Genomic DNA, 250,485 nt, shown 5'->3' on the forward strand with positions numbered 1-250,485 from the left:
CACCAGCTTCTGAACCAAGGGTGTCCTGAGAGAAAACACCTTCCAACACCTTCCAACATCATTTGTGGTCTCCTGGCAAAAGGAGAATGTCAGGGGTGATCTGTGCCATTCATCATGGGCTCTGAAGGTGACTTCTGTACCAGATGAGTGAGAAACAAATATCCTCTTTAATGGCATTTTCTGAATGCCACCCCCTCTTCAGACAAGCTGTAGGTTTTCAACAAATGCACCTTTTATACCATTCCACACATCACAAGTGCCTAGTGAGGGTGTCTCACCTGATGCTTTTTAAACCATCATAGTGTTGTGCCCAGATTGTGGCCAAAGGTGAAGCCTGATGATAATTTGACATGACAAAATGAGGCCCTGGTCTGACATGACTAAATAGCAACACTGGTGTGACAAAGGGCGTATGGACAGAGCAGAACACATTTCATCATGTGTAAAGGTAAGAAATGTTTTTCCATGGATAGGGATGTAGGAATATGGAAATATGCCCCACAAATAATTTTTTCACACTCATTAATGCACCAACAGATGAACCCTCCAGTGATATCTGGGATGGATAAGGAGGTTCATGGTTATCGTGACCCAACAACTCCTTAAGATGATGGCTGGTTCATCACCAGAAAAGCTTTTCATCCTTCCACAGGCTTTGCAGACAACTTTATGTTGGTTGTGGTCTTGGTTCAGGCAACCACAGGAGGTGGGCATGGTTCTGCAGTAACTTTGCTCTTTCAGTGCATTCATTCCTGAAGTCCAGAATAAAAGCCTGGCAAGAGAAAGGCTGGAATGACATTTAGAAAGGCTGTTCCAGTCATCTTTTGCTACTGCTCCAGGTGCCAGCATAATCTATTTTCCCAAGCCTGCTTCCCAGAAACCTGGTACATCCTTGGCTTTAACTAACCATTGCAGAAGCTGAGTTGCTGTTTCATGAGAAGACATCAATGCTGGCACTCCTGGCTACAGTGATAAAAACATCCTCCATTGCCTGTGTTTTCTCCTTGTCATAACATGCCTGAACATCCCAGATCTGAGAGGTTTCCATGTGCCTGTTGAGTTCTAAATGGCAGCCCAGCCATTTCCTCCCTCTTCTCTTTTCTCCTTTCTTTTTACAGTAACAACCTTTTCAAACTTAAAAGTCTTGTTGCTTCTGTCACGAACTTTTCTTCAGAATTCTCCAGGGTGAATAAAGCTGACAAATGTGTCTTGTCTTCACAGTATTTTATTCAGCAACAAGTGTCCTCTTCATGCAAATTTCATTGGCAAACATCTAGTCGAACTTTTTCAAAGACATCCATTTTTAAAATTTCTTTTTAAGAAAAGAAAGGTGTGTTGTGTTTCTTTTATTTTTAAAGCAGCCCATGATGAATGGGCTTTCAGAACCTTCAGACAGACTGAGGAGTTCACAACTTCAGGGCTGGTGTGTGTCATCCTATGAAGTCTGTGATTATAATCCCTTTAAAGGACAGTAAGCAAAAACTCTTGTGGGTTGTAAAATATTTTCCCATCTCAGATTCTAAATGTTGGGGTAAAGCAATCTGCAGTTGCTGCTTTGAATTTCTTAGTAGCAACAAAGCAGTGATCTTATTGATCAAAGTGCTTCACAGCTTAGTTAAAAATTCGGTACTAAAGATCTGTGATTTTTCAGGTACTTGTCCTTGACTCAAAATAGCTTTAGAGGCCATGGAAAATCTATCATGTGACTTGTAAAATGTGGGCATATTTAGATCAGCATCTGCCAAGGGTACGATGTACTTTAGTGGTTGTTAAATTGGGTGTTGCACATCCATGGAAAACTGTATTGGAAACAATAGCTCTGCTTTTGAAATTTGTTTGTGCCAGCTTTTACGAAGAGTAAGAACCAATTGTTTCCTTGCATGCCAGGCTTGCACTTGCCTTGTTTCTCAGTTGTCATTCCTCCTGTTCCTGCTCTACTTTTTCTGTTCCCTTCAGCTGATGAGCTCCTGGCTTTTTTCCTATTTACTAAGTTATTCTTGGCATTATAGATACCCAAACATAGATGGTGGTAACTTCCATTTCCTGGCTCTGTTTCTCATACCCCCTTCTGCATTTGTCTCTGAAGTCAACAGCGCTGTCCTTGTGAAAGCCAAGGCTTTGCACTGATTTAGCAGTCTGATTCAGCTTTGCAGCATTACTGGCTTATCTTTACTCCCATTTGCCTCCACACAGAACCCCTTTCCTGTCTTCTTCCTTCTGCACAAGGATTTTTCCACAACCCCATGGTAACCCTTTTCCCTTCCCCACGCTGCAGGCCCCTTCTCTGGCAGCCAGCACAGACGTCCAGGGAGCCCACTCCCATGGACGTGCTTTTCCACAGGTCTTCTTGGTGCACGTTGTCGGTGGCCTATCCTTCTGTCCTCGCATCTTAGTGCCTCCTCTTCTTCCTCCCAGTGAGCCCAGAAACACCTTCCACAGCTGTCTGCATGAGGATGGATAAGGACACAGACAGCTGGTCTCTGCTCCAGGATGGCCCATTCAGGATGGACATGGGAATCTTCTCATTGAACACATTCATTCCCACCAGCATCAGGAACTAATTTGAGTGACGAACCTCTCCCACCAGTGCCCTCTGTGCCACATGGTTGTCAGCCTCAGCCTCAGCCTGAAGTCTTTGTTTCTAAGGACTGCCATGAGCAAGAGCTTTCCTTGCCTGTGAGGATCTGGAAACAGGGATGCGCAGTCCTTACCTGGCAGCACAGTGCTTAGCATTCAGGGAGGCAAGTGCCAGGCCCCTGCTGTGACAAGGGAACACCTTAAAAGGAAGGCAGTAGCCTGTCTTTCCAGCTCTTAGAAGGAAAAATACTTCAGATGTGGCAGCTAGAGCCAGAAACAAAGAGATGCTTCTGTTGTGCACTGCATGTGCATTAGATCTGCATTAATGGGGATTTGGGGTTGGTTTTACTCTCTGCTGTTAGAAAGAAAAACATCTTCACTGTGTCAGGTAGAAGAAAGAACGTGGTGAATAACTGAAATGAGATCATTATATGACTTCATGAGTAGTCATGGACTGCTACAATTGAAGGAAAGTATCTTGTTACTTAGCAGATGGGCACAGCTGAAACTCGGCTGCACTGCAAACTTTATTGTTTCCCTGTCAAATCCTAAGAGGCTGAGATACTCCCAGGAGATCACTAATCACTGCTGGCACTGGGTGTTGCTGGCAGCACGAGGTGAACCTTAAAAGCTTTGGTGGTTCAGATTAGCATGAAAGAGGCTGAATGCTTCCTCTGGGTTCCAGGTCATGCTAAACACTTAATAAAAATCCTATATTAAGACTCCGTATGAAAGGAAGGAGTGGGCAAGCTTACTGACTGCATCTGGCATGACCAGTCCCTTACCTAAAATTAGCTGAACTCCTGGTCTCCTGTGTCAGCATGCAGTAGAGCTTGGGCAGAGCTTGGCTGGTCCTGCAGGAGCTCGGACCTCTGCAGGCTTTTCTGAAGTGTGGTACCAGGCATGGTCTTTCACTGAAGCACCACCTAACCTTGGAGGGCATTTGTTATTCCCTCACCAAAAACAGGGACTGTTGAAAACCAAGTCTCCAATGGAAAATACAAGTGGAAAAAAACAAGAAGAAAATGGTGTGGTTCTGCTTCTGCTTCCCTCCACCCCACCTGCCCACCCTCCCACACTGTTTTTTATATTATGGTCAATAAAACATGTCAGCCTGTGGACAGTTCAGTCAAGGATGCCCTGTCCTCCCACTGGCAGAACCTGTGCTTTGCCATGAAATGCTATTCTGCCTTATTCCATCCCTCTGAGAGGGATCTGCTGATGTTTAATAAAAGCTGTGCATGTGCTCCTACCCCATGTGGGAGAGGGAACGATCCACCAAGTTTCTCTCTCCCCCTTGAGCTAGTTTTGGCTGGGGTAGAGTTAATTCTCTTCACAGTGTCTGGTACAGGGCTGTGTTTTGAATTTGTGCTGTACACAGGGTTGATAATATAGAGATGTTTTTGTTATTGCTGAGCAGAGCTTACACAGAGCCAAGGCCTTTTCTGCTTTTCGTGCTGCCAGGCTGGGGAGGAGGCTGGGGGTGGGGGGAGAAACAGCCAGGACAGGTGACCCCAACTGACCAAAGGGATATTCAACACTCTGTGACATCATGCTCAGTATGTAAAGTGGGGGAAAGAAAAAGGAAGGGGAGGACATTTGGAGCGATGGTCCTAACTCTTTAGAAAGGATCTCATCAAAGATGAGGCCATTTGTCTCTGAGTCCCAGGACCAAATCTGTATGAACATCCTTGTTTGTCAGAGCCAGAGAGCTGCTTGGTGCCTCATCCACCAGAAAGCTCGGTCACAGCCTTCCTTGATTCCCACACACTCTGCGGCGTAGGATCATCCTGCTGCTTTCTCAGAAGCTCTACCCTGGCTCCCTTTTCCTTGCCACAGTACCTAATTCATAACCTCATGTTTTGCCCTTGATGCTATCCCCCCAAAAAACAATAATTAGAACGCATGTGGGAAACCAACTTACAAAAGTTGTCAGCTGTTGGGGAAGATGAAACAGGAAAGCCTTATAAATATGGTTGCCTGACAAAAGATTTTGGGAATATGAAAACTACAGGCGACATCGAAATGAAAGCCACTTTTGAAATACCAAGTCTTAGTTACTGAACAACTGGAAAACAATGGTATGGCCGACTGAAGGTAATCCCCTCTTGATGGAACAATACCCTCTGCTTGCAGGCAGGTCCAAGGGTCAGAGCAGACCCTACTAGCTCAGCAGAAGGGGTCCAAAGAGTAGTTTTTAGAAGTTAAGATGTAACACTCTATGGTAATATAAGAACTCTTATAGGCTGTATGTAAATGCTATAGGATTTGTATCTTGTATTAGATTGGTTAGTGACAATTAGAATATTCAGTACAGAAGATGATTTATTGTATTGTAACCAAGACTTCACCATTCCATCCTATTCTCATCACTTCTTCTTCACTCTCATTCCTCTCGCTCTCCCTCTCTACTTACTCGCTTACTCTCTTGCTCTCTTGGGCCTGCTCAGAGCTGCCAGCTGCAGCTCTAAGCAGTGCCCCTGTACCCACGCCCTTTGCAATAAACCGCATGTTCCAAGATCTGACTATAGAGATCTCCCGTCTACGCCCGGTCCAGACTGAACCCCCCAAAGCTCCTACAGTCAGCCTCTCTCCCACATCCGACAGACTGACTGAGGGTTTTCTCCATCCAGCTGGTCCCCATCCAGCATTGCCACTGGTAGGATGCAAAAAGGCTTCACACAGAGAGTTTTTAACACCCCATAGATTAGCTTCATGGATGGAGCAGAAAGGATTACAGAGACTTGAAGCAGACCAGCCTTTCTTCTAGTAGTGAGCACCCAGCTCCACTTTTAAAGGGAGCTGCCAAACGGCAGCTGGAAGGAGGTCATGTCTCAGGCCCAAGCCTTCTGTGACTTTCTGACCTGGCCCCCTGTCAGGTGATTCTGGGATTAGCCTTGCTTTGCATAAGAGACAGGCAGGATGAGCAGGGTGTTGCTAACAAACCAGTTTTCACTGGTGGGAGTGAGCTGCAGTTCTAAGCATGGTGGAAACCACGCTGGAGCTGATCTTCCTGCCCTAGACAAGTTCAAAGTGCTGTAGCTTTGGCTACAAGGGGATGTGGGTCACATGTCACTTGTGCTTTTCTTCCACAATATTCTTGATCCCTCTGGTTCTCCCCACTTTTTCCTGCTTCTTTCTCCGCCTGGGTCCCTCCTAATATCTTGGTTTGTACGTCTAGCAACAGTGGGGTACACATCAACCATACAAAGATCATCTTTCTGAGAGACTGTTTCAAATCTAGGAAGATGCAGGGCCTTGTACTAAAAAGGAAGGTTTTTTGACTTGCCCTGGATGGAGAGGCACTAACTGGGCTCAATTTTCTGTGGCAAGAGTGAGTTACAAGTTATCTTAAAACAGTTCACAGAAGCATGGAAAATGGGCTGTAAAGGGAATGTGACCTGGTTCATACTCATGTCCTCAGCCGCACCTAACCACTCCTGGCAGAGATTTCACCATCTGAATGGACAGTCTTCCAGGAAGTACTGGGAAGAACAGAGCAAGCAGTGGGAACCTCCCTGAGGGCAGCTCTTTGTGAAAGAGTAGTCCACACATGTTCCCAGTTGCCTTATCAAGGCATGTGGTTATAATGGAGAACTTCTGTCAAGGGGAATGAAGAGGAGTTGAGATTGTTTGGAAGGTGTCAGAAAGCCAACAGGATAGTGTGGAAACAGCAAAAGATTGTTCAAGCCTTCAGAAATCTCAGAAGAGCAGAAAAAAGTCCAAGGTCTTGCTCCTGGGAGCTGGAGATGAGAATAGAAACTCCTGGAGGCTAAAGAAGTGGCTGGTGTTTGCTGAGAGGCTTCGTGGGGCACTTAGTCCTGGTTCTTGGGGATGGGTTATCTGGGATGGCTGCCTGTCCAGTCCAGTGCCCAACCTCATGGCCTGGAAATGCGCTTGGAAAGGCAGGATGGCTTTAATGAACCCTGCAAAGTGAACCTTCAAATGGTTAAAACTTCAACAATTCATACACAAGGGACCATGGACTAGGTGGGTATGTGAAAAGAAAATAATCAGTTGTTTAAATTCCCAAATAGTAAACTTTGTCTGAAAGAGGAAAGCGTGAAGAAGTTTCCCTTTTAAGAACGAACTGGACCAAACTGGTATTGCCCAAGTGTGGCTAGATGCTTTTTTTAAGGGGGATGTTACAACTGCTGGCTACCACAGGTTGAGAAAGGAGAGAGTGCGTGAAAGAGAGAAGGGTGGTGCTTCATGCTAATGGCAACATTACCCGTTCTACAGCGGGGACTCGGAGCAGACTATGTAGATCAGGAAAGCCCAAGAGGGAGCACTGTGTGTGCCTGACTACCTCATCAAACGAGGCCCAGCACGGATCTCTCTCTACAGGCTCATTTGCAACGTGTGAAAAGAAAACTGTATTTGCATAGATAATTTAATTCTGGGACACAACTGTGGAGATTGCCTGCAGGCCACAGTCAAGTCTCATGAGAGTTTCTAAGTGTGCTGGATGATAATTTCCCAGCAGAGGATGCATCCATCCAGCACACCCTGTCTCCCTTTTAGATTCATCATGATGGGTAGAGACAGTGGAGCTGAGCAGTTGCCTCACTGCAATGGACTTGAGCAAAGTCAGGACAATCATAGGTAGTCATATTTGAATTTGGCTTTTCCAAGACACTAAGTTTCCCCAAGATGAAGCAAAAACAAATGCAATTCATCCTAAAGAAGACTTGGACAAATTTAGTGAAATTTGACTGCAATGTGAGTTGCTTAAGAAGAGTTTAGCAGATGACCAAAAGCCCCAGTTAAGGTAGAGGGTAGTCTTGATGGTTCTGTGTGACAACCTGGTTGGGTGTGAACCCTTGAGGATGGGCAAAGTGCAAGTGTTAAATGGGCTGAAACCCTAAGCCAGACCCCAGAAGAGAGGTGTTACTGCTAATGACTGGCAAGCAGGGGGGTGTCAGTCCACAAAAATCAGCTCCAAGCCCTCTTCTTTCAACAGTAAACTTGAAACAAGTATCAAACCACTGTGTACGTCTCGGAGCAAATCACATGGGCTGTACCTCCAAAGTGAGGTGCTGTGTCCCAGATGATCACACCTCCCATGAGGGATCCAGCAGGCATAACGTGTAAATAGCTCCATACAGGATGAACAAGGTGCTAAGGACGAAGAGCCAGAGCAGCAGTGAAGAGGCATGAGCAGGTGGTTTATCCTTCTTATCAAGCAGTGTTGTGATGGTCACTGAACCCTTCCAGGTAGCTCTGCAATTCAGCTCTTCAACAGGACGTTTAAAAAGAGCAAGGACTGAGAAAAGACATGGAAGACAGATGGAGAAAATTGCATCCTGCCTCCCCTGGCAGTTTCCAATGAGTTCAGCTTTTGCTTTCCCTTCCTAGGACCCGGCCTTGGGCCAAGCCATGCTGCTGCTGGGTTCCAGTTATTCTCTGGCATGGGGTGCCATGTTCCCAACCCGGGGTTATTGACCAGGCTTTAAGCACAGCAGGACCCTTTGGCACAAAGGGGGCCTCGTCCCTGCAGAGTTTGTAACGCAAGTCACCTTAACTAGGGGCTTTCTGCCCTCTCTTGTGCCTTACCAGACCTCCATTCCTTCCTGCTCGGCAGCACAAATCCTCCTTTGGTGCATACCTGTAGCGCAGCAGGCGCTTTCCTGCCTCCAGACAAAACACCTAGGCATTTTTTCCCAGACTCCCCAACATCCTGGCTGCAACTGCATGTTCTCTGACAATGCCAAGTGACACCCAGAAGGACGTCCCAGCACTTGGAGGGCTGCAGAGCTCACTGGGATGAGGTTTTGGTCCCAGTTCTGCTGCGTGAGGAATAAGAGGTGGTGCATGTGCACGTGTCTGTAGCAGTTGCCAAGGAACTGTCCATACCCCCAGAGCTTTGATTGTTTTTTTCTAAGAGGAAAACCCAGGAGCAAAATTGAAGCATGCACAAAGCAGCCATTTCTCATATCACGGTTTACAAAGTGCTTAGTAATAAGCATGAGTCAGTGGGGCAACAGGAGTGCTCTCTGCTAGCTTTGGGAGAAATAAGGCATTCCACTCCTGTTCCTGTGTGAACAGTCAGGATCTCACTCCTCTCCCCTCACTCCCTTCTGAAAGATGTTTCTACTTATGGTCCTGGTTTCATGGAGGCAGAGACTAGACTGTTAAATTCTGTCTAAGAGCCTGCGTGTTTTAAAAGAGATCAGATTTCCAGAGATACTGAAATATGGGGGACCTTCATTATAGCCACTGTGAGCTGCAGATAATCCACACCTCTGCAAACTGGAGGGGTGCTTTCAGTGCCAAAATTCAGAATTAATCCATCTTTTAAATCGCTGGACCTTGGTCTCCCAAGGCTTTCCAAGGAGTTTTTCATTCTCCTTTGTGGCAGTAACAAGACTCTACTTCCTTCACCTGCTCTGGACATGATCCTCGGCCCCACCAGCAGCTCAAGGTCGAGGACTGAGCCTTCATCACCCATCACTGCCCAGGCTAGAAAACACTTTCTGGAGGGTGGTGTTAGACTCCCTGGCCAAGGTACATCCCTCTGTTTTGCCTCAGAGGAGGATGGGAAAACAGAGTGAAGAAGTCCTACTGCAGTTTCTCCTCTGGGCCATCAGTCAAATCTAGCAAAGGGGAGTCGGAGCTGCTGCCAGAACCAGAGGCTGCAAACTGGATGCTTTCATGGGGCTTGGGAACTAACAGGTCACCGTTTGTTCATGATGGTGCTGTGAGGCACAGCGAGACCAACAGGCTGTGCAAACCTCCCCACTCCCATTCAGCTGCCCCTGGTCCACAGCTCTGCAGGTTTGGGAATGGGCAGGAGTGAAAAATTAGCGCTGTTCATGCCAGGGCCTAGCAGAGTTGGGTAAATGAGGTAAACAGAAGTGTGTAAAGAGAGAAAACCTTCACGGCCTAACACCTGTCTGCAAACAGCCCTTTCCAGCAGCACCTGGCACTTTGCTGCAGGCTGGGAGAGAAATTACAGTGCTGGAGCAGAGCTTTTGGCTTTTGGAATTGGGGGGAAATTCCAGTAAAATGGAGTGGATGTCTTGAGGGGAGAGAGAACGAAGTTGATGCGAGCATCAGGACCGTGGGAGGCAAGACAGGGAAACGGTCGGCACGGGGATGCTGAGACGGATAGTGGGTCTGTCCACATGACACCGAGCGCTGCTCACACAAACATACCTATTGCAGTAGTCACGCTGGCTACCACTAGCCATGGGGCGGCACAAGCAGGTCACGGAGCACGAGGTTGGCCGCCCTCGCGTTTACTCACCTTCTCGGGCCGGTTTGGCCACAGACGTGGGGTTTTGTGCTGCCTCAGCTGCCAGGAGCACCCAAGAGAGGCGGCTCGTTCCCAGCCGGGCATCCCGCCGGCAGCAGCGGGATAGGGACCGGCGATGGGCTCAGCCGCGGGAGCGCGGGGCTAGCGGGCTGCGGCGGCGGGGCCAGGTCAGCCGGGGCCGCCGGGGGGCTGTGCCGGGGGTCCCGCTCTCCCGGCTCCGGCACCGGGGGCGTTCTGGGGAGGGGTCGATGCTGCTGTTGCCTGGAGGAGGCGCCGGCGTGAAACGGGGTCCAGCCCTGCCGGGACAGCCCCGGCCCGCGGGTTTTTTCCCCGCTGCCGAGAAGTTTTGTCCCGGGTCAGACGGGAGCGGGGCCGGCGCCACCGCCCCGGCGGGAGGAGCGCGGCCGCCGGGCCCCTCCCGCCGCCCGCCTCCGCCGGGCCGGGCCGGGCCGAGCCGGGGCGCTGCGGGGCGGCCGCCGGCGCCGAGCTCCGCGTCCCGCGGCGGCTGCGGGGCTGCTCCCGCCGGGCTCCCGCAGGTTTCCGCAGGCTGGCACCCCGCGCACGGGTGCCGTCCCCGCAGGTGGGTCGGGGGCTCCGCCGGGCGCGGTGTGGGGAGAGAGGGGCCGGCAGCCGTGGCTGGGGCTGTGAGCGGGATGGCTGAGACGAGGGCGCCCGGGCTACCTCCCGAGTTGCTTTCCTGCCCTGGCGCTCTTCGCTTTGGTGGTTTTGCTCCCCGTGCCCCTTTCCGCACAGCCTGCGCGGTGCCGCCGGCGAGACCCCAGCGCAGCGAGGCCGCGGGATGCGCTGGCAGCCCCGAGTGCTCCCGCCTGCGGCACGGAGCCGTGGGCTGGGCGCGCTTTAGGGGGATGCAGCGCGCCTCGTTCGCCCTTCGCTGCTTGGCTGTGCCCGGAGTGCGCCCCTGAGCTGGAAACGGGGCGGGCTTGGGCCGGTGTTTTGTAGCTCTCCAGAAAGTACCGTCCTGAAGGCTCCAAGCAGCCCCGGGAAGGCGCCTGTGGGAGCGGGAGCCTACCGGCACCTCGCGATGGGAAAGGGCTGCCTTGCAGGATGCAAAGATGTGAATGAAGCTGCAGCTCTAGGTCAGTTTTTTCTAACCAAACTGCTGTTACCTGGGCGAGCCGTGTGCTTTTCGGAGTTCAAACTGGGGAGAAGAAAAGTTGCAACCAGCTCCACGGTGCAGCAACCTGCTGGGTGTAGAGGGAGAGAGAGGGACCCGTGTGGCCTGGGTTCACAGGCACGAGAGCCCCCCAGGAAACGCTCCAGGACCCAGCTTGTTTGCTTCTCCTTGGCTGCCAGAGTTGAGCATGACACAATTCCCAGGGGCTTGGTCACCTCTCAGGGAGGGGTGGCTCATGGACCCAGAGCTGGATTTTCCGCTGCCCCACAGGTGCTCTGCATGCTGAGAGGGGCAGGGAGGAGGCCAAGGGAACCAGATCCCGGGTAACCGGGAGCTGCCAGTGTTGAGTTGCAGCTGGCATTTCTAATGCGTCCTTGGCGCAGCTGCTGCATCGCCTCACCCACCTGCTGCCGGGCACTGGATGTGCCACTCTCATTGCCGACCCTGTGCTGACACAGTTCACAAGTAGCACTTTCCACACAGGTTTGGTTGTGCCTCCAGTTTTGGAACTGCCCCTCTCCACCCCTGCGTAAGCCTCACCGCTGTCTGCAGGGAGCTGGGCTGGCAGACCTCGTGTTAACCTTGATGTGGCCTTGCCCCTTGGTGGGGGGCTTGTTTTGCCCAGCAAAGAGATGAGAAGCCTGAGCAGGGCACCACTGGGTGCAGTTTGGCAGCCTGTGGTACCTGGGAGGGAAGCCAGAGAAGCTGTGGACATCTCTGGCTTTCAGAGCCTTAAGTCAAATCTGTCTCCTAGGGGAAAATATTCCCTGCTGCTTGGTCATCAGGGGTAAGGTGAAAGAGCTGCAGTGCTCTGTTTTCCTGCCTCTTTAAGGACTAAATGTGTCACTTGATTTCCAAAATCCTGCCAAATTTAAAAGGAAAAAAGTTAAATAGAGAAAAAACATGCTGACCTTGTTAGGGCTAGAAGCTGTCCCCATGCTTGGGGCTGTGTGGCTTTGCAGCCCGGCCATCCTAGCCCTGTGTGTGAAAGCACAGGTGTGCTGGTGCTGCGAGGGGATGGTGTCTGATTGCATGGAGGAGCAGCTGTAGCTTTCTGCCAGCTTTGGAAATGGAGAGCTCTTGAAGGCATATGCTTAATGTGAAACATAACTTTATGGAAATATTCCTTCTGAGGCCTCTTCCTCTGCATTTGATAGCTCGGCAGCAAACAGCTTCAGTGGAGGTGAGCTTCTGCTTTTAATTAAGTCATACACACCTCAACCACAAGGTAGATCTCCCTTGTAAATCAAAGTACTAAATCATCAGGCTTTTTTACTTCTTATTCATGATGGCTCTCTAAAGATGGTACAGTTAAGACAGAAAAAAATTGCAGGCTACACCTTCCTGTAAGGCTGTTTAGCATGTTCCTGTTCATTAGGCTGGTGCAAACACCTGGAAGGCAGAGGGAGCTGATGGAAGAAGGGATGTTGGAGCCTCCAGCAGCAGTGCTTGGGGCTGAGCTGTGCTTCAGAGCAGCATATTGGGGCACATGCCCAAAGGAGAAAGTAGCAGCCTGGGAAATGGCCTGGGAAAAGGCAGCTTCCTGAAGCAGGTCATGCATGTGGATGGATGGGAGCAGGTATAAAGGCAGCAGAGGCACCGGGAATGGGCACAGAGCTCTGAGAGCTGGTAATGCTGCACCAGTCACAGCACCTTGAACAGCGTCCTGGTGGAAAAGTGTGAGTGTCACACAGCCACAGTGGCGTCCTGCAGCATCCTTGTCCTGTGACAAGGTGCCAGCCTCCCTGGGGCAGGGATTCAGGATTGACCAGCCCCGCAGACAGAGGGGCTCACGGTTTGCCTGCAGCAACTACCAGGGCAATTGTGAAGCAGATGCAGGGGGATTTTTGCACACCTCCAGCCTTTCTTCTCTTTGGCTGTGTCTGGCAGTGTGGCAGGCAGGAGCTGGGTTTCTGTGGGCATGGGGCATGGTGGCCATACAGTTTGGCCCTGCAGCCAGCCCTGGCCACTTCTGCCTCTTTGTGGTGAAGGGGCAGTTCAGCATGAAATTGGCCATGTGTTTCTGGAGAGGCAGCCCCTGCCACCTCACTTTCAGGTCATCTGCCACATGGCCAGCCCTTGGAATGGAGACCTTCCTGACCCAGCGCTTGGGAACTAACAGGGAGGTTGTCCATAGAGGCAGAAAAACACCTTACAGGTGTGGTCTCCCACTAATAAATGAAATGACTGATTAAGTTGTTATGGAGCAATGAAAACCCAGGATTTTCCCCAAAGTGGTGAAAAGCCTCTGCATGTCCTTACTGTCCATGCAGCACCCCAGCACCCATCTGCAGGCAGAGGCTTGGGCACGGGGAGGGCATGGGAGAGCAGCACCGCTCCTTCTCAGAGCGGTGCTTGGGGCGTGTCCCCTGCCTGTTTCTGCGGGAGGCAGCTGTGCCCTCCTTGGCCCCAAGTGGTGAGGCTGCTGTCTTGCAGCAGAGATCCCACTGCCTCGCTCACTGACTGCAGGAAGGTGAGCTTCCACCAGCATGAAGGATGGTGGGGTCCCAACCCCTGGACTTCCAGCCACTTCGGGGAGGTAGAAGGAGGTTTATGCTCATTTCATCCATGTGCTGCTCAGCAGCTGCTACAGCTGGACACGAGGGAGGGCTCAGGTCTCTGAGTGGCACAAAGTCGCTCCTGGGCAGCTCCAGGGATTTGGTTTAGCTCCCCATCAGCTCTGGTCAAATTGGCCTCATCTGCAGCCTGCTCCCTGTGCCTCTTGGTATTCCCACCTAATTTCCCTTCCTTTGAGCGTCTCCAATCTAGTCTGTCTCTGTTTCTCACATGCCTATCATTGCACAGCAATTATGGTTAGAGAGTTAAAAGCCTTATCACCTCCTTAGTTGGAGAAGTGTGAGTCAGCTCCTCGCAGGACTGTGTGGTGGATCAAAAAAACCAATGATTTTTTTTTAATAGAGGTTTCCTTCATTCAAAATGTAAACTACAGAACTGAAAAAAGCCATGTGGGTATTTAACCTGCATTTATAAAGTTAAAAAGTCTAGAGGCAGAGCTAAATGTGCCAGCCTCGTGCCATCCTCCCAAGCTGAGGCAGCTACAGCGGACAGATGTGCAGCGAGATCAACATTCAGAAGTTATTTCCTATGTGGTCTTGGGACATGCTTTCCAAAATGGTAGGAGGCTTGAAAATCACACTTAGCTTCAGTCAACACAAAATTTCAGGTTTGAGAGTCACACGGTGAGCTCCCCATGCATCCAGAGACAGAGGCACCTTGTCCTGCATCTCCCTCCTTTGTGTGCAGCAGGTCCTGCAGCTCCTGGTGGTAGTCCTCCATACCCTGGATGGGAATCACCGAGTGGGAGCATGGGCAGGGACACTGCCTGGGTGGGAAGATGAGCCCATTTGGGCTCTGTGATGTGCTCCATCATGTGCCTGTGCACTGAGCTTTCTGTCTATCTGTGAGGTATGAAGATATCTGAGGGGCCTGGAAGTGGTTCTGGAAATCCCAGGGACAAGACCAGAATGAAGCACAAGCACAGGACAGTCCCTGAGAAGAAGGGTGACAATTTTGTAGCTCCCCAGTGTTCCTGGGGATTGAGCCTTTGTAACCCAGGTTTTAGGATGATGTGATAGGTAGGGTTTCTTTGTTTTCTTTCTTTTTCCTTTTGTGTTTGCAGGGGAAAGCATGAGAATGTAGGTGCTGAAGTTTTAAATATAAATTTAAAATAATCTTCAGATATGCTGTGTGTTTTAACTCACAGTTTTTAAGTAGCTTCATCGCGGGGGGTATTGCAGTAAGTCTGTGACTTTTTTTGATCACCTTGGGGATGGCAATATTGCAGGTTTCTCAGGCCAAACAAGAAGGGATCTTGTTGGACAAGAAGAGCAGAAGGAAAAAGCAGGAGCCTGTCTCGGAAGTGCCAGATTTCTGAATTGCACAACCCCATCCCGTGGTGTTCACGTTGCCAGAACAGTTATCCGGATGATTTTCCGCTGTCAGTGTGCAGCCCCGTGTCCTGTCAGCCGAGCCTGCTCCTCACCAGCAGACCTCCACCTCCCACCAGGAGTGGCAGTAGCAGCACAGCCCATCGTGGCTGAGCCGAGGTCTCCTGCTCCTTTCCTGAAACAGCACCAATGTCTCTGCCCTTTGCAGATTGCTCCTTCTCCCCAGCTGTTCTCCTCTGCCTCTGGCCACACAGCCACTTTCCCAAAAGTTCTTAGCAGATGTTTCTCCAGATGTGCTCCTTGCAGACGGGTACATGTACCATTTCTCTGTCTGGGCTGGTATGACCGGACAGGATTGCAGAGCTCATGAAGACTGGCACATTTCTGAATGCAGCTGTTCTGCTGTCTGTGATTTGACATCTTCAGTTTTCCACTTTTGATTCCCCAAGTAGTGCTGTCACCTTTGGGAAGAAGCCTGTCTTTCAACACTACATCAAAATGAACCTGTTGGGGTGAAAAGTTCATTCTGCCCACTCTGGGTCTATACATGCTGTGCCAATTTTTCAGCTTCTTTAAAGGGTTTTTTCCTGGTTTTTTCAAAAGAAAGGTTTTGAAGGGAAGAAGAAACTTTGAGAGAATCAAGATGCATTTAGATGATGTCAACTGCATCTATTTAGAGGGCTATTTATCAGTTAGTCTACAGTTTCTCAGCACTGTTAGATATTGGACTCAGTGATCTTGGAGGTGTTTTCCAACCTTAGTATTCTATGATTCTGTATCTATCCCTGGAAGTGTTCAACAAACGTGTAGATGCGGTGCTTAAGGACATGATTTAGTGGAGGGGTTGCAAGTGCTGGGTTAATTGTTGGACTCGATGATCTTAGAGCTCTTTTCCAACCTAAATGGTTTTAGGGTAAGTATTCCTGGGTCTTGACAGATCTAAAGAAACAGGTTTTCCAGGCCTGGAGATCAACCATTGAGGTGGCCACAAATTGCTTTTATCCAAATACTGGTTTTAGCAGTCAGTGCTTCCCTTTTATCTTAGAAGATGATGGTGCTAATATTTTTCATGTGGTCTAGTCACTTGTTTCCTATCAACATGTGGCTTTTTGGATCATGTCCACGTGCAAGCTGATGGATGTATTTGGCCTCTGTGGCCAAATACTCTCCACCATGTCCCAGGCAGCCAGAAGGTGCAAGGCCACAGAGACTGAGGGCAGCAAGGGGAGAGCAAGGCAAGCAGAGGTGTCAGGTTCCTTCCAATCCAAGCCGTTCTGTGATTCTGCTCTGGAAGTGATCCACTGGAAGTGGTTGGCATTTCGGTCTTAAAAAAACCCCAAAAAACCAAACCCCACAAGTCTCTGCTCTCAACAGACCCTCACATTTTAAGGATTGGGGTGTTACCTGTTGTTGTCTGTCCCCACAACCATTGCCCAACTCACCCTGAGGGTCAGTGACCCCCACCAAAGTGCTGATCCCCCCTGGATCCTCCCTAGGCCATAGAGAAGCATTCCTGCCAGCTCTCACAAGAGGCAGGAGCTGGGCTGGAAATGCCTGTTGCCTTTCAGCGACAACTGCACTGGTGCTTGCTTTGTTGCATACTAATGAATGCTAATTGGCTGTGGCTTGTTATCAACATTGTGTGGGAGCTGTTTGCAGAATGCCAGGGTGGGGGTTGGGGAGACCCACCTTCTGCCTTCCTCCGAGGGGTGGCCTCTTGGGTGGATGAGGGCTGAGCTGATGCTCCTTGTGGTGACATCTCCATTTGTGAGCCATGGGAAGGCTGTGCCTGCTGGCCTCATGCCAGCCTTGGTAGTGGTGCACCTGCCAGGTGTGTTCCCCCTCTGACATGGCAGAAGGTTACAAGGAATTATAGGGGTTTTTGTCTTTAAACCCACCTGGGGGCATGGGGAGGAGCTGAGCCCCATGGAGGCTGGGCAGTGCTCACTTTCAAGTCTTCTCAGCATCTAAGGTTCAGTGCCCCTCTCCTACCTCCATCCCCACCCAGCCCCTCCACATTGTCCATTGGTCTCTTTGAACTCTTCAGCTGGAGCCTGTCTCCTACTCTCCACTGTGCTTCCAGCATTGTAGCAATCCTGGCATTCACTGCAGCAGCTGGATATCTCCTGCAGCCATGCCTCTTTTCCCATCACTCACCCTGAGCTATTGAGGGCATGAAAACCCCCAGAAGATGATCCTGCTGGAGGGGGGAAACACCACCACAGTTTGCTACAAGCTGGAGGGAGGGAGACTTGATGGGCCTGGGTGGCTTCAGCACTCTTGAAAAACACCTCTTTACACACCGTGTGTGTAAAATCTTCAGTCTGGCTGATGTGTGATACTGTGGTTGCAGGACACAGTGAGCTGATCTCACTCTGGGAAAAGTTCTGGCAGGGGCAGGACGGTGCCCGGACCCACAGTACATGAAGGCTTCTGCCAGCAGGAGAGCTGGGGTTATTGCTTCAGAGGTGGGTCTGCTAATTTTGGACAAGTAGCCCACTGACCTTGATGTCCTTGGGCTGGGACTTGTAAGCAATTTCTCTAAAGCTGAAAAATCAGTCTACACTTGAGCTGAGAACACCACCTGTAGCTCTTCTGGCATTTGAATCCCGATTACGCCCTGTGACAAACATCGAGTTTCAGACCAGGTCCTGGTGACCGTGCTTCTTTTTAATTTACTCTTTCTTTGCTCACATAATGACAGGAGTTTTTCCAAAGAAAGGACTTGTAAGGTGAGGGCATCAAATTGTCAGGAGCAGTGACAGGGAAGGATGGAGCACCAGCCAGGTGCAGGGGATGCTCCACCAGGGAGCAGCCCCGAGGAGCATGATAGGGATAATTTTTCCCTCCCACCTGTTGTTAGGAGCAAATAGGGAGCGAGCTGTTGCACTTCCTCAGCTGCTAACGACGATGGGAGACTTGCTTATGGTCGTGTGCTGGAAGCTAATTAAACCTGGTGACAATGGTAATTGAGTAAGGATGCTTGAGGATAAGTATGACCTCATGTCTAAAATGGTAATGAGGCCTATTAAAATCCACACCAAAAAAAGAAATGAAAGGGGGAGCAGAGGAAAGGTGGTGCAAAGGGAGCAGGAGCAGGCGGGGACAATACCTGGCAGCCAGAGCACTGGGAGGGAGGGGGAGCACGGAGGTGTCAGGCTTCTAAATGTCCTTAATAAACAGCCAGCTCTTCAGGTAGCCAGGCTGCACCTCGGGCCAAGTCAGCCAAAACACTGGGCTCAAGCACCTTCCCCTCAGCTCACCCAGGCCTGGGTGTAGGTCCTGTTAAGCGATGGCAACACTTGTTGCTGTTTGTTGTTGTCTTCACTCGCTGATCCTTTGCTGGAAGAAGGGGACGTTCCATGAAACCAGCAGTTGCTGCCAGTGCAAGGAGGGTACTTGCAAAATGACCCTGAAATTGCTCCAGCACAGGAAAATGCATTGGCAAAGGAAAGCTGCAGCGGGTTCAGGGTGCCATGCTCTTTCTTGGACCAGCACAGCACCTCATTTCAGCTCCCAGCTGGGATACAGGGGCTGGGACCACTGTGACCCTCCACACGGGTTGTTTTGCAGGGTGGTGTAGCAGTGCTGGGGATGCCACCGTGCTCCATGGGAGCCCAGGTCCCGAGTTGAGTCTCCTGCTGCAGAGGACACCCCGAGGGACATTGGGAGGGGTCGCTCCCTGTCCTGACCCTGGATGTGCATCACATCAGTTTTGGTAAGCTCAGCCCCGGGCTGCTGGACCCTTCCCTGCGCCCACTGACGGGGGGGATATGGGGTGTGCCAAAAGTTTCTTCCCCCTGGAGAAAGCCAACTCTCATCCTTCCAGCAGGGCAAAGGTGCGGCTGGATGACGGCTGAGGATGTGCTATGGAGCTGGGATTCAACTGCTCTGAGCTCTGTGATGGCAGCTCCCATTTTGGCAGCCAGGAGCAGCAGCAGCGGGCGCTGCAGGAGCTCTGCACTGTGACAGTGGTATGTATGGATGCAGCAGGATGTATGGATGCAGGGGAGCACTCTGGGGCTTGAGGTTTGCTCTGCAGAAGTAGATTTGGGGGAGGGATGAAGAGGGGGTTGCAGCTGCCAAGTAATCCCAGTCCTGCTGAAGGCAGCACACTGTCACCTCCTGGTTGGCCTCCAAGAAAAGCCCAGTCTAGGTGACACCCAGCAGTTATCCAGAAGGTGAGACAGCATCCACAACAACCAAGTCATGTCAAGCAGCCCTCCCATGTGTCGGCCAGCTGCTTAGGATTGACCTGAGATCGCTCCATCTGCCCATGACCTTTCCTGTCCCCTTTAACTTCAAAGTGCTTTTCAAATATGAAGAGAGCAGGATTTAATTAAAAGTCATCATCTATAATAAATGGGACCTCCCCCCCTCCACTAGTAAGCCAGTAGAAATGACACTGGGATGCACTCAGTTGCAGCTGGCACCACGTGAGGCTGCTGGATGGAGCGGCAAGGCTTGGCCCACTCTGCTCTCCATCACGTCCTGCATGACCATGGGCCTTTAATTAAAAGACTGTAAGCTGCTTGGCTCCTCTGGCTCTGGCAGCTGGCTTACAATTAATATTCCCCCTGCCAGGACCAGGATTTACTCTGCTCAGCAGCCAGCAAAGCGCTCCATCAACTTCAAGTAGCATCAACATCCAAGGAAACAGCAGTCAGGTGGGAGGGTGTGTGGGAAAGGAAAAGTGGAGATCATAGGGGTGTTTCTGATCCCTGGGTGGTTGCTGGGAATAGGGTGCAGTAACACTTTTGACAGCAGCCAGAGGTGAAAAGATTTTGTTGGTGGATGCATCTGGGAGAGAAGTGCAGAAGCCCCAGAACGCTGAGTTTGCCCTGCTCACCTCACTGGCAAAAACCAGGTGTTACCCTTGGGCCCGAGCAGGCAGGACACAGAAATAGAATGTCATTACAGCCTTGTACCAGCCCTGTCAGCTCCAGTCAGGGGGAGGGTGGGCCTGATCTGTGCTGAATGATGGGGTTTCTACAGAGAGTCCTGGTGTAAGTGGGAGACTGACCTGACTGACCATCTCCACCATCTGGTGTACTCTTCATTTCCCAGAGAAGCAAAAGAGTCCCCAGGGAATAGCAAGAGGGAAGAGGAGGTGGGAAGCAGTTTGCAGGAGGCAGATGAGTATCCCCCAGGGATCCTTCCATGCTGCTGCAAAGCGAGGCTGAGATGTGCATGCAGCTGTATCCCAGCAGCAGCAGCTCTCAGCTGGATGTCTCTCCCAGGCAGGGGGTTGCCTTTCCCAGTTGCCCTGTGTCCTGGCACCAGCACGTGAGCCGCCAGGAGCCTGTGGATCAGCCATGCTCGTGTGGCAGTGACACGTTTTTGTTTCAAGAATTACATGTTGGCTTTAATTCTCCAATCTGTGCATTGTTCTTGTTCGCCCAGAGGAGATGAAGCCTGGCTGGGGAAGAGGGAGATGAGGCATTGACTCTAAACAAATGCCTTTCTTCTGCCTGAAGATTTATTTCTAGCAAGGTTGGAAGCAGAAACAGCTCAGACCTTGAAGTAAAAATTGGAAGTTTGGGGCCGTGTCAACTGTCAGGAAAAGTAGTTTTCTGCAATAGAAATTGGATACAGAAATACCTGAGAAAGGACTCAGCACCAGAGAAGTTAGTGAGGAGGTGTGTGATCCCAGCTCAAACCCCATTCTCCTCCCTCCCCCTTAAAGGGGATGTGCCAGCACTTTAATAAAAGTGATGCTTTTTTTAAGGAAAAAAAAAAAGTCAGTAACCCACACATGCACACCCTGTTAAAAACGCTGGAGCATTTTAGATCAGCAGTGGAAGTAGGTTTCTTGTTTCACATAGGATCGTTTTATCCGTTTTATGTTAATAAGGAGATAGCAGAGAATATTTTTAAATGGAGATTTAAACCCATAAGGTGGCTTGTGTGCAAGGAGAGAGGTGCCTCCATCATACCCACTTTGGGAGTGTCCCTCAAAAGCCGGTTCTCAGCTGATGTGTGCCTGGGACCAAGTTAGTTTCCAGCTGGGAGATGGGTGGAGCCCAGCTCGGTGTGTCACTGCCTCTGAAAAACGCTGTCACACTCCCTTTGCTGTGCTCCTGCCCCGACTGGCAGCTCTGCTGCTGGCTCCCAGTCACGTCCGCCAGCTGGTCACTTGTCTGCTGCAGGGAGGGGTAAGGGTGGGAGCCAAGAAGCATCTAAAGAAGCATGATGCCAACTGGGGGACCAAGGGAGAAAAAAACCTTTCTCCAAAGGTTTCTTTCCACAAGACAGTGGGGAACCATTGCCCATGTTCCTGTGTCCCAGAGCCAGGGCTGCCTGAGGTTTATGAATCGCTTGTACAGCGTCATTGTGGATTTGGCTAGTTGGCCGTAAGAAGAGGGTCCTGGACTGCTGTGTCCTCCTGAGCACTCAGCAAGGGACAGAGCCCATGTCCTGGCCACACACATCTCAGTGGCCCTACCTGTAGGACTTGGTCTGGTGCTGGAGTGTCTTCTTACCAGGAGCTGTGGTTTCTAGCTGAGCAGGATAACTGTGGGAGTGATCATGCTGGAGTAGGGACCTTCTTTGTTGAGAGCCCCACCAATGTCCTTTTCTCCCTTATCCCTCTTGCCTCCCGCAGACATCTTTTGACCGCAGTGTGAAGAGCTCCCCATCCTTCTCTGCTGGTCTCCTGGGAGTTGTGTGGACATTCCTGACTGGAGGAGTCCTGCTAGCACTCTTCTTTCTCATCTTCACAATTCGCTTCAGGAAAAACAGGTAAGGGCATCCCTCTTCTGGGAGATTCCCCTGAGCTGGAGTAGCAGAGTCAGGCTCCTTCAGGAGCAGGCTCTGAGCTGATGACCAGCTAAGGATCAGGAGGGTACAAGCCTGAAGAAGCAGCACGGGGCAAACAAGGGTAATGCCAGGGGTGTTGCAGCTTTCTCCATCACACAAAGTTTTGATCACTGGTGGAGACAGTCCTGTTTGGACTGCTCCTTTCCTCCCCAAGGCAGGGAGCTGTAGACAGGATGAGAGGAAATAGCTTCAGGAAATGCATCAGGGGAGGTTCAGGTTGGACACCAGGAATAATTTTTTCACTGAAAGTGTTGTCAAGCACTGGAACAGGCTGCCCAGGGAAGTGGTGGAGTAGCCATCTCTGGAAGTGTTCAAAACAGGATGTGGCACTTAGTGCTGTGGTTTGGTTCCCATGGTGGTGTTTGGTCAAAGGTTGCACTTGATGGTCTTGGAGGTCTTTTCCAACCTTAATGATTCTCTGACTCTATGGGTGCCCTCTGGTGTGACACAGACAGTGATGCATGGTCTCATCCTGGAAGTGCTACTCCATAAAACCATCAACAGGAGTGGGCAAAAAGAGAGCTCATTTCCTTTGCTGTTCCACATGCTTGAGAGCATCGCTCTGAGCAGCACAGCTCCATAGCAAAGTCATCATACTCCCCACAGTGCACCATGTCCTTCTGCTGTTGGGCCACTCATACTTTGAAGATATTGATAACCCTTTTTGATCTTGGTGGTTGCTCATATTGGTGGGGAACATGATCTCCATTGGTGAGAGAAGCTGGTGAAGTACAAACATTTTTTGGTGCTGATCAGTCTGCACAAAGTAGATAAAATGTCTTGCTCCCCTGAAGGCAGCATAAATCCAGCAGAAGGTTCAGCAATTCCTCATAGCTCAATCTGTCTCAGCCAGTGCTGGGCCTTCCTCAGCAATTCTGGGTCTCGGCTGCCTCTTTGCCACCTTCTCCTCAGCTTCATTGGTCCCTTGGTATCTCAACTGCTTCCTCCCCCAGGGATACATCCCTCTGCCAGGCTTTACCTTTGCTCTCCATGTGCCATTGTTTTGCACAGAGGCATACATCTGAGTGCAGCCTGGACTGATGTTGTTTGAGTTCTCTGGTTGCTTAAAGGAATTTAATGCTCCTTACAGCCACTGTGCAGTCGGGAGGGTCCTGCCCATAAGGGTTTGTGTTGAGAGCCGTGTGCCTGCTGCAGTGCATGACCTGCATCCCAGTCTGAAGCACCTCATTTACTGAGTGGTGTTCAGTGGCCACCTGAGCTGATGTTCTCAGAATGGGCTGTACTGAGTGTGCGTTATTTATTTGCTCTGCAGTAAATAAATACTGGTCTGCCTCCTGAATCTGGGAGGGCAGAGGAGACCTTTCTCAGCTGCAGCTGAGACCATGAGCTGGTGAATACCTTTCTCCAAGGGCTGAGACGTGGTGAGGAAGGCAGGGAGGGGGAGAGACAGGTTGAACCCCAGGCTTAGAGACTGCAAGACAGCAAGCCAGGAAGGAGCTCAAGGAGAGAGAAAAGTAATGACCTGGCAGCAGATGGAAGGGGCAGAGCTATTGGGGGGGATGGCAGGAGGTACAGCTTTCACTCAGTGGGCTTGCTGGGAAAAGGTGACAGGTCATGAGAGATCAGTGGGTTGATTCTCCCCTCCCTGAATACAGTTACAGGATTATGAGTGATGGGGTGAAATTACAGAGGGGACACTGTAACCTGAACGTTGCTGGCAGCTTCCTGAAGTTGAGACTGTGCTGAGTGTGGAGGTATCTCCTCAGAGGAAGGAGCAGTGGGAACGGCCTGTTCCTGGGGACATACATAGTTCTTGCACCCAAAGCTTACTGCTGGGGACAATCACCCTGGGCTTCATTGGTGTGGTTTTCCACTTCTGCCCCTCTGCAGCAGAAGTGTTGCCATAGGGCTAAATGAATACTTTAAGGATTGTGAAGCACTCCAGCAAGAAAGGGGAGAGGATGGGGCCACGGAGCAATGGCTGAACTTTTGGAGCAGTGGTGAACAGCTCAGGCTGGGGGTGGACAGTGTGTCAGCATCCCTTATGACCAACATTATCCCTGTAAGGGGACCTCGCCCCTGTGCTGCCAGGTCATAACACTCAGTAACTGTCATCATCTTCCCTGCTTTGTTTCCTGGAGGATTGTGAAGATGTCCAGCCCCAATCTCAACATTGTGACCCTGCTGGGCAGTGGCCTGACTTACACAAGTGCTTACCTCTTTGGGATTCCAGAGCAGAGCCTGCCGTCTGGAGACTCAATGGAAAAGCTTATTCAGGTGAGCGGGGGTTTTGCTGGGATGGGCACCTTGACGCGTGTCCAGGCCTGTTTGTACGTGCTCTCTCCCAGCCAGTGTCACCTGTACAGGCTCCGTCCCAGCCCAGCCTGTCACCACCTCGCTGCTCAGCTGGGCTGTGGCTTTCGCCTACGCAAAAGGCAACCAGACGCTTTCCGTCTGAATGGCCTTCGCTGTTCTGCAAACCACATCTGCACCGAGGAAGGGATTCGAGACAGGTCCCCGGGGAGAGGTCCTGCAGGCAGGCAGGCTGCTGGGCTTGTAAAAGTGCAGCAGGGAGAGGGGAGCCCAAAGGGAGATGAGATCCCCCCCACAGCCACCACTGCCCGACACAGCACAGGTGCTTTGAGGCTGTGGGTGAGTTTTTTGGCTGCAGAGCAAATCTTCATCAAAACACTCACCTGTGTGATGAACCCCCATGTTCTGACCTGAGGCAGCCACCCTGCCAGACTGAGTGGGTGTGCACCCATGTGGGGGAGTGGGACATGGGACAGAGCACACCCTGCATCCTGCTCAGCCGGTGGGCTGAGGGTAATTAACAGAGGTGCCAGCAAGGGATTTATTGGTGCTGGGACCTTCTGTGCCCCTGCTGCTCACTAGCTGTCTGTCTCTCCCTGCCTGCTCCTCCAGTGAGAGTCTCTAGGGATGGGGAGGAAAAGTTAGGCAGCAGGCATGCCTACAAGAAAAATCCATGCCTTTGAATTTATTTCACCCTGTGGTCAGCTTCCTGATATCTGATACCACCCTCCACAAGTCAGAAGACTGTAGACATGTCCCCACCCATCCTCATTGCATCCCAGGGTGGGAGGGTGGGAGGTGTCCCTGCCAGCCCCTTTCAGCCCCCCTGCTCTGACCCCTGGCAGGTGAGGCTCTGCCTGCTGTGCGTGGGGACCTCCCTGGTGTTTGGTCCTGTCCTGGGGAAAAGCTGGCGGCTCTACAAGGTGTTCACCCAGAGGGTGCCGGACAAGCGGGTGGTGAGTACGCAGCACCCGGGGCGGGAAGGGACCATGGCAAACTTTCCAAGGAGGGCAAACACCAGCAAGTCCCAAACCAGTGTGGGATACAGATAAAACTGGCCCACGACAGGGACGGATGCCACAATGACAGCTCTAGTTTCACACCTGTCTGGGCATGGGCCCCTCATTTATTCCTGCACAATGAGGCAGGAGCTTTTCCACTCTACAGGCAAGTGGGTTCCCCAGTGAGTCCCAGCCCCATCACTGAGCAGTGTTCTCATTTTACATTGGCCACATGCCTTCATTACGCTACACACCAGTGTTTGTGTTCAGGTCTGGGCTGATTGTTTTTGTGGGATGAAAATAAACCAGGTGTCCTCAAAAGCATCTGATGTAGGGCCGTCCCCAGATGCATTTGATCTCCTCTTGAAGGCAGGAAGGGAGCGCTGGGTACTCCTCTGCAGCACTTAAGGAAGGGGATTCAGCAGCTGGGAGGGAAATGGGAAATTCGAGCACGTAACAGTGCACTTACAACTTTCAGTGGTCACTTTCCAGCAGTGAAAAGGTCTCAGGTGAAAGATGGGACAAGAGGGTTTGCAGCAGAACTGGGTACCAGCAAGGACTCCTGTTCCACACTGGGATCTGTGTTTAACTTGCAAAATGATAATCCTACCAGGTTTTTTTCTCCACCCTTTTTGTTTCTTCTGGTGATGTGGGCATAAGGGATGATAGCCTTGTTTTGGAAAAACTGTTTTCTGTCATAGCATTTACCTGCTACCCACACCATCAGGCAGGGTTTATATCTGGCCCCAAGCCTGATTAGGTCTCCAGGAATTTGGGAGTTGAACACAGAGATCCTGTGGCCAACTCAAATGTAGGTGCTGGGCACCTCTCTGGGGGAAGTAGTAGGATGGACATGTCACTTGAAAGAAACAATAGGAAGGGACCCAAAGGGATGGAGGTAATTGGTGTCCATTTGTTCCCCACAGTAACCTTTACTTTCTTGTGTGTTTGCAGATTATCAAAGACCTGCAGTTGCTGGCGATGGTGGCAGCGTTGGTGCTGGCAGACGCTGTCTTGCTCTTGACATGGGTGTTCTCTGACCCAGTGCAGTGCTTCCGAAGCCTCAGCGTCTCACTGCGGGTAAAAGGCTGAGGAGGGGCGGTGCAGGGTTTGCTGCGTCCTGAACTCTGCGGACAAAGCTGGTGGGTGGCCAGGCATTTGGAGGTCGTCTTTGAAAAACAACAGAAAGGAAAACTAGGCAGAAAACCTTCTGGGCACTCTGGATTTGGTTTATGTCTGGTCTATTACATAGGTGAGGGTCCACTGCAAAATTTCCAGGTCTGTGCAGATCACCTGCATGACACAGGAGAGCTCCAAGGCATCTGCAGATGCTTTAGAGAAATGTTTAACCAGCCCTGCTGGCAGCAGAAGGCCAAAATCTTTTTGCTTGAACCTTCTGCCCCTCTAGCACCAGCCTTGACCTCTCCTTTCAGAAATTTACAGAGGAGACCAGCTTAAATGCATCTTCCCGTCAGTCTGTGCCAGGCTGCAGCCTTCACTTCTGCCTTTCCCTTGCCTTGTAGGCGACAGAGAAAGGCATGACGTGCTCCGTGAGCCGGGTGCAGTCCTGCGCATCACTCTATTCCGATCTTTGGCTCGTTCTCATTTTAGGGTTTAAGGTATGTAGCCTCTTGACTGATTCTTGCATTGTGTCTCACTTCCTCCCTGTCTTTCAGCCTAAACTGTTTAGCAGCACTTGTCATTTCACTGCCTGCCCAAGCTACATGCCTACTGCAGATCCCAGCTACTCCTGTTCATCTCGTAAGCCCCCCCATTTCCAGTCCTTCCCATCTTGGGAAGGGTGAAAGCCCTGCTAGCTGCTTTTTGCCTGCCTCCTTTATGTACACTGTGCACATACATTCTCTCTAGTTCTCTCCTGGCAACCCCCTGAGGTTCATCCATCTCACTCCTTGAAACCCACATCTTGCTGTTTTTGTGTCACACTCCTTCCCTAAAGACTCCAGTGAATGACCACTGCAAAGGCGCACCAGGTGGCTCAGCCCCTGAGTCCTGTGACTTCAAACCAAAGAGGTGCTGATGACAAGTGCTTGGTCCCCACCTTTACAGGATGCTTATCAGCTTAATTACATCTCTGAGGTGCACTTTCACTGGTGAATCTCTGCACACGGCCACTCTTATTCCAGCAGTGTTAGTTATACTGATGTAACTACGTAGGTATAATTATGGCTGTAATTTTCTGTGGTCTCATGTGTCTCTGGTATGGCAGAGGCTGGACACATTTCAGAAAGCTGATGTTGATGAAGCTTGTGAGATCACAGCCTTTTTTTGGGAATGGCTTCATCTCTGCGTGCAGCACAGGCACTTCCTTTGTGATTCACTGTAATGTAATACTGACCATCTACCCAGAATCATAGGAAAAAGAGCAGAAGGGACCTCACAACACAGCCAAGTCCTCTCCTCTACATTTAATTTCAAAGACATGAATCTAGACTGTCCTTAAAAGTCCTTTGGTGTTAGGGAATGTAGGCATTACCTGGGCTTTTAGTGCTGTGTCTCCACCTCTGATTTTGTCTGCAGTTTGTGTTAGGGTTTAGACAGGTAATGTCTTTGCCTGCAGCCCTTACAAAATCCTTTTGGAAGTAAAACATCCCCATTATCAGTTCCAGGTAATCTTTTTTAGTGTTGCATTGAATCTGGCCCTGTTCCTTCCTACTTACTGGGGGTCACAGAGTACTTCCTTGGTGGTTTCTCTGGAGTTAGTCTGGATTTACACTAATGTGAGAGGAGGCTTTATCTCTCTGCGTACATAGCACGTCTTAGCATCCACGGCATTTATGTGCTCAGCCCTTTGGGAAGACAGTGTATTATCCTGGTTTTACTGGCACAGAGCAATGAACAGAAATGACTTGCCAAGGACATGCCTGGAATTAGGAGCAAAGTCCTCTGCTCAAGTTCAAAACAAACAAACAAACCAACCACTTATTCCTGTGCTTACTGAGAGTCCTAGTTTATGTTGTCTGTGTCCCAGATAGACTGTATGAATTTAAATGGGACTTTGGTGCTGGTTTTTTCCTGCTCAGGGATTAGGGGTTGGCTTGCCTTTGGGCTGTTTGGAGGTGCCCTGTGGTGGACAAGGTTATGGTCCAGTGCAGATTCTACAAAGCAGGGTCAGGCACCAGCCTGGTTCACAGCAAGGCAGGTTTCGCTCTTAAAACCCCACCTTGAGAATTCATGCTGCTCTGAAGTTGGGAGTCTCACCAGAAATCTGGACATGAACCTCTCTTGCCTGTGTCCCTCCAGACCTTAGCCCTGGCAGTGGCCATCACAGTCATCAAGCAGCCACAGCACAGAGGAGTTCAGAAGGGTTGAAAAAACATCTGCATCTCATGTCACAAAGCAGTTCTTGATGCCCAAATAACAATGACTCTTAATAAAAGGCTGACACTTACTGGGTAGCACAGGAATAATGTAGGTCGTATTCCCTGTATTCCAGGTCCTTGGAGGAGATGGGACTTTGTTAGATGGTGTTTCCAAATGATCCTGAAGGCAGACCATGCTCTGCACTATGGAGGCAGACAAAAAATACTTGGTGTTTCCTGCTAGTGTCACCTAGGGAAGGAGAGGCTCATCCTTCTGGGCAGTTTTATCCTGAGCACACTGGAAAAATGCATGCATGAGACCCTTGAGGAGCAGGGTGGTGAGACAGCCTGCTCTGAAACAACTGGTCTGCTTGGGGGGAGGGAGAGCCTCTGTGTACAGAGCACTTCTGTAGTGCCTTTCCCTGCTGCTGGAGTCAGGAAACAGCAAAGGGAAGGGAGAAGAATTGCACCTGGTAGTTTCCTGGATTATTGCTATTTAAAGAGGCACCAAGTACATCCTCTTCCCTCCAGTCTAAACCTCCATTTCTCCTTGCCGTCTTCTTTGAATTTCTTCTGGATATCCTTCATATCCTTCCTGCTCCTTCAGAGGTGTGTATTGCTCCTTGATGGCACCCACGGCAGCAGCCCTGCAGAGACCTCTGCCTCCTGTCTGCCTTTGCTTCTCCTGCTCCAGGCTGCCCAAGGGGTGGTTTTCACAATTTCTCCCAGCCGTGCCCTGCTCTGTGGCAGCACCTGCTGAGCTGACTCTTGGCTCTTCATGCCTGTTGGTTGGGACCCCCCGTGCCCACCAGCACCTTCCCTCCTGCCCTGTGTCCCCAGCCCCTCTCCTGGCCTGCAGCAGCTTGCCAGGCGTTTGCCGCGGCGTCACCACCGCGCACTCCAGGTCTGCATTATAGATCAAAGAGCATTAATTAGGATTGTGCTGAGTGTATCTGAGCTCACCAGGCTTGGTGTGAGGTGGGGGTTGACACCATCAGGCTGTAATTTTCCACTCTCTGGAAACCTCTTTTTTCTGCTTCCAGAGTATCCTCCTGCTATATGGGACCTACTTGGCCGGTCTGACCAACAACGTCAGCTCCTCACCAGTCAACCAGTCCTTGACACTCATCGTTGGGGTCAACCTTGTTTTCCTGGCTGCTGGCACCATCTGCTTAGTTCACCGTTTCTTCCGTACTTGGCATAATTTGTTGTTTGGTTTTACTTCCGGAGGCATCTTTGTGTGTACGACCACAATCAACTGCTTCATCTTTGTCCCACAGGTATGCTGCCACCTCTGTCCTGTCACTTGGCTGGAAATGGGCACCTTTTCGGAGTTTAGCAACATCAGCTGTGTGGGTCAATGCACTCTCTTTCCTGCTTTTTCCCCCAAATGTTTGGACTCACCTGTACAGCTCATTCTCCAAGCCCCACCCCACCCCACCCTGGTGGTTCTGCTTCCCCAAGCAAGTTCCCTGAGTCTCAAAGAATCACAGAATTGTTTGTATTGGAAGGGACCTAAAGATCGTCTAGTTCCAACAGCCCTGCTGTGGGCAAGGAAGCTTCTACTAGACCAGGTTGCTTGAAGTGCCATCCAGCCTGACCATAAATATTTCCAGGGACTGAGCCATCCACAACTTCCCTGGGCAAGCCTGTTCCAGTGTCTCACCACTCTCATAGTGAAGAATTTCTTCCTTATATCTAATCTAAACCTACCCTCTTTCAGTTTAAAGCCATTCTCCCTTGTCCTAGCACTGTGTCCTTGTAAAAAATCCATCTCCAGCTTTCTTGTCCCTTGTTGCTTTTATGTCCTGGAAAGTCTCCAAGGAGTGCAGCACTGCTGCTCAGAAACCCTCCTGCAGGAACGTGCCACAGGTGACAGCCATGCAGACAGCACACATGAGGCGAGGCAGCCACTGGCCCCCTCCTCCTGCTCCATGCGGGTGGTGGGATCTGTCCTTGGTGCAGTTGTCCTCAAACCTCACATGCACACTCCCACCATGAGCTTCTGCCCCTGGCAGGGATGGAGCTGGGCACAGGCCATCCAGATGGCCCAGCCACTCTCAGAGGAGACTTCTTTGCTGCTGGTGGTCCCCAGGGGAGGCTGTCCTCCTCTGCACTTTTGGAGAAGGAAGCTGGGTTTTGCCACAAGCGAGGAGGAGGAAGAGGCGGAGGTGTTTAAAGGAAGCCTTTTGTGGTGAGGTGAGGCACTTCTGCTTCCTGTGTCCTCCAGGAGCAGCCTGGTGTGCCTGGCCACCACGTTAGTGGGAATAATGCTCCCATTGTTAGAGGGAGAGGAAACAGTTATTTACTCAGTTGAATGTTTGGAGGGATGTTTGGGCTCAAGGACATGAGGAGAGAAAGGGAGGAAGAGGTGAAGCTGATGAAGGAGCACATCTGTGCAAGGGAGGGCTCAGGGGATCTCAGCAATGTATATAAATATCGATGGGGGTGGAATAGGGAAGGGGAGCGAGGCTCTTCTCAGTGGTATCCACTGACAGGACAGGGGACAATGGGCACAAACTGAAACACAGGAAATTCTATTTAAACATAAGGAAAAGGCTGGAGTTTTTTCTGTGAAAGTTGTAAAGCACTGGAGCAGAATGCCCAGAGAGGTTGTGGAGTCTCCATCCTTGGAGATACTCAAGGCCCAGTTAGACACGGTTGTGAGCAGACTGCTCTATCTGACACTGCTTGAGCAGGGCAGTTGGGATGAATTCCAGAGGTCCCCTCCTGCCTCAATTGAGGCAGTGTAACTGCAGAGCCCCAACCCCTAGATGAGCAGCCTTTGGGAGCAAGGATCCAAATCCCCTCTGGTGAGCACCAAGCCTGCTAGTGATGCTCTGCCAAGCTCCAGGTCTTCTGTACTGAGGGTGGAGAAGCTGATGAGCTGTACTTGCACTCTGCCTGTACCATTTTTCTGTGGGAGCTTGAGGCCCTTGAACATTTTATTTAACTTGGATCTTTTAATTCATTACCTTGTTTTTCCTAATGGGCTTTCTTTTCAGTGGCTCATCTGAGATCAATAAACAGCTGGAGCTGGGCTGCACAAGTCTTCCAGGGAAATACTAGATGAAAAAACAGATACTAAACATTGCTCCTTTTCAGCTTGTCACCAGTGATTCGGGGATAAGGGGGCATGCGTGACACTGTCTTTGTCTGTCATGGAGTCAGGGAGTGGGGAGAAGAGGGAGGGGGCTTTTAGAGTGTGCTCAGCAGTCTCAGTGCAGCCAGGCACTGACCCTCTCTGCATTAAAAGCTGGAGCTAGGAACAGGGTAGGGCTCAGATGGGTGGGAGGCTCCAAGTGACACTGCAGCCCCTCGCCCAGCCATCTCTTGCTGCCTGTCTCTGCTCCCTGTCACACCCTGCCTTTGTCTCCCCCTCTCCATCCCTTTGTCTCCTTCGCGCTTGAGCTGTGCTGCCTCCCGCTGTGTCGGCTGGGGCTCTGTGGATAACACCCTCTTCTACTCCCCAGCTCAAGCAGTGGAAAGCTTTTGAAGAAGAAAGCCAAACCACGAGCCACATGGCAAAATATTTCACCAGCCCAAGCAGGAGCTGCCGCTCGGTGTACAGCGAGGAGCAGCTCTACCAGCTCATAGGGGAGAAAAACTCCATGAAGCGGCTGCTCACCGAGGTACAGGGCTCTGCCAGCCCCCCTCCTCCAGCTTCTCCCCTTCCCTTTTGTGGGCTGAAGGCTTTGCAGGGTGGGAAGCCCTTCTTTATACCCCTGTCCACACTGTCCTCACCAGCCCCTTCCTTCCTGAGGGGAAGAACTGCTTTGTTTTGTCACACTCCAAAGCACCAAAATTTAGGCATTATCTGGAGGGCTTGAAAAAATTATGCAGGGAGGAGTGCAAGAGAGCCCGGTTCCCACAGCCTTGTCAAACATGGTTAATTTACAGGGGAGACGCTCTGTTTCAGAAAAGCCCCCAGCCTCCTGCTCCCTCACCTGCACTGCACAGGCAGAACCACCCCAGCCTGTAGAGCTGCCTGCCCAGTGAGCCCCTTCCCACAGCCACGTCTGGGGGGCTGCAGGGGAGGCTGAGGTCACACATGCTGCTGGTGTGGCTCTTGCCATGCAGAAAGGGGTGAGTTGTTTTCTGGCAGTGCCTGCTTCTAAATTGGCAGCGTTTTTGTCCCCCCTGCCCGCCCCACACTTGACAGGCTTGTTTGTTTGACACAGAAAAATGCCGTGATCGAAAGCCTGCAGGAGCAAGTGAGCAGCGCCAAGGAGAAGCTGATGAGGCTGATGTCTGCAGAGAGCGGCTGCGACCCCCGTGCGCTGCCAGCAGCTCCCTGCACCTGGAGCTCAGGGCAGCCTGGGGATGCACCGGGGGACTGCTGCACCCCGGATCCAGAGAGGGATGGGTGGCAGCCCCCCTGCTTGCTGGGTACATCACCACTTGGCAGCAATGCTCAGGCCCTCCAGAAACATGCAACCCAGGAGCCTGTTTGCTCTCAGGTGCTGCTTTTTAATACAGGGGACAGCACTGAACGTGGCATGAAAGATGTCCAGGAGTGTGGGACACCTGCAGTGCAGGGGCAGCCTCCGGAGCAGCTGCCAGGCTGGGACAACTCAGCTGGTGTAGCCTGGGAGTCGTCCCCCAAAGTCAGCTATGTAAACAGTGAGAAGCTGTGGGAAATCTTGCGAGAGTTAAGCCTGGATGGCAAAAACTACAGCCCAGCCTTATCTGCAGGACCCCCACTTGGCAACCGGGGCACCTCAGGCAAACAGGGAGAAACACGGGTGGGCCAGGAGGGCTACCCAGGCATCCACACACCCCTCAGCCCCTACCTGGCAAGGCATCGTTGGAGGATCCCGTTGCCTCCTGCCTCCACACGCTTCCCTGGACATATATCCCCTCGTGCCAGCTGCAGGGTGAAGGAGGTGGGCAGTTGGGGCCATGGAGAGTCAGCACATAACTCCCTGGGAATGGGAGGGGAGATGGCTGGCAGAGGGCCCCTTCACCCCCCAGCACCATCCCCTCCAGCCATGCCAAGGGAGGCCTGCCTTCAGCCAGAGGGGTGGCTGGGGTGGCCAGAGTCCCAGGGTGCTTCATCGTGCATCTCGCAGGAGCAGCGGCAGTGGCAGGGCACCCCGAGGGGACCCGCTGAGCCCTCGCTGCGCTCACTGTACTATTACCCAGACTCCGACTCCAGCAGCAGCAGCAGCTCTGAGGAGATGTTTCATGGCTGCCACCGACCCTGCTGCGAGGTTTGCTTCCAGAGCCCACACGGCTCCCTGGACAGCAGCAGCACGGACACGGACACAGAGCCCAGTGACTGTGAGGATCAGCAGACAGAGCACCGTGGCGGGCCCCAGCCTGTGGTGAATTTCAAAGACGATCTGAAACCCACCTTCGTGTGACTGGGAGCATCCCTGCACCAAAAGCAAGTGCCCTCCCACCCCCAAAACACTGCGTGTTTTTTCAGCAATGCTAAAGCCACACATCCCTCTGAGGAATGTGCCTTGTTCTGGAATGTGGGGATCAGGAATAAACCTTGCCTCGTTCTGGTTTGCAGTGTCAGCCCCAGCCTGGTCAGCTGTGACTGCAGGCTGAGTTTGGCTGAGAGGGGGTTGGCAGCACTCAGGGAGGTGGTGGTGGCTTTGTCCTGGCTACTCTGGGCAGCTGCCTGTGTCCCACAGATAGCCAGCACTTCTGTCCATCCTGGTGCTAGCAGTGGAGAGCCCAGGGCTGGGGGGTCTGTGAGAGCCCAAACTTCATCTCCTCAGAGAGCTTTCCCTGTAAGACTTGGGTGACAGGCACTGGCAGGAAGCAGTATCCTGCCTCAGAAACAACCATTGCTTCTTGCACACCACTCCATACACACCGACTGAGGACTCCTTCCCCCGAGGCTGCCCATGCAGAGTGTCCCACTGGCATCACCCCCAGCTGGGGATGGGCAATGGATGCCAGAAGTGGATGTAGGCTGCCACTCACCTGGGGCATGCTGCTCCCAGGCAAAGCAAACTTTTGGGTTTTGGTGGGTTTTTTGTAGCATCTGAATGAGAAAATGGAGTCCAAAGGTGATATCCGTGGAGGTGTCTTCGCATTTTGTGTAGTTCAGGTGCATGGTTGTAGGTGGGACTCAGGTCAGAGCTGAGGGGAAAGACAAGCTAGCCATTGTAAAGAAGGATCTGAAAAGGGTTTCTTTTTTTACTTTGATTTCTGGGTCTTGTGCCCTTCTGTATGTCTTTGTATGGATGATGTAGTCTGAAATAAGGTTTGTTTAAATTAATATGCTCTGTTTATTTTTTATCTTAGAAATACCAAGAACAGTAAATCCAGTGTGTGTGCCTTTTTGGGGATATTTATCATGGCATTTGAGCTTATCCTTGCCTCCACAGGAATTCAGGATGCTGAGACCTTGCACTGATGTCCAGTGCAATACAAACCTTCTGGAGAAAGGCTTGATTAAAAGGGCAGGTGTCAGAGGAATCCCAGACCTGGTTATGAACAAAGCATGTTAGCACTGCCCTCTCTGTTACCCTTTATGATGGTGAAATCCCTCACTTCTCTCTCCCTTCACTGGCGTCACCTTTTTTCTCCCTGTTGCCTCTGCAGTTTTCCAAGCTTGCATGTAGGGCAAATCACCAACCTCAGTAATCTTAGGAGGAACAATATTCCCACAGCCCCTGCTTGCTTTTAAAATGGAAACACTCCAGACAGAGTGTAATTTTGTGTGTGTGTGTGTCACTTTTTGCTGATAGAAACCGTTTTCTTTCAGTTTTACAGCGATCTGAGCTCTGGCCTGGGTGAAACGCGCTGACTGGGAGGGTTGCCTACCTGTGCGGGGCAAACCCGGGAGGCCGGGGGCTCGCTGCAGTGGGACGCGGGATCGCTGTGCCCATCGCCTGCCAGCCGCCTGCAGTTCCGCAGCGCTCGCAGCAGGTGCTGCTGCTGCCACGCCGGGCGTGCCGGCAACCACCGAGTACATCCCACGGCATCGCCACGCTGGGACAAGGCGGGGGACGGGCACTCTCTAGAGACCCTATTAAATAAGGGTCAAACCCACTTCTCCCCACCCCCAAACGTGTTTAGAATAACACTTTGCTCTGGGGCTGGGAAATACTGCAGCACAGTCAAAGGAAATGATCAACCATGAACCCACCTGGAAGCGGCTGATGTAAGAATTAACTTTAAATCCACGAAATGCAGAAAAACCCTCCGGAGGACTTTGAACCTAGGGTTTGTTTGGAAACTCACTGCTGGAATTTGAGGTCGTTGCTTTTCTGTGTGGTGACTAGCAGCCACCACCTGAAAACTGCATAGCTTGTGGATGCCCCCACTAAGAAGGCCAAGAGCATTGTGGCTTCTGTCACAAATAGTGTGTCCAGCAGGACCAGGGCAGGGATCATCCCCCTGTATTCAGCACTGGTGAGGTCACACCTCAAATCTTGTGTTCAGTTTTGGGCCCTTTCCTTGCTGATGGCTGTTTAGGAAAGGTCACGTCACAGCCAGGATGAGATCTCTTTCCATGCCTGTTTGTTGGTCCTTGGCAAGATCCTGGAAGGCAGGAAGCCTTGAGGCTCTTGTGCCACAACCACCTGCCATGGCTCAGTCTGCCTCTGTTACCCTGCCAGCTTGCCACTGTTCAGGAAATAAAGAAATGGATCTGGATTGTGATTCAGCTGCCTGGTTAAAAAAAAATAAAAGGGAAAAAAATGAAAAGAGCTTTGTTAGCTATGGCAGAGAGGGATTATGACAGGCAAGGGATTATGACAGGCTCTCTGGCACGGGAGTGCTGACCATTGGTGTGGACATTTCCCCACTGCCTCGTGTTGGCCTTAGCAGCTGGGATCTGTGGGAACCTCTTGCTCTGATCTTTGATACCAGGTGGAGTTATGAGAAATACTGAGTATTTGAAAGTACTGTGAGAGGGAGAACCCCCAGATGTCTGTTCTTGGCCCACAGTAACCAGACTGTGCAATCCTTGGAGACAGTGGCTGTCCTGTGGTGCCTCATCTGTGTGGAGACATTCCTGTGGCACAGTGGGGAGCAGTAGTCAGGGGCCCTACGTCTCCAAGTAGCCTGAGCTGCAGGTTGTGAGGAGGTGAGGGAGCACCCACATCTGTACATGACCTCCACAGGTCTGGAAGAAGCTCTAGAAAAGTCTTCCTCAAGTCTGATGGCCATGAGGGCTGTGGAGAAGCCCTCTCCTCCTGTGCAGAGTTACTCTCCTGAGTCCAGAAACCAGGCCTATCTCTTACCTTATCCAGTTTGTCAGGACTGTCTTCTTGGCCTCTACCTCCAGCTCTGCACTACTGAAATGCCAGCTGCTGCTGTTACCCCAAGGTCTGTGCTTGCAGCCAGAGCAGCAAGCTGTGGATGTCCAGTTGTGACACCAAACGCATCAGTGTAAGCTGCATCCTGATTGCTGGCCTTGTGCTCAAGCACAAAGCGCCTGGGGAGCTCCATGGAGACAGGAAAAAATGCCATCAAAAGAGCTGTGGATCCTGGCATGGTGGGAGAACTGTGGATGGCTTAGTGGTTGATGTGAACTGCAGGAACTTTCTGCTACATGGCTCGGTCATGGCCTCTGGACCTGATCGATCCCTGCACACACCTCGCTGAGCAAGTGCATGGGATACTGCCACACAGTTCCAGGAGGTTCTTTCTCTCATTAAGAGGGTGTATTGAAGCAGCTGGAGCACATTTACCTTGGAATGTGTACCCCTCAGTGTCTACAGTGGGGTTCCTTGCTTTCACACCCATGCCACCACCTTTCCCCTGTGTAGAGGTGCCTGTAGCTGAGCTGGTTTTCTTCTAACTCAGGCGTTTGTAGCTGCATGCTTTGTGCTGCCAGAGCACAATCATTTACGTAAGGATTTTTTTTAATTTTTTTTTTTTTGTCCTGGAGGTTCTTGCAGACAGGATGTGTACGAGGGACTTTGTCCTGCCAGGCAGCTAGATAAAGCACTCAGTGATTCAGCATTTATTGCACCCTACACAGATTCCTCTGTTATCATACCAGCAGGAATGTGGGGCTAGAAGGGATCTCCTAGTCATCATCATATTTCCCAGCAATGACAAGCACTGAGTCATAAAGTCCCTCTTGTTAATTTATCACAGTCCATCTTAAGTCATTGGGAATTTTCTTGGCAGGTTATTCAAGAACCTCACTTTGACAGAAGGAAACTTGTTTCTGATTTGCAGCCCACAGTTTTTCATAGCCTATTTTTGTCTACTTGTTCTCATGCCAATGCTGTCTTCTAGTTAGTAGCTGTTCTTCCTCCCCATTCTCCAACCTACTCTCTTACATGCTGATGAAGAATGTGGCCTCTTCTTCCCAGGATCCCTGGTCTGCTCAGGGAAGAGACCGTCTGTTTTTAGTTCCCTCTAGCAGCTCATACTTACCCCTCTTTCAGCCTGCAGGGAGGCATTGAGGGAGAGCTCTGTTTTATTGCTACCAGGTCATACCCTTCCCCTGGCAGCCATGTGAGGATGGCTGTATACACTGTTCCCTGCCTCCAGCAGCACAGGAGTCCCAGGATGCTGGGGCAGGATCATGCTCACCTTTGAAAAGAGAGAAGAAACACTCACTGGGAGTTAGGACATCAGAAAGGCAGGCCAGAAGCAGGAAAAATTCTTGTGGGTCATCAGGAAGCTGACGTTTTCTCTGCAAGTCTGCAATGGCCCTGGGGTTCCCAGCACCCCTTGGGTGCTAAATTTGCCACTAGTATTTTAATAATCTCACAGAAGAAAGGCTGTCCATCCATGTTTCCTTTCAACACACCTCTTGCAATTGCTGACAGATGCACCTGTGCCTGGCAAGTGTGGAAACCATGAAGAGCTTTTATTTCTTGGAGTTTCCCATGACTTAGAAAATCCATAAGGACCTGAGTTTCTTAGAAAGGCCCTGGTACCTCTCAAGGGATTCACAGGAGGGAAAAATGAAAGCACACCCTCTGCAGTGTCCTGATGACATGATCCAACATAGGAATAGCATGGATATTTTGTTGGACAAGGTGAATGTAATGAGCAAGGCACCATTCTGGAGTTGTGCACTGGTTTCCAGGCAATTACGTCTTGTATCTAACCCAAATGAGTCGGGTGATATTTCAAACCAAAGAGAACGGCAGGAATAATAGGAGCTGATGCAATCACACCTTGAATTTACAGCAGTGCTAGGCAGATCCATGAACAGTGGGATACTCTGTACATGATTACAGCCCTTGTTTGAAAGCAGCTGGGTTTTGGTTGGGTATTTTTAACAGTCCCCCAAATACAGGTGGTAGATAAAGACTTCCTTTCCTCTGACAGGTGAATCTTTCATTGATGATGAATTACACTTTGGCAAGTATCAGTTAATTTCCTTGCTATTACAGCCTTTTTCATGCCAGTAACAAAAACACATTTAGAGCTCTCCTGCTTCTGCAGTCCATTCTTCACAACCCTCCAATGGCAAGGTCCTTTTCCTAGCTCTGCTAATAACTGATAGGAGCATGCTGCACTCAAAGGGGGAGCTAGGCTCTCCCATCCCAGGAAGCCCAGCATTACTGGGTACCTGCTGTGCTTTGGTACAACACATTTGGGCTAAATACTCACTGCCTTCTCATGGAAAAAAGCTCCCAGCCCCCACTGCCTTCAGCCACAGCTGCCTGAGGCCATCTGAATTAAGTCTTTAAAGCAGACAAACACAACAACAACAACAAAGTGTATCCAAGGATGACATGGGTCTAATTTACTCAAGGAGGAAACTTGGGAGTCAACAGCCTTGTCTCTTCTACTGACTGTTATGCTCATCTCAGAGAGAAAAACCACAGTCTCTTCTGTCTCTCACTGGCACTTGTCATTCAAGTGAACACAAGGCCACCTCCCTGAGCTGCATCAAGGCTTCTTCACTGCCTATATGTTTCCAAAACTGGCTCTGAGTGTTTCACCAGCAAGGCCTGAGTGACCAGTTGACCTGTCAAAGAACAGGAAAACTTGAGCCGATGCTCCCAGGTGGGTCCTTTTTAACTTCCTCAAACAGCAGGCTTTGGATGGTAGTGAAAATCCCAAATGTCCTCTTGAAAAAGTGAGTGAGAGGCTAGAGAAGGTAGAGAAGGAGTTCAGACAACAGTCTGGAGTATTAACGGGAGATGAAGGTTTTTACTGTTGAGAAGTTGTTGTATGTGGGTGGTTTGTTCACAACAGCTGGTTTTAGTGAATTGAATAATATTTCTGTGCATGTTCATGCATATATTTGTGTCCTTACGCCGAGGAAAAACATCCCACTTTCTCAGGATCATCCCACTGTCTGGAAAAATTGGAATTTGACAATCATCAATTAGAACTAGACAAGAACCCTGCTCCCCATCTGCAAGTATGTGATTTCTACCACTAGGGAAAGATTTTTCTAGATAATGACAACATTAGAAACAACCCCACAAGCATGTGAAGTATGTCTGGTAAAGCACTTAAATAAAAAAATTGTCTTGCAGCTTTCCACTGGGAAAAATGAGTGCCCTGCAATGCAATCAGACCCTGGGCTGCCGGGGTCTCCTACAAGGAGAGATGACACCTCTATGCTGGACACAGCAGGGGCCTATTTATTTTACAGAATTGGGCTATCCTCCCCCTGATCCAGATAGCATCAATCTTGGAGCAGCAGCAGGTGGTAGGGTAGGTTTTGCACTGACCACCTACCTTCCGGTACAGCTGGAAATCTAGGAACAATATTGTTTCCAACATTATTCATCAGATTTCAAGATCAGTGCCAAGCCCTGTGCAGCTAACATCTGAGCAACAGAGATTCTGTCTCTCCCTTTACAGGATTATTGTAAAATAATTTCCCTCTGTGACCAGTTTAGGCTGCTCTAATGCACAGTCATAAATGAGACATTGACTTCTAAAGATCTTCCTACCCTTAGGGTGGCAGATGAAAGAATGGGTCACAGCTTTGTTCTGCCGCAACATGCCTGGAAGTGTTGAGAGACATGCTTTCCTTCCAGGGAAATTTCCACAGTCTCCTTGGATTTGCAAGTTTGCAACCTACCTGTAGAGTATAAAAGAAATGCTGGGCTGACCAAAACAGATGTAGGAAATTGATTTGCTCATGCCATTCAGGCAGCAAGAGCTGTTCTGCTGATATCTGTGTCTGTGTGAAGGAGCACAGTGACTTCCACCTTTAACATAAACCTTGTGACTTTTTTCAGCAACTCAGCAAGCATGCCCAAGCCCAGGATAACAGAAATACCTTTAATAAACCTGAATATCATCTTTGTAAAAAAAGTGATCAGTGTAGGGGAAACTCATGACACTGTGCTGAAAAGCATGTTGCTCAGACTAATTCAGCTGCTCAAGCAGATTGCTCCTTTAACACTATGACTTAAGTCAGTATAATACCACTATTTTTATGACTCAGCAGTCACCAATGGAATAAATTAATTCAAGGGATGTTCCAGATAATGAGGAATTTGTCCTGCAGTATAAAGGTCTCTGATGAAGAGTAAAATATTTGAAGCCCAGAGTATGCAACTATTAGCACATTTTGATAATTGGTGAGAATGGAAATGAGAAAAACAAAGGTGAAAAAAAGTGAAATACTTTATGATTGCATTATCTAACAATTAACGTTCCTATGCATAGGGATGCATAATATCCCCTGCATATTAAGGCTGCACAGCATTTCCTGTAAAAATATCTTGGATTCACTTGTTTATAATTTTCAGAGTGATGAAAAGTTAAAATGAAAGTGATCCAGGACATTTCCAAGAAGAAGGCTAACAAAAATGCATTTGTCCCATTTCAAGTATGTCTTAGTTTTTTGTCTGAGGCACTTCCTCACACCATACAAACTGGAAATCGCACTTTTATGGGTCTTGACAAAAGCTATCCAAACTGGACCACACTTCACGACCTTAAAAAATCATAGACCTCATAGGTCTGTGGAAGCTTATTAGCATTTACTGGACAAAAAGCCATCCCCAAATCATCCCTGGGAAGTCCACCTTGGCTGAGTATGCTCTGTGTCCTTGCAGCTTCTGGAGCACCTGTCACCTGGGCTGTGCACAGGTGGTAGCCAAGCCCACCCCACCTGCCAGGCATTGCAGTGGGAGGCTGCACTGAGCTGAGAGCAAAGTGGGGTTTGTCTCATGAAGTGATCACCACCACACTGGCTGTGAAGCAGCATGGCAGGGGAAGTGGTTGTGAAAGCCAGCTGTGGGAGGAAAGAGGTAAATCTGTTTGAAGAACCTGCTGTGACTGGGGCTGGACTAGCTGGGGGAGGTGGTGGTATAAGAGGGAAAGATGGTGTGACTGGGGCAGAGGCAGGAAGTGGGGGGAGGCTGATTTTCTGAATCAACAATGAACAGCAATGACAACAGAGAGAAGGATCAAGCCACTGAGGATTCAGGGTTTGGGAGCACCTGTTGGGCAAAAAAAGAAGGTGAGGGAGTAGGGAAAAGGGCAGAAGTGAAAAAAATATGTGATGGTAGGACAAGGGAGACTGGGAGGGGAACAGAGGTAGGGTGTGGGCATGACTTGAGGTGGGATACAATTAGTGGAGACAAGAGTGGGGAGAGGAAAGATGCTAACTTGACAATGGTGGGACAGGGAGCAGAGGAGGTAGCAAAGGACCTGTTTGCTTTCAAGGGTCTGAAACAAGAATGGGATTGGAAAGAACATGGATGGCAAGAAGCAAAAAGCTCCTGGTGGTACATACTGCTCTCCAGAGCTTGGGATGGAACCAAGTCATCCTTAGATTTTCATCTCATCTGCTCCCAGCAGGTGGATCTGAAAGGCAAGTTTCTGGTGCTTCCCTTCCTACTGCCACCCTAACCTTTGTTAGTTGGAGAGGTCCCAGTCACCTTGGTTGTTTCTGCCAGTCCCTGAAAGAGGCCTTTGTCGGGGGGCTGTTACAAGTGGTGATGTGCATATCATGACATCCTTGCTAAGCTGTGTTGGCTTTAAAACAAACTGACCAGGATCCTAAAAAGCAGAACACTGTAGTCTGTGCCAAAATGGCTCTGAAAACAAGCATTCAGAAGTTACAGAAGACTGGAATTAAAACAGTGTGCACAAACTTAATTTGGCTTAATTTTGGCATGTATGACTTTGTGGAAAAGAGGCCTGGAAGGGACCTCAAGGAGCCATCTGGGGACTCCAGTCCATCTCTTTCTCCCAAGGCAGGAACAATAATTCCTAGACCATTATTGACAAATGTTTCTCAAATCTTCTTTTGTGAGACAGACATTAATTATGGGATCGCATATTTTTTTCTTAGTGGCATCATGACTTAGTGCATAAAATATACTGGGACCATGCTGAGAAGGAGACTGGGAACACAAGTGGAGAAAGAACAGGCTCATGGTTCAGCTTGTGGACTGCTGCCCTGGAGAGCTGTCTGTGCTTCAGAGTTCCTGGGTGGTCATGTAAATCTGACTTCTCCCGGGCAGTCATTAATTGTGTTTTCTCCATTTTCTGTGTGAAAATACTGACTCTGATCTATTTGTCCATGCTTGGTGCATCATGATTTGATACAGTGTTAGGGCTTTAATTTTACCACCACCACCACCCAGAGTGCCCAGACCTAGTGGCATTGGTTCTCATAGACTGGGAAATAAAACTGAAGTTCTTGAGTGCTGTACTCAGCACTGGCTGTCATATGTCACTCTTCTCCCACGTCTCATCTGACCCTGCCCTGTGCACTCCGTCAGCTTCCATCTCCCTAGACCTTGCTTACTCTGCTGAAACGCGAACAGAACCTCACAGTCATGAATGTGATTCCCAGATCCTCTATTTTTTTTTAAATAGGCAATTCTTCTGACTATTTTGTCAAGTTCATGTTTCTCCATAACCACCTCATCCTCAGAGGTACATGCATTCAGTGCTATTAATTACACCAGTAATTAATTACCTCAGGGAAAAAGCAGTGAAATGCACAAGAACCAAGAGCATACAGGACACCAGGAACTACTGTAGTGGATCACAGAATCATCACAGGAATGAGGAGGATGGAAGTGACCTCTGGAGATCATCTAGTTCAACCCCATCTTATTCAAGGTGGCTCAGCTACACCTGGTTATCCAAGACTGTGTCCAGTCACATTTTGTCCGTTTCCAGAGATGGAATCATAGAATGGTTTGGGTTGGAAGGAACCTTAAAGATCATCTAGTTCCAACCCCTCTGCTGTGGCAGGGACACCTCCCACTAAATCAACATGCTCAATGCCCCATCCAACCTGGCCTTGAACACTTCCTCCACAACTTCTCTGGGCAACCTCTTTCAGTGCCTCACCACCCTTAATAGTAAAGAATTGGATACACAGAAAAGATGAGACTTCATGACCTCTCCAGGTCTTTGATGATCTGCAGAATAAAAAGATGTTTTCTGGTGTTCAGGAGGAGTTTCATGTTTTAAATAACACCTATTGCTTCTTGTCCCATCAGCAGGAACCTATCTCCCTCTTCTTCATTCTGTCCCACCAGATATTTATACACACTGATGAGATTCCCTGAGCCTTTTGTTCTCTAGGCTGAACATTCCCAGCTCTCTGTCTTCCCTCACATGACGTGTGCTGCAGTCCCTTAATCAATTTTGTGCCCTTTGCTGGAGTCACTCCAGTAAGTCCATGTCTTTCCTGTACAGAGGCCAGAACTGGGCACAGGATTCCAGGTGTGGCCTCACCAGTGCTGAGGGGAAAGATCACTTGTCTTGACCTACTGACAATGCTTTTCCTAATGCAGCTTAGGATGTTGCTGTCTGTCCTTGCTGTGAGGGAATACTGCTGGCTCATGGCCTCCAGAACCCCTCAGGTCCTTCTCTGCAGTCCCCAGCCCACACAGGTGCACGGGGTTATTCTTTCCCAGGTGCAGGACTCTGCATTTCCCTTTGTTGATCTTCATGTGATTCCTCTCTGATCAATTCCCCAGCCTGTCCAGGTTGTTCTGGATGGCAGCACATCAGCTGGTGTATCAGCTCCCCCCAGCTTTGCGTAATCTGTAAATTTGCCAAAGGTGTACTCTGTTGCATCATCCAGCTCATTAGTGATGATGTCAAAAACTATAAGACCTGATAACAGAATATACCTCTAGTGACGGGCTTCTAGGTGGACTTTGTGCCACAGACCACAACACTCTGGGTCCATCTATTCAGCTGTTTTTTGATCCACCTCACTGCCCACTTAGGTAACTCGTACCTTGTCTATGGGGATGTTATGGGAGACAGTGTCAAATGCCTTGCTAAAGTCAATGCAAACAACATCATTGGTCTCCTCTCATTCATGAAGACACTCGTGCTGTGGAAGGCTGTCAGGTTGGTTAGGTCTGTTTTTCCCTTTGTAAATCCTTGCTGACTACATTTGATTACCTCCGTGTTCTTCGTCTGTATGGAAATGGTTTCCATGGTTTTTTGTTCCATTGCCTTTTCAGGGATTGAGGTGAGGCTGACCAGACTCTAATTTCCCAGATCCTCTTTCTTGTCCTTGTTGAAGCTAGGAGTGGCTTTAGGCTTTCTTCCAGGCCTCAGGAACCTCTCCTGATCAGTGGGATCTTTCAAAGAGTGGCCTTTCAATTATGTTATCCACTTTCCTCAGCTCTTTTGGCCCCCTTGCTAAGGGGCCTGGGATTGCTGAAGGACACTGTCACCAGTAAGGCTTCCTCGTGGGCCACCTACCCCTGCTTACACCTTTTGTACATTTCCTTTTTATGTCAGAGTTTAGTCACAACCACTTTGCTCATCCATACATGCCTCCTGCCACCAATTTTCTTCTTGTTAGGAGGAAGCTCTTGAGCTTTGAGAAGATGATTAATCAGCTCAACCCTTGGTTTCTAGTTCAAGATCTTGATCCTTATTGTGGCCTGAGCAAGATGTTTCAGAGCATTTTGTAGATGTTCCCATATGTCCACCCTTTGAGTGTGATTTGAATTCAAACAGCATGTTCCATACCCTTTAACCAAAAAAAGGGATCAGTGTTATCCAGGTTCTTGCCCATCAGTGATATCCTGCATCAGTGACTTTCAGAATCCAGTTAGAAATACAACTGTCTTCCTGTCACCTCATGGGAGGCTTCTTACTCCAGAGGCCACTTACCAGGCAGGTCTTTCAAGAGTCCTTCCATGAGTGTAGAGAAGAGATAGGCTTCTCTAGGGGAAGTTTAAAAGCAACCACACTTGAGAACTAGAATCATCTCCTGGAGAAGTCTCTCACCTTCCAGTGACTAGAATAAACTTCTATTTTAAACGCTCGAAATATACAGTAACTGCTTAATTTAAAAATACACCCTTCTATTGCTTTTAAAAGTGCCGCCTTTCCTGTTAATTGCATTGTGCCCTTGTTCCTGGTCTATGAGGTGAAGAGAATATGCTTTTGAACTCAGAATGGCATCATCAGCTTGATATGGCTTAAATCCAGTCCAATGAAAAATACATAAATGTGGCACTTCCCTTAAGTCAGATGTCCTGAAATGACTTCTTTATAAAAAGGCATTGTTAATTCTACCAGGCCTTTTCTGCTCGTAGATTCTCTCCTTGGGGGTCATTTGTAGTGTCTCCTGCTCCAATCACGCTAACCTGGTTTAAGCTCACCCATTTCCTTTCTGTGTCCTTACATGCCTACTCATTGTTGCCTGTTGAGTTCAGCCTTGCTCACGCTGCTGGCTTGCAGCCTCTCACAGGGTCTGAGAGGAGTGCTCATCCAAGTCTTGCAGAACAGCAAATGAGCAATAGCGGCTGGGCTTGATCAGGAGATAAGCTTTGCTGACCATTAGCAAAACAATGGACTGTACGATCAGTGCTGCTAAATACACAAAATAAACAGGGAGAGGAAAAAAATAGGTTCCTCATAACAATCATAGTCACAAAATGTTCAGGAGGAAATGAGATTCTGGAAAAGATTGGTTGGGGATTTTTTAAAAGGAATGCAATTGTTTCCATTGATTTCTAGGGCTTTTTTATGCTTTCATGGTACTGGTTTCTTGTTTCCAGCCAGTTAGATCTTGCTGCCTGATCCTGTACCCTGCCTTTTAGAAAGACTTTTGAATTATGTCTAATAGGCTGAAGCAAAAGCAACATGGCTTGTTAGCCTGATCAAATTAGGAGGTGTGCAGAGTGTAAAAGATTTTACAATGTCAAGCAGTCTACAGGGAATTAGGGGAAAGAGGCATGTTTTATGGGCAACACCCAGGACTCGTGTTTTAAAGACACAGCAGAAAGTCTTCTCTGCTCTGATTACTGTGCCTACTTTTAAGTTTTGTCTTTGCAGACCCTCTAGCCTATGTATGTATTTGCTAACTTTTTTTATTTGATAGCTCAGTTTCAGCGCCATATTTTCCCAGATGTTTTACAGATTTGAGAGAGAGCTCTCCATTTAAAAACAGCTGTCTCTCCATCTCAGGGCAAGGACAGCTGTCAACACCAGATGCACAATGCAAGATGCAGCAACAATTAGTAACCATTTGCCAGCCAAAGAGTAAGGAAGTAGTGTGCGATAGTGATTAGTGAGCAGCCAGGGACAGGGATCATTAAATCAATTAGAATGCTTGGCAAAAACTCAATGAACTAAATGAAAATACTGTTACATTTTTGGCCACTTCATAATTAGCTGTGCATTTTCTCCCAGGTTCTGAAGAGAATCACCACTTTTAATTTGGGGCTGCAAACTAGAGACTCCAGTTCATAGGCGAGACATACAGCAGTGCAAGGTTGCTGATGTAGCTGATGTATGTAGAATGACCAAGGTTTGATGGCTCTATTCAACCATTTTGCTACGTGTTGTGTATTGAAGAGCAATCATTCCTCTCTGCAGACGATTTGCCTTGTGGATGTCAAGAATGGCTCTAACCCACCAAGCACTATTGTCCTCTTTCTCCCTCACAGAGCTGGCTGTCCTGGGGAGACCTGTGCCCATGCAGTTATTTTCAGCCAAGATAAAAACAGCTGCAACAGCAAGAGCTGGATGAGCATTTAATTGCAGTTAAGGATGGTAATTTCATTCTGCAGGGAGCCCTTCCAGCAAGGACAGCATCCCAGGCAGGCTTCACCAGGCATATTGCTGCTTTCTTTGCTTCTTTGGTGATGTAGATGTCTATTCTCAACAGCCTTTTCTCCTATTGGCACCTTGCACCATGTGTAATGCCTTCTTTCCAAAAACTATTTCAACAGGAACTAGCGAATCCTCTTCCTGCATTTGTGAGAAGGCACAATAAACCTCATCACCCTGGTGCAACATCCCCCAGCTGTCTGAAGGAGGAAGCAGAGAAAAATGTCCTTTGTTGGCTGTTGTGCCTGGCTCCCTGTACAACTTCTAGGTCACTGTGATGACTTGGAAACCCAGCCTGGCTCTTTTCCCCAGCACATGCCTCTCCCATATGTCTACCAAGATCCAGCTAAAGAGTAGCCCTAATCCTGGGGCTGTAGTTAAAGCTGTCTATCCCTCCAAGATTTTCTCAAAAGAACTGAAGGCCTCAGAAATTGGGCTGGCTTTAACTCTCTTTACTTTGAAAGTCTCCTCAACAGCCAGTTTGGAAGTTGATGGGGGAGGCAGGGAAATAGCGAGCATGGGACATTCACAGGGCCTTCCACCAATACTGTAGTACAGAGAGAGCAAATGGCTGTCAGTCTTGGGCTGCTTGACTGAATCTAATGTGAGTGAGATGATATACACAGAAGAGACCAAAAACTTTTTCTAGATTTGAACCCTTTCAGTTTGCTGAGGAAATGGGCATAGATTTTGCTTTCCAGAAAACAAGTATCTGGAAGACTTGTCAAAAGCTCATTAAACTGACAGAGCTCTTCTGGCTCTGGACACCACTGTTTTCCAGGGTTATTTGTGAAGACAGTGTAGTCAGACAATTGCTGGGGCAAAGGCAACTGCCCACCTGAACAAGATGTTCTCCTGGCATGATGGGAAACGGATGCTTTTGTCAAGAGCCAGTGGATAAAACCAACCTTAAACCTGTGCAGAACATCAGCAGGGAGGACTTAATTCCACAGAAAGATGCATTTGCCTGCTTACTGAGTCACTGACATTTTCCACATGTTGCCATATTGCCATGAACCTGTATTTGGTGTCTCTGCTCATTCAACTCCACTGCTAATTTAGAACACAGAAGTTGTCTGTAGCTTCTGTTACATTGAACTGTTTGGACCACTCGGCTTTATTAGTTCTGGCAAACTTACCTGGAGTCTTGCAAGGCCTAGGTGCACACACATCCAGATCAGCAAAACATCAGCTGTCCTCTGAAGCAATTGTTGGTGATGACATATTTTGTGACAGGAAGCGATTGCAAAAGAGTGGGTTCCCAGGATTAAAAACTTGTGTCCTGCTCAGAAACATGAATGCAACTTCTATGTTCTAAACATAGATTCCTTTGGGTTTTGTTCTGGGACAAAAATGAAAACCACTTTTCAGGATTTATTGATTAATCATTAATACCTGGGCAGTTGGTAAATTTGTTACTGTTACAATTTCTGATTTTCCACTGGGGAAAAAAAAAAGCAAAGTTAAAGTTCAACCATAACTATTGAGTTTGCCCATGCCACTCAAACAAGAGACAAGCCATTACAATGTCTCACTAACTTGTTCTCTGGATAATTGCCTTGGCAGTATTAAGGAGTTAGATACAAGACTGGTAGATCCATTAATATAATTTAGATTCTCTAGCACAGCAAGGTTCAAAACAGCCTTGAATTGATTGCGTCCTTATCAGACTAGCAGAGGTAGCCCTCTCACTGTGCTTTCTGGTGGAATGACCCAGAAAGAGCTGCAAGGTAAGCAAACAGAAAATCTTCCTGCTGATCACTTGAAAAGGAAGCAATGGAGAAAGAAAAAAGCAGGAGTTCCCTGTGCAGGAGCATGTTTACTGGTTCCTGTTGGAGCAGGCCTATTCAGTGTCTGATTAAAATGACTGAAGTTTATGGTTGTTATATGAAATGCAAACAGACAAATGAAAACCCCTAAACAAGCAAACAAAACCCCTCCCATACTCTTCTCCTGAGCTCCATAGAGCTTTGTTCCACCCAAAACTTGTACCAATTTTCCAATTCACTGCCACCTTACGGCATTTCAGAGAGATAACACCTCAGTAACCTCTTTTGGACGCTTCGTGTGCTCAGGCAACCTCCCTGGGAACTTGCACATTACAGAGACACGACAGCTGTAAAACTGCCCCGTGCATCCAGACTTGGAACAATATTAATGCTTGAGATGCTGGATTATAATAGCTTGTGAAAACTGATCATTAAAACGTCAATTCTATTTATATTTGCAGATTCTAAAGGGAGGTCATTTCATCAGCCAAGGGGCCAAAAATAAATATGGACTTTGCAATGTTGTCAAAAGAGACTCTTTCAGTCTAAAAAAGCAACTAGCTCACTCATGACTCTCACAAATGATTTTAATTGTTAGTCCATTTTTGAAATTGAGGATGAAAGCTTAATAGATGTCCTTACTCTGTGTGTTTAGGGTTTTTCTGAGAGCAGTCTCAGCTAAAGAAAGAATCTATGAAAAGACTAACAGAAATTTGAGGTGCTTTATACTTTTCCATCCCCTCAAATACATCACAGTCTTCCTTTAAAACACACTTGTGGTTTCCTGGTGGATGAGAAGATGCTACGACTTGAATGGACAGGCTTTGGAAACTTGGTTGCTTAATTATTACTTGGAAATATGTGCAGGATTGCCAAATATGAAATACTGCAGCTGGGATTTTTGTAATATGCATTCCCCCCGTGGCTGGATAGGCTTGGTATTCAGAAAAGTTTATTAGTAGCAACCAAGTTGTGGTTTTGATACAGATTACTTTGGTATTGAAGAGGAAACAGGGTGATTTCAGAGAATGGCTATACCAGATAAAGGACGACAAGCACAAAGTTATTTTCATGAAGTAGCTTGTTCTCTGTAAGTGAATGAAGTTGATTTCCCATTTTTATTTTCAGGTTGTAGACTCATTACAAAGCTTTAAGGGACATTTATCAAATGGGCACCATCAGTATAAATTATGCAGTGGTCTTATTTTTATTTACCACTATCATGAGTAACAGCAAATGCTCACAAGCAAAGAGTTCACCCTCCCCTACCTGCTATTTTTCAGACTGCCAACTTTTTCAAGAAACAAAGCTCGGCTGTCTCTCCTAAGTCAGTTCTCCTGTTTATGTAGTCGTTTGAAATAAATTTGTCAGAAAATAAGAAAATGTGATTTGTGTTAGCGTTTTGATGCCCAAAGCCAGAAAAAATAATGACTGGAATGCCTGGTGGTACATTTCAGGTAGAAGAGAGCTGGCCACTGCCTGGTGGCATATTTACTTTTTCATTTTATGTAAGAATCCTCTTCAGAGAGCAAACCCAATCTCTAACCCTAATTTTTGACAACAGCTCTACCAAACAGGAGAGAAAATGTCATTTTCACTGTTGGCAGCTTATTGAAGCTGCATCTAAGCAACATTTGACAGTGGTGTCTCAGAGGGGGCCTGGAACAACAAGTACGGTAGGGTGGCTTGGGGTGGCTGCAGTACCACTCCTATGCTGTGACTTCAGTGTCTCTTTTAGCCCTTGTTAGGGCACACCACTCTCACCTGTCAGGATCCCAGGCGCACAGGTAGATCCTGAAGAATCAAACCTTAAACAGTCTCATGGCCTTTGTAGTAGGTAAAACCATTCATCATTTATCAGGCAGGAAAAAGGGCTTCCAGCAAGCCAAGCACCCTGGGGCAAGCAAAGTGCTGAACAGAATCATTTTGAGAGACTGGGTTTGTTTTTTGCTTTGGAAAACAGCTCTTGTAAAGGATAAATTTTAGCTGGCTTTGGCTGGGTCTTTGTTTGGTCACAGAGCAATGGTGTTGAGAACAGGGCTGGAAAAAAGTAAATCTGGGAATATTTTGATGCCTTGAAAAGAAAACAGCAGCTCTTAGTTAGTCTCTAACACTGGCAAAATATGTTTCTGCTAGTCCAAGTTATTTTGTTTGTGGTATAAACTATTCTGGCAAGAGCACTTCTTTTTTTTTTAATGGCATAAGCAAGCAATGATCAGTTTTTGCTGATGTCTGCCGAGTAATTTCACTGAGGTCACAGCAGGCAGCAGTGCTCCAGGGCCAGCTTTGCCAGGGCTGGGAGCCGCTGCCTCCAGTGCATGCTCCAGAGCCCTGAAGGAGGACAAGTTCTTCCAGAACAGTGCCTGGAACTCTGGCCAAGGCCAAGCTCAATCTACCTGTGGTGGCAGTGGGACCTAACTATGAGGGTGTTTAGTGCCTCAATACAAACTGTGTTTCCTGTGAGGAAGCCTTGCTGTTAACAGCTGACTTGGGAGGACTTCCTATGAGAGCCTTGATCTTCTTTTCCCTGCTTGGCCGTTTGTGCAGAATGGGTTCACCATTGCTTCATGAACCACATCCACGACTGTTCCTGCCTCCTGTCTGCTGCCAGAAAGCTGGAGAGAGACTTTTTACAAGAGCTTGCAGTGACCAGGCAAAGGGGAATGGCTTCAAACTCAAAGAGAGTAGGGTTAGATTAGATATTAGGAAGAAATTATTTACCATGAGCAGGGTGAGACACTGCAACAGGTTACCCAGAGAAGTTGTGGATGGCCCATCACTGGAAATGTGTAAGGCCAGGCTGGATGGGCTTGGAGCAACCTGGTCTAGTGGAAGGTGTCCCTGCCCATGGCAGGGGGGTGGGAACTGAAGGGTCTTTAAGATCCGTTCCAACCCAAACCATTCTATGATTCTATAACAGCACTGTGCGCGTCAGCACCATTTCTTTCACGGCTCAGTGAAGCAGAACCACAACACCTCTGTGCCTGACGGGTTTTACGCACAAACCCCGCAATTTCGTGTTTCCTTCCCCGCTGCCCGAAGCACGCTCCCAGCGGGACGGGCCGCGGGGACGCGCCCGAGGGGCGGTGCCCGGCCGCGCTGCGCATGCGCGCTGTCCTCCCCCGGCCCCCACAGAGGTGAGCGGCCGTGCCCCGTCGGGAGCGGGCGCGCCCGTGGCCCCGCGCCTCGCGATTGGTCCCCGCCAGGCAGCCTCATCGCCGCCAGCCAATCGCAGCCCCCGGCCGCTCTCCGCCTCGGGCTGCGGCTTGAAGGCGTCCCAGGGCTGGGTGACGGAGGCAGCGCGCCCCTTGATTGGCTCTCCCTCCTCGGCTCCAGTCGGGTTGGCCCGGCGATGGCCGGAAGAGAGCCCTCCTTCCCATTGGCCGCCCGACCGCGCTGCTAGGGCGGCGGCGGCGTCCTCCGATTGGGTCTACTCTTCACTTCGGGGAGAATCGGTCGGGCCCGCGATGGTTCCGTGATTGGTTCCGGCCAGTTACAGGCATTCCCGTAACGGCCTCGGGATTGGCCCCGAGAATACTCGGGCGTTTACGTGACGGCCTCGGGCTGGGGGCTCGCGGGCGCGCCAGGTTCTTCGGCCGGGTATTCACAGACGGCGCTTACAGCCGCTCCGCAGCGTGGGGCGGCGGCGGGTACGGGCGGCTGCGCGGCTTTGGCGCACGCACAGAGCGCAGCGGCGGGAGCCCGGCACGCAGCGGAGGCAGCAGCGGGGACAAAGGGACTGATCGGCAGGAAAGGGGAGGGGGGCCCGGCGGGAGACTTCAGCCGGGCGGGCGAGTCCTATGTGCCTTGGGCGCCTGGGGAAGCAGCAGCAAAAGCAACAGCCGCCGCCAGCGCTCTGAAGCCGGGCTGAGGAGGAGCAGGGAAGCCGCCGCCGTCATGGCCCATGCCGTCGCCGCCGGCTGCCGCCCGCAGTGCAGCGTGCCCTGCCTGAGCCGCCGCCAGCTGCCCGTGCGGGCGCAATGAGCGGCTGCGCCGCCGGAGCCGCCGCCGCCGCCGCCGCCTCAGCGCCGCACTGAGCAGCAGCGTCAGCGAGCAGCGAGGCCGCCTGGCCGCCTCACCCCCCTCCGCGCACCGCGGATCCCGCCGCCACCACCGGATCCTATTGCGAGTCGTTGCCGCATCGCCTCCGCTCGGCGGTGCCCCGAGATCCCTCCGCCGGGAAAAAAAAAAATAGTCCCGTTGCCTGCCGCCTCCCTCAGAGGCGGGGGGGAAGGAGAGGAACGGGGAGTGGGGAAGGAAGAGAAGGAAGAAAAAGAAGAAAAGGGAAAAAAAAGAGATAAAGCAAATAAAAGGAGAGAAACGCGGCGGCGGCGGGATCGGAGGAGCCGGGCCGCGAGCCTCCGCCCCATGTGACTGGCGCCCGGGGTGGGGGCAGCGAGGCCCAGCGAACCCCCCTCGCTCGGGAGCGGAGCCGGGGGGAGGCGGCTCTCGGACCCACCGGCCGGGAAGGATGGTCGTGTGAGGAGCGGGCGGCGTGAGGAGGAGCAGGAGGAGACAGGAGAAGAAGAAGCAGCAGCAGCAGCAGCCGCCGCCGCCGCCGGGCGACAGAGACCAAGAGGGGAGGGGGCTTCCCCGGGGGGGGAAGGGGGGTCCCGGCGTTTCATGTGGCGCGTTCCACCCGTCTCCTGCAGCTGAGCGAGCGAGGGAGCGGCAGGCGGGCCCGCCGGGGCGAGGCGGAGGGCGAAGGCAGGAAGAGGAGAGAGGTGATCGCCGTTGGGGCAGAGCGGGAGAGACCATGTCCGGGCGGCCCAGGACCACCTCCTTCGCGGAGAGCTGCAAGCCGGTGCAGCAGCCCTCGGCCTTCGGCAGCATGAAAGTCAGCCGTGAGTATCCTGGCCCCCTGGGTGGCGGGGTGAGGGCCGAGGGAGCTGCCCCCGCCCTTCGCCCAGGCGGGGAGCGGCGAAGGGAGCCCGGCCCCAGCCCCGGCCTCGGCAGCTCCTTTCTCTCCCCTTCCCCCCCCCATTAACCTTGAATAGGCGCACGCCGCCGCTCCGTTCGGGGCCTGCTGGACGGAAAATCCCGGTGGGTTTGTCCTCGTCCTTAGCTCCTGGTCGCTGCCAGCGGCCTCTGGCTCATTAAAAAGCCATTTTCCCCCCCTTTGTGAAACGGATTGGGAGCTCCGTAGCCTATATTTCCTTTTCATTGCCCCCCTCCTCCCTCCGAAAGGAGGAAACGAATTGCGGGCACACAGGTATGACCGTGACATTCACGTTCACTATGGTTTTTTTGGGTTTTTTTTAAGCACTCCTGGCTGTGAAGGGGAGAGAGCATGGAAGGTTTTTCCATGCACCCGTAGATCGGGTGTGAGCACCTTTTAGTCCAGCCCATTAGAAAAAAAAAAAAAAAAAGGAGGGGGAGGGGGAGGGAAGCTTACAAAAGGTGTCTCTAATATCCTCCAGGCTCTGGTAAAATGCTCAGAAGAAGGCACAAGAAAATGTTCATTTTGAAATAACTACTCCATGGGCTCACATGTCACGCTTGGCATTCCTTTTCCAATTTTCTGATCAGAGGAATATTTTTAAGAATGAGGCCTTGTGCTTTATTCTGCATAGGCATGTCGGAAATCGTTCTTAACGTGTGTCCATTCTTCGTATTCTAGCTGTTGGGGTTAGCTGGTTTTATGTGAATTAAAAGTATGTATTAAACCTGAACAAATGTACAGTGCTAATACAAAAAGGCCTAGTTCTGAGTTGCTATAGATCAGCTTATCGTATGGAATTTCTTTAGTCCCGGTTTGAATATGTTCACATTAAGAACTGAATTGTTCTTCCAGATTCATTTGAACAGTGTAGTTTTCAGAGATATTTTCTTTTTTCTTACGGAAATGCGGGATGACATCTTTATGGGACCAGGAATGCTTGATAGGCATTCCCATTCGATTGATCTATTTGATACTCACGTAAAGCCACACCTGACATGGCTCTGTAGGTGCATGCCTGCATCCATCGCAGGGTGTTTCATGCCAAAGCAGTGGGAGATTGTGAGCTTTTTGACAGATGAGAAATTTTGATGGTTTTTTTGCACCGAAATGTCTTCCGCTGCGGTTGAAGCCTTGAAGAGAGCATTTGGCTCAGGGGCTGTAGTCCACCTTGTATCTGCATGATCAGTGTGCCAGCAGCACTCCAAAAACCATGGGTGCAGTTAACCCATATGAGCAGCATGACAGTGTAGCTTTGGTCAGGTCCAGCATTAGTATTTATTAAGGATTATTGATCTGTACGGAGAAGAACTGTGGGTGACTCCATTTTAATTTACTGGCTTATTTTATGTGCCTGTGGAATGAAAAGCAGGTCTTGTTGATCAGTGTTTCTGCAGGTGGCTGTCTAAACCAAGCGAGACCTTAACCGGTCATACTCAGCAACTAAATGTGTCTTATTCAGGCTCTACGGCTTGATTCTTGAAAGGTTATTGATGCTCCTTTTCCGTTTATTTGAGGTCAAAGACTAGACAGATGCTTGTCTGAGAACAGGGTGCTAACTGATGCAGACTAACAAGTTTGCAAATATGATTCAATCCCAAGTGTATAACACTGAGGGAGAAACAAAGGCCGTAACATAAAGCGCATGCACTTGTGATAACCCCCCCAGTCGCTCTAGTCATGTGCTCCTGGTCCTTCTGCTGTCTGGAAAAAAATGTCAGAACAAAGCAAGAGAACCACATTCAAGGATTCTGTGGGAAGTGCAGTTTCTATTTTCAGTTAATCCAGCCATGTAAGACAGCCTGGGAAGTTAACTGTTTGGTTTGTTGTTTTTTTTTTTCCTCTTTGCTTTTTAAGTGAGAAAAATTCCAGTATGTCAAAAAAGGTTTTATTTTTCTGGTTAGCGGAGTCTTGGTAACATCTTATCACATGATGTAGCAAGCTATCTATTGCCAATGTGGAGTGCTTGTGTGGTGAACAGAGAATTTGGGCCGCTCTTTCATTTTGATATATATTTATAGGCCGATACTTACTTAACATTCTGAGCCAGTTTGAGTTAAAGCTGGGACAAAAGAGTCCTTGTGAGGTAGGTGAAAATTGATGGATTCGTATCTTCTGAGTGTCTGGGACATCTTGAGTGCCTCTGTCTTGGTGCGGGTCTTTTGGGAGCAAAACCTGACTTGTTTGATGTCAGCTTTTTTGCTCTTACTTGTAAGGAGGGGGTGAAATCAAATGATGAACTCTTGCTGTGATGTCTCTGCAGCTATTGCTTCTCCTGGCTGAGCACTGCAACAGTTACCTAGGAAGGATGGATCCAAGTGATGAGGAAAAGGATTAATAAAATACTGGAGGAGGGTTCATTGTTACTTGTGTTTCCTGGGAGGAGCAGAACTAGAACCGTAGTGGGATTGCTCTTCTTCCCAAGGTATATGGGGAAGAGTGAGCAAGGATTTTTCGTCTCTTTGCTGTGCAATTTATTAGATTGAATATATGATAGTTTGTTCTCAGAAGTTGGTAATTGAATGAAGCATTGAATGGAAGGATGGGAGATTACCAACAACTGCTTCTCCTTTGGCTGTTGGGAAAGATGACTTCTCATGCATGCTGCTCTCATTGCTCTGTAAGGGATGTTACAAGGGTTTTAACATCTCTGCAACAGTAGGAAGCCTGTGGCCTTCATGTATCTCTTTCAAGCCATACATCTGTCTTCTGAAATCTGACTATTTTTATTTCTCTATTTATATTTTGGTGGTTGTGAAATTACTCAACCATATGTATTTCTACACTGAAATAGTTCTCAAATAGGGTATTCTTTGTGCGGGTTTGTGTTGCTGGGTTTGTAGGCTTTCCCTGAACAAAAACAAAAGTGTGTGTACTCCTTGTGTTGAGCCTGTCCCTTAAAAGGAGGGAGCTAAGTTTCCAGTTTCCCACTTGCTGATATTATCAACCTGCTCATTATAGTATGAGAAGAGATAGGAGCTTGAAGTTTTCTTTTGTTCTTCACCTAGTTGCTCTTGTATTGCTTACAGATGTACGTTGTTTCTCAAATGGGAGAAAAATAATCCTGAAATATAAAGGGTAGTCATGCAACACATGACCAAAAATATCTGTATAAAAATAGAAGTCTCAAAGTTTGCTGTTTGAGAATTTTCATCTAATGACTGTAGAATTGATTTTTTTTTTTCCTTCTCTGAGCTTCTGGGAAATAAGTGTTTCAAGTAACACCAAGTCCTTCCAGACAGCAGTACTTATTGTAACTGTAGCCAATTGTCTTGATGGTCTGCAGTAAATAATGTCTTGGCTAACACTTGCCATGAAGAGTTTTTTTGCTCCATGTGTGAGTGTCATGGGTCTGTAATTGGTTATGCAGAATTTGTCAACTTGGAGGGTGAGAAAGGCAATTTTATTTGCTTTAGCTAATGCTGATGTGGAACACATACTCTTGTTGCAAAATCTAAAGGACAATCTTGTAATAATTTATTTTGGACTCTCTGGAAGAATGTTACAGTGGTGCCAAACTTGGGATTTGTTGAAGTTTTTCTCTTCTTAGATTCACTGGGTTTTTTCTGTATTGTAAAATCTCCTGAAAACACAATAGTTTGGTAAGCCTATATTGCTGTGTATTGTTCACACAGAGCATGATAGCTCTTTAAAAGTGGTTCATGAAGAAATAGTCTCTGAGTTTGTTGCTCTCTTAGTAGCTATTCCACAAGCCACTACATAAGTGACTGTGTCTTAGGTAGCAGTGGTGTCTAGGTGACAGTTTAGTTTAATACTGTGCGGTGTCCAGGTAGGTGTGTGGGAAGAGCCTTGGAAAAGAGCACCCTGGGCACCTTCAGTGAGAAGGAATGAGTGGGGCTGTTGAAACTGGGAGAAGGATTGAGATAATACCACCTGGTGTTTCTCAACCCAGTTAGGGTAGGGCCCTCTATTGCTTTGATAGCAGTTTCTGCCTAATTGGTTTCTGAAACTGAAAGCTGCCCATCCTGCTTTCCTTGCTGGAGAGAGGAAAATCACTCCCAGAAGCCTGCTGAGCGTTATGTGTCTGGCTGTCCTAGCCCTGTCCAGCTTTCTGACTGCTGCTGGGTGAGCAGCTTTCCTCATTCCTAGATGGGGAAAAAAATGCACTAAGGGGGTCAGCTAATGAATGTGTGTGCCTGAATGAAAAGTGTTTCATGTTACAGTGCCCCAAAGTTGTGTCATGCAGTCTGAAAAGGAATAGAACTGTCTGCTGTACTTAATTCTAATGCTGACAGACTCTTTCCTCTTTATTCATACTGTTTGGTAGTTGAGCATTCCATCTCTGTTCTGCACATTTCCTCATCCCTACACTGCTTCTTGGAGGTGATCTCCTCTTGCATTACCCCTTGATTCACCTTCTGTATTTCCTAGCAATACTGGAAACGTCTTGTTCCCCTGTTTACACAGCAATGGCTTGTGGAGTATGTTCCTTGCCTGTATGCATCCTGGCTCTGGAAGTTGTTGTATGACTTCATTTGTTAACTTGATAAGTCCTTGTAGGTATCACAAAGCAGTGGCAGGGAGATAAGAAAAGGTGACGACCACCCCATGGCCTGAAGAGTTTCCCTCTACTGCCCCAAGAGAGTTCTTTAATTTTCATGTATTCTATCTTTAAGGGCTGTTTTAGATAGAATATAAAGGACTTTTCCATACTGGTGTTCAGTTTATTCATCACAGATCTTCACAGTGATACAAATCTGTGGGATACTGGCTGTTGCTATTCCCTCACCCCATGCTCTCTCTTAAACTGGATGGATGGGTGAAGATCCTGAAAGCCTACAGGGTATCTGTGTGCAAAAAGCCTGCAGTTAAAGCTTTGTGCTGCGATCAGATGTAACATTTTCTGAAATGAGTTAATGCTAAAGCCCTTCATTATTTGAATGCAGTAGATAAAATGTGCAAGGTGCTTGGAGAACACTTGGAGCCCCTTGGTTCAAGGTATTGGAGTATTTTTGTTTTAAATGACTGAGACCTGTTTTAAATTGCAAAGTCTGTTACCTCTGAGTTTCCAGAAGCTTCTATAGACATCTTAAAACTTGGACACTTTTCTGGAGTTCTCTCCCTTTTGATTTAAAAAAAAAAAAAATCCCAACAAAAAACTTTACTCTGAGGACTTTTAGTCACCCATAGCTAGTGTGGGAAGTGCTAAAGTGGCTGTCTCCTGCAGCAGCGATATGGCTGGTGGAGTTACTTGGCTGCTTTCTGAATTTAATGAGCATCAGCCCGGAGCAGCCTTGAAAGACAAACAAAACTTTTAAAGTCAAGCAACTAGGGAAAGGAGATTGTTGAAAGTTTGAATGCTTCACAGAATACCCAAGTCCATGTGAAATCCAAAAATTTGTCTTTTCACAACTTTCAGAAAGCTGCACAAATAGGGGCTCTTTTATTTATGTATGTTGAAAATAAATGCCAGTTACAACATTTACAGTGTGACAAGAAAACACACTCTTTTGGCCATAAAGGCTCAAACCCCATAGTGTGCTGTACAGGTCAGACCCCCTCTCTTCAGATGGAAAACCAGAAACTCCCTTGTTATTTCTCATCCCGTAGAGACTGTTTGCAAAGTGCTGCGTACTGCCATCGGGGAGGTGGATGTTTGGAGGCATAATGGTCTATGCCACTTTATATTTTTTGAATTGGTTTATAATGAAACCGCTTCAGTGCACTGTAGCAGTCTGATCTTGAGGTGAGAAAGGTGTGAGATATGGTAGCAAGATGCAGGTCTGTGAGAAATGGCTACAACGTCATAGTCACCCTCAGACAACTGTTCCTGGTCAGTGCTGCTGTATCTCATTAAACAGAAGCCTAAAATGAATCTCTACCTGAAGTTTTTGCAAACTTTGGATTTGGATAACAACTATTTGCTTTCACCACCTCTTCAAAATCCCTCCTGCCCCTGTGGGTAATGGCTTACCATGCCATAGAGAGAGGGTCATTATTTACGTGTTATCCATGAAAACAGTGCATGTTTGACTCAGTCCTGTATTCTGCAAGTGCTGCTGTGTGATGTTTTGTCAGGGCAGTAGGAGAGGTGAGATGATGGCACTGCAATAGAAATTGATGTTGGAGAGCTTACTGAAAGCAGTCCTGTATCACTCTCTGAGAACTGTCAAAAATGTGGATGCCCAGAAGTCATACTGCTGTGCCTCTAAAAGAAGTGGACAGTGATTTGTTTGTATGTTCGGTGCTATCAAAGAATCTTTCATTAGGTGCTCTTGCCACAGATGACTTGTCTGTTGTTCAGAAAAGGAAATAAAGCAAAGGAGTTCACTCTGTACTTTTATCTCTTGCAGACAGGAAGTAGATCTAAGCATTTAAGGCAATTTGTGCTCTCACCTAGTCTGTCTTATAATGGAAGAAAGGAAAGTGGTAAGATAGCTTGTCAGTGTCAAGAACTCTGGGCTTTTTTTTTTTAACAGAAGCCGTACAGCAGCAGCTCCTTCTGAAGGGATGGCTCCAGTCCTTGCCAGGAGCTTTGCTGCGTCTCTCTAGCAGGAACTGTGTATTCTCTGGCTTGGCCTCCTCAGCTGAGGGAAGGTCTGTTAACTGTGTATCAGTACCAGTGTTTCCTGCACAAGTGAAAGTGGGCTGCCAGTTATCTTCTATGTTGATTATTTCTAGATGATTTTCAGGGTTTCTGTGTGGGTAATATGGAGTCAGGTCACCTGAAGAAGTAATGCTGTGGTGCCTGCCGTAGGAAATTCACTTTAGCTTGCACAGAAGCAAGAACATAACAGCTAAGAAAAATACAGCTATAAAGCTTTATTTGTAATATATCTGAATAGGGATGAGTGTCTCTTTCTTTCAAGGGTATAATGACCAATGTAGCATTGATGTAGTATTTTTGTGTCTGAAAAACGTCTCTTAAACTTGATATATCATAAAAACGTGTAGCAGTATAGTTACATTGCTTGACATGTCTTTTCAGGCAGTTGGACTGAGTTGGAGAAACATTTTAGTAGTCCAAGTGCCTGACAGTAGATGATAATAAGAGACCTGCTGATCAAAAGGGAAAGGGAGGATATTTCTCATTGAAGCCACTGGATAAGTAATGCTGTGGAGGGTGTATAGACCTTAGAAGTACTGGTCCTGCACTGTGCTGTTGTGTGTGCACGAGGATAAATGTTTGAGTGCAACTGCAAAAATTACCAGTCTTTTGGGTCAGAGCACTTAGAAGGAGAAAAGTTGGGTGTTGGCTCTGAAGTTATAACCAGAAGGGAAGCAGCAGCTGAATTTTTCTAAGCAAGGCAGACTTCTTACAACCACATCATCTCTTATGACTGTTTTAGTAGGAATATAATTCTTGTCAGATACAAGCCCTGTAGTTCAGAGTAACATCTTTTGCCAGGAATGCAGGCAATTGTTTAATTTTCAGACAGGCCAAGAATATGTTTTGCAGAAAGATAAACTGTGACTGTTGCTGCAGAGAAGAATTTGATTTTTCTTGCTGTGTAGAAAGAGAAAGACTATTTAGTCACAGTTGATAGTGCCAGTCTGGTTTTTTGATACACAGCCTCCTGTAAACATTTATGTAGAGTATACAATGCTATTTGTACCCCACCTCATCTGCTTAGTTGTTTTAAGTATCTGTTTTTAAAAAATAGCACAATGAATTGACCTGTATGAGTGGGTTTCCTAGAAGGGAGGAAGGGGTCACAAATTCATCGGCCTAAATGAACGGAATATTTGGTAGTTGGCCAAGTAAACGTGAATCATTTGGCACAGATCTGTATCCCCATGAATGAAGCCCATAGCCATAAATGTATTTCCCCAGTTTGTGGGGTTCAGTATCAGCATCAGAAAAAATGTTTTCTGCCTCGCTTAGAGAACAAAAGCTTTCTGGCAGGGCACTCTCTCTGCAGGTGAGTAGATGGAATGTTTTATTTTCTTTATATATACAATTGCTCAATTGAAAGCTAAAGAAGCGGAAAATGGTATTGTCCTTGAGAAGATCATATCTGTTGACCATTTCATTTCTAATCTTGCAGTCTTAATTATGATTGTGCGTACTGCCTTGGGAGCCACGGGTATGTATGGTGTCATGCACCACTGATGCCTTGCAGTTGCAAGTTAATGGTTTTTTTTCTGTGTTCCTCAGAGAATAGAGGAACCTTCCTAATCAAACTTCAGTTTTGGAGACTTTGGAATAGATTTATCAATATGTTTTAGTAACCACAATGAATCGCAGAGCTGATCTGAGCCTTGGGGAAATGTCTGAGGCCCATGGAAAGCTAGGGGATTTTTTCTGTTTGTCTGGGTTTTCTAGTGGAACAGCTACTGAATGTACCAGAGACAAAAGCATGATGTTTGTGTGGAGTGGGAGAACTTTACTATTCCAGAAATTGTGGACCCAAACTTCAGATGATACGGGTCAGTGAGAGGGCAGGGAGGGCTTTAATTGCAGCCCCCCAAAAAAGGTACTGTCGAGTTTAGATTGAGCTCAACTTTAAACTTGCTCTTCCTAGATCAATGCAGTGGGCATGAGTTGGTTTGGGATTGTGTGTAGGTTCTTCAAGTGACATGGGAATGGGAGTTGAGTTCGATGGACTCTACATGTGTGAGTGAAGTTCACCAGCAGGAATGTCTGAATGTCATTCAATCAATCAGAGCATGTTTTAGAAATGTGTTTGGCTTAATGGAAGGTCTTCTTAGGGTAGTGAGCGCTGCCAAATCTGCAAGTCTCTTCTAGTTCATGATAGACTCAACTTCAGTGGACTGAAGCCTCCCTTCAGCGAGAGTCACTGGCTTTCAGTGTCCGTGAATGCTGGCAAGGTTCAAGCATGACAAGTGACATGGGATCTCTGACAGCAAAAGAATGGCGCTGTTTTCCCAGGTGGCACATTTGAAATGCCTGTGGGATTTTGGAGACAGGTATAGATATTCATGAGGCATCAGGCAACATTTTCTGGTTGGTGTTAATGCCTTGGCTTTAAGCATTAGCCTGTGGATTTTTTTTGTTTTTCAAATAACCTGGGTTATTTTTTCAGTGGTAATATTAGAGCAGCTCATGATTGACTGCAAATATTTATTACAGTGGGCCAACTCTAAAAGTGAGTAGTGCAGAAGTGTTTATGCTGTGTCTATAACTTAACAATTATAATACTTCAGAAATACTTACTGAAGCAATGACACTGCCTGCATTTCACAATATCTGGTGAAAGCCTAATTTTTATTCTTACCTTGTGGCATAATTGCAAAACAAATATTTTCTAGAGTTAGTTTAAAATGTACAGTATCTACATATGCCTTTTAGTTTTTTAGTTTATTCAGACATTGTGGGGTGGGGGGGGTTTGTTTATTTTGTCCTTTTGTCTTTTAAGTGAAGAGCAAGTGGCATTATGAAGGAATTCCTGGCAGACTAATTCAAAATCAGTAGATTCTAGCTGAGAAAAGGCATGGTAATTTGTCCTCTAGCAGCTCCTTTTACTCTCTCACTTTTTACATGTGAGTATAGAGATGCACACACATACGTTGTCGGAAATGTGATGTGGAGGGGAGGAGATGATCTCGAGTTCGGAGATCTGGAATTTAAACCTGGGCCACATGTGAAGGCTTCTGCTTTAAAGTCTTTACAGACTGTTCTACATGTATGATTGCAAAAGTTTATCTTTACATGCAAAGGTGCTCATGGCATTCTTGTCTGAATATCTGGGAAGACTGTTAAGATGTAGGTTTTAACTTGCTCACTTTGATTACTCACGCTTCCTGTGCAATCTTCTGTGCTGTGGTGCTTTTACCTCTCCCAGTGTTCTTGTGCACCGCTCTGCTTCCAGTGAAGTTCCAAAGCAGTGGTGCACTGGGGTTTGCTGCTGTATGGGTTTATCTGCAGAGGTGAGCAGCCCTCATCTAGTACTTCACAAGTATGCCTTACACCCTTCAGGCTTAAGATACGGTAGTGGGGGAAAAAATCCCCCAAAGCCAAGGCTGCTAGGGGTGACATCTCTGTCTGGTGTGCAAAATATTTTTCTGGGAAATATGAGGAAGAAGCGTATGGAAAATGTATCAGTAGTCCGTTAAACTGTGGAACTGATGCAGGGTGCTTATGAAGTAAGGAGAACAAAAAGTTGATGGGTAGGACTCAGCTTTCTTGAAGACTGCTGTAGATAGGGTATTACAGTTTTCCTTTGAGACTACAGATGCAAGTTTTCATGACTGCATTTGAAAGCCCTGTGTTTTCTAAGTATAGTAGAGAATAAAGGCAAGTATTTCTAAAAATTCAGTTAATGTCCCGGATTTTGTCAGGAAAAGTAGTTAATACTGGGATAGGGAATTTGTCCACAGATGAAGATGAATAATTAGCTTTCATTTGACACTGAAAAGAGCATATGTTCCTGAACTCCTGGAGATTTGTTCATTGAAATCCGTTGAATTTCTCTGGACATGCTTTGTGCTGTTTAACTTTGATTTCTTATATTGTCTGTTTTAATATGAAACCATCTCATACTTAGGAAATGTGCAGTGAGTCAAATAGTGATTATTTGATCATTTCTGTTTTCTACAACTTCTTCAACCCTAGTATATGGAGTTACTCTGTGTGTGGGAACAGCTTTGCCATATATATTACTAGTTTTTGTGCTTAGGTGGAAAGTAAGTCGTTAAACATTAAATATACCACTACCTCGAAGTACCTTTCCCCCATTTTAAAAGGAAAATACAAAGAGCTATTGCAATAATTCTAGCATTCTTCCAGATTTGTAAATTATATCTGGAATGTTCTCCTTTGTCAAATGTACCTCTTTGGATGTCTGGAGGTAGGCTATATAGAGTGTAACTCTACAAATGTGAAAAATCTAGTGAAACTATAGTGACATTATTGGAAGCTGGGCTGTCTGACATGAGAGTTGGTGTTCCTACTGAAAGTTCAGGAGTGTATTAGCTTCTGTGGTGGACACAGAAAGGTAGGCTGGTACAGTTATGAATCACTTTTGCTTCAACTTGGCATAGGATTAAGAAAAAAAAATACTCCTTTGTGCTACTAGCATAAATAGCTGAAAACCTCCAGAAGTTGTTCAGAAATGCCCTTTTAAAAAATATGGTGCTCTTCAGATTCTTATGAAGTGACCCATCCCATGGCTGTTCTTTGAAGAAAAGGATGTGTAGACCACATAAATGAAACCTCTTAAAAGGAGATCAGCCATGGATTGTGCTGGTAAATGGAGTCAGCTATGTGGCATGAAAGTGCTTGTTTAAAAACATACCATCCACTAAAACATTTAAATGTCTACTTTTATGGAATACTGTTAATTTTTTTCCTCCAGTAATTTTGTCACTGCATCATTTTCATTTTTTTGGCTTTATATAGCTGAGAGCTCTTAGTTCCCTTAAACTGATGTTGGATATGGACAACAATGTGCAGTGCTGGAGAACTGTGTAATTTATTCTTAGGTGAAGTTACTGAACGTGCTTAAAATAGATGGCACATATATATATGCATATATATGTGTATATATGTAATTCAAGGCTTATGTCTGTATTCATACCTCCTGTTAATGGCTTGGATGTTATTCTTTTGGGTGTTTCCTTATGGCAGCTGTCAAAGACAGGAAAGTGGATTAGGCAATGCCTTCATCTGACCCAGTATGTCTGTTCTTAAAAATGACATATCTTTATATTGTATATGTGCACTTTCACAGTGTTAACTATTTTATATATCATGGCAGAAAATACGACTTTTGTTTGTCTAAGAATGGATCTGTTGCTGTTATAAAAGAAATGTTCTTTGAAGTTAGTCAGGATTCATGTCAAAGCAGAAAGATGTGCAGAACCAGGACTTCTGCAGTTTTGTTTAGTGTAGTAGTAATGTTTTTTTGTAACTGATCTAGGTAAAATTTCTACACTTGCAGATTGCACTCCTCTCAGAGGAGCTCCAAGGACTAAAGAGCACATGTTCAAAATTATCTTAACCAAGTGGTACCCTAAGTAGGATGAAATGTAGGAAGGGCTGATGTCATCTGTTGTTCTTCAGTAAGGTTTGACTGCACAAACTTGACTGTGCTGATAACAGGTTTGGGGGTAACCGAGGCGGTAGGAGGTTTGCAGAGAAGAATCTGGAGTCGGATGTTTGCACGGTGGCCATGAGTCAACCAGTGCTGGAGAACCAGCAGATCTTTTACTGGATGTATTGATGGCATTGTCATGTAAAATTCATGGAGTTAGTCTCCTCACTTCTTGGCATGCCAATGAGCTAAAGTACAGCACCTGGTTTTGGTATTATACTGGGACAAGAATAGTTGCAGGTAAAGGAAAATGGTCAGAGGTCTAAACAAAGTGCTTTAGGGGAAAACTGAAAACACTTTGGATATATATTTTTTTAGAGGAGACAGAAGGGAAATTTCTTTTGATAATGTTCTTTCAATACATAAAAGATAGCTGGCAAGAAAAGACAAAGCTGTGTCTTCCCTACTGGAGATGAAACAGTTTGTGGACTTAAACTGCAGCAAGCACTTACTAAGCTAGTTGAGTCTACTCTTAAGAACAGGAACACTGGAACAGATTAGGAAGGCTGTCAGATTCCCAGTAGTGCCTGTTTGAAAAATGAAGGTGCTTGCCAGGTAGTTTATATATAGAAGTTTGGAGAGGTTTTAATTAAGACAGCCTGTAGTCCCTTATGGTATTACTTTATGTCATTCCAGTTATTTCTGCATGGTCTTGGGATGAATTTCAGTTACAGCACACTGATCCTCTTCCTTCTTCCCTTGGGATGAGGTAGCCTTGTGTTACTGGCAGCTTGCTGCCAGTTCCTGGATGTGGAGATAAGGATTTGTGAACCTGGCCACAGCTTTAACATTTAAAAGCAAGATAGATTGTCTTAGAGAGGTCATCTAGTCCAGTCCCCCTTCAATGAGCAGGGGCATCTTCAGCTGCAGCAGGTTGCTCAGAGTCCTGTCCAATTCTAGAAATGGGCATCCACCATCTTTCTGTTCCAGTGTTTCACCACCCTAATTGTAAAAAAAAAAAAAAAATTCTTTCTAGTATCTACTCTCACAGAGCTTCCTTAGTCTTAGGGTTTAGGTAAATGTACTGTATTTGGAAAAGCAGGCGGGGAGTATTTTTAGTTAGAGGTTTAAATCTGCTCTGAATTCCATTTTTTGATACAAGTGCTGTTCAAATGAAAGCTTGCTCTAATTTGGTAGTCCTGTGCTGCAGTTGAGAACCACAGACTTTCAGTGGGGGATTTCTAGATCTTGCTTTGTGTGGGTCATGAGAAAAACAATGCTTTCCTTCAGTTTTTCATCCTGTGGTTCTTGCTTCAACATAAAAGAATTTAGCACAAGTCAAGAACTGCTTAGAGCTTCAGGCAGAGACCAGGACCAAACTGCAGTCGCTGTATAGGTACCAAGCTTCTGTTAGGGGTGTCTATCTGCTCCAAACAACTTAGAGTGTACTGCTTTGGTTTATAATGCCAGTGCAAGAAGAATATTCATCCATTAATATATAACTACTGTCTGTTCACAGCAGTTGCTTCATTTTTAATTCAATAAAAGGACAAGCCTTTGAAGATTGCGTGTAGAAACCAGATGTTGCATAGAACATGAACCAAGAAAGAAAACACATTCTTGGTCTTGTACATTTGTGGAGTGTAGGTAGTTGTTATATTATTTTCATTTTATTAGTTCAAAGATTCAAAGTGGACCTTAGAGCGTTGCTTTTTGTCGCTTTATTACCTAAAGTTTTTGGAGATTTTAATGGACTTATATGTACCTTTTTGGCAAGTAAAATGGATGTGTGAAACTGTTAAGTCTAGAGTTCTCACATGAGAAACTATAAAGATACATTAGAGCAGAAATGATCATCTGTACTGGTACGTGGTTTCCCTTTTGATGCAGAAACTTTGACTAGAACGAAACAAATGCTTTTTCTGTGCTTTGCAAAGCTATAGTCGTATTTGGTACACATGTGAAGTTACTGTAGAAGGTTGGAATCCTGAACTGTAGATATAACTGAATTGAGTCCTTGCTTCCATATTCCATGTGATTTTGAATATGAAAAAGTAGATAAATGTCAAATTAGTATTTTTTCCTCTTATTCTGCTCGAATAAGAGAGAAGAAATGATAACCCAGCAACCTTATGCCAAAGTCCTCCAAGGTACAGTAGTAGTCTTAAATGCCCTTTATTTTTTCCCTTTTAAATCTTGGGCTGATGGAAGGATTCGAAGGTTGGCTGTAAGCGAGGCTCTTGCTAAAGAAGATCGTACTTCATTTCTAGGCAGTGCTTGGCTTAAGGCTGTACTTGGTGTTTGATCTGACTTTGACATGCACAAAATAGTCCCATCTCTTAGATGGCTTAGACTGTCAGGGCGTACAGTTCTTTTTTTGTCTGCAGCTGTCATTATCTGAATGATGGAAGAGTTCACAACTTGTGTATTGTGGAAAACTTGTTCCCCTTCCCTGTTGATAGCTGTGAGAGACTGGGATGCTTGTGCTGACATTCTTCAGCTTCAGTGCTCTGACAGCAGCAAGAAGTCAACAAAATAACCTGGCATCAGAAAAGGCAGCAAGGAAAGAAGTAAGGCAGAGCCTAACCAAGTGGTCTTTTTGGGTTTTGGAACCATTCAGATTATTTGAGTTTTCTGAAAATGAGGCTTCAAAGTAAATAATAACAATAAAATTAAATTGTTAAATCCCCTCTCTTCCCTGAACTTGGTTGTGAGTTCAGGATGCATTAGATGAGTATGAGGCAGTTGGTAAGCTAACTGAAATTTTAAGTTAATGCACTTCTTACCATTGAAGTACCTTTCTTGTGAAGAAGGAATGGAGAAAAGTACTCATTCCTCCCCTTCCATATTTGTAAAATACTGGTAACTTGTCTTCATGTTTAAAGTCTCCTCTGGTTTAAGTGGTCACATGTCACTTTCTTGGTCCTTTACACTTGTTGTACCCAGTATTTAGCTGATGTTAGACTCACCAGTAGGGTGGGTTTTTTTTTTTTGTGAGTTTCAGTTCTGTGCAAATAATGCTTTACAAATAAAAGAATGTTTTTTGAGGGAAAAGAGTAAGTGGAACAGCAAGCTTGAAAATGTGTCTGGTTTAAAGAATGCAGCAATGCACCTTTGGTTTAAATAAAGAAAGCAGTGAGAATTTTAAGTTTCATATCCTACCAATGTTTTAAATATGTTTTTTGAACGGAACTTTTTGCATACTGGCTTTGTACCTTTTTAGAAATGGTGGTAGAAGCATATGTAAGTGGGCTAAGTTTCTAGATTTGGACTAAAATTGATGTGCAGATCAGTGGATCCAGCTGGGAAGTTTTTAATTAAGCATGCTAATTAAGTCATGTGGTGTACCCAAAAGCAGCGCTTTGTTACAGGGGAGAAGAACAGTTTTCTTGGCAGTGAATGAAGGAGAAATACTTCATTGAGCCACTCTTCTAACTCCTTCCAGTGGGAAGAAAATATGAAGTCTAAAGTCACTCAAGAAAATTTGAGTACAGGATTAAAATTTATATTTTTCTTATTTTGCTGCATCTTGCATTTTTCTGTTTTTAAACAGTCTTTAATATGGAGCAAATTCTTCCTTGTGCCAGTATGAACAGGAATACTTCAGTGACCATGAATCCAGGTGTCTTAGAAGTAGCATGCTGTGAAGTGGGAGCCTGTATGCTGGAAGCCTGGACAAGGTTCTGCACAAGGATGCTGGTAGGAGTGGGACATGTGAGCGGTATAGCTGTGAAGGTGATAAGTGATTGTGGTTGGTGTTCTGCAGTGGAGACAGGAAAATGAGTGGAGTTGGTGCTGCTGAAGACACATGCAGAGAACTAAACATCTACCTGTTTACTTGGACTTCACAGAAGAGGAGTTCAGCCTGAAGCATGAGCTGGGATATCGGGGAAAGGCGAATTGGGAAGTGAAACTGATGATCTTTGTCTTAATTTTAGCAAAATAGTCAGATGTAAATGGTATTTTTTTCTCTGTAAGTACTATGAGGGCAGAGTGAGCAATTACTGCTTTTACTTCCCTCAAGTACACTGCCTGTGTAAAAATAAGGGCATTGAAGTTACAAAAGGATGTATTTTCTGCTGAAATACCTATTTTCTGTTCTCCCCACCCAATGAAAAAGAATTTTTAGAATGTTTTTCCTCAGGAAAACTATGCATGTTAAAGACTTGTCTTGATTGAATATACACCCAGGGCTATACCATATAGCATCCTTCAGTAAGAAGTTGCTGGACTTGGGAACCTAAAAGATATTTTTCACTTTTCTGCTTATTACAAGATATATATGAGACATTAAAGCTGATAAATTTTCATGATTTTATAACACTACCAACATAACACTCAAAAAACCAACCTCAGACTTGCTGAGGGGGACGTTCTGGTATATGTGGAGACATCCTTTGTTGTGGCTTGAAGAGAAAGCCTTGGTTGGTCTTGTTAAAGAACAATCGTGTGCCTTCATCCAGACCACTAAAGTGGCTGGAATAAAGCTAAAGTGAATAAATAGAAACATTCTAATCTAGTTATTCATGAACATGTATGAAATGTTTCTTTGTGGCTAGTAGTAACTAGAACAGCCATGTAGCTTTATCAGATGTTGAATTGTCTTGACTTGCATTGAGTTTAGGAATTTTCTATACCGGCAGACTTGTTTTCCAGTTTCTCTCCTGTTTAAGATTTGAGACCTGTACAAAAAAGAATTTTGTCTGTAGGATAACATCAACTTTTCTCCTGAATCTTTTCCATTAGGAGAAAATAAATAAAATTAACTCCACCCTGTATTGAATTTGTCTGATTTATTCAAGCTTTCTGCCGTTCTTTAAGAGGCATTAATATTTTTTGCCATTGCCTCTAGCATATTAGGAATGCTTGCAGATAATTTAGGGGAATCCCCTTCTCATTTTCAAATCCATAACTACCAATGTTCTGGTTGTAATCCAAGTCAGGGACTGAAGGAGCATTATACAAGGAACATGTATTACTTGAAGTTTAAATTGCTTTTCACTGTCATTGTTTGTGCAGCCTGGTTTGAACTTGGATTATTTGACATTTAGAGGGGAGTTGGATGTGGTTTCTTACATGAGAGAATGTACTGGCTGGTACTGCATGTTAAAATGTAGGGGAAACCAGGTTGATTTACAAGTAGGCATGTCTTACCTTCTAAATCTTAAGGTATTACGGTTAATTTTGTGTGGAATTCCTGAGATAAATGGGGTTATACTGTTGCAACAGCCTTCTGTAAGCCATCAGTGTGACAGACTGGACTTCTAAATTCAGTGTTTAGAGTATTTATGTAGAGATTCAATGTATTGGGGAAAAACGTGGGAGAATACTTAAAATTCATAATTAAGTTCTGATTTTTGGTTGTGTTTTGGTTGGGTTTGTTTTTTCTTTTGAATAGGGAGAAAGTACATGTCCGGTTGTAATGTAAGTACATGTAAGGTGTGCAGAACATCCTTACCCGAATTGTAAGCTTTATAAATTAAGGCAGTTAGATAAACTTACATGAGTTCTATTTTAAACACAATTTTACTTCTCTATCCAATTTTTTCTTTAGTGCTTTTTTCGTTTGTTTGGTTTTGGTTTTTTTTCTTTTCTTGTTAGTAATAAATTTTTAAGTGCCTCTTCTTGCTTTTAGTGAAATAATATATTCTAAATGTGGATAGAAGAGTTCTTTCTTTGATCTTCTTGACCTGTTTTCTCAAAGAATTTTGTGAAGGGAAAAAAACTGAAACCAAAACTGGTTTTGGTCAGAATGCCTCACCTATTTCCACTTACTGTTCTCATGTCCCTGACCTACTAACAGCAAAACCTTTTCTAGAAGGCTTTTTATTTCAAGGTATTAGGCAAAAATCTTGGACAAGTTAAGATTGTTAATGTTCAATATGGTTTGATTGTGAAAATTTGTTTTCTAATGCTTCTGCAGGTGAGGAGGTTCAGCATGATATATGCCCAGACAAGAGCAACAAAAATTAATTTTGGCAGGGACTTAACTCTAATCAAGTAGTAAAACATCAGTACAGTTTGTGTTGTTTCCAGGCACAGGTAGCCTTGATGAGCTTTTGTTTGGATCATGACTCACTCAACTTTTCTTTATTTCAAGTTCTGTTGGACTTGGATAAAAGTGCATGCAAATGTCTGCTTATCGTGTTTTATTTATTTTTAATGTAGTGTTGAGATGTGCCAGTTTGTGTTTTTAAGTATTCTTTCTTCTCTCTGTTGACTCTCCTGCCATGGTTCTTCTGTATTGAACATTTTGGCTAAACTCATGGTTGTTGGTTTTGTTGTGGTTTTTTCTTTCTCCAAGTGGCATTTCTTAAATGGATAAGCACAGCTTCAGAGGAACCATGACAAAGAATTTCTGTTGCTGTTACATTCCTTTGGTAACATGGAGCATGTTGTCCTTGGACAGTTGAGCTCAGTGCCTTAACCAGTCTGGTGACAGTGTTGCTTCTTGCTGGAACAGAGACCTGCTGCTGATCCTACAGGATGCTACCAGATACGCAGCACTGGGAAGACCTACCATGAGCCCACTGATTCTTGCTGTAAATCTGCCTGTTCCATGAAAATAACATGCTTTTTTGTTCCTATTAAGTAGTCCAGAGTTCAGTGCACTTTGTTTGTAGCAGATAAAAAGAAATTGTGATACATAAAAGTGAAGCACCAGTTTAATATGCTCTTTAAGGATGTTTCTGCTCTCTTGGTTATTGTGAAGCTTCAACACTGCAGGCAGTGAAATTAATTGTATTTACGAAGTAATCACTTGGTCATTTGAAGTAGCTTGATCACTGCAGGGTTGAGAAGTTTGCTCAACTCTTGGCAGAACCCTTTAAAAACTTCTACAAAGCCTGGCAAGTCACGTCTTCTGGTTATGAGGTGTCAGCCTCTTCCAGTGCTGTCACATACAGTTTATAACTGGATGTAAACAGCCTTGAACTTCTCAACTCTGGCTTAAAGGCTTCTTGTTTGTTGTGGGTTTTTATATTATTTTTTTTTTGTGAAAACCAAAATGTGTAGCCTTTTTGATGTAGAACCATCTGGTTTAGTTCACCAAACCTGCAGGTGTAATCTGAGGTGCTGAGGCATGTAAGTTGCTGCATATATCTGAGGGTGATGTTCCACCTTGTAGCAAGGCCATAAAATAACCACAGTTACTATGAAGGTGTGAAATTTCGCATTTGAATTTTCTGTGTGGCCAACTTTGGCTCTCCTTGGTTTCCTCTAACTGCTCATACATTTCCTGCTGGTGGCTCCAGAAAGAGGAATTGAGGTAATTTTGCCTGTCTCTACCTTTAAAATGTGAATTCAACTTAAATTATCATCTACACTCTACGAATGGATCTATTTATTTTGGCCTAATTTTGTAAGTATGCTTTGCCCTTTATTTGCTGACAAACTGGGCTCTCAATCTGTTTTTTGTGTAAAAAATTGTAGCCAAAGAAGTAAAAACTAATATTGGTCGATATTTGAAAATATAAAATTTTAGATAAACATTATATTCTTTGAATAATTTCCAGTACGAGCTAGCTACTTGATCTTGGTTGGAAGCAGTACAGAGCACATGGACTGTACATCCCTCTGCCTCCAAATCTTGGCCTTCATGTTTCCTTGTGTGTTCAGACTCATTGTTTTGCCTCCATACTTCTCTGAGTATACACCCAAATTAGAGTTGTTGTTTTTGGCTGTGATTCAGGGCTCAGAATTTACTGTTTTCCAGAAAAAAAAACATGTTTCTACTCAGAATTCCTTGAAATATAATCTGGCTGCAATCCATTGTTCTGAATATGAGGCTAAAACTGTACTTAAATAAAAATGCCCGCCTTCAAAATTTCCTATTTTCCTCTCTTCCCAAAGGAAGTATAGTTAGATTGCCATAAGAAGCATTCTTCATTGTGGTAGATTATTACTGGAAAAACAGTGATTCTGAAAGTCAGTGATTATCTATAGGATAATAGATTTTTGTTTGATATATGTTGGTGTGTGAAGTGATGGCTTTAATTACTGTTCTGAGGGTTGAAGGGTTTTCATGTCTTTCAGTGTAACTCAGAAAGAGTGCAAATATATTTGAACTTCGTGAACTTTCTTACACAACCAAGATAGCTGGGATCTCTGGCTGATGTGGAGTATAGGCTTTTTGAGTCATCTCAGAGGACTCAATTACTTTCATATTTATTAAGTATATCCACTTAAAAATTCTCAGAACATGCAGTGTGCTTAGGGAAAGCCACTGCTAATTTGTTGAGGCAACATTAAATTATTTACACAACAGAGTGGTTGAATACTTGCTTTAATGGTAAAAAAAATTGCTATATACTTAAGTGTCTGAAATAACAATTTTTCTTGATTAAACTTTAAAAATATATTCAGTATATTTAGCTTGTCTTTAGGAAGCTTTATTCCAGCAATAAACATGGTGAGTTTCTGTTATGTTGGAATATTGAAATAATGGTGCACTGAAATTTCTGCTATGGAAATAGTTGTGAAGTATGTATTTATTCCTTTTTAAGAGTTGTTTCTTATGTTGTGGTAATAGCTCTAAAGATGTCACCTTTGCAGTTATCAGAGTATTAAACAATTTTCTTTGAGCCTCTGTATGGCAACTACATGCCAAATCTAATAATTGATAAAATCTTGACTTTCAGTCAAGTTCCTACTTTGTTGGCTCTGTCTCACTATTTAGTTCCCTGTATGTGGAAGTCTGGGGTCCAAAAAACGTAAAATACATGCTTCTCCTTCAAAGACTTGTCCTATGACATGTTGAGTCTTCAATGCAAAGTTTGGGTTTTATCTCTAGGGTTGCTGTACGGTAGCTTCAAGCCTTTGTAGGGCACTTGAGTCAAATGTGTTGCTCATTGCCATGGAGCTGGTGGAAATGTGCTCTCTTTTGGCAGAAGTTAGTGTTACTTCACTGTGGAACATACTTTGAAGCTGAAGGAGTTTATAAAAGTTGGAAGCTGTGTAGACATTCATGAATTGTGGAAATTCATGTCTTTTGAAGAGGCTCTGGTCTCATGATTTTATTTTTTCATATAAGTGTGCTTTACTTCAGCAGTGACAGTGTTACTTCATTTTGGTCAAGCTCTCCTACAGGCAGAGGAAAAGTTGTTGGACTTGGAGCTGTTTAGTCTAAACCAGCTGTTCCTGAGTTTGGGTCACTAAGTGGATTGATCTGTGGTTGGCAGGGTGCTGTATGCTGGGGAGGCTCCAGCTCCCGTAAATCTCTGCATGGTTACAAATTTTTTACTTTGTGCTAGTGATGGGAACCGCTATCCAGTGATTTGCCGAGTTTGTGGTAAAATCAGTTTGTGGTGTTGTGGTAGCCTTTGACATATTCTAGCTTGATTTCATGTTATAGGTGGGCAACGTTGACGTTTTCAGTTTCTCTGAAAGCTGAAGCTGAAATGCACATTTCTGATGAGCAAAAGACACTGAGGTTTTCTGAGATGCTGTGTTTTGTATGGCATTTCGTCCTTTCATTCCATGCGGTGTACATTTTTATATTGGCTTTATAGAAATGGTACAACAAATATGTGTGATGTATATGATGTGTTTTATCTTAAACTCAAGGTATACCACAGTTGTTAAAATGATAGTTTTTAGAATTAAAAAAAATCAGGTGCTACTTTCTTTTTTACTGCTTTAATTGACTTAAAACTGCAACATGTTGGGTAAAGTGTTATCTTTATTTAAAAGCAGGTGTTGCTTCCTCTTTTGGTTTATAATTTTTTTTCCCCTCCATCTGTTGACATGTGCATCTATAAAACAAAAGATGCAATTTTACTATCATTTGGGATGTTGAGGTTCCAAGTCCCTTGTTATTACAGTTCGTGTTCTGCATTGAGCAGCCCTGTACATTGTCTTTAGCTGATGGAAAAAACCATGTTGAAGAAACCTACATCTATCCTTTTTCTCAGATCCTTAATGATGTGGTGTGCCATGTATATACCAAGTTCTTTTGATAGAAGTCTTAGATATGACATAGGTTGATGACTGAATCAACAAAGACTGTGATTTGAAGAAGCAATGAGGAGTTCTTTAATAATGTGTTTATGAAATGAGTAGCTGTTCGGATCTGTTTAGACAATGTTCTGCTCAACTATTAGTTTGTATGTTTTAACTGTGATTATAAAGCCAATCTTTTCCTTGTTGTGGAGATAAAGCAGTTGCATTGACCTTGGCTGATCAGGTCAAGGTATATTTAAAGGTGAGTTGTGCATACGGAATTTGAAGTGAGAATATTTGTGTGTAATGTGTCCTGCTTTAATCTTACCTAATTTACTTTTTCCTCAGCCCTGTGTAGATAAGACCTTGGGATGTTTTTTGTATTATGTTTTACTACTTCAGGCAGCTAGTTACGCTGTTAATACAGACCAGGGAGAAAATACTTACTGCATAGGTACCTCACAAGGTGAAGTATCCAGAATTTAAGCATTCAGAGTAAATTATGCAACATGTACAGAGGTCTTCAAGTCATCAAGTTGGACAAAATGAGTGTGGTAAATCAAACTCTTAGGCCTAATGAGATGAAACATCAGTGTTCAGTGCATGTTTTTACTAGAAGGCCAACAAAGAATCAAAGGTTATTACCAAGTGTCCTCATAACCTAATTTTTCTCATAAAAATTGACTTTTTTTTTCCTTTTTTTTTTTTTTTTATTTCTCTTTTTTCTTCTGTCTTCTAATTACCACTAGAGGTGGGGATAGGGCACTTTGACATTAATGAACATGACATTCAGCTGTAGCTGCCTTGAATTGACCCTAATCGGTGATGTTATCATGTGTGAGTGAGCTCATAGGCACCACCACGCACTTCTAAGAATGTGCCACTGTGGAGTCATTCATAGTTCAGAGTCCTCTCTGTTGAATTTCACATCCTCCTACAAAATGTTTACAGGCAGAAGCAGCAGGGTAAGCAGACAGAAATAGAAAACCAAATTGTCAGTTCTGTAGATCTTGAACAGTTTGAAACATGTTGGCTTAGCTTTTGTATGCTTAAAGCAGCAGTCTGTTCTAAATGTAAAGGTTAGGGAATTGCTTGTTCTGCTTGCTGTCCTCTTGATTAGGAGAAATTGACTTCTTTTTCTGAGATTTTTTTTGCTGAAGATTGCCTTTTCTCATTTAAAGCTATTTCCCATTTAGTGATGTGTTCAGCTAGAGCATGTGTGAATGCTAATTTCCCAGGCTTTGTGTAGGTTGGTTCCTGCCTGTCTCTGAAGTATTTCTCCCAGAAAACCTTGAGCACTGGTGGGTTGGTGGCTTTGCTGTTGAAATCTGTTAGGTGGCAGTAGCATTAAGAAAATGAACGTAGTCAGTCCTCAGCAGTTTGGAATTCTCCATAGGGTGTAGAGTTGAGGTAGATTGGTCATGTATCTCTTTAATGTAGATGGGTCTGCTTTAAGTCTGTTTTGCTTTGTTGAAAAAAAAAAAAAAAAGCCAAAGATCACTACACCACTTCAGAGATAATGGTTTGGAAGTAAGTTCTCATGTTAGAGTTACATTTATTTATAGCCTCAGATAGTTTTGTAATATTTTTATCTATTGCTACTTTTATTATGGCCTGTCATGCATAGATGCAGGTAGTAATTGGTGGCAGAGGCGTCCACTGGTGTGACAAAAGCACGTATGACTTGAGGTTATAAATCAGTTCACAGTCTGAATGTCGACTTCATACACAAATAGGTGTAAACACAGAGTGACCGTACTGCCAAAGACAGCTCTCACTATTACAAGTTTCTTAAGGGTGTGTTGTCAAGATATTAAAGCATGTGGGGTGAGACAGGATGGGTAAAGAAACTTAAATCAAATGTAGGTGGAAACAGCCCTGGAATGCTTCAGAGCAAGCATTGAGAAGTTTTGTGGGCAGAAGTTTTGTATGGCACAGATTTCTGAGCAGTTGTTTTGGGTTTGCATGGATATGTTTTGGTAGCAGGGAGGCTACAGGGGTTGCTTCTGTGAGAACCTGCCAGAAGCTTCCCCCATGTCCAATAGAGCCAATGCCAGCTGGCTCCAAAACAGACCAGCTGCTGGCCAAGGCCATCAGTGTCGGTGATAGCAGCTCTGTGATGACATTTTTAGGAAGGGGAAAAATACCTGTACAATAGGAATGGTAGAGCAGAGTGAGAATATGTGGGAATCAGCCCTGCAGACCAAGATCAGCGCAGGAGGAGGCGGGGGAGGAGGTGCTCCAGGTGCTGGAGCAGAGATTCACCTGCAGCCTGTGGTGAGGACCATGGTGAGGCAGGTTGTCCTCATGCAGCCTGTGGAGGTCCATGGGGGAGCAGAGATCCACCTGCAGCCCCTGGAGGAGCCCATGCTGGAACAGGTGGATGCCCGAAGGAGGCGGTGGCCCTGTGGGTAGTCTGCATTGAAGCAGGCTCCTGGCAAGACCTGTGGAGAGAGGAGGCCATGCTGGAGCAAGTTTGCTGGCAGGACTTGAGACCCTGGGGGGGACCCATAGTGGAGCAGTTTGTGAAGAACTGCGGCCTGTGGGAGGTACTGCTGATGAAGAAGTTCATGGAGGACTGTTTCCAGTGAGAGGGACACCACGCTGGAGCAGGGGAAGAGTGTGAGGCCTTCTTCCCTGAGGAGGAAGGAATGACAGAGACATTGTGATGAACCGACTGCAACCTCTGTTTCCTGTCTCCCTGCGGTGCTGTGGGGAAGGAGGTAGAGAACATTGGGAGTAAAGTTAAGCCCATACAGAAGGGAGGGTAGGGAGAAGGTGTTTTTAAGATTCAGTTTTATTTCTCATTATCCTACTCCGATTTTATTGGTAATAAATTAATTTTTCACCAGATAGAGTTTTTGTCTGTGACGGTAATGGGGGAGTGATCTCTCCCTGTCCTTATCTCAACCCGTCAGCTTTTAGTTATATCTTTTCTCTCCCTTGTCCAGCTGAGAAAGGGGAGTAATTGAGCAGCTTTGGTAGGCACTTGGTATCCAGCTGTAGTCAACCCACCACAGGATTGGAACTAGTGATGTCCCCTTTATAAGAATTTGCCCAGTCTTGTTTATTTATGTGCTGTAACTTGATGACCTTGATTTCATCCTCTCACTGGCAGAGAAGGCATGGACCTTGACTTGTCTGGAGCAGAGCATGTTTTTGCTGGTGCCTGGTATGTGTATGCTGATCAGTTGGCTCCCTGCTGCCAACCAGCGTGAAAGAGCTGGAGGAGTATTCCTGGTTTGCTGGTTGACAGGGGATCCAGAATGTCTCAGAGATTTCCACTCTATCAGACTAGGCTGATAATGCCCAATGAGGTCCAGGTCTTTTGTGGTGAGGAGGAAAAACAGATGGGCAAACTAGTGACCAAATAAGCTCAGAGAACGAGTTTAAGAGCAGTGGGGTAACCAAGATTCTGAATCTAGAGAAAAAATGGAGTAGAATACAGAATACAGAGAAGTAGAGATTAACTTTGCTTATAATTTGTCCCTTCAGGCAAAAGTTTAATTTTTTTACCCAACATATCAATTTGCAAGTTGTATTTTAATCCCTGTCATTACACTGAGTGCCTTGCAAGCATTGCCTAGTGAATCTATCATGGAACATGACCTCCTAAAGAAACTGTCAGCCAGAAAGACCTGCTCACTATGTGAGGCTTTCAGTTCAGTCCTGAGATCTATCCCAGTTTTTACTTTGCTGTCTTTATCCCAGTTTTTAGTCTTGCTTTAAGTCACAGGGCAGTTTTTCATTAATAATGGAGAGACAAAAGCTGATTCATAGTACTCCTGTATTGCAGTGCCCGGTGTGAGGTGAGCTCTAAACATGTGCTTGGTTGCAGAGCTTTGCAAGCTTTGGTTCTTCCCAGTCCTGAAAGGGAATGAAATAAAGAGAACAGGGTGAAGAGCATCAGCAATATTTTATCGGTAAAAAAAAGGTGGAAGGTGGGAGGTCTGGCTTGATTTGCCACCTCCTGCTGCTGCTGTCCTGAGACCCTGAGCAAACTGTGTGTGCCTGGCTGCCATCCTGTTAGCTCTGAGTTTTTAAGAAATGGTGCCTGTGCTGTTGAAAGTTCTGGTGTGGTCAGATTGTGCCAGTATAGAAAAACTTTATCTCACATGTGGTGTCCTATTCCATATGGAACTGGCTACACCAATGTAAAAATGCCTTTATAACCTTATGATATTATCCATGGTAGGGTTCTTACTGTTCAGGCAATACTGCTGTCTGATGTAGGCAAATAGTGTTTTTGTCCAGTGCCTTGGCTCGAACAAGTGACTAATGGCCTTTTCCTGTCTTACCAGATATTCTGAGGCCAATTACAGGTTGTGAAGCCCTTGTGTATTACAGTAATAGGGACCCAAGGGTATGGACATGTGAACAACCATTGCAGGTCAACTGAGTGAAATGCTACATTCTGATAGCTGTGTGTGTTTATTCAGAGCCAGAGGAAAAGAAAGCAAATAAAGGACAATGAGACTATCTCAGGGTGACTGTGCAGATGGAAACCTGTAGCACGCTATTCTGTAGTAAGTTCAATCACATAATTTCTACATGGTGGGTTGTTTGCATGTCCATTTTCTGAGGGAGAGAGTCACAGTCCACCTGAGATTGTTCCTTCATGAGATTTTTGGGAAGGGAAGCATAGCATAGATTGTAAGTGTTATGTATGTACGACCTAGTTTCTGTGGTAATGTGGGGGGGGAGTAAGAAGTCTCTTGTACCAAGACAGGAGGATGCTCCCAGGATACAATCCTGTCTGGGGCCATGTTCCAATTCCTCCCCTTGAGGTCAGAGGTATGGGTTGCAATGTGCATAGCTGTACTGGATTTCTCTGTACATCCAAGGGGATGCTACCAAGGACTGCCAAAAATTTATACAAATCTACTTTTTCTAAAGCTCATCATGTAGCTGGAAAATGGTTCATAAATAGTATGTGGTTAACAATTTTTTTTGTTTTTTTTAGTTAAGTACTGAGGCACTGTAATCCAATATGCATTGTTCTATACAAGTTTGAGGTTATTTAGGTAGGAAGAGGTAGGGCAGCTTCATCTCAGTACTTCTGGAAGGTAGTGACTAAACATCCTCTTCCTTTCCTTGCTCCTGAATCCCTGCTGAGTACAGTTACTTCATATTCGGTGTCTGTGGTCTCCTCCCCTCCTCTCTTCCACGTTTGTTAGTTTTAATCTGTTTATGGGAGAGAAGAAATCTTTTGAGTGTACTTCAGAGAAGTCTGGGTGATTTCCTTTCAAGCCAAAGGTCCTGCCTACTCAGATTCGCCAATACAACTCAATCTGAACTGAATCAACAATCTGAACTCAAAGCCTAACTGACTGCTTACTCCCTTTCATCTGTTGTGTGTTTTCAGTCTTGCCAGGCATGGTAGTTTTCCCTTTGTCTTCTTGTCTAAATAACCATTTCTTACCAGTTAATTGAAAGTAATTTCATTGCTATATTTTAAAAGTTTATTAAGAGCTGTGGCATTTTATTTTTCTCCTTTTCCTTTGTAAGCATACTCTCATCTTCCTTTTTGGCACATTTGCTCTCTTAGTTTTCCTTCACTGTTTTCTGTCTGCCTTCTACAAAACATATTCCTTTCTTTCTCTTCAGGTATCACTGCTTCTGTGGCTACTGAGCCTTCCTTTGTTGACTTGGCATCTTGCACATCAGCTTTTGTTGTTACTAATGAAGTTTCCAGTTTCCTTTCTTGTTTCTCTTTGTAAAGTGTGTGGGACTCCATTCTTTCAGTGCAGTCTGGCTGGTGATACACTGGCTGTAACTCTTGTTTTTGTCACTACTTGTTTACCACTTCAAGTAAAGATTATGAGAAATGGTGTCTATCCTGACTTGAGGATGAGTCATACTCACACATAATAGAAGGCTAGTTTTTCATCACTTGAACAAATGAATTTTGGTCATAGTATCTGTAACAAAACACCTGATGTGAAACTTCTGATAAAGTCAGTTTTGATGAGCCAGATGCCACTGGAATCAGTGAGTTATAATGAAATAAGTTACAACAACAAAATAATTAGCTACTCGTCTCTGTCAGCACCTTGCTCACAAGACAGGAGAGAGCCAGCAGATCGTTCTTCTCAGCCTTTCTATTTTTCTGAGAAGTGGTGACCAAATAAGTGGATGCCCTCAAGAGGGCATGGAAATTACAAGTCTCTGTTGCTGTAATGGTTTTTCTACTCACAGTGCACACCTGTGGTGTATTTTAGGCATAGAAATTACTTTTCTGAGAGAACTACTCAGGTCAGGGCCTATTTGAGTTTACCCTGAAAGTCTTCTAAATCAGTGACATTATGTAGCAGATACTGAGCTACCTTCCCCATTTTCTGTTCAATGATTTTTCATGAACAGCAAATAGTAGCAGTAATTTGTATGGTAGGTCAAAAATGGCCTTATTTGTTTTTGAACCCTTTGAAGTAAATGATATATCTATATATATATTTGCAGATTTTTCTCATGCTATCAATATGGTCTTCCACTACTGGCCATATTCCTACTCCTTCCTATATGATCTCACTGGAGCTTAAATGACCATGCAGCGAGCTGGTTGAACTTGCTTATTCATCAGAAAGTTAACTCTGCGTGAGAGTAAACAGTTTTCTGCCAGGGTAGCGAGTTGAATTGGCTTATTTTTGTAGCTATGATGACAAGGGATGGGACAGACTGTATGTCTGGGGGGAGAGGGAGGGCAGAAAGGAGTGTCCCTTCTGATGACAGCAAAGTATTAAGTATTAGGTCACCTTAGCAGCCTTGTTTAACCACACCCGTAACAACATAGTTAAAGACTAAAGGCACTTACTTGCATGTTTGTCCTGGAGGGCTGGCAGACATCCTTCCTTGAGTAGCAGTTTCCTTCCTTAGATGGAAACCTGCAGTCAGAATTTCAGACACAGGTCTGTGTGCAGATCACTTGCCTCATACGGTGGTGACAGTAGGTTAAAACTGTGGTTAGAGCTGAGGTTTACTGGGGCAGGGGCTGGAAAACATTACTGAAACAGTTTTTTGTGTTGCATTCATACTGATAGTTGAAAAAGCCAGAGACAGCAAAGACTGGGGGTTTTTTGCAAGTCAAGTCCATAGTTACGACTTGAAACAGCAAGGCTTCAGCTTCATTCAGTTAATAACACTTCTTTATTTTTTTCTGCATGTTCTTACCACCCCTCTCTCCTCCACCAGCAGCAAATGAGGGTGAGGTGCTTGTCTCCGGTACCAGTGAAGCCTGCACTTGGATTACAAACCGTGTCAACTATAAGGAAAGGAGGGGGATGGAAGATGGGTGTGCTTGCTAAAGAAATCTTGGCAGTACCTAGGGATCTCTGTTGGCATTACCATTGCTTTTTAAGATAATGGAATAGGTAAACAGGCTTCAGACAAGCCCTGGTATGTGATGAGCTATACTTGGCAGCTGGTTACTTGTACCTGGAGTTTTCTTGGAAGAACAGCTATTCTGGTACACCAGTTGACCTGCTGAGTGTAGAAACCTCTGGTCAGGTTTTATATTTAGGGATTGTCTTAAATACAGACATGATGTCTAGTCAGATACTGCTGTCTGTATATAACCTAATTCAAATATGTGGTTCGTATTTTTGTGTATACTAGTCATATTTTGTGACTAGTTTAAAGGTGGAATTAACAGCATTTCAGTGTCTGATAGACCTTTGGTGAAGCAATATTAACTTAATTTTTTTAAAACTGCAGATAATTCTTGGGAGTGATTTTTATGAAAGAAGTGATTTTGGTGTTTTACGGCATTTCACATTTTCAGCTTTCTCCTTTGCAAGGTGGATATCAAGCCTGGCAGAGACCAGCTGGAAGTTAGCATTTAAAGTAATTTTATGCACATGAAGCATTCACCTCATGTGCTGAAACTTGTACTTAAAGGGACAAATTGGAAAGCATGTCCTTCTTAAAGCTCACATTCTTCAGCCTGTGCTAGGGTGGTGTAGCATTTCTTGTAACTACACTCAGCTTGGAAAAATCAGTTGAAAGAAGCTGATTTCTGAAATTAGGCAGGCAGTTCCAAAACTGATGCACAATCAGTTCTGCTGTTTGCCATCAACGAAGTAAACAGCTTCTCTCTTCCAAATTGGCGTGTGGAGGTGTGGGAATCCAACTAGAAGTGCAAAGCTGTCTTAGTTTAGATGCGCACACGGAAGTTAAGTGCTTTCTGTAAACAGTAGCATTTGTTCCATGTGAGCAGCTGGAGACTGGGGAGTTAGTGCAGGGTAATACTGTTTCTTACTTCATACTTCATTCTCCTGTTGTTCTTAAGTGTGTATAATTCATGTTTGTGTATTTTATATGATGTTATATGGTGCTCAGTGCTGTGGTAAGTGCAAGGCAGATCTGCAGTTGTGGTACGACAGTGTGGTGCATGAGCCTGTCTTTTTCTGAAAACTTGTCTGTATTATAAAGACATTTCTAACAGCTGTGTAGATTACATGATGAAATGAAAATTGTGTGAGTTGAGGGGTACTTCAGGTAAATAGTTCTAGAATTTAGTATCCCTTTTGGGAGAGGAGAATGTGTTTTGCTCTACAGGAAAGAACGGTTTTGAGTTGCTTTGTTTCTGATGTACAGAAATACAGTTTACTCAGTGCTTTCTAGTCCATCCCTTAAAAAAGCATATATGCCGAAGGCATTAAAAATTAAAACTCAAAAGCTGCTGTAATTGCTTCCATAAACTTGGATTAGGAGCTTTCAACTTCCTTATGGGTTCTGGAAATGATACAAGCACTTGCTCAACCTCTGAAAGAAGAATATGTTGCAAAAAAGAGGTGTTCTCTTGAGCTGTATACATGTGCAAGTACCCAAGTGGCGCAGTGGGTGATGTACTTGGAGAGGACACCAATCTTACCAGTCTGAATGGGTTTTTGGCTGCCACGTAATTTGCCTTCAAGGGTTGGAAGCACCTTTTAAAAGGTAGCCAGAGGCTAAAATTGACTTGGATTTTAATGTAATGACAGTCTAATAATTAGCTTTGTGAAAGCAGTTTCCAGCTTGCTATCTGGTGGCCTTCTGTCTGGTCCTGGCATCAGACTGGTTACTGGTATGGTCTGTTATCTCTGGCTTGTGTGTTCCAGGAGTGCCAGAGCTGCTGAGGGGAGAGCAGCTGTGTGTGCCACTTGGTCTGTAGTGCTTTACAGTCTGGGAACTGATTTTTTGCACCCTGGCCTTTAGGTGGGATGAGTTTAAATTCTGGGAGAATTCAGTGCCTAAGATGAGTAATTGTTGTCCCCATGCCACCGGATTTTTGTGATTGCTTGATGAATTTGCAGTAAAGCAGGGTAGACGTTCAGTAACTCTGCTGGGAAAAGGATCATGCTGTTTGCACACCTCTGTGCCAGAAGTATGGAGTATGAGTTGTGATGGGTTCTTTCTTAGCTACAGGATAAACACTCTGTAGACCAGCGTTGGGTTGTGCATATATCTGGACGGTAATGATTTGTACACAAATTCAGATTTGTCTTTAATCGCAGGGAGGCTCTAGAGCTGCAAAGGAAGCTGAAATAATGTCAGTGACTATCACTCACCTCTTCAGACAGATTGGAGTGTGGCTGGCTGGGTATGAGGAGAGATACGCATCCCATTTGAGGGAATTGAAAGGAGCAAACTAGAGGCTGGTACTGTCATTCTGAGTCACAGATAGAGAAGAAATAGGACAGGACAATAGCTGAAAGGAGCAAAATAGATCTGAAGAGCAATTGGAGTAAATGGAGAAAGGATAGGGGAATACAAATTAGGGAAGAGATGTAATGAAACTGGGTGGAATAAGGTTCAGGTGGACGTAACTGGTCTTGAACATTATGCAAGTGTGTTTGAAACATGAATTTTAGTTTAAGTCAGTAAGTCCACCAGAAGCAAATGTAGTGCAGTTTTATAGGAATTTGAACCTGTGCTTGCCCTCTGAGTAAACTTAAATGTGCTGAGCTCTAGTAGGCCATGTTTTGCATTAAAACAATCAGAAACTGCCTGTTGTGCCTACTCAGAATTGTCAGCTGTTCACAAACAGAATTGCAGTACTCCATGGGCTTGAGGTGGGACAAGGAAGTTTTTGTCTTTAGGGTTAAGCCTTTTCATATTTCCCAGGGTTCTTGCTTAATTATGAGGTGCGGGTTGCTTTTAAGGAGACCTGAGTTTATTGTATGATCAAGTGACTTCAGACTCTATAAAAAAAGAATGCTGCCTGTTCAAGGTAGTAGTAATAAAAAACATCGGGCTTTGTAGCCTTTTTAACTTAAAGGGATTTTATCACTTTTTTTCTTATCTCTGTTAGTTAATTGACAGAATCTCAGTGTTTCTATTGATTCCTGCTTCTTTGCTGTTATGTTTTGTCTCTATCCATTACAATGATAAGTAATTCTTACTGTTTTCCTTTCTATTTTTGTTGCTTTGATCTCTGTTGGGGAAAGCCCCCAAATTACCAGTTGCAATATTTCTTCAAACAGTATGGGAAACTGAATAGAGGATTCTGTAGATAGACTGCCATACAACTAAAACAACCATGGAAAGCCTTCCTTCCCAGTTCCTCTAGTTGAATATGTGATGATAAAAATAGTGCAGAAATTGATCATCTTGCTGATTTCTGTTCTCTGGAAGAAGACTGTTGGTCATGTCAAGAAAAAAACACTGTTTCATTTGGAGTTGTAATATTTTTGATACTCTTATCTCACTTCATTAGAAAAAGAACATGATTTAAGTATTGGAGTTAATCACAAAAGTTACCCTGTTAAACTGTTAAAGGGTATGTGGTCAGGCATAAGTAGCACAAGACAAAATAAAAGGAGCTGAAGTCATGCAAGCAGAAGATGTAGGTGGCCTCTGGTAAAGGGTTCAGTGACTTTAGTACTGTGATATCATAAACATTATCTTCAGGAAACTGCTTACATTTTAAGAATAAAAATGTGCAGTGGGTGTAGTAAAGCATTAACAAGTGAGCATTTAGTGTTAGTATATGGAAAATTCTGTGGTAATGTAATCCTGAGTTATATACTTAGAATGGCTAGGATTATGGCTAAACCCCATGTTCTTAACATTGTTCTTGACAACCTTTCACCAAAATACTGAAGGTTTTTAATGTCCTGTGAATTTGAAGAACTGTGTATTTGAAATACTCTTTCAGAAAGTTGTAAATCAAAATTTTGCAGCAGTGTTGGGGCAAAACAAATAATATTGATACCAGTTAGTGAAACATTTAGTGGACTTTACTGGATTGTCATTTAGGATTTTTCTTTTATAGGTCAGGTTGACTTATTTTGGTTGGCTGTTTGTTTCTTTTCCAACCCAAGTACAAGGTGAGCAAAGACATTAGAAAGGATGCTTGTCATAGTTATATGAAGTGTAATATTTGAGAATTGTCAACTTCCAAGATATCCTCATTTAAATACATGGACAGAAATGGACTTGTTATTTAAAAAACCACTTTTCCTAATTTAATTCATTAGTAAAACAGAACTTGTTGCTTTTATACCTGCTTGTTGCAAAATTTGTGGATATGTTGTTAATTGCTTAAAATGACAGTTGAAGCGTTTTCAGTGGGGATGAAACCATTGGTCTTTAGTGCCTTCGTAGTGTTTGGGCTATTCACAAGTGATGTTATTCCTAAGTGAGTGGTTGTTCTTTGTGGCTATAGAGCTTCAGGCAGAGTTCTCTTCATTGCCACTTAAAAGGGTAATTTCTTTCACCGGAATCTGAGGACATGGAAAAGCCCCAAATAATTTTTCTTACAGTTTCTCTGTTGTTGCCATGGATGCTTGTTCCTCACAGCCTGCAGATGGAGGGAGAGAAGGCATGGTCTTGTAGCAGATTCTGCTGGTAGATGGTTTGGTCTCCCCACAGCTTCCCAGGGCCTGGAAGGTGTCACTGAAGTCCATTTCCAACAGGGCTCCGGGTGTTGACCCAAAGCAAGAATTTGTGGGATTGCTTGGTCCTACAAGTGCAGCTGTTTTCACATCCATCAGAGCAGGTACTTGCTCAAGGTCTGTCTGTGTTGCCAGGTCTCAGCTCAGTCCAGTGCCTCACCACTGGATAAGTTTTATTCTATGCAAGCTCTTGTCTCAAGGGAAAACGAGGTTGTGTGCTCCAGACCTGTCTTCTATGTTATCCATCACAGTATCATGTAGTATTTAAAGCTGTTTTCAGGCCATCTTGTAAAGAACAAGATAAAAGTAATGTTAAGGTGTACTGGTCCTGTACTGCTGCCCTAAATCTCAGCCCAGAGGAGGAGACAGCTCTGCCCAGCTGCAGAGAACCCAGTAACAGAGGTTTGGGTCAGAAGAGCAGGCTGTAGAGCTGTTCAGAAGCAGAAATTAGGATGAGAACCTCACTACCTCCCTGCTTCTGTGGCATTCATTTCCAGGGCAGAGGGGAATACCAGTGAGACTGCTGTATTTGTTAGTACTTGAAACCAGCCATGTGCAAATGCTTGATGTGGCCTTGTGTCTTTTGAAGAAACTTCTGCAGCTGAGATACTGGCCAGTGACTCAGTGTTTTAAGCTTGTTATTTCTATTCCTCCTAATTTAAGATTTACCTGGAGAGGATGGGCATTCATGAAGAAACAGATAGCCTTTTAAAGATGTCTTTTACTCTGGGTAGAATTCCCTTGAGATGACATCAAAGAGCAATAACTATGGTTGGTCACACAGCTGGGAGCAGGCAGCCCACTTCTAACTTGGGTTGCCTTTGCTGACATTGAAGCTCTCAGAGATGGAGCCTGTGGCACAGAGGTGTGTAGCTGTTTTGGAAGCAAGCTTTTTTTGGCTCTTAAGTATCCAGAGTAATGTGTAATTGAAATAGCTAAGCTTCTTGTCTTCCTTCTCCTCTATCCTGAAAACCAGGCTTCTCAGCACATCTAATTTAGAATCTATACTTTCCTGAGGTGGGTCTCCTTGTAAGAATACGATGAAAATTAGATAATGAAATTGTATTTTAATAAGTTTTCCCAGTATATTAACAGTTTGAAATATTTAATATTAAGATTTCCAGTTTTGATTTAGAAGGTAAGAAATACTGTACTGAGTCCAGTATTTGGTGTTTGTATAGCCAAATATGTGGTCTTCAACTGTGGCAGTTACATCTCTGTTTAGGGAGTACAAGTGAGCATGGCCATTCTGTGACTCACTATCCTCCTACTTTTCTAGGATCCAGTCATCAGGCTGGGAACATTAGAGGCTGCATCCTTGTCTGCTCCCTTTAGTATCTGCTCACAATCCTGAAGTAACAGACTTCTAAAGTTCTTTGCCAGCTATGTTGATCTTACCTACTGCCATCAAGTATTTACTACCATTCAAGTAAGCTTTGAATGTATTACACCCTCCCAACCCCATCATCTTGCATTCAGATTGAAGAGCCCCAGCCTCTTCAGTCTTTTCTTCCAATGCAGCTGCTCTATCTTTAATCCTTTAATTGACCATTTCCATGCCTTTTTAAATTCTGCTTTGCCCATCTTACATGCTATTCCTGTCTCCACATCTTGGTTCTTAAGACTGCAGTGCACTACGTTTTTACATAGCAGAACAATTACTTTTTGCCTTGTTCTGAGTTCATCCAGAACTGGTTATATCCAATATCTAGATGACATTTTAGTGCATGTTGCACTGTGAGTCTGTAATTTCAGGACTGTCAGTGATGACTTAAGTATCACTTCGTTGAATTGTAGACTCCACCTATAAATTCAGCATGGAAGCCTAACACAGATGTTTCTTTTTTTCTCCCCTCTCCTATTTACTTTCATAGACCTATTTGTGTTCTGCATTGAAGTTCATCTACCACACTTTGCTTACTCAGTTTAGTGAGGGCCTTCCAGAGTTCAGAATTACTGCCATTGCAGCTGGCTGACCTGAAAAAGCTTAACTTTATCTGCAGACTTGGAGGATTTCACTGTGAACTTCTATCTAGGTCAGTGAAGATGTTGAACAGAATGATTCCTAGCAATGCTGCCAGGTCAGCTCCACTATTGACTCTTCTCTATAGTGGAAAGTTGACTATTAAGTCTCACCATGGCTTCCTAGTCTTCAGCCAGCTTTTTGCCTATAATTGGATCTTTCCTCTATAGCCTTGACTTCTTGCCATAGACTGTTAAAGGAGCAGTCTGGACTTTTTGAAAGTCCAAGTATGTGTTTTCCTTGGATTTCTTTTACCTGTTTGCTCGGAGTGCTAGCAGGATTTCTCTTAGCCAAAGACACGTTCAACTTCTTTCAGCAGGTTGTTTGCTATGCTCTTCATATTGGCAACTTGCCATCAGTGGAGATCGCATTTACCTACACCCCTAGAGACTCTCACTGGAGATTTTTTTGGAGATCCGGTTGTTGAAGAACTTGAAAAAAACTTGAAAGTAATGAGGAGTTTCCTCTCCTAACTCGGTGTGCCCAAAAGCATAGGTTTGGATAATGTGAGGTGAAAACTCAGTTATAATTAGAGCAGTCCTGCAGATTTTTAACTGCACTGTATTATGGGGCATATTAGACCCAGACTGGGCAGATGGCTTCATGTAAATATGTATGCAACTTACAGTTTTAGTAAGTAAATTCTGCCGAAATTAAAAAAAAATGAAGACAATTGCTGAGCCATTCCTAGCACTTGTGTTAAAGATAGGTCTTTTCTGACAGGGACAAGAATTATCTGTTTTAAGACTTAACAAACCCCTTACCTCCTGCTGCCTTTTTTTTTTTTTTTTTTTTTTTTTTGAGTAGAGATTTACATTAGTTTTCCTAGTGGGAAAGGCTGTCTGACCCTGACCTGTTCAATCCCCCATGCTAGTTTTTTTTTTTTTCCACAGCTGTGCTGTGAAACTAACTAGTGAGATGATCCAGACTTGCAAGTGTATTTTTTTAAATTAAAAAACATAGATTGCTTTCCTTTTCTTCATTGGTATTTATAGCATAACCACACAAATGTTTTCATCAGCATGGTTTAGTGTGTGATGAATTACGGTAAAGGGGAGAGCTGCCACAGTGTGTGGGAGACTTTTTAATATGATTTTTAGCTACCAGACAAAAGCAACATGCAACTACAGTATCAACTCTATGTAAAACCATCAAGTCAGGAGTTCTAATTCTATTCTTCATAGAAGATTGCTTTGCAGTTGTGGCTGCTATGATGATTGTGATATTATTTTCATCAAGTTCACTGCTACCCTTTTCTGGTACAGTGTCATTGTTTAAGTGCAAATATGTAATATGCAGTAAATGTTGACTTGTGGCCATAGGGTATGGTCATAGAATATTGAACTCCTGTAGCACTGCTTTGATCTAGAAAGACTTGTGTCGGTGACAGTAAGTCATTATTGAACCCTGATAGGAAATATGGAAGGCAGCAAATTGCTTTTCTGCTTGAACTAACCTTTATGTTACATTCAGATTGCTCTGGTTGATGCTGAAGCTGAAATAATAGAATGTAAAAGCACACACGTGTAAAACTGCAATACATTGTACGAGCGTGTGATTACCTACTTGCAAGGGATGTTCTGTAGCCAAAGGTAAACCATCATTTTGGAGATGGGAATGATCGCTGTCAAACTCTGGAGCTCAACTTGTCTGTTTGTCATAAGGGAAAAATCCTGTTAAATGTTTTGTTTCTCATAATTGGACTGGCTTATAGTGCTTTTTTGGAACATGGATTGTTTGTGTTGTGTTGATCATGGCCGCATAGTAAAAAGAATGTATTTTGTAGACAATGTTGCATTGATCTGTCCTGTGTGGCTTCTGTGGGGACTTCTGTGTCTGGTGGGATAAATGGTAGGAGGATGGATTGTGAAATTGAAAGGAGTAACTTAGAACTATTAAAAACCAGTGTGTATATAATTTGCTGTGTTGAAAACCAGTGCAGTGGTATTCTCAGGATGTTTTTTTAATTGTGTGGAAATCTGTGAATGCTATCCTTGTTTGTTCTGGTGACTGATTTTTTTTACCTAGTGATGTTTCTTAGATTTGCATGAAGACCCAAGATACTTTATGGTTTTGTTCACAGTCAGTTTTCAAAGCCTGTGTTTGGGGAATGTGTTCCTATCTTAGCTGTAGATCTGTTTTAATATATCAAGGAAATAATGAACTTCTTGGTTTAAGAAATGGCCGTATAGTTAATTTGACGGAGCTTTCTTGTTGCATAAGCCACATTGTGCTTCCAAGCCTTAAAGGCCACAGGACTTGTAATGACCAAGGACATTTTGTCCTCTGGATGCAATTTCTAATTCTGTAATAAAATGCTCTGGTTTTCTGCTCTTGAGGCCTAATTTTGTGTGTAGATTCTTTAGTGATGAAGAGACCTTCTGAAGTACTTGGAATTGTGGAGGAAGCCAGTTTTTATTCATCCTATACAAGTTTGATACTTCATGTCCATTTATTCATCTGATCGCAGTTCTCTGAGGAATAATTCTGCTGCCCTGGCAAATGAGCTAAGAGTAAAGGTAGATGAAGATCCATCGTTGGGATAGGTGGTGATCCAGTGTTAAATGGAAAACCCCATCTTTAAGTAATGTTAATATTGCCATAATCTTTGGTGTTGGAAAGGGGTTGAATTTGGGTTTGAATATTTCCTACCCATCTACTTTTGATGAACCCACACATTAACCACCTCTGATGAGGAGCAATATGTATAAATATCTGAAGGTTTTTCTTTGTTACTTTGTTTGTGATGCAGGCGCTAGGCATTACATCCAGTAGTTCGTACCTGCTGTGTTAACTGTCAGACTCTTCAGATGTGACAAACTGGAAGGAGCAGTATTTGGATTAAAAACTAGATTGTATTTTCTGGTCATCTTACAGAGAAAATAAGTATTTTGCAAGCATTATCACTAATTACAAAATTGTATACCAACTCAATTACATGCTTCAAGGAAAATACTGGGAAAAGAGCTGGCTCTTTTAATTGCACACTGAATTGTAGGGCTGTTTGATTTTTATCAGGATCCAAAGTGAAATATTAGATGTTTTCTTATATGCAAGTGTAAAGAAAAACAGAATCCCGGGTTTGTTTCTTGGCAGATAAAGGACAATTACTGATTTGATTGTTACAAAAACATGTTTATTCAGAAGAATTTTTTTAGTAGAAGAAAAAGAGTGTGCTCTGTAATAACTTTATCTAAACTGAAACAGGAGCAATTTTTTTCTGCTTTTTGTTAGGTTTTGACATGGCTTTTTAAGATGATGAGTCTCATCTTGCCTTTGCCAAAATCGTTCTCTGATAAGTTTGATTTATGCATTCATTATCTCTCCTACAGTGCCAGGCTGTAATGTCTTAATGAAATTTCATTGTGGGTTTGTGGTTGAGTGGCTGCTAGTGTGGAAAATAACTTCTATTCAAAACTTCCTGTCTCAGCCAAAATGCAAGCATTCAAGCATATTCTGTATGCTCCTTTTCAAGAATTACTTTCTTCTCAACTTAGTCACTGCTACTTGATCTTTATTTTATGTTGTTGCGACCTTCTCTTATTCCCAAATTCATGCTAAGTGGTTTTGATCTTAATTTACGTAGTCTATTTAAAGACACCAGTTTACATTATATTATTTCTGTCCAATTGGAAGATGAAAGATGAATTTATGAACCAGATGAAGACTAATCCCATGTAATAAAAAAATGCCTGGATGCTGGGTAATATGCACAGGCCTTAGCCAACCTGGACTTTGAACAGAATTGACACTACTTGCTACTGTAGATGTTGAGATAAAATTTCAGCTTTCTACTGCATAGTCTTGACACTGACATGCTTTAGAGATGTCCCTTCTCCTTATGCCTGTGTGGAAATGGTTGATTGGCTTCCTGTGTGTAGTATCTTCAGATCCTGGGCTGGGTTTGCAAACTCCGGAAGAAAAATCCAGAGATACTGCCTCTGGCTTAGGAAGTTCCCAGGCCACCTATAGCTGAGGTCTGGGAGAGTGTGCTGGGATAGTTATCCCTGCAAGTTTGTCCTGTTTTGTACTCTTTCTTAAACATTTAGTATTTGCTGCTGTAAGACAAGGGAAAATGGGGTAGATGAAGCCATGCTTTCTCTGTTATGTACTTTCTTTATCTTGATCAATATCATATTCAAGTATCTTTTTTTTTTTTTTAATATGAGCCCTTCTGATAAAGGAATTGTGGTCTTCAAAGTGCTTTGTTAGTTACTGTCTTCTGAGGCAGGTAATGAAACTTTTGTCTGCAAGAACATTGGATTGTTCCTCTGAGATGGATGTCTCTGTTATTGTGTTGAAAGTATCCTCCTTACCTGGACCAAGATAAAGCACTGCCATTATTCTCCAGCTGTAACAGCAGTAGAGAAATATTAGGCTCCATTGTTTCCTTTTAGAAATGGAAACGTTTTGCATGTGCTCAGTCCTGGCTTCATAATGCCTACTTTATCTTGCCTGAGATTCCTAGGATGAGAGTTTATGCAAGAAGAGAAGAAAAAGGTAGCAGTATTGAGATATCAGTCTGTTTTCTCTTCCCTCCAAGACAATCAAGCTTCTAATTAAGAGAACTTGCTGCACTGCTGGCAAAAAAAAGCCTTGGTGCCTTCAAAACCTACATAGATTTGGAACAGTAGCCCTTGAAAAACCGCCACTTCTGGATAGCTACATTACTTTTGCAGATATATATATATATGTTTGTTGCCTTAAAAATTGTTCTTGTGTTTTTAGGCTTATCTTTTACTTAGTATCATTTATTTTCTGCTTCATGATATCTTCAAGAGTGATACTGTCTTTGTCTGGTATGGAAAGTGGCAGAATTTGGGAAAGGCGTGATTTTGCTACTTACTTTCTCTCTTACCTGCATAATTGAGAGGAATTTCTGCTAAAAAAGTGGTGCTCTCTTCTCCCTGTTTCCAGATACCTGTCTCTATTTTAGGATTTCAAGCCTCAGCAGTCTTCCTTAACAAACAATTACAGGAACAGTTTGAGACTTTCAGCTGTATGTGTATTTTTCCCTGAAAGCCTCTGTCTGCTCATATGCTGGCTGAAGGGAATTAAATCCCCAGATGTCTGTGCTCCTTCTTAAGAGAAGTATTACTTTTGTTCATGTTTTTCTTTCTGGAGAAAACTAATTCCCATTTTGTAGGGTTTTATTTTACTAAAATCTGTATGTTGCAATAAAATATTTGGAAAAATCTTCTGTAGTTTGAATTATATTATTGTCCTTTCACTGGGGAAAAATTTGTATTGAAGGAGGTGTATTGTTTCTGACAGGAAAAATAAACCTCTTAGTCGGTTTAAGAAGCCATAGGAGAAAATGATACTTTGTATTATTTAAAGCATGCATTTTAAGGCAGTATAGTTACTCTCCAGAGTAAATGTCTGTGCTGGTGTAATTCAACTTGATTGTTGGGTTTCTTTAACCATAGTAGAAATACTTTTCAGTTGTTTGACAGTATAAGCTTGTGTTTTGCTTTGAGAAGCCAGAGGATGTGGTGCTCAGGTGCTTCCACTTAGGTTCACCCAAGCCTGCAGTCTGGCTGATTCAGCCTGCCCTTGGCACAGGCTGTCATTGCAAGGAATTGCTCCGGCTGCTTCCATCTCCTTCCTCTGCCAGCCTGAGCACTCACATGGCTTTGGGCAGGCAGTTCTGTTCCTCTGGAAGCAGTTAGGATGCAGTTCACCTTCAGATAGCAGTCTTTGATACCTGGTAGGAGGGCATTGTGGTGTCAGGGCACGGGGAGGATTGGGAGGGCCAGGATTGTCCCTCTGGAGGCAGCCTCCTCCACAGGCTGCAGCTCCTTCGTGTCATTGGGTGTGGGTGTGTGTTACACTTAGTGAGCCTTTCCTGGGAGTATAGGCAGTAAGGAACAGGCTTGTTTCCAGTTCTTCCCCTCCTCAGATCTAGCAACTGCCTGTCCTCAAGATGAGTCAGTTCAGCTTGCTGATTTGAGGCTGGCTTTATTTTGGAGATGGATTAGTTTGTCAGATCAGTAGGCTAAACTGACTCATCCTCAGGCTACGAGATTGCCAAATTTGCTATGGCAGGAACATGAAAGTGGGAAGTAAGACCATCTTTTTTTGGCAGTAGCCCCCACTTTGATCAGATTACGTATAATGTGAAAATGAGCTGTAGTTTCTCTGGTTACCTTAAATAGCTTTAGAGATGTCCAACACTTCGTTCTCTTGCTCTTCTTGCTCTACTATTTTTATTACTTTAAGAAATAAATAAATTTCAAAAGCAGGACTTGCCAGTGGTGAATAGCTTATGCATCTGGCTTCTAAAATGCTGCCTCATCTGTAATAATAGCTCTTTCACCAAGATAGCTACTCCTGCCATGGAGAATATCTGCATTGCACTGATGGCATGCCTACAGTTTGTTAATGTTAATTGAGATAATGTTCTCATTGAATTCACAACCATCTTTAACCTAAACTGACTTGTTCCATTTCTGTGCAGTTCTGTGGCACAATCTTAAAGCAGTAATTCGAGGTGGATGCAGAGGCTGTGGAGTCTCTTAAATCTGGTCTGTGCTCTGCAGCATGAATTGGACAGTGTAGCACAGCTTGATTTTGCTCTCTGGAGAAATAGTTGCAATGCCTCTTTAAGTCTTAGAATGGTGTTCAACCTCACCTCATGGTCATCTTAGGGATTCAGACTGGCTACTACTAATTTTTAACTTCTTTTATTCACTGTATTTCCTATCCAAGGTGGATGTGGCTTCTGAACAGCTGGAAGTTCTCTTTCTCCTCCTCCAACTTCAAAACACAGTCACCAAATGCATTTTCATAATTAGCTTCATCTGTCTTTCTCTTTGGGATTTGGTTGCTGTTTCAGATTCTAAACAATCTGTTTCTCACTGTGATTTTCATCTGTCTCGTTCACTGTCTGGGCTGGACTCTGGGTCCAAGATGCTGTTTCTTGGTCATAGAGAGAATAGAACAGCGTGACAAGTGCCTGCTGTATTTCTGTGCTGCATTCAGTGAAGCTGAAGAGTAAGAAAACATGTCAGGTCCTAATTGGACAACATAATTATGGAGTACTTAACAGAAAGGAGAAACTGTGAAGGGAAGGAAAGTCCTCTGATATTCAGGAGAGCAGAAAAATGTATTAGAATCCAGGGCTCTTGCAAGGGGAGAGTTTTGTCCTCTGTCCTGCCAGGAAAACTTTGCAGGTTAAGTGGGTGTTACTGTTCATTGCACCTGGGTTTTCAAGTCCACCTATGATACCCATAAATACAGAAATTGCTCTTCTTTTTTTAGACAAAAATTTCAAGGTTTGAGGGTGCTCCTTTGCGATAAGGATTGGCTTCACAGTGTGGCAGATGGGACCTACCAGGGAGACACCAGCAGATGTGGAATTGCATGCTTTGTGCCCTGCTTCTTTCTCTACAGTCTGGCAAGGCTTGCAGAGGCTACAGAGAACTACCCACAGGCTCTCCTGGCCTGAGCTGCCTGCGGAAGTGGTGACAGCAAGTGTTTCACACCCCTGGAGAACTCATCTGAGGGTTCTCTCAGTTCAGTGTTAATATGCTTACAGTCGTGCTCCAAATTCTCTCCTTGATTCTCTGCTCTTGCTTCTGCTTCTCTGCACTTCTCGATGTTTGCATTTTGGGGGGTTGGGGTGTTTTGGGTTTTTTTCACCTGTATTTTTCTGTTCCTTACCTTCACTTTATTTTCTTCTTTCTTTAGCCTATTTCCTTTTTGGTTCCTTCCTGCATCCCTTCCAGCGGGGGCAGGAGCTGTCTCTTACTTCTGGTGCTGTGCCTAGCACAGTGGGGTCCTATTCACACTTCATACTTAAGCACTGCTGTAATTAACACAATTGAAAGATGTTTTATTTAAACCTCCAGTAGGAGAATACAGACTCCCTCTAAGATGTATTAAGATGTTCTTAATTTGTGCAAGTGTATGGTAGGGGGGGTCTTGGCAACTTGCAGCTACTGCAGGTGGCTTCCTGTGGGTTTTGCTTAATGGTACAGTCTTATGCATTTGAAGCCTCTTGGTGGATGCAAAGAGAGAATGAAAAGGAATAAAACAGTGGTGTTGTCTGTTGTCAGGGGTCAGAGATGAGCTTGTCTCAGTAACATGTATATTTAATTGGATTCAAAAACTCTAATAAATGCAGTTAGAGCTGAGCCAGGGAGGTCTCCAGCAAGTAGCCGCCCTACTTAAGCAGTCTGCAAGAAACTACTTCAGTGAGAGGTTTGCAGGTCATACCAGGTATTTTGATGGGAAGACTGTAGACCTAGGGAATTCCCAGGTGAGCTGTTTATTATTTGGTATTCTTTAAGGGGCAGGAGTTCTAGAGTCTGACAGTGGTCTTAAAAGTAGGTGTGTCAGTAGGTGACCAACAATGGATTTACTCATCAGCCTTGCTAGAAGGCGCCGATAGACTCGTTCGGGGTCAGCTGTTGAATGGCACTAACAAGTGGATAAACACGATCTGTTTGTAACTCAGGGTTCTTCGTGTCAGGGCTCAGTTACAGGGGCTTTATAAGTTACTATGTGTCAGCTGAACTGCTATAGCTGTCTTTGGCAAATAATTGCTAAATCATGTTCCCTGATGCTGTAAGAGGAAAGAATAACTAAAGGAAATTTCAAATAAGAAATCCTAGAACTGTATAGGCTGAATTTCTCAGCTAGCAATTAACTCAGAGCTAAAAAGCAGAGGAGAATACTACTGAGACCAGAGTCTTACAGTAAAATGATGTTGTCATACTGTTCCTGTTCATTCCCTATCTCCGTCCTTGTCTCTTGTGGTGCATTTAACCTGTAAGCTTTTTGGGGCTAAAATGACCTGATCTAAGATTATAAAAACAAAATCTGTTATGATCGCTTTGATACTTGCTTCCTAATCTGTGGAATCACCTTATCTAAATTTAGAGTTGATTTATATAGCTAAATAGCTTTTGTGGGGTGGGTTCTTCTGCATGTGGGTGGAGAGAGAGGAGAACAGAAAGAGTGCCTACTAAAAATAACTTAACAAGCATGAGACTGCTTATGAAACCCCACTGGCAGTCAGTGTTTAGATTACCTTAATTGTATGTTTCTGTGTTTTTTTCCAAAGCAGAAATATAAGTGTAAGCATTCTTGCAGATATTTTGTTTAGTCACAGAAAAAAAATTCTTTTTATGGTACTCCCTAAGGCAATTATACAGAATTTTTTCCCCACCCGAGTGTTAAACTGCAGCTCTCTTCTTTAGAAATTTACAGTTTTAGTCTATGTTTGCCATCACAGAAAGAGGTACTTGAAGCAAGCTCTGTGTTAATGAGAGAGAGATGATTAACACAGACCTTAAATGTGTCTCAGGTGAGGGCACCACCTTACACAGTAGTAGGAAGGACAGCTTATAGTAAAATCAGTCTTTTTTCAGACACTGCAAGTAAACATCCCTTCCAGATTCAGCTGTTTGGTTTATAAATCAGTGGGGTGTTAACTTGCTAGGATTTCATGGTGGCCGATGTAAGCAGCTGATTGTTGGAATCCCATCTGCCACAGTTGGATCCAGGGAGGTCATCTGATGGCCAGTGTGATAGGCATTTAGGCTACATCAACAGTGCTCTTCTCCTTTTTTTGCTTGTGTTTTTTGTTTTGTATTTTAAACTGTTCAGGGTCAAGTTTATGCTGGAGTAGAGTAGCAGAACTGTGTGGCCAATACTGTGCTGTGCTCACTTTGACTTCCGTGATTAAGATATAAAAACCTGTAGAAAGTCAATGCCTTAGAACTTCATGTGACCTTTTAGTGGACATTTTTAACAAGCTTATCGTGAGAATGTTCTGGGACCTGCTCGCTGCCCTGCTTGTTCTTTAAAGGCTTGTTTACAGTCTTTAGCATTAAAGGGAGTGAATTGAATGGCCTCTCCAAAAGTCTATCATTACCTCTAAAGAAAGACTTTAAGCCCCAATGGCATTTTGAATGTCTGAACTGGGATGCAGTAGATCCAGATGCTGTTCCTTCTGCTAAATTTTAGTTTTTCTTTTTTTTTAACAGATAAATAATTGGGGGGAAATGTCCCTGCATCTCAATGTAATTTTATGTGTTTATTACATCAAATGTAGGCCTATGAGGCATGTCATTACTTGTCACAGTCTGCTGGAAATACATTTAGTTTCTTTTTCCTTTTTTAGTGGCACAGTTACCTTGAAAAGAGGTCAGTCGAGTTACACAGTTTCATTTTTATTATAAAGTTTTATCACCTTTCTAAACTGTTTGTTTTTTATTTTGTACTGAGAGTATCGTTTATTTTACTAGACAGAAGTCAGTCACTGGTACTGTGTTTACTTTTTGCTCCATTTTTTAGTTCTTTCCTGAATAAACTTAACACTTAGTACTTTGAATTTGTATTGCCATTTTAGAACCTGTTGAGCAAAATGTAGAGCTACCATTTTTGAGGTTGCAGGTTTTGCCTTCTGCAAGACAAACTTTTTTGGGAAAAAAAAAATTTCAAATGATTGACATGTAAAAAGCATTGTTGTTTGGTGCAAGTGGAATGAACATTTTCCTTTTACTTCCCTCCTTTGTGTCCAGCTAGAGGCAATGGTAATTCTGATTTCAGGGTGGAGTGTTTTAGAAGCCTTTTACCTTGGTTATCTTTGATGTGGCAGTTGTTGCTGAAATTTGTCCTGATTATTTGTCTTGGGATTGAGCTGAAGTGAATTGACACATAAATTAACCGTGTCTATCATTTGATCATTAGCAATAAAGCCAAAGAATGACCTATCACTCTTCACATTTTCATTATATATCACTTTGTGTTTTTGCTTAAATTGAATGCAGATTTTGACTGTTGTAGAAAGCAGCATATTTGATATTGAGTTATGACACCATTGCATTAGTGCTGAGTAGAAGGAAATGGTTTATGTGGGTATTGAACCTTTCTGACCTTCTTAAGACCCTAAGAGGCATCACGTTCATCCTGTGCATGCTTTATTTCAAGCCTAGCCGTTGCAATTCAGCAATATTTTTTGTTCAAGAAAAGACTCCAATCTAAAATAAAAATCTGTGTTGCAAAAATAACCCTACCTTTCAGAGTTTTTAATAAGGAAATTATTCTAAATTTTGTCCACCTACAGTTCTGTCCTAAACTCTCGCAGTTTCTGTTTCTAGTCATTTTTTGCAGTATGTCCTCCACCTGCAGACCAGAGCTCTCTCTGAAATGTCTGTTCCTTCTTCCTTTTAGAGATAATCCTCCAGCTTTCTCTTTGACTTAAATTGTTTGCGCTCTTAGGTCTCACTCAAAAGATTGTATTTTTTCTGACCTTATGATGTCTGAGGCTTCTTTCTGAATTTACAGTGTTTTGAATCATCACTGCTGCATTTTGGCTATCAGGATTGAGCATGCTATTCCATGGGTGTGAATGGTTCAATGGGTGTGAAATCGCAAAGAGATTTTTTTTTTAAATTTTTCTTTTTTTTTTTTTTCTGTCTGGTGTTCCTCTGCTTATACATCTAAGCATTGCTTTAGATCTCAGTAGCAGTGTGTGCTTCTGTCTGTACTGGGATGTAAGTCAGAGTTGATGACTCTATTCTTTGGATGACTTTACTTGATTTGGCTGCATGGCCTATCATCTTGGGTTCTGGATCCCTCTGCTTAATTTGTGCCTGGGTTAGTAAGGAAAGTCAACTGCTTTTTCACTGGTCTCTACCCTGTGCATAACTCTAAATCTTGCGTCTTAATACTTCATGGCTTGTCTTTCAGGTTGTTAACATAAGCAGTAAGTGTGAAGGCAAAAATGAATGCTGGTGGCATCTCCTATTATATTTTATTAGATCTTAGCGATGCTGGACTAAGGGCTAGTGTATTATAATTTGATTAATAATCTCTTTTCTTTCTATGTGTTTCTTCATTAGTTTGGGATGTGATGGCAGGTCAGAAAACCTACAGAAGTCACAGTGCTTGTGCATCAATGTTTTTTTCTTTTTTGTTTTCCAAATGAACCTGTAGTCCCTAACAATATGGAATCCAACAATCCGATCTCTATAAAGTAACTTACTGCTTCTTTATTTATTGTCAAAGTAACTGGTATGGTTCTTAAGCCAAAATTGTTGTCCCAATAGCTGGATTGTGTGAATCATCCCATCCATCTTTGAAGTTCTCTGAGTGTTCTGATTCCTTTCAGAAATCACTTCTCAGACTTCTTAGTTAGCTCTTCCAAAATCCTTGGATACAAATCATGAGATTCTTCTGATCTTAAGTAATGTCTAATGGCTGCTCTTCTATTGCAGTATTCAGTTCCAGTCAGGAAGTCAAGTGACATTTTCTGTGCTAAAACAAGTATATGCACATATGTATATATTTAGTGAATGCATCTGCCTTATCTGTGTGATGATGGGTACACTTACATGTTTTTGTTCAATGTTTGACCTGAACTGTTTTTGAAATTCCGAGGATTCCTTTTGTTTGGAGTATATTTAAAAACCAAACCACACTGTGTTTTTTAAGACTCCTTTCTTTGATTCCCTGAGGTTTTCTGATTTGGTCCATGAATGTTCATTTCAAGAAAGCTGTGACTTCTTATGAGGGCATACAGTGATGAGGCAAGGGGAAGTTCATTCAAACTGAAAGCTTGAGATTATACATAGAAATTCTTTACTGTGAGGGTGGTGAGACACTGAGAACAGGTTTCCCAGAGAAGTTGTGGGTGCCTCGTCCCTGAATGTGTTCAAGGCCAGGCTGGATGGGGCTTGGAACAGTCTGGTCAAGTGGAGGTTCCCTGCTGATGCTGGGGGTTAGAACTGGATGAGCTTTAAGGTCCCTTCCAACCGAAACCATTCTATGATTCTGTATGGTTCTAGGATTTTTGTCTTGTACTGTCTCCCACTAGGTAACGTTTACGCAGTTCACTGATCAAGAAAGGAACCTGTCTAGTAAAAGAGTTCATAAATACCATTTTACTACTTTCTCCCCTGTACTGACTCACAATTATTAGTTCTTTGTGAAACTATCTTTTTTTAAAATGTAGTAGGAAAAATTAATTAGAAGAAGAAAATTAGTAGTGATTTCTGCTGCTGACTGTCTTTCCTCAAGCATACTCTGGCCACATTAAAGACTTTCAGAGCAGCTGCTGACCTTCTTCCTTCATATGCCATGAAGAATTACCTAAGAAGCCAGGTGTTTTATTCCATAGCCGTATCTGATGATCAGCACCAGATTCTAGCAGATAGCTCAAGAAAAGTTTTCTCTTAAAACATTTGTTTCACAGAGTAGTCAGATCTTTTGACCTTCCAGTTACCTGCGACTGAAGATGGCCATTGCAGTTCTGATAGACTTCCATTCCCCTCTGGTCACTCATTTCTTTCTAGGTAGTTGTGTCAGCTGCTGGTTGTAACCTTATCCCATTGGCAGGGGCTGGATCCAGCCGTGTCAGGTTTCTGTGGAAGTGACTCCTTGACTGTATTGAGCATTGAGCAAATTTAAGATGAAACAGTGCGGCGAAGCCTTTTGAAGGGGAGAAGTAGTCAAGTGACTTAATATTGAGCCATATCTTAATAGTGAGGTGACACCGAGATCTGAAACAGTGGAGATATTTAAGTGGACACAGTTACGTGACCTCAGACATTGTACAGTGTGTTGTAGGTCTGTGAAGTTTTCTTTTAGGGTTTAAAAACAACCTAAGTAATACCTAGTGGAAAAGGCTGTGGGCATGCCAGTGAGCAGGAATGTAGCAGTTGGAGAAGGGAAGCAAGAGGACATAGGTAAAGTCAAAAGAGAGGAAAAGGTGGAATTTGTAGGCAATGCAAAGGATCAACGTTGCATTTGAAGTAGGAGTAAAGCTGCTGTAGTCATAGTACTAATACATTGTTCCTTCACTTCCACTGTAAAACAAGTGGAAAAGGGCACATATACGTATAGTTGAGAGGAAAAAACGGAATCTTAGGTCTCTGTATGTGCATTAAAGTGTGTTTTTAGTGCTCAGACACTAAACAGCTATAGGGATTTAGGGCGGACATAATTTTGGACTTTCTCCAGGCCCGTTCATTAGAAGGTGTGTGTGTGGGTGATCAGTAGCAAAGGATGCCTTTCATTGCCTCTGAGGACTGAAGTGAATTTTTCTGAATGATACCTCATTTGGCACAGGCCAAAAGTAGACGTGCAGTACACTTACAGAATGGTCATCTTTGAGCTAATAGTAGGAATCTGCAGCTGGCAGGATATATATGTGACAAAATGTTTGCCCACTAGCAGGATCCCTACTCTCACCTCAGCAAAACCAAAAACATCTGCCACCATGTATTTTTTGAGATGCAAAAATAGGGTTGTAGCTTGCATTGATGGTCTGTGGTCTTCTAAGTGGAGTATGCTCATTTCTTCCCACAAACTTCTGAGTATTCCCTGCGTTCAACAGTGCTTCCACTGATTTTACCTAATGCTTGTGATGTGTCCCATGTGGTCATCATGTGCTAAAGGTAGAAAGTCAACTAGATCAATCAGAGCACTTGGAAATTAAAATGTCTGGATTTTGTTTTCAGTTTCACGTCAGAATTGTGGAATAAGCTCTTCATCAAAAAACCCAAACCCAAATACCACATCAGGGATGTTAAACATCAGTACTGTGTGAGGAAATGCTTTAAGGGTTTGCATGAAACATACCAACTGCAAGTACCAAGTGTATTATAGTGTGATAAGTTTTTATTTTTCCTTGTGCTTCTACCCTGGATGTTATAAAGGTGGTTGGCATAGATGATGGTTACACAGTCACATGAATTTGCTTTTTTGTTACAGTAAAGCAAGGTCATATTGCTGTGTGCCCTAGAAAGCCACAGCTTCTGGACATGTGCTAGTGATGCTTTTCATGTGAGCTATGCCAAAATAACTATTTAGTATTTTGGTATGTAGTCATTCCTTTCTTCTTTAGTTTTTCTATTTAATGTCCTAGTTCTGTTGTAGACCTTACAGTCGAAGGTGTTAAGGGTATTGTGTGGTTGACAGTGCCTGCTTATCTGCGGGGGACACCACGTTTGACAGTCTTAAACAAAATAATAGGTGAAGGGAATGAGATGAGAACGGTCTAGGCTTCCCTTAAGGCTTGCTGTGGTATAATGCTTCTTGGTGTTTGCTGTTAGGAGTCTGTCTGGAGGTACTGAAGATTGCTGGGCTGCTATCTTGCATCATGCTGAGGCTTAAACCCAGCATTTCAGAAAGCTGTTTAGTGAACTCCTTCATGTGCTGTTTGTCTGGCAAGTCAGCACTTGCTGTCCAGACAATTAAAACTGGGATAACCATCCTGAATTGTGTACGATCTTGTGAGCAGTACCTACATCTGTGTAGTGCAAGGAGTGGCAAAGCCGGCTTGGAGCCTCTGGATGCTGCTGTGATACAAACACATTATTTGTATATTTTGAGAAGCAGTGAGATGTTCTACTCCTAGAGATCAAAGCTGTAAAGGGCGCAAGGTGAATTTTACCCCTACCCTCCCTCAGGTTCAACAATACTGTAATGGAATATAACTGAAACTCTAACAGGCATAACTTTTAAGATTGGAGTCCTTACAGTGTGTTTTGTTGAGAGGTTTGCAAAAACTGTTGTTTCCTGAAAGCAGGAAGCTGGGAGAAGCCTCTATGAGGCTTAATGGTCTGTGAATTCTGGTAGAGAAACAAAGTAATTAAAGTGTCACTGCGTACACTTCTAAGCTCTGATGATTTCAGCAAGTTTAGTTACGAGCTGTTTTCCTATGGACTTAAAGGAAAGTGTCTGAAGCTGACTGGTTTCTCATTTGAGCTCTGGAAAAGTTGGCTGGGTGGCTGCAGCTCCACTTTGGGACAAAACACTTGAAGTGGCCTGAAATTCAGGGTTTGCTTTTGTGGACAAAGAGGCCCCCTGAGAGAGTTAAAGCTCTGAAGAAAGTCCTTAGAGCAAATCTTTTGATACGAAGTACTTCAAATCTCAGCCAGTGTTGCCAGGGACAGTTATTTTTATCTCTAAGAGTTCATTAGTCTTGATTTTTGGAAAAATGTAGAACAAAACTCATTAACAGTAATCTCAATACTCTGATCTAGTGAACCCTGCCAAAAAGAAAAAAAGGCCTCTCAAAATCAAGCAGGTAGGGGATTACCTTTTATTTGATGAGGATTGCTGTAGTAAAGCAGGTGTAACCTATTTGTATATTTGATGAGTTAGAATGCTAATCATAGAATAGTTGGGCAAATAAAATCCAGTGCTGCTATGAGAGTTACACCTTCAACTTGCTTACAAAAGAAAAAAGGGTTTCTTTGTCTTGCTGGCTTCCTTCCTTTTATTTCTTACAACTATCAAAGAGGAGAGTGAATTTTCCATGCAGCTAGTATACTTCTATTTATGCTTCTCTCTCTCCTCGGAAGAAGACATTCGTCTGTTCAGTGTTCCTTCCTACCCCCTGCCCCGTTTTCTCTCCAAATTTATAAATCTGCATCTCACCTGCTCGTGACTATTATGGGGAAGGGTTATACCTACTCTGTATTGCTTGGCAAGTTATTGGCACCCTTAGCACTAATGTGCTTTATTTATTTTTGATTTGTTAATTTGTTTCATGGAGCAGTTGTAATCATAAAAGCAAACAATTTGTAAGAACCTAAAAGGCAACATAGGAGATGAATAGCAGTTAATGTGGATTTTTCAGGAGGAAATCATGTCAAGCCCACCTGCTTTTCTTCTGAATCTTGTAGGTACAGAAGTAGTAGTAGTAGATGTGGGTATCTTGACTCTGAATTTTTCAAACTAATTTTCTCATGAGAAATCTAGGAAAACAATGGACTACGGGAAATTCCATGAAAGGCATACAAAATGATTTGATTATTTTGTTTGAGAATAACAGGAGGTTCAAAAAAAATAGGATGAGATATTTTATGGGTTTTTGCAAGGCCTTTATGCAGTCTCATAGGATTCACCAGTTTTCACCAATTTGTTAGCTAAATTTAATGTAGCATCGGGAGGTGGATCTTCTGATAGTGACTGTGCTTGAAGGATGTGACAAGCTGGTGAGAGAGTTCGGTAACCTTGGATGCAGTTCAATCAGGACAAATGCAGATTATTAGGCTTTGATAAGAGCAATCAGGTGTGTAAGTGGAAAGTGGATGAGGATTGGACAGTCAGCAGCTCTGCAGAGGAGAGTTTGGTACACAAGCTGATCATGAGGTTGCAGCATTGCACAAGCTGCAAACATTGTGCTGGGCTGTACAAACAAGTGTGTTGCAAGTCGGACACAAGAAGTCACTCACTGTGCTGGGGAGAGCTGAGATAAGCTTCCTTTGCAGAGTCTGGTTTTAGGTGCTGTACCTGAGAAGTTTTTAGTAGTGAGGAGAGAGGTTCCCGAAAGAGAAGTAACTTCTGCATCATAATAACTTTCTTTGCAACAGCCCTCATATTTGAAGGAGGCAGTGGGGGGAAAGAGAGCAGGGATGAGCTGTGCCATTTTTCATGCCCTCTGGGAGCAAAATAAGGAGTGTTTCACCTAAACTGCACTAAAGCTATTGATTGAGCTATCTGTTGGAAAGATTTTTCTAAACACATGAAGAGTGAAGAGAATACCTGGAGAAAGTTGAGGAGAGAAGGTTTATTAATAAGCAGATGTGATGAGCATTTCTTCAGTACAGTTTCTGTAGAACTGTGGTGACTGCTGTGGAACAGCAGGTTCTGTTTTTTTCTTGCAGCCCTATTTCATTCTCTAACCTGAGCCTGAAGGGCTCTTTATTGCAGCTGAAGGGCAAGAAATGCCCAGAGTGTGCTTGTAAAATGCCTAAAGCTTTGGTCCTTTTATGAACAAAATCAGACTTTGAACAGGGCGTGAAGCACTGTTGGTAATAACAGTGGGGCTAAAAGTAGGTGATAGCGGCTTGGGTCTTTTGATGGGAAAGTGGCTGGGAAAGTGCTTGTGAAACCCACAGCCGCTGCATCTGCACCAAGGCACATTCACCTGTGCAGCCTCCACTGCCATCTTGCATCCTGAGCACTGCCACTGGCTGCGTTCTGGTTCACGTTGAGATGCCAGCTGAGTGCCTGCTGTTGCCATCCTTCTCCCCCTGCCCCAGCAAGTGCATCCCTTCTTTGCAAGGAAGTCCAGACAGACATGGGAGAAGGGAGGAACAGGGCTGTGCGATCTGATGCAGCCTGGGTTTCACTTCAGGTGCGCACAGCCAGGTTTGACAAAGGTTATGCTTCCTGGTGCTGCAAGCTGAAGCTTTACATGTGGGCGGATTTGTTACAAAGTGCTCCTGGGTTTTATTGCCAGATAAATGCCTGCAAAGATCAGAGTGCTGCTCTGAACTCATACTGGCAGTTTGGTTTCTTCAGTTACAGGAAAAATACGGGAAAATGCTTAATTTTGGTAATACAAACAACACCCTGTTTAATATCACTTACTTTATAATCAGATGTAGGGATAAGTACTTGGCTTCTTTGTGCATTGCATTTTATTGCTCAATTATTTGCTTCTGGAGAGCAAATTTTTGTTAGCAATAATCTAAATGAAAAATTGTCACCACTTAATATATATTGGTAAAAAACATGTTCAGTGATTTCTTTGTGTTTTGTCAGAGATTTTCTATTTTTCTCTATAATATTGAAATACATATGCTGATCTAAATCTTTGTCTTACCCTCTTCTGTTTTAGTCTTGTTGGTCATCTTGTTTACACTGTATTTTGACTATTTGTGTATCTCTCGCTTTCCAGGAGACAAAGATGGCAGCAAGGTGACTACAGTAGTGGCAACTCCTGGACAAGGTCCAGACCGACCACAAGAAGTCAGCTACACAGACACCAAGGTGATTGGAAATGGATCTTTTGGTGTTGTGTATCAAGCCAAACTCTGTGATTCAGGAGAGCTTGTGGCCATTAAGAAAGTCCTGCAGGATAAAAGATTTAAGGTGAGCCTATGCATAAGTTCATAATATTTTCATGAATGCTATCTCCTTTTCCATGTCTTTGATGGCAGTGTTTTTGATTTTCTTAATTTATTTTCATTGGAGCACATAAGTACACATAAAAATTTTCAGGACTAAAGATTAAACAGATGGATTGTGATAAAGCAGTGTAGTTTAGCTTGAAAATCAGTGAGTCACTGTTATAATTATTTGTATTAGTGCAAAGCACTAAGCTAAAAATACTGATTTGATGTGCTGTTTCCAGGTTGCAGACCAGATTTCTCAGACAGTGAGCTGTGGAAACAAGGGAAAAGCTTTTCTTAAGGTTACTTTTTTCTAGCAAAGACTCTTCTCCAGTCATTAGTAATTAAACTGCTGGAGGGAACAGAAGCCTTTGGGCTTTGTTCTTAGTTGTTGCATCTATAAAGTTGAAGGCTGTATTTGAGTAAATCAGAAATTGTGAAGGCCAAGCAAGAAGATAACAGATACTGAGCCCAGGGCAGTTTGGGCTGAAGATCACTTACTTCTCTTGTTACCTGATTTATAAATGTGTTCTATCCTGGTGGTTTTAATACACTAGTGATCCTTTATTCTAAACAAGTAGCCTTCCAAAGAGAAATCTTTTTATCTAGTGATTTTTAAACCAAATGAAAGTTAAGAACCATAAGCCACCTCATCGCTTCTGTTAGTCCTCTGCTTGGTTCCTAATGTACTTGACTACTTTCCCTTACAGTCAAGTGGCCTGCAGATCAACTTGTGTGAGAAGTACATGATAGCAAAGGTACTGGTTTTGACATTTCTTGTTTCCACAGTAAGACCTTATGCATAGCTGGTTTTACTGGTAATATTTGTAATTTGCATCCTTTTTTGATAGCAAAAACATTGTTTTGAAGTGTTTTGAAGGAACTAGTGTATGTCTTCTCCTTGAGTCTTCAAATTTTGTGCTATCGTCACCGCAGGCATCAGCATATCACAGATGCATTAGATGAAAAATGGGAAAGATACGTTTAGATTAATGTAATCATGCAGAATTGTTTACTTCTAATTGAGGAAGGCGTACAAAGTTCTTACATAGTTCGTACATCTGAGTTATTTCTGGACTGTATTACGGGTTGAAGGTAATTAGTACTTGGGAAGCATGCAATATGATGTAAGGGTGCCTTATTTTAGGAGAATAAAGAAGAGGCAAAACAGAAAAGGAAAAAACAGGTTCTAAACCTAGCCATACTTGAAGGATCCTTTTTGTCTCTTCCCATTGCATAGGTTTAGGGGGAGAGTCAGGATATTTCCTATACCATGTCATGCTTGGTAAATGTCAGCTAGTGCTTTTGACAAGAAAGAATCTTTGATTTCTTTAGTCTCATAACTCTGGGGTTGTGCAGTGTGTCAAAAATGAAAACTTAGCCAAGCATTTTGGTTCCTGACCATCAAAAATTAATAGTTTGTGACATCTTACTTTTTTTAATCTCTGTTGAGCATCTACAATAAAATGTTGGTCTTTGGTTGCTTGTGTTTTGGTAGTTGGTTCAGTGGCATTTTGTTATGTGACTATATATCTTTTTATTTTGGAGTGTTTCTTTAAGTGATTAAAAAAAATGCATCTCTTGAGTATTAACTCTTTCTTTGTTAAAGCAAAACAGCTAAACTGAGAAGCTAAATAGAGTGTTTCCATTTTCAGATATCTGAATTAATTGTCTGCATTTGATAATACAAGCTGAGACTATCCAATACCTGGAGGCTTTAGTACCCCTAAACCAGGTGTAGTTAATGGTTAAGTCCATGTGTAGATTTGCAGATCAATGGCATTAATTTAAAACTACTTTTTAAAACTTCATTATTTGTATGGGTCACATCTGCAGTAGTACCCAAGTTACGCATTTTTTCATATTTTTATCCCAAACTTTTTTCCCAGCTTCACAACATCATCTACCTTTGGCTAAGCTCCCTAGTTTTTTCCATCATTTGTCAGTTTAGTCCTCCCATTTTTTTTCCCATTCTGATCTAGAAGTGTATGTTATGTTGGCAGGAGGTGTAAATTCCTGCAGGCTGGATGAAAGCCTCTGCCTGGACTGATTTGGAAGCTAGACAGATGTACCTTATATTAAGAATAGCTTACAGTTACTTCAGGGTATGCTACTCTTTGGGAATGCCTGATCTAGGTAGTAAATGCTGGACCACATGATTTACCAGTTAAAGCGGGAACTTCAAAAGTCTGTCGGCTGAATGATTCGAGTGCAGTGTAGGAGCAGATCAGATTTTGTTTTCAGAGAGCTGAGCTGTGGGTGCAGTTCAGCTGGGCTGTTGCCATCCCTGCTTGGCTGCCCAAGTCCAGATCCAAGGCCTGGTCAGTGGAGTTCCTTAAGAAATCTGCCACTCCACTCTCATTAATGCATATTCCCACTTCAGCAATGGTTGAAGGGAAAAAGCCAGCCATACTGTAGACAGCCAAAGGTGGTGGTGGCTTGTTTGATTTATTATCACTTTCTGAGGGAAGAGAGGGAGCCCTGTAGAAATACCAGTCTGCACTCTTCTCAGTGGTGGACAAGCAACAAGAGGAAAATGATGTATGAAGGTTGCTTCCTGAAATTTGAATCATGAATGAAATTTTCAGCCGTATCCTTCTAGCTGGTGCCTGCTTATCCCGGTGCTTGTCTAATCCTGATATATTTATTTTGGTACATGCTGTATAATTCCTTAGTCATGATTTCTTCAAAAAAATACTTTGAGAAGAGCCAGCAGATAGTCTTGAAACTTACAGGGCATGATTCAGAAACTTTAGGAAGTCCCAAAAATGCAGGCTCTTTCTGCATTTTGTGAATGTGGAGGGCAGTTATTGTGTAGATCTGGAAAATGCGCCTCAGTTGCCAATTTTAGATCTCTGTCAGGAAGCTGAGATACTTTTGTCCAGGTTTAAAGCTAGCTTGAAAGCTGGAATTACTGGAGGAGGGTTGTCTTTTTTTCTTTTTTCCTTTTCCATTACTATGACAAATCAGCCTCCCAGCATTGGTTTGGACCAGAAAGAAGTTGAGTATTAAATCATTGCTGAAGAGTTGAATCTTACAGTTTCTGTGATGATAGTTTGCAATGCTCCTACTTAGTTCTACTCCCTCATTGCAGTTCAAATGTTTTTCAGTTTGCCGTTGCAGTTCCTGCATGACTGTGTTTTAAACAGGATCTCTGAATTGTTCTGGATTTTAGGTTGTGTGTGTCTAGAGTTCAGTATAATGTACAGCAATAGTATTGGTATGCTAGGGATAGTGGCAAGTCATTGAAGGGAATAAATAAAATACAACTTAGAGATTTATGCTTAACTTCAGTTTGCAGTTCTGCCTTCAGCAAGCTAGTTCTCCATACTAAGTGTGAGGAATTAAGTAATGTGATTTTGGGCAATTACCTGATACTTGAATGAGTAGTTCACAAACTGTGTGCTGTTTGTCATTAATCTGTGAAACCACTTAATTTGTTTGATTTAATTAACCGTCTCTCATGGAAGGTTATACTTTTGGAGTGGTGGGTTTTGGGGTTTTTTTCAGTTAAAAGTGGAACGGGGGTGAGAAGGATGTTTCTCTTTGAAAAATAGTGTAAGGCAGCTGTTCACAAACTTTTGGGGCCAAAGTGCTTTCAAATGGCAAAATTTCCAAAAGAGAGTGACCTGGCTTTCACAGTTCTGTACTGTGTTTCTGCTTCTATCTCACAAATGCATAATAATAGGTTCTCATGCAAAGCATCGATAGGTGCAGTTAAATGATTCATAGTATTTTCAATTATTTTATCCATGTGTCTGTGTAGGCCCTCCAGTGACACAGCCTAATTGTGATGCTTGAAAAGAAAATACAGTAGCATAAATTTTCTTGCACTGCTTTTGTTAGCATGTTCATTGGAATATTCTTCAGATTAAGAGTCTGTCATGTTGCTGTCTAAATGTGCAAAAACCAATAATAAGCAAAGAGGTATGTTAACATAAACAGTTATTTTTTGTTATTTCTGTCATTCCATTAAGGTTTTTAGGAAATCCTATTGGAATGAATGTGTGAATTGCTAGAAATATTTCACAGCTGACTGAGAATAAGTAGTTAAATTTTTCATATCTGAATTGAAGTACTTGATGTTTCTGCTTTTAGCACTGGGCTGTTGAAATCTAAATGATGAGGAGAGTTTCTACTCCTCCTGCACTTTTTCAAACCGTCTAGATTGGGCATCACATTTCTTGTTAATGGCTCACACAGACATGAAGTGTGCAGCAAGAGAAAGCCAAATTCCGTAATGGGAACCATTCATGCCATTCAGTCTGTCAAATCATTCAGGGACTGCCTTGGTTTAGCCATCCAGCCGTGTGTGCCCTTGGCTTAGTTGCCTGAATTATTTAAAGAGGCAAATCTTCTGGAGTGTGAGAGGATGTCAAACCAGGGCCCTCATGGTCCATAAACGTGAAGCACTGCATTGGTAAAGCTGAGGCCACTGAATAGTAGGCAGTGCTCTTTCCTATTTTTAGTTATAGAAGGAATAGGTGTTGTGACTATTTGCATGTTTATTGTTCCTTTGTTTTGGTTTGTTGGTTTGTTTTTTTCCTAAATATAAAGTCTTAGTGCTAATTTGAGCCTTAAAGCCCAATAAAGCAGCAGGATGGAAAAAATAAGTCTGTGTTGAGATTCTGGTTTGTTTCTTTCTCTGCTGGTGTGTGTACTTTTGTGAGCTGTTTGAAATGCTTCTGAAAGCAACAGCTTTCTTTCAGTTCCTGCCTCAGATATATCAAGCTGCTAAGTATAAAAAGATCCTTTTCAAAGTAGCCTATATCTGCTGTTGATGTTGTCTTATTTACAGCAACTTTGATCATAGCAGCTCCCATGAAAAATGTAAAACCACAAGGAAGAATTCCCATTGAAAAATGACTAGGTGTTTAGGTTTTTAAGTTCTGTTAACTTTTCAAGAGACTTCTCTGTTTAAAGCATTCAGAAATCTAGAGTTGACCCAGTTTTTTTCTTAATAGTTTTTGTGTCTCTGCTTGTGGTTGAAGGTGTAATTCTGTAAACATGCACATGAAAAAGTGAACCTGTTGATTAATGATTTGTATCTTTTGCTCTCAGAGTGTCACTTGTTTACAGACCACCATGAGAATCTGACTTCAAATTGGTTTGAATTAGTTCCACTTTTGCTGACTTCCCTCCCGCTTGTTTCTTAGCTCTTGGTTATCCATGGCCAGTTAAGATACAACAGATAGTAGCATTATACTGGGAAAAAAGGCTCAATTTTCAGGGGGCTTCAGTCTGTTAAGGCCACTGTTGGTGTGTCTGAGCTATTTTGAGGGGGGATGTACTCAGGTAACTAGGGTAACCTGGCTGAAAGAAGAGTTAAAACAAGTTTTATTTTGCAGTCTGTAAGCTTGGGTTATGGGTAGTCATGTCTATAAACTGACAAGCAGACAGAGGTTTGACACCCAGCTTCTTGATATGTGTTGGGGAACCCAGTTGTAAAGATTTAAGGGAAGTGGTATCACTGTCTCTTCTGTGAAGGTTTGGTTTCCCTTTGCTGGCTTCAGACGGGATGTGTGCATCATCTTGCCTTTTAATGTTTTAGCAAATCCATCTTCCAGACTCCTATTTCTATGTATTGTAGCTTCGTCATCAGAATGTTAAACGTACAGTTGAAGAGAAGCCATTGTTACTGCGGAATATCTCATAGAAGTCTGAGCTATGTGCCTGAGTTGTGGACCCTTTCTTTCAAGCACACAAGTGGACATTGAAGTCACAGAAAAGACCTCCAAGATTGATTCCAGCCTTTAACTGATGACCACCTTGTCGACTAGACCATGGCACTAAGTGTTACATCCAGTTGTTTCTTGTACACCTCCAGGGATGGTGACTCCACCACTTCCCTGGGTAGTCCATTCCAAAGATTAATAAGCATTCCATGAAGAAATTCCTCCTGATGGCCAGCCTAAACCTCCCCTGGTTCAGCTTGAGACTGTCCCCTCTCATCCTGTTGCTGGTTGCCTGGGAGAAGAGACCAACCCCACCCCCACTTTACTACAAACTCAGGTAGTTGTAGAGAGCAGTAAGGTCACTCCTGGTCCTCCTTTTTCCTCCTACTTTACTCCTTTCTAGAAGGGAATTGAAAGTTATCACAGAGGTTCAGAATGAACACTGTCTTCATCCTAAATCAGTGTTTAAAGTCTTGAATACAATGTAGAGGTTGGAATTGCTCTGATGTATTCATGATTATCTTTCACTGTGACCTCTTGTTATTAGCACAGGTTTCCTCTGAACTAAGGACTGAACTTCCTTTTTTAATTTGTGTGTGAACTAGCTGAGTTCTCTCATACCTCCATCTAAGGATCATTGAATATTCAAACATCATTCTCTAAGGCCTTCTCTCAAAAGGATGCCTTTATTTACCATATCTCTGTTGAGTTGAAAGCAGTCAGGAGGTAAAAAGTCACAAAGGAAGAACATGGTGATGAGAATTAATAACATTTAAGCACCTTTCTTTTAAGTCTTTTAGGGCTTTCACATCGTAGCTCCTTTGAGGAATTGTGAATCACTGTTCATAAGACTGTCATGGAGGTGTTACTCTCTAAAGGATGCCTTAATTTTATTGTTAAATAGCTAGAAAGAGCATCCAGAACAATAGATCTGTCTTCTGACTATTGAGATGGTGTGTGTTTGTATCACAAGTGGGGATGGCAGGCTGAAAATATTTTTCATTGACTTCAGCAAATACTGCGAACATTTGTAAAACCAGCAGTAAAAAGATAATTGAGCATGATCAAAACTGTCCTTCTACTCCTAGCTGTCCTCATCTAAGGGGATACAGTTGCTCTTGAAGACTGAGGCCACCAGGTAAGATTTCCAGAGTGGGAGTTGCCTGGGCATGTGTTCAGGTTGTTTTTCCATCTTCTAAACAGCTGGAGGGTTGTGTTTGGTTTCAGAGAGGTTTTTTCTAATCTATTCTTTAACTCTTGTGTAGAGGCCAGATTTGTAGCTCTGGTCCAACTTAGTTTAACCAGATTATCAGAGACATTTACTGAGATAATAGCTTTTCTTACAGCAGTACTTGATCTGGCTGTCTCCTGGAAGCTTATTGGAGCCAATTCTGTCATTTGGCTGTAATTGCAGTTTCAGTGCCTGTCTCTTGGTAGCAACCAAAAAGGCTGGATAGAGATCTGAATTCTCACTCACAATCTTGTATTTCATTCCATTTTCCAATTTTCTCAAATTGTCCTAATGGATAAAAAAATCTGTTTCCTCTTGCTTTTGACAATCTTTGAAGAAAGCAGTGTACTGTTCATTGTATCAGCTGAAACCTCCCTGGACACACTTCAGTGGCCTAGAAGAGATCTAAGAACTCTAAGAAGCATCTTTCTAACTTTGTATTATTTTAAAGTCTGTATAATAAAATTATTTGTAGTTATGGCTGCTCCTGCAGATGTTTTCAGATCGGACAACTGAATTGGATGCATAATAGCTGTTAGTGCCAAAAAGGTCTTCAGTTTGGCACATGAGATGAAATGGAGTTTGTACTATGAGCATTGATTTCAGTGTTCTCCTTTTTAGCTGGGGAGTTTTGACTGATAATTAATGTCCAGGGAATGCAGTGTCATCCAGCTGCAGTTGGCCTAGGAAAGAGGAGGAAGTGCTCTTCATCTGCAGATTTGGCTTTGTGTGCCTGTAGAAATGTGTTTCCACATGTTGCCATGGGGAAACCCACATGTTAGTAGGGAAGTAGGCCCTAGGAATGTGTTCTTTGAAATGGGAGGAGTCAAAAGAGCTCTTGAGGGCTTTTTTGCCCTACTCCATGGATATTTGCGTGAGGCGTTTTTATAGATCCATGCCACAGTTTTTAAGTGGTGCATTTACATTGGATTTTGAGCTTTTCTATTTCCATGAGTTTTTCTGCAGTACTCCCTAGATTAGGACCAAAGATGGGACTTTAAAACAAGATACCTGGTTTGTCAGTTTTCTCTCTTCTTGCTCTCTTCTAGTGTATAACTTGAGACTAAAATTAAACCTATCTGTCCTGTGTGAATTTACTGACCAACAAAAAGAACCAGAAGATACATTACATTTATAAAAAGTCTTTTGCCCCACTAGTCCAGATAACTCATACAGCTGATCCAATAATACTTTGGTTTATTTCCTGTTGTCTCTCAGGTCTTCTAAAAGAAGTGAGTTCATATGTCTGCTTTTCTTAAAATGGATATATTTTTATACAATCTGTGAAATATATATTCTATGTATATATATTCCTAAATTAGCTGGAGACTGTTTTGAGACACGCAGGTTAAATGGATGCTATTCTGAAATAATGACATTTGGAGTGGAGAGTGCAGTTTAAAAGAGTTCCAAACCCATTGAGGTATGGAAATGCATAGTTTAAAGCACATAAATAGCTGTAACTCTGCCACATACTGACAGCATATTATAACTGTGAGAGTGTACTTGAATGTTGCAGAATTCCTGATTGTGGTCAAATTAAGTTCCATTTTGAAAGATAATTTCCTTTCCTTTGACTTTTTAACATTGCTGCCTCTAAGTGCCTGAGAAGGACTGGCATAGAAAAACAGTAACCCTGCATGCTGTAGGGATAGCCTCTTTATTTTACGTTTATAAATCAGTTTTACATCTGGGTCACACCTGCCACATAGAGGGAGCTTTGATTATGGCATGGATTTGTAGGTCTGTGTAAAAAAGGTAAAAATTAATTTTAATGTTCTTCATTTTGTAGTGTTTTGTGGAGAGATCTTTGGTAGCCCTTCAGGATCACAACCATGGAGACTCTGTATCTTTGCATCTCTGAGACTGGCAGATTACAGGCTGGTGGAGCAGATTTGGGTTTTCTCATTCTTATCTAAAAACAAAATGTTTAATGGCTGACACTCTTCGTGTGGCAGTGGAGTGAACTTTTTAAGTGTACAACCAGTGCAAGTGGAGAATCAAGGGCAGTCTTTGTTTTGTGAATGGAGCCTGAATTTGGTCATTTAAAAAGTCACAGTAAAATTCCTGAAGTCCTTCTGAAGCTCAGGGATTTAGTGGTCCACTCTGCATGAGGCTGTACATAAATTCTAAGCTAGTTTTATTTTTTTTCATCTTGCAGTAGTAGCTGAGATGATCAGGCAGAGAGCAGGTACGTCTAATGCTCTTGAGAGCATGGCAGTGCTGCTGCGGTAGAGAGCTTGGGTATTAAATCAGGTGTTGGGTGGAAATACGGTGTCTCAGGAGGAACCTTCCGCACCTGTCTCCTAGTTGGGGAGAAGAGTATTGTGTAGAGTGTAAATAGAAGATTATCTTGATGGGATAAAAATGGTGCTTTTGAGACTACTTGGATGTTTGGTGCATGCAGATACTTCAAGGCTCTTTGTTGCACCATTATGTATCCTCTTTTGGAAGTCCCACAGCATGAGATTGCCGGGTTACAGAAGATTTGCATAAACAGTTTTTACATCTAGCAACATTACCTACCTGTGGCTCTCACTTGCTTACTAATTTCTTACTTGGTTAAATTATCCTTGGTGCAACATTCCAGTCTTGGAGCACGATTTGAATATGTTATTAAATAATTTGTCTTCAGTTTTTTCCAGGGAACACAGAGGTATTTTGTCTTTAAAATGGATGGCTGCTAAATCAGGCAGCGGCAAACTCTGTGTCCTTTTTGAACTCAGTATTTGTTATTCAAATATTCTGCTGCGGCAGCTATTACACACTTGAGGGGAAAGAAGGGATAACCCATAAAATGCTTGTCATAGAAAGGACAGAAGAGATCCACCTGCTGCTCAATGAAGGCTTCCTGAAGCAAAGAAGAGGGACAGATCTTTCCATTTATGTGTCACCAAGACAGCTGTGCTCTACCCTCTGGCACTGTGCTGTAGGTCAACCCTTCTGGCTTAGTTTAAAACCTTGCAATTGAGCTGTTTTTTTTTTTTTTTGGTGACTCTTTCTTGAAGAGGAGTAACTCAAAGTCAGCAAACAAAATGACGAAGGTTTAAGTAAATGTGAAAATGGGAATAATTTTTGTTTTCCAGTTGTTTTCTTGAGTAGACCTGACATTTTATAACCAAGTGGCGTGCTCCTTCTGGAAAGTATTCAAAACTTTGAGAGCCATGTAATGGATGATTGTTTTCTTTGCTGCTAATGGCAATATTTGCGCCACTCATTGCTTCTTGGAAAAGTAGTACCAAGACATGGGAAAATAATAAAAGGAAGCTCTTTTAAATATTTTGTCAAGCATCTGAAGTACAGAGGCAGTTCAGACTGTTGGGCATATTCTAGCATTAGTAATGCTGCCAATTTTTTCATGTGACTTGGATACTTCCTGGTCCCTGATGACTGAGAAGGTGAGATGTTTGTGACCAACAGAATTATTTTCAGCCTACACAATACACGGAATTACTTTTCTACTACTTCTGCCTTGCATGTTTTTGAGGAAAGCTTGTTTTGGCTTTTTGTTCCACTTTGTTTTTTCCAATCACATTTTCTGTCTGCATTATGCAGTGAAATATGGCACATTTGCAACACCGGAAGATTAAATTTAAAGGATAATGTAAACTGAGGTTTTGTTGGATGACCTGGACTCTCCTATATAACCTACTGCAGGAAATAAAACTGAATCTGATATTTGACTGGTTTTGTAAGAGTTGTATCATGTAATAACCGAGAAAAAGAAATATTTCTGGAAAGGTAATGAGAAACTTATTCTATTAAAGAAATGCTAATAACAGTCCTTGATGCTTTGGCACGATGTTGATACTTATTTTGAAATACAATGAGTGATGTCAAAGAAGTGGTCGTCATGCATTTATAATGTTTTTTTGGCCAGCAAAGAAGGGCTTCATTCTTCTTTAAGGTGAGATGTGAGGTGTGATGTTTATCATATTTTTAAATATAAGTTACAGACTTTAACTAAGGAGAAGGCAGTCTGCTTTCTTCAGGGTGGGTTTTTGTTTATGTAGTGCCTAGTACAGTGAACAGAGATGAGTAATGGAGGCTCTTATATGTGTCATGATGCAAATAAGCAGACTACAGACATCTATATTCTGTAGTTCTTCTAAGATTTGAAGCCAGGTCTAATTGTTCCAGGCCAAACAAAGGTGCTCATTTCACATCTTCATTTGTGCCGTTCCTTTGAAAGCCCGGCCATGGTGATTAGACTGCTTAGGTCCTGAGCTAACTAGTCAAAATACAAACATCCAGTCTGAATCACTGAAGCATAACAATGCATGTGGAAAACAACAGCTGGATCTAATTTCAAATTTTTTTAACATTCAAAAAGCACCCTGTCACAAAAAGCTCCTTGTTTTCCCCCCCTAAGCTTTATCAAGTGAAGACAGAATATATAACTTGATGTCTTTTAAAGATTCATCCTCTTCTTTTTCTTCATTCAGAGATTTGTCCAAGGATCTGCTTATCAGACTGAGTTTACAGGCCCTTTTGCATTTCATCTTACTTTAATCTCAGCAGGCACATGAGTCATAAAGGTTGTACCAGGTTTTTTGGGCTTGAAAACAGGCATCTCATTTATACCAGATGAGTTTAACAGTGTAAGCATGTTGATTGATTATAAATGAAATAATTTGTTGCAGGCTACTTAGTCCCTGAAATGGGACATTGCAACTTATCTGGGTGTTATGGTGAGACATGAATGCTACTTACTGTGCTGTCCACCAGTTGCATTGCTCTTGCTGCAAGTGGACAGAGGAGAGTTTTTTCCTTTCTTTTATTTTTTTTCCTTTGTCGAGTAAAACTCCGTAGTAGATGTGGACATTGCCTGTGGGCACTTTAGTGGAAAATTCAGGCTTGGTGTTAAATAATAGAGGAACCTTTAAAAAGATGTGTTGCTGACTAACATGGGAATTAATAGTAAGTGTGCAGGTGTGGAAATGAGGTCATAGCAGTTTGCTACTACAAAATGTAGTGCATGGGCTAGGGAACATTAGGAAGATTCAGTTCAGTGTCTTAAGTGGATGGACTTGCTTTGTTTTCTGATGCTGAGCAACTTCGTAAGCACATTTCAGATGAAGTCTGGCGGGAGTAAGAGGATGTAGAGCAGGCGAATTAAGGTGAGCACAGATTTCTGAAGAATTTTAAAAAATGAGAATACTTTTTCTTTGTAGTGCTCTGCTGAACGTACTTTATAAATAGTGAGCAATTCTGAGTTATTAAATTAGAAGGTGGTAACAGCTTACAACAACAGGTTGTTGAGTTATCTTTAGTTGAGGCAATGGTATTAGAAGCTCTGTAGTTTTCTAAAAAGTGGTTCTATATTCTTGCTAGGTTAGATTCTTTTGTTAGTGCAACATCACAGTAACCTGTACTAGAGTTGCCTGTCTGTGAGACCTGGGGTTTCCCTGATTATGCTGGATTTATTAACACTATCTACTTGTCATGTAGATATCTGCAAAAGCAGCAGTATGAGAACATATGAAATGGAAATGTTCTTTCCCAGTGTGCAGGAAACCACAGCAGGTTGATTGGAGTCAGCATTTGAAGAGCCACAGCAAATAGTCAAGAACTCGGTGCTATCTTTGTCTTTTTAATTAAGTCAACATAAGGGCAAGAAAGGACAAGGTTTGCAGGTAGTATGCTGGATTTCCTGGTAGGCAATGACTGTTTCTGTAACTGCGTAACAGGCATAAAGGTTATCTGCTTTCACGCAGGGCTAACAGATCTAGTAGGACAAGAAAGTAGTATGAGACATAAGGAAAACTAGGGCATGTTGAGGGTTGCCTGGGGTGTTGGAGGCGTAACAGTGTCAGTGTATTCACTGAACAATTTCTGTGGCAGCATGAAGGCCATCAATTAGCAGGAAGGATAAACAATGCAAGGACTCTTGTTTGGATTTAACCTGATGAGTATCTCTTGGAAAGAGTCCTCCTTGCTAGTGGGAACAGCCTGTGCCCAGTCCAAAAGCACAGTGCTGTGTGCAGGTGGTAGTAGAAAGTCCCTTCCTGGTGGAGCACTGAGCTGTGGTATAGTGTCCTACTGGCTTGTCTGCATGGATCTGCTTGTGGGTGATAATGCTGTAGCTGACTTGAGTAGATAATGAACTTGGAAAGAGAAATAAATGTGTCTGAGACCTTTCTAAATTCAGCTGTCCAACTAAACAATGTAGAAAATTTTAACTGATTCACCTTTAAAATTTATTTGAATTTTCCTGAGTGTACGTATACAGTGAGCACAAGATACGGTCACTCTTGTCTTAACCTAACCTTGTGTGCAGGATGTGTAGGGAGTGATAGTGTCTTGCTTACATAAGCAAGGCAGGCAGTACCACATCCTTAGCAGGCAGTAATCTTCATTATTTCATAGTGTTGGGATTGTGAATGCAAAACGTTCTCAGCACCCTTTGTGTAGAGTTTGATTTCAACAAAATGTGGAAAAGACATTTTCACTGGTTAGGTGTGGGGCAAGGAAATTAATTCACAGAATCACAAAATGGGTGAGGTTGTAAGGGACCACAGTGGGTCATCTGTTCCAGCCTCCCTGCTCAAGCAGTGTCATCCCAGAGCATATGCCACAGCATTGCTTCCAAATGGTTCTTTAATATCTCCTGTGAGGGAGACTCCTCCATCTCTCTGGTCAACGTGTTCCAGTGCGTGGTTAACTGCACAGTAAAGAAGTTCTTCCCTCATGTTCAGGTGGAACTTCCTGTCCATCCATTTCTACCCATTGCCTCTTGTCCAACTGTTTGGCATCACCAAGAAAAGCCTGGCTCCATCCTCTTGACACCCTCCCTTCAGCTACTTACATAGATGAGGTCCCCTCTTAGTTGTCTCTTCTCAAGGCTGAACAGGCCCAGCTCCCTCAGCCATTTCTCATAAGTGAGATGCTCCAGTACCTTCATCATTTTCGTTGTGCTTTGCTGAACCCACTCCAGGAGCTCCATGTCTCTCTTGGACTGAGGATCCCAAAACTGGACACAGCACTCCAGATGTGACCTCAGTGAAGCCGAGTAGAGGGGCAGGATCATGACTCAACTCCAGGTCATCTCGACAGCATGTCTATTCTGCATGATGTGTGTAGTGGGAGATCTTCTTAAATAATGAAAGTAAGATCTTGCAGTGGGAAGTATATGACAAGGTCAGTGAAGGTTTTGCATCTTGCGTTATTATTAACAGTAGATGTTTTAATGAATTAATCTATGAGAATCCTCTCTAGCACTGTATGTTAAACAAAAGAATGCATAGTCCATTGAAAAGGTGGTAGGTGGTGTAGGAAACAATTTCTGAAATAATTTGTGATTGACTTGCATTGAGCCTCTTCTACAACTGCATTTTTGGAAACAACTTACAAGTTCAGTAAAGAGAGGTTAAATTTCCATGTCTTCAGGTTTTAGGGTCCCAGATGACTAGGAAGTTCTTTGGAAGCATCTGGTGATGGCTGCTGACCAGCCTTTGGATGATGTGGTGCCAACATAATTGATCTGACCAAGTTATCTTCGTTCCCTCAGTCCCTTGTTTTTAGCAGTTCTCTTCCATTTACTTGCTACAGAGTTACGTGCAAATTCTCATTTTATTCTGGAAGCAAGGTGGAAGCCAGGATGCTCCCAAAGCTTCCTGGAGCAGCTCTCCTATAAAAACAGGCTGAGAGAGTTGCAGCTGTTCAGCCTGGAAAAGAGAAGGCTCCAGGGCGATCCTAGAGCAGCCTACCAGCACCTAAAGGAGGTTACAATAGATGTGGAGAGGGACTTTTTACAAGGGCATGTAGTGATAGGACAAGGGGGAATGGATTTAAGCTGAAAGAAGGTAGGTTTAGATGAGATGTTAAGAAAAAATTCTTCCTTGTGCAAGTGGTCAGGCACTGGAACAGGCTGCCCAGAGAAACTGTGGATGCCTCAGTCCTGGAAGTGTTCAAGGCTGGATTGGATGGGGCTCTGTGCAATCTGGTCTAGTGGGAGGTGTCCCTGCCCACGGCAGAGAGGTTGGACCTAGATGATCTCAAAGGTCCCTTCTGACCCAAACCATTCTGTGATTCTGTGATTTTTGCACTTACTGGGTGAAGAAGGACTGGGCTTCATGGTAGTTAGGTTGCCCCCGCCCTGTGTTGGTCCAGCTGGACCTGGTGCTTGGGAAACTCTCAAACTGGAAGCCCATGAGGTGGTAGTGTAGCCTTTTGAAATCTGCTTAAAGTGTGCCACTTTAAATTCATAGTGCTCACCTCACATATGAAATAATTTCTTTCTGCACCTTTCTTTTTTTGGGAGATCTCTATTCCTTTTTAATGTGACTAAATTGTGAAGCTAATCATAGTGCTGTGTCTCTGCTTTTAAATTTGCCTTTAGAAAACATGCCTCGTTATGCAAATAGTTACTAAAACTTGTTTTTCTCTGTACTTTTTCTTTTGGGGCAGTTTAGGCTAGAAGTGAATGTGAAGATTTCCTAATCTTTTCATTTTAGTGCTGTGACACCCTTTTGCCAAAGGAAATGATTTCTTGAAAAATGGGACAATGTTTGAAAGCGCTAATGCTGACTAAGGAAAAAACCCCTCAAGCAAGAAGTCTGATAACCTGTTTTATCCAACTTGGAACACTTAATTCTTCAACAGCTTATAGTGAATTTGTACTTTGACATAGCTGGCTTTCCTTTTCCAAGTGTATGATAAGTTGTTTGTATCTAGCAAAGGTCAACTGGTGAAATTATTCTGCAGCTCTGGGAAGAATGTGCTGGTGCCTTTTAATATGAAGATATGTATTTGGGGAAGCTTGACTTGTTTTTATATATAAAACTATGAAGGAGTGTTGAAACGTTCTTACATGTGTGGCTATCATCTGAGATTTAGTAGGGTATTTATTATTTTAGGTTTATCTTATACCTGATATTCACATGTGGTTGTTTTTTTTAGTTACAGCAGTAGCTAATAAATTTTGTTATCTGCTCATGACAAACTTGCCAAACCAGGTGGTGGAGAAGCAAACATGAATTTGGGGAGAACAGCTTATTGTATATATGCATAAGGCAAAGAGCGTAAGTTCCAATTTTAACTTCACTGCTGGAGTTGAGCCAATTTCCTCTCCCATTCCCCCAGCCCCAGAAGAGCAGCTGCCCAACTTCCCTCTGAATTCAGCAGGGAATGGTTAACCCTTTAAAAGTTTAGTTATCTGGGAGCTCATTATTAAGAAATTGTACTACTTGAAAATTTATTCTGTTTGGCAAATAATCATCTGCAGGCTAATTCCACTTGCCAGTTCCACTCTCCCTTTGCTCCCAGCTCAGTCTTCACCTGCTGTTTCCCTTTTTTTTGTCTTCTAGTTTGAACGTTGCCTCTCAGGTCTGAGGGAGTAATTAGGATTGAAATAAAAACCCCTCATGACTTGTAACATCAGGCATTTTCATGTCATGTAGCAATACGCCTGAGACAAAGGAAGAATAAATATTGGGAGCAGCACTTACCTGTTCCCCAAATAAATAAATATATAAATATATTTTTGGAGGGTGAGGAGAAATTACCTTTGTTTTGCACGTTCTTTGGAATCTGTTTGCATGAAGCATCTGCTACATCATAGGTAAGAAGAGAAGGCCAGGAGTAATAAAACATTTCATTAATGTTTAATAATGTGATTAGCAACCCAGTGAATGTCTTATGCCTGTGGGAGATTGGAACTTATTTGATTAATAGATTAATTGCAACCTGTTCTGGTTGTGATTGCAGGTGTAAGGTTCTGTGGATGTTGCAGACTCCCTGAGGACTTATGTTACAGGCATTTTTATACTTTCTTCTTAGTTGAAGAGTGAAAAATCAAAACATGAGGAAAAATCTGATGGCTATTTCTATGAAAGGAAAAGGATTTTTACTGTAAGAGTTTTTTAACAGAGATCCTCTGTGCTTCCACTGAAGAAAAATGGGTATTGTTATCTCTGAAAGCATAGGCCTGCCTTTTACAAAATTATTTCCTTTCAATTATTCTTCTGCACTTTATTTCAATCTTATAAAGTACTTGAACAATCTCTGAGTTTCAGACTTAGTTCTGTTTTTCTAACTTGGGTGTACTGCAATCCCTCCTGCATCTGGACTTGCTGCTGGCAGAGCACAGTAGATGCTGTAGAATGGAAGTGTAAAACCAAGCTGTTCATCCGGTCACAGTATTTGAAACAACCACTTAAAAATGATGTAGTAAATATCAGGCTGTGGTTTAGAAGTGATGTGATGCTGGAAATCAGTTTGTCTTCTAAGTTTAGTCTCAAGCTTCCAAAGTTGGAAGAAATTTAGAGATGATATTAAGTCTGAGATGCTCTTAAACTCCACTACCATTCAAAGAGGCAACAGTGAGCTAATGAATTTGTCTTCCACTGTTCAATTAACTGCTGAGATACAGGAAGGGAATGAAAGAAAAGATCTTTTTCTTCTGTTCTCCCTGGAGAGATCAAGGCTTGTTTTATCTCTTAAGAACACAAATAAGCCATTTCTGTTGCCAGTAATAGGAAACTATGTGTAATAGCTATATGAAGATAAAGTTTTCTGCTTGGGACTGTGTTCTGCATTGGAGAGAGCAGCCTGGAGATGACGTAATATGGCACTTGCCATTTCTGACTGCCTAGGGGAAGAGTTAGGAACTGGAGAGCACGTGGTCTCTTCATGAGAAGGGATGTAATGCCTGAGTTTATTGGGAGCAGTAATAGAATCGAAGGAGCTAACAGGGTGAAAACAAGGTGTGTGTTAGTACCTCACACACCTTGTTAAATTTTCATCCAGTATGCCTGTCAGCTCACTCATTACTGAATGGTTGTGGTTCAAATCTGTCTAGTTTTGAAGGGGCTAATGAAATCTAGCCCACCTTTGTGGTAGCTATGTGACTTTTTGTTCCACTCATTATTCTAGAACTTTAGTTTAAAGCATATTTTTGATTCCTGTGGCCCCTGCCTGCTCTTTAATTTCAGTTGAGCTGTTAATAAATCACGGGTTTGCAGGTTGGGAGTGCGCTGGTGGCCCCACCTACACTTGCCTGAACCCTGCGCCTTCAGCTTGCCCTGGCCTGGCTCCAGCCCAGCACACTCTGCCCACTGGCTTCTTCAGGCAGGTCCTGCCTGCTGCTGCAACTTTCAGAGCTGATACTTTCTGCCCTGCTCTGTACCCATGCCAAGGCTGAAGGTCGCTGTGCTCAGTAATAAATTTTGGACAGAATACAGCTGAGGCAAGCATTTTGTGCCTGTGACTCGTTTCTGGGGGTTTGCAGGCCAGCGTATCAGGATCACTTTGCGGTGCAGCCTTGCTGTGCATCTCCATCATTTGGCGCTTCGGGATCTTAATTATCCCATTTTCACGGGATGAAAAAAAGCGAAAAGTGTGGCAATGTTGTGGATCTTGGTAGCAAGATATAGCTGGGTTTGGTGCCTTTGATGCCTTCTGGTTATGTAGTGAAACAGAGCATGATGCAACCACAATGCAGCGAGTTGCACAGAAGTGCATACACAAGCATTCTGTATCTTGGACCCCCTTGCAGCTTCCTCTGCTCATGCCCCTTGTGTAGCACAGTGCACACACACTCATTATTCTCATGTTGAATAGGTACTTAGCCTTCGGATTTTCCCTTGTATGAGGATTGCGATTCCTGCGAATGGCAAGCAGGAAGAGATATAAGGAAGGGGTGGAGGGTGAGAGTATTTAAAGCAGCAATTCTATATTTGAACTGTAAACTGCTGATGGCTATCACCATTTTTTGTTTTAGTTTTGTTTCTTTTTTTTTTTTCCCTAGGGAATCTGAGAATGTCAGCAATATATAAATTACTATTTGATCTGTGTTTCTGGGACTTTTTGGATTATAAATTCTGAGTGTTTCTACAACTGCTAGCCCTCAAAACTGCTTCTGTTCACATGCATGTGTTAGACATTGGTAGAGGTTGCAGCAGGACAGGGTACGTGGACTTATGTTGGGCTCCAAGTATTTACAGTAATCGATGGAACAGCAGGAACTGGGTGGTGGGTGTTGTGGCATTACAGCTCTTGGTATGTCATAGATGCAGATAATTAGTAGATAGTATTTATTTGTTGGCACTGTCCTCTGCTTTTGGAATAAAGGTCATGATTGCCTGAGTTTGAGACTAACAGATGTGCTAAAAATGGAGACCACCCCAAATTAGATCTGCTGGTGTTGTAAATATGCTGTGACCGGCAGGAAAGGGAGACTGGGGCTTTGTCCGAATGCACGCCTCAAACGTAAATGAGGAAAACTCTGATCCCTGTTGACATTTATCTCTGCTTTAAATTGCTTGCCTAAAAAATGGACTTAACATGGGTGGGTAGCTATTGATGACCAGAATGGACAGATTCCCAGCCAAGGCTTCTGTAGTTAAGGCCCTTTTGCACTACTTTTTCCTCCAAGCACTAATGTATTTGTGAGATCTTGGGGCAGGATGGATGTAGGAATTGGCCTGTATTCTGTAAAATGCCTCAACTATCATATATCTGTGAAAGTCAGTTCTGTGAGAGTAGTTTCTGTAATACTTTTGCTGACAGCAAGACAGTGTTAAAAGCAGTTTTGTGATTGATGGTGTTTGACATCCTTCTTTGGAGGAATGGGTCAGGCCACTTCTTTTTAGAGAAGATATGGTACACCTTTTATTTTGCAGACTGTCTTGCTAAGCTTAGGACAAACCACACAGGCTAGGATTGGAGCTTCAGTAACAATATTAGTGAAAATATGCTAAATATGCTGGGGTTTTTGATCCCACTACCCCTTGGTAACCTGAAGGTGCTATTTCAATGACATCCTCTGTGGTCTTGAATCTTTTTGTTTTGGTAGGTTTTGCAAAGCTTAGTCTAGGAGGGATGGCTTCATTGTTGTGCAATCAGCTGTCTCTGCAAAGCATTGATAGTAGCTGGCTAGGATCACACTGAAAGCCCTGTCAGTATGCGCTTGCTGCCCTGTGCTTGGAGTCCAGCCTTTTTCTTGTGGTGGAAGAGGGTCAGGATAAAGAGCTTTATTGCTGCTGGATGAAAAATGCTTCGAATCTGTCAAGGTTTCGGCCTGAGCCTGTTCTTGGGGCAGGCTCAGCAGTGCAGCAGGTGAAGGTGAATGGACGTGACAAGTCATTCTGGGTGTAGAAGTGGGAAGAAGCAGGGTGGGGGGAAAAGCAAGCCCTGCTGCTTCATCACTGTCTTCATGCCTCCTGCTGGAAACTGGTTTCTTCCCCAGCTTTGCCCATGGCTTTCTCTTCCTGCTGTTCACTGTGGGAACACCTTTATGAAGGGTAAGAAATGTGGTAGGATGGGGAAGATTAGAAGTAGAAGCAGAGAAAAGGAGGAAACAGTAACCATGACATATACAAGAGCAGGAATATGTGTGTATACTGAGAAATTTGGCTCTACCTGTGCTGCTTCCATCCATCTGTAATGCCACAGTTCATGCAATTACACTCCATGTGCTGTTTTTCCAATCTGATAGAAGAATGCAAGGTATCGAGCTTCATCATTTGAAGGTATTACACCAAGAATATTAACAATTACTTCCAAAAGTGCAAAAATAAGCATTAACATTAGTTGCTGGTCCTACTTGATTTAAGCAAGAAGTCTGATGCTGAAGGTACTTGTTGAATTAGACTGGTAGGTTATCCTGCCTTTCCATCTAAAAGGTATCTTCTCTGAAAGTTCAAGATGTACAATAATTTCATCTGTTCAAAATAACCAGGCCGTGTCCTTGGTGTGACACAAAGCAAAAATATAAATTCCTAATTTCTCCCATTTCATCTGCACTGAACATAACCCTCAAAGAACCTTGCCGAGACTTTAAAGAGGTTTTTCTTCTTTTTCAGAAGAAAAACAAAAACTAAAACCCAGCATGCCCTTCAGCTAAGAAAACTGAGGAATTCTCTTCTGAACTGGATCCAGGTGATACTTCACCACTTCACTGGATGTATATTAACAACGTCAGGCTGACATGAGCTGTACAAAACCTTTCACCTTTATTCGCTCTAGTCCAGTTCAGGAACTTGCAAGTCCATAAAGCCTCATCTCTGATGATCCAGTCATTTTATCCCTTGCTGTAAGGAGAGGAGGGAGAAGGGGATGGGGAGGGTGTGAGACAGGGAGAAGGCAAAGAATCAGACTAGGAGTGAGGAATGCAAACTGGCTTAGCTCTAGAACTCCCTGTATGAGGAGGAAAGGGAGTGTGTGTGGCAGGGAGTGATGGTTATCCTAGTCTGTAATAGCAGATTACAGTAGTGAGGCAGAAATGACCCTGCTTTGGTGGTATGGTGTCACCTGCAGCACAGCTCTGAGGAATTGGGGTTGTAACTTAGGAGAGAAGGCATGAATCCTTGTGCGCGAACTTTATTAGCTGTACTTTGAAGTTATAAATCTGATGTCTTGGCAATCTTTAACCAAATCTTCAACCTTGATGAGCAACCAGTTTTCTTCAACATAATGAACAGATAAGAGGCAGGCTGGTCTAGGAAAGTTACTTTCATAAGTGATGAACAGGGTTTTGTCACATGGGGTTTGCTTCAGTAGTTAGTGAAAGGCTTAAATGCACTGATCATAAAGCAGTCTGCATCAGCAGCCTTTGCCTTCTGGATAAAGAAATCTATTTTAGATGAAGAAATTGAACTGCAGAAAATCTGCTGAGTAATCCGTTCATAGTCCCTTTGGTTTGTGGCCTCTCAAAGGAACACGTGCTGCAGCAGCACATTTTGGTGGGATCAGATGTCTGCTAGGTCCTCTCTTGTGGCAAGGCTGGCACTGAAGGGTATTGCTTTCTACAGTGCTTACCAGGCCTGGTACACTCGTTCAGTTAGAAAACTAAACCCTTTCCTTCATGTCGAACAGATGGGAGAACAGGAAATTACAATAACTTCCTCGTCGTAGAATTTTTGACTTAGCATCCATGTTTCTTGGAAGACAAAAATGATGAGTTAAGGACAAGCATGAGCTTTAGGTTTTCACCCACCCTGTAGTTTGAACGTGCACTGTCAGCCTTTCTCATCAGCATGTTTTGAAATGATTTTAGTTTGCATTGTCTTTAGACATGCATTTTGTCTCTTGCACTTGGTGCATGACATCTGTCACTGTTCATTTCACTAAAGGTTTTCTGGTTATAATCTGATATTTCCCCTTCCTCTCCATGCATTTCTGCACTGGTATTTAATAGCCCACATCATAATGTGAAAAGGTTGTTATTTATTTAATATGTATACAGGGAAGTGTATGATAAAGTGAGCCTACTTGGAAGTATTCATCTGAAAAAAAATTAATTCTTTTACATGAACATCAGTAGCTGTTTCTCTGCCATATCCAATTTGAGCTTTGCAACTGTTCAAGTATTTCCAGTTTTAACTCCACCAGGGAGTGGTGATTAGAAATCAGCTTGGTTTTAAGATAGCTGAGGTGACTGTTTGGCTAAGATTGCAGTTTAGATATGTTTCCTTCTGCCTAGTCACAGGATGCAAGATATAGGTTACTGTGTAACTGGTTTATGACTTATCCCTGATATTAGCACCTCTTGAAACACTCTTTGTGCAGCTGTAGCAGATGGTCGGGATGAGAGCCGAAGGAGGTGGATCAAAGTGGAAAGCATCACAGTGGGCAGAGACTGTGCTTGCACTAGGATGAGATACCAGAGTATAAATATAACTTCAGCCCAGCATTAGAATAACTTTTGCTGATTTCTTTTTTCCAGTGTATCCAATCAGCATGTACACACTATCTAAAGAATACAAAGCGATAACCTGACTTAGAGTATGTACGGGTATTTTAAGAAGCTGGTAGAGATATTGCCAAAATAATATTTGCACATTAATGCTTAGCATATTCATGTTTCTTCCAGTAAATCCATGAGATAAAAAGTATTATTCCCATCTCACAGTCAGTATGAGAAAGGGAAGAAGAAATTACTTGCTATATGTTGGGCTATGAAATGCTGGTGGAATTTGGTTGAGGTGCTAGAACCTGCAGTGTTAGATTTAGTCCTATAATAACACTCTTAAGTGCCATAAAAGCTAACTGGAGAAATTAATTTTCTGTCATAATAGGGGATTCTGAAACCAGTGGGATCTAGAGCCATCCCTGCTTTGACTCACTAGTTGAAATCTGCCCCATGTTGTAAGGTGCAGGGAGATACCCCTGGGCCAGCAGTGGTTTGCACAAGACAAGTGGATGAGATTCTGTTGGTCTGAAGTTTGCCTTGTGCTGTGCAGCACAGGAACCCCAGCCATGACTCCCAAAATTGATTTATTTTTCACTGCATTTAATAAAGAATGAGTAAGTGGGGTATATGTGAGCTCCTGTTCCTACCAGGAGCATGCTTTTCTCTGTGAGATGTGAGGCATATTGACGAGGTTATGTGGTGAAGCCTGTATTCCTTTTTCACAGATTCACTCCATAAGATCTCAGGAACTACATGAAAGCCTCAGTGATCTCTCCTTGCTTTCTCTTACTTTCTCTCTTCATCTTTCAGTGTAGAAATAGGCCTGTCTTGGTATGCACTGATCAGTCTTAGGCTTTAATCTGTTCAGAGGCTGGGCAGGCTCAGGGAGGGACTTGTGTTCTCCTTAGCTACTGGCTGGGTAATTGCTAACTGATAACTGTATGAGATGTCACTCGTGTTTGTAAAGAGCTGGCTAATACTGAAGTATTTTCTCAGTCAGCGGGTGGCAGGGTTGATAGGATTAATGATACTGCATCGTATCTAGCACCTCTTTTTTTTAAGGCTACATGGCTTAGAGGAATTAAAAGCAGAGTTTGTAGCCATGTTCACATTAGAAGCTCTGGGTGGTTCTTGTGGCATTCCTTAACAATTAATTGTAGTGACAGACACTGTACGTGACCCTCTGATAACACAGAATCTGAAATCATTCTTTTGACAGCAGCACTACGTAAAGTGGGTGTTAGCTTTGTGCATTTAAGTGTGAAAATACGTGGTGGCTAAAGAATTCTCCTCGCAAATACTCCTGAACTTGGCCAGAGTTAATGATACTAGTTAAGGCCAGTGAATTAGTCTAATGTATTGGTTCTTGCTAGTTTAGCTTGTATGATTAGCAATCCTGTGATCAAAGTAAAAAGTGGAATACCTTCTATTTTTGTAGCTGCAGATTGCATATTAATTGAGAAAGGAAAACCAGTGATGTGTAAATGTGACTAGAGGAAAAAAGTATTGTAGCAACAGCTGTGGAATGAAGTGTGACAAACACAGCAGTGCTAATTTTACTTGCTTGTTTTTATTCATACCTGCAATTCAAAACTTCACTTGTTTTTATCTGGCAGGCTGTAAGATCCTTCATTTGTTCAGGCCTCATTTATAACTGATATTGCAGGAAAGTCCCCAGTTTATCATGCATGTGATGAACTGATTTTAACAGCTTTTTCAGGTTGATACAAAATGGGAAAATAAGGCTGTTATTCTGTCTGTCTAAACCTGGTTTAACCTTGTTTGAAAAAAAGTGGAAATTGAGTTACCTAATCAATTTCAGGTGCTTTTTGTTGGTATTGCAAAAAGAATAGTAGAGGAAAAGATAATTTGTTACAAACCTCTCTTGCACTGTAGAGGAGGGTGGGAGTGTAGGTGGAAATGTTATGTTTGCTTTTACAATGTTTGCATTATTTTTACAGTATTCAAAGGGGATAGGCTTCCTATCCTTCTGGTTGATACACTGTATTATTATAAGATCAGAAAATAAAAATGGAAAGTTAATGTCTTCTTGCCTTTTACCACTGACCCTTTGATAATGCAAATAGGTAATTCTTGGATTATGTGATGGATTTGTGGACGTTTATTTTAGAGAGAAGATGTACTCAAAGTTGGCAATATTCTCCATGATAAAGCAATTGCAATAAATGCTAATGAACATGTGAAAGCTGTTGCCTCTTTCCAAGTTTGTTTTTCTTTGGCTTGTCAGCTTCTGTATCTGTATATTAAAGTGTTCATGATGGTACTTTACCTTTTTCCACAGAAAGTTTTTCTAATTGTTTGATTTTCTCTTGTTTCAGAACAGAGAGCTCCAGATTATGAGAAAGTTGGATCATTGTAACATTGTCCGATTGCGTTATTTCTTCTACTCTAGTGGAGAGAAGGTAAGAACGAAAAACAAAGGAATGCATCCTGCTAACTGTCTGGGGTATAACTGACCTGTCTGAATGTCTAGAGACAGAAGTGTGAAGATACTAGACATATAACACTGAGCAAATGCTAAAGTGGTGCCCAACAGGTCATACTGGGGCAGATGTTTTTCAGTATAGAAGTGTGGGGTGCATAAGGAGCAGTGTTACACTAAAAATACAACAGGAATGCAGCAGATTTGCATATGCACTGCCTTTTTCTTAATTTAGTGGATCACAGCTGGGCTTTGTTTATGTGTTCTAGCATTACCTTCCTGTATGTGCAGAGACATGTTTTCTAGGATTCAGTGTTAAAAATTTTAGATTTAAAGCATTTATGTGACTTTTCCCAGACCCAGTCTTTGTATGCTTCTGTCCCCCTTCCTTGTGCATCTGTTCCAGACACAGGCTGCATTTCAGAGCCCAGAGGAAAGAATAATATATGATGATGTGATTGTAGCATTTGTCAGAGTGTTTGTGCTCCAGAAGAGAGAGCGAATAGCTGGATTTAATAAATCTCAAGAAGTAGATACTGACATTTGTTTTCGTTCAGTCCAGGTTTAAAAGTTCCTTGGTTCTTTTAACAAGGGCTTACAAAGTTTAGTTTTAATGTGAAATTAGAATGCGTTCCTTATCTAAGTATGTATCAGCATTTTATAAACCGTAGGAGAATTCAGGATGAAATGGACTTCAAGATGGCATCTGATCCAACCTTACCCTTAAAGCAGAATCATCCATGGAGTAAAAAAAAAGTCATTGTGGTCTATGTGGGAGTTAATGTAAGTTGTGAGGTTGGGAAATGAGCTAGATGATCTTCTGAATTTTCTCTGATCTTTCTATATATTGTTATAAATATTTATATAATTTTTAGATAATTTATATAAATGCTGCCATTATGTTCATTTTGTAAGGCAGATTGCATCCTTAGTTGTCTTCAGATGCTGGTACACTTGTCTGTAGTGCTGTGAAGGGCTGTATATGAGAGCTGATAGCTACTGGCAGGCTGTTAACTGCAGGTTCATAAAGTGGGTCAGCAGACTGAGAGGGGCAGCCCACCCATTTCATGGTCTTTGGAGCCAGAAAAAGAGCTGACTTCTCCAGGATAAGTTGCTTTTGGCAGGGCACTGCAGTCGTGTGCAGTGCACAGGGGGATAATTGGAGGAGATCTGCTGTTGCCTCTCTGAGAGGTATTTTGGGGGGCACCTGGTCCTGTACCTTGCCTGTGCCTATAGAAAGCTTGCAAAACCACAGCATTCAAGGAGAAATATGATCTAGGGGTTTTGAATTTTTTTTTTTATCAACCTCCCTTTTCCTTCCTTGCCCTTGGCTGGTAATAACAAGCATTTTCAGCTGTGGCTGTTTTGTGGGTAGTGCAGTGTCATTTTTTTAAGCTGTATTTTATTCATAAACAGAAATTCCTCAAGTAGCATGAGTGCAAAAAGGAAAATACTGTGAAGGCGGGTTTGGGATTTTTTGTTGGTTGGTTGGGTTTTTTTAAGCAGCTTGTAACTTGACTGGAGCGAAATAGAATTTCCTGGACAAACAGAAGACAACTGCCTTATCTAATGGCTTTCAAAAATCTCCTGCAAACAGTGAGTTTTAAAACTGCTCAGAACTCTGTCCCCAGGAGCTTTTGTGTAACAGTAACTTGAGAAAAACTCTTTTGGAAACCTTTAAATGACATTGAGCTTGAGACTGGATTTTCCGTTCTGCTGTTTCAACTCCACATGGCTGATTTTTGGCAGCACTAGTTTTGCTTTTAAAAATGTGGTCTCTGTCCATGGCCAGTGAATCTTTATGCTTCAATGAAAAGTTTTCTTCCACGTTACTTGCTGCTCTTTGGTCTTCATGCCTCTGCTCTGTACCTTTGAGATTTCCACTGCTACGCTGTTGCAAAATAGGGCAAATGGGTACAAGTCCTTGGGGCCAGCACACACCCAGCAGAACATGAGCAGTGTAATGCTGCAGTTCAGGTTGCAAGGTCTCTTGCAGTTCAATGCAAAATGACACATAATTGGCTTGCAAGTATTTCCATGTAGGTGGCAGCATGTGAAGATAACTGTGTGATAGCATGCGTGACTCCTGCCCTTTCTTGCAGCTCTCAGGAAACACCTGCAGAAGAAGCTGTAGCAAACACAAGCTGCGTGTTAGCACAGCAGCTTGCCACAGCTTTTCCTCCATGGACTAGGAGGTATAACAGGTTGTTGTTCTTGCCTTGTAGCAGACTGGTGCTCTGCTAGGAGGAAGGGGGCTGGAGTTTTTCTGCTGCTTGGGAAAAGCTCTAGGCAGCAGCAAGTTGGTGTTCTGCTGAAGTTTATGTGGGAAGGAAGGAGAACTTTTCTTATCATGTTTTTGTCAGTTTTGGGAAGCAATAACATCTTTTCCTTTGTGTTACCCTCATAATAAAACTTTCTGTCTGGGGAGTGGAGAAGGGAGAAGAGTGTAATGTCCCACCTGGTAACCAGGAAGGATGTGTAGGAAGCAGTTGCAGATACAGATGATACGTCCCCAGAGGTTTATATAAACTGATTATTGAAACCAAGTCCAATGGAAAGAGTAATATAAAAATCCAAGAATTGTGTAGCAGAAAATGTTTAGTGATGAGTTGGGCTTGCAGTTGTTGACTGTCTTTGTAAGGAACTTGATAATCCTCTGCCATTAATCTGTGTTTGTGATAATTAAGTCTAGCAGTGATGGGAAAATCTCAGAGGTAACTCTTATCCTGCTGATGTCTTTAATGAAATTTTGATACTTATGTATCAACCATTCTTTTGCATAAAGATTTTCATGCCACTGTGCTTACTCCACCTGTTCATGTTGCTTGGACTTCTCCCTTCCTCCCTGGTGCTTGACACCCGCTTCTCTAAGCCCAGAGACTTTTCTTTCTGGTTTTGTTTGTTTGTTTGTTTGTTTTTTGGCTGGTGTCCAAGAAACTTAAATCTGTCTTGATTTAGAGATACTGCAAAGGATTTCTCCAAATCCAGTCAGACTGGCACTCTTTGACAGCCATGTGCCTAACAGTCACTTCAGTTCATTTTAATTGCTAGGTATTTTTAGACACTGGGAAACCTTAAAACTGGCTTCATTCTAGCAAAGCAGGGTTTCATTCTTGATTAGAAAACTGGAAAAGTATCAAATAGAAAAACAAGTCTAAAAAGCACTTGCTAGTAAGACCATTCCTTAGCCGCATCCAAGTTGTAGCCCTAGTCTGTAGATATTTGGAGCTCTCCATTAGCTGTTTCTGCAGGCTATCTGTGGAACTGGTTGAAGGGTTTGAGCTCCCTATCTTTTCTTTTTCCTTGTGATGAACTCTCCTTTTTATGTCTCCCATTTGCTTAAACTTCTTTCCTGCTTTTGACAAAAGCCATCAAGCCTTAGCAACATGAAAATCGTGCATCAAACATGGCTTTGGCTGATTTATTTTCCTTTCTTTTTTGTGACTGGATGACTCCCTCTTGTCTGAGCATCTTTGAATTTGTATTGCCTTTATATGGCAAAGTGTGTATGTGTATATATATACATGCACGCATATATTTATACCTTTATGTGTATATATAGATATAAAAAGTTGTTCTGAGTACTGACTACATATTAATCATGTTTGACTAATGATTTCTAGTCCAAAAGAGCTCAAAGGAGGTATGTAATTTATATTAAGATGACAGTTGACAGGCTTGGCATTCAAGTTGCTGCTATAAACTATTTCCTCCTTGATTCATGCTTTTTGAAAGTTTACAGACATTTGTCAGACCTGTTGGATAACCCAGTTTTTTTCAAAAGTCTCTTCCTTAATGAATTTTTCAGAGTAGATTCTGATTTTTTCTTCTTTTGAGGCTGTATGAGATATCTGATAGCAGGGCACTGACTTTTGTAGCTGTAATGTGCTTTTCAGTAATCTAAAATGTGTAATTAATTATATCTGGTGGAATGAGCCAGAGGGAAAGAAAAAATAACCAAATAATGGGTTAAATTGTGTATGAAAGATTTTCCTGGTGAAAATAGTCACAAGTCTTTTCCATGCTGTATTTCTGATTCATGGTTTTCTAGGTAATTCTTGGAGAAAATGAGCAAGATTTTAGGGCTAGCCAGCTCCACTGTTTGATAGGTTTGGTATTATGCCTTAGAATAAGATCTGGAACAAGATGCCTGGTTTGCCTGTCAGCTTTCCACTGTAGATCAGACTGTATTAGGAAGGCATATATTTCAGGGTTGATTTTTGCTACATTTCCTTAATTTCAGGAACTGCTTCGCATTTAGCATGATACAAAAATGTAGGTCTTGATTTACTTTTGCAGGGGGAGATGGTCTTGCCACCTGTCCTTTCTAGCCTAATTCTGCTGAGAACCTCTCAAGCCATGTTTCCAGGCAGGGGAAACATGAATATAGTAAATAATTCCTCTGACTCCTTTGCTTAGAGTATTCCCTGATGTTTTACAGAATGACCTAACTTCTTAAATCAGTGGCTGTCAAGTAAAATTACTTAGGCTGTGTAAAACCTGAAAAGAGTTCCTAACTCCACTCTTTTTATCCCTCACTATTTCTGGTTAGGTCTTTGTGGCATTTCATAACTGCCAGGCTTGTATGGATATTTTTGAGTGTTTAATAGACTGATTGATCCATACTTGTGTCCAAAAGAGGATGAAAAGTTACTGGAGGCACTTGTTTCTGCATCAAATCATGTAAAAGTAAATACAATTTTTGTTGAGTAATTGCACTTGTGGTTATGTCCCTTTAGTTTTTCCTCTTTAAGGTGGCTTAGTATTCAGAGGAGTCAAGCACAAGTGGAAGCGGAGAGAGATCACAAATAGGCAATATGCCGATGCTTTTTTGGAGGCTGAGCTGGCCCTTCTGCATGCTGTAATTGATGTCAGGTCTTATTTATCCTTGGCAATAAGGGCATGTAGCCAAAAGTCCATGAAGACTCAGGATGGAAATTTGCTCCCACAGACTTAGGCTGAAGTTTAAAATGCAGGAGATACATGTTGAGCTGCATCTATAAGCTTCTGTGCACTACCTCGTGCTTTGGCAGCACTGTATTAAACTGCAATGAAGAAGTTTGGAAGAGGGCAACTGTCTGATTTGCAAGCTTTTGGTGTTTATTTAAGTTCATATCCTTCTTACATCTTCCACCTTCAGAGAGATATGAACATTCTTTCTTGCAGGAGTGTTCAGATGACTCCTCGTGTAAGGATCATCCATTCTGTTCACTGTTGAAACAGGAACCATTTGGTTTCTTAGTTTAACTTTTTTTTTTTTTTGTTTAAAGAGGAGGTGCTGCATAAAAAGGTCAATTAAAAGAGCCTTGAGCCAAATTTTGCACTGACAGTCTATGTGAATGCTTTGCACCAGCCTAGTAATGTGCTGAAGGGCCATCACTAGAGATGAATTTAATAACTGCCATTCATTCAATCCCTGGCAGATCTTCTGTGCTGTCAACAAAGGAGCAATTAATGCCAATTATGAGGAGTTTTGTGATGTTGGTATCTCTGTAGTCCTTGCCTGAGGCCTGCCAAACTCATTTCAAAAAGGGCGCCAGTCATCATATAATGATTATCAGTTACTGCTGTTAGGGTTCGCAACATGCTGGGAATTTCCTTAGTTGTAGTTATGAGCAGTCTCTGTTTTTGAGTAGGTTTTGTTATTAGAAATAGCAGTTTTATCTGCTGTAGTGGTAGGGCTTCACAGGAGCAGAGTAGGCAGCAGTGGCTAGATCATCCTCAGTGTGGGAGGTGCCTGCAGTGAAAACAGGAAGCTCAGAGATGTCTCTCTAGACCAGTGAGCCATCCAGTACATCTGGCTGGTCGCTCTTCTGTTCTCAAGTCACTCCTCTGACAGCTCTAGCTTGTGCTCTCATCTTCTCAGTGTTGGATAGGCTTTACGAAAGCAGCTTGTGTTGTTTGTCCTGAGGCAGGCAGGTAGTTTGAACCATTGCTGTGTGTTGTCTTGCCTGGCTTTTTGTCATGGATATATCCTGATTCAGAAATTCCTACTCACTCTGGAAGGTAGTGAACAGTCAAGAAAACAGTGGATCTCCAAAGACTCTGCTTTTTGTTTCCATCACAAGGTATGCAGGGCAGTCCAGTGATCTGAACATCATCTATTAGTTTTCATCTTCCAACAGATTTATGGCCAGTTTATGGCACAGTCCCTGCTTGGGAGCTGGGGTTCAGATATCCACAGATCACTCATGTCAAAGACGATAGCTGAATCCCACCTTTTAGATGTTAGGCAGATGTTTCCAACTTCATAGAAATTATTTCTCCTTGGAAGTACAGCTGTAAGCTTAAGGACTTCACAGGGCAATAATAAACAAGAATCATCCAGGAAATTATTTTAATGTGTTACCTTTTCCTTTATGGTAACCTCTCTTTAGAGGGGAAAACTAGGTCAGAAAATGTCTTGGGTTTTTTTGTTTTTTTTTTTTTTTTTAATGACAAAGAATGTCTTAGTGCATCACCTAAGAACCTAGATTCTTTCATTGATCAGAGGTAGACAATGTAAACCAGCTGGCTTTGAACAAGTCCCAAGAAAGTTCTTAAATAGGAATTTTATTGGGAGGGCTGGCTTCTGGCCTTATGCTACCATCACAACTGATCCAGTTGGCAGTTCCTACCTACATAACATGACTGCTTTGCTGAAGAGTAATGAGCATTTACAGAGCAATTTGGTAAGTTTTGACAAGTAGGCATAGGAACAGAAGTTTTGGGACAGATCTCAGTCACGAAGAGTGAGGGACTAGGAAAGGAGATACTTTGCCCAACATTTGCAGTACTCTTAGAAAGTATTGGTATCTTTCTGAACACTGAAGTTGAGTCTCCATCTGTTCTAACATCCCTGCGTTTATCTGTGTGAAACTGCAACTACATCTCTGGGCTTATACTCCCTTTATTTTGGTGTCAGCCAAAGCTCTGTTTTGAAATAGATGTGGTTGTAAACTGAAAGTAAAAACAGACACACGTAGCCACTGGATGTCACTGTTCCTTCATACAAATAAGGTCAGCTAGCACACCTTCTGCATTTTCAAATTTTTCTTTTGTATCATGTCTACTCAGTAGTTAGAGTAGGAAGGCTGCAAATTTTTGCTTTGTCTTTGAAAGTGTGTCCAAAGTCTTTGTATCTTTAACATACAATGTCAGCCTTCAAGATAAGAGAAGGAAGGTGGGTCTTGCATGGTGCTTGATAAAGGGATGTGAAGTGTGTGGTGGTTGTAGCTTTAAGAAAAGTAAAATAACATTTTTTTGAATGTAGGGCAAAAACTGTGTGACTTTGAACCTTTTGTGTTGTCTAAATCTGAACGCCTAAGTCAGGGTGAGTGGCATATTTTACCTCATGCTGACACTCTAGTGTTCAAATAATGCACTCTCAAAAAAGGCATAGTCTGCATGAAATGCTGGAAGGCATTTTCTTGCTTTCCAACTCAAAGGTAAATCCCTCAGGTGCTTTTTGACACAACCCTTGCATAGCTGCATCTTCTCAGTAACTGCTTGGTGCAGCACCTACCTCCGGAACATCATCAGTGGGGTGCTGTCATATGGCAGTAAAGAAAACATCCTCTTGAGTGAACTTACTGGTTTATTTACCTCATGTAGCCATAATACTGAAACCTTGGGATAATTTTAATAATGAGAACTACATCTTGGAGGCATATTACTTAATTTTAGGCATATGGCTTGTCTGTGTTTAGCTTGAATAGGCATATAAAGCAAGTTTCTTCGGAGTGCAATTCCACTTTCGCTTCTCCAAATGCAAAGTTAGTTTAAGAAACTCTTGTATTGTTCATCTCCTCTCAGTTGTGCTCATACAGTTGATGAGGTGGAGTCCATCGAAAACAAGTGAAAACCCATCAACAAACCACAGCAGAAGCACTGTCACGCTGTTACTGATCTGCCAGGAGATCAAAACTGAAATGAGCATGTTCATCACTTTTTCTAAATGCTGAGCAGTAAATATAGTCACCCTAGAAGAGAGAGCACCCACAACAGTTTCTTAACCTTTTTATCCTATTACTTGATGTTCAGAGAAGTTTTCCTTAGATTCTAGGTAGGCCTTGACAGTTCAGGAGTACTTCCAGTGTCTTACTAGATGCTGTCATATTTTCAGAGTAAGAATTTTCCTTTTGCTGTCAGTCTGATGTTGGCATGTATGACCCCCCTGGTTTCTATCATCATGGTGGTAAATAGGGGAGCTAGTTGGACTGTGACTTAATATTGGTTGCTGCTTTATATATGCCCATTGTAAATGTAGTGTGTCTGATACATGAAAGTAAAAGCTAACAAAAGCTTGTAGAAACCACTCAGGATCAATTTGAGGTTTGTTAAGGTAGGGAATGATCATAGAGAAGCAATATTTTAACTTTCACTGCAAGGAACAATCTAGAAAAGTGAATCTTTTAATTCAATAGCTATTGTTTTATTTTAATTCAATAGCTGTTTCTTTATACTGGCCTCAAGCACAACTGGAGGGTGCTTTTAACAGATTAGTTATGAGGACTGAAAGACAGAGGAGTTTTAAAGTGGAGTTTGAGACCTCCGTGCAACCTTTCCTTTGTCAGTAAGGTAATGTTTTCAATTTCATTCAGTCCTCAGCCACATTGTGTGTAATGCTCATGTACTTTCATCCTGTTTTGTCTCTAATTTCTGGCACAAGAAGAAAACCAAAATTGGTAAAATGTTTTGGCTCTTGTGTCCTAGTCTTTCTCATGCCTCTTATTATGGTATAGGTTATATTACTATTTACTTGTATGAAGTATTTCCCACCAAAGTGAAGCAGTGCCTGAATTGGTGGTTCTTGAATGGCACAGAGAAGTTTGATGGCAAAGCAGTGGTTATTTTGCTGTGGCTCATTTTGGAGCAGTGTTTGTCAACTGAGGATTTATCTGCCAAGTGACAAAAAGCAACTTCTAGCACTTGATGCAGTTGCTGGTACATGAGCCGCATTGCTGAATCCTAACAAAATACTTGACCCTGGGTTTCAGGATCTGGCTTTCTGCCTTTCCCCTTTTTTATTTCAAAGTGTACATGGTCATAACCTTAGCAGCAAGCACAGGAGAATATAAGTACACATAAGCATTTGACCTGCAGCAGAAAGCTAGTAATCCCAAGGTCTGTAAAGAGAAGTGAGTTATTTAATGACATCGTGTGTTTGCTTTCTGTAGTTCATATGCTGCAGCTTCCTCTGGACTTTTCTGTTCTCTGTAAGTCATTTCAGAGATGCTTGTGACAGTTGGGTTACCTTGGTTTGTTCCCAGACCAGCAGTTTTGAAACAGCAGTATGGAAACAAGTCACTTGTGGAATATGTGGTGAGGTTTCCTGCAATGGAAAGATAAGCCTTGATCGTCCCAGTTGATCCTCGAGCAGTTGCCCTCATTTTACAAGCTCTTTGAGCTAACCCTGTTTCCTATTGCAATACATCTGGGTCACTGGAAAAATATGTGTTTAGAAGGAATGCATGAGGTAGGCAAACCAGGTTACATCATGCTCAGAGCTTGTTAGGCCACGACTGCTTCCTAGCTTGTCCTGAATCTTGTTCAGGGGAATCCAGGTAACTTGGATATTATTTTCATCCAGTTTATGCTCACTGAGGAGGATAAGGGCTTGTGAAAACTCTTTCCTGTATGTTTATCAGACCAATGCCAGGTGACATCAGGAGGATGTCACTCAAAACACTTGAGTAATCTTTAATTCATTATAGTAGTTATTAAGAGAACTTCAGAACTCAGTTGTGTGTGGTAGGAGTGGAATATGCTGCTACTTACATGGCCAACGGCGTAAGCCTGCATATTGAAGCTGCGTATTAAAGTTCTGGGTCCTTCAAGTGGTACATCAAAACTTGTTAGTTGATGGGGGGGAAAGGTGTTCATGTGCCTTTGTGTTCTGTGGGATAGATGTTTACACAGGAACAGTACCACACAAAACTCATGCTGTTTGTACAGGTACTGTGGATAGCATCAAAACTCAGAAGCAAAGCGTCCATCTCTTAAGATTCAAGTAGCTCAAGGTTTTTTGTGCTTGTGTTATGTCATGCTATTGAACTGATCCCATTTTTAATAGAACATAAAATTAGAAATAAAAATGGAGGCACTAAAAGCAAAGCAAAATGATATGAACTAGAGAGTTGTTCTGTAATTCTCAAATCTCACTGTTGCAAAGAAGTGTAGAGAGGGTTTACTGATGATATGTTTTACTGTTTTACATGTGTCCTTTTGTTTGTACTATGAGAAGATGATAATAAAATCACTATAATTTAGTTTTTACTCATTTTTTTCCTCTAATCTCTCATGTAAATCTTTTTGATACATGAAACATGAATCCTTGCATCAAAGTTGCCAGTGTCAGTAACAGTACTCAGTGCAGTGATTTGTCACCAGTAAGACTTTCCCATCCTCTGAGAGGCAGACATTTAGCATATTCATCAGGTTGTATCTACGCTGAAGCAAACAGAATTCATATTCATGAAGCTGTTTTCTCTCATGGTTTACAGATTGCCTTACCAGGCATAAGCTAACTTTGGATTTTTTAAGACATTTATTTTTGGTATTTTATAACTAAACCTTGAAAGCTCTGACCTAAGAAGAGGTGGTGGATGAATTTGAAGTGAGAAAGAGTCAGGGAAAGGGCTTGAGTCAGGGAAAGAAGACCTTTTCTTGTTACAGGGTAAGTGCTAAAATACGGGGTTTTTTCTTGCATACATTTGCACATCTGTGGAGTTCCAGAGCCATCTGGTATTCCCTCTGCACTGCTGGTGGTTGTCCCTTCTCATCCATTTAAACAATATTCTTTCCCCCAGCCTCGTCCCTAGAAGCCTTCACATTGTTCCTGGTTCCTGGGATGGCACTGGGAGAAGCACCAGCACAGGCAGGGTTTCGGAGGCTGCTGCTTGCTCCTTGTCTGTATTTGAGAAGTATGATAAGACCTGATACAAGTTGGTGGTCCATTGACATTTGCTTGGTGGTGTGCTATTGCCACTGTCATTTAAGCAATGATATTAAGAAAAGAGCATCTTTTTGTAGGGAGGAATTACATAGGTAGTGCCATGCAAGGTGACTTGGTCTATTAGGAAGTATTGGTAAGGACAATTAAATGTCCTGAAAATACAAGCCTTTAATGTCAAATAATGATGAACAGAGATCTTGATTTCTGAGCCTTTAAAAACACATAAAAGCTGCAGTTCTCTGCATATGTATTCAAGGTGTGTATTTCCCTGTGTGTTACCGTGTACCAGACTGCTGCTCTTTGCTGTGGCAGGACAGCAGAGCACTGTGAGAGTAACACACGTCACTCTCTGCTTGAAGTGATGGGTCAAGTCACAGTAGTTAGTATTTAATTGCTGTAGCTAAATGAGGTTTGGGTGTTAAGGTATGGATAGCCAGCAGGTCTTCTGACAAGGGACTCCAGTTGAAGACTTGGGAGTTCTGTGCTGTTTCCATCCATGTAAATTCTCTGTTGTCTTTCTCTATAGAAAGTTCTAGCTGATGATATAGTGGGCGCAGGAAAGGTTACTTGTAGTTAATCCAACTAGCTTTCAAAAATAATTTTTCATGCTGATATAGTTAATTATACCCACCCCCCAACATTAAATGTATTCACAATCCTGATAGGATTTGCACTGAAGACTGCATTAAAATATCAAAAGTCTCTTTAAGACCTGTTTTACTGCTGAAAATTCTCAGTTTTGCAGTTAGGCACTATATGATTATAGTACTTTGTCATTTAAGTCCTCTTTGTTCCTTCTTTCCTTTGCTAATGTATAATAAAGTACTTTATAATGTAACAAGGTACCTTATTATAAAGCTACTTTTGTTGTTTCTCTGTGTTATGTTCCCATGAACCTCTAGCCTAATCCTAGATACTAAAAATTATACTTGAGACTTTGGTTTTGGCTTGTTCTCTTTTGCCATGAATAAGTTCATACGTTTAAGTTGAAGATAACTTCGACATCAAAATACATGTAAACAGAATGGTTACAAATGTTGTCACTGGCTTACTGTCTACAAATGGTTAATATGTTTTAATCTCTTAATAGCTGCGAATTCAGTAAGATCAAAGTAACATTTCTAAAAGATGAAGGTTGTTTGAACTTTTTTTGATGTGTTGTTGTTGGGGGCTGAGTTTTGAACTTTTAAATTTGCACTTCTTGGGTTTTGGCAGGTAAGGGACTAAGGAGTTAATAGGCTGCTTTAAATAATGATGCAGATGTTACCTTGAAATACTCTCCTAATGAAATTATTGACTGGGCAGAACAATTATATCCTTGTCTCCATTTATAATCAAAAAATACCTTACATTGGAGACCAGAATAATTAATACGACTTAAACATAAGTTTGACAAAAGTATTAATGCACGAGTGCAAAGCCTAAATAGTTCCATGGCAGTTCACATGCTAAAGATGGGACTTAAAAAATGTCCACAGCTTTCTCATCTTTAGGTTTTTCTGAACACTTTAATTGTACTTCATGCTTCAAATCTAGTGCTGATTTGTTTTTCTTCTCTATTCTCTTTCAGAAAGATGAGGTGTACCTCAACTTGGTGCTGGACTATGTTCCTGAAACAGTATACAGAGTTGCCAGACATTATAGTCGGGCCAAACAGACACTCCCTATGATTTATGTCAAGGTAGGTAACTGACAGATGTGGTTAAGTGAAGAAAGATATTATAGAAATAGACTGGATACTCTTTTCTGACATAATAGTAGATTTTCTGAAATTTTTGGAAGCAAATCTTGAGACAAGGAAGAAAAATTAGAGTTATTAGTTGTTATGGCAAAAGAAGAATAGAGGGTTGAGACTTACACAAGCACTCCCAATTTCTGACATTACAGAAATCTTGGAATGGGTTGGGGAGACTGAGTGTTTTGGTTTTGAAGCAGCTTAGACAGAGACTAACACCAGCCAGATTAGCAGCTTTCAGTTTCCTGAGATGATGAAGATATGTTAGAACAAAGGTCAGGAACAGAAAGAGGATGTCAAGAGGATGTTCCCTAATCTGTTATCTTCCCCTTTTCCTGGCATATGAGTAAGACTTCATGTGCTTTTGTTGTGAGCGTGAAAGGCACATTTTTGTCTCCCCTTGGAGCTCCTTGGCTTGTCTTCAAAAGCTACATGTGGTAAGATGCTTGTATGCACATTGTAGTTTCAGAACCTTACTCAAGTTGCCTACATCTTTTAACAGGGGTTAAAATAAATAAAATGTCTCATTTGCTGTCAAACATGGGACCCATCTGGGCCTTGTAGTTAATTTCATGTATTGTGACCACAGTCCACACACCAGTGAGTGATGATGTTTTCACATGGCATTAACTTGTTAACATGACATACAGGTAATATTAAATGGAAATTACCAACAAATTTTTTCATGATGCATATTGATTTCTCCAGACTCATCTTTAAAAGTGTAATGCTTAATGTAAGGGTTGGCTTAAGAAAAACCTTGAATTTGGTTGAAAGAAGATGAAAGTTTCAAAGGTGAAAGCCTCAAATAGTAATTATTTCAATAATGAAGTTTTGTACCATAACTGTATGCATAAATTGTAAATGGCATGTCTCTGCAATAGGCATTACTGGTGCCTGATTTTTAAGAAAGCACAGAATTTTATCATCCAGCAGACTGCAAGGTCACTCTTGTTTGGTCTGTTGATGGAACAGCTTGGCTTCAGGTTATATGCTCCCCAAAATCTGTAGGCTTGGCTTTTGATATATTGTTTATATATCTTTTGTCAGTATTCTTGCCCTAATTGTTCTCTGTTATGGGAACTTCAGAAAATTGTTCTTCCTTACACTTTCAGAGAAAAATCTGCTTCAACTCTTTCATCTTGGGCCTGGGACTTCCTGTTCCAGGTAGCCTGGAAAGCTATTCTTAGTTTTCTGCCAAGGCAAGCCATGTATATAATCCTTGTATTTAAAAAGATCATGTTACCTTGATGTCATTGAGGATTTTGCAATTTTCCAGGCATTTTGGTTGCACAAAGGTCAGATCATACCTATTCGTTCACTTCTGATTGATAATTAGGCAGGCTGAGAGCTGCTTTTCCCTGGGTAACAAACTGTTAAAAAAAGCTGCACAGAAGCTGTTCTAGTAACGTTCTGGTTAATTTTCATTTGCAATTTCTAACCTGCTGTAAGGAGTCCTTGGAAATTTTGGGTTTGCTGTGTGGAGATGAAAGGCATACTTTCTGAATCCCACATGTGTTGACTTGGCCCCTCAAGTTAGAGCAGTCTTTTGCATTATTTAGCAATGCACTTGCACAATACATACTTAAGGGACTAGAACAGGCAATTCGGAAAAAATGTTTGTTTGCTTTTCTTTGTGCAGAGTTGTGGTTTTCAGAAACAAGTATGAAAACCAGAGGCCTAGAGCCAAAATTCAAGCAATTTTCTTCCCGCTCCTACTTTCCTGCCAAACAAACAACAAAAAACAAGGAGGAGGGAAAGTGTGACAACAGAGATAGTGGTGAAAGAGAGGCAAACATGACCTGATATCAATATCAAGTAATTGCACCTGGTTTTATAGACTGTTAAAGGTGAACTGTGGAGAATGTGTTTATAAAAGAAAAGTGTGGAGGTGCGTCTCTAGTACAGTGTCCTGCCTGTAGCTTGATTTTAAGTGGAAACTTTTGTGGACACAACAGAAATAACAAATAACCTGACAGCCTTTTGTCAACCTTAAAACAGGGCTTTCCATGCCTTTATGACTATATGTGCTATACATCCTTAATTGTATCCAGCAGCTCTTTATTATCCATAACCAAAAGTGTGTAGCTCCATCAGCTGGCCATCCTTCCCTTGCCCTGTAATCTTGTCCTGTGAAGTTCTTGGCTTCGTAATATTTCCCCTTGTTTTTTAGGAGCTTTCTTCCTTGTTAAGGGGTTAGCCAGCCCTGGAAAGTGGGCAGAGAAAATTCTCCCTCAGCATACTTGTTTGTTGTGCCTTGCATAAAATTATTCTGAACAGTTGGTTTTATTTGCCTTCTGTTTTTGTCCAGAGATTTGAAATTAAAATGACTCTGTCCCCTCAGCAAGAGACACTGGGAGATTCACTTCAGTGACAGGCTGAGACACTACTCTTGTTTTTGGGCAACATTTAATACAGCTTCATCAACTAAACAGTTTTCTTTTGGATTTTATGGGGCATTTTTTTTAGTTGCTTGTTTGTTTGGGGGTTTTTTAATATCCTGGAATACTTCACTGCTGTGAAGAGGCTGATTTGTAGAGCAAACTGAAACACCTTAATTTTGTGTATGCTTTTTATGATTAGCAGTATTTACAAATGTTGGAAAACTGGCACAATTATTTCTTTGGAATTATGCTAATTATGCTATCTGAAAGGACACATAAAAGGTTTGAACCACGTGTGTGTGTATGTAGCAACGGGCGTGTGGGAAAGGTATGTAAATACCTTGCCCACCTTCATAGCCCTGCTAGGCATTCAGTATGGTCTTTTTCTCAGTGATTTTGTTTTTCTTCTAATAAGGGTTTGTGCTAAACTAATTGTTTACCCTGATTTGACTGGTATTTCTGTGTTCTAGTTGTACATGTATCAGCTGTTCCGGAGTTTAGCCTATATCCATTCCTTTGGGATCTGCCACCGGGATATAAAACCACAGAACCTCTTGCTGGACCCTGATACAGCTGTTCTAAAACTCTGCGACTTTGGAAGGTAAGCACATCTGTGGCCTGAAACCTGGTGAAAAGATCTTCCTTCAAAGTGAACCTCAGTGCAACTTTGCCAAGAAATCCTCTGTGTCCCTTAGAAGGTCTTTATTTGTAGCTTTAAAAGAGGAATTACTGGTAATCTATTTTCCCCTCAAAGTGAGTTCAAAGTGCTGGCAAGGAAGAGCTGAAAAGGGATATTAAGAGGGAGGGAATTAAACTTCAAGCCTGTTAATTTTGCAGGTATTAGAAAAATAAAATAAATACACCATGACATAGGGAAAATACTGCACCGTGGAAAACAGAAGCAATTATTGCAGTGAAATGTGTTTGGGCTAGAGAGGACAGGCTTGGTGGCATTGTAACTTAAAAAGGCTGATACTACACTAGTCAGTCTACTTGCATGTACAGCAATTCACTTAATGCTGCAAATACCATAGAGGCTCAAAATCAGAAGCAGCACTTCCAGTTGAAGCTCTCGGATAGTGGACATCTATGTTCTAGTTTCCAAAGGCACATTTATTTCCAATATCTACTTAGAATCACCTTTAGAGTCCAGCCCCCATCTTAGAACTGCTACAGAAATTCTGGAAATCCGCAATGAGACAGGACATAGATTTTTGTCTGGGAAAGTTCAGTCTTTAGATTGTGCTGTAACTTTGCAGACTAAAATAGTTGGGGTGTATGTGTGAGAGGTCACAGAAGCTGCTGTTGCTAAATTTGCTTGCCCATAGTGAGTGGGAATGTCATATGGGGGTTATTCAAGCAGTGCATAGTCATGGCTGGTGCCTCAGGATCTCCTCCTCAGCTCTACCTCACCAGTGTTGGAGCAAAATAGGAATCACACTGAAGCTCAAAAATGACAATGCATGAAAAGGGAGTACTTACTATTTTTTATCAGTGGGAATTTGTTAACTGTAGTTTCTTTATATAAAACTGAAAACTGAGACTTTTTAAAAAGGATGGTGGGAGTCCTTCTTTGCTGAAGGCTGAGGAATGTCTGGAGAGCTGAACACTGGATTTGGCTAGCTTGCTACTCTGCAGTGTTTGGTGCTATTTAGGTGAATGTCATATTTCCAAAAGTTTTGTCTTCCAGGTCCTTTTCGTCTAGCACTTGTTAATTAAGAAGGAAGTGTAATATGCCAATAGACTCCTGTTCCCAAAGTAATGTGTTCTTGTGGTCCATTCTTTTGTTGGATTCTTTCAAAGATAGTGGTTGAGGCAGTACTGTAGGTTAGATCCTTTGTGGCTGACTGAATACAGTATAAAAGAAACCTTCATCTTAATCGTGGACCATTAATATATAAATACAATGGCAAAGGCATTTTTTTCTTTGTCTCCTCATACCCCTTTTGCCTCATGCTACACTTCCTTAGGTAGCAAAGGGGAGAGCATTGTGATGGAAATTAAAAACCAAACAAACAAAAAAGCAAGCCAACAAACAAAAAACCTAAACAAAAATACCCCGCTCGGTCTTCGGGAGTGTCCAGAGCTTTTGAAACTTAAATGGTAACTACGTTTGACTGAAGTGTTTTCTGTCCTCTTTTCCACTGTAAACAAGCCTTTGTATCTGGCAGAAGGCAACTGTCAGCCAAAAATATTGCCCTGTTTATCACCTAGATTGTAGTCAGAATTTCCTTTGCTATTCCCTGTATAAGGGAGATGCTTGATGGATTGGACTGATTCACAGTGAATCAAGGAGTCAGTTTGCAGCAGCTGAGAAACAACATTGTACTTCAGCATTTGGGACTTGGGAATGCGTGAAGAGCACCAAAGCTTAATGTTGGTCTGCGCAGCAATACTGTGAAAGTGTTCATTACTGAAATACTGTTGTTTTCTTTCCAGTGCAAAACAGCTGGTTCGTGGAGAACCCAACGTGTCATACATCTGCTCTCGGTACTACAGGGCACCAGAGTTGATCTTTGGAGCCACCGATTATACCTCCAGTATAGGTATGTGAGTGCATTTGTTGAAATCTGTACCAACTGCCTCAGTTTTTATCCTGTACTTAAGTGTAAAGGTTTCCAGAGATCTCAAATATAATCCCCAGGGGCTGAATTTTGTTGTAAATTATTAGGTACCACTTTTTAAAGGAATACAAATGTTCTGTAGATAGCTGCTGTGCTTTCTATGCCTTTTGAGATTTCAGCATCAATTACACTGGGAAAGGGACTTTTTCAATGTGGAGGGGAGAAATCTGATTACAAGTTTAAAAAAAAAAATCCATGTGATGTTGCCATTTAGTTTAAAAGTAGGTATGAAATCTCAAGCCAGAAAAGCATTTTAATTGCTTGAAATAACAGTAAAGAATGTCTGTAGAAAATCATCTACTGCTTCTGATCTGCTGTGGTTTAGCCATAAATAAATCTGTAATTTATTTACTTGGCTTTTAGTGAAGAGTTTATAGGGGGAGGTTAAGTGTGGCCTAATGGTTGACTTTAAATTCTGTTTACAACTTTAATATACTGTGTACAGCAGTCCTTCTAATTCAACTAATTCTGCTAACTTTTGCTGTCCTTTAGCATTAATTTTGAACACAAAGAACTTTTTCTATATACCTGAGGCATAGATGTGTCATGGCAATAGTAGGGAAGCTCTAGATTTTGATGGAGATCAGGGAACAGCCAGGTTTTCTTACAGTAGAGTCTTGAAAATGAACAGCAAAGTGAAAAATCTTGGAAATGAACAGTGTGTTGACTGGTTGTTGGTATAACTACTTCGATTTTTCAGTCAAGATACTACCTGGGCTCCTTCTGAATTCTAGTGCAAAAGAGAGTAGATTTGGCTCTCATCTTAGCACAATATTGGGGAACCTTTTACCTTGGTAATGGACTTGAGTCACTTAGGCAAGGTAAAATGTTTTCAAAAGGATTTGGAGATCATGATCAATTCTTGGCAGACTATGCTTATAACCAGTATATTTAAAATTACTATGTTTGAACTAGTGTGAAACTCAGTGGCTGGCTGGCTTGTTTTAACTGTGCAGTTCTTTAAAAGGAGCAAAAAGCCCCACCTAAACACATTCCTGAAGACTTCCCTGCTCTCACGAATTTTTTTCACATTAGTTATTATTCAGTATGTATTGTAGCAACACTTGCATATCTTCCCAGTAGGAAAAAGAGGCAGAACCAAGAGTAGTCTGGGGAAAGCAATGGCACAATAAAGATAAAAGGGCAGAAGTTACTGTTGGCTGCTGCCAAAGTGGCAGCCCCAGCTCTGCTCTTGCCCCTGAGTACCCTGGCTCTCACAGTTTGCTGTTTACTTTGCTGATTCAGCATCAGCTGACGAGATTTTGGCAGGTTAACTTCCTGCTATGAGTGAGTGCAATCCGCGTTATTGTGCGGTCCAGTAAGCAGCAGAGCCCAGGTAAAAGCAAAGTGTTGTGAGCCCATGAGTAAGAGGAAGGTGGCTGATCCCATTTGACATCTTTTTGCCAGCTGAGAGCTAATAGATTGGTTCAGCTGCATTATCAGAGTGCACTGAGACCTCTTGTTTCAGAGGATAACTGCATAAAACAAGCATTTTATGTGTCAGCAGAAGAGACTGCTTTATAGATAAGCCTGTGAAGTGTCTCTTGCTCCAACTGCAGACCGTCTTTCAAGTGGCGCTTTCCATTTTTGTTGTCTTACCTGCTGGTCTCTGAATTGGTTATAACAAAAATTGCATTCTGAAGTGCAATTTTTCATTTGCCTCCAAAAATATCTTGAATTTCAGTCATTGTTCTTGTGCCAAAAAACCCCACCTGTCCCTCCAAGCCCTTTCTTTGAAATTTGCACAGAATTGCTTGAAAATTAAGTTAATACTCCATCCTTCCTTCCTGTCCCATCCACCTTCCACTTCTTTCGCAGCAGACTTTGGATGTGGGAGATAAGAAGGAAAAAATGCTTTTAGAAGCTTTATAGTTTCCCAGTGTTCTGCAATATGCTAGAAATTCTAAGGGTTAGTTTTGTGCTGCTGCTGTTTGTAAGTATTCCTTCTTGCTGGGTAGGCAGCAATGGTGCTTAGTGAGAATTCTTCCTTATTTGACATAGGATTGTTCGTCCAAACTCATCCAGCTTGTTGGAAAAACAATCAACAAGCATAGATAGGTTTATTAAAAGAAGGGAAAGAGCATATAATTATTAGTGCTTTATCCATGGCTCAGTATAAGGAACTGTGAAATGCTTTAGTATTGTGATACTGCCTTTTAAACTTACATGTTGGCATGCTGGGTTTTTTTAGTTCTTGTTTTTCTTGTGAATTGTTAGCATAATAACCTTTTCCCACTATAGTCTTTATCACTCTGTAAGAATCACCTGTGTGTGTGTGGTAACAAAAAGTGATCTTACGTGTAAGGCAGGGATCTTTACTCCTCTAGTTAAATATCCTCTATTAAAACTATGGTAAAAATCAGTGAAGACTACAAAGCCAAAAAGTGTTCTAAGTAGAAATTGTCCTGCATTATCTGCAAGGCTTCCAGCTTATTTGTGAAGGTTTTTGTTGTTTGCTAATGTTACTGCAGGGCTTATGATAATAATGCGCTGCGATAGGATAATCACTGGAAGTATTTCTGAGCAAGAAGTGCTTTTTTAAGACTAGACAGTGACACTGGTGGCCCAACACTGACAGCACCGCCAGCTGCAGCTGCATTATGACCATATCGGTTGTTAGTCATCTTGTTTAGCATTGTAACCCAGGCTGTTGCATTAGGCTGTCTGGCTTCATCTAGGTCATCTTTAAACACTTGAATTTGTCCTCGTGACATTACTTGCTCTTCAGTGTAGCAGAAAATGAAGTTGGTTCCAGGATGTGTCTTTTCATCCTGGATGTCACAACGAAACTATAAACCGGCATTTAACTTCTAGGATCTTGATTATTTCATTGAAGTGCATGACTTTAATTCTAACCCAAAAGGTCCCTGTAAAAAATAATTGAGCCAGGTGTGTGGTGTTTGTTACACTTTTCTAAAGTACCACATTAGTGCTGTATTATACCAGAGTAAGAGTAGCATCAAATCACATTTACTGCAGTTAGTGCCTCCAGCGGACCTGAGACTATTTTTAAAATTATTACCTGGGAAGTTACCCATTGAAGTTTTTAAATAGTAACTGTTGCCAAATAGCTACAAATCCATACTCATAATAGCTCTGTTGTGTTCCTGCATTACAACTTTACAGAGTTTTTCAGTGGTCAGGCACAAATATTCATGTTGGTTGGGTGCCTTCATAGCTTGTATAGTTTGGGCCTTTGTGCACCTTTGACTATGAGTTCTGCAAGTGTGTGTGTGTTTGTCCCTAAAGCTTGCTGGGAATGGGCATCGTTTACTTCCTGCATCTAATTTGTAGGAATTTATTACTGTTGTTGGTTGGTTGGGGTTATTTGGAGGGGGGAGAGGAAAGTGGGGGGCTGGTTTGTTGGTTTTTTCCCAAACCAAGCCCTTTGGCTATCCCTTGACAGTGTGTTGGCTGAGGCTTCTCCCTTGCCAGTCTGTGTGTTTTATAGCATCCCAGAGTATGTTGATGGCATGGTTCTGGCTGTGCTGATCTTATGGGTGGTGCTGCCACCGCTAAAAAACCCTGGGATGGCTGCCCATGTTCCCCAACACTGTCCTGGAACAGGCACTGGAGTAGGGGTGGGTGCAGATGTTTCTGTTGCCACGTGCTCCTTTTGTGTGAAAAGAAGCTGTGCTGCTGAGCTTTGCCTCAGTCTCATGCATTTTTTCCCTAGGTGAGATGGCGGGGCAGGGGAGGGCTCACCAAATCCTGGGGGTGCTTCTGCACAACCAGGGGCTGCTGGTTTCAGTGCATTTGCTCCACTGCTGCCCTGGCAGGAGCTGGGAGCATTCCAGAGGGAACATTTATAGCCACTGGCAGGGAAAGATTGATCTGCTTGACTGCTGCTGGCTTCTCTTGGGGTATCCAAAAATAAGTATCATGAAGTTGTTCATTCACTTTCGTAGCAAGCGCAAGTATTTCACCTCAGCAGTCTGGAGCAGAAGCTCTTCTGCAGGCATGTGCAGTTGGCTTGTCTCAGAGTTTCTTGGGGAAGAACCACCACAAGGTATATCCCAGAGCTGTTGCCAGTGAGAAGTATTTGTTTCTTTCTCAAATGGCAACTTCCTATGCTGAAAATAAGGTGTGTTAATTCACTAAACTACTCTACCACCTGTCATTGTAGTGTCATCTCTTTATTGCAAAAGATTAGAGATACCTGTGTTTAGCTTCTGTTCCAAATACTGGAACAAACATGTCTTTTCAAGCACTTCCATGTTTCAGCCTTACTCTTTCTCCTCAATCCATGGATCTGTGGTGGCTTGATGTGCGCAACTTCCACCAACAATAGCACGTGTGCCTGTAATCCTGAATTTTGCCCTTGTTCAGACATCCCAAAAAATTGTTTCAAACAAGCAGCAGTGAAAAGCACTTTGGGGTCTGGCATTTGGTAGCTAGAAGCTGTTGATTTTATGACTTCCCAGGATTGCTTTTCTGACTCTTGGTTTGTTTCCACAGTTTCTAGAGCAGCAACTTTGAGTCACCTCCAAGGTGGAGGAAGTCCATCAAGATGAAGGGATAGTGAGGCAGAGATGAATAGATTAGGGTAATAAAAAAAAGTAGGAAGATAAATACGCCCCATAAAGTGTCAGATAAATGGAAGTTCTTAATTTGTACTTAAGTGGATGAGAGAAACCTTTTTTCCCCCCCTTCCTCCTTCATGTCCTCCAAATAATGAGTTAGAGGAGCTAGAGTGTAATACAATGAATGGTGCTTGTGCTGTGAAGAAGAGGGCCAGCTTTTCAGCTTGGAAAGGCAAAGTTTGAGATCAGAAAAAGTGAAATTTGTGGACAGGGCATTAATTTCCAACTGAAAATGGCCATTGCATGCTTATAGAATTAAAGCTAAGGAGTGTATTTTGCAGGTGGTCCTCCCAGATGCCACTTTCTGATTTAAAGAGAAATACTTGTTTTCTTACGTTCTATATTGCTAAGAATGCATTCAAAAGCGAGGGCATTACAGAGATTATATTATTAGACAATGTCCATCTAACAGCTCTGAAGATCAATAAAGCAGTAGAAACTTAATTTAAGAAAAGTTTTGTAGTACAAGAGGCTATATGAATTTTTGTGTGTTTAAATTAATGGAGGTAGGTTAGGTGATGATGGTATTTGTCTAAGTGTTCTTTGGTCTAGGAAAGGTACGGCATTAGCTACCATTATAATGTGTGAAAACTAACCGAAATAAGCTTGTTTGAAGGTTGCTGTTGCCTGGCAGTTGTATTTACTGTCTGTATTGTTTAGACTACATTGCACTGAAGTTATGAAAAAAGTACCCTTGCCTGCTTTCTTAAAATTAATAGCTTTCAGTATTTTCTCCTAAAATTGCATGTTGTCCCAACTAGTTTGGTGTGAGGACCATTTGTTGCCTTATTTTCTTTTAAGATTCTCTCTTACCTTGTTTATTAGCTAATTTAAAGCATGTGAATGAGAGTCCTCGTTTGCTTTAATTAAATTGCTCATACTTAAAAGAAATAATTCAGAAAATGCTTCTTCTCCCTTGAGAGCAGGTAGTTACACCACATATTAATCTGTAGCAGTTAGCTCTGACTCTTCTAAGACAGAAAAGTGTCTGGGATGGAACTATCACTTCCTTTAAATAACGTGTCTTTAAATACAGAAATTAGTACTTGTTTACGTCAGGCTTGAGGAGAAATGTTACCATCCTAATGTGGTAGATAAATTTTAAAACTCAAGATATAAAGGATGTGAGGAAAAAAAGGGCAAACTATCCTGGAACCAAATTTTAGTCCTGTTAAAGTCAGTGGCATAAATTCCATCAAGTTTCAGCAGAGATGAAATTTTTTAGTTTGTTCTTTATTGTACATTGCTTATCAAGAGTTGTATAAACACCTGTGTAGATCATGTTTTTTCTGTCCCTGCTTGAAGCTGCTTGAGTTAGCCTGCACTCTCTGGCTTTTGTTGAGGATGCTTCAAGAATTTGTCCACTTCCTTGCCCAGGGAACATTGCCCAAGTCCTAATTTGGAAGCTGGTGAAATTACATGCCTGGGAAGAAGTTGGGGATTTTGGAATGCCTGTGTTTTACTTCCCTGTGTGTTTAAAGTGTTAGCAAGTGAAACCAAGAAAAAGTAAATAAGACTTTTAACAAGACATTAAATTACCTGATTTGGAAGATTTCAGTGCATAAGGAGCTACTGCATAGGTTTCTGATGGATTTGTTGTATGTTTGAGGGATTAAACACAGCATGAATGCAGCAAGTATTCCAAGACATTGCCACCTATTTCCTCATGACCTACATCCTTTTTTTCCTCTGTTCCCATGCGATGCCCGCGGCTTTCTCATGTACCCTCTGCTGTTTGTGCTTGCCCTTCTTGAGCAAGGACTTCTACATTGTTTGACTTGTTTGCAGTTGCAGTTTGGCAGGGCTGGGGCAAGCCCAGTGCTTCCCCCAGGGACTGAGCCCTCCTCTCCTCGGCAGCAACACTGATGCTCCCCGCTGTTTTTATAAAATTTTTGTAATGGATTTGAGACTTCTGCCCTACTTACTTGTCTGAAACAGGCTGGTGGAGTGCAAAAGCATTCAGGGAAACTAGGAAAAGAAAAAACAGCACAAAGCCAACTTCATGGAGCAGCCAGACCAGAAGGTTATTTAAAACAGTTTAAAAAAGCCACGGTCTAATCTCAAAAACTTAATGATAGCATAGTTTCTGAATCTTAAAAGGAAGTGAATTGTGATTGATGACTTACTCTCCTGTCAGTTTTGTGTTTGTATATATTCTGTCAAATATTTTTCCTTGCCATATATAACTTTTTCACTGCAAAATAAGGATTGGAGTTGTAAATAACGATTATGGATTTGGTGTAACTACTTGTTTTGTAAAGGACAGTGTAAAGGACTCGTTTATTTAAAACCTTTTAAGGTATCTTTAAATAGACTTGTAAATTAGAGTGCTCTGACTGTTTAGTACTTTTAATCTATTCCTTCAATACTTCTGAAGAAATCTTTGCTTTCTGCTGAACTGTTGTGTAATTCCTCTAAACCCAATATGCATGGGAGGCACAAAAAATGATGCTTTGCATCATGGTTTTGCGGTATGTGTTGGTCCAACAGCAAGAGCTATCAGAGAGAGACATTGATTAGCAGTTAGATGCAATTAAACACTCTTTACATGATTCCTTCTTCATTTGTTGTCCAAAAGTGATTTTAGCACCTTGGTCGCCATATCCGCTCTTATTAAATGTGACTACAAGATTAAAAAGTGTCATCGTGTATATTTTCTTGTTGAAATTCAAGACTCAAACTTCAAATTATTTCTGGTTGCTGTTTACATTGTAAGGAGTTACTTTTTAGGATAAACCCTGATGCAGTGTTTGTACCAAGACATTAGGTAAAAGTGCCTCCATTTGACTTGGAAGCAAATGATTTCAAAAGCTGCAGTAATGACATTGCTGTTTGTCTACTGTGTGTTCCAACTGAACCATATTCTTGAGGAGGGGAAGTATTTTTGCACAGCCCTCTCACTCTTCTTCCTTTAGAAATGGGGAAGGGAAAACTGTGTTCTAACTTGCAGATTAATTTGTTACAAATCTTGAATTCCTGAAAGCTTCTTTTATTTTGCACCAGTGTGTAGTGGTTGCGACAATGTGATAATAGATGTCTTAGAGAACTGTCAGAGATGTTTTCCTTACTCAGACCTTTAGCCATAACTGGCAGTGTTGTGTGTATCCTGCTTCACAGAACCATGGAGTCATAGAATGGCTTGGGTTGGAACAGGCCACCTCATTCCAACCCCCTGCCATGGGCAGGGACACCTTCCACGAGACTGGGTTGCTCCGAGCTCCATCCAGGCCGGCCTTGAACACTTCCAGGGATGGGACATAGTTTAAATACATGAGGGAATAAGGGTTTCTGTTGTAGCATAGATCATCTCAGGTGGAACAGGTCTCAGGAGGTAAATTCTCATGGGGGAAGGCTGGTTCATAGAAGTAGATGAGACTTTAAAGAAATATAGATGGAATGGGACTGGTTTTCCCTTTTGGGGCATTACTTTGTATTTTAGTCTTTACAGATCTTCTGTTGCTGATTGCTTGTTTGAGACTGGGTTTTAGTGTTAAGGTTTCAGGTATGCATTGAACAATTGATGGCTTTCTAGAAAACCTTTTAATGAATCTATTTTTGGGGAGAAGCAGTTCTCTGCATCCAAGTACAATGCTTCTACTGTGTTGAGCAGCTTAAAATCCCATTTATTTGGTGTGCAATTACATTAGATTCTCACAAATACTTGATAGTGTTTACTGCATTGGCTTTGTTACATTTTTCATTTTGGTTAATTATTCCAAAAATAAAATGCTATATTCTGTAGTGCACTTAGATACCTTCCTAAGTTGCCGCTGTAGTATTCAGTTGCCTAATTATTTAAGAAGATATACCTGCAATAGATGTGAAAAATGTCTTCATGTAGGAGGAATAGTTCCTAAGGACTACTTGTGGCTTTTGGTATACATACGAAAATTAGTTGATGGCTTCTTCTACAGATGCTGTTGACATGTGATCTGTGACTTGCAGTTCTGTTGTTCATCCAAGCTGGCAAATGGAACTGGGATAAAGATTAGATCCTGAAGTGGCTAGTTAGAGAGGCTGCTTCCCAGATCCCTTAATCATCATGTACTTCAGGATACCAGTAATACTTGCAGTACTGGTTCATCTGTGAGTGTATATATGCTTTCAATATATGTATGAAAAACGGAGTCTGTTCAACACTCGGAATCAGTAAAAACATCAGCCATTGTGTTGGATGATACCTATGCATAGTTCATGATCAGTGTGGTTTAAACCAACACAGGGTTTGGGGAAATTCTCAACTTAAAAATGGCAAGCATTCTATGGTCTTTTCCCTGTATGTGTAAGTTTTAATGTCAATATATTATGGGATTTAATATTATTTTCCAGTCCTCATTGTCTCACAATTTGACTTTTAAGACTGTCTTCACGCCATTGTTTTATACCAGGTATCTGGTAACATTAGGATAGGAATGTTTTTTATTTTTAGCTGTGTTACATACACAGTCAAACATGGCAAAGGATAAAGTAAGCAGTTTTAAATGGCTGGGTTTTATATGAATGGCTTAATATGTATATTTTACTGATACCTTTCCCTGTCCTCCACTTCTCCCTTTTTAGATGTGTGGTCAGCAGGCTGTGTATTGGCTGAACTGTTACTAGGACAACCGATCTTTCCAGGTGACAGTGGTGTGGATCAGTTGGTGGAAATAATCAAGGTATGGAATGTTAAAGTGTTGTTTTGACTGCATTATTCCTTGGGAATCAATATGAAGACATGCACTGTTACAAACTGGTGAACATACATGTATTCTGTCACCATTGTACAGGGTTTTGCATTTAAACAGTGTTTGAAAACACTTCTCATGCTATTTTGATAACCTGATGGTCTGTACTTTCTCTTCTTCCAGTCATGCGTAATGATATATCATCTTTTATTTATACTGGGGCTTTTTCCATCATAAAGGATTGCACTTCCAGTGTGCTTGGAAAAAATGCTTGCATCTGAGCCAATATTTATTAATGTATGATTTTCATTCTTTAAGAATCTGTCTCCTTTTCCTTTGTTGCATGCTGTTAGTACTTGGTTTTGAAAACATTATTGTTAAATTCCTTGTGCCAGATTCTTCACATATGTGGTTGCCTTCTCTTCTTCCTTCCTCCCAGCTCTTTTAAAATGAAAGGTGAGAAAGGGCACTTGTTTTTGCAGATAGAGAATCAGGACACCTAGGGCAAAGGTACCTTCCACCTGAAGGGTTTTGTTTTTCAAGGTAAAAGAACTAGTGTTTCAGTATATATAACACTCATATATCACTTATGTCCAAGCACATCTTGATTGATTTCATTTGGTAAGCTGTGAATATTCTGCGGCTGTCAAATTAGAGGCATGGAAGAATAGTTCATAGATTGGTGTCTGACTTCCCAGCACCATTGTCTACCCTACCCATTTCATCTTCTGCAGTGAAGGAAACAAGATTTCCGGAGAGAGCAGTATAATTTTCTTCTTAATCTATACTATGCACATAACAAGGTGGCATTGTTACAGAGGATACGATGTGTTCACATGCTGTTCAGTTTTATTGATTTCATCACCACAAGGAAACTGTAATAAGAGAATTTCCTCCTTGATTTTGCCACTTAACTACTACCTTGATGCATAAATATTTGTGTGGCATGCATGTGAAAAGCCCCTCAAAACCCAAATCTGTGGGTGAAAAAGTAGAACTTCCTACTTGTCTGTGTCATTGACTAGAAGAGCTGCTGATGCCCTTGTCCCTGTCCTAAGAGAGTGTATGACATGGACCAACACTGACTGGTTGTTCTCCTGCCTGAAGGACATGGGCTGGTGAAGCTCAGGGGTGTGCTGTGACCTGTCTAGGCTGTCACCCCGCCTCTTCCATGTTTTGACCACGCAAACCTGGCTTCTGTTACAGTGAGTTTCTGTCTGTCCTGCTGGACATCCTCCAGTCAGCAACTTTCCCCTGGAGAATCCATGTCTTGCACATACTTCTCCTATGACTTTCATGATGTCTCTTACTGCCTTTCTGCCCAGTGCATTTCAAACTCAGTTTATCCAAGTTGGGTCAGTTTACTTAGGAAACATTAATGAAAAACTCGAGTTGCTATCAGATGTGGGGCTGATGATGGTACAAGTGACAATATTTTTTCCTTTTGAGAAAATGTCTTGGAGCAGTTTGCTGCTTTTTGCTACACTGCTTTTGTGACATGTGGAGGGGTCCATGTCAGAGGACCAGACCTCCTCAGGATTTCATGTGATAACATGTGGTGTTTGCCTTTGGACATTTCTGAAAAGTCCTGGTTTGTTTCTTGATTAGTGTCTGAAATCCTGAAAAACTATATGTAATCAAAGAATCAGCTAGGTTGAAAAAGACCTCCGAGATCAAGTCCAACCTGTGACCCAGCACCGCCATGTCAACTAGACCATGGCACTAAATGACACATCCAGTCTTTCCTTAAACCCCTCCAGGGCCAGTGACTTCACTACCTCCCTGGGCTATCCATTCCAATATCTAATCACCCTTTCTGTGAGGAAATGCCTTCTAATGTCCAGCCTAAACTTTCCCTGGCACAGCTTAAGACTATGTCCTCTGGTCCTTCCGCTTGTTGCCCAGGAGAAGAGCCCAACCTCCACCTGAATTTTTGTAAATAGAACTTTATAGCATGGTGACTGTCCATGGCTTGATCGGAAATCTTAGGGTAGAGAGGCCTTATTGGCAAAACCATAGTGCTCTGCCCTACCATTGCTTTGATTACACAATGTGAAAGTAAAATAATCAGGCGATGGATGGTTCAATACTGACGTGCTTGGCAAGCAGAAATCTGTGGTTTGGTTGAAAGTTTGCTAGAAGCTGTTAACATCAGTTCTGCACTACTGAAGAAAACATCTGTGAACCATTAATTTCATAGCATGTATGTGCTCCAATTTTGGAGCTTCTGTGTTTACACTTCAGTTGTATTGAAGCAGAGGAGTACTTCAGTAAAATTGCTGATAGCCTTTGTACCATCTGTGGTGATAACTTCTTGACTAACTCATAGCAGTGACAATATATAGTACTGGCAAACTAATGTTATTTCTCAAGACAGCTGAAGGAGTACCCAGTGTAAGGGGTATGTCAGTAAATTATAGGCTGAAATTATGATATTCACCCTTGCAGAAGCAAATTTCTGAATAATTTGTTTAAGTATAGAGAGGGGGATACTTAATGATCATTCACACCTGTGTTGTGCTGGGGTTTTCTCGTCTTCTGTTACCTATGTAGTCTACCACACATAGGAGTTAAGTGAAACAAAATGTACTGAGACAGTATGTGTTAGGAAAGTCTGAGGGAAAAATACTGTAAATCTTAGAGCAGTAATCACAAGAAAGGATGTTCACTGAAAATTGAAGAAAGTGTAATGTAAAATGTGAGCCTGAATGGATGGGTGCCATGTTCTTCTGCCAGTATTTGTTACTGATGCAGTATATATATTCTGAAGGCAAGACTGGAAGAGAAACTGAGTGCAAGCTGGAGAAATGGGTTGCTTTTCAGTGCCCTTGTCTCCCTGATCTTCTGTTGTGAAGTTTTATAAAAACTATTCAGAAAATCTGTAGGTGAAGGTGAGAATACCGAGAGAGTTACAATTGAGAATATTGTGTTCAAAATCAACAGCCATGAGACATTGTCTAGGAAAGGGGATAGCAAGGTGCTTCCCTTGTAGCACTATATTCACTTCAAAGTATTTCTCATAGTGGGAGTAGAGGGAGAAAGCGTGTTTACCTCAAATTTTTCCTCACCTTTTGAAAATGGGGAAAAAGCAGAAAGGGAGGTCCTATTTTTTCTATTCAGCCAGCTGTTGGGAGGGATCTGTCCCAGCTACTGTGTATCATTTAAAAATGACCAATATCAAATTAAGCAGATTTGGTTTTTAACTCTGCAAAGAAGACATGAAACATTCTGCTCTTATGCACTTCCAAAATGATGCCTAAATTCAACTTAGATTTGAAAGGCTGGTATAAAACAAGCAACCCACGCGAGTGCGTTTGAGTTTCGTAGCCTCAGTACTGTTGAAGACGTGCAATTCTGCAGCATAAAAATTACCAGAAATGTTAAATCTTGGTGCAACGTGTAAAATGTGATGTTGTATAAAGTTTCCTTTAGAGTAGGATTCATTAAAAAAAATTTGACAGATGGTGTCCACCTCTTCCATTTGCTGCCATAGAAAACTAGTACTTAAAGCTTTCATTGTAACACAGACTTATTTTAATGCTAGCTGGCTGTGGGAGAAGCAGAGCTGTGGGATCTGACTGTTGTAGGATAGCAGTGAGCTTGGTAGCAGCTTGCAGGCTGGGACCTGGGAGCTGCTGTTTGATTATCTTGGGTCATGCTTTCCAGATAGCTTCATTGGAACTGTGTGTCTGAAACTTAAGGGCAGGGAAAATTGAGTTTTTTGAGTATTTTGAATATTTTGAAGTCCCAAAAAGGGGCTATAGTAAGAAAATACTTATCCACACATTTGGAAATGTATTGTACTTTCATTGTTTATATTTGATTGATTCCACTGCAGGAAGAAGTCAGTTTAGAAACTTTACTGCTGGTTCTTATCAATTCAAGATGATTGAGTCACAGTCACACTTGTGGCATTTTTTTGAGCCAAGATAAATTTTTCAGTTGTCTCTTCATTTGCTTACTCAGCTGTGATTATTCAGAGTTTATTTCACAACACACCAAGTGGATGCTACACCTGGCTGTGAAGTTTTTTGCATTAGACTGGATTATGACTTCAAAACACCATCACATTAGATTAGTCCTCCTTTCTCATGCAGTTCTTGATGGCATCCCCTCTTTAGCTGTGTTCGTGGTGATGTATCAGTTGGCACAGCTTGTCCTTCCTGCAGGCTGTATGCTCAACATCCTCAGTCCCTTGCTGCATCACAAGCATTTTTGGCTTTTGACAGATTTTGATACACTTTCAACAGTCTTCATGGAGCTTCATTTCAAGCAGTCTTGCAAGATCTTTTCCCTGTAGTTGCACCTGGAATTTCTCCAGACCTATTGCATATTTGCAAACTGCTCTGAAAAACTGTGCCCCTCTGGAACCACAGCATCACATTCATGTGAATCAAAAGTCCTCGTCCTTTAAATTTCTTTCTCTTGTTTCTATTTCTTTAATTATGATTTTTCCACATGTTCTCAGTCTGGCTGGGAAAGAGACAGCTTTGACCACTTAAGCCCTAACAAAAGGATATTTGGTATAGGGAAATACTGTCTTAGAGCTCCATCTGAAGAAATAGTTTAAACCAAAGTATACTCTTCTTGAATACTCATCCTATTACAAGAGAGAAATCATGTGCTGTGCTTTTTCCAAATTTTGATCTTGAATGGTGACTCTTCCTTCTTATTTTTAGCTCTTGCTAGCTATTGCAGATGTTAGGTTGTCCCATGGCTGGGAATATCTCAAGTGGGTAACCCAATATACTCATTAAAATTCATGTCCCTACTGGCTTTCAAGTGACATCTCCTTCAGAAATGTGCTCAGTTTCTGAAACAGGCACAGTGGTAGTGTGGATTTCATCAGTGATCCCATAAAGAGACCATGTACAAGTAAACACTACAGCTCAGAGCAGTCATACGTCTTGTACCTGATGGGTTCTTCCAGCAGCCCAGGAGAGTTGCAGTTGCCACTTCACTAATTAAAATCCACTGTGCAAGTGAGACCCTGCTGAATACAGTTTGAAAGAAGGAGCTCTTAAGACTACAGGAGTGATTTTTCTTTGAGATGCAGTCAGGACAGACTCCTTCATGAATCTCCAATCTTGTGTGCACAGCTTGCAGTGCAGCAGTGGTGTCTGCAGGACTGCCACGCTCCCTGTGAAAGCTTGGGAGTTTGTTGACATTCCTGGCCCCACAAGCTCTGCAGCATCCCTTCACCATCAAGGTAAAACTGGCTGGCTTTTCAACTTTTCAGACTAAAACATCTTCAAGTACAGTTCCTGCAGACAGTAGTTACTCTTTACTCCTCTTGCAGAAAGTGAACCTCAGAAGTGTAACAGGTTTGTTTCTATGATAATTATCTTCGAAAGTTTCTGTTCTTCCCCCACTGCTCCTCTCAAAAGCAGAAAAAAAATGATCTCTGTCAAAGGAATGAAGCAGCAATAATTGTCTGAGCAGCCGTGGGACATGGGGAGGACAGCATCTGCCAATCTGCCTGGTGTTTTCTTTACCGGAAGTACTTTTTCCGTATGCTGCTATTTAGAGCATGAGATGAATCAACCAACTTGCGAAAACTGCAGGAAAGAAGAGGGGGTTACGGGGTGGGGGTGGTGTTTGCTTTGAGTTTCTTGGTTGCTACTGCACTGTGTGATTATTCCTTGCACCAAAACTGGCATTTCATGGCAATTTAGGAGGAATAATAAGATCTTCTTCTCATAGTTCCTGGGAAAGGGGGAGCAAGGGGGGGAAAAGTGTATGAAAAAGCAAGTTCAATAGTATCAGGAATCCTATTCATGTGTAAGTTTTTGGGTTCTTGACAGTTTTACTGTGCCTAATGCTAAGTATAGACTGCAATTATAATACATGGCTCATGCTCAAATGTCAAGGTACTATTTTGGGCTCAGTTTTTGAAATAAAATAAATCCAGTTGGAGTAGTTAATGGGCAGAGAGGAGCCTTCTCTTCTGGGAGAGTAAGCCATAGGAGAGTGTGTTTCATTTTATTGGATGTGGTCCTGGTGCTGACGACCTGCCTGCGTCTGACATGGGCTTTCACATGGGTGTTCTGTCCTCAGCCCTAAGGGAAGTCTCCTGGCATTTTTTTCCCCTCATGAATCCCCACATCACAACTTGGCTGATCCTGTGCCTCACTTAATTCATGACTTCCAGCGCTTGCAGGCAGGCAGTATAAAAAGTTGATGGGCAATTATATTCATGTCAGCAGTGACAATGGGTTTCTTCCTATTCCTGATGTACAGCTCCTCTTGTGTTTATGAATAGAAAAAAATATCTATATTTAGTTGGCTCTCACTGTTTGACAAGAAAGTGTTTTTGAAAGGAAGTGTATATGAAGTGGGTAAGTTTATTTTACTTTCTACCACAGACCTCTTGAAGTATTATCTCAAGCCATGTTTACTGCTTGAGATGTCTACACTGTGGATTTTTTAAATAACTATTTGGCACGCCTCTCACAACTTTCTGAAGAGGTGCAGTCATGTTTGCAGAAGTATTAATTATGCCATCTGGTAAGCCATAAACATCAGACTTTTAGGAATACATTTCTTCATAAACTTGCACAGTTTTCCCAGGGAAGACCTCTATGCCACTGCAACCATGGCTTTCTAGAGGTTTCTGATTTAAATTATCACCTTCTCCCCTCTCTAGTTCAGTTACTACCAGCTGGAGCTTCTGAACCCTTGGTGTCCCTATGCTTCTAACTGATTACATTTTGGCAAATGTTCAGTAGTAACAATATCAATGGTTGTCATAAAGGGCCTTTATTCCACTGGGATTTGTTGAAACTTTTGCAGTTTCCTTTTTCTCTGGTGTTGCAACAGTGTGGGTTTGGTCATAAATGACTCAGTGCAGTTTTGCATAGTGAAGCAGGTGTGGGCAGCAGCTGTCTTGGTACTGAGGTGTAACTGAAGTGTCTTTTGGAGCTGAATAAATCCATCTTTTCCTCCTATAAAAGTTGATTGTAAGAACATAAATTGAAAATCTTTCTGCAAGATCAGGGCTTATTGCAGGTTCTTAATCCCCCCTTCTTGTTTAGTAAGGATGTATTCTTGTGAGCCTTTTTTTATTGTAGCTTTTCTTTAACTGCAGGAGATAAATACCATTACCCTACCTTCACAAACCCTGTTCATGAAAGAAAAATGCTTTGGGGAGCTTCATCTGTTACAGATTAATGTCAAGGGAAAAACTTGACAGAATATATTGTGAAACCTGTTGTGTTCAATTTTTGTCCAAGGAGAATCAAAGCAGTGTCTGTTTCTCAGCAAGTGTATTCTTTAGTTAATCTTAGTAGATAATGCTTCTTTATTTTTATTTAAGACATGATGATGACAGTCGGTAATGAAGAGCAAGACTACTTGACCTGGCATCTTCACTTGCAGGAAGAAGATGCCTTGTAGTCTCACATAGACCTCCCCTTCATTCATTTGAAAGTTGAGTCTTCATTCTAGTTACAGTTAATCCCATTGGACAACCATGTTTTTATTATTACAGTACTTTGGTTCTCCTTTTGTTTTTCAAGTATTAAATAGAAAAAAAGAAATCCAATTTTTTCCTTGATAATATCACTTTCCATAAGACTCCCCAAGTAGAATAGTATGTGCTAATCTGCATTGACCTGACTAATTCAGTATTGGACCCTGTGTTTCTTAAAAGCTCTCTGGCTTCTGGAAGATCAGTGGGGATCTTACCAGTGTACAGAGTACGTGAAGGGAAGGTTGAAAGAGGGAGCCAGTCTCTTTTTCTTTGTCATCCCATGACAGGACAAGAAGAACGGGCATAAATGAGAACACATGGAATTCAATCTGAACACAAAACAGTTTTTGCTGTGAGGGGGGTCAAACACTGGAACAGTTTACCCAAAGAGGTTGTAGAGTCTCTGTCCTTGGAGATGCTCAGAACCTGTCTGGACATGGTCTTGGGCAGACAGCTCTCAACAGTGCTGCTTGTGCAGGGGGTTTGGACCAGATGACCTCCAGAGGTCCCTCCCAGTCTCAGCCATACTGTGATTCTGTGAAAGCTCTCTAAGGAACATCTGCTCCATAGTATTTTCAGAGTTGATACAGCAAGAGCAGCTGTTTCATGGAGTAATTCTGCCAAACATGAGCACAGTCATTTATGCTTCTTTCTCAAAAGAAGAATTTTGACCAATTTTTGCAGCAGCTTAAGTGATTGCTGTTACCAAGGTTACTTGAAGGTATTCCTAATATACTGAAAATTTTGTATGAATTAGTGAGGTACAATTTCAAATCATGTAGCAAACAGAATTGGTGTGTTGGGGGTGAGGAGAGATCCATTACAGGACCTCTTCAAGATATGTCAAGTACTGGTACAGTTTTATAGTTTATCAGTTTATTCATTGCACTGTTCTCAATTGTAACTTCCATTTGACACAGTCTTTAAAACTTCTATTCTTCCTTCCAAACTACTTCTCTTTTCAGTTTTTGGTTGGATTTTGGGGTATGTTGGTTTGTGGTTGGGTTTTTTTTCCCCTTTATCTACTTTCAGTACAAATTGGAAGCGCAGTCTGGTTTTACAGTCTCGAGATAACAGAGTAAATACACTGTGTAGCTAATATAAGTCACTTTTCCTTTTGTACAGTTATTTCATGTGTCAAAGGCTGCTATATAGCTGAAAGGTCTGACAATCCCTTCTTTCAGCTACCATGATCCCTCCTCAGTACCTTCTTTTCTAAGCATTCATGAAAATTTAAGTGCTGTTGCCTAGATGCCTGTGCTTGATATTAGGAGTTGCCCTCTCCCATCATCTGGAGTTACAGCTGTGCTTTTAGTAAAATGTATGAATAGACTCTGTCTGTGGGTTCTTCCCTGAAATTGCCCTTGCTTATCTAATCTGAGTTCTCTGCTGCTATAGGTAGTCTCTAAATATACTTGCACTGTGTAGGCTCCTGTTCTGAGCAGCCTTGGCAACTGAGCCAGTTTGATGAATTTTGGCTCTATTAAAAATAAATCTACTCGTTGCTGCTTCTTAGAAAAGCTATTAAAAGAATTTTTTGAGGAGGAAAGGGTATAGGAGGTAAACATGCTTTTTTAAAAGTATTGTTTATACTAGGGAGGCCTGAAAATTTAGCTCTTAGGAATGGTAAGAGAGCAATAGAAGTTGCCCATCGTTTTTCAGAAAGTTAATTTAAGTAATCAAAAAAACTTCCCAGGTTTTAAAAATTAATTTTATTCTGAATTGGGATGAAAATAATATTTAGGGGTGTGGAATCCCCATATCTTTTAGAAGTGGAAAGGTTTGAGAGTGATGGTCATCAAAGCTTTCAGAGCAGCACCAGCCTGGCAAGGCTGGCAGCTGGGTGGCTGATGCTCTGGTGGGTGCCAGACAGAAAACCAGCAGGGAAAGGGCACATTTTCCTTTCAGTTCTTTTTTCCTTTGAAAGTTGAGCAAAATGTATGAATCTGCAAATACTCTCTTTTTTTTACCCCCTGAGCAAAAACAGTGTTTTCAGACACACAGAGAAAAATCTGCTGTCATCTTTGAGAGTAACCCTTGGCTTTTAGAATTAGGTGGGGTTTAAATCCTCATGGGTGATGTGAGCTACAAAACAATTAGTGTTCATTTTGTACAACTTGTCAGTCAAATTTGTTAGCCAAGAAGCAACTGTATGGACAAGTTGCAGTGTTTATTTCCTCTGCTGCTGCTCTTTATTTAAAAGGTTGCTTTGTGGGTAGGATTTTTTTATTTGTGCAACTCTTACTTAAAATAGCAAAGAGATACCAAGTTTTGTTCATAATACCTGATGATAGTTTCTCTGTTGCACAAATTACTCAAATAGCATTTACCTTGCTCTTTTACCACCTTACTTGACTTTCTAGACTGCATTTTTGTAATTTCCATTCTTCTAACAGAATGAAAATGTACATAGATACCAAAATTTGTAACCAGGTATTTCTTTATCAAGCAGCAAGGTAGAGTGCCAGCCTCGTGTGATCATTTGTTGCCTGATGGTGACAGTGCAGTTTGATGAGATGAGATGATAACATTATGCTAAGCTGTGTGGAGGGATTTGTCATGGGGCCAGAAGAGCATCACTACAGGTTTCCTATAGATGAGCCTGAGCCCAGCATAGAGGAGTGACTCCTGCCTTCTGCCATTTCCCTTTCTCTCTGCAGAGCAAAAAGATGCCCAGAACTGGGTGCAAGCAGAAAACAATGGGATTTCTAGAAGATACCTTGCAGTTTTTATATATAGCTAGAAGACATTGGCTCTCTCACACTCGGTGCTAGCTGAAAAGAATGCACTAATGCCATATTGTCGGACTTATTCCCTCAAGGGATTTCTGAAATCCTTTCAAAATGTACCCATCCCTACAAAGAGATGTGCCACTGTTTGTTATTTCTCATACAGCTCCAAATTTGCGTCCATAAGTAACATTGTGCGGATTCTGGGAATGAGAAGTTCAGTTTTTGAAAGTAAAGCAGAGGTGGTATGCCTTTTAGGTACTTGCAGGTTTGATTTAAACTAAGTCTGTCCTCCATGTGGACATGAGGAAGCACTGCCCAAACCCACATAGTTTTGTTTGCGGGGTGAGCAGGAGATGCTGTCTGGCTCTGCTCAGCAGTAACTGGCTGATCTTTTAAGCTTGTCAAAGGACCGCTGTTTGTGACTTGTAAAATACAGTCTGTGTTACTCGTCTGATCCTTAATCAGCCTTATGCAGTGAACTGCAGTCCCTGAATGTGTTTGGTAGTACTGTTTTGTATAAACCTAATTAAAGTGAACTTTCTACCCCACCAAAATATCACTAAGTTTGACAGAGATGCTTTAATTTTGTGAAAAACTGTATAAAATAATTAAATTTTTGACACTGGGCTTGGAGCATGAACTGAATTGCCAGCAAGAGACTACTGATGTTGCAGCAAGGGCCACAAAGGTGATTAAGGCACTGGAGCATCTGTCATATAAGGAGAGGTTGCAAGAGCTGTCACCGTTCAGCCTGAAGCAGAGCAGGCTTGGGCGGGGGGGGTTCTCATCAGTGTGTATAAAAGCCTTGTGGTGTGAGGGAATGAAGAAATAACAATGCTCTTCTCAGTGTAGCCCACTGACTGGGCAAGTGGCAGTGGCACAGAGTACAACACATTTTCTACTCTGGACAGTGGTCAACTGGATCAGGGTGCCCAGAGAGAGGACCTGCCTCTTCTGGATGAAAAAGTATTGTTATTCTGCTCTCAGCACTATATTAACTTACTAGTTACATAGATTGACTTCAGTTGTCTCAATGTCTGATCGGTTATACTTCAGTCTTAATTCCTTATGAAGCATATCTAATCAATTTGCCCTTTTCTTTCTCTCCTATTTAGGTTCTGGGAACGCCTACAAGGGAGCAAATTAGAGAAATGAATCCAAACTATACTGAATTCAAATTTCCTCAGATTAAGGCACATCCATGGACTAAGGTGAGTCTATATGATCTGAATAATAAAGATGTGGGCTGAAAGTAAAAATTGAAGTTGTTCAGTTTGTTCAGTGATTTGGTGGCTTTCAGTCTAAACTGAGTGCATTTAACTAAGCTGGGGACCTGCAAACTTTTGATGTAGCTAAGGAGAAGAAGATATTGAAGCAGTACACTGTAATATCTATAGGTCTGGGGGTTTTCAGGTTGACTATAGGTGGGTTATTTATTGTTTTGTTTTGTTTTTTGACAATGGTGTGTGTGTTTCTAGCAGATTGCAATATATCTACATAGTGTCATGCTATCAGTTGATAGGCACAAAAGTCAATAGAAATGAGGAAAGTGTTCTAGTACTTTTGTAATGCTGTTGTTATGTAGTGTGATGAGGGCTGACAGTCACTTTCTTAAATGCTTCTCTCATAGATAATACTCTGTTTGTACTTCTGTGGGTGTGCTGTTGAGTGGAGATGCTTTTTCTTGTAGTTACTTCTTAAGATTTCTTACTGTCTAGCTTTCATAGGGAGACACCAATGCAGCACATGCAGGCAATATTATGACCTCCGTGACCAAAGAGGAAACTGCTAACAGTGAAACAAATACATTGCTGCACAATTAATTGGTTGTCCATGTATCAAGCAATGATGAATATTTGACTTGGGACAGAGTAACAATCATTTAGTTAGCCTCTTGGGTGTAGAATAAGTTAAGTATTGAGTCTTACGCAATTGAAGCCTGGGTGGTTAACATTTCCTCCTGCTGCTTGAGAAATGTCTGATATAGTCCTAGTGTATTTCCATCCTATCCTAGCATTCAGGTTTCCTTCTGCTAAGAAAGTAACATCTGTGTGTGGAAGGCTTGCATTCCTAGCTGAGCACATGTCCAGGGCGGACTCTTTTGGACCAAATAGCCTATGGTGGTAGAAATGCTGAATAAACCAATTAGAGCTAGTTGATAGCAGGCCACATAACTGACAGGTACATGCCAGGGCAGTGCTGCATGTCACTGTTTTTACAATAGATTCTCCAATGAGTTACGTACCTTTTCCCCACTAATCCATGGTTTGCATTTCCATATCAGTTACTTTCTGTGTGTTGGTTACGTGATGTATAATAATATGGGGAATCAGGAAATCCAGCAAGGCTTTTTAATACCATATGTTAATGAGGGGAAAAAATTGGAGCAGATGAAGTCCCTGGGAGTGGTCTCTTCAGTTTTAAATTGCATCCTGGTAAAAGTCACAAGAGTAAGCCCAAAAACCTTATCGCACTGCATATTAGGTTCACATCTAAATTCTTGCATTGAAGGTATTTGGATTAGGAGAGGTTAAATTAATATACAGTGGAGTAGAAGTGCAGAGCTGTACTGTAGGACAGGGAGTTGAATTGCATAGTTACCTTAGATGCTTAGCTTGAATATATGAATCATCTGTATGCACCCGATGGTCTCTTAGAACACAACAGAGGTCTTTTGGCAAATGGAAGCTTCACAAAAAGACTGAAACTTCCTTCTAAAGAGGGTGGTTTTGGTTGTCATAGAGGATCACAGCTGAAATTAAGACTTGAGAAGAGCTTGCCAGAAGATCAAATTTGCATTCTCCATTACGTCACAATTAGTTTTGGAGAGTTGTGCTTGCAGCATAGCTTCTCATTCTCAAGTCATTCTGCATACAGCTCTTCCTGATATCAGGTGGGTGTAGATAGCAGTTAAACCAGTTTATTACAATTGGGTTACATGAAACTTCATTTATGAGATCTGTACTTATTATACAAATGCTAAATCTAAAAATTTATTACCCAGCATAATGCTGGTAATGATGCTTATCTTCTCATCTTCTCGGTGTATTACTTCTCAAGATCCATTCCTTTCAACGTTTTGAGCCTGTTGAGCTAGAATAGATTTAAGTAGTAGTATTATGTAGAATTGGTTCTTCTTACCCAGTTTTATTGATATAACATCTGATGACATGTCAGTGGGTGTAGGTAGTCCTCTTAGAGCTTCTCTATCTTAGAATTGAAAAGTGTGTAAGAAAAACCTCTTCAGAGCTTTGGCTTTGAAAAAACAGGAGTGACTAAGGAAGTGAAAGTGGTAATGTTGTTGGTTGTGGTTTGTTGTTACGACTGTGTATGTAACTAGACTGCTACAGCTAGTTGCCAACAGGACTTCAACTTGCATCTGCAGAAGCACAGATCTTTGCCATCTAAGATGAAGAGTTACTGAAGATTAAGTAGATAGAAGGTGGTTTTTTTTCTGTTGAGTAGTTATGACCAGAGTACTCGGCAGACAGAAGGATTCTTTTGTGTGTGTGTGGAATAACTTCCAGGCAGCTAGTTTCAGCATGTTTGAGAGAGAACTACTGAGAATATAGTTGCTCCCTGCTGCAAGCTTTTCCACATGAGAGCATTCTCCTTCTTGTTTTGTGCTGTTTAGTATAACATGGGTATTTGTCAAAGTTGCATTTGTAGGTCCTGCTTGTAGTTAGTTTCATGTAGTCGAGGTGCCCAGTGCATGTTTCTATGCAGTCTGGAACTGGTTGTTTCCAGGCCAATAATCTATACAAAAATAAGGTCCATGGTTTGCTCTTGTTTTCAGGGAACTTCCATGGTCTGCAAAAGTGTACATATATGGTAATTAAGAATTTTATTTGGAAGCTGTCATATCTATAGCATCTGAAATTCTGTGGTGCTGACTTGCATTGGATGTATCTGGTTCTGGTCTGCTCTCTGAGACATTTCTGAGAGGCATGGATATGTTACTTTCCTGCTCAGTATTGGTGTGATGATGTGTAATCTGCTGCATTTGCTGTTACCTACTTGGTGAAGAAGAATGGTGGCTGGTTGTCATAGAGGATCACAGTGCAATGTAAAATATTCTGGGCTTTTTAAAGAGACAGAGAAATTGTTTAAGGCTGAAGACGGACAAATACATGAAGGAATATTGTTTTTCATATTCAATATGGTTTGGGCTAAAATTGGAATTTTGAGCACAAGTTTTATGGACATTTGAAGCCTAATTTCATTGATGTATCTTACACTTTTCAGTAGAAATGGATGGGTATCATCCTAATACAGTATTGATACTCACTATTGTAGTAGCATGAAGAAAGAGATCTCAAACTAACAAGGTCCTTTCTTCTTAAATTATGAGAAAAGTCAAGCTAACACTCTAAAAATATTTTTCTTATGTTGCAGCAATAGTATAAGTTTGCAGTGCAAGCTGTTATCAGACTGATTTTTCAATCTGTTGACAATTTGAGATTGAAGTAAATTTCTAATTTAAGAGTTGGAGTCTCTTGTTATAAAACATGCAGAGGCCTCTCTCTCATGTCTCCAGTATAGTTTTGTGTTGCCCAAGCACGTGTGTGTTTTTATACTAGTTCACATGCATGGGGCACCTGATGATGGAAGTTCGACATGTCCCTAGCAAAAGAAGAGAGAATCTGAACTTTCCAGGAATCTCTCAAACCATTCTTCAGAGACAGGGCTTCTCTTTTCTTTTCCTCTGTCACTTACTCCTACAACCCCAGCCTCAACAGGAGGAATCCAGGACATTTTGGTTCTTTGGCAGGGGGGTCCTTTTCAGAATACCAGTGTGTTTAGTAACTTAAATGTTCTTTTCATCCAAACCTCACATCGTATAGAACATTTTGTATTCATGGAGGTGCATCCTACAGCTTGTCTGCCTTGGTCTGTGAAGTAAGTGGCATCCTATTATAAGAGAAGCAGTGTTTTGCAGGAGTGTGAATATGACTGACTTACAACAGTCAGGAAAGAATAGGTAGGCTTTTAAACACACAGTCATGTCTTCAGGTATATCTTGCGGTAGAAAACCAGTCCATTTTTTCCAATGGTTATCAGCTCATCAAGTAAAAGTTACTGTGCTTTCTGGAGATTTGCTGCTGTTGTTCTTACTGAGTCATGTCTTTGCTTGTGTCTTTCAGCCACCTCAACTCCTTAAGCCTTCTTCCTTCTCAGAAGTGCAGTCTGATCTGTGCTACTAATCTTTATACCTGTTTCTCTTCTTTTGACTAAGCTTCATCTATACTGTATAACTGTGAGTGGAAAGCCAAGGAGGAAATCTGGGATCGAGTGCAAGATTGTACATGACAGGGCTGTTGAAGTTCAGCTTTGGTAATTAGTTTCCTGTGAATCTCTTGGCCCTTTTGGAAGGGGAAGGGACAGTGGGACAGCTAACAAAAGGTCTAAAGGCATTCTTGATAAGCTCATGGTAGATAGGTGTTGCTTACCATGGCTGCATTACAGCTGGCCTTTATCCTGGCATTACTCCGATGCTACCTTCAGGTCTCAGATCCTTGGGATAATGAAAAACAGAGACAGTGCTGTGATAATTTCCAGAAATATGTAAGATGTCCAACTGCGACAGCCCGCCTTTCCTCTTGCATCCAGCTAGTAAAGGATCTTATTAAGATTGTAGTAAATGTAATATAATTATGTAGTTAAGGCCCTTTCTGTGTGGGAGAAATGACTCTCTTGGATTTTTTCTTTTCCCCACCTAAGGATGCTGCCAGTATGTTTGCCAGTATAATGTCAGTATAATGAAAGATAAGCATATATATATATATATATATATATATATACACATATATATGCCCATCTTTCGTGATGGCAGAACAATACAAATTGTAACAGCAAAAGCGGTTTTCTTTACTGTAATCATAACCTCTGCCTTGTCTCCATTGTATAGACACAGAAACAGTTTCTACTGCAGGCAGCTCTTAAAAATGGACAGCAAGTCTCTTCAGTGTGCTGTGGTTTGGTTGCCTTTGTTTCTCCTGTTCTGAAAGTACTTGCAAGATTTTTGAAACATGCTGGCATTTTTAAAACATACTTTTGGTGAGATAGGTTTGAGTGTACTCAAGAGAATGGCTTTATTCACCATCCCCAAATCTATACTTAGCTGGCACCTGAACAATAATTTCCAAGTCAGTGTTGAGTTGAAAGAAGACAGGAGTCATTTGCCTGACAGTAGAAGAGATGGGGAGAAAAACTGTCATGTCTAAATTAGTATTGAGCATCTCTGCCCCTCTGGTGTGCACTCTTGTGGATGAATACATGAGGACTTTTCTCTGCATCACTGTGCCTTCACAATAAACTTGTAGGAGATTAGGGCAGGGTCCCTCCCAACTTTGTAAGCACTTCCTTTTTGTTTTAGGGGGTTTTTTTCATTTTTTATACCATTCAGGGTGGTTTTTTGTCTGTGTCTTTAAGTCAAATGGTTATAGCATAGGAAAACAGTGTCTAAGATGAAACTTCAGACTCCAGCTCATCCCTTCTGGCACTTTTCCAAAGCTATTGGCCAATTCTGGCTGCAGCTGAAGTTGTGCAGAACCACAGTTGGTTGTGTTAAAGAGTAGCTTTGGATATTGACTTTAGAATTTATATTTCTGCCTGTATTATGAAGTAATTTCTGCTAATACTATAAAATAGTTGCCAAATATCTTAGTCTTGATATCCTCTTGTGTGTATGTGTGTTCTTTATATATGTTTTTCCATCCTAATCACTTTACCTTGAATGTTGAATATTTCTGTGTTTGTAGCAGATGGTCCTGTTGTCTTCCCCACACTCTGGGACTGGGATGTAGACCCTGGTCTCTATCAGTGACCCTGTTTTTTCACCCTCCAGAATTGGTTTCATGTCTTCATCCTGTCCTACTCCTGCTCTCCTTATTCTTGTCTAGTTTTTAAGCAGATTGTTTTGCTTGTAATGCTTCCAAAGTGACTGCTCATACTGTAGATTCAAGGAAGAATACCAAACAATAAAATGGATAAACAGACAGCTCATTTTGTCACTTCTAATTATAACTGATGATGAAAGAAAGTGAAAACTCTTTTATCAGAAATCTTGTAAGTGGACTTGGATTTGGATTCAAGATGAAAATGCAAACTCTTCTTTCTGAGATTCAGGTGTGATCTTTTGTAGAGGAACAAAGGTAGAGTGAGGATGAGATTTTTTTTTGGTTGCTGTTTCATAACTGGTATTAATTTCATCATGGAACAGGGTCAGTTCTCCACCTCCCACCTGCATATTCCTGATATGCATTATGCTTTGCGTGGTAGCAAAAACCTCTTGAACAACACAAATGTTCGGGATTTGGATCACTTTTCTTTACCTAACTGACCATTCTGCCCAGACTGCAGATGTTGGGACAAGGGACCAGGGCAGGCCTGCATATCCAAAAGGGCAGAACTCTGTTTTCCATCATGAACTGGACTTGATTTACGCCTATTGTGAAACCGTGCCCTGACCTCTTTCTAAAGAGTATGGCTCTGTTTTTTGCTTGATGTGTAATGACTTTCCAAGCAAAGAGTGAAAACACTTCTGCTGGAGACTATCTTAAAAGAAAAAAAAAAAAAATTCTGGCAAGTTCATGTTTGCCAGCTCCTTTTGTAGCAGCAATGACTTTTGACAGTGTAAATCTCTTATCATATATGGCCGAGAAAAGAAGCCAGGTTTGCCCGGTGGTAAATTGCCCTGCCTCTGCCCAATTTGTATGCAGTAAAGAAAGTACTGCTTAACAGCAAACAAGTGAGCACTAATGTAACATTAAGAAAGGATTTCCATCAGTGCAACTACGGAAATCAAATGCTAAGTTTAACATGTCTTCTGCAATGTACCATCTGTTTAGCCATCCCATTGCAACACATCTGTCTAGGCTGTTCATAGCAGCTGTCCCAGTGAGGCTGAGAGCACTTCTAGAGGTACATTTTTGGGGGTCCCCTCCCAGAAGAAGGGGAGCTGTTTTGTTCTGCTTAGCTTTGTTGCTTTCCTTTGGAGCTTGATAGAAGCAGAGCACATGCACTGGGTAATAAATGCTAGCTCATTCTGTCTCCACAGGGTCCTCAATGGAAGGAGCCCAATAAAAAGTGTGTGGTCTCAACAAGAAGTAGCTTTGAAGACAGGTTCCTGGTCCTGTTCCCAGTTCTGTGTTGGCTCATTTGTAAGCCACTTAACCCTTCTGTCTTTACTTCATTTTCCCCTGTCTAAGTGCCATCAGACAGGAATTCTTGACTATTAAGGTGTTTACTATTTCTGAGCTGCTTTTAGAAAAGACATAAAGGGATTTAATCAGAGAAAGAAGTTGGGGGGCTTATATATATATTTTAAAATATCTCCCAACACCAGTGCCTCTTTTGTGGACATCTTCTAACCTTCATTTGTATCATGTGAGTTTTACGCACTTCAAAATAGCCAAATGGCATATTTCAAAAATCCCATTCTGGAATTCTTAGGCGTTTGGAACAAGACTAGACGCAAGACCTTCAGATGCAACTTTGGGATTTTTTGTGTCAGGTAGAGCTCAGTGCATACGTTGCTGTCTTGTGTGTGTCTCTTGCCTCTCCTTTTGTGTTCGTGACTGTGTCATGTTTCTCATGAGCCTTGTTGTGTTAAACTTGGGTGATCAAAATGCTGCTTCATATTGTAAGGTCATAGTAATTGTATTGTGTGATACCAATTTTTAAAAGTTGATTTGAGGGTTGTGTTCTACATTGATGACTTGGCTTGTAAACAGTACAAGCTTTTGTTTGAAGGGAGGAGCTTTCTCTCTTACCTAATGTTCATGTGCAATAAAAAATGTGCTTACAAACTGAAAGGATGTGCACAGACTGTCAGCCTTGAATTGGTGGTGTGGGTGGTTCTTGGCAAAGCATGTGAGTCTGAAGCTGGTGAGGAAATTTTTAACCGTGGTGTCACAAACTTGATGTGTTAGCAACAGATGTCATTTTCATAAGCCTCTGCTCTCTTAGGGAGCACAGCATGCGGGCAGTATTCAGAATCTGCATGCAAAATGCACAGTGGTTGATGGCATGAAATCATATCTTTTAATACACACTGGCTAGAAGAGCACCTTGGTGTCACATTGTGAAGCTTTGGCTTTGGGGCTTAATTACGCCAAGACGGTGGAGCTCGTGTTGTGCATGGAAAGTTTGTTTGAGGAATGTCAATGAACTGAAAGTCAGAGCAACCATTCTGTTCAAACAATACTTAGCTCTTGCCCCATGTGGTTTTATTTGAGAGCTGAATGCTGATGTGAGTGAAGTGAAATAGGAGAATTCTGTGCTTTCCATCCTTTTTCTTTCGTCTTTCCGTATGTGCAGAAAAATAAAATTCAGAAGGGGTGTAAGCTCCCCTACACTGGTAGGAGCTATTTCAAATTAGTAAGATAAAATGTGACCACTCTGCTAGTGCACAAAGCCTTGATCTGAACTGAAGTCTCTTGGGGATGAGAGCCGTGTAGCGCACCAGGGACATTTAAGCCTGACAATAGTTTTTGAAATGTTGAAGAAGGTGGTAGTTTCAGAAAAATGAAGGGGGAGTAACATAAAAAAATTTGCATTGATAGCAGTTAAACATAAGAAGGAGAGAGCAGTGTATCAGGCCTTGCTGACTCGCTCTTACGGTCTGTCGGTATTTGAACATCACCAGCATGCCTGAACAAAGAAACAACTCGCACTGGTCCCTCAGCTTTTTGGTGAGGTGTAGATTTATTGGGATCTGAAAGGGGGAGGGAAAAGCCAACAAAAGCACCAAAAGCTGTGGCTTTGGATGAGTCAGCATTTCCATTTGACATGATCATCCAGAGATTTTTGTAACTCATCCAAAAAAATCCCAAAGAAAAAAACCAGCAACCTGGGTCTCAGCCTGAAATTCATTTGCTTTGCAGAAACAAGAGGTTTTGAGTTATTCAAGTGCAAATTTTTCTTGAAGAATATTGTATGTAAAGCCTTTTTTTTGCATTTGTTTATCTCCAAAACAGGTTCATTTTTTAAAATGAAAACTTGAGCCTTCGGTCCCTCCTGTGGACAAATAGCCTTACACAAGGTCTTGTTTCATTTTATAAAAATGAATTGCTGCGCCGGTGGGGTAGTATTTGATTGCTTTAAAAGTTCCTGTCAGTGTTTTATTTTTGGTTTTTATTTTGTTTGTGGACTTGCTGTGCCTTTTGCCCGGCCGTATTTAGTCTGCATACTAAATGTCAGTCTACCCAAACACTTTGTGCACTTAGCTTTTTTTCCTTTTTTTTTTTCTTTCTCTTTTTTCTTTCTTTTTTTTCTTTTTTTTTTTTTTCTTTTGCTTTCACCCAAATGTATTTTAGACCGAGACAGACTTTGCTCCGATGGGCCGGATTTTAGTCCGTGCACTAAATTTTAGTCCGCAGACTAAAAATAATCCGCGGATTATTTACTAAATTGATTCCCTCACTGAGAACTACAGAGATTTTAAACTCCTGCTGAGATGTAGGTGCAAGGGGCTTCACGGCTCACAAGTCCCACTGTCTGTCCACCCTCCTGCCCCTTCCCACCACGGAGCATCAGCCCAGCATTGCCTTGGCATCGGTGCCCCGTGGCATGGAAGTGCTTGTGTAGCCATTGCCATGGGCAGCAGCTGCTTGTGTAGTTCTCGGTGGGTGAATCGGGCAGCTTTCCCGGTGGAACTTTGCTGAATGGGAAGAGCTGAAAGACTGTAGAGGGCTTTGCTTTTATTTCTTAGGGCGTTATTCAAAAGGGAGGTGGGAGGGGACAAATTGAGGAGAAAAAAAATTTGTTAAATAACGGGTGCAACGGGTATGAGGGGGAATAAACCCGCAATAGAGAGAAATTCAGTCCATACCCGCACTCCTGAGGTGGTACGTCCAGTTCCTGAAGAATCCTAAAGAGATAATGCCAGCAAACAAAATCCAGTGGAGGGGGATGTCAATCCAAAATGGAGAATAATCCGCGGCGGCCTGAGGTACTCGTAGTGCACACAAATTAAAAGTATCCAAATTTAAAATACAGATCTCGGATTTTTACTTTGTCTTCAGCACAAATTACAAATTGCTAGGGATTTGGGTTTTTTTGAGAAAAACCCAAAACCATCCAAAAGTTTACATTGTGTGTCTGGGACAGATTTACAAGTGGGATGCATCTTTGGAGACAAACTAATCTGGCCACTTGGTTCTGTGGATGTTTATATCCAGGACCAAGGACTGAAAATTCTTTATTATGGGAATTTCAATTACCCTTTTAGTTCAAGTTAGAGTTTTGATTTCAATTTTTTTTATTTTTTTAGTAAATGCACTGGCATTGGAACATAAATTTCATATAGAAATGTTTCTATACTATGCCTCACCATTGCACAATCAATTTTTTTTTTGGCATACACTGTGGTGAAGTTGGACTTGCTGCTATGGAGACTGATGTTTAAAGTTTCTAATTGTATAAACATTTACTATGTCCCCCACACCATGGATTTCTTATAATATTGGCTATATTTTTCCTTGCTGGACTATTCTCTTTTGGATTGACTCCCCCTGTTTGGATTATTTCACTGCATTATCATCTTTAGGACTCGTCAGGAACAGGACATTTCACCTCAGGAGTACGGGTATGTACTTAAACATTTTTTCAAATTACTAGGCCTAGCCTTGAAAAAAAAGGAGAGAAATGCTAGAAGTGGAATAACTGAGTTCAAACTGCATCCTCGAGGCAGCAGCCAGGCCAATGTCGTAACACAAAGTGATAGAGATTAGATGGGCACAGACCTGTAACTTGCTTCATGTGTTAGTCACCACTTGTTGCAGGGAAAGGCCATGTGAGGCCTCCTAGTATATATATTTATTTTTATTTTTTTCTCCTTCCTGGTTTGAAGCAGTTAGGGCAGACTTTGGGAACTGCCTACCCCAAATGACTAATTCCAGATCCAAAGGCAGGCTGAGAAGTTCATAACAGGGTTTAGAAAACATGGTAGGGTTTCAAGGACTTGAAAATGAGGAGTTTCAGTGGACAAGCAAGTACTCCTTTTACATATGTCAGATTTGTGACTGTCTGCCTACTAATTTTCTCAATATAAGGGCATGTCATCTTTACTTAAGGAAATAAAATGGTTTTCTTTTTAAAAATCTGTATAGTGGCTGATATGTGAGCTGTACTGAGGGGAAAAACACAGCTGAGAGTGAAGTACTAAAGTTTCAAGCTGTGATAAATCAAGCCTGTTAAAATATCACTGTGAAGGTGCATGAGGGAGACCTCAGTAGTTTTACCTCATATTAAATACAGAACAACTTCACTTCTGTGGGTTTACCTCAAGACATACTCATTTGTGCTACTTACTGTGGGGAGGTGGGGGGAAGCCACAAGGTTTTTTTTTAACTGGAGACAGTCTTGGATTTTGTTCTGGTCAGGCTGTGACTTGGGAGTAATAATTGCATCCACTGTGTGCTGTGGTCAGCAATCCAAGCTCCGCAGGCAGTGGGCACAAAGCAGCTTCTGCTGCCTCTTCAGGTGACCCTGCACTGGTGACACAGTGGTCAGTAGAGGTTCTCTGCCAGCAGTGTTAAGCTACAGCCTTTCTTTTTGTCATTGTAGGCCTCGTGTGAAAACTTTTTCAGTTTGTTTTGCAATAACCTGGTAGTAGGAATAAAGTCAGCTCTTCATGTCCGCTGCTCCTTGACTCCCCAAGTCAGGATTCCTTTGCCACACAAGTTAGTACAGCACACACTGCAGCCAACCCCAGTGCTGCTGGCCCAGCTGGGTACCAAGGGCAGGAAATTTCAGTCCCTGCAGAACTTGGTTTTTGTGTTTGATTCTCATTCAAGAGAGCATATATACCTGGTTTAAAACCTACTAGGAGTGCCTGTGCAAGTTTCTCATCTGTTATTAACTAGCATGTCATGCACTGTATTTCTTTCCATTTCTATTTTTAAATTTTTTTAATTTTTTTTTTTCCCCTCCTTGGTGCTGTGTGGCTTGAGTTCACTGGCACTGGTGCAAAGGCATTTTGGATTACCTCAATTTTTACCAAAAATGCTGGCATCAGAACTTAACACTCGCACCCACCCTACTGCCTTTACCCCAGACTGTGTTTTACCTGCAACATAGCAAGAGACAAGTGTTTGAGGAGGCCATCCAGGTCATGTACATGATTAACTCCTATTTTGCTTATAATGTAATGAGAAAGGAGAGTGTGATTAGCAGTGGGTAGAACCATTCTTAGATGTTTAAAACAAAGATGCAGTGAAGAACTGCTTTTTGTAATCACTCAAAGTAAAAATCTTTTAGACTAAAATAGTTGGTTTTCTTGATGCAATTTTCAGCTGTCCTTACAAATACCAAATGTGCAGGAATTATCCCTATAAACTTATGGGATTAGCTTGCCAGAATAAGGTCACAGAAGGAGTAACTTGCAAATTGGAGCTAGACATTTCCTGTACCCCACCCGTGCTTTCCTTGTTGTTCTCCAAAGCTGAACAGCAGCCTCCATAGCAACAGTCTGACCTGCCTGCCTGCAAAAGTTGGTGTTAGTAAGACTTCCTTCACTAGCCAGAAAAACCCCAACCCAAAACCGTAGCGGGGCTTCATTATATTTTTACATTCAGTGACTCCTGCTCATGTGAACCCTCTTCCCCACCTTCACTCCACCCCATATGCATGGCTGGTAGCACCTGTGTGTGTTTGTCATGATTTTTGAAAGAGTTTCCCCTTCATTCTCAAAGTCGTTTTTCTGAGTGCGCTCTCATGAAGTCTCTTGCTGGCATTGCACCTTCACTCTAGTGCAAGGCGTTGCAATTAACCCTTTCTCAACCCCAGGAATGGATTTTCCCACACTTACTGCAGGACTTTGATTAGCACAAACCGCAAGTTTGTTCCAGCTTGCTGGGCAGTGAGAGGTTTAATTGCTCTGACTTGCTTCTGGTCAACAAAGAGACGAGACCTAGCCAGACAACCTGTTTCTCCTTGCTTGTTTTCTTGCTGTCCCCACAGGTCTTCCGGCCCCGCACTCCCCCCGAAGCAATTGCGCTATGTAGCCGCCTGCTGGAGTACACCCCCACCGCCCGCCTGACTCCCCTGGAGGCCTGCGCGCACTCTTTCTTCGATGAACTACGGGACCCAAACGTCAAGTTACCAAATGGGCGAGATAAACCTGCACTCTTCAATTTCACCACTCAAGGTAGCCTCAGAGCGTTGAAGGATCCCTTCTTTAGGAGGAAGCACCGGGATAAATGTTTGTTGTAATGCAGATGTTACTCCCTCGGAAGTAAAAATCTCTGAGTGGTACTAAGTTTATTAAGCAGTTGTATAACCAGCTGTCCATTTCAAAAAGAGAGGAAAGGGTCTTGAAGTTACAGGATTTTCAGATTCCTGGTGCCTCCAATTCAGTTATGCTGAGGTTCCGAGGGTGGTTGTTAACTGGATTACATCAGGAAGGTTTACATTTGCAGCTCAGAGTCTGCAACCTGGCTGATGGTTTTTTGTGAAATACCGCAATCAGTGGACCATGCAGGTTAGATTATCATTTGGAGATGGTCCTGCTTCTTCACACCTGAAACACCATAGCCAAGTAGTAATGCATGTTAGGTTTGGCAGGGAGGTTGGTGGTGTTGCTGCCCATTTCAGTTCTGGATGCAGGATAAATACAGATGCTTTACTGTCCAGATTTTATATGCTGTACAGTTCATCTGGCATTATGCTGACTCATTCATTTAGAAACTGTAAAATAAATGGACAACTAACTTTCTTATTTGAAGCCAGGCTGGTATCAAAGTTTAAAACCATTCATCTATTTTTTTTCTACAGAAGTCAGAAATGTAAAACTGATATCCCTCCAGAATAGTTTTGCCTGCCAAGACAGAACATGTGAGAAGTATGGCATACAAATATGCTAGTAATTAATTTTGGAGCACTTTTTCTGTTGTTTTTGTTTTAAAGTGATTAGCTGCCAACTCTCACCCTTTGAGCAAGAATAGTTCTGTATGCATTTTCTGTTGAAAGTCTAAAACACCTTTTGGCTCAATTAGCATCAATGTCATTTTTCATACTCTTTGGTGTATGCTATGCCCCTTTGCCAAAATGCGAAATAGCTCTCTCCTTCGACTTGTGGAGCCTTTTTATTTAAAAAGAAAAAAAAAAAAAGGCATTTATGAAGCATAAACACATTAAAGTTGTCAAGTAAATAGCTTGTGCTTCCAGGTCACTGTCCTCTGTGCTGATTTCTGCATCTGTTGTTAGAAATTCAGTAGTTACGTTACAAGTCCTTCCTTTTACTCCTGGATTGCCTTTTATTTTGCCCCTCTAAAGCCCTCTTCAGTAGCTGAAATAGTTTTGATCCCAGCATCTTAATACAGTTTCACCCTATTCTTTCTGAAAGTATTGTTTCATGATGACATTAAGATTGAGCTTATCTACTACATGAAAACAAGGTTTTTAAAAGAGTTGGAAAGCTCTGTAGAGAGTCAGTTCAGAAATCTTTGGGGGAAAAACAGATGCATGTATTGGGAGTGTGTCCCTGGTTCCCCTCAGGTTATGTGGAAGCTGCTGGATAAGCTACCCTAATGCTCAAGCAAATCTAAATCTCCTCTTTTGCCATCCTAAGGAGCTGATGTGCCCTCCCTCACACAGTGAGCCCTGGGAACGGTGAGAGAAAACAGTTCCTGTGGAGCAATTTCCTTAAGATATAAAAAGCAAATTTCTGTCTGTCATTAACAGGTGCCAGTGTTACCATCTATAAGGGGAAGGCAGGACATAGGCTGGTCATTAATGCACATCCAAACAAGCTCTGTTGCAGGTGACCAGCCAAACTAAAAAAAAAACCCCAAACCAGAGTTGTTTTTAAATACCTAAATACATTGATTAGCGCAGTGATTTTAAAAACTTTGTAGTTGATAAATGTACAGCAGTCTTGACTATGAACTCAAGATACACAAGAAGCTTTTGCTCTTCCTGTGACTACTGTGCAATCCTTGTTCTCTGGTCTTTACTGTGCAAGGTTCCATCAAACTGGCTGGTCCAGAGCAGAAATCCCAGCTGGAAACATACCAGATCGTTAGATGGATGAGTCATATTAAGTCATCTGTGGTAATTTAAAAAGTAATGAAAGACAATTGTATTTTAAATAGCATTTGTTTTCAACAGGCAGCATTAAGTTCTAGAAGTGTTTTATTTGGCTGTATTCAGTTGCCTGAAACCCATGAAGTAGGAGGTGACTGCAGAAAGCTTGAAGGCAAAACCCTTAGAAATTACAAGATAAATCTGACCATTAATACATTGGATTGATTTTCAAAAAGAAATTAAGCATTATACCAAATCTGCTGACCTGAGCACTGATGCTGCTCAAATAGAGTCTAGAAAAAGAGCAGTGAGGGTATATGGAAGATCAAGATCATGGTCTTTGGCAGCCAGCTGTAGTTGTGGGGCATGTGGGTGCTTAGTTTATTTTAGAGATTAAATCTGTTGAAGAGAGCATTATCTGATGTCTTGCATGTAAGTTTCTCTTAATTTAAACAAATATTGTATGCTAATTGGGTTTTGAAAAAGTTATTTTGGCCAAGGAAGTATCTCTGCTAGCCACAGAGCTGCAATTCAGTTAGGCTTTCAGACCTGCAAGACAGAAAGCAATTTTTCTCTTAGAAGCCAAGTTTTCAAATAGTGTGTGAAATGAGTGCCATTTCCTAAACTACTTGTAACATGTCAGTGGTTTTGCTGGGTCACAAAAATTAATGTTACTCCATGTTGTCCATTAAAGGCTGTAAAATTCTTTCAGTGATTCAGCACTTAGGAATGGTTATCACACTTCTTGAAGATAAATTACTTTTTGATTGAAGGGGGGGTGCATTGGGGTTTTTTTTTTGTTTATCTTTTTAAGGACCCTAGCCTGTGACCTTTAATTTTTTTTTTTTAAGAGAGATATATATGTATATGTTTATGTATATACATAATGGAAAGTTTGCTACTGTGACCAAAAAAAAGCCATGATACAAGAATAATTTTTCCAGGGAATTCTTGGAGTGTTGATACATCAAGTATAATAATACTGAAAAAGAACACTGCACTGTTTCCCAACACCAGGCATTTTCTTGTGTTTGGGGAATGAAGGTGATCTGGTCTTCTAGTAAAACTGGACACTTTCATTCCTGCTCCTTCTTGGAGATGTTAACTGGCTGCACATGGTATGATTTGATCAGCAGAAAGCCAAAGGTGTTCTCCCAGCTGATGTAGATGGGAGTTGGGTCTCATAAATGAATTGTGGTAGTTGCTCTGTTCACATCGTGATGTTGAAAACTTTGTCTGGATTGCCTTGACCACAATAGCTTCTTGCAGTTATATTGGTTGTAATTAACCCAACCTTGAGCTGCACATTTGGTTTTGATAACCAGGCTACAGTTGAACACCCTGCCCAGATACTGTGGGGGAAATCACTAAGGACAGAGATTCTCAGTATTTCGCAGACTGCAGATAATCACAGGTACAGCTTTCTCCTCAGTATTGCCATGTTTCATCCTTACAGGTGGGATAGGTGCAAAATTACATGATAGCAAAAATTCAAACAAGTTTGCAAGCGAAGTTCCTATTCAGCCAAGAGTCCACTTTACCTTGTTTATATCTTGTCTGAATTGACCTGCTTCTCTTAACTTCAAGACATTCAGAGTACGCTGGATTTAAGAAACTTCACAGCAGGAAAGATAATGTGAGGTTTGAGAAGGGAACAAGGTTGGTCTTCTAGTCTCTATAAAAGTTCTTTAAGGTAGCTTCATAGACATGGTTGCCCTTGCATTAAGCACAACAAAAAGCAATTATTATTGCCACAATACATGAGGAGGTGTTCTGGCAACATTAGATGAGGGAGGAATGAGAAGGGGCTCGAAGTGCCCTTGCAAGGGTGTTGTTCTGTCTGACCAAGTGGTTCTTTGGCTACAGCAACACTGACAGTCTATAGCTGCACCCTCAAGGCACCGCATAACACCGCAAGGTAGCAAGTGTCATGGGGTTTCCTTGTTGCTTTAGTTCTGCTTTTGTTTGGATCACAGCCCTGTATTGTTTTGAGTGATGAGCAGAAAATAATGCAGGGGTGATAGAAACTTTCAAAAGAGCAAGGTAAAGAGTAGATTCCCAGTAATAACAGATTTGAGAAACAGATTTGGAAAAAGTACTAAGGGAGCAACATTTTCTAGCACAAAGCAGCTAATACCCAAGATAGTACTGAAGTATAGGTTTATAACTGGTGCTTCACTTGGATGCTTAAGGATTCATATTTCTTCCGTTTATTTTTCCATTTAAAATGGAGATTTATGAATTCTGCATAACATTATGAATATGAATTCTGAATTACTCCCACATGAATTAAAGATTTTGTATTTGTACAAAGGCTGTGAGTACTGAGGCTTTTTAGAAGGACTAGCTAGGTCTGCTTAGACCTGAATGGAGTATTGCAGGATAGATTAGATGGGTTGCAGGTAATGTAACCTGCTTGCATTCATAAGTGCTGAAACACAGTCTCAAAATGTGTAGTAATAAGAGGCTTGTAATCAGGGGAGTCTTCTGCCTCTTGCCCTCCCAGCAGTAACAAAACTTATTGCAACGGTTAGCAGAGAAAAAAAATTCACCACGTGGACTACTGCTCCTTTTAGGCCTGAGTTTGAAGGTAGCATTAAAGAAAAGCAATAGCCTCTTAAAAATGAGCCCAAATAATTTGAGGCTGTGTCCAAAACCCCCTTTACTGAACCCATGCCATGATTTGGCTGGGTTTCTGTACAGCCTGTGCTATCTGGAGGTCTTGCGTAAAAAGCTGTCTGTTCTCCTGTTCTCATTTCTCCTCCAGATGACCTCCTGGAGCTCCAAAAGTCATCAGTCTCCTTCCGTGAGGTGACTGTTCACATCCTTTTTACCGGATGTTGCTTTCTCAGGAGACAGCCAGTCACTCCTGTTTCTGAAACAAACAGGACCTGTCTTGTCTCGGCTCAGTCCCACCTTCTGTGAGGCACTAGATTCTCTTGAAGGGGTGCCAGAAGATTGTCATTTGTTGGCAATGTGTTGCCCTTAATCCTCCCACAGTTGTGGCTGTAAGATGCCTATTTCTCATTCTGATACACATTGAAGCTATATTAGATTTGGAGCCTAAAAGACATGACTGTTTTTTCCCTGGTTAATGTCTTCAGACAGAATGATTGCATCATTTTGTTGTCCATTTAAATTGCCCAGCTGACCAATTCCCTTTGCCTTTCCCTGTCCTTTTAAAGGATATGTTACCTCTTCTTGGCCTCGCTCAAGGAGACTGCTGTGAGATTGGTCTTGGGTTCCTGGGTCCTTGAGAAAAAATGATGCTTGAGTGAGCCAAAGAACTAATCCCTGAAGCTCTTGGAGCAACTGTTGCAGCTGCTTGCTTGCTGAACCAGTGCCCAAAGCAGCGCCACTTTTATCAGCCTTCTCCCTGAGACTGATTGCAGGTGGGCTTGTGAAGAAGGGATCCTTCTCCAGTGCTCAAAAGGAATCAGCATTATCAGGCCACTGACGAGGTACAGGCTTGGCTGGTTCTTTGCTCACTCCCAAGCCACTGTCTTTCTCTAGGAAATTATTCCTTTGCCACTATCTGTAGTTTTGACAGTCTTGCTCTGGAGACTGCCTTGCTAACTATCGCTGTGGTTTCCTCTTGCTGGTTGGCAAAGAAGAAAATGTAACGTGACCTTGGGCTGTAAGGGCATGTGTTTCACCTGAGGTGCCGTTACAAGGGGAAACCCTAGGAGCTGATCCTGCATGTGGGGCACTTTGTGGATGATGAGCTAACTCTGTTTGTTCCACCTCCCCTCCAGAACTGTCAAGTAACCCATCTCTGGCTTCGATCCTCATCCCTGCTCATGCCCGGAACCAAGCAGCTGCTTCAACCCCTACAAATGCTACAGCGGCCTCAGGTGAGAACATGCAACTGCCTGCCTCCCTCCCTCCCCACCCTTGCTCCCCCTGCCTGGGCACCTTCCCTCTGCTGAGGCCCATGAGCCACCTCGGCCCACAAAGTGAACAGGGAGGAAGGGATTGTTTCAGTATCGCCTGAACCTTGGTCTTGGTAGGTGGTCATTTGGGTGCTAGCTTTGGTCACCAACCCAAATCCCAACCCAGGGAACTCAAACTCTGCTTTTGATTGCTTAGTTTGTTGGTCTTTCTCACTTGGACTTTCACTACTAAAATAAAAACGTCATCATCTCAGCTGTTTTTTAGCAATCCTTGTGGATTGGTTCGCACCTAATTTCTGAGCTCTCAGCTGTCCTGAAATTAATACTGACCTGGCACATGAGTTTGTGATGCCTAGAAAGAGAAGAAACAGCTAGCTCAGTACACATGGCCTCTGTGTAGTGTGGATGGAGAGGATTTTTCCCTTAAGGCATTGGCATCTAAAAGTCTAGTTAGGGAGTTCAGCATGCTCACTGTCTCATCTAAGTAGTTGCAGTTGCTTCCTGCTGAGTTTGCTTGTGTCATCTTCAGGCACACAGCAGATGCTTTTGGGTTTTGGCCAGCAATGAGTGAATTTTTTGTTTGCCTCCCTGCTCTCTCAAGTTTCTGTCAGAAACCTTTTAAAATCTCACTGTTGGCCTTTAGCCACTCCATATTGTATTCTGTTTCCAGTGAAAGCTTAAAAGCCTGGTAATACCAGTTGGGAGACTCACAAAGAAATTCCCAGGTGCTGCAGCATGTGGCAGAGGTGATTCAGTACATGGCATTCTTCCTCTGAGTCAACCCTGAGTCAGCACACCAGAGGCTGTCTGGGGGCTTGGGCAACCAAAGGCAGCCTGCAAAACAGGTGTGCTTCCACATGTCCTGCGTGCACGTCAGCACCAGCCGACAAGGGCTGTCATCCGTTTTGTAGTGCAGGACACTTCCTTGGTGTAGGATAGCTGATAAAGAGAAGACCTGATTAAAAAGCTGCTCTTGAAACATGCAGGAAAGCATTTGCTGGTTGATGTGCTGGACAGTTACCTGATATTTGATGCACTTGGTCCAGCCAGTGCTGTGTAGAGAGCATTTTCATACTCTGGGACAGATGCACCCAGGTTTGAAAGATGAGACTTATCTCTGAAATTGCAGTAGCAGTAGATAACAGACACAACTTGTACCATTTATGTGCTCTGAATTTAGGAGACAGCAAAACTGCTGCTTTCAAATTTAGTATGTTTGTTTCATACACTTGGTGGTGGTTTGCAAATAGTCATGTTCTCTGTTTCCCTCTTATGTGCATCTGTTGCTCAACAACAAGTGAGAAAACAGATAAAGTAGTAAAAGTGATTAAAAAACTACAAAATACAAACATGGAAAATTATTTGAAGCCTGTCTGAAAAATACTCTTTCACTTAATGTCCCCTTCATGCCTTTTAAGGAGTTCTCTCTGCCAAGACACAAGTCTTGAGGAATTAATGGGGCTAAGAAATCTGTTTTCGCTCAGCACTTTTCAAGGGCTCATATAGGAGGAAAATGCATTAGGCCAAGTCCTAAGTATGAAGTTTTAAAAAAAAAAATAAAAGAAAAACCAGCCAAAGCCAAAAGACCCTAACCCACCCCATATTATTGGTGTCAACGTTTTTAAAGCTTCTGTTTGCAAGCACTGCACTGAGGTGGGATATGACCTTCTATTTGTGGTTCAAAACCAAAAATAATATCCTCGTTGATTGGAAAGAAAATGTGAAATTAAGTTCAGTATTGGACAGCTTTGGATTTCTGCAGTTGGTCGCTTCTTACTCACGTGGGTTTCTCACAGCTGGTGGTGGGAATGTCATCAGAGTTACGATGTTTAGGATTAGGTTCTGTTGATGTTATTTTAATCTGTTGTGCCTTGTATGCTGATGCAACGCATAGCAAGCAATTTTCATACAAGGCGTCCCTTCTTTCTCTTGTACCCCCTGCACCTCCCAGAGCTGTAGATGTTGAGTTCCTCAGTAACTGCTAAAGCAGTGTGGGAATAAATCTCCCACCTAACCCAGAATATCCTGATAGGCAGGAGACTTCTCTGCAAAATGTTTGCTTGTGTGACTAAGCAGTACAAGTTCAGAAACTGCTTTTCTGAGTGGTGATGATGCAGCAAAATGTAGCTCTCAAAGCAATAAAGGGAAGAGCAAATATGTAACTGTAATTCACATTATTAGTGTGTAACTTGTGCCTCTCTCTAGCAAGCAGTATTAAAAAACCACATTTGTTGTAAATTTCCTCTTCTCTTGAGGCAGAAAGCTGTATTTGCTCTACTAATGGAACCTGACTTTGCACTGGGAGTAGGTAGCCTTGCTGCTCTGGCATTAGTAAATTCTCCTAAACATTTATGATAAATTCTTTGACATAGTGGCATGTCTAAAGCAAAGTGGAGAAAAAGAAAGATGAGATTTTTTGGCCCCTGCTTGAAATGATGTGCTAGCTTTCTGTGAATTATACTGGCCATTGATTAAAAATGCCAGTGGAGTCATATTCCTGGGGATGGCTGGAGGAGGAAGAGGATGGTTTCATAGCTGTGCAGCCACAGCATCTGAGAGGGGAGCGTGCACACCAGGCTGAATGCATATCTGCTTGCGTGACTACCTTTTTCTTCCTGAATCAGCCAGCAGCCGTAGCTACCTCTCTGTTAGTCAGCATTAAGATGGGAAGAGCATAATTGCCATCTGCAGGGAAGTTGTACCAGCAGGGATTCTGGGGTCATCGTCTTAGGCATCCTGCTGTGTTGATCCCATGTAATCCCAAATGCAATGGTGTGCCTGAACTTTCAGCAACAAAACAGATTAGAGGTGGTGTTACCTGCCGTGTGTCATCATTGAAAAACACCACAGTGCTCCATGAAATAAGATTTAGTGTATTTGTGGTATTCCCATTGAAGGAATTTTGGAAAACTTTAATTCCTTAAACAGGAGAAGACAGGTGATGGGCAAGCAATTCTCTCAGGCTTCCACAGGCTCAGAACGGGGATGAATCCATGACAAGAGAAGTAAAACTTGCACATTCTGCCAGTTTTGCTCAGAGCCTGGATTTCTACGTCCATAGGCAGGCACAATAGGAAAACCAGGCTTTCCTCCTTCTTCCACTTGTCTCCTCTGCTCTCCTGTGAGGATTCCCAGGCCGGTGGTAGCTTTGTTTCTCTATCTTTGCAGATGAGCAGCACAACCTGTCAGCATTACAAATGCACCCAGCTAATGCTGTCATCAGTGCTAATGGGCTTTCTCAGACTGAGCTGGCGTCTCTGTCGCTCTCTGAACTGTAGCCCTGTCTTTCCCTTCCAGGAGGTTTTTAAGGAGTGTCACGTCCCCTCCAAGAAAGCTGAGGCACTCGTTAGAGGGAAAAGCTGAATTGGAGGAAGTTCTCTATAATGATGAGAGATGCTTTTGCCCTCTGTTCGAAAGAACTTTGGGAAGCAGCTGGCATTTAAACCCTGATGACACTTCTTTGCCTGCACAGGAAGAGGTGTCAGGCAGTGGTTCAGGACAAAGAGGCTGCCCTGAACTCGAGCCGGGCATTTGTCTGTCCTGTGCCACAAAGCTGCATGCCAGCTCCTAGCTGTGCTCCCCAGCAGGGCTTTGCTGTCCTCTGTCAGCATTGCTGAGGGCCTGGATTTCCTTCTCTTATGCCCAAATACTGATTTTTCATGGTGAGAAGTGAATGTCCAGAGAACCTCATATTCCAGTTGTGCTCTTTTTCTGGTGCTTCAGTAAAGAGGTGCTGGAACAAGTCCCTCTTTGTTCCTCAAATGTCCTGTTGATGCAGAGTCAACAAATGAGATGAAATGTTAAAATACTGCATTTTCTTGCAGGCTGGGAGCCTGAGCAGCCTTAGCTTGCTCTGCACTCTGTCCCAGCCTGGGGGGACTTTATATATATATATTGTTGTGAAAAGCCCCAAGAAAATGTTCTTGGCCTGCATCACCTGATTTATTTTCTTTTAACATGTGGCATATATATTTCTCAGGAACTCCCCTGTTACAGTGATGATAGAAAAGGAGCATATGTTACATGAAGTAGCTCCATCCCCTCCTCTTTTTTTCTTTATATCTATGTAGTAGCAATATAATGATAACAATTTCAGCCTCTGCTGTCTTCAGGAAATGGAGATCAAAAGACGCATTTCATTTCAGCAAATGAAATACAAGCACTTTTTGTACACATACAGAGAAGTCCTCTGCCAACAGTATAGACTCCAGCTGGACTGCTTGCATCAGGCACTGCCAGCAGATGTTGCGTTAACTGCAGTTTATCCATACTTGAAAATTAATCTACAACAGGCATAGTGAGAGTTTAAAGTGTGGAAACTATTATCTGGCTGGCTGGGTTACTTTTGATTTCTGTGGTCTTTTTTGGTCTGCATGCATGTGGGATTTGGGAATTGCTCCTTCAGGAAAATTCTCCACGTAGGAGGGCGTCTCTCTCCTGCAAGGCCAGCTTCCCACGTAACATTGGTACTGTCGTCATGCTGCCTTGGTGCTTTAATTGCATGAGCTTTTTTTTTTGCTACGGTGGTCATTCCTTTGTGAGGGAGGGGATGCAATTAATTTGGGGTGAGATGAAAGGGAATGAGAAACTCCCAGGGCAGTCATCTGGCATCCTCTGCCCACAGGATGATTTGTCTTTCTTCCCACACATTCCTTGCAGCATTTCCTTTTCAAATAGGCATCACCCTCTCTTCCCACTTGTCAGTTGTGTTTCTGGATGCTGCTGATTGTTTGATTTTCTATTTTTGTCACTGTTGTCGATGTTACTTTATTTGTGACTCAGAAAGTGCTGCCCATTTCTGGCCGGCCTGTGTGGTGTGGTTGACAGGCTGGAGGGAGGGAACGCCATCCAGAGGGACCTTGGCAGGCTTGAGGGGGACCTGTGCAAAACTCACCGAGTTCAACAGGACCAAGAGCAAGGTCCTGCCCCTGGGTCAAGGCACCCCAGGCACAAATACAGGCTGGGCAGAGAATGGATTCAGAGCAGGCCTGAGGAGGATTTGGGGGTGTTGGTTGATGAAAGGTTGGACATGAGTTGATAACGTGCACTTCCAGTCCAGAAAGCCAAATGTATCCTGGCCTGTATCAAAAGCAGCATGGGCAGCAGGTCAGTAGAGGTGATTCTGCCCCTTGACTCTGGTCTGTGACACCCCACCTGAAGTGCTGTGCCCAGCTCTGGGGCCACCAGCATAAGGATGTGAACCTGCTGGAGCGAGGAAGGTGGTTGTCAGGGCCTGGAGCCTCTCACCTCTCCAGGTGAGAGTTGAGGCTGTTCAGCCCGGAGAAGAATAGAGCCTGGGAAGACCACATAGCAAACTTCCAGGACCTAAAAGGGGCCTACAGGAGAGCCAGAGAGGGACTTTTTACAAGGGCATGAAGGGATAGGACAGGGGGAAATGGGTTCACACTGCAACAGGGTAGGTTAAGATTAGATATTAGGAAGAAATTCTTCACTGTGAGAGTGGTGAAGCACTGGCACAGGTTGCCCAGAAAAGTTGTGGCTGCTCCTGGAAGTGTTTAAGGCCAGGCTGGATGGGGCTTTGAGAAATCTGCTGTAGTGGGAGGTGTCCCTGGCCGTGGCAGGGAAGTTGGAACTGGATGTCCTTTAAGGTCCCTTCCAACCCAAAGCAGTCCATGGTTCATCAGTTCATTGCCTTTGGTCATGGCTGTGGTCAGGTCAGCGTGGCTGTAGAGCATTGCCCAGCCGCGTTGCCTCGCGAGCTCCTCCGTGATGGAGAAATGTTACTCCACACGCACCACCCACCAGAGCATTTTGTCATGTTTAGTATTCCTGCTACTCACACGGCCCTTCAGGCTGAGGTCACCAAATCTGTTCTTTCTTTTTATAAACCCTTTCCATGTGTCTTTTCGAATACACTGTTTGCCCAGTCTGCCCTCTTCTGTACCGAGATTATAAGTCTTTCTGATGTTTTTTCCTGTTGCAGTATCAATAGCTTTGCAGTTAACCTTACTTAAATTAAGTGGGCGAAATGCATGATGGTCTCTTGGGGAAAACCTCATTTAATATCTTTTTCCCATCCTGTATTTTATGCATTTAGGTGTTCACCCACTTACCTATTAGTATCTCACAGTCTTTGTGACCTGGCTAGCTAGATATTATATGGAATGGTTCCAGGTGAAATTGGTGCGTTTTTTCCCCTACCAACTTTTCTAATACTAGGAATATTTTTTTAAGAGGAAATACCTGATGCATGCAGCCTATGAGAACACAGTTACAATGAATTTCCTTTTGATATTTCTTCGCAAAACCTCTGTTTTCTTAGAAGGCACTTTGACACATGCCCTTGATCCTGTGACTTGTCTCTCTGTGAAGCACTGTCCCTCCCTGAGAAGAGGTGTTGGAAGCATTTACTGCAGAGATCCAATCCTCTAACATGTCATGTGCTTGCATAAACCTCATTACTGGCTTCAGGCCTTGATGTTAATCTGATTCAGCAGTTCAGAGGGTGGCAGATCCAACTTGGGTTGAGCAACACAGAGTACAGCAGCAGACTTGAAAGACTTTCTGAGGCAACAAGTGCATGAATTGCACATTGGCACACCAGCTGTTTCTGACAGGGGAGCGGGCTTGTCACGTTCCTTGTCTGCGCTCATTCACACAACTAACAGGCAGATTTTATAAGAAGGACTAACATGTGAAACTTCAGCATTAGTGTGAAACCTTGTAGTGACCACAGACGCTCACTGTGTAGGCTTTGGCCGTGTCTCTGTGCCTTGTCCTGCAGTTACAGTTCCGGGATGTAACACGGGCGACTTCTCTCTGTGCAGCCCGTGTTACAAACTGCAAAGCCTGCTGGAGCCCAGCCCTCAGCCCTCCAGGTTGCCCTTATCCTGCTTAAAGACCATCTTCCCCCTTTCCCCAGATTGGATTGTTCCATCTGCACACCCTGAAGTCAGGAGAGCATCCTAACCAAACACCATCTTGGTGGGAATTGTGGGTTTCCCCATGTGGAGAATGTCATAGCTGTTGTTTCCAATTTGTCTCTGTTTTGGAGGGTAATGCTGGTTGTTTTTTCTCTCTCCCCTTCTCGTCTGTTGTTTGCAGATGTTAACGCAGGAGAACGAGTTCAGACCAATAGTGTAGCTACAGCATCAGCCTCCAACTCCACCTGAACCAGTACCAAGCAGCCAGCTGCACAGGAAAAATCACCAGTAATTTGAGTCTTGCTCAGCAACACTGGTCACATTTGGAAAGAAAATTAAAAAGAGGAAAAAAAAAATCCAACAAAACAACAAACCAACCAACCTGTTCATTCTAGTGTTCAATTTTTTATTATTATTATTGTTGTTCTTATTTAACCTTGTAAAATATCTATAAATACAAACCAGTTTCATTGTATTCTCACACTGCAGGGTGTCCGGGGCAGGGGACTAGGTGGGGGGAGGAGGGAAAGCGGAGCAATACAACACACCAATGTCTCCCCTCGACAATCTCTTCATGTTGGAAGTTTGCTGTTGTGTACTTCAGAACCAGGACTCTTGCCTCATACCCCCTTCCACAACAGAAAGAAGGAAAAAAACAAAACAAACCCCAAACTTCATTCTCTGCTGAAGTTCTTTTTTTTTTTTTCCCCTCTTTTTTTATTTTCTTTTTAAGTGAAGTTTTGGACTTTGATGTAGTGCACAGCTTGAATTTGGTCGGGAGCTTAGCAGGGGTCATTCAACAGAGCTCAGCGTTTCTTGTCAGCAAATCCATATCCCAGGTTATCTGAAGAACTGCCCTGGCTCGGCATGGGGAGCAGGCGACGTGGTAGGAAAATAGGTTGCCATGGGGTGGGGGGGAGGGTTTGCCGTGTGTCTAAGGCTTGAACCACTAGCGGAAGCCTTTCATCTTAAAAATCAGTGCTAGTGATGAGGAAATCTGCAGCTTCATGTGGGAAAAGTCTTGCCCGAGCGAGTGATATATAATATAATACACACACATGCACAAACAGCAGTGGTCGGCTCTGCTGAGGCATCCCCTTTGCCCAGCCGGAGCTCCTGCTTCCCGTGTCTCGGGCCGGCTCCCAGCTTCAGCAGAGAAGAGCGGACGAACAAAATCCTTGGCAGGGGCAGGGGCCCAGCTGGTAGATGGATGTTAAGGGACTTTTTGGGAAGTGGCCACTGTGAAAGTGTGTTTGGTTGGGTTTTCTCTCTCCCCATCCCTCCTTGGCTCTTGATTTGAACAGGCTTCCCTTTCCTAAGGTGCATACAGGAAAAGGACACCAGGGTTTATAATGTGAACTGTAACAGGCTACTGGTTTATTTTGTAATACTTTCTTTTTTAACTGCAGTTTTAACTTGCAGGATGCCACATTCTCCGATAGTTCTGATTTTAAATCCACAGCTAGAATCTGTATTTAATTTCATCTTTTTTAACCTCTTGCTTTTTCTTCTTTTTTTTGATCTCTATTTATTGATGCGTGTTGCCACGTCACCATTATGTTTTTACATTGGTAGAATATTAAAATACACATCCGAATGCTCTTGACGGTAATTTGTACCTGCTGACTTGTAGGAAAGCTGGCTCTATATGAGTGTGTGTGTATATATATTATATAAATATATACATGTATACATAGATACAATACTGCTTTTTTTATTTTGTCTACGATCTCGAATCAGTCTGACTGAAGCGTGAGGTGAATGCTTGTTCTAGTCCATCAGTTCAGGGTCCAGGCTTCCTCCCTGCGACGGCGTGTGGTGCGAGCATCCACGTCTCTCTTCCTGAAGTCAAAGCAATATTCCTTGCAAAAGGGTCAGGTGAGCAGCCGGATGCAGCCCCGGCACGGAAACGAGACTTTTGGAGACCTGATCTTGTGGTAGGCTTGCAGTTGGTGTCCGCTCCAGCCTTATCCTTCTTCAGAGAAACTGTAGTTGCCTTTGGTGCTTACCGAGCCGTTCCTCGACCTGTGGATCTCTAAGGCAAGCAGTTGCTTTTCGGGAGCACGCGGAACCTTCGTGTGGCCCGGGGAACCGGCAGTAGCGGCTTTGGAAGCTCGGCCGCCGCAGGGGCGGCAGGGGCTTGGGCACGAGCTCGGTGTGTTTCTTCTTGTACCTTTTATGCTGTTGACGTGGGATTTTTTGGAAACTGTCTCTTAGCAGCCCTGGAACTGATAAAAGCTCTGCCCTCTCCCTCCTGCCTGGCACGCAGTGGGTTTGGGGAGGCAGGAGCTGATTGAAGAGGTGAGTGACCACCTACCGTGAAACCGATAAACCCTCATGTTATACCCCTCGGCGATTTGCTGTTGGGCACACACACAAAAAAAAAGGTTTTAAAGCTTTTTTGCATTCTGGCTGGCTGCAAAGGAAAGCACACCCACGTTGAGAAACAGAAGGCTTTCCAAATCCTTACCTGCAACTTAATAGAAAGGGCTGAAGAGCGTCTTAACGCATGCGCTCGGCTAGGCAGTGTCCTGAAAGGTAAGTGAAGGGGCTTGGTTGACCCAGTGATCCAAATCCATGCAGGAGACTCAAAAAGTAGGACAGTGGCAGGGTATGGATCTGCTGTATAGACAAGACTGCTGAAGCATTGGCCACAGATGCTGTTATTTGGAGGCAGTAAATTACTGAGTCTTTAAAAAAAAAAAAAGTAATAAAAATATCGAAGAAAACTTGCTGCTTGTGCCAGGACACGTGGCTTTTCTTTTTCATTTTTTTGTTAAAGACTGGCAGAGGGGAGTTCAGAGCGTTTCTCTCTGGTTTTGTGACTGTGCTGGCGTCTGTGTGTGTCTCGTGTGTGTGTTAGGCGGGGGGGAGGGTCAGGGGTGCCCCTCTGGTTTTATTTCTGTTTTCAAGGATCATAACAGGATCACACACTCTTTTATACAAGTTAGATCCAGGTCTTTGAACAACCTTTTTTTGTAAATAAGAAAAAAAAAAGAAAAAAAACACAGAAAAATAACAACAAAAAACAAAGCTCCTCACCAAATTCAAGCTTGTACATTATCATTATTTTTGGTTGTTTCTGAATTATGAGTTTTATTGCTTTGTATGTAAATATGTGGACCCAGGAACTGTTATTAATGAGCAAAAAGTTACCGTTCAGGGCAGTGATTCTGTTTAATAATCAGACAAAATGTAGACGAGCTTTTTAAAGCCATATAGTTTTAACTCTGTACAGTAGGTACCGGCCTGTATTATTGTAACAATAACTCTAGCGATGTATAGTGTATCTATATAGTTTGGAGTGCCTTCGCTTCCATGATTTTTTGAATTTTATTTCCCTTTTATTTTTTTCTTCTCCTTCTTTATTAACGATGTCTCCTGCCCCAAACCCACATCTTTGCTCCCCCCTCCCCGCCCTGCTTTCTAACTCTTTGAGTGCTGTAAGGTTTTGGTGATACCCTGATCAGTAGTGGAACAAAAAGAAACCGTCTCCACCGTCATTTACTTCATTGGAGCCGTGGCTTTGTTCTGGAAGTCTCCAAGGTGCCCACCCTGCCCTCTGCTCCTCCCGCTAGCAGCAGCTGATTTCTTTCCGACCCTTGCCCTAGCAGCCCGGTTAGACTTTGCTTGTCTCTCCCCTCAGCCCTGCACCCAGGAGCCATCTGGGCAGCAGCAGCTCCCAGGAGGCTTGGCCTTTCCACCCTCCCTGCGGCTGTGCCGGGGGCAGCAGCGATCGGAAGGGGCCCCCAGGGAGGGAAATCCTCACATCCCGCAGGGTTGCTGTGCTCAGAGCCATTTGGCTGCGGTGGGAGCGGGGGCATCGCTGTAGGAGACTGCGGTGGTTTTTTCTGCCGGGAGGACTTTCTGTTCCCTTTCTTCTCCCTATTTTTCCCCCACATCCCTCCCCAAAGTCACTTTTGTTTTCTTGAGATAAGTTTAACATGACTCTTAATTTCTTGTGCCCAGCACGAAGGCCTTGTTTCTAAAACTAGTTTGCTTGTGTTTTACTACCTTGTTAGTATTCCACATAAGATTGTCTTGAATGGGAAAACACGTAACTCTTTACCAAACCAAAGGTTGCTGTTTTATTTCGAAGCATCTCGTGTTCATTCCAGTGAAGCAGAGGCTGCACTTTCTTTCTGGTGACACGAAGGTCAGTGATGCCAAGCTCTTGGTGACAGTCTGCTCAGAGCTGTCCCTCTCTTCTTTTACTCTCTTTCGGGCTTCTTTTTTAACCCAGTGTGGTCTTGATGTGTCCTTTACGTCAGCCCTGCTGTTAGTGGGTCCCTGAGCTGGGCTGGATTGCAGTCTGTCTCCCCTGATGGACACTCAATCAAGACACTGGTGTTCTTTACTATTAAACTTATCTACCTTGCTAGGGAAAAAAGAAAAAAATTACCTGCAAAAGAAAATTGACTGGTAGAAGATCCCTGAACACTCTGTCCCCTTATTTCGAAGCCAAGCTTTACCCAAAATAATGGCAGGTGCCTGCAACTTGCAACCTAAAATTTCCCCCGGTTTTCAGTACTTGGAAAAGCAGAAGTCAAGCAGCCTGTCAGACTCGTACTCCTGTTCTAGGAACCTCAGCCACCGCGGAGAAAAAGGAAAAGCCGATGAGGAAAAGCACAGTAGGGTATTCGGTCCGGGCTCTGCCTTCCGGAGACTGCCAGCGGGTACCCCTGGGGTGGCAGCTGATTTCCACGGGGCTCTCGGCCGGTTCTGGTCGTAGTTGGCTTCGTTTTGCAACACTGCAATAATGGCAAAACGACAGGAAAGGAAAACAGTACCTAAGGGGTTAGCTCGAGAAAAGTAGCTTCCTTGTGTTGGTCTTTCTCAATTTATTTTTAATATATATATATAAAATATATTTATATATATATAATTTGCTTGCCTGTAAAATTTGCGTTCATTAATGTGTTGCTGATGGATCACTTGGGCCTGTACACACCAATTAGCGTGACCACTTCCATCTTAAAAACAGAAATCTAAATATATATATATTAAGGACTGTGGGTTGTATACAAACTATTGCATACACTTGTGCAAATCTGTCTTGATTTAAAGGAAAAGCAAAACCTGTATAACATTATTACTACTTGAATGCCTCTGTGACTGATTTTTTTTTTTTTCATTTTAAATATAAACTTTTTTTGTGGAAAGTATGGTTAATGTTTTATTATTTCCCCCACCCCATTCCCCTTGTAAATATGTTTTGTTCTGTGTGACTCGGTTCGGAAATAGTTAACTGGTACTGTAATTTGCATTAAATAAAAAGTAGGTTAGCCTGGAAATGAAATTTAAAAAATACCAAGTGTGTGGTCTTTATTTCAAAAAATTGCCCCATTCTTCCCTCCTCCTCTCTCCCTTCTCTGACCCTTGTTCCTCACCCTCATACCTCTTTCCACTCTGCAAGAATAGGTGGACGTGAATCTTTGTAATAGTAAAGAAAAACCTCAAGAAATGAGCATGTTTTCTTAAATGAGCTGTGTTATTCCATGCTATTTTCCAAGAGATGCCAGCTTGTCTATGATACCGTTTGATTTGATGGAGAGAGGAACCCTGGGACATAAATATTTCAAATTGAAACCAACCAATCTTCCTTTACCGTCCACCTATAGATACAAACTTAAGGACCTGTGTAAACTGCTGGCTTTGAATCCTGCACTCATGGTTGTTTGGGTTGTTTTTTTTTAAATCATTGGATCCCATTAGTAATGTTATTTGGTGGTGATCTGTAAAGTTTGTCGAGACCACGTCCAGTGGACCGTTCCTCCAGCAAATCAGCACGTAGCTATCTCTGAGTTGGGTTTCCGGTACTGGATAATGTATGTATTAAACATGACATGTCTATTAGCGCAAAAAGAAAAAAGAAAAAAAAAATAAAAATCCTTTTTTGGGCTGGCTGACCTGGCCGAATCCATTCTGTCGCTATCCTAAAGGCTAGATGCGAGGTCATGTGACTGCTGCTTCAATAAAAACAAATTTATATTGCAAAGAGACTCCTCTTGCTTTGTTTGTGTGCCATGAGCCGCGGTTGTTCCCGTGAAACCTCTGCTGGGCTCCGGGCTGGAGCCCCTCCAGGACAAGTGGGAGCAGGGTGGGAAGGGGCCCTTGATGGGTCCACACCGTAAGTGGTGAGCCAGGATCCCCTTGATCCTCTCCTGATTGCCAGATGTGTGTGTGGGAGGTGTTCTGGCCCCTCCTGGGTGCTGAAGCTGTGCCCCTCGGAGCAGGTGCTGCCTGCCCCGGCTCCCTGACTGGGCTCAGGGCTTGATTTGTGCAGGCCCTGCTGCTCTGGGGCAGCGGGGTGACAGGGCCGGGTGGCCACCCACAGCCTGGCTGCCCCAGAAGCAACACGGTGAGCAGAGGCTGCTGTCTCTTCCCTTACCTTGATCCCACAGGGCCACCAGGATTCGGGATGCGTCCAACTCGTGCTGAGTCTGGGGCTGCTCTGCTCGGCCAGTCCGGCCCTGGCATCCAGGGTGGCGGGTTACACCTGCAAACGCATCGCTGCCGGAACTACAGCACCTCTCTAGGTGAGTTTATCTATTTAAAGCTTCCTTCTAGTGGGGAGTTCATCACAATCCCCGCTGATTTGGGGTGGTGGTCAGTCATCCTTGGGTACTTCTCTGGATGGACATGCACTGGGGCTTCCTGTCTCTTCTGAACTTCCCTCACCTGGAATGCAAGCTGCAGGCTCTCTTTATGTGCTGTCTTTTCACAGGGACTCTCAGCTCCAGTCTCAGGTCTCTCTTCTGAAGGTCAGAGCCAAATGAACGGGACTCAAGCACCTTAAAATTTCTTGCTAAGCTGACTGGAAGGGGATCTTCAGCTCCTTCACATCTTTGTAATGTTTCCAATTATATCTCATCTACAGTTGTTTTAAACACCCTCCGTAAGCTGTGAGTACCAAAAGCAGACAGAGGTCCCCTGCAGTGCTCTCCCCAGTGCCAATGAAGGCACTGGAGAACATTTTGCAGCTGGTGCCTGTCTCCTTACCTGAGGATTGCATTTGCCCTTCTGCACGGAGGCTGCAGCTGTCCAGTGTATCCAGCCCTGCCTCCTGTGGTAACTCCTGCAAGCATTGCCAATGGGACTGTTACAGTTTCATATAGTGTTTATATTCCAATCAACCTTTTTAAAGATGTAATGAAACACCTTAGCACCAAGAGCCAGTCCCTGCACAACCTTCCAGGGAACATCATTCTGTCACCCTGTGAGAAAATACTTTTTGAGACCCATCTGCAAGCCAGGGTCGAATCCACTTAGCTGTCGGTCACCAACGCCTTGGAATGATTTAAAATGCTAATCCGAGCGTGAAGCAGCCCCAAGCTGAATGCAGTACAAGAGTCTGCTCTGCTGATGGGCTTTGTCTTTATTGAGCGAGCTGCCAGCCATCTGCGTTGGAATTAGTGTCAAGGCTACTGGCACCATTTGTTATCTGGAAGGTGGCAGCTTTCAGGCTGCTGGTGAGGAGGTCCAGGTGACTCTGTGTGGGAGAAGAACAAGAGCCACAAAGGAGGAGGAAGCAAGCGAGCCGCAAACTGCGGAGGGGAGAGAGAGGAGCACTGCAGTTTGTGTCTGAGGCACCACGTCCAGTTGCTTGGAGACAGCAAGCCCAGCAGATGGTACACAACCTCATCAGCCAGCCTGGAACCTCGCTTCCCTCCCTAGGCTCCAGGAAGGGCTTGGCTGGGCCCTTGTCCTGTCATCCCTTGCTAGTCCTGGAGGGTGGTGTTCCTGGCAAAGGACTGGCTTTGCTAAACCAGCTGTGCACAGCGGCTGCAGGGTCAGACCCAGCTGCTGCCAAATCCAAGCAAGGTGTGTAGCTGTCAATGCCCCACGGGGCACGGCAGGAACGCCAGGCTCTGTCTGGGTGTGAGTGTTGTACAATGCGAGGCTTTGGAGCAGAGACCAGACCCCCAAACAAGCTCCTGCTGGAGCTCACCTCAGGAGACAGTGCAGGTGAGTGCTCAGGGCTGTAAGGGAGAGCTGGACTTGGCAACAAACACCTTCCTTTGGTCAATGCAGGAATACAGTCCTGGATCTTGCTGCACACCCAGCTAATTCCTGATGCCCTGGCACAGATATTTTCTTGGTGTATCCTATTGCCCCGAGTCTGCATGCAGTTAGGTACATCTCCCATGCAGTCAGTGGAGTTAAAGGCTTCTCTTCCAGGAATTCCCTGCTCTCTGCACCACCCCTCTCTGCTCACAAACCCCAGAGGTAAGGCTGGGTCCTCCAGGGCAAGTAGGGAATGAACAGCCTCTTCCCTTGTGGAAGCTTGTGAGTGGCTGCAGCGGGGCATTTGTGACTGGGGTGCTCTGCCCGGAGAGCTGCGGTGCGGCAGCCTGCCCAGGCCCAGGGCTGTCTGCAGAGCCCCCTCGCTTGCTGCAGAGTGACAAAATGTGGCCGTGGGCAAACAAACCCTCATCCCCAGGCAGAGCTGCCTGGCACAGCACAAGCACCCGTCTCAGGAGAGGAGCCACAGGCCCTGTGTACAGTGGCAGGCCCAGGGGACTGAGAATGAAATGGCCTGATAAACAGAGAGATTGAGGGGTTTGGGCTTTTTGGTAGGTATTTTTTTTTTCCCTAAGCAAAGTTTCTAAAAACTGGTGTAAGGAGTTAGAACAGGACTGTTCATTGTCACTGCCTGCTTGACCTCTCTATGCTTTACCTCACCTCCAAGTGCTAAGCAGTCACAGGGGCCAGACCACTGCTGCTGACAGAGGAACGTGTGTCAGATCCTGTCAGAGGGAGACGGGGGCTGCAGGGAGCAAGGCAGGGTCAGGTGTGTGGTGGGAGCAGCACGGGAGCTTGAGAGGAAGCAAAGGGCACTCATCCCCCTCTCACCAGATCCCTGTTAAAACCCTCCACAACTCCCCAGAAGCAGGCTGCAGCCACGGGGGGGATTGGTCTCTTCTTCCAGGTAACAAGCGAGAGGACAAGAGGAAATGGCTTCAAGTTGCACTAAGAATGGTTTACACTGGATATTAGGAAAAGAATTCTTAGTGGAAAGGGTTGTCAAGCCCTGGAACAGGCTGCCCAGGGAAGTGGTGGAGTCACCCACCATGCCTGGAATTTAAAACATGTGGCACTTAAAGACATGGTCTAGTGGTGGACTTGGCAGTGCTGGGTTAATGGTTGCACCTGGTGACTTTAGAGGTCCTCTCCAACCTAGACAATTCTATGATTGTTTCCTCTGGCATAACAGCAGCCGTGCCCTCCTCTTCCTGCTCCCTTCTGCAGCTCATTCCTGTAACCAAATCCTTTGCCAGGCCAGAGAGCTCAGGAGGAAGATGGTGCTTACTGGAAAAACCCAGGTTGTTTGAGAGCATTTTTACTCAAGGAGAATCATTGATGTTGTTTGGAATACTGCCATATGTTAGCAGCCTTGGGAAAAGGGACTGACCACTTGGGGACTCTTTGGACCATCTCAGTTACACCTCTTTTAAGATTTTTGTTTCATAGCACCAGGCCTAGGAACAGGTTGGTCAATGGAAGCTGTTTCTGCTGGAGACAACAGATTTGGGGCCCACACAGCAATGGAAAAATGGTTTGCATTTGGCTGGAGGCAGAAAAATTATGTTGGCAGGCAGAGAGGCTTCAATTCAACAGGTAAGGAACCAACACAGTATTTGCAAGAGGCTATTACTGGCTCAGTAACAAACAAAAGAGATTCTTAGCATCAGTCCTGCAGCAACCCAGGGAGAGAGCAGCAAATGCAACTTTTAAGTCTCTACCAACCTTCATCTCACTGCAATCGGCACCACAGGGGCACTGCACACTCCTGGCCGCTCCTTGGGGACAAGGACCAACATTCCCAGCACTGACTGAGGAGCTCCAGGATGGGCCAGGGGTGCAGGCAGCCATGGGGGAACTGGATGGGATAAATCTCATCTGGCTGGGCTGTGCAGTGGCTCCAAGCTGCTGTAGAGCAGTGGGCAGCTGCAACACTGAGTGTTGGCAGGAGCAGCCACAGCTCTCAGGTCTGTTGGGGATGGTGTGCTGAGCCAGGCAGCACATGTGGATACAGGTAAGAAGCCCTGCAGGAAGGAAATGGGAATAGGACATCCCTTCTGAATGCTACATGAGGGATTGGGATGTGGCACATGGGAGGAGGCCAAGAGAAGTGGCCTTGAATCCAGCCAGAAGTGGAGGAAAAGCTGTGTGGGGTTGATGCAGCATGTGGGAGAAAAGGAGAAATGAGAGGGAATGAATGGTATGATCAGAGTAGAGAGCCAGAGCTGCCCTGCTCCACGGGTTTCAGCCTTTCACACCCTTCCCCTCGGCCGGCTGGGGTTTTCTGTCTCATGGAGTGTCTGTCGCGATGCTTTCCTTGCCAGTTCTGCGCCAGGCAGTGGCTGGGAGGAGAGGTGGGAGCCTTGGTCCAGGGTGGTCCCAGGAAAATTGAATTTACTAATCCAGGTGTACACATTCTGTCTCAGGGAGCTGGCAGTTTTGGCAGATGTTCAAACCAATTCCTGCCCCTCTGGTGGGGTGGAAGGCAGGCACACAAAACAACAGCTCCCCATCCAAGCCCAGGTCTGACTCTGGAGGTGAGGAGGCTGGTGGATGCCAGCAAGACACTGATGCACCAATCATAAAAACACAGGAAAAGTTGAATGAACAGGACTTTGGTGAAAGCAGAGACAGGACCTTGAGGAGATAGTCAGCAACAGTGCAATTGGGCCTTGTTAAAAGCCTTGGACGTATGAGAACCGTATTTGCAGGGTTAATCCCACTCTCCTAAAAAAAAATTGTGTGAGGGCTGAATTGAGCCCAGTGAAGTATCAGGCAAATCCTGTGCACTTGCAAGACCAGGAGCAGAGACAACAGCTCAGAAAGTGGAACTCTTTTAACAGCACCACATGCAGATCTATGGCAGCAACTTCTGTGCTGGTCATGTTGCTTTTAAGGGAGGCAGGAGAGATGGGGAGTGTGGGTTTGGTGTGGTTTTCTGCTGACAGAAATGCAGACACAGCACGTGTCCAGTGAAGAAGGACCCAAAGTCCTTTTTGCTGAACCATAGTTGCTGCCACAGGATTTTCTCCTCCCACACCACTGGAGCCATATCAGCAGGGAAGGCCTGGTACAATTTGCATTCATTCATTTACTGCCGAGACCAATTTTTCACCATTCTCAGGGCACAGTGCCCCCAGAGGCCCGTTTGGCTCAGCCTGTCTCCCCCACCTGCCAGGAGACAGGAGCCGGCAGAGCAGCACAGCCAGGCTCCCTCCCTGTGGGCAGCTGCTGAAAGAAAAGCGGGACAAGCTGCATTTTCCCCGTGTTTCCACTGTATTGGTGCAGCCCTGGAGGCATCTGCTGTGTTTGTTTCGGGTACGGGCTCCTCCCCAGGGTTGTTCTGTCTCTTGCTAGGAGAGGGAACGGTGCATTCTTATGCTGTTGATTTATGATCCCAATTCCCTCTTGCTGTGCTCGTTTTCTTTCTCAAAGTACATTCTGCAAAGCTTGAAAAAAAGAACCCCACATGACACTGGAAAGCAGTTTCTACAGCAGAGTTTCCTGCAGGAATCCTGCTGTGGCCTTCAGTTTACATGCTAGGCAATGTCATGTGGAAAAGATGGCTTTACCCTGACGGTGTCCCTTAAATCATAATAGAAGCCAAGACATTCATAGTGCACATGTGCACATGCCTGTGCACAGCATCTGGAGTCCCCTGCCCCCTTGTTATCATGCAGAGCTGTATCCTTACAGAAGACCAAAGTGCTGCAACCTCCATCCATTCCCATACCTGTTGGAATACTTACCTTTTTAAAACCACATCAAATTGTACAATGAGCCACATGGAGAATGTTTGACAGACCATCTTCAGAAATACAGCAAATGCCTCAGTGGATTGGTCTTCCTTTTCTACTGCTTTTCTGCTGCATCAAGTTTTCCATGTCTCTCCTATTACATTGGATCTTGTGATTCATGTTATCCCCCCCTCCTTTTAACCAGGCTAAATTTATCAAGGTGGCCTGAGGCTACAGAGCTGATGCCTGCACAGCTTCTCCTCCCACACTGGGGAGAGTGTTTTGTTCTATATTTTTGTATTTGCTACCTTCCCTCTCACGGTCTAGCTACAAATACCATGAGAATTGCCCCAAATCCCCAGTCCCTAATGGGATCATCCTCACAGAGTCCTAACCAAAACTTGCCACCCCTCTCTGACTCCTGCCACAAATTGTAGCATGTACAGAGGCTGCCTGACCCCAGCAGTCCCCTGGTGCCCCTGGTTTAGTGACCTGGAGACAGGCAGTGGTTTGGTGCAGCTCTTTTTCCTCTCTCCAGCTCTTATTTACTGCCCAGTGGAATACAGGGGTATTCAGGCTCCTTTCTCCTCTGTCTCCCCTCCCTGTAAATTCCTTTCCCTGTACCCTGCCCCAGCCCAATCCACAAAACGAAGACCTGCTGCAGAATTTTGACAGGAATGCATTAATGAGCACCATTTTTGACCAGCTGCTGGTTTGTGTTTTGTAGGAGCAGTGCTATGGTCGGGATTAGCCGGACCACACCTGAGCTTTACAGACCCAGCACAAGGAACAGACGACCCACAGGGAGAAATGATGGAAGCAGGGAGACATCAGCCTGTTACCATGTTAGCACTGAGGGCCAATACTGCTGTCGGCTGTGTAAGGTGTAGCCATCAATGAATGAGCATTTTGGGTGTGGTGGTGTGGCTGCGCCTGCCCTCCTGAAACGTGGTGCTTGGTGTAAATGTCCCTTTATGTGCTAAGGCCACAGCCCTCGGGAATTTTGACACGTGAGTGCTGGAGAGCTGAGCAAGCCTTGAGCTCTGTGACAGATGCACTGCGCCTGTCTGAACCCGCTGCTTCCCGACATCCGGAGCTGGTTCACCCCCGTGCCTGCTAACACTGCAAAGCCAGCACACGGCAAAGCCAGCACACGGCAAAGCCAGCATCCTTTCTGTGTAGCCCCTGGAGCTGGAGAGCCAGAGTGACTAACACTGTTCCAACAAAAATAAGATTCTTTCCAGAACAGTTCTTTGCAGTGATAAAAAGCAAGAAGAGGTCAGTCCGAAGAGTAACATTTCTGGAAAATACATCAGCCCCACCATGCCTGTGTCATCCTGCTATCACCTAGATTTGTGCCACGCTCTGCCTGGTTGTCAGAAACCACTCTGCTGAGGCCAGGACACCTTTTCTTTGTCCAAGGACTAGTGATGTGAAAAGATGATGCAAAATCTGACTGTTTTTATTCAACTCCAGTGCTTTATTAATAGCAGTGCTAATGCAGGAAGCCCCTCAGCCTTACACCACTAAGGAAGTCAGTGGGACACGCTTGTCTGTGGATGGTCTCCACTCAAAATTTCCCACTTATGGAGTATTTTTTTCATTTAAGGTTATTATTGATGCAAAGAAATACCACCAAAAGCCCAGGTGCAGATTTTTATTGGTCTGTGCCAGGAAAACAAACAAGGAATGCTAACACTGCTTTCTCACTCAAGCTTCTCTAAATAAATCAGAAGAGAAAAATTAGCCAATGAAGTCCAAAGCAAGTTGGGGAGGGAGTGGAGAGAGCTGCCACACCAAAATGTATGCAGAATGGTTCCAGGACAACAGTGCTGGCAGGCAGCAGCAGGGACAGCCCAAGGGAGAGAGGTTTTCCATTCAGGGTGCCCTGAAAAAGTAAACATAATGTGCTTCCCTCTCCTTCGCCATGCTCTCAAATCACAGAGGGGAAGGGAAACTCACCTCACTCATCTTCTGTCTCTGTGGGATCCTTGTGGAATCCTTGTCCAAGTTCATGTGCAACTGTGGCGGGGTGAGTGCTGTCAGCTGCACTTGGTCCAGCAGCTGTCCCGCTCGGACCTGCGTTGGCTGTCCCAGCCAGATCAGCCAGAATCCTCTCTGTGCCCCCGTGGATGATCCGATGAGCAGCGTAGAGGTGTTTTCTTTGGGACTGCCTCACTGTGCATAAAAAGAGGTAAGGCTTTTACTTGGAAGTGTACAGCAAAGTGTTCTCTGTAGGGGAGAAGGGAGGAATAGCTTTTAGCAATCCTGCAGCTGTGGAAAAGTCTATCTCAGGAAAAAAAAACATGCCCTTCTAACTTTGGCTGAAAGCGTTCTACTGCCACCTAATAGCAGCAACCAACTTTGCATTTCATTTTGAAGACTGGCCCCTGCAGTGGGAAGCACAGCCAAAGTGTCTTCCTTTCCAGCTTTGGGAACAACTGCCCAGGATGTATTATCAAGCTTTAAAATAACTTCTCCTTCCGTGTCTGTTATTGCAGCAAGCCTCTGGAAGATGCCAGCTGAAATCTGCCATCTCCTGTGCCAGGATTTGACCTGCACTGAGAAACCCTTACTGAGTTCAAAGTAAGACTCATAGCCACTGTTGACACACAAAGACACCTGCCTACCTTATCTCCTCCCCTCAGCTACTGCAGGATTGCCTCCTTTCATCCAAAGTCATTTGTATGTATTTCCAACCCACCTCTTGGGAAATAATTACCCAAGCCTAAGTGTTCACCCCACAGCTCTCTTTATTGCTCTTCACTATTCTTTGTTCCCCCTTTCCTTCTTTATTTCAGTCACGGGATTGAAATAATCTATGCCTTATGGAGGGTGTGAGAAACGTTGCAGGAAAAAGTGGTGGCTCTCATCCTGTCACTTCCCTGCAGAAGTCCAAGACTTACTTTGGTCTGTTTAAAGGCTGTGCTGCACTCAAACTGTGAATCTGAAGCACTGGTGTCCTGCATGCTGGCACACAGTTCTGCTGCCCCTGTCTCAGTCACTCAGCGTTACCAACCCACCCTGTTTATGTTTATCCATCTCCCAGGCCCACTTTGTCAGCAACGAATGCAACTGGATCTCACTTGCTTTTGAAAAGCTGACCTTCACCAGTCAGCTCTCATTCCCAGGAGAGGTTTCTCTACCCAAGGCATTTTGGCTTCAATCGTGTTTGCATCAACTGCATCAACTATACTGGGAATACTCCCCTGGAATTGCTGTAGTCCCTTTCTCCATCCACAGTGAATTCCATCTAAAGGACAGCGTGCTGAAATTGGTGAGTGACTGTCCTTTTCCAAGTGAGGTTTTTTGTACCAGCTCAGTGACTTCTACTTCCACTGAGGCAGGGGTCAGAATTGAGGTGCAGAGGTCTTTCAGGGTGACCCAATATTGGATAATCCCTGCTTTTATGCATCAAAATGCAACAAAATGAGGAGAAAAAAAATCCCAAACTAGGTAATTGCAAAACAGAGGTGTTTAAGGAGAAGCTAAAGTGTAGGCAAAGACTGAACTTGCAGGCCCTCAAATCGTTGTTCTGCAAATGGATTTGCTGCTCTGACAGACCAGATAACTGCTCTTAGATCACTTCCTGATAGTTTCAAGGAAGGTGAATGCTCAAGCATGGGCCAGGTTGCTGAAACACAGTTTCACAATGAATAATTTGGCTCACTATAGGGAAAGCTTTAAAAGCCACCACAGAAATGCAATACACTAATGCGTTTATGAGATCTAATGCCATTCTTTGATACTATTTCCTTTGGATTTCCATGGAATAGTTACTGATTCTGCTTCCCTGAAACTAGCACTGTGAAGGAGGTTTACAGCAGGGTGTGTTCATCAGAGTGTACATCTGGTAGAATTCAAGTGCCTTAAGTGAATGGAGCCCCCTCACCCCATGCAGCAATAGCAGAAGAGAGTAGATGCCAGGTCTCCTCCTGACATTTGATTTCTGCTGTCACGGGAATATTGTGACAAATTTCTCCTGATCACATTTGAAGGAGCTCCCTTACTTAATTGCTTACTGCTCTATTTCACCATCATCCACTTTAATTTTTAAAAGCTCTGCTTTCCAGGCAAACTCACTGTAGCTATCACAGATTCTGAAGATTTTTTTCTTCTGTTGTTCGGGAGTGCTTTTGAGGTGCTTTGTTCATTAGCTGCTGTTGCATTTAAGCCCAGTACATATTTAGACCCTTGATGTATGTCCTTGGTATGTCCAGAATCCTGAGCCATCTCCAGGTCTTCTTTCTGTTCTCCTTTCTGAGACAGGCTAACCTGTCACTGTGTCAGTGCCTGAGCTGCAGGCTTCACTGACTACCATTACATCACCTGCTCTGGAAGGCTGGCAGAAGCAGTGCTGGAGTGAAGGGAGCTGATTTAAGCTCATGCAGAACTGCCAGCTGCAGAACAGGTACTGTTGTTGTGGCAAACACACAAGCCAGGAAGAAGAAAGTTTGCACAATTCAGAGACCACAAAATGCGTACTCAGGGTTTGTGTTTTCATTCACACAGCAATAAAAGAGGCAATGAACTAAGTGCCTTTGTTCTCAAGGCAGAGAAGTGCACTGCGGCAAGGACCCCTTCAAGCTCTATTGTGATGCAATTGCTTTGCTTAGGTCATATTCACTTTCTGTGGGTGACTGGTTTAGTCACGGTCTTCCACCTGTGCTGGTCGGTGGAAACATCCCAGTTAGGAACAGCCATTTATTCATGACATTACTTAATGCAATACACAGATTTCCAGTGTCTTCCCCTCTGTATTTTGACAGATGCCATTCCATTTTTGCTAAATAGAAACATCCTTTACAACTGCAAGATTACCTCCTTACACCATGATTCCACTACAGCCAACCTTAAAACTCGATCTTTACCTCTTGCTCTCAACCAGCTGGGGAGGAGAGGAAAGCATAGGAAAGTGTATAACCTTCCTTCCATATATTACATATATTGAAGTAATTTGCTTGTTAAAGTCTTCTACAGTTTTAGAATTGCCATATAATAACACAATTCACAGCAGTGCTACTTAAAGACCAGTTTGGTCTTGAATGTGCAATGGGCTGCTTCTTTTCATGCAGTTGTATTGTTGCAGATACACCAAATTTATCATAGAAAACCAGGTTGGAAGGGACCTCAAGGATTATTTGATCCAGCCTTTCTTGGAAAAAGCACAGACCAGATCTTACAGGAGGACTGAATTTCGGTCACCATTTAAAAAGACTAAAACTCATGAGAAAGTGGTGAAAAAGGGTGAAAGAGCTTAACTTTCTACCTGCAGATAGCAAAAAAGGAGTTTCAGAGAACTGAGAGAACTCTTGTCTACATCATTCCTTTCAGGAAGCTAGAATATGGAGAGTGAACCAGTTCACAAAGTAAATAAACTTACTGGACTCCTTACCTCTTTCTCTCATAGAGCTTTTCTCAGCTTCTGGGATCAGGAAATTATAAACCAGCTCTGCTACAATCTCTTCTGACTGTAGGCGAGTTCGACTACAGGACAGATGCACAGTGGTGTTAGTATTTCAATTTTCTCTCCAGACCACCTCTGCAAGAACAGGTCTCCCTTGTAAATATCCTCACTCTTTTCAAGGGAGTGTATTGCCATGGCAGTAGTTGTCAGCTGGGTCTCTCTTTATCCTACAAGTAGGTGACAGTGTGACTATTCTCCTTTGCACTGCCAATGTGTTCAATAGTGCATTGGAAAGCAGGAAGAGGATCACCCTACATTCCTTGTCCTCAAAGGTATTTAGAAGCTCAGTTCCCTCTGATGACAAACTGAGTTAGACACACAGATATTGCTGAGGATTTGTGTCTTTGTCAATTTAGTCTTTGGCCTATTGCTGAGTTTGCTAAATTCTTCCCTTTTGTGACTCTGCACTTGGCTGGCCCCCATGCTCTTTTCCATGCCAGTGTTTGGTGGGTTCCCAGTTGGCCCAGGGGCTGCATGCATTATCTACGCTTCATTCTCCCCAAGGATTCCAACATTCTGCTTGTATTCATCTAGATACAGAATATACAGCTGCTGCACCATAGGAGAGTCACTGTGTCATTGGGATTTTTATGGCTCCATTCCAAAAAAAGGGCATAGAAACTGAACTGGGGGTTTGGCAGGTCCTAAAAAGTATTCGCTGCTGATGCCCCAGCCAAACACAAGACTGTGGTGTTCTCAACAACTTACTTTACTCAAAGTGCCTTGTCAGGCAGCCATCAATATGAGTGACCTCCATGGAAATTGGCAGCTCCTTAAAGAACAGCCACCCCAGAATGAAAGGCTGCTGTATAGCTGTATCTTTTAGGATCTCTTTCAAATGGATTTTCTGTAGTAGTGTAAATAAATGAAAAGATTGGTATGAATGGGTATTGCTTTAGGCAGTTCCCAGATTCACTTAAAGCTCAGTCACAGCCTCACACTGGTGTGGAGAAATCTAAAAAGGGTGATTCACAGATCACACAAGTGATTTGCAAAGGGAACCTGGCACATGCTGTAGGGAAATAAGGCTTTGATGGATTTATATGTGTGTAGCAGGTAGGAACAGCGTGGTTCCCATACAGCAGCCACAGTAATGAAGCAGCCATGAGCAGCATTGCTCTGCCCTTCCCATGTCTTGGATGATGCACACAGCCACAGATGCACATGGTCAGTCAGGTTCTAAACTGCTGTGAACAGCCCCTCACGTGCAGTTTAATAACCTACCGACTTTCCATTTCGTAAGCGATGTCATTGATTTCTAGAGCCCTTTTCTGAACCTCTTCCCTGGCTTGCTCTTCAGCTGTCCTCTCCATGCTACTCAGGATAATATCTTCCAAGTAGGTGTCAATAGTTCTGTGCTGAACATTCACCACCTAGAACAAAACACCAAGACATTGCTCCTCTGCCTATTGCTGTGCCAGGAGCATAGTGGAAGATTTTCAGAGAAGCATGAACAACAGATTTTCACAACACTCTTTGCTTCAGGCAGGCCAACCTGAGATTTGTTTTCAGAGATGCTTTCTGTAAAAATTTATTTTCTAGTTATTCTTTCTGAGAACTGATTGAACAGAAACAAGTGCAGAAAAGAATGAGGGGTGGAAGAAAACCTATTCACAGATCCAATTCTGGTGCAGCAGGTTAGTCCTGTGAATGCAATGGCAGTTGCTCCCTAAGTTCTCACGGTCCCCTGAGCAACAATTGCCAAGTAATAATCCTGGGTATTGACTTCAGTAAATAAATCAGTTTTCATTCAAGCAAACCCTGAAGGAAAAGGTTCCATCAGGCCAGTCAAAAGCCAAGATAAAATTATTGGTTTCCTTATAATGGTTGTAGAGCAGTGATTCTAGAAATGGGTGTTTTCCTTCTGCTAATCTGAAGGGCATAAGTTTATGGCATCTTGACCTGACCTGCTTACCACTCAGAAATACAGAAAATATAAGAGGAGAAGCTAAAATTTAAAAAAAAACAAACAAAAACAAAACATGATGCCAGACCCTGTTGGTATTAACCACCTCCCACAAAGTTTGGAAATTATTGGTTTAGTCAATTAGGCTCCACTCATGCCTTTCAACGGGGAGAAATATGCTTCATGAAGTCAAGAGCTAGGAAATAGGAATAGGACTATAGTTATGGAATATGGTTATTCAGTATTTTTTTCCTTGATTTCAAGGTTATTTTATCCATTATCATTACTTCAAAATAAATTTTGTACCTCTTGTTATTTGCAGTCCACTTGGGTGGGGTGGGGGAGGCAAAATCTTTCCAAACCCTTGCTTAAAGGCATCCTTCCTGGGAAAGCACCTAATAGTTCTGCTGGGCAGACCATGTGCTGCCAAAACATTATCCCTAAAGATGATCTAGGTACATCTGTTCTCCATAGGTGTTTGTTGTAGAAATTTAGAAACCTACACCCATTCATGACAGGCCTAACAACTCTGTCTGTAGGGGTATTCAGATCATCCTTAGTTTAATGAGCATGACTGTCTCAGGAAGGAATCATGCTCTCTTCACTACGCTTAGCCCCTAGTTTTAAAACTAGCCATCACCACAGTCAGAGCTGAAGTAGCTCCCATCCATCTGGACCTTCCCACAAGGAGGCAGCTCCTACAAACTGCCCATAGTCCCACCAGTCTCCCTCTCTTGCCTGTCTGAAAATCTCATCTTCCTCCTCCCGCCGGCTCTCTTCCAGCTGACGACGTCCACTCTCCTCTGCCTCCCGCATCCGTCTCTGCCTCTCAGCCAGCATGACCAAGGCATGGATCTTCCGTTCTTCTTGCAGCCTCACCAGCTCTTTGGACAGAAAATCGAGCATGTTCGCCAGTGTCCTTCCTTCTACCGTGGCCAAGTCTCTTTCCAGGGATGACAGCTTTTAAAAGAAAAATGCAAAGAATTTGTGTTACAAACCCCAGGAACGTTGTACTTAGTCCCAGGACTACCACAGGCATGTGAGACAGTGCTGCAGCATCCACTCAGACCAGCCATGGGACAATCCCAGGAGTTTGGCATTCTTCATGTGTTACATGCCCTGACTGGTTTCTGCACAGTGCAGCCATGGGTACCTGTAGTTTTAGGCAGTGAACCTAAAATTGTACAGCTGTGCTAACTGCTGACAAATTCAAATTGGCAGTCATTATATTAAGTTTGCAGAAGTGCAAATGAGACCTCAAAATACCGGGTAATGCAAAATCAGAGTCTGTGACAGAGCTGAGACAAGATTCCAGGTGTTCAGCATTACTCTGCCACTCACTCCTTGTTCCAAGCACATCGTGTTTTATGGGTTGGATAGGTGTGATTGCACTACAGAAAGGGACAAGACCTATGGGGAGTTCATTATCTCCAGCACAGACTCTGAAGCCACAGGCCTTGGCAGGAGGGAATGGCTGGAACTGGCTGGGATGCTGTGTTTTGTTGAAATGAACAGGCAATTGCAGAATAGACCTAAACATAAAAGTTGAAGTGGAGCTGAAATATCCCAGACAAGTAATAATAAATCAGTTTTCTTATACAGCTGTTCCATTTGCCCAGGCAGTGTTTCAAAGCAAGTGGGATTGTCTGTGCTGCACATATCTAGAAGTGACAGCACTTAGCCCAGAGGTGGTTCAGACAGAAGATGGTGATGCAGGAACTGCACCACCCCACAGGGAGGGATAACAGTGCTCCTTCCTCTTCATTGCTCCAGGTGCTGTATATAAAACTGGTGTGAAATGGAGGAAAACAACTCAGGAACACTCTTGTCTTAGATTTTTGTTACATATGAGTCGGAAATTCTCCACTCCTCATCTTTGACTGTTTTACGTGGAGTTTCTATCCTCTTTTGGCAGAAGAACTTCTTTTATACTGAAATGGTCAAAAGCCTGAAAAAAACCTGTGACCACCAAAACCTATAGAACTGAGAGTCATCACTGACTTTCGGAAATAGCCACACACATAGAAAACCCCTGCATATGCATTTCAGAGAGTTCTGAAGTTCAAAATGTTTGAAAACCTGAGCCTTGGACTGTGAACCTTCAGAGACAGTAAAAAACAAAAGTGTGAGCAGAAGAGGCCAATACCACCAGAGGGGGATAGTGGCTCTCCCAAAAGGAAATTCTGAGATCAGAGGTCAACATCTTTACCATTTGCTCTCTCTCCTTCTCTGTGAAAGTCATTATGGTATTTGAACTGCTTTCTCCTTCGCTCTCACCTGGGCTTCCAGAAGAAAAGGAGCACTGCAAGTTTCTAATGTCTAAGGCTTTTATTTTTCTCTTTAATTCCTCAGCAGAAAAATTCTGTATTCCTGCATTCCACACCTGGGCTTCCTTAGCATGAGGGAGTATCTGGAAATGCTAAATGGTAAATGATAAAACACAGTCACCTGGTTCAATTTTTACTGAGATCTAAGGGGAAATTTTGTTGCTGCCCAAGCAGCAGGAAACAGTGGTCTGGCTTCATCTCCACCAGGTAAACTGACCAGTGGATGCTGTTATTGTAATATGGAAGCTGCAGAATTGCCTCACAGCTGGTCATTGGAAAAACAGCAGACTAGTAAAAACTACAAGAAAACTTGCAGGAATGTGATAGATATTGTATTCTCTGAAATGTAGTGAACGCTGGACAAAATTTCTTCATGCTCCATTCCAGATCAGCATCTGCCATTTTATTCACTTTGCTCTGGAAGGTTGTGGCACTGTAAGGAAAAAATTTCTTTGCTCTGCATAACAGTGGCAGGTACCTCAATGTGTCACCATTGCTAAGGTCCTAGAAGTCTTGAGCCCAGCAGGATTTACAAAGTAAGTTGGCTTTGGCTTCCTTTGTGAGGTTTTATGCATGAGGAGGAGCCTGAGAGAGTGCCAAGCTAGAAAAGGGACGGGGAAATGACAGAGCAGTAAAAAACACTCAGTAAAACATGTGACAGATGTGAGTGACAAGCATGTATTGTGATGCCAGGTCATAGTAGCAGTCAAATGGATTGAAATGTGGGAAAACTGAGGGTCATCTGACACTGCAGTTTGTTCAAAGCCCTGTAAATATAAATAAGTGCTCTGTCTGCAAACAAAGCAAACACAGCCTGCATAGCAGCTGTGGTCAGGGTGCCTCAGTCTCTTTTTGAGATTCCCCAGAGCCTCCAGAGCAGTGAGAGAGCAATTTTAGCCCCTCAGGCATTCAGTGCTTGGCCTGTGCTAGGAGAGCTTTATTGTTATTGGGGTGCCTTCTGTGCTGTGGATAATAGAAAACATAAAAAATTAAATGTGAGAGTGTTGTGGTACTGCAAGCACAGAGTGCCTGGTCAGGACAGAGCTGTGAATCAACTTTGCCATCTATGCAAACAAACCTGGCGCATTTGTGAGTCCTGCTGTCGCTGTAAAGACAGTGTCATTTGCTTCTCTGCCTTCAAGAGCAGCTGTCCATCCTCCTGGAGCGCGTGAGTGGTGCGCAGCTCCCGGATCAGATCCAGGCGCTTCTCCTTCCCTTCAAACATCTTTAAAATAAAGGCAAACAACTGAGCATATTAAATGGAGAACACAGAGCAACATGGTTTTGCCAGCAGAGCACACCCTTTTTCTCCAAGTTGCAAGGTCAGCTGCTACCAAGACCTAGTTCTCTGTAACAAATTTGTGGTTGCATTTAGGCAAACGCTACAGCTGTCAGGTAAATCTTGCCTAAACCCTTCTGCACAGAAGATGAAAATTGAGACCTTCTGCTGTGGAGTATAGATAATCCCTTGCTACTTTTTTTTTTTTTTAAATTATTATTCTGTTTGGCTTTATCCAGAACTCAAACAACAACAACTGGAATGTGGACCAACACCACCAATGTCAAGTGAAGGGGGTAATAGTCTTCTGCATACCCTGTTACATCAGCCTCAATGTCAAAGCTGCACAGTGTTTCAACACCTTTTGTTGTCTGACCTTCATCTTGAGGGAGCCCAGCAACAGCCCAAAGCCATAAATTGGTGGGGAGGTTGCTGGAGCTGCTGCCATCCCTGTTATGGGATTATGTGGCCCAGCCCACCCTGATACTGTTTTATTTTCAGTCCCACTCTCTTCCAACAGGACTTCCAAGAGCAACAGAAGATCACTCAACCCTGCTCAGGCCATTCTCCAACTGAGTCATATATTTCTGATCCAGCAGTAGCTGGAAGAAGATTTCTACAATGGTGGGACATTTCATGCTCTGAAAGTCAACAGTCTTTCAGTGGCCTCAAACATCCTTCTCACAGATCATTACACAACTGGAGAAGACTCAGGAAGTCTATATTCCACCTCAAGCTACTTTCACAGTATCGTATTGTTTGCTAAAGCTCAGGGTCCTGCACGGGAACACTTCAGAACACTAAAGTGTTACAAGAGAGAGAGAGTACCAACTGCACTCTCTGTGGACATGAAAACAAACCTTCTGGACTGATCTTACCACAAGTGACAGACTTGCTTAATACAAAGCCCACAAGGCATGGCTACTCAATCAATTTTTAGTTACACCCCCTTCTGTACCCCTGAAAGCAGAATGATGGGCCCTGCACATCATGGTGGTAGGTTTCAGTTGCTCCTCATCTGGGGTCCAGCTCACCACCAGAGGAAACCAGAAAGAGGGTATGGAACACAAGCTGCCCTGCTGGGATGTGGGAGGTTTCTTGTGCCTGGGATCTTGGCATAATCATGGCAAAATGTACTCATGGTCCAGATCTAGTCTAAAATCTGCCATTTGAGTAATTCTGCTATGACACATCTAATTAAACAGCTGAGTGCAGGGGACGGCAAGAACAGGGGGTCACTCACAGATGTGTTGGAACCTAGAGGTTCCTGCAAGAAATTTGAGCTGGAGAGCAGACTTCAGCTTTGAAGGACTCCAAAAACACATGGGAGGATATGCTGCAGAAGCCTCACTACCCCTATTAATGATGTAGAAGATTGCAAGCACCCTTTGTAATCAGTCATTCCCACCATCATTCTGAAGACTGACATAAACAAAGAGACAGAATACCATGTTCTGAAGAGCCCTGCCTCGGAGCAACTTCTGCAGACAGATCACTGCCAAGTCTATTTCCTCTTCCTCCTGCCAAAACACAACAAATATCCACACAGTAATTAATTATTTCTTTGGAGACTGGGATTTCTGTAGTTTATCTAACTATTAAACAGTCTAACTCACATCTTGTCTTCTCTTGGTTGTTTCTGAACACTATTCTTCTAATTTCTAGGGAAAGCAAGATGAATCAGAGTAACATGTACTTCCATGTTTTACAAGGGATGGGGAAGAAAGGTCATATAATTAGATGTTATTTGAGATTTTAGAGGGTCTTTAGAGATGAGAACCTAATGATAAGGAGATGTTGATGGAGAAAATTATTGTATGCATTGTAAGTACTATTTGTAGCTTGACTGAATCTAAGTTTGCAAAATGAACATCAGCTACATTAATTTAACAGGTCAAGACACTAGGGGTATAGAACATGTCCACGAGAGCTGTTAACCATAAAAAAGGGTTTTAAATTAAAAGGAAACACATACAAATTTTCTTTTGATATGTATTTGAGTGGTGATCTTTATCAGAGTAACTCAGTAAATTTAAGACTCACAAAGTGATAGTTTGGAAATAAAATTAACTACAGTCTATTGTGATTTTTCTCTTTGAGAGACAGAGACAGAGAACTTTACTGGCCTAGCATTGTGTGATTGATGCCAACTTGGAAGAATGACGGAGCATGGTGGGAAAGGGAAGATGATCACAGAGGTAAAAAAAAAGGGCTTATTTGAAATAGAGGAAGTAGACAAAGCACAGACGGCAGCATTTTTTCTAGGCGAGGGGTCTTCTAGTTTAGAGTTGACAGCAGGAAAAGAAAAAAGTCCACTGGGTGCCTGAGAAAGATAAAAAGAAATCTGAAAATTGGCAGCAAGGTCTTTTTAATAAAGAACCTGTGAGGTCTGCACTGACATGTGGTATTTAAGAAGTGCCGGAAAAACAGGGAAGAGTGTGGGATGAGAGAAGGTGTGTGGGCTTGAATCTTAGTTATCTGTTTTTTCTTAGGTGTTGAAGATTGAGTTTTCCAAATGCAAAAGGAAGCATTCCTGCCTTTCCAAACCAGCACTCAGAAGCAGCAAAGCAGAACTAGCGAGAGGACTTGTGATTTGGTATGTTCTTCTTCTCTGGAAAGAAGGGATGAATTTCCAGTCCTACAGAGCTAAACTCTACCACATGACCTGGCTACATTGTGAAATCCCTTCAGGACAGTTTTGGAAATGGTGATGGCACAGATACTGGTAAGCCAAAATGCTTGGTGTGATATTAACTAAGATTAGGTTTGAATTTTTATGAGAAGCATTTTTCTGTACTTCTGTTTTTGAATGCTGCAAATGATGCCTTAGCAAGTGTAATCATCAGCTTGTCCATCTGCCTGCTACAGACCAGCAGGAAAGACTGAGGGGAGATGAAAAGCCTATCATGCCCTGCAGAAAAAAAGAAAAATTAAGGATATAGAAGAATCTAGGAGATGGCTGCAAACTAGAGGAGGCTGGAAGAAAGTCATAAACTAATGAAGGAATTCAGAGGTGCTCTGTGAACTTGTTGTGGCTATTAAGTCCATTAGAAATGACTGGGGGAGAGAAGCTGAGGTTACTTGCAGTAGTGCCTCCATTCTCTCCACTTTCTTCTGGCACAGTTTCTTTTTGAGATCCTCAGCTCCGGTGGGAAGCACTTAGCAGTTGGTACTCGTATGGGTGTATGGCAGGAAGAGAAGCATTAATAACAGAGAAGAGCCTTGTTTTCACTGCTCCTCACAGACACCTGGTAGGAGAAACCTTACTTGGATTTGACAAGGCAGGAGATGTTAGTGCTGCTCTTCAGTGGCTCAAGTGGCCTGATTTCACAGATGGAGCTTCACTGGAGAGCTCCATTTTTTATGTGTTCACATGGAAAGATTCTTGAAAATAAACCAAATGTTGACAGAATTCATGAAGGTGGAATTCTATTGTACTTGAATTCTTAAAAAAACCCCAACTATAATCTGTAAACACACTCAAGAATGACTACAAGTGGTAGAAAAATTTTTCTGATTTCTTTACATGTTATCTCAAAGAACTTAAAAATCTGTCAAACTGGTAAACCTAAGCAGTGTAAATCTACCACTGCAATACAGTATCTAATGCTCAGAAGTTGGTAAAGCTGTGGAAAGCCCTCCCCAAGGAGATAAGAAATTCTTGTTCCAGTCATCTTAAAATAGACTGTATAAAACATAGAATATCATACTGCACAAAGGAACACAGCAGCATGGATGATTTAATAAGACTTTCTCTCTTCCCTTTCATGGTTGTGTGCCTCTTAAATTCACAAGTTAAAATAGTAATTCTGTCTGTACATCATGAAAATGGTGTTAATAAGAAGACAAAACAGTCCACTGGGGCAATCAGCTCTTAAGTATGTTACTTTAAGAAAGGAAAGGAAGTTGCAGCTCCCCTAAAAAGTAATTTTTTCCTGCAACATATCACATCCCCCATGACACATCATTACTGCTATTTCAATCTCTGCAGGAGAATCATTATCTGTGAACTGGTGCATGCTTATCAAACACTGCATCCTGCATGATGACAAGAGCTTCACTCCAGAAAATTAATGAAGTGCATGCTCAGTGCTGAGCAGCCGAAGTCTCTCTGACTTGAGTAAGTCTAAACTTAATTGCCTCACTGGATTATGACAGTCAGATCAGAACGTTGGAAGCTACTGAATAATAATGACAATAATAATGATGATGATGATGATGTCTTTTTGTTCCCCAAGAACAAGGGAATAACGTCTACTAATTTATGTCTTTATAAAATAAAGTCTACTAAAGAATTTGGCCAACAGATACTGTAAATTATTTTCAAATCTTTGGCTGCTAGCACTCCTTATAGAATAAAGAGAGACTAAGAGAGTCTTAAGAAATAATATGGCTATTTTTAACATGGATGCACACAAAAAAGATAAAAGCTCTCTTCTTTCATTCTCTGGGCATTCCTTTAACAGCTGTGTAGGAAACAATCAGAGATCAACAGGGAAAAAAGTGCTAAAACCAGCTCACTTACAGTTGATGGTTTTTCCAGGATTAGAGTGGGTGGCTTAGGAACAGGGGTTTCTACTTTTTCGAAGACAGGGGGAGGCTTCTTTGGCTCCTTGGCTTTATTCTTCTTCTCCAGTAGTGCCTGCAAAAGACATCCAATTTAATAAGAACATGGGTAGACAGAACAACGCAATAAAGCCAGTCCTTTAGATGCTGACTGTTGCTGACCACACTGCCCACAGGGAGCTGAAAGCTTTGCAGGCTTGTGGCTTCTATTTCTTACAGCACATCAACTGAAAATCTGAGTATGGTCAGTAGATGAGGCTATTGGTTGGTCAGAATATATTGGTGGGAATGTCAAAATCATATGTAAGGAGGAAGCAGGAGTTATTTTACTGTATTTACTAACAAGTCATCAGCACTTTTGAGTCACCTAAACTTAATCTAAAATCGGTATGAACTTCATCTCTAATTCTCAAATAATTAATTTTCTAGGAATGCTGTAACTCTTTGTCTTTAACTATAGGTAATGCTTGTTACTGCGGGTTAGAAATGTTATGCAGTCAGGAGATTTTATGAAGGGGTCGCTTGAAGAGTGTATTGTCACTGTTCTGTGGCCCTTCCTCAGTGAAATGTCTTTGTGTGATAGGCTATTACTGCACAGGATTGAACCGCAGCAAAATATGTTTTGGAACTCTGCTATGCTCACCTACAACTGCCCAGCAGCACCCACAGCAACTGTACAAGTGGACTGGGGGCAAAAGAGAAACTGTCTTGTACAAAAACTTCCTTCTACCAAGAAAATCCAAAAGTCCAATAAGTACACGGTTTACCTTGCTCGCAGCTGTTTGGTGGCAGATGCCAGACCTTGTCAGCAGCCTAGAGTGGAAGTGCCACCACAGCCTCAGCTCTTTCAAGACATTTTCAAACTGTTTAAAAAGCCCAAGACCTGCCAATTTCCCACCACCAGGCCCTCAGAAGTAGATATTCAGATAAGCATTTCCAACTGCATGGCAAAGCTTGCCTGCTGTAGGCCATCACACTTTGGCTCACAAAGAGAGGGAAAGGAGTACATACATTTAAAGCTCCTTCAAAACTATAATCCTACTACTGTATGGGTTGGATCTTTAGTCTTTATTATCGCAAGATCATATTCCAGCAAGGGAAAGTGTGCCTTTTCCTTTTTTCACGCTCTCTCTTTCAAATGTTCAAATACAGTATTTCACCAAGGAGCGAAATCAAAAGAAAAACTTTAGAAAAAAGCTCAAGGCTGAATGTATCTCTCCAGTAACAGGAAACTGATGGCATTTGCGCAGAATTTAATTGTGACATTAATGAAGTTTTGAAACTCCAGTAGTCACTGTATAAAAACCCTTCTTGCATGTAGGATCTGATCTTTCAGGACAGGATAATGAATTGCTCCAGAAAAGGAGAGAGGTTTCTAGGTGGAGGGGATAAAATACTTTATTACTGAAAGCTTCTTAAATGGTCCACGTTAATGATGCAAGAATCAGAGCCGATAAACTGCTTTTAAGCCATGTGAAATGGTTATAGCTCAAAAATGTTGAGAGATTTTCTGAACTGTGTTTTGTATGTGAAGACCTTAGAGCTCTCTAGCATGAAGATTATAACAGTGCTGGCTATGATTTATAAGGAGATTTGCATGGCAGGGCAAGGGAAGCAGAAAGAAAAAGCTGCTGTAGCTGTGACACTTTTGAAAACAATGGCTACTATGTTTATTAGTACAATCTCACATTCATAAGAATTTTTCTGATAAAACTGTGGCCTCCAAAAATGTTTCCTGCTAACCAGAATAACAACTTCTAAAGACAGAAAACTCTACGAGCAATTTGGACAAGAGGGAATCATTATTAATGTAGATTTGTTGCAGTTCCTGGAAGTGGTTTTATGTTTTCATGTCAGCACTATCTAGTGCCTGCTTGGCTACCTTTACTAAGCAAAAAAAATGCTTACCATTTGCTTTCTCTAATCTGATGCTTTAAATTATTTTAAGAGTTTAACATGAGACAAGAAAAAGAAAATATAGGGGTTTTGCCTTAACTGGTTCTGCCTAACTTAACAAGTTCTGATTTTTGGAAACAGGGAAACCAGGGCTCAAGAATCACTACAAAAATATTTTATTTAAAAAGATAAAAGTGCTAAATTTCTGAGCAACATACACCAAATGTTACTACCTACATACCACACTTCAATTTTCCTGATACAGACTACATTCCTTTATTCAGGTAGGAAGTTCAGAGTCAAGGTAGGATCTGGCTGGACTGGACAGTGAAAGAACACAATTCATCTCCTTTCCATTCTCCTGGCAAATGCAATGAACAGCAAACGGCACTCATGCTTTTCACCATACACCTTAGCTTCTTAGCCAGCTTCTGAGAGAAGCAGAACTCTTGACAGGATGGGGGCTTAAGAAGCAACTCTCCATTCAAAGAAATCAATCCATTCTTTAGACTCCTCCCCTATCTTCTCTGTGATCCTCTCCTTTCCACAAGACCCTAGGTATATTTGATTTTCAGCACAAAGTGTACAGTCATGGTTCTCTTTCTTCCTTTTTGCTCGTAGATGACAAAGGTGTGATTACAGAATTGCAGAATCAATGAGGTCGGAAAAGACCTCTAAGATCGAGTCCAACCTATGACCAAACACCACAATGGCAACTAGACCATGGCACTGAGTTCCACGTCCAGTCTTTCCTTACACACCTCCAGGGACAGAGACTCCGCCACCTTCCTGAGCAGCTCATTCCAACATCTAATCACCTTTTCTGTGAAGTAATTCCCCCTAATTCCAATCTAAACCTCTCCTCGTGCAGTTTAAGACTATGTCCTCTTGTTCTGTCACTGGTTGCCTGGGAGAAGAGGCCAACCTCCACCTGGCTACAGCCTCCTTTCAGGTAGGATCATTGAGGTGCTTGACAGTGCAGCATGGCTGCTGCATCTTGGCTGATCAAGACTGACATAAAAGCTCTCAGAGCTTGTCTGAGCGTGAGCCAACTAACACGGTGTGGAGATCTGTTCTTGAAGAAATAACTGCTTAAACAGGCTTTCCTATGCTTTGAAGTTGGCAGAGATGTTCTCCAGGGACATTCTTGGCCCCTCTACTTCTCTACCTCCTTCCAGCAACCAGATAAAGGAAAACAGATGTGGAGAGACTTGCGCTTAATGCTGAGGTGAGAAGTTTTTGTTTCTGACCTCATCTTGATCCAACACTTTGAAACTACCTGACACTTCACCCCACTTGAGTCACCAGAGCATAGAGGGTCTGCCTAAAGTCATGTATTTTTCTGCACTGGGATGTCTTCTACCACCTCCTCCACTCCTTGGTGTATTCACTTACCTAGTTGCATTTACTCCCTGCACTAGTTATCTGTATTGGTATGTTATGTCCTTAATGCCTTGGATTTTCATACAAGACTGTCTATATAACGGATCACTTACATTCCTTAAAGCACTGTTACCTGTGCTGGCGAGGAACTATCTTTCTTTGTCCTTTTACTGATCTGGCTTAAGATAAAGATTGCTGTTTTTACTGTAAATTTTAGGTGACTCCTGTTTCTTCCATGTTCTGTTATTTTAGAGAATTATTCAAAGACTACTGAGTGTACATGATATTTCTGCAAAAGGTTTCAGGATGGTCCTCAAAAAGTCTGCTGCTAAAATCACTTCTTTTTGGCTTAGTTTCATGTCTGAAAAAAGCAGCTCTCATTCTTAAGAAGACACAGATCCTTTTTGTAGTTACTTGGATTATTGCTTATCCTGTCTAACAAGCTTTAAGTTTAGGAATACTGTCAATCTGGCAAACAAATAAGGAACATAATGAGAACTCATCCATTCTTCCTCATGTTTGGCCAGAGAAGCAAGCCTTGGAAACTTCCTCTATTAAAACTAATTACTTGTGAGGCCAAAATCTAGCATTCCTCCTATATTTATCACATGCTTCCAGATAATCCAGGGAAAATAAAAGAAACTCATTCTAGAGCGAGATCACTGTGTACTCTGTTGAATTTTCTAGAATTCCACTTTACTTCTACGATTATGGGAGAGAATTTATAGATGAAGTAGGAGAGCACTAAAATAAAGCTTTTGAATAGAAAACTGGTCTGGCTATTCAGCAATAGAAATAAGGCAAAGCAACACAGTGCCCTTCTAAAATGCTCCCTAATTACCTGCATTAAACTTCTTTTCTGCTGTGTGTGATGGGAGGTTTGTTGGCACAACTGGGACTGCTTACTCTAAGTGCCAGAGAGTTGTCCTCTCAGGGAGGATTCTCATAAACTCTGTTAATGCAAGTGCTCTGCACGCTTTACTGCTCTGGTTTTGACAGCTCCAGTAGTGTATGAGGTGGACCTGTCAGCAAGGGGCTCTGCTAAGCCAGAACATGCTATAGCCACCAAACTTCAGAAGCAAAAGCCTCTGATGGGAGAAGTGACTGGGAACAGCATCACTGAGCTCAAGAGCTAAGTAGGGCAGTCATTTCTTGATTCTTTGAACAGAGTTTGTTTAAATCTAGTGGCTGAGGCAGTCTGGGTGTTTCACAGTGTCAGTACTTTCTGCTTGTCTGGACCAACCAGTCTGTATATCTAAAAGCAGCAGTTAAATTTTGCATAATGATTTATTTCATCATTTTTGCCTGCAAAGGAAATGGTTTTTGATTTTAAAAGAATATACATTTTGGCTTTTTGTGGTGGAGAAATGAGTATTACTTATGTTAGCCTCTCAGTTGCTATAAATCTATGCAGACCAAGTGATCTACACTGATTTAAGAAAGAAAATATGCAGAATTGTCTGCATTTGTTCTGCATTCCATCCTCCTTTGTCCACCAGTTTTTCTTTGAAGAGACATTATTGTGTGAGCAGCCAGCATTCGCCTGCTCACACTTCTCTTTCATACCATGAGAAGTATTTTCACCACAGTCTTTCATACCATGAGAAGTATTTTAAACAAACAGAATACAATTGCTGTAATTGGAATTCAGCTCCAAAAGCTTGGACTAACATTCTGCTGACAATGAGAACCATGCTATGATGCACATTAGACAATCACTCCTTGAATTTTATGCAAACCCACCCAAACTCAAACCCCTTCACTACTTCTGTGTCTTTAAAACTAGGAGTTTTGTCCTTACTCTTGAACAATTCCTGTAGCACTCAAGATTTTCTTTGAAAATTTTCTTTCTGGAGAATAATGAGATGCAATATTTCATCTTTTACAAGATCCGGCAGCATTTAAATTTGAGATAATATGATTGATTTTTCAGAGCAAGATTTCAATTTAAAATTCAGCAGGTTAATGTCTGCTTTCAAATTATTATTAAATTACACCAAATCAAAAGAGCTATACATACATACATACATATGCATATATATAATATATATAAATATAAGTGAAACTTGCCAAGCTTTACAAATGAGAGTCACTATTTTCCAAGGATACAGCAGCCAGCCAAGAATACTCCTGATTTTACATGAAGGTAACCCTCAACAGCATCACAAGAAGTGTACTTAAAAGTAAATGTAATTTACAAATATTGTGATTGCAGATGCAAATGAGGCACTTCTTTCCTTGGTGGTTAACTGCATCTATGGACACCTCATCTGCATGAACAGTTGTGACAAATTAAGATATGCAAAATGCTATTAGCATGTTTGCAAATCAGATGCTGCTCTTAGGGAACAACAGTGATATGCATCCATCATCGTGACCTGATTTTATGAGTGGGGTCATTTTAATCATGCTTTGCTGCAGATGTTTTTACAGTATGTACTTAAAATGTACTTTTTAAAAAATGTACAAAATATTTAGAATATGAATCCAAATTTGCTTTCTTTTATTACTGGAAGCTTGACAGGGTATCCAGTAGTGCATTATAAAATGGAGAAATGAGAAGGAGAAAAGGGTGAGAATTTCAAATTAACATTATATGTTCCAATACAAATACCTGATCTATAGGAAGACAGAAGCAGCTGTGCTTGTTTTCTATAGGATTGGAGCAGAACCAGGAGTGAAAGTACTGATGGGCTGAATATCAAAGCAGTACTGGTCCAGCCTACAACAGTCTGCATGTTTTTTTCTTCAAGTTGTTTTACACAGTAAGAATTTATCACAAGGAATTGGGAAGAAGCTTACGCTTCTTCCCAACTGCAGTTGTGAGCAGTTCAAATCTAAGAAGAACTGACATGCTGCTGGATGCAGCTTCATACCTGGTGAACTTGTGCCAGGACTGCATCTAGCCTTCCTGACTTTTTAATATAGCCAGTCTTAGTGATAGTGCATTTAGGTTTTGGAGCTTTAATCTTGAGCTGGGAGACAGAATCCGGTACAGATTTGTCCAGTTCACACAATCCTAAGATTGTAATACAAAGAAAGATTATAATGCACACAAGGATTACAATACATACACGGATTTTAATACAAACAGTGATTAAGTAGTGGAGGGATGGGAAGAGAAACTTGAATTTTGGCAATATCTCAAGTAACTATCTCCCACAACTAAGTCTTCCAAAATGCCTTACCTGCAAAGGTGTTAAGATAGAAGTTTTTTACCGCACAGTAGTCAGAATTGTTGTCTGGAAAAAAACCAATTCGAGACAAAGGAGCATATGTTTGTGATGAAAAGTCATTATACTCTTTGATGATATCTCGTCTCTCCAGCTTTCCCATCAAATTCTTGCTCTTAGCTATCAGTTTCCTGAGCACTGAAAAGGAAACACAAATGTGAGAAGGTTCATACAAATAGTTCTATAAAAGCCGTACCTTTGGTAAATTTACAAGAGCTTTTGCTAGATAAAATAAAAACATGACAGACCAAATGCTGGCCATGCATATCAATACTGTGGATGCAACCTATTTCATTTTGAACAGACTGTAACCTTGTGACAACAGAAATGGTTTGTCTGAAAACCATCTCATATCCCTGTCTTCCTGTCTTTCAGACCTACTCAATGCACAGTCATGCTGAATCTTTCTTATTTTCTCCTCTTTAGCCTTCTGATGATTTTGCCACTGGTTGTGCAAGCGCATGGCATCCACCTCATTTTGATTCTCCTCTCGCCTCTGCAGCAGCTTCTTAAAGACTTCCAGTTGGACCTTCTGCAACCTGCAGGGCAAGAAAAGGTCAGATAGTATTGAGTGTACTCTGCAGCGTTCTGTGCAATGCTGTCACCATCAAATCCTACATACCAATGGACTACTTTACAGATAGTTCATATTGCATATCTCTTATTCAATCTTTCATTTTAAAAAGGGAGTTAAGCACTGGTTAAAAGTATTGTGGTAGCAGACCCACAGATTACATTTAAGAAAAACACTCCTTCCCAAAACCAGGATATTTTCACAGAAATAGAAGGCTTGTTGTACCCTTCAGCCAATCCCTTAAACCTTCTTGCTCCTCCTCTATTCAGCCAATAATTAGAAGAAATAAAAGAGTAACTGGACTCCTACTTATCTATTTCCTCTTCTCTATAAGCCCACTCCTTCCTTTCCATAGCCTCCATCATCTTCAACCTCTTTGCGATGTTTGAGGGACTGTCCATGGGTGGAAGAGCTGCTTCCCAAGCACGTTTTTCCCGGATGCGGTCAATAATCTCTATCTCGGCTTGTCCTGCTGGCAGCCCCCGACCTTACAGGGACAAGAAGCATTAGCTCTTTAGGAGATTGGTAAATCCCACAAACAGCCACCAGCAAAATGTATGAGAGGGCTGGATGGGCACAGGCCCATGTGTTAAACACAAGCAGAACTGTCAAAAGTCAGAAGAAAATACTTCTAAGGCCAGTGAAATTCTGCAGTATGAGACATGGTTGGACCTGCAGTTGCTATAGTTCAGTGGACATCAACACTGGCACTTCATTCTTCTACTGCAGGCTGCAAAGGAAGAAAAGCTTTTCTAAGAAGATAGTTTCTGCTAATGAGCGCTTTCTTTGGCATGCTCAGTGTCTATCACCATTGCAGGTGAGACACTGGGAGATGAGGACCACAGGTATATTCTGGGACAGCAGTCTTCATACTGGCTTTTTTTTTTAAACAATGTTCAGCTCAGAGCAGCTGAAGAACATTGGGTAAATGGAAAAACTGCTCCTAGTTCGTATTTGTAAAACATGAGCTTTTTATATTGAATGATCTTCAAAACTCTTCATTAAATGCCCCAGAACAGCACCATTAAGTAGGCAAATATCATACTTATTTTAGAAACAGATGAAATAATTGCGCCAAATGCACACAACAAAGGACTGCCAAAACTGGCAACAAACTTGAAACCTGACATTGAAAAGCAAAGAACCTCCTGCTAAAGTCGTGACATGATTATTATAATTTATCTTAATTTCACAACTCACCCCAAGTGAGTGTAGCAAGTGTCAGAATTTCAGGGACTGAGCCACTGTGAACTATATATTCAGGGGAATAGGGATCTGTCTGTGCTTCACCATCCCTGTAATCTGTCTGTGTCCCCAGAGTTCGGAACATGAGGCCAAAGATCTGGCTATCTTCTGCAGCTGGCTGGACATCCGGCTCTGTCCTAAAAAGAGGTGCAAGATGGAGGAACATTGGTCACATTCATTAAAAAAAACCCCAAGCAAACAAACCAGAAACACATCAGTCAAAGGTGGGAGACTTAAATGTATTTTGGTTTATCTTAACAATACTCCCATTGATGTTAATTCCATTATCTTTAGTAAAAGCAGACTGAGGCTACACTGAGTCTGAAACACCCTCCTTAGGTAAATAATCCAGATATCTTCTATTTTCAGCTCTCATGATTATTACATACAAATCTTTCCTACATATCCATTCTAAAGCATTGCCTTTAACGGACACAGAATGGTTGAAGTAACATGAAGTAGGACTGCTTCAATTTAGTTTACATGTTTCTCTTTTCAACAAGTCCAGAATAAAAATTTAATTCTTATATAAGCACACGCAACTTCCACTGACTCTACTAGGAACTGAATTTTATTATGTGACCTCAAAATCTGATACTCTCTGAAAACCACATTAGACTACATCATGGATGCTCCAAATCTCTGGGCAGTATTGCATCTATCACAGAGATTGTAATTAAACATCAGAAGACGTTCCAACAATATTGCTCTACTAGAGAAGCTTCTTTGCTATGGTATCTCTTCTGGAATTCAGAGACACCTAGCTTTCTGCTTCAAGCCTCACAATCCTAAAACAGTAGAAGCATGTCCTTTATTCACAAAGCACTACGTATATACCGCAAGCAAATTCTGAAACAGCCAATCACGTGTTTCCTCTAGAATTCCCAATGATGAGAACAGCATCTTACCTCTTAGCAAGCTTTTCCTGTTGGTTAATTATGAAAAATACTGGTCACCAGCTAAATAGTCTCCTGATCTTCTTCTGGTGAGAAATTTAAATTTAAATTTAAATTTAATTACAACAGTAATTTTCCACAAGTCACTACTTACTCTGTATAAGCAACATCTTCTAGAACAGCTCCCGGAGGCAGCTTATTAGAAGAGCTGAGAGGTCTGAAAAGAGAGAATGAAAGTAAGACAACAAGGATGAGCCTAAAAGATCATTATGGTTTAGAAAAGCTGCAGTTCATTAACTTCAGTGGCATTACACTGATTTTCCACAACTCAGGTTCTGTAGTTTCATGTTTAAGAATTGTGCCTGAATATTAAAAAACTCTTTCATAGCTAAATAGTAACAGAGAAAGTTTCACCAGTAGAACTGTTATTCTTAAGTCAAGGCAGAAAGTGGAATTGCAAAACAAGACAATTATTAAAGTTAGTTTTGAGTGTGCTCCCAACATTTTGTGTATATTTCACTAACTAGTTTAATTTTTCTCTTCAAGTCTTTGAAAGAGTTGTGGGTTTTAATAACTGCTTGAAATCTGAAACTCATTCCTACAATCACCTGATAATTTGGTTTGGACTCATCTAATTCTATTGTTCCTTTTTTTCAGTATTTTATGAGGTATCTGGAAAGTGATATGGGCTCAACTACATACTAATAATTCCTTCCTAGGCATTCTTATAGTTTGCATATTGCAGTTCTCTATCGATTTCCCTCAGCCTTTGGGAGACTTTGAAGCTTAATTTCATATTGCAGAAGATAACATTGTCTTTGTTCTTTTAAAATTGCTGATAAAAGAGCCATAATAGACTTCAATTTATTAAACTTGGCAATTTTATTGTATTTAAAGTGGACATAGTGGCCAATAGCTGCTGAGTAAAATAGTGAATGCAATTCAAAGTGTATGTGACTAAGTCAAGAATGTTTATATGGTAGCTGTTGGTTCAGATCTTGAGTCCATTGCTGACCTGCAATGTCATTCTGAAAGGAGCAGAGCAGTCCTGAAGTAGAGGACATTGATGAAAAGTTAATCAAAGCTTGCCTTTGCTCCCTTTCTGCTCCTGGCAGAAACTGGGAGTTAAAAGGCTCCTTCTTAAGAAAACACCTTTCTAGGGGTCTGGAGAACCACAACGGCTTTGTAAATATCTTCTTCCTTTGCACAGGGTGCTCTACAGCCCAAAGCTTTCTTATTAAGTACACAATGTCTGGTATATTTGCTTATATGGTAGCTCATAACTGAAAATTCTGTCATAGTGTGAATTTAAAAAGACCTGGTGTTTTAACATTTGGTTACTCTTAGAAATTTCCATATCAGTGATCAAAGAATTGACAGAAAATACAGAAAAAATAATGATCTGGCCTTTACTTAGGTGCTCTTTAAACTGCACAGAAGCAAGCTTCTGAACCCTGTTTCAAATCAGTTCATTCCTTACTGTGCAAAATATTTGTAGCGATTCCTTCCACCAACTTCAGGATCTTCATACACAATCTGAGGTATCTGAAGAGAAGACTGACCTCTGAAAGTCAAAATACATGACATTGTTTAAGAAGTACATTCAGAGCAGTTCTGACCTTTTCTCCTTATGCTCTTTTTTTTTCCTCTCTCTTCCCTCTGGTTGCACTATCCAACATGCACACTGTAAATTCCCCCCAGTCCTCACACTTACATAAGCAATTATAGTTTGTTTTTTTCATATTTACCTATGTAGCAAAATAGTTTGACACTTTATGTATATTTCCCACTATGTCTGGTCAAGAAATGGTCTTTGCTGCCTTTATTAAAACTTTCTTATGAGCTTGTTATGAAAAGGATTGACCACTTGTACATGCTTGACTTTGTAAAGAAACTACTTTTCTTGGAATTGGGAGTAACATGCTTATATCCTTAAGAGTGAAATACTTTCCATTACAGAAAATACGTGTAAAGGAGCAGAATGAGCAAAGGAGAAGACTTACACTTTCTACCTTTGAAAAGCAGGTAAAGAGATTTTGAGCAAATGTTTAAAAATTTAGAATCAGCAATTTCAGTTGAATTCCACAGTAAAGGAGAAAAATTAGGACAATTGTGGGAATGTTTCAAAATCTATCCTGGAACAACCATATCTTTTGCAAGAACACTCTTCATTTTTTTTCCCCCACTTTGAATTTAAAGTAGGCAGACTGTTTAAATTTTTCACTGTAACATCTTGAAGAGTTTTCTTTAAGGCTCTGGAAGATCATGTGGAAAACCTCATTAAGGCAGTTAGTGAGATAATGGGTAGAACTGAGTAATTTGAAAGTTATTCATCAGGACTGCTATTTGATTTCACAACTGCTTTATACTCCAGTCTTACTCTTCTCAACCTGCACGGCTATTAAAGACAAAACCAGAAGTTCTTCCCAGAGAAGTTGTGGATGCCGTGTCCCTGGAAGTGTTTGAGACCAGGTTGGATGGAGCTCTGAGTGAAAGGTGTCCCTGCCCATGGCAAGGGGATTGGAACTACATGATCTTTAAGGTTCCTTCCACCCTAGGCCATTCTATGATGATTTTATTTCTTTGAGCTATATCTGTGGCAAATCCTGAAGGCCAGGTTTTCTATAAGACCATTTTTGGCAATTTGTAAGAATTCTGACCTCAGACGTATGGACTTGTGGGTACTGGGGTTGGTTGCTGATACCTAATTTTAATTACAAAGGTATATTTACAGAAATACAATTGACAATACGTAACATTGCTCAACAGCTGGCATCAAAACAGAGGATTACACGCTGAGATCAGTTGTCTTCCAAGCCCTCATCTAATTCCTGCAAACTGTGGAATTTGGGGAGGCACAGTATGGCAACCTGCTACAGGAAAGTTTAGAGCGAGATGCTTCATTAACCTCCCGTGACATACAATTTACTGCCAAGGTAAGTTTAAAGTCATCTCTTCCCAAGGCTTTCAGTCACATCACATAAGAAAAGAGAAGGGAATAATTTGAAATGGAATGTCATAACCTGATATACTTGCTCAGCACTAATCAACCCATTATTGTGAAGTTGTGCTTGTAATTCAAATGAGTTAATTGAGCTGAGGGCTAGTTCCACTAGCTGACTCTTTACATATCAGACCGTTGCTCCAGCCAGATGGATTTGTGTTTCATTCAGCACAGGTGGGCACTTATTCTTATAGTCTAACTTTATTAGCATAAACCGTTCATCCTATTATGGTATAGTTACAGGCACAATGGGAACACAGGGAAATAGCCCTTTTTATTCCATAGAACCTTCCTCTGGCATGTCCTTGACTTATATTTGCTGACTTTGCTGAAATAAATGAGCATTTATTCCCAGTAACCTTGCAGAGGCAATGCAACTACTGAGAAGACAGCTGGGAAATATTCTGTCTTCCGTATCAGCAGCACTGTCAATCAGTGCAGGTTGAAACAGAAGAGATGTATTTCTTGGTTTTTGTTAATTGCAAGACATTTTGCATATACATCTTGTTGAAATGTAAATCAATTTTAAAGCAGCACAGGTGTCACACAGGCAAAATATAAGAATCCACTGAGATTTTCATGTGCTGGGGACAGCTTGAAACACTGAAAATAGTATTAAGAAAAAAAATAATCCAAATTTCTTTTTTTTTTTTTATTATGGAAATGAGAAGAATATGCCTTTGAAACTGAACAAAACCAGGTGTGAAATCCACTGTATCACTCTTGAGCATCTTTGATTATTGTCCGGCATGTGGTAGAACTCAGTCACCAGCAACCTCAAAGCAAGCACCATCTAAAAAGCCCATGGTCTAAAGTTAGTTTCTTAAAGCAGAAAGAACCTTTGAAAACAAAAACCTAGGCTGACGCCTGCAGTCTTGAATACAGCTACAAGAGGACTTAAAAAAACCTGTGGTATGGCAAAACACATGAACTTTTTAATATTTGCTGAATCAAATATGTCACCAAATTGTGACGCCAGGAGAAAGCTCAGCTAAGAAACCCGTGCACTAAAAATGTGGTGCCCTGGGCTCAGGCTGCAAGGACCCTGGAAAGAGCAGCAAAAACAACCTAACCAGCTGCAACTGCATGGGACTAAATTGAAAGAGCTCCCACTGAAGTAACACACATGAGTCACTGAAGTCTTCATAACTCATCTGATCTGTAAGAGATTGAAATAACTCTCTTCTTTTTCATGGCAACCGCTGCAAAGCAGATAGCACAGGGATGAAGGAATGTGCAACATCCACCCTGCAAGAAACAGATGGATTACCATACTCCACAACAGCTGCAATCTCTTAATTTCAAGGGAAATATAAGTAGGAGCAAATTGCAGTCATCTCCACTTCAGCGTGCATGGGTTTTTGTTGGTTTTCTTTGTATGTTCATTTTAAATTATCCAACCATAGAACACTTACACAGCAAGCTGCTGAAGAGCCTCCAGGCGCTGCTGAGCCCTCCATCTTCGACCAATAAATGCAGGCACTGGATCTTTGCCCTTGGAACACAAGCTGCAGGCTGGGAAGTGAATCAGTCCAGTAGCCATACTTCAGAATATCAGTGCCTTCACCTAGCATTTGTGTGGACACAAAGAAGAGAGGCTCTAATTTAGCCATTTCAAACAGCATGAGAGTTCAGAATTCCGGCCTGCTGTGATTTACAGGACTGCACATTTGGAATGGGGGAAGAAGGCGGCATACATATGTTAATGATGTCAGTTAGTTAGATGGCTCCTCTCAAGATGTGGAGCATACCAGACTAGCAGCAGATGCACAGATTTGTCTTCTGGCTGTTTTCCAGTGCTAAACTTATACTTAAAACCGAAAGGTCTAACGGTTTGTTACATAAAGAAGTTAGTGTGCAGTAACTGTGAATGTGCAGCAATGTGAACTTCTAGCACATTACCCCATGTAACTCCTTCCTATTTTAGTGCTCTAGAAATTAAGTAACATATTCCACTTACACGGTGAAGTTACATTATTTTATACTGGAACAATTTTAGCATTTGTTAAAAATAACTCAAAGGGAGCTAACACACAAAAATGATCACATTAAAAATCTACACCCTTCCTTTTAAGGACTAATTTCCCTGGGTAGATATGCCTTAAATTGCTAAATTTATGGCTGCCAATAAATCTTTGCAATCATGACTGAAGTATAAGTGATGTAGCTCTATTGGCTTGAGCTTCTGTAAAGACTGATATCAGAACTGAATTTTGAATTGCCCCTTTGATTTCAGCAGGTGCTAACTCAAATGCATACAGGTGACATTTCAAGTACTCACCAGTGTGTAAGACAGTGTCAGTTGATGAAGATCTAGGCACCCTACTATGAGTAGCTGCTTGCTGTGCATGAAATTGCATTTTTGTTCCATTTCTCTTCAAAAGGAGTTCAGCTTTTGAGAGTTTGGAATACCCTATGAACTAACAGTATCACAAGCTCTGTGCATCCCAATTTGTGAAGCTACAGATTAAGAATTCAAGGATGTAGGGTTTTGAGTTGCACATTATGCATTTGCTGATTGATTTTAAAACATGTTTTATGCAAGTCAGAGTCTGCACCATTACACCTGTGATGTGACAACTTTAGTGATAGGATGCCTGTTTACTTCATCCAGCCTGAACTGTTACCACAGCCATACTACAGAGACATAGACAAACACTTTTTTGTTTTCAAGTAGATACAAGAAATATTCTTGAGATAATGGAGTAAGAGATATCCAGCAATAGTCTTCAAAAAAATGTTCCTTGACTCCATTGTTGGAAAGATGCTCAGGGCTTTTTCCCCTGCTGTACAGCAATGAAGTCTGAGTTCAGAATATCTGCCTTGCAGCCTCAGTCAAATGCATAGCTTCAGGAAGGCTCTGTTTAAAATCCAATTCATTGTGCAGTTGCATCAAGTCTGTTTTCCTCTGGCATTCTACCTGTATGCATCCTGTGCTGCTATCAATCATTGCTGTCTAAAGGTGTGACTGCAACCCCCACAGACATGCCTTACCTGGTTTTAAACTAGCCAAGGGGAATACTGACAGCAGGTGAGCAAATGCAGTAGGAAACTAAGCATGGGCTAACTAGCTAAGGGCTTAGCTAGGAAGTTAAACTCTACTAATTCTGTATGAAGAACCAGGACGGATTTGCAGTCTTTACTGGTTGCTTAGCTGTCGCTAAATATTTCATTTTAGTCTACATATGCTACGTTGATCTGTAATCTAAGTATATCCCAAGGTAAGTAAGGAGGCATTGTGTGAAATGACAGCTCTGCTTGAACAACAGCCCAGCAGCTGACCAGTTACTTTATTAGATCTAAGTAACATATATAAGCTATAGTTAACAGCACTTGGAGATAGTCTATTAAAAATACTGACACACAAGTTAAGAAATTACTCAGAACATGAAGCTGGGTATTTCTAGGTTGCTGTTAGAGAGTCACCATAGGCCAGCAATCATGGCTACTCCGTGTTGTCTTGTTTTAGATGAAACTTCTTTCTCTGCTTTGTATTATGCTGTTTTAAGGGAGCAGCTTAGGACCATGACAGTTTCTAACCATGTGTATGCAGAAAAAGACAAGGTGAACATGTGAGCTGTCTTTGGCCAACACCTACCACTTTATCATCAACAAGCTGAGCATGGACATTTGACTTTGGAAGGTCCTTCTCACTTCACTGTGTGTACAGAGGGCCTGAAAGACAAGTGAACAAATGGAACTAGTTACATACTTGAGGAATCAGCACGAATCATCAGGCTCCACTTCCTTCTTTAAAAAAAGTCTGTACATAAGAGAATATAAAACAAACTAGGAAGAAAGAACTGAAATACATGTCTCTGTATCAAACAAATGTCACCATCACACAAATGAGCCTCAGAGATGAAATACTGCAGAAGATGCACGTGAAAAATCTAGTAGAAAAATCTGCTTTCTTTGGAAGCACCGTCAACTTAAACAGAAAACGAGAAGACATGAAACATTAAGAGAAAGGCACGGTGCAATGGTAATCAGTTGAAATACCATACTGTACATGATGCTTCCCTCTGGGACCCAGAGCTGGCTTTGCTCCAGCAAATGTTCCATGGTCCCAGTCTCGCTGGAGCCGCCAGCCCTATCGCTTCCCCGCTGCTCGGCCGGTACCCACCTCTTGACGGGCTCGGCGACAGCCCCGGGGCCCTGGTGCAGGGGAGGCCCCGGCAGAGGCGGAGGCCTCACGCCCCGCGCCCCGCCCAACCCCCGGCCCCGCGCCCGCCGTAGGGCTCGGGCTTGGCCGCACCGCTGCCGCCGCCTGGAGCTGCAGCGAGGCGGGGCCGCGGGCAGGGCGCCACGGAGCCGGCCGGGCCCGATACCGAAGGAGCAGCCGGAGGTCTCGCCAGGAGCCCGTCCCCGCCGAGCGGGTCCGGCAGGGCTGCCGTTCCCATGGCCGCGGCGGGCGGGCGGCGCCGGGAGTGTCCCGCCCCTGCGGCCGGGTTGCTGCGGGCCGGACGGTACCGTGCCCTGCCCGGCCTTGGGGGCGGCTGATCGTGAGTCTTCCCCGGGACAGACGCGCCCACCCGCGCAGGGTTTTCCCCCGCTGGTCCCGGCGTGCTGCTGCTCGTGCTCCTGCTCTCTCCAATTCCCTCCAGCTCCCCGCGCCCGCTTTCCGCAGAGCCCTGAGGCTTCGCCTTGCCGCGTCCATCTTGTGCCGCCTCCGGGAGAGCGGCGCTGGCGCGGGGTTTTGGCTGGAGTGTGAGGAAGACGGGGCACGAGCGAGGCCGGGAAAGGACGGACATACGTATTTTTGGTTTTCAACAGCTGCTGCTGGAGTTGTTTCATGTGATTCTCCTCTGGACCCTCGCTCAGTGCTTAGGAAATCTGGTTTAGCAGTTACAGCTAGGGACGGGATTCAAGCCTGGATATTCTTATTCTTGGCTTTGCTTGTTGTCACTTAGGACTTCTGCAGCCATAAAGTGGTGAAAACAAGTCCAGAGCAGGGCAGCGGAGCTGATGAAGGGTCTGGAGCACAAGTCCTACGACGAGTGGCTGAGGAAGCTGGGGTTATTTAGCCGGAAGAAAAGGAGGCTCGGTGACCTTAACTCTCTCTGGAACTCCCTGAAAGGAGGCGTAGCCAGGTGGAGGTTGGCCTCTTCTCCCAGGCAGCCAGTGGCAAGACAAGAGGACGAGTCTTAAGCTGTGCCAGAGGAGGTTTAGATTGGACATTAGGAGGAATTGGACATTGGGATGGACTGCCCTGGGAGGTGGTGGCATCACCATCAGTGGAAGTGTTTAAGGAAAGACTGAACGTGGCACTCCGTGCCATGGTCTAGTTGACATGGTGGTGTTTGGTCATAGGTTGAACTCAGTGAACTCAGAGGTCTTTTCCAACCTAATTGCTTCTCTCATTTTGTGAAAATAGCTTGGTACTTACTGCCCAGAGGGGCTGCAGGGTTTTTTTAATCTGTTAGAGCATCTCAAGAGGCATGTACAAAACATTACAAATAAACATCATGCTTTGCAAAACATTGCTGTTTCCACAAGGAGGAGGCCATTCTCTTCTGTAAGAAAGTTGGAAGCTTCTTCATGCTTAATGTTAAAACCAGAAAGGACTGATGCTTTTGCGAATGTAAAGAGATTTGCAGGCAATGCTGCCTTGGAATAGGACACAAAAAGCAGAGGAATTGCAAATGGGCCCTCTCCTCTGCCTATAATCTTGAAGCCAGTCCCTTATGTTAGTTATTTTGTGTATAAAACTGTATATCAAAGGGTTATTCACAGCTTGTCAAGTCTGACATAAAATACTGGCCCCTCAGTACTACATTACAGGAAAGCAATTTTAGGACTGTGGTTCCAAATTCCTTGGCTCTGTGAATTTTCTTGAAGACAATTCAACTTTGAATGCTGGTTTACTTTCTTAAAGGCCCATCCCTTGCCTGAAACAACAACTTTCTTAGGTTAGTGGGTCAATTGAAGATGTGTCTGAACTAAGAAATGCTCTCACAGCTTTGTTTCTGACAGACATCTGGAGGCTGTGACTTCCCACAATGGATTGATCCATGTCCTAAAGATACCCAACAGGCTGTAAAGACCCTCGTTTTACTAAAGAGCTTTACAGTGTGATACCTTACTGTAATTAGTGATGTGGTAACAAAGGCCACTTTTTAATAGAGTTCCCTAGCATTTCTCATTATCAAGTTAAGTTTTCTTTTCTTGTATCTCATTTCACTAAAACTCCATGATTTCTGTGCTGAAATTTTTCCATGCTGAACATCTGCCTTGAGGTAATGAGGTGCGTGAACTGTACTTCGGCCAAAAAATTATTCTTTGTTGACTCCACCCTCTCATATTTTTCCACTTTAAGATTTTCAGAGATGACTGAATACAGGTGGCCTGGACTTCTTTTTTTCTAATGTGGAATGGATCCAGATGGAAACCAAGTTGAGAAGGAACAATGAAACAACTAAATGGGTTCTTGGGAGTACTAAAAGATGCCAGGGTATAGCCTAACAAATAAGTACTCTCTGGAGTCATGTATTACCAAAAAGGTGCAGTCCCACTATTAATTTTAACTGCATTAAATTGGGCTAAATGTGAGATGTTGCCACCTTTTTCTTTGTTCACCATGAGCTCCCTGGCCCTACTACCTCTGATCTGTTGAGTGTTGACACCTGGAAGACTGTGTAGGGAACCAGCTCAGGAGACTGATGTGGCTGAAAACTAACTTGTCAGAAAAGAAAAGATAAAAGTTTTCAGGTCACTGCATAGCTGCCTGAAGGCTAGTACTCACTCATGGGTGGTGACAGGTATATGTGCCTGAGCAAAAAAGCTCAAGGTTCAGGTTCATGGAACTTGCTTAGATTAGATTAGATTAGAGTGTATGTGTGTAAAATAATGACTAATTTTTAACTATATTTCTAAGACATCTCTGTGAACTACAGGTCTGAACAGTGGACAGCCTTACAAGTGATGAAAATTGTGTTGATTATTACGATCTTGAGTGTTCTTTTCCTGAAATCTTCATACTCCTGTGGACCTGAAGCTGTGGGAGACCTGGCCAGGGCCTGTGGCACAGTGGTGTGTGCTGTGGAATGCACTGCGATGGCAAAGTGGTGAGGTTTGGTCTGAATGGGTCTTGTTTATTTATTTATTTTTAATATAAATCAGACACTTCAAAGGAAAAGATGCCAAAATACACAAGGCTCTGAGAAAATATTTGATCCCAGGCATTAAACTTTGGCAATCTTGTTTATGATCAGTACTTTGGAAAAGGGAGTCAAAGTTTATTTGGTAGTTTGATATATCTATGTCAAGGACATATCCTGTTGCTCTGGTGAAAGTGAGCTGCAGTCAACTAAACTGTAAGCAAGCAGAAAAGATTCCTGTTTCCTACAGAAGAACTTGACTGGTGTGCTTTCTCCCTAGATCTGTGGGCCATAGGGTTGGGGTTTGGTTTTTGGTGGTTTTTTTGTCATTAATAACTTTTCCAGAACAAGACTCTGTTGCTGAGGTGGGGTGCTGTGTATCTGAACATTTTTTTTATAGCCCCTTGGCTGTAGGGGACACCAGCTGCTCAGATGTGTGAGTAAGCTGTCCACACCCTTGTGAGTTACTGCACAATGTCTGAGTGGATTTACTTTGCATGTTGCAGTATGGCAGAAAAGTGCACTAGTTTAGCTGCCCGTGACAAAGGCTGAGCCAAATGAATTTTACCTCACATTAACCTTGAGATAAGATGGTGTAATTTTCTGCAAGATGAATTACTGTTACTCTGTTGATGGACTTGTTATGCTGTGATGACTTGCTGATGTGTTTGAACTGTAAAACCAGACAGGGGGAAGTAGAAAATTTAGCAGGGTAGGATTAGGCACTAGTTGAGAGCAAAGTAGTAGCTGAACAACGACAAGATGGATTGGACATGAATGCTTGATTTTAGAGGAGAAACTTGGCTGGCTGAGCAAAGAAAAAATAGTAGGAGAGTGGGGTGGCAGAGAACCAGTGTGGCACAGGAAGGAGGGAGAGACAGGGTGAGCAGCCAGTAGAGCAGAACTGAAAAGGTCTGGACAAGAAAACAAGAGATGTAGGTAAGGGGCTGAAAAAGTGAGGAAGGGTGCAGAAAGGCAGGGTTTTAGGGAGGATGAAGCAAAGAAGTTGAGCTAAACAGATGATGAGTCTCTACTCTGTTCCCCTTTTGTCCTCTAAAGCCTGGGAGGGAACTGGGAGGTTTCTTGAATGTGACTTTTATCCTGCAACCCATGACGATCTGTGAAACCCCTGGTAAGATGTCATCCATCTGGCTTTAAGCTTCATTCTGTAGATGATCCTCCTTTGCTCTTAGCAGGGGTCAAAAGACAGCAATGTCATGGTGCTGGATCCTTGTGATACTTCATGGCGATTTTTTTCTAGTTATTAAAAAAATTCTAAGTTACAGGCAACAAAGTTCTAGCCTTGAAAGCACTGTTGAGGCTTTGATATCCAGAAATTTGTCCAAAAGTAATCTGTTTAAAATTGGTAACTGTTAGTGTGCCATTTCCCATTTTTGCCACAGGATGTCACAATTCCTCCATGTATGGTCCTGCCCATCACAGGCTCTAACTTGGGTGGCATCAGTTCTTGTATCCAAATGTGAACTGCTGTAAAATGGACTCAGACCCATTCAAGGTAAACTTTGGATTCCTGTTTGTTCCCTGTCCATTCCCTGTCCGTTCTGCACGTGATTTACTATCTGTGTGTAATAAACATCTTTTCCAGGTGTGTGATTTAAAAGAAGAAGGAAAGCAGCAGCACAAGGCTGCAGTCAATGTCATTGCTAAGTTTTTAATCCAGAATAAGGGAGCCTTCTTTCCAGCCAGCAAAGAGGAGGAGGAAGAAGATGTGGTCACTATTCCCATCACAAAGCAGAGGTAAGTCTCAAAGAGGTGTGAGGAGACAGATGCTGTGAAATCTCCTGCTTTGTGGATTGAGACCTTGTCTCTGTGTTGACCCTTGGCTATAGTAAGGCATGGTGACCACTGTGGAATATCTCACTTGTAACTTGAGACATCTTTTGTGAAAATGGCCTTGGAGTACTGATCGTGGTAAATGGAGCTTCACTAAGGTGAAGTCTGTGGTTAATTTGTGCTGTTTTTAGTAAGAGCCATGCTAAGAGAGGCATCTTTTGATACAACTGCTGAAATGGAAAAAAAATAGATGAAAGTGTCTATAGGAGACCTGTTCTCTCTTGCCTTCTTTTTCTTAGTATGACTGTGGGCACATTTCCTGTAATGAAAGCAATATACAGTTGAGGATAGCCTAAAAAGTCAAAACTTCAAAGGAAATGAAGTAGTAGTACTTTGTGATCACAGTTAAAGAATTCATGTCAAAGCCGGCTTAAAGACTTCTGTAATGGTTTTGATTAGCACTTAAAAAATTTTAAAAAGAAGCAGAACTAAGGACATTTTCAGCCTGTGGTTCAAATTGTGACAAAACCCCAATTTTAACAATATTTCAGGCATCCTCTGGAGGACACTCATATACTTGACTTCACTTGGGTTGGGTCAGCGTCTTAAGTGATGATTCTTAAAGAACAGAGATGACATTTGGATGATTTGCAGGGCTGTAGTCAGGCATGTTGTCTTGCCTCAGGAGGAAAAGGATCTTGGTCTCATTCCTCTCATGTAATATTCAGCGGAATAAATGCCAATACCATTGTGTTAGGTTACAGGTTTCAAGTTTCAGTGTATTAAGACACTTTCCTAGGGAGTGAATTTCTGTGCTTGCCTGATATGAAGCAAGCATCAGGGACTCCTGATTTTCTGTGACTATTGTAGCTACTCCCTTCATAGAAATTAAATATCTGGACAGAAGTGGTACAGAGATTAATTTCAGCTTCTTATGACACAGTATATCTCTTCCATATACTACACTCTTATTTACTCTTAAACAATTAGTGCAACATAGTGTTAATACAATCTATTAAAGCTTTCAACATTTACTTATCATCCTTTAATTGCAATCCACCAGATGAAGGTCAGATAAGGGCTAGCACACATCCAGGGGCCCAGGGGTTCAGCCCTACCAGAGATAAAGAGGTGAGGAAGCAGTGACAGGACACTTAGGCCACTGGAAGAAAAAAGCTAGAATCGGATGAGGTCTCAATAGAACCCTTTCAAGGACTGGGGAAGGATGTAGAAGTATCACTTCCCTCATGTAGGAGAACACAGCCTGCACTCTCTTCAGTCTTCAAAGTTCCACTGTCTTTCCCCTCTGTCTTTGCCTGCACCCAAACAGGATCTAGAGCATGTTATTTTTGTCTTGATATATCGACTGTGAGATCATGATAAAAACTCAGCATCTAGCATGTAGATGTGGAAACATCATCTGTTCAATACTGTTTTTGCATGAACCCCTAGGAGAGAACCAGACCTTGAAGAATCCATTCTCATCTTAAATAAGGGACTAGAGTAGTGCATGCCAGTTCATACAGGAAGCATGGAGTAAAATGTAGTCTTATACAGAGTAAGTACCAACCTAAGACAGTACTTAGATAAAATACTGCACAGCATATTGAAAACAGGGCAAAATAGTCAGGATATGGGCTTCAGCTGAGCATTTAGATGAAATTTTCTGCCATGTAGATGATACATGTTCCCGTGTCACTTTTAAAAAAGTAATTGTACTGCAGATACATAATGTGTTTAGGAAGATGTCAATGTAAATAGGCTCTCTTGAGAATCACTCCACCTGCATATGGAGATGTCCTAATGCTTCTAAAAATTTCACCATTAGGCACTTGATAGTCAAGTCCCATTGATTTTGGTGGGAACCAGGATTTTAAAGATCCTTGATAAGAAGATCAGCAAGAAGAAAGCAGAAGAAAACAAGTGCAAATGAATTAGATGTTGAAAGTTGAAATCTAGAACGACCACTGATGTGAAAAAAATGGCTTCAGAGTGACTGAATTTTCTACATTATCTAGTAACTTTGTGAAAAAACAGCTGTGGGGACTCTAAACAGAATCAGAAGATAGGTGATGTTGCAGGCTCTTTATAAGCAGCTTGCAGCACTGCACAGCATATATCTTGATGCAATATTTAAAAGAAGTGAGATGCTGGAATGTGAGTATACAGAAGTATGCAGCTGCAGTCAGTGACATCTCAAATATGGAATGACTCATGTATTTGTAAATACTAATGATTCCTTCCAGGCTTCCAGTTAGGTCCTGCACTTCATTGAGAATGTTAAACCGTTTTCTGTAGTGGAGCTTCACATTTCATAAAATATGATCATGAGAGACTTGAATAGATTCAAACAAGTCAGATGTGCCACTGACACAAAATGCATCAAAATGGCACACCATCAAGCAGAATAAAATTGTTAATAGCAGCAACACTCACAGGATAAAAAAAGGACAACTGGAATGTGTGCAGTGGAAGAGAAGTGAACCTACAGTTTTGCTGCTTCTCAATTGACTGACAGCTTAACACCATTCACTAGAGTTGCAGAAACACTGCCCAGTTTGCAGCAAGACTGATCAAGGTTAGAAGTTTGTATTATGGAGGATTTTATGGAACTACAGTGAGATGTTTTTTTCTTCAATACCCAGGCTGGACTTGGGCTCTGAATGAGGTTTCCTGTGATGTATAAGCACAGACCTTAGGTAGCATTTGTTTTTTGTGGGGTGACTAATTGGAAATGCATGCATGTAGTGGTCCAGATTAACAGTGGCTCAGCTGTCTGATTCTAGTCAGTTCTGACAATTCATATAGGTCTTTTTGCAGAAGTTTGAAAATCCTGCTCTTTCAAGTAATGAGAAGTGAGAGTGGAAGAGGTTTCCTCTTTGGAAAGATCTATATAGGCAGCTGTCTCGGGTAACTCTGCAATACTGGGGAAAAAAAAACTTCCCCATGGGTGACTAGTGTGTGTCTGCTTCATGCCTAAATGCTTTTAAACCTGGGCTATTTTTTTCTGATTTTTATGTGAAAACAGTTGAGTTTGACTGCAGTGTAAGGACAGTCCTTTGCAGATTCATGTCTTTTGGAGGACTAGTGATATTATTTGCCAAATGCAGGTTAAAACTTTCTAAGTTACTAAGCATAGAGACTGTCAGAAAATAAACAGTTGTCTTCTTCTGTCATGCTCTTTTATTGTGTTAGTAACACATGCAGCCATTTGAGTGCAAACACCTGTCCTTCCCACAAGTCTGTGCAATGGGATTTATTCCAGAATGCTCAGATTTTCATGGGTGTTCCCTCCACAAAAGGGAACAGCTGATCAGTCACCCCAACAAGCACTGAAGTAAGCCTGACAAGGCTTTAAATGCACATTGAACATCAGCTGCTGCGTATCTGCATTGTGGAAAAGCTGCCACATGTCTCGTGTGTAAAGGCTCATTGTTCCTGCCTCCAACATATGTGGGACAGGCAGATTATTTTGTGGCATGGTACAAAACACCAGCTTCCCTTTTTTGCCTTATTACCAGGGAGATTGCACACTGAACTTGCTGATCCAGATTTTACAGTGTTGCATGCATGGCAGATTCCTAATCTTTACTAATATGTTTGGATATGCTTTCAATGCAAAGTGACAAGAAGGGGCATAACATGAAAGTGATGATAGTCTTAATCCTAGCTCAAACTGGTGAGAGATGTGCAGAAAACAATGTGAGGAAGGCATTAATATATTTTAAGTTTATACCAAGACTTGTAGGAGGGTCCCTGTCTTCTTTACTGAGGAGGGCAGGGCCAGAATCCTGGTCCCAGCATGAGACCCCGGAATGTCTGGGATGCTGTGGGCCAAGTCTTGCTGTCAGAGACAGCAGTCCTGGTTTTAAAGTGGAAAGTGATTTCATTCTTGCGAACTACCTTCCACCTCCATGCTGATGCTCTGAAGATTTGGCTGTATTTCTGGCAAGAGATGATCTGTTGCAGTACTGGCTTTGTAGAGCATTCAAGAGACACAAAAGCCTTTAAAGTAATCTTGATTCTGCTCTTGTGTTTTTAAGGGCTTGCTTGCCACTATGGAAGGAGATTTCCTCCGTACTAACTTCCAAGGTGGTCTCCCAGGAAGGGGATGGTTCAGTCCTGTGGTACAGAATCCTTGTGTATAGAATTCATGCTGTAGTCCTGAAACATGAGAATTTGCCTCTTCAGTCTGGGAAGGAACTGGTGCACTGCTTCTAGAGGTGATATCAGCCCAGTGAACCCCTTGCCTTCACCTGAAGGTGGAGTCTGAAGCTTAGAGGAGGTGTAAATAGTCACCATAGAGTCTCTTCCATTGGACTGGATTGGAGCACAACTCCTTCTATCCCAGCATTCATTCTCTCTCTGGTCCCACTGCTGAGTGATAGTATTTGGTAGTTGTAGGTCTACAATTCTGATCAGGAAGAGAAACTCTATCCCGTACTTGGGTAATTAATGTAAGAGGCAACAGGGCCCTGACAAAACATCTCACTCAGAGGTTCAAAGTCCTTTAT

General features: G+C 43.0%; 3 protein-coding genes across 8 annotated transcripts; 2 read left to right on the top strand and 1 right to left on the bottom strand.

Annotated features, from left to right (window-relative positions):
* Positions 1–10,313: 10,313 nt before the first annotated feature.
* Positions 10,314–34,579, top strand: GPR156 (G protein-coupled receptor 156). 3 transcript variants are annotated; one of them, XM_048295515.1, is made up of 12 exons: positions 10,314–10,415; positions 17,232–17,346; positions 18,452–18,596; positions 18,708–18,852; positions 21,483–21,619; positions 23,800–23,935; positions 24,817–24,927; positions 25,927–26,052; positions 26,496–26,591; positions 29,336–29,572; positions 31,766–31,924; positions 32,474–34,579. In XM_048295515.1, exons 4-12 carry the CDS (start codon positions 18,748–18,750, stop codon positions 33,656–33,658), a joined length of 2,292 nt encoding a protein of 763 aa, XP_048151472.1. In that variant the 5' UTR covers positions 10,314–10,415; positions 17,232–17,346; positions 18,452–18,596; positions 18,708–18,747; the 3' UTR covers positions 33,659–34,579. The 3 variants fall into 3 exon arrangements, with proteins under 3 accessions (XP_048151472.1, XP_048151471.1, XP_048151473.1); XM_048295514.1 differs by lacking the exon at positions 17,232–17,346; XM_048295516.1 differs by lacking the exon at positions 17,232–17,346 and having other exon boundaries at positions 18,711–18,852.
* A 19,086-nt stretch (positions 34,580–53,665) lies between these two features.
* Positions 53,666–202,849, top strand: GSK3B (glycogen synthase kinase 3 beta). Of its 2 annotated transcripts, XM_048293900.1 has the most exons (12): positions 53,666–53,868; positions 108,405–108,598; positions 133,498–133,581; positions 146,108–146,218; positions 149,127–149,257; positions 151,096–151,202; positions 160,424–160,521; positions 171,849–171,944; positions 182,285–182,323; positions 184,699–184,885; positions 190,518–190,616; positions 197,721–202,849. In XM_048293900.1, the coding sequence occupies exons 1-12, from the start codon at positions 53,781–53,783 to the stop codon at positions 197,786–197,788; spliced, it is 1,302 nt and encodes a 433-aa protein (XP_048149857.1). In that variant the 5' UTR covers positions 53,666–53,780; the 3' UTR covers positions 197,789–202,849. The 2 variants fall into 2 exon arrangements, with proteins under 2 accessions (XP_048149857.1, XP_048149858.1); XM_048293901.1 differs by lacking the exon at positions 182,285–182,323 and having other exon boundaries at positions 53,667–53,868.
* An 8,095-nt stretch (positions 202,850–210,944) lies between these two features.
* On the bottom strand, positions 210,945–242,080 carry CFAP91 (cilia and flagella associated protein 91). 3 transcript variants are annotated; one of them, XM_048293904.1, is made up of 18 exons: positions 241,204–242,080; positions 240,676–240,752; positions 238,493–238,644; positions 235,554–235,637; positions 234,228–234,290; positions 233,133–233,314; positions 232,242–232,419; positions 231,740–231,897; positions 231,314–231,496; positions 231,002–231,144; positions 224,806–224,922; positions 221,729–221,800; positions 220,080–220,226; positions 217,413–217,634; positions 215,993–216,141; positions 214,697–214,788; positions 211,264–211,479; positions 210,945–211,133 (listed from the first exon to the last, which is right to left on the bottom strand). In XM_048293904.1, exons 3-17 carry the CDS (start codon positions 238,618–238,620, stop codon positions 211,265–211,267), a joined length of 2,133 nt encoding a protein of 710 aa, XP_048149861.1. In that variant the 5' UTR covers positions 238,621–238,644; positions 240,676–240,752; positions 241,204–242,080; the 3' UTR covers positions 210,945–211,133; position 211,264. The 3 variants fall into 3 exon arrangements, with proteins under 3 accessions (XP_048149861.1, XP_048149860.1, XP_048149862.1); XM_048293903.1 differs by having other exon boundaries at positions 210,945–211,189; XM_048293905.1 differs by lacking the exon at positions 221,729–221,800 and having other exon boundaries at positions 210,945–211,189.
* Positions 242,081–250,485: the final 8,405 nt, after the last annotated feature.

This window comes from Corvus hawaiiensis, chromosome 2 (genome assembly GCF_020740725.1).
Source record: "Corvus hawaiiensis isolate bCorHaw1 chromosome 2, bCorHaw1.pri.cur, whole genome shotgun sequence".
NCBI lineage: Eukaryota > Metazoa > Chordata > Aves > Passeriformes > Corvidae > Corvus > Corvus hawaiiensis.

Excerpts from the sequence above, each read along its gene's own strand:
- GPR156 (XM_048295515.1), top strand. The coding sequence starts at position 18,748 with ATGGAGCTGGGATTCAACTGCTCTGAGCTCTGTGATGGCAGCTCCCAT. Across the intron at positions 23,936-24,816 it reads CAATGGAAAAGCTTATTCAG|GTGAGGCTCTGCCTGCTGTG; the intron begins GTGAGCGGGGGT and ends GACCCCTGGCAG. Across the intron at positions 31,925-32,473 it reads TGAAGCGGCTGCTCACCGAG|AAAAATGCCGTGATCGAAAG; the intron begins GTACAGGGCTCT and ends TGTTTGACACAG.
- GSK3B (XM_048293900.1), top strand. The coding sequence starts at position 53,781 with ATGTCCGGGCGGCCCAGGACCACCTCCTTCGCGGAGAGCTGCAAGCCG. Across the intron at positions 149,258-151,095 it reads AAACTCTGCGACTTTGGAAG|TGCAAAACAGCTGGTTCGTG; the intron begins GTAAGCACATCT and ends TTTTCTTTCCAG. Across the intron at positions 151,203-160,423 it reads CGATTATACCTCCAGTATAG|ATGTGTGGTCAGCAGGCTGT; the intron begins GTATGTGAGTGC and ends CTCCCTTTTTAG.
- CFAP91 (XM_048293904.1), bottom strand. The coding sequence starts at position 238,620 with ATGGCTACTGGACTGATTCACTTCCCAGCCTGCAGCTTGTGTTCCAAG. Across the intron at positions 232,420-233,132 it reads ACTTGCTACACTCACTTGGG|GTCGGGGGCTGCCAGCAGGA; the intron begins GTGAGTTGTGAA and ends TGTCCCTGTAAG. Across the intron at positions 224,923-231,001 it reads TCCTGGCACAAGTTCACCAG|GCACTACTGGAGAAGAAGAA; the intron begins GTATGAAGCTGC and ends TGTCTTTTGCAG.